Source organism: Pinus tabuliformis, chromosome Q (assembly GCF_031772625.1).
Source record: "Pinus tabuliformis cultivar Carrire ecotype Pingquan chromosome Q, CPIR1, whole genome shotgun sequence".
Lineage (NCBI taxonomy): Eukaryota > Viridiplantae > Streptophyta > Pinopsida > Pinales > Pinaceae > Pinus > Pinus tabuliformis.
Window position 1 is genome coordinate 186,277,710 of NC_142296.1, and position 288,358 is coordinate 186,566,067.

The following is a 288,358-nucleotide window of genomic DNA, read 5'->3' on the forward strand; positions in this document are numbered from 1 at the left end:
GCTCCTATTAAATAACTTCTCCTCATTTCTTTTTCAAAATTTAGCAACTAGCAAAAAATGGTTAAAAAAAATTGAAAAAAAAAAACTTATAAGATTAAGAAATGAACCTAATTTAAAACATTTAAAAAAGACAAAAAAAAAAAAAAAAAAAAAATTAAATAAAAAATAATACTACTAAGAAATGGAAATTAAAAAGTCCCTTAACTAAAAAGAGAGAATCAGAAGGAGTTAAGCTAATTATTATATCACTACAGAAGTATGAACTACAATATCCAAATGAAAATGGAAATGGAAAAGATTTCCTTATTTAAGATTGCAAAATCTACATGTTTTTGGTATGTATGATACTTTGTTTAGGATTCTATTGCAAAATCTAGATGTTCTTGGTAGGTTTAATTTTAGTGTATATATAAATTTATATTAAATATATATGTGAGTGTAATATCAAGTTTATATATTTAACTGTGCTAAATTTAGATGGTAGGTTTAATTTTAGTGATATTTATAAATCTATAGTAAATGTGTATGTGATTGTAATAGCGAACTTAGATATAGATTTGTTAAATTTACCTTAATGGCACGAAAAACTATTCTCAGCTATAAGCCTATAGGTTTCTTCGTTATAAATATTCAGTGAACAAATAAAAAAAATGTAAAACTGTAGACCATGAGTTGATTGTTTTCCTATTAGATAGAAGATCCACGATTACTGTCAACCATCTTGGAAAATCTTTTCTTTTTAACCAATGGGAATCGCAATAGCTTAGACCGACCCCACGGGAGCTAAACTTTCTTCCCTCTATTTGATTCGAAATAATTCCGTCTACGTAAAATATCATTCAATCTATCGCTTATTTTTTAAACATCACGTTCTTAGTTCTCTCCCGACAAAATTATGAAATATGTAATCAACTTCAATACATAGATCTTATGACTCTTAGTTGAATACATTGTTACCTTTTTCATCTAAGGTCGATATGGTTCAGCCATTGTATATTTGAAAGGCTATCCCTGAACGGGGAGCTTAAGCCTGCACTCCAGAATTCGTGGGTTATTTGGATTACGAGGGTTCAATGATTCCTTGAAAATATAAATATAAATATAAATTTAAATATAAATGTAAATTTAAATTTTTAAAATATGCTATATCCACAATTTAAATTAAAAATTTTAAAATATGTGATATCTGCAAGAGATGATTAGTTGGACCAAATTTATATGTGTATTTTCTCTTCCTCTCTTGTTGTTTAATACGTTGCTGTGCTTTGTGCTTAGTCTTGTTTTGTTTTGAGTTGTGTTCAATGTGTTATGTGTTATGATCTCGTTTGCATGAGTCCTTATATGTCTCCCATGTGTGCGTATGTGTTATATTTTTTCTTGATATAATTTAGGAGGAAAATACAATTACAGCGATGACTATCATAGATCTATTTTAAATACAAATTTAAGATGAGGTGAGAGGGATCCAATTCTTTCACATGATTTTTTTTTATAAGCGCACATTCTTTAAAAGTTTTGTATAGTTATTTAATTTTTTTAATATTTAGATTTTTAAATTTTTTTATTTGGGCCAACATGAGAAAAAATTCAACTTTGATGATGGACAAAGATAGTTAGAAATCGTACTAGGTTATAGAATGAGCTTCTCGGCTCAATTAGTTAGAGAATATTTGGAGGCAAAGGCATGTCATTAGAAATCATGTGTTTGGGAATTTTGTGATCAAAAGTTAGGGGAAAAAAATACAATTAAGCACACAAAAATAAACTTGTATTGATAAATATTTGTCACATTACATCTACTGAGTTGCAACTCTTCTCTCTTCTTGCCTATTGGACTTCACACACACTACAATGTCCCAACCATTGGTATATAAACCCCACACTTACTAAATATGGTATCATGCAACCTCTAACTAGGCTTGATTTCTCTTCGACTAATTGCTTCATGAAAACCCACACTTTACTTCTAATATTAGACTTAACTTAACTCAACTCATCTCTTCATGCATTGCATGCATATGGGACTAATTATTATTTCCAACACTCCCCCTTAAGGACAACCATATGAATCATCATAATTCAAACATGAGTCAACTTTGTCGACTAGCCCTACAATAAAAATTGACTTAATCATAACTTGAACATGCATGTTGGTCTAAGTCTTAGGTAAGACATATAATGAGTCAAAAGAGTTTTACAATGCTAGATTCTCTTTTTTGTTTCTTCCGAATTCTATACCTTAAAAACCTCTTAATTTTTGGTTGTGCTTTCTTGATGTAAGATCCATATTTCTTCATTTGCTACTATTGCAATTTTTTTTTTAATTATCTTGTATTTGTTCTAAGCCAGTCTTCTACAACCTCCTCTTCAATAATTCATTCATTCATGGACTTATGCCACAAATCTTCTTCTTCAAACTGTAAACTTCGCTCTTCACTTGCAATTCATATTCATGATTTTCCTTTTGTAACATTTCTTGATAGCATAATTTAATCTCTCCCTGACTCCATTGTTGAAAGGTTGTTTCAACACTTTATTCTTCTTCAAAAAAAATTGCACATCCTTTGCTAGATGCTTTTTCTTCATCTTCTCTTTTAGCTATCACTCTAATGGGTATGTTATTCTCTTTACTTGAACACTAAAAAAAATGTTAAAAAAATATTCATTATACTCTAGAGTAAGAGTTTCCACGACTTCCTCTTCCTTATCAACCTTCTTTGCCTTCTCTTCCATCTATTTACCAACATTTTCTATTGGAAATAGGTTGTCTTCCAATTGGCTTCCAAAAACAAGAAAACTTTTCTCACAAAGTAGCACAATATCAATGTGTTCTTTTGGTTGCATAATGTGCAACCACTCATCGTTAGTTAATTATTATTCATTATATCGAGCATCAAATATTTCCTTTGTTTGGTCCAACAAACCACTTGCCAAACACAACTACTGCTAGTTCACACACTGCTTCATGAGCAGTTCCATCTTTCACTTCATAACTTGCTGCTACAGTGGCGGCTTCAACACTCAATTCTTCATAAAAAATGGCACTTTGCATGTTGCCACGATTTGTCCCTACTTCCAAAAATAGACCACAAATTTTACCAACATAATTTTATAGAATTGGCCCTGTTTCCAAAAATTGTCCCTGTTAAGAGTTTCTGACGAGAACCACCTTAATGAAGAAAAAACCCATCTTCTGAATGTGTTAAGAAATAATGGATATATTTGGCACCATTATCTTAATGATTTCGTTAAAGTTGGTAAAGGTCTGAATGTTAAAATAAGCCTAAGTATCAGAACACATGCGTGCATCTTCCATTCATCCAAGGGACCACCAATAATATCATAAACATTCTAAGGAAGCACAAGGTCCCCTTGACCTTTAGGCCCCTAAGAACCAATCATATCTATTTAAGGTTAGTAAAATACCCAGTGGAACCTAAGAGCATGAAAGTTGTTTATGTTATTCGTTCTGCATGTTGGACTCCCTACATTGGTGAGACCGACTGCTCAATAAATCAAAGGATTCAAGAGCATGCAATTGACATAAACCATGGGATGACCTGCTCCTTAGCACTAGAAGAACATGCTGAGAACACAAAACACCACATATGCATTGAGGAGGCCTAAGTTATTGCAAGGGTTGATCACTTCCATCACCAGAAGTTTAGGGAAGTGTTAGAGATCGAAACAAGTCTAGTAATATGAATAGAGATTATGGGTGGAGGAGTAACAATTGTTGGATCCCTGCCATCTCTTCTTAGGTTCTATTTTAGGGTTTTTCCTTTTTCATGTTTTTCCTCCCTTCTTGGTTCTTATCATTTTTTCTTTTTTTTCCAGCTTTTGTTCCTTTTTCTTTATTCGAATTCTTCATATAATCCTTCAATTTATTTTTATTTCTTCATCCCCAATTTCTTTCCCTCTATATCAATTATTGAATCAATCTTTTAATTTTCGATTCTCATTTCAACTTCTTGCTTCCCATATTTTATTACTTTGTCTTTAATAATTATAGTATCTAGAATAATTAGGATTTATAAATTGACTAATTATTTAGTCAATCTAATATAATTAATTATAACTTTTAATTTTGACCCTAATATTGATTTAGTTATCATTTAATTAGGGCTTCCATCCCCTATTCCTTTGGTTGAAGTAGACCCTTCCGATATTTTACTATTTTAAAAATATTTGTATCAAGATAGGAAATTTAATATAACTCTTAGAATTGAATTTCTCTTCTTGACACCCTCTAATTATTATATTTTTTGAATTTTTAATTGAATTATTCTCCTATTTTTAATATTATTTTATTTGAGTCAAACTAGCTGTTTGAATATAACCGTTAGAATTGACTTTCTCTATCGATGCCTTTTGTATTTAATATGGTGCCTAGATCTAATTCTTCATCTTGTCCAAATGATGAACTACACTAGATGGTTTGAAACATGTCAACAAAATTTTTGCAATGTGATTTTTACCTAAAGATGGCTCAAAATCATAAATTTAAATGTTTGTTTTCCTTCCTAATGATCTTTAATTATGTTATAGTTTTTTTTAGCTTTCCCCTTTTAATCTATTTTTTAATATATACAAATAAAATTCTTAGATGTTATTATGTTTCCCAATAATCTTAATAGATTTTTTCAAAAAAAATCAACTATAATTACAATTTTCACAAAGTATTCACACTTCAAGGGACCACTCTTTGCTTAAGATGGTAATACCAACCTTTTTACAGACATTCTTATAGTGAAGCGGTTAACCTAATGGTGTATGCATTGTAGTTAAAATGAGCGAAGGTTTCCAATCAAAGAAATTGGCCAATGATAAAGAAGCTAAAATTGTTAAAAATCTTAATAAAACATGACACACTAAATATGGTTATGAAATGGAAAATCTTAAAAGATTGTAAAGATCTGAGATAAAATAAATTGACCTATCAGCTACCTTAATCAAAATATTGAACCCATCTAACCGAAATAAAATACATTGAACATCAAACACATGTCCCTCCAAAAAGTATGGTACAAAATATTATTGTCTCCTTGTCTTGCAAAGTCATATTGATTTCTTCATGATTGTTGATATTTCACGCATGAAATATTTGGAACAACCTAAACATCCAACAAACCAAATTAGATAACTATTGATTATGGGGAAGAAATATAAGCACTCACCATCACCTATCTAGCAGGGTCAAGGGTTAGGAGTTATGTCAAGCCTCATCCATTTGTCTTTACTCATCGCAGATATTGTATAAATGACTATAATTGTGCTTGTCTCTCTCTCAGATATAACAGGTAACTATAAAAGAAAACAAAAGAAACAGAGAGAAATGGAAGATGCAATTTCGGCACACTCACAAATAGACATAAAACATAGCATTTACAATAAAAATCCCTTCATCTAAACTGAGCCTTAAGGATATTCAATGGGAAATACAGGCAGTATAGGTGTAGAAGTACCATCAAAATCTTCGCCTTGGCTGCATGGAAAAAAAACTACAAATTCTGCAACAAAATGAAATGTCATGGTCGAGTGCAATGAACCCAGCCCCAATAGAATCGTCTGATGATTGACTATGGAGAAGTCATGAGATTTATGAAAGTTTCTGATAATTTTTGTTGTCTTTATGATCTGGTTGGGAGAATTTAGATTGTCAATAATACACATAGACGGGCGATGGACATGGCAGCCTATAAATCTTAGATAGACATTCTCAAACTGTTTATGTTTTGGACAACTTATGATGCTAATCGGTGGCCAACAAACCTAGTTTCCTTCAGGTAGGTGGAGGCCACCAGAACTTTTTTTGTAACCTGTCTTACATATGAATAGAAACAAAATGGTCTGATATATGTTGGATATATTAAACTCAACTACTACAGTTAATAAAATGACAGCAACCATACTTTCCCAGTTGATTTTTGCAAGTTGTAGATTTTGTTTGGAGGCTGAAGGACATATGTTCTAATTGGGAGTATGAGTGTGCATTCCGCAACACATCTTACCATTCTACAACAGACATCAAAAATTTAATAAGGAATATGTATTTATGAAAGTGTTGGGAAATATGTATGGTCAAACATTTACTGTGAAACTCTTACTTGTAGTCTGCAGCCTCTGCAAGTTTAGAAAATAACTTACCTTGTACAATCGACCATCCTGTGTCTTAATATTTTTCTTTGTCATTTATTAATGAGTCAAATATATATATTTTTATAAATATGTATGAAAAAGTCAGCAACGCGTAGAGCGTCATCGTGAGCGCGAAACAGGGATACTGAGGAACGCTCAGGTCACTCGAGATGGAGTGCAGCACAGGAGGGAGATCCACTCCCTCCTACGAGGAAGCAACTGTTGGTAGAGGCAAGGCTTCAGTGGGTAAAGTCATAGGCTCTGGAGAAGAAGGGGAAAAAAATAATAAGAAGGAGTCATATGGGGCTAGGTCTAAGGAAAATAGTAGCACAAAGGACTAAGAGGAAGAAGATAAAACCCAAGGAACAAGGGACAAAAACCAGAAGGGATAGTGCAGACCTAAAATGGATACTATTCCGAGGGTTGTGTTGAATGATCTTGCTTTGTAGGAGCACAGGGACCATATGGGGACATATGCTATAATCTGCAAATTCATGGGAATTTGGCCCTATGAAAAGGCCTTACATACATGGATCAAATACCACTAGAAACCCAAAGGTAGTATTAAACTCCATCTGCGGTCGAAGGGGTTTTTTACTGAGGTGTTTACTAACATTAAGGATAAAGATAGAATATTCGAAGGAGGACCCTACTTCTTTGCAACAACAGGCCTCTATATGAGGTCGTGGAAAACGAACTTTGTTCCAGAAAGGGAGACATTCACCTCAGTCCCTATATGGGTAAGGCTCTATTCCCTACCTCTCAATTATTGGCAACATGGGTCACTTGCTACCATTGGCAATACGCTAGGGTGCTTTTTGAAAGCTTTGGAAGCCACTAGAGGGGGAAAATATACTTCCTATGCTAGGATTTTTGTAGAAAGGGATCTATCATGGGCTCTCCGAGATGAATTAATCATGGAAGTTTTTGATGAGGAATGGGTCAAAATGGTGGATTATGAGCACATCACATTCAGATGTCGTAGATGCCACGAACATGGGCACCTGATTAGAGACTGCCCTCTTAGCAAAGAAGATAATAAAGGAGAACCTAGAACTGTGAAGGATACTGAAAGCTTTCAAAAAGTGGTTAATAAAGGAAAAAGGGGCAGAAAAGGATCAAGGCAACCGCGCATCGAAGGGTAGAAGAACAGCATGAACAAGTTTCAAATACTGGAAGAAAAGGAAGAAACAACAAGTGAAGACCAAGCAATGGAGGATGGAATGAAGGAAAAAGAGATGGAGGAAAACTACAATATAACACAAGGGACTAGTAATAGGAAAGAAACCATGAATAGTATGGCTGAAGTAGAAATGGATTTGGAAATGACCCAAAGTGAAATAATCTGGAAGAGCATGAATTACAAGAAATTATAAAAAAGGAACATTTAGATCTGGAAGGGTTCTTGATGCAGGGAACCATGGGATGGTTGGATTCACTACCCAAGAGGACTGCAATAGAATACAACAGTGGTTTTTATGGAAGACTCAAGAAGGAGAGTTAGAAATAGGAACAACCACTGAAAAACTAGAAAACAAAGGAGTGAAAACAATGAAACCATCCCTCGGAGTAGCTCCTAGAAATACGGGTAAGAAGAGAGGCCAGAAGAAGCAGAAGGAGCTGCTGATGGAATGCAGAAAGCTAATGATAGATTTGGTTAAGATGAAAGACCTAACCAGTTACTCCTTTACAAGTCTTTAATAATGAAATTTACATCTTGGAATATCAGAGGTCTAGGAAGTAGAAGAAAACAAAGAATGCTTAGTCATAGAATGAAACAAGAAATGCCAGACATGATTTTCATACAAGAAACAAAATGCTCCATTCAGAAAATAAGACTCATACACAGTAAATGGCTCATTAGATATGAGTTTCTAGAGGTGAAAGTGGAGAACACAGCGGGGGGTATTCTTACTCTTTGGAATCCCCAAAGGATTAGCATCATGGATGTAGAGGCATCAAGAAATTATCTATCAGTGGCCATTCAATCTATCGGGGTTTTGGAAACCTTTCTAGTAACAAATGTTTATGGTCCCAAAAAATTAGAGGATAAACTCAAATTATTAGAAGCCCTTAGTGATCTCAGGAGTAGAAAAAATGGTATGATGTGGATCTTGGGCGGAGATTTTAACATGATCAAATCTCTCTCTCAAAAAAAGGAGGTACTAGAGTGCTTAATAAATACTACTTAGTGTTTCAATCATTTTCAATCAATATGAATTTGGTTGAGTCAGATTCAAGAAAAGGCATTTTTACATGGAACAATAAAAGAGGGGGAGAGGCATTGGTAGCATCTAAGTTAGACAGGTTCATGATATCGGAGGATTTAATGTTTCTAAATAGTGAACTCACAACTAGAGTGCTTCTTTTTTGAGGTTCAGACCATTGGCCGGTTCAGTTGGAAATCAAGGGTATTGATGCTCCGAGGAACAGACCCTTCAGATTTGAAAACATCTGGTTATCCCACCCGGAATTCATCAACAACATTAAGAAATGGTGGGCAAAAGACTTGCAAATACAAGGATCTAGGATGTACATTCTTCATAAAATATTAAGGCACATTAAGTTTAGACTAAAGGAATGGAACCAGAAGGATTTTGGTAACATTTTTGAGGAAAAGCAATTGGTGGAAATTAAAATCCAAGAACTCAACAAGGCTCTGATTAACAATGGATTTGACAAAGCCAAAAGTGAGCAAGCTGATAAATACCATATAGTTTGGGAAAATTTATGCAAACAAGAGGAAATATTTTGGAGACAGAAATCCAGAATACAATGGCTCAAGGAAGGAGAACGCTTGACACCAGATTTTTTCACAGATCTAGTATGGCCAATAGAGCTCACAACAGAATATACACGATTAAAAATGAGAGAGGGGAAATTCAAACCACTCATAAAGATATTGAAGCCATGATGGTCCAACATTTCAGGAATATCACTAGGGAAAACACTCCCGATAGAGTTCAGCCCATAAGGGGAATCACTAGGCATATTCCCAAACTGGTGTCCAGAGAGGACAATTTTAACCTCAATAAACCAGTTGAGGAGGAGGAGATCAACAAGGTTCTCAAATAAATGCAGAATGGAAAAGCACTAGGTCCCGATGGTTTCAATGTTGATTTTTTTAAAGCATGTTGGCATATTGTTAAAGAGGACATTTTGGTTGTTGTTGAGGATTCTAGGAGAAGTAAGACTATCCTGAAAGCTCTCAACACCTCCTTTCTTTCCCTTATTCCCAAACAAGACAGAGCTCAAGCCGCAGATAAGTACAGGCCCATTGCTTTATGTAATGTGGTTTACAAGATAATATCCAAAGTAGTGGCTAATAGACTCAAACCTCTCCTACCCTCGCTAGTGTCTGAGGAACAGTCAGGTTATGTGGAGGGAAGATAGATTCTAGATAACATTATTCAAGCTCATGAGGTGGTGCACACGCTTACCAGCAAAAAACAGGCAGGGATGTTAATGCAACTGGACATTGCCAAGGCGTATGACAAGGTGAATTGGAATTATATCAAGAAGGTTCTCCACACCTTTGGTTTCAATGACAACTGGGTCAAATGGGTTATGGCGCAGGTGTACTCCTCCAGCTTTTCCATTCTGGTCAGTGGATCCCCCTCAGAAATCTTCAGTCCCTCTAGAGGCCTTAGGCAGGGAGACCCTCTTTCTCCCTTCCTCTTTATTCCTATGATGGAAGGGCTCAAGCGATCCATTAATCATGCCAAAGATATGGGTAAAATCACGGGTCTTCAAATTTTTGAGAACAGTTCTGTGCTAACTCATCAACAATTTTTGGATGATACCTTACTGCAAGGCATTCCAACAGTCAAAGAAGCTTTGGCCTACAAGAAAATTCTTAAAGGTTTTGCCCTAGCATCAGGTATGGAAGTCAACCTCTCTAAGCCAAAAATCTTCTTCTTTAGCACTAACATTGCTATCCAAAGAAATATCTCAAGAATTCTTGGATTCCAACATGATTCCCTCCCCTCTAAATATTTAGGAATTCCTCTTATTGCCAGACCCATGCATAAGAGTATTTGGGAACCGGTCCTTAATAAGATGCAGGATAAAGTAAAAAATTGGACCTCCGGGGCCTTGAACCTGGCTGGAAGGTTAGTTCTGACTAAGGCTGTTCTCCAATCCATCCCAATTTATATGTTATCATCTCTCCCAGCCCCAAAAGGTGTCTTAGAGCATATCATAGACATTCAGAGAGACTTCCTGTGGGGTAAGGAGGAAACTAGAAAGTAATGGGCCCTAGTTTCCCGGGATAAGGTATGCAAGCCAAAAAGTTAGGGGAGCCTTGGCCTCGATGATCAAGAGATTCTTAGCAAAGCTCTAGGAGACAAAATCTGGTGGAGATGGTTGCAGGAGCCAAAAGCATAGTGGGCCAGGATATGGAAAGAGAAATATGCCAACTTGTGGCACAATAATGACCTCATTAGAATGTCTAGAATTATAAAAGGTTCTTACATATGGAATAGAGGCTGGGAGAACAGAAGTCTTGTTCAAAATAATTGTTTCTTGGAAATTAGAGTAGGAGATCTTGCTCTTTTCTGGGAGGACAAATGGCAACAGAAACTAACATTGTTAACAGAGAATTTTGTATGCCTCAAGCAGGAAACAGATGCCCAAGGATTAATCAGGGTTAAGAATTTTTGGGATCTCACGCATACCTCTGAAAAATGGGGAAGCTGGAGAAACATTAATTGTGGAGAGGATAACCCCCTAAAAATAAAAGTTGCGGCTCTTGGGGACTTACTCAACCAAAGGATGATCTTAAAAACAGAAGGTCAGGATCAATTGAGATGGGGTAACAACAAGCGCGAAGCCTTTAATCTCAAGGAAGCTAAGGGTTATCTACTAGGGTTGGATTACAGTGTTCTAGACAAGGTTTGGAAGCATCTCTTGAAGAAGCAAGGATGGATGAAGATCAAGATTTTTATGTGGCTAGTTCATCACAAGAAAATATTGACTTGGGAAAATATTAGAAAAAAGGGAACTATGGGGCCCTCCAGATGTCAGCTCTGTGAGGAACAGGAGGAGACGATGGAACATATTCTCAACAACTACTCTTATACTTCTTGTCTTTAGGAGTTGTTCTCTTCAATTTTCCAGTAGTCTGATAGAGATAGAGGAAGTATCGCAAATACCCTAAATCATTGGAGAAAAAAATTCAAGGAAAACGAGGCCCTTAATTTGGCCTGGGCCTTCACTCCCGGCTTTATTATCTAGAACGTTTGGAAAGAAAGAAATAAATGAATTTTCAAGCATGGTAAGTCTTCAGCATAACACCTTCTTGACCTTATCTTGAAACAAATGAGAGAAACAGTCAAATATACTGTAAGAAATATTCCCTCGAACCCCTGCACAGATGAAGAGCAGAAAATTCGCAGGCAACTGAGAATGCCAGAGATAACTCCTCAAGGTAGAAACAAAAAGGATAAAACCATGGTTACGGAGAACGACTACTGGAAACCCCCTCCGAAAGGCTTTCTTAAATACAAGATTGATGGTGCCTCAAAAGGAAATCCAGCAAATGCGGGCTATGGAGGAGTTTTCAGGGATGATGAGGGCAATATTATATTTATCTTCCACTACCATTTAGGTAGAGCTACTAATAACATGGCGGAAGTGATGGCTCTGGAGCAGGGTCTAGAGTCTCTATCACAGAATCATCACCCAAATGTCATTGTGGAAGCAGACTCTAAGATCACCATCAACGCAGCAAAAAGAATCAGTGGTGGTTTGTTAGGCCCCTATACTACTAGTGTAACCCCTAATTGTTATTAGTATAACCCACTTATTATATTGATGTACCCATGTAGTGCCCATATTGTTACTATTATGCCACATAGAAGCCCACCATTGTTACTGTTGTGCCCTACAATATTATTGTTATGTAGGCTTTGATTGTATTGGGACCACTTAGAATCCTATATATAGAAAGGAGGTATTTTCATTTGTATCATCCAAGAATTATTCATTTATGTAATGTAAAGGAGGTTGCCCCCTCGAAGAGGCTGAATTCTAAGGCGTTGATCTATCTTTTCTATCTTTTCTTGAGCTGGTTTCATAACATACACTCCTAATACCTCTCATAGGGATTTGTGGAAAGAGGGAGGACATTGCCAAATGAGCAGTTCTGGAGTTGGTTGGCAAGTGGAATTCCAGGTGAAGCCTTTGTGCCCAATTTAAAAACCTAGGCTGAATCATATTAGGATCAAAGAAGTTATGGGTTGGACCCAATAAGGTCACTATTCTGAATTTTTTCTAGATGTGAAACTTGTTGGGGGAGTCCAAGTAGTGTTATTGGCTCTCACACGTTGGGTGGAGCATTCTTTCCCCTATGGTTCTCATAAATTAGGTGGAGCATTCTTTTCCGTATGATTTTGGGGCTCGCCGAGACATGCACAAAAGAGGAACAAATAAGTAGTATGAATTCTTTTTTCTTACAGATTATGTATTCTTTTAGAAATATAATAGCGCATCCATACTTTGTTAGGGTCCTCTAAATATAAAAATAACTAGTATAAAAAACAAGACATTATCATCAATAAGGAAATATGTACATTTGAATTTCACAGTTTATGAAGAATCATTCCACTTAGGAAATTTTTAGATCAAGTAAAAATAATTTCCAAACGAAAAAAATTTTAACACTAACATTTATGAAAAAAATATTATAACACTAATATTTACGACAAAAATAGTTTAAGACAAAAAAAAGTTTGAGACAAAAGCAGTTTGAGACAAAAATATTTTAAGACAAAACTTTATATTTACGACAAAACTAATTTAAGACAAAATATTTTGAGAGAAAACTCTATATTTAAGACAAAAGTAGTTTGAGACAAATATTTAAAGACAAAAATTTATATTTAAGACAAAAACAACTTAAGACAAAATTATTTTAAGACAAAAACAATTTAAGACAAAATTATTTTAAGAGAAAACTTTATATTTAAGACAAAAATAGTTTGAGACATAAATATTTTAAGACAAAAATTTATATTTAAGACAATGGCCACTTTAGATGAAACCTATTTAAGACAATTAAGCATTAAGACACAAAAATATATATTTAAGACAATATTATCTAACAACTGCAAAATTGACTCTGACAATGCACCCTAAGTCCATCAACTTGCAACAACTATTGTCTTGCGCCTATACTGAGGTTGTTATTTTACTTACCATTCACGTTATCTTATATAAAGACAACGATTTGTAGGGTTGTTTGTTTTGTGGGGGTAGTCAACTAAGAATAACACAACAACTTTTACTCACAATATTTACGGAACATCAATTCCTCTTTTGTCCCTTTCATATCTACTGATACAATTAGAGACAACTTGTCTATCATTGCATTTAGCACTACTACATGAAGGGGTATTTTAAGACAAATTTTTAAGAGAAGAGAAATATATTGTCTTCAAATTTTCAATACGAGGCACTAGTAAAAATAGGTAAAGGTAAAGGATTAGGAGTTCATCTTTACGTTGTTGATGGGTTCTTCATGAAGTGGATTGGTGGAGGTCGACAAAACTTAATGGGATTGAGGGTGATGGAGGTCGAAAATAGAGGAACTTTTGTTGAATGTGGATAAGCAGTGTCATAGATGGAGTACCTTTTAGGGTATCCATTAATTTTGTTTTAATATGTATTTTTGACTATTTCATTTATTTTGAATGTTACTTCTATCTTTTGGTTGCTATTATTAGAACATTATTGTGCTAGAAATCTTGACTGTCATTGACAACATGGATTAGATTCACCTAAAGGATTGTTGAAAAATGCAACAATAAATTCTTAATTTGATTTTTGCTTCACTAAATTGAGAAAAAATGAATTTTCACATCAGCATAAAGCTTGGATGCAATTAACTTGTATGACATGCCTTCTATCACATAGTTTACTGAGTAAATTCAAATTAGAGGAGTTAGAGTTTAGTTAAGCATTTGTGATTGCTAATTTGTATCAATCAAAGTTAGTTATCTCGAGTTGTATTCAAGTAAACTAGTTCTAATTATTGGAGGAACTCATGGAAGGTCAGTTGTGTAGTGGGACTTCATTCAAACTCAGTGAGCATCTAGTTAACTGATCAATCATCCCAAAATAACTAGTGCATGCAAAGAATTTGATTTCCCTAGTTGTGGTGCAGATTCCAAGAAAGTGTAACATTAATTGTAGACTAGCACTGTGTGTACAAGTGTTGCATGCAATCAGATGATCAACCTTGGGAATCATGTAATCCATTTCGGAAAATTTCCTAAATAATAGGGGAATAATTTCACGAGGAATTGCGTAAGGAAATAGGGGCTCAAGAAAATGCATAAATTGACTAAGTATGGGTTAGAGCTTCTCAATGAGTAGAGAGATAGGTTATTCAATTGCAGGTTGTGCTAGTTGAGCGAAGAAATTGTAATAAGTCCAATTTTTCATGTGAGTTTATTGCATAATCATCTTCCTTGTGAGACTTTGCAGCAGAAGATGATTATTAATCCATTTCAAGCACTTGACCTAGATTAGGGTATCTTCAACTACCACTCCCAAGTTTCTCCTCAACATTGAAATTTTCTTTGGAAGCAGGCATTCATTTTATCCATTATATCATTTTCCATTGCGACAGTCCAACAACACCCCTGTGAGCATATGGTTGACAATCCATGTCATATTTACTGCTACCTTATAAACACTCTTAAATCTTGTGCTTGAGCAATAAGGTCTATGTCTAGGTCAAGAGTAGAACTTCAAATATTTCTTGCAATAATCAACCTTGAGTGAATAGAATGTCGTATCAACATAGACCTTTGTGAGAGTACTCTATTCTAGGTGACGATAGAGTACATCATTTCCTTATTGGAAGTAATTAAACTTTTATCATGGTATAATTTAATTATAAGTATTTAAAATATTATATGCTTACAATCAATTTGATAAAGGGTTATGGGCTTCTTAATTTTTTTGTTGGAATTGTAAATATTTAGATACAAATTTGTATCTAGAATATAATGACCTCAATTCCTTCTGAATGCTATAAGTATCTACTATGTGTATTTTTTTCAAATCGAATAGAAATATGGTCAACTTTTTTTTTGCTAATGAAAATACACACAAACATATTATGTTATATAAGGTTTTTTGTTATTGTTAACAAAATTATTATCAACCATGGTTTATTTAGAAAATAACATATATTAAACTATATAATGAATTATTAATTTGATAACTATTTAATATGGGTTGAAGTTTAGTGATGTTTCTATGGATCATATTATGATGTTGTGGACTATTTAGAAGTCACATCACTAGAAAGTCAAGTTTTCATGTCTCCTTCTTATGTTTATACAAAATAAAATAGAAAATGGATGGGAATATTTAATTCATGGTACTAAAAACGGGGTCACAAATTATCTTAAGTTTACACACAATATATTGACAACATATCCATGTGAGAAGTACTAGAGTAGAGGGATTGGATCGAATAAGCCTTTTTAATATATGAAAATATTAGGCTTCAAGAGTTCATGTGTTGTAGTGATGGATGCATTAAAGAGGGACAATCAAATTAACTCAAACTACTAGAATGGGATATTGATGGGTGGAGGTTAAGTTGTACCTATTACGAGAGCCTCATCTTTAGTATCTCCTTATTTACTATCTCCTTCGTCTATATGCTCTCCTTAGGTGATGGGATTTTTTCACAAAACTATTTTGAGCATTAATATTTTTTGATTGTGTAGTCAACTTGTTTCATTAATAGTATTATATTTCTTGATAAAACAAGTAGAAAAAATCCTATTGTTGTGTTAGGATTCAAAGTAATTCTTTCCTTCCCCTAATATTATTTTTTCACTTAAGGAGGTCAAGCATTTTGAGGATGGCATATTATGTTCTGCTAAGCAATGTGAGTAGTCCTTTTACATAGATTTCCTAGGTAAAGAAGTTTTTTCATATACTGTTAAATATGATCCAAGAGGAAATTATAAATAGATGTGGTTGGATCAATATATTATTTTTCAGCCACATTTTAGGGCGTAATATTTGGAGGAATCAACTTTATGTGTCAATTTTACAACTTCTCCCACCTTGAAAATTTCTGGAGAAAAATCTTAAGGTCCATCTTAAGGCCTTAAATGACCACATTTTTTTTCTCAACCTTATTAAGGAAATAATTGTAGGGAATATGTCAATGAATATGAGATACAAGAGGAGAGAGGTGAATTAGGACCTGTTTCTTTGATACCATCTCAAGTGAGGTTTGTAACTCTCGATCAAATTGTGTTTAGCATTAAAAGATAATATGACTATATACAAGGAGAGGGAGACTATTGGGTTTCATCTCCCAATGCATATTTGTCTTCTATCTTAGTTTATTTTTTGCTATTTAGAATATTTGTATAAGTTTTCCTAATCCCAAAGATCGGGTGTCAACATTTCCAATATTTGTTCTCAATCCAAATTCCTCTTTGGCATGCCTATACTAAGGCTGCAAATGAACCTCATCACATAATTAATATGTGATCTATTCACCTATATGGTCCTCAAATAATTCTAACATCATATTGTCCATAATATTCATCTGGACTTACTATGAGAGTCATGTGCATCAGCTAGTACCTCCTTGGACATAATTGTTTCTCCAAGATATCCTCAATCTTATCAATACACCACTTTAATATTGCTAATGTCTCTCAATTTTTAGTGTTAGGTCATTCAACTACTTCTCACCTTGTCCATTTGTGTTTGAGGCCACTAGTTTCCTCTATTATTGAGTCACAAGGAAGACATTGGTGCACCTACCATCATCATCCTACTCACAATAGGCACCAAGTGTGGGGTTAGGCATGAAAGGATACCCAAATAGTCTAAGTGTTAAATGGTGACTACCTTCTTTAGGAAGAAGAGTTCAAAACTGTAGACAATGTGAGGTTGTGGTATCAATTCTCATTGAAACAATATCAAGATCACCATTATGGTGTGAAAAAGGGAATGGAGAGTATTTGCTTCTTACTTAAGCGGCGATGAAGATAATATATTTTTCGATGTCATTATGAAGTAGGTTCATGAGTCTAAGAACGACTTGGTGGATGGTGAGGAGTAACATACTTATTCTTTCAAGGTATTATGTAAAGCTAGTCCATTTGCAAATTGAAGGACATTTTTGCAAGAACATTTTCTTTTTTACTATAGGAAGCATTGAAATCCCTAGGGACAATATCTATGTCTGGATTTTGGAATCCCTAGGAGGGCTATGATCACTATCTTTCTAGAGGGAATTTCTCCAATTCCTCCAAGCTCATCTCAAAACTAAATGAATCTGGAGAATAATGTGAAACGATTTCTCTTTTCTGCAATCAGATTTTTCTAAGCTTGTCCCTCAATGCCAATCCTATTGGTGTGTTACGATTCAAAGTAACTTTTCCTTCCCCTTATTTAGAGAAGGAAATCTAGTTTAGAAATCTTGTTAAGAGAAAGAAATCTACTTTCGCTACGGAAAGTCGTCAAAGAAGAAGTTAATTTTTTTTACAAAGGAAGTCCAAATACATTATCACATTAGTTTATTGGTTGTCATTTATTAATATGAGAATGCAATTAGGAATGGAAATGGAATCCAAACGAGAGACCATGAAATTAACAAATATTGGACTTGGTGTGAGATCTTTGCCTTATACCCTCATTTTATTATGAGTTTCTCCTACGATATGCACATGCGAAGAGCCTTTTTTGTGATATATTACATGAACTATAGATGATGAAAATCAATGTCACTCATCACTTTATCTAGTTTTTCTTGTGCTAAAAATATCAACATACCATTCCATTTTCTATGCAAAATCATTAGAGAAGTGGGTGGACATGCAAAAGGGCTTTTTTGTGATATATTACATGAACTATAGATGAAGATATTATTAGGATCCCCTAGAGGAACCGTGAAGATGATCCCAAATAATAAGCACAAAACCCTTTGTCAATAGTATCTTCATCCAACATGATATATTTTAGAAAGAAATATAGTTTAGTGAAATAGATATACTTTCACTATGGAAAGGGGTCAAACAAGGAGTTAATTTTTTTTGCAAGAAAATTCTAAATACATTATCACATTAGTTTATTGGTTGTCATTTACTAATATGAGCACGAAATTGAGGAATGGAAATAGAATCCAAATGAGAGACCATGAAATTAACAAACCTTGGACTTGGTGTGAGATCTATGCCTTATACCCTCATTTTCTTAGCAGTTTCTCCTATGAGATGGTGAAAAATGTATCCCAAAATAGACTAAATTAAATTAACACCCAATTTTACACTATTTTAGATATTATATCTTGTACCAAATGGAAGTAGTCCATAGTTATGGCCATCCATATCCCCATTTTATAAAATAAATATCTTAGGTGTGAAGGTACCTCGACTCTTCCATATAGTTAGGTCTTTAAAAATGACCTACATATTTAAATTATTAGTCCTTTAGATATATTATGGCAACCAATCATCAATATTTTATGTTTTTCTATGCAAAATCATTAGAGAAGTGGGTGGACATGGAAAGGGCATTTTTGGTGATATATTACATGAACTATAGATCATGAAAATCGATGTCACTCATTGCTTTATCTAGTTTGTCTTCTGCTAAAAATATCACCATACCATTCCATAGGTGAATATATTATTAAGATCCCCTAGAGGAACCATTAATTAAGATGATCCAAATAATAAGCACAACACCCTTTGTCAAAAGTATCTTCATCCCAACATGATCTCTCACACTACTATGTCATATTGCATATATTTTCTTTACTGATTCTTATGGATCTTATGTTACCCCAAACTTAACACATCCTCCTAATAATATTTTCACTCCCTATATAGAAATATTAATAGTAAATATGCATTAACCTTCGCCATAATAGTAATGGATATAAAAAAATGCAAATGGAAAAAAATCTAATTCTTCTAAATGAGAACCAATTGTAACTCTAACGCCGTTTATATATTTTGCATGATCAATTTTTTTCTTTTGTTTCAAACTCTTTTTCAATTTATCTAAATGTATTTTCCTATATTTTTTCGATAATATTTGCGTATTATCTGAATATTAAATATCCATTAAACTTTTCCATAATAATAATGGATATAAAAAATGCAACCAGAAAAAATCTAATTCTTCTAAATGAAAACCAATTGTAACTCTAACACCCTTCTTATATTTTGCACAATCATAAGGTTTTTGGTTTCAAAGTGTTTTTCAATTCGTCTAAATGTATTTTCCTATCTAGTTGTTCAATAATTTGTGCGTATTATCTTTATATTAAATATCCATTACCCTTTTCTATAATAATAATGGATATAAAAAATGCAACTGGAAAAAATACAATTCTTCTAAATGAAAACTACTTGTAACTGTAACCCCCTTTATATATTTTGCATGACCAAAAATTGTTTTGTTTCAAACTATTTTCCAAATCGTCTAAATGTATTTTCCTATAGTTTTTCAATGATTTTTGTGCAATCTAATTATTCTAAATGAGAAGTAATTGTAACTCTAACACCTTTATATAAATAAATGAGAACCAATTGTAACTCTTACCCCTTTTATATATTTTACACAATAAAAAAATGGTTTTGTTTCAAACCCTTTTTCAAATTGTCTATATGTATTTTCCTATAGTAAAAGTACAATTTTTGCAAATACACACAAGTTTCCCATACCGATTTCGATTTCCTATTCTTTCTGCTCACGCAATTGATTTAGTATTTCCTATTCTTTCTTCTCATGCAATTAATTTAGTATTTCCTATTCTTTCTGCTCACACAATTGATTTAGTAGAGGGAAGCCCATAGCCAAAGGGTGGATTTCGTATTCTTGCTGCCTGCTCAGTTGATTCATCAGAGGGGAGCCCATAACCAAAGGGGAAAATGGAGAGTAATGTGGAGATTTCCAGAAGCCCCAGAAGCCATAGTAACTATTGTCCCTCCTCATCTTGACACCGCTAGTGAGACCACATAATTTTCTCTCAACATCCATGGTGTACACAGTTTGGAACGAAGTGCTCACACAAAAATACCAAAAGCTCAGGTCTCGTGCACTCCTGCTTTCTCCCATTTTTCCTCTTCAAACACGCAGTAAATAACTTAAATATTTCTAAATGTATGCATCAATTACAAGACCAAGATGCCTAGTTAGCCTCCAAATACCTTAAAAAACTAGTTAGGGAACCCTAGCCAACCATTGAAATGTGTTTCAAATCTAGGGTTTTTAGGGTTTGTGGATAAGTGTACTTTGTCGGAGGTTGTTGCCGCTTCCATACCCAATTTGCAGGATTTTTAGATATTAAATCCCTGGCGGTGTTGAAGTAAAAATAAGCGAATCAACTTGAGTAAGTGATCCAGGTGGATATTGGTGGCCACCCGCTAATTCCACTTGGATCCCCTCTAGTGCTTCCTACAGTTTTTTTTTTTCAGTTTCCTTAATTATAGCACAATTAACTATTTTTAGTAGTTTTTCGGGTCCTAAACTTCCGGAGCCGTTTTGAGGCCCTAAACGACGTTTTTTGGGAAATCCACCGCCAACGATTTTTCTAATAAAAATCGTCTTTTCCGTCATATACCTTGGAGAGATCTTTCCAACGGGCTATCATGCACATCAAACGGAGATAGTACGACCAATTCGCGACCCCAGGAAGTGTATGTACCAACTTACCCAAAAACGGGGCCCACAATTTGGCGTTTTATCTTCTAGGGTTAGGTTTCGGAATGTGAAGGGTTTTCCATTGTTTCTCAACAATAAATAAGCCTTCGAGCCTCATTGTAAGACAGTTCAGAGGCATGTAGCCATCACATCTCTTCTCAGAGATAAGCTACCATCGCCCTAGTTGGTTTCTTTCCATTTCTGTTTGTAAGCATATTTCAGTATTTTATAGTAATGAATTGAGGTATTATTTCCGCTGCATATCTGTCTTTATGGTTATCTCTGTATTTTATTGCGTTCTTGTTTAAATCCGGATCAGTGGTATTAGAGCGGTCTGCTTTTCTTCTCTGTTTTTCTTTGCATGTCCGCAACGAGGTCGGGATATAAGGAGTTAGGGCTTGAACTAGTTGAACCTTTGCAAAACCAACCTCGCAAATCCCGACGGCCTCCCAGGGTGGATGAAAAGAAAGACGAGGGGGCAGGAGATCCTATCAAAATCTTTCTCGAAGAAGCCCTTGAGTGACAAAGGAACGCGATGATGGACAACTTTTCCCAAATCCTTCAGCGGTTACCCAGGGGCGACGCATCGGCTTCCAACAGCAACTCTGGAAATGCCACACCATTTAAGGTACAAGTTAATTTTGAAATCCCCATATTCGAGGTTCAGATAAACGCAGATGCCATCGATAAATGGTTAAATGTGCTAGAGGGTTATTTTTCTGTTCACAATTTTTCCAGACGGGAAAAGATTATTTTCGCTCTTCTCAAAGCAGCCCCCCACGTCAAGGATTGGTGGGAAACCTACTGCGAACAGAAAGATGAAAGTACAAGCTCACTATTTTCAGTCGCACCGACTTGGAATTCATTCCGAGATGCCATCAAGGAGCAGTACTACCCTGTCGGAAGCTATGAGGATCAATACATAAAGTGGACCACGCTACGGTAGGGAAGGGACCAAGACGTACCAGAGTTTACCAATATTTTCCATACCCTTCACACAAAGTTGGGTATCAAGGATACAGAGCAGCATTTGGTACTAAAATACCGTGACTGCCTGCACAAGTACATCCAAGAAGAAGTATAATTTCTCAACATCTCCTCGCTCAGCATGGCATATCGATATGCCGTCAAGGTCGAGCAAAAGTTTAAACAGAAGAAGCGAGAATTTGGGTCTACGAATCCGAAACAAGGGAAAGGTGCCCCCAAACCGCAAAACAAAGGACAAAGCCAAGGCAGAGCGGCCCAAGACAACCCACCAAAGCTGCAAGCAAAGAATAGCGTCGCGAAGCCGAAAAAGGACACCGGAAAGTGGTGTGAGTTCCATAAGAGCTCCACTCACAGCACAAGTGAGTGTCGGGCCAAGCAGTCACTGGTGGCCGAGCTAAAGGTTTCAGAATCAGATGCATGCTCTGACTCTGAGTTAGAACTCAATAATGGGAATGACAAAGGGAAGCAGATTATTGATGCGGAGCCCAACGCCACTGTTTCCACCACGAAGATCCAGAAGGAGGAACTTGAAGATCCAGAGGAGGAGGAGCATCTCTTCCACTCCCAGATGTGGGTAAAGGGCTCCCCGCTACAGTTCATTGTCGACAACGGGAGCCAAAAGAACCTCATTTCAGCAGAGGTCGTGAAACGGCTAGGCTTACCGACCACAGCGCATCCACAACCATACACCATTGGGTGGCTGCACCAAGGACGGGATCTTCGTGTGAGCCAACGGTGTCGCCTTCCGTACAACATCAAGCCCTTCACGGATGATGTATTGTGTGACATTGCACCCCTTGAAGTTTATGATGTGTTATTAGGACAACCATACTTGTGGAAGCGACATGCTGTGTATGAGTCAAGGCCCCGTGCTGTTATTATTACTTTGGGAAATAAGTTGTACAGGATACCAGAGGTAGCACCGCCTACCGCCATCTCTTCGGTTACTGCAAAACAATGCAGTAAGCTCATTTCCAAAACCAGGAAGTTTGTTTTCCTGATGATACGCCCTCAAGAAAAGAAGAAGACGGTGGCCACGACCTCGAGATAGGGCCCCTCCGCACGACAACTACAGATGGACAAGGTCGTGGAGGAGTATGAGGACATCTTCACCTCCCCTGCAGGGGTTCCTCTGCACTGTCAGGTCAAGCACTCCATTGATCTAACCCCAGGTTCGCCGCTGCCCAATGGACCAATCTATCGGCACTCTGTTATGGAGAACGATGAAATCAAGAGGCAGATTCAGGAGCTGATGCAAAAAGGTGACATATGTCCGAGTTCATCGCCCTGTGGGAGCCCGATCGTGCTGGTACAAAAGAAGGATGGGACTTGGAGACTCTGTATTGACTATCGGGTGCTGAACAAGATCACTATCCATAATAGGTACCCAATGCCACAGATTGATGACCTCCTGGACCAACTAAAGGGGGAAAAATATTTCAGCAAGATCGATTTGAAGTCAGGTTATCACCAGGAACCAATCGAACCCTCTGATGTGTGGAAGACTGCCTTCAAAGCCAAGGAGGGCCTTTTCGAATGGTTGGTTATGCCTTTCGGATTGAAGAATGCTCCTGTAACCTTCATGAGGCTAATGGATGACATATTGTGGCCATTCACCAACTCATGTGTAGTGGTATACTTGGATGACATCTTGATCTTTAGCAAGACTTGGGAAGAGCACCTCCACCACATCCGACAGGTTCTCCAAACACTGCGACAACACAAGTTATGTGCCAATTTGGAGAAATGCACTTTTGGCATGACCCAGGTTCAATATCTGGGATACATTATTGATGAACAGGGAGTGCATGTGGATCTAGCCAAGATCCAAGTCATTGAGAATTGACCATCTACAACAACTCTGATAGAGCTTCGCAACTTTCTAGGCCTTTCCAACTTCTACCGCAGGTTCGTGTTGGGATTTTCTCATATCACTTGGCCCTTGAGTCAGGTCACTAAGGGAGGAGCGAAAGCAAAAAAAAATTGGTATGAATCTCAACAAAAGGCATTCACAGAGTTGAAAGATCAACTCTGCACAACACCAGTTCTTGCATTACTAGACTTGCAACAACCATTCGAGGTCGAGACAGATGCCTCTGAATATGCTATTGGGGCAGTCCTTACTCAACACGGGCATCCAGTGGCATATCACAGTGAGACACTTTCAGACACAGTTCTCAAGTATCCCACTTATGACAAAGAGATGTATTCCATTGTGCAGGCCTGTCGACAATGGAAGCATTACATTTTGGGGAAGGAAACGATCATCCACACAGACCACCGACCCCTGCAGTTCATACAGACCCAAGGGAAATCGCAAAATGATCACCATCAGAAGTGGTCCACATACCTGCAACAGTTCCATTTGAATATCAAGTATAAGAAGGGCAGCACCAATAATGTCGCAGATTGCCTCAGTTGACCACTGATCATGGCATTAACCACCGTGCTCAACTCTTGTGTGCATGAGACTTCTGATTGGCCACTGCTCTACAAAAGCGACCCGGAATTGGGCCACACATACCAGACACTCTTGGAGGGTCAACATGTTCCAGATTTTCACCTCCAGGACGACCTTTTATGCCACCTGGGTCACCTTTGTGTTCCTTCAAGCGTGCGTGCCAAGATGATCTGGGAAGCACACTATAGTCGGGCCGTTGGGCATTTTGGGGTTGAAAAAACAGTGGCTGTACTGCAGAAATATTTCTATTGGCCGAATCTTCGACAGGATGTCAGGAAGTACATCAGATCATGCATTGCTTGTGCCATTGCCAAACTGACCATCAAGAAGCAAGGCCTCTATACCCTGCTTCCTACCCCTAGTCGACCTTGGGAATCCATCTCCATGGATTACATGTCAGGTCTCCCTTCCACTAGGCATGGAAATGACTGTGTTTTTGTGGTCTTCGACAGGTTCTCGAAGATGGCCATTATGGTGGCCTGCAAGAAGAATATCACAGCAGAAGCCACTGCTAAACTCTTCTTTGAACGAGTATGGGTACACTTTGGGATCCCACAGCCTATCATTTCAGATCGGGACAGCAGGTTCCTCAGTACATTTTTGTCTAGCCTCTGGTCGATGCTGGACACCAAACTCACTAGGTCCACAACCTTCCATCCTCAAACTGATGGCCAGACTGAGGTCGTCAACAGGATGATCGTACACATTCTACGCATGTACAACTCAAAGCATCCACGCACATGGGACGAGAGCCTCCCCTATGTTCAGCACAGCTACAACCGAGCTCTCCACAGCTCGACTGGCCACAACCCTTTTCAGGTGGGATTGGGATTCCAACCACTATGTCCCATCGATGTGGCCATGCCATTTGCAGCTACTCACGCAGATTCTACTCATGTCCAGTCTGAAACAGATAAGGCAAACAGCTTCACTGAGCACATCCAACATATTCGCCAGCAGGTCCATGACATTCTGGAGAAATCAAATGCCAAGTACAAGCAGCGACATGATCAACATCGGGTGCTACACAAGTTTCGAGTGGGCAACAAAGTCTGGTTGCATTTGCAAAAGGAACGCCTTACCGGAGCCTATCGAAAACTTAGACCACTCCGATATGGCCCTTACACCATTACCAAGGCTGTGGGAGACAATGCATTTGAGCTCAGCATTCCCCCATTCTTTGGCCTGCACCCGGTGTTCAATGTCGACGGCCTTCGGCCATACTTTCCACCATTACTAGACACGTCCGACATTGCAGAACAACTCACACCCATAGAATTAAATCCAGCTTGCATGGAACAAGCTGCAACTGATCGGATCATGGACACACAGATCAAGCACACTTGCTAGCAGAATATCCAACTGTATCGAGTTGTCAAAGCAGGACAACTCCTTCACCAGGGCAAGTGGTTCGCCAAGGACCAAGTGCAACAAAAGTTCCCTCATCTCATGGAGGAACTCAACGCAATGGGGACCATTGCTTCCTAAGGGGGGAGGAATGATCCAGGTGGATATTGGTGGCCACCCGCTAATTCCACTTGGATCCCCTCTAGTGCTTCCTACAGTTTTTTTTTTTTCAGTTTCCTTAATTATAGCACAATTTACTATTTTTAGTAGTTTTTCGGGCCCTAAACTTCCAGAGCTGTTTTGAGGCCCTAAACGACATTTTTTGGGAAATCCACCGCAGCGATTTTTTTGATAAAAGACATATTTTTCATCATAGTCCTCGGAGAGATCTTTCCAACGGGCTATCATGCACGTCAGACGGAGATAGTACGACCAATTCGCGACCCCGGGAAGTTGATGTACCAACTTACCCAAAAACGGGGCCCACAATTTCGCATTTCATCTTCTAGGGTTAGGTTTTGGAATGTGAAGGGTTTTCCATTGTTTCTCAACAATAAATAGGCCTTCGAGCCTCATTGTAAGACAGTTCGGAGGCATGTAGCCATCACATATCTTCTCAGAGATAAGCTACCATTGCCCTAGCTGGTTTATTTCCATTTCTATTTGGAAGCATATTTCAGTATTTTACAGTAATGAATTGAGGTATTATTTCCCCTGCATATCTGTCTTCATGGTTATCTCTATATTTTATTTCATTTCTGTTTAAATCCGGATCAATAAGGCCCCTGCATAGGCGGCTAACTGGCATTATATATGATATTATACAAGCCGAGCAACAAAAATCATACCAAAACCATGGTTTCTAGCTGCTAGGTAAGAATATTCCCAACCAAGATCGAATTCTTCCCTATAATTATTGTGAATTCTATTCTCTAGTTTAATCCTTGTGTTTCCTCTCTTTGCCATGGCAAAAATGGCCCCTCCTCACCGTCTCTGCCTGGTGTTGTTGCTAGTCTCTAAGAATTTGGAAATCACTTGTATAGTTCCAATTGATTATTCAGTATACATAGAGCATTTTCTGCAACTAGGATGAAAATCAAATTATGCTTTGTGTACATAGATAGAAATTTTGACTGTAAATAAAGGTTATATCATGATCATGTGAATATGTCTGTAATTTTCCTCCTCCCTCTTTTCTTCAGTAATTTTAGTTCTAGCACATCTCATGCATCCCATGGCAAACAATTCTTATTTGGGTAGACCAATTATTTCTTGTAAGTAGCAGCCAACAGTGGGATGATTCACTGAAGATTGACCTCTACCATTGTTGAGGGTGCATGACAAATTTGCAACCTTGGATTAAATCAAGGGCTTAGGAAAAGAATGGATTGAGAAAAAACCTCTCGTCTCATTCTTCCTTGTTTTTCACCCCTCTCAGTTCTTCCTAGTTTCTCTTCGACTATATATACAGAGCAAGTGTTGCAAAGCCTCCATTACCAAAAAGTCAAAGTCTCTATTTTATGCAATGTCCCTGAAGCCCTTATGTAGCAACACTTTTCTATTTTAAATAATAACAACTCTGAATGCTTTCTTTCAAATCTACAATCTATCTATTGATTAGCTTGCCTTGCAATTTCTTTGTTGTCTGAGATATGCTATAGATCTTTACCATAAGAATTTTCAAAGTACTAGTGTTTTGAGAAGCTAATGCCCAAAGGTTTTGTTAATTTGGTTCCAATGTATTGACATTGCACCTTTTTGTTTTGGGTGTTCAATTTTAATTGATACATTTCGCATGCTATTCATAAGTTATGTGATGTTATTAATTTGTTGATTAATTATATCTAGAGCTCAAGAAACTAAATAGGGAAAATCTTGCTTCAGTTTTACATTGCAGACATCATTGTTCATTTCAGTGAAGGATTTCATTAGAGATAAGACTCTCACAAGTTGAGGGGAGATTTTAGGTATACTAGCCTATCCAATGGAATGACAACGGTCAACCTCTTTATGTTATTAAGGTGGTCAATAGTTTGATAGAAGATCACTTGAATGAAAGAGGAAACCATCTATATTAGGTGGCGATTCTTGATGGTGGACCACGAATGGTAGCATAGGCCCATTTTAAGGCAGTGTATTTGGTACTAGTAAGACATTTAAAATTTCTACATTAATTGATTTTCAACTCGCAACAATCTTCAACTAAAAAAATATGTAAGGGAGTGGAAACTTTCTTTGTAACTATATCTGAAGCCCTTCAATGACACATAATAATAAAATATCTTTTTGAATGCTTTGAAATTTGAGATTTCCTATTTGTTTTGATATAGCATTTCTTGAATTTACCTGATTATTTACTCACCTGATTTTGTACAAGGGCATTGTTTAGTTTCCTTCATATTAGCTTTTACTCCTATGCATTTTTTACTTGCGACATTGTTCTAGTCTTTGACATGATGGTTATTTGTTAATTAGTTGTTTTGTCTCCCTTTGAATGGTTGTCTTTTACTTCTTGTGTGTTGCATGGATCAAGGGAGCCCTCTGTACAATGTTTCATCAATCGAGATAGGGCTACATCTACCTGTCAATTGTTTCTCAATCTAAATACAAGTAAGTTCGGAACTTTCATATTTTTTCCATGATCATAGCCTATAACTATTTTTTTCTCTATGTATGACATAAGGATCCATCAGAAGTTTGCATTCGTCTAGAATGACTATTCTGAATTTTTGATGTTGATGGTAATCTGTATAAGGCCATAAAGTCTCCATGATCGGGAAAATGTGTACTTGAATACTTGAATATTGTCTCTTCTTCTAGGAAAGACTCGATAATAAGAAGGTGAGACTCTTTTCCTGATTTGTGATTAGTTATATGAATTTTTCTTTACACATTATAAAATTTTAATAAGAAGAATATATATAAGGCTTTAATACAAAAAGGGAGGACTGCAAGTGCAGACTCCGCAAGCAAGTCCATAAGTAAAAAAGTGGGTTGCCCTTGACCAAACCACTCTTAAAGAGTCTACATTACTCTCCATTGAAATAACATAAAAAGAGACAAAGAACAACTTTCTGCCTAATGTTTAAACTTGGAGATGAACATCGTTTTAATGTGCCATCCTAGTTTTCTTATCCCTAAAAATCTAGGTTACGCCATTAAAATATGTACTTCTTACCAAATCATGTACCAATAAATGTTTTGTAAGCAAGTAGTCCTTGTAAATGTCCCATATTTTTGTTAGAAAAAGGAAAACATTTTAATGGATGCTTTTGCAAAATTATTTTCTTCCACTTTCAATATTGCCTTATTTCAGCCATCTTGGTAGGGAATGTTGAAAATGTAGCAAGTAAGGTCTTTTGGCTTGTGCCTTAGAAAATGCAGACCTCAAATTGTCTTCTTGAGTTAGACTTCAGTTAAGATGAGTTATTCCAATTTACTGGAATCATCTTCAGGTTTCCATGTGTAGAGTTGGAGTTTCAATTAATTGGAGTCTCCGTCAGTGTGATTACAAAATGGGGTGGTAGTTAGCAGTTAAGTTAGAACAAGTTGGTGTTTAGTATTGATTGAAGGAAGAGCAAGTTAGATCTGTAGCATTGATTGGAGACAGTACAAGTTAACAACTCTAGTGATGATTGGAAGGAGAGAAAGTAACACTCTTAGCTAACTCCCAATTACAACTTGAGTTCTACATTTGGAACTTGGCCTCCTTGCATGTTCGAACTGGGCCTATGAAGGAAGGATGAATGCATAGGGATTAATAGATTATGAATTGGTGAATTACGTTCAACTAGTAGTGGTGATCTGGTGGCGGGTTTGTTACTGAACTGACCGAGCCGATCACTAACTCAGTGAGTTTGGTAATAAACCAGCTGGCTCAATCGAGTCTAAGTTAAACCAACCACACCGACCAATGGTACCTTATAAGTTTTAGTTACTTTACTAAGACTGATATTTTTGCTACGGCTAACTGATATAAATGTGTGGTGGTTTGATCTAGCATAACAATGGTATATTGCATTGTTCTTGAGCACTAGCCTTGGACATTAGGCATTGATACCTTTATTTTGAATCTCAGGTAACTAATCTCATAAGCTCCTTTGCAATTATGAATTGATATATGCATAAGAATAAGCTAGACCAATTCACAAATTTGTTGGCAGTGGCATTTTCATAGTATGGTGACTAGTGATGTTTTATAGTTTACTTTTGTTGTAGAGGACATTTGGAACCTCCTTGGTTATGTGTTTTTTTTTTTATCTCTATATCATGTATGTAATAAATTATAATTAGTAATAACTATGTATTGGATAGCGCACTCGGTGCCATTTTGATATAATGGATATATTCATGAGCCTACTTTGATCATATGTTGTCTTCTCTCTATATTAGTATATTCTAATGCTTTGAGTTTGGAAACATGAATTTTATTCAGGACTTCATTGGTCATGTTGCCTCATTTCCTCAAAAGTGACCCCATGAAGAATAAAATATAATGTGAATGCATTACAAGCAACAACAAAAAAACATCATTTTATTTAAGAAACATGACATGTTCCCCAACACCTACGTGTCTTTACGCCACATGTTGGACAAGTACGCTAACATTTCATAGGGGAGATGGAAGCATTTAGAATGACATATCAAGACAAGGAATCCCTTGATGGGGTGGAGGAGGGCTCAAATATTTATCCATTACCACTAGTAGATTCATAGGTTTGATGTTCTTAGAGATAGGGGGATTAAAAATCCCTATGATCAATGGGGAACTCTAAATTTAGTGTGTGTTAGTCTATAGTAGTTAACTATGAGGCTCTCCTCTCATGTTAATTTATCCTCTTATTGTAAGACGAATTGGAGAACATACATGAATTTTCACATTTTGAATAACAACAGACCTCAAAAATCCATGGCGAAAACAATGTTATGAGTTCATGCCAATCACTTCCTTTGTATTTAGAAAATACAAAGGTGCAAGATGCATTTTCTAATGATATGTGTTTGGAAAACAAGACTGAGTTAGTATTGGCCATCTTGGATCTTAAAGATCCAATGGTAAAGCTGATTGCTTTTGAGGATGATGATGATCCTCTTTAGATGTCATCCTCCACAACAACAAATGTAGACTTTGGATTGGATATCTAGAGGAGGAAGAGGATGGGGAGAGTGCAGTGGAGGTGGTGGTGATCTTGATTATTCTAACATGAACGATGACCATTTGCGAGCTATCAAATTCTTCCATTTATTCTTCTAGAATCCACCCTATTTTGTATTTTCCATTTGTTTCCCATTTACAATATCAGTGCTTATGTAATACATTTTGATTTTGATCACATAAAATGAGATGAGAAAATTATAATTAATGTTCCTTACTACTGACCTCTATTTTTTGATTGAATATTCTAACTTGATGTGCACATCATATAGTAACTAGTTGTAACAATACCTTGTAAATGTCTTTAAAAACTTCGATCTTAATGTCTATATTTAATTTTTGTATTTGTAATTAATTGTGTGTGTATAGAGAGAGAGTGAGAGAGGCCCCCACTTAGGCATTGACAATCTCACTCTTGTCATGAGATTGAATCACATGGTCAAAAGGAGCTGAAGGAAAAAGAAGATTTTGGAGAACACTGAGACAAATAATTTATATGACTTGTCCAAAGATTCTCATTTCAAACTAATCCCACAAAGGTTTCTTCCAAATTTGTTGAGCTTCTGAAAAAGTTAAGTGAACTTCCGATACCAAGGTTAGCCTAGAAACTGCAACCAATTGATTGGGTACTCTAGAATGGGTAAAGGTTCTCATATGGTTGACAAGTACAAAAAAGCATATGAAAAAGTAAAAATCCCAAAATTCATGGAGAAATTCACTCCTAAATAGAAGCCAAGGTTTGATGCCCTAAATGATATCTTGCACCTAGAGGGTTCTGAGAGTATGAAGATGATGGAAACTGATGCACAAGATCTAGGGCAGACAAATATTGATGATTTCAGGGAGATTGGTCTCTATGGCATGATTTTCAACCTATGCTCAAGGTTTCTCTCTTTTAAGCACCTAATCGCTTAGGTAGGCTTTCCTAACAACTCCATGGTGGCAAAGCCTATACAAGAAGTATTCAAATAAAAAATGGCTTCCCACAAAATGTTTGAAAAAATTCCTATGCACAACCATATCAAGCCATTGTGTATATTTGATGTTATATGCCAAGTGTCTGATGGTTTGAGTGCAGGCCATGTATTTGAAGAAATTTTAGACCATCAACCATGGTTTCAAACTATGTTGCATAGGGATGTGGCCCCCCAAGGCAGTGCAACATAGGTTTAGAAACATGACTAAATCACTCTCAAGTAAAACTTTGATGATGTGGATGCATTCTAGAGATTCTATGGTTGATATAAACCTAAAGTTAAATCATATGAAACAGACTCTGGTAGAACAAAAACAACTTCTGTTTGAAGAATTGAGGATCAAGCACTATTATCACTATAGGATATACAAGGATTCAACTCTCTAGTTTTCCCCATGCATGGAAGGGCGGTGGGCAACAATGCGTCTTCATCCTCCATTTTCTTTTTAAATATGTGGTCCAAAATAATCCACCCACTCCATATGCATCAATATCTCCCATGCCTAGTGCATATACTATGGAGAAGTCAGAAGAGGTGGAGTGCCACTGGTGGAGGTCTCAACATCAAAGGTCACCAAACTCCACTCAATATTTACAACAACAGCCAACAAAATAAGATTTAATGGTCTTAGCCCCCTTCATCAGAGCTAATGAGTATTGGCCTCTTCATCAGATTGTGAATGTGTTGAGTCAACACATATAAATATTAATATATTAATGTCATGTAATGTATTAAAAATTGTCGTGTAAATCTACATGGATGCAATGTATTCAATGTTCATAAGTCAACAAAGGAAATATGTATTAAACATAACAATTTACCAAAAGAAATATGTATCAAACATGACAGTTTAAGGTTAAAATATTACAGCACATGTCCTCTAGAGATTGGTGGGACCACACTATCATGAAGGACCCCTATCATCTGATCATAACCTTCTACTGTTCCTGGTGTTTTTCTGTCCAATTGGGTGGCAAAAAAAAAGGGGTCACTCCCTATGCCAATTCATTCCTCCCATGAAGTGAAAGAAAAGAAAAGTAGGGCTGATTCACTGTGCCAATTCATTCCACTCGTGAAGTGAATATAAATACGATCCTTTGCATCAATCTTCTAGCATTTACAGGAATATTTTAGTTTTATGACAAAGGCACCCCACACTATTTTTCGAAAAATCTCAAATTATAAACCAAAGTGTAACTACTAATTGCATACATTGTTTGAGAAAAAATAAAAAAAATTAACCCAAAAAACCCAAAACGTGACAATTTTTTGTTGAAATGGCCACAAAATGTTGTCGACCATAACATATGGCTTTTCGGAATAATGAAATGGTATACCATATGGCCATCAACATTTCAGGGCCATTTCAACTATGTTTAGTCATTTCTAATACCAATATGTCCCCAGCTAGGCAGTTTTTGCAACATAGTCTAAACCTCTAATTTATGTGCACTATTTTTGAATACTCTAATTTCTTGTGTGTTTGATATAGTAACCAGTTGTATCGGTACTCTGTAAATATTCTAAAAAGTTTGGATATTTATGTTTACATTTTATTTTCGATATATATATATACCCCCCATGTTTTGTTTAAAAGACCAACAAGTCCTATATCGAACACTTGTATCTGTGTGTCCTCTGTCCCTCTGTGATACAACTTAGCATTTGACCAATATGTAACCATCAAAGGTAACGTTAGTGCTAGGTGGTTAAACCAACGATTACATTAGGAAGTCTATGGCACTATTTGAAGTGTATGAGATGTATTTGGGTGTAGTACATAAGCATGTATATCACAAGCCTACCTCAGGATGGCCTTATATTGTGCATTCACTATAGTAGTAATTTAATGTTGTCTGGTATTTTCTCTCCACTCTCTCATTTTTACTGTAAACATGCTTGTACTCTTCAAAATTTGGAAATTTAATGTTGATATCCATATTATTTAGAAAATTTTACAAGTTGTGGTAAGAATATTTATCAAAGAATACATGATGCATTTGTGCACCTTTTGACTTATTCTTGCTTATATAACTTCACACAATCACTAAATAGTAAAAATATAGAATTTAATTCAAATTATGTCGCATATTTTATAGCGGTAAGATTCCAACTTAAATATTGCATATGATGTGGGTTATTAAACAAATTAAATAATAATCCTAGAGATATTGCAATAAGAACCTTCATATATTGTCAAAACAATCCAAGTAGATAATATTATGCTCTTCGCACCTAAAATAAAACCACAAGAAAGAATATTCAACAAATAGAATTTATACTCACCAGGGCATCTCTTCTGTGCGTTGGTTTGGTAGCTCCAAGAATATAACCATTAAAATTTTAGTAGTTGTCATAAAGTAAGAAAAATGATATATCAAATGAGCACACTTGTCTAAATCTTTAAACATGTCAACTAAGGGTACAACTTCAATGAGCCTAAGGGTTATGAACATGTGTTTCCTCCTACTAGGTTACAGGTCTAAATCCATAGTGATGCAAAGTTTGTACACCTCCATCGATTTTAGCAGTCAAATCACTACAAAGAAGAGGATCCCTCGTCCCAAAAACAAAGGGGTCTCATATACCAATTTTTTGTCTATCTTAGTTTTGACGTTCAAATTAAACTATTATCATCATTGTCATTATTATTATGCCTACAATTAAAACTTAGATATAGGTCCTCATCACTCCTCTATTCTCCTTCAAATGGGGAAACTTGATGGAAGCCCTGATAGTCCTTTCAAACTCAATCAAAAATGGTTCTATGAAGATGATTTTCAGGAATTAATCAACAGAGAGTGGATGGGGTATGATAGGATTGCTAGATAAAATGTTGATGTTAGCTTTCAATTTGCAACTTCACTGAAGAAGCTAAAAGATGTTGTAGCTTCCTTAGCCTTTATCCAAAAAGAAAGAATGGATAAGGAGCTGAAGCGTGTGACAAAGAAACTATAGAGATCTCTGAGAAGAATAAGGAAGGCATCCTCAGGGAGAAGAAGAATCCAAGATAATAGAGTTGGAGAGAAAGAAGAACGAGATGTTAGAATGGAGAGAGGCTGAATGGAGAATGAAAAGAAAAGTTGTGTGGCTTGAAAAGGATAATAAAAATACAATACTCTTTCATAACTTTACTAATCATATAAAGTTAGTAAATATTATTTGGGAAATGCAGAATTAAGAGGGTATCATAGTCAAAAAGCTCCCTGATAACGCATACTTTAGATTCAAGGCCATTCAGCCAGTTTAGGAGCTAAAGAGGGTAAATCTAGAGGAATCATGTTGTTATCTACATATTTCAATAGATATGTGATAGATGAGGATAATTCAGTATCAACAGAGGAAGTTTCAAAAAGGGAATTCAAAGGCATTTTGGTATCTTTCAAGAAAGATAAAATCTGGGGTTGAGATGGTTGACCTATGGAGATAGATTAAGAAAGATTGGAGAATTACCTTGAACTAGTATTGGTCTCCTACCTCAAATATTGTTCTCTTTGCAGGAGGAAGAAACATCATTTGATATCCCAACAAAGTATTGAACTTTTGCATGCCTTGAGGAATCTAGCCAAATCCCTCAGGTAAACTTTGTTACCACAAAATTCCATCTTCACCATCATTGATCTCATTATTGGGCTTTTACATGCATCTAACTTTATGAAATTCCTCACCAATCACCTAATCTATGCTCCCCTTGATTCATTTGATGTGATTTTTCCACCTCCTTAGAAATCCTAGAAAATTTTTGTTAAACTATAGGTGAATAAGGCAAGATATATTGAAGGCTTAAAATTTGAGTGTTTGACTCATGGCATGAAACCTCTTTCCTCAATCATAGCTAAGCTATTTCCCTTTTCTTAACCGTCTTGGAGCAATGATATTATTCATCCCATCTATAAGTTCAATGATGCATTAAACATAAGTACCTCACATTGCAGAACCATTATAATAGGACATATATTAGGCGAGCTTCACTCCACTCTCTTAAAAGCTCATATATCAACATATGCATATATAGATAAGTTTTAGGGAATTATTATTGAATTTTTGTTGAGATTATCAAATCCTTGATTACATTCTCACCTTGAGGAGTGTTATTTAGGGGATGGAGCATTACCACACAAAAGTGTGTTGTGTTTTTTGTGGGTTTTAGGAATATTTTGATATTCCTTAACATTTGTTGATAGAGTGGCTTTAATAGTTGGGTTTTTCTAGAGATGTTCTTCGCGTAGTTATGGCCTATATTCCCAGCACTTTGTGTTCTACATTGACGAACTATTTAATTTGTAACATTGTGTTATAGCCTAAATCTACCTCAGGCCAAAGGAGGTAGGTCTAGGGTAACATCAAACCATGCTTAACCTGGTAGCTAGCCCTACCAGGTCGGGAGAGGGATCTCTCCTTATCAATCTCAAAGAAAATATGGCAAGTAATGCTAGAGATGACTTCTCTGAATACTAATTTTAGGTTAGGTATATGCTCAAAGGAATTTGATTGATTTTAATGGTTTTTTACTGGATCAGATGAAGAATGCAGCTTAGGGTCTGGGAAATCAACTTAGATTTGCAGAGGTTTCTGTGGGGCAAGGTAGGAAAGTGTTTTAGCACTTTGAAATGAATGTGATGGTGTGTCTAAATACTGGTGAGGATTTGGAGAGGGAATGCAAGTTTCATGAGTCCTATTCAAACAACAGAAAAGTTTAAAAACTAATTGTATCCTCTAGGCAGAGCACTGAATATCAATGGATTCTACCTAATTCTCTTGATTCATTTAGTTATGAAGAAGGAAATAGATGCTAAAACGCATACACATAAGAGAAACTAAATTACAGAAGAGAAAACAATGCCAAGACACACTACCACAGGAATCCCACAAAATGTTGCAAAAACCTGTTCCATTTCCTTGCCAAAATGCATAAGTGATTTACAATAGTGCTCAATGCATCCACAAGAGTCTAACCTTTACAAATGACAAAGAAAGTACAAGATATAGGCATCAGACCACCTATGCTAGCCATCAGGGGTCGAATCCATGAGTCAAGGAGCTGTTTCAACAAGATCTAAACTAGGAACTGAAAAATAGGCAGTGGAACAACTTGCCTCTTAAACTATGGAAACCGACTCATTCATCCTCAAACCAACTCAAACTGATGTATCTACCTCCTTAAGTCATTTTTCATCATATTTTCATCATGGTACATCAAGTTACATAAAATTACATCATTAATTAACTAAGAGAGAAGAAAAAATCAAACTGACAACAAATTAGGCAAAATTATTAACAAACAGGCAAAACTAGCAAATTTTTCTCCTATGTGGAGCGCCAATGATCCTATGCATAACGCATTTTCTAGGCCAGTGTTGGAAGGCTTCCCGAAGTCCAAATCAAGTGAAGAATAGCTCATGTGAAAGCTTGGTGAGTCTACCTTCTAGGAAAACTTGAATGTTTTGATTTGGAGTCCATTTACCCCTCCCAAAATGAAATCTCCCAAGATCTCTTCCTTTGTGGCAAAAAAGTGGCAGAGAGGGTACCTTTTGGGTATTTTTGACCCTTTTGGAGGTCCAGAACTTGTCAAAATTTCTCAGCCATTTCTGAGCATACACAAATTTTCATGCTGATTCCAAAAATGTAAACTTTTTTACAATTTGATGCCCCCATCAAAAGCATAGCGCCGGTGGCGCTACGCACCTGCTGAAAAAACCTATTTTTTGCCTCAAAAATTTCAAAAATGACAAAAACTTTACCAAATTTCTTGAAATTTTTCATGACTGATCCTTTTTATGTGCTTTTCTAGGCTACTGATGCTTTGGCCAAGATCTTGAGCTTATCGTGCTCCTTTTTTCTTCTCAAAACTCTTTTTAGCTTAGCATTTAACCTCTTCATCCTTGTTTTGCAAATTTTATTCTGGGTTAAGTAGTGATACGCCATATGGCACAACATTTTCTTTTCCTTGTTGGATTTCTCAAGAAATTTCTCCAGATGAACATTTTTCCTCTCTAACAATGATTCCCAGTTAGCCTCAATTTCTTGCTCAAGGGGTGTCATTTTGGTTTTCTTCTTTTTGCCACTTTCCTGTTTTCTCGAATTGTTTGCAGCTCCATAATAGTTTTTTTGTCCTCCAATTGTTTGTTCTCCCACTCAAGAAAGTTAATAATCCATTTAGCCCTCTCAAAGTCAAGTGATAAGGCCTGAATTTCAGACTCCTTCTATTTGATGATCATATCCTTGACTCTTGATCTTTGAGGGCCCAAATCAGTATCATCCTCCTCAACCAAGACAAAATCTCTATCTTGTCCTTCAGTAGGGCCTTCATCATGCACCTTTTGCTTTCCTTTGTCTTTAACTTGTACCTATTCAACTGAAGATGAATGCAAAGCCCCTTTCACCGCTAGCGAAGATAGCATTTGCCTACGATCCTGTGAAGAAAACGAGACCCCTTCCACCCTTGGTGAAGGTAGTACTCATTTGGTAGAAGAAAGAAGCCTCCTGGTGCCCTTTTCATAAGTGAAAAAAACTAGCACTGTTGTAGTTTCAGTTTCATGAACATCTGCCTGTCTTGAAGGCCCTCCTTCCTCTTGAAGCATCGATGGAATCACCTAAGGGCCTTTTAAAATCGCATGTGCAATGAACGTATCCCATGGTATGTTCAACAAGCTTAGCTGATGCAAAACAACAATTTTGATCAATGAGAAGTGGTAAATGCTATTGAATTGCTGAGGAAAAGGTTTCTTTTGCACATATACCGCCATCTTCTCAATATTCCTGCGATAAAGTATAGGATATTCATCATCCTCACTCTTGTGAAATGCATCAACAATCTGAAATGGTAGATATACAAATGAGAAAACTCCCTTCACAGGTGAAATACTTGATGATGAGTTTCATGAGAGGAGCATAAGTGTCCTACATGTATTTGAAAGGAAAAAACCTGCTGATTTGCCTTTGATAACCAGCCTTAATGTAAGGCTCATAATGATCTCTACCCACATGTTGCCCCTTATTCCACTATTCCCTACATTAGGGATGCCTGTTACTGCTGCAATCGTTTTAGGTGTCCAGGTGAAAGAGACACCAACTAGGTTCACCTAGTCATTCTGAAGATGAAGAACAAACAACCTAGCCAGCTCATGATGGTACTTCATGCTTTCTACCATTTCACAAAAATGATAACAAGATTTATGTTTAAAATAGGCTACAACAGGAGGACAAGCAAGTAATTCTGTGAGAGTGGTAGGATCCTCCCAGATATGTTTTCCTCCTTTATTTGATTCTCTTGGCACATGGGCTTCTTGGGAAGAATCACTAACAGTTTCATCATCTCTATCATATGCTCAGCCTGTCTCCATGCTTGTGAATTTGGAGTGAAAATTGATGAGTATGAAGAGATTTAAAAGTATGAGGGTAATACTGCTATAGGAAATGACTGTTATTTTTCTTTTGGGAAATGAGGGAATGACTGATATTATGAATATAAATGAAAGATTTGATGATGGAATGGATGTAATGAGGGAATAGGAAATGAGAATTAGAGTTTTGGGAAAGTATGGGATAAAGGTTTGGTAATAGGGAGTGGGATTTGGGAGGTGAGTGCTAATGATATTGAGAAAGGAAAAGGGAAAAGTGGTTTAGGGAAATTAGTTTAAGGGAAAAGGGTGTAGTGAAATAACTCAACGGTGTTGGGCTGTGTTATATTCTTTCCATGACTAACCGACGTAGTGAACCGGGGGTTAAGGGGGGGGCAGAGCCCCCCCTTCGTTGCGCCCATTGCGCAGCGGGGGGGTCACAGGGGGGGCGGCAGCCCCCCCTATTCGTGGGGTTTGAGGGGGGCGGGTAGCCCCCCTCTATCGGGTCCGAGCAGCGCCCTGGGAATTTTTTTTTTGGACCCTATATTAGGATGAGCGAACCTACCTGTGGTTTTCGATCCATGGTTTTGGATGCGATAGTTTTTGGTCCATGGTATTGGATGCTTCGGCATGTATAAATATGTATTGTAACATTGAAAGGAATATAATCAAAAATCAAGCTAGTAGTCCCGATTTTGGGATCTAGGGAAAAATCTCTGTGTATATGTGTTTTATGTGTCATGCTTTCGCATTGTTTATTTTTCAGTGATTTAGAATTCTTATGCAGGTAATTTCTGTACGGGATTAAAACCCACATTTGGTATCAGAGCTATTTTGGCTTCAAGGGGACACCTTTGTTGCTTAGGGGTTTCGCTCGGGCCTGTGGTAGACCCTGTTCCGTGGGAGATCTGTGAGATCGATTCTGGTGGTGAAAGAAGATGGCAAGCAGTGGAAAGATAGAGATCGAGAAGTTCAATGGTCAGAGTTTTGAGTTGTGGAAACTCAAGATGGAGGATTTGTTGGTGGATAAAGATCAGTGGATCGTGGTAGATCCAGGTATTAAACCAACGGTAGTGACTGATGAAGAATGGAAGAAGTTGGATCGAAAGGCAAAGAGCACAATATGATTGTGTGTCTCAGATTCAGTATTGTTGAATGTATCAGGGGAAGCTACGGCGAAGGCTTTGTGGGACAAGTTAGGGACTTTGTACCAATCTAAGTCTCTGGTGAATATACTGTGATTGTGGAAAAAGCGGTATAACCTGAGGATGAAAGATGGAGACTCGATGATAGAGCATATGAATGCATTTAATAATGTGGTAAGTCAATTAGCTTTTGTTGATATTTCAAATGAAGATAAGTGCATTAGTTTGTTGTGTTCTCTACCAGATTCGCGGGATAGTTTGGTTATCGCAATAGGTAGCAATGCAACTGCTTTGCAGTTGTATGAAATAGTCTCAGCCTTGCTGACGGAGGAGATGAGACGAAAAAATATGGAGAGCCAGAATGATGATGCCTTTTCTGTACGAGGACGGTCCCAGAATAGAATAAAAAATAAGTCATTGAGTGGGAGATCTAAATATAGAGGGAGATCCAAATCTCCAAGAAAACCTGTAAAGGTGGTGTGCTAGAAATGCGGAAAGGAAGGGCACTTCAAAAGGGACTATAAATATAAAGCTCCTAATAAAGGAAAGGGATGTGATGATGCTCCTTCTGCAGAGGCAAAAACCACCTCAGATGAAGGTGGGGATGTGTACTTGGCTTCTTCAAGTACACATGTAGATCATGAGGCATGGTTGATTGACTCAGGTGCATCCTTTCACTTCACACACCATAGAGAGTGGTTCTACGAGTATGAGAAATACGATGGTAGTAATGTCTTCTTAGGAGATGATAGGAAGGCTAGAATCATTGGCTGTGAAAATTAAAGTTGAAGTTACAAGGTGGAAGGGTTAGAACACTTCCGGGTGTTTTGCATATTCCTGCATTGGCCAGAAATCTAATTTTTGCAAGCAAGTTGGATGATGCAGGTGTAAAAACAGTGTTCGAGAAGGATACCTACAAGATGGTTTGGGGAACACTGCTATTGATGCAGGGAGTTTGGACTGGAACTCTGTACAAGCTGCAAGGTAGCACTGTTGTTGATGGGTGCAACAATTTTGTGGTTCCTGAAAGTGGAGCTGAAAATCTAGTGGTCTCTGGAGAGAAGACCATGCTGTGGCATCAAAGGCTTGGACATATTGGAGAGAAGGGCCTTCGAATACTTCATGGTAAAGGCGTGGTAGAAGGTATGAGTAATAGCTCTCTGGATTTTGATTTTTGCAAAAATTGTGTATATGGGAAGCAGAATCGGGTGAGTTTCCCCTCTGGTGCTAAAAGGGAAAAATAGATATTAGAGCTTGTGCACAGTGATGTGTTTGGACCTCTGAAAGTTCCATCACTGGGTAAGTCTGTGTACTATGTATCATTTATAGATGACTTCTCAAGGAATACATGGATATATTTCCTTAAGAAGGAATATGAGGTCTTTGACAAGTTTAAATAATTTAAGGCTCTAGTGGAACATCAGGCAGAGAAGAAGATAAAGGTACTGAGGACAGATAATGGTGGAGAGTTTTGCAGCAAGGAATTTGAAGAATTCTGTAAGAAGTGTGGTATAGCACAGCAGAAGATGACTCCATATACACCTCATCAAAATGGAGTCGCAGAAAGAATGAAAAAGACGTTGATGGAAAGGGCAAGAAGCATGCTCAGTGGTGTCGGGTTAGGACAGGAATTCTGGGTAGAGGCGGTGGATACTGCATGTTACTTGGTCAACAGGTCACCTTCATCAACGTTGGAGGATAAGACTCCACAAGAAGTATGGACTGGTAAGAAACCCTCTCTTTCACATCTGAGGGTATTTGGATGTGATGCATATGTACATGTTCCAAGGGAGAAACGAACCAAGTTGGATAGTAAATCTGAAAAGTGCATCTTTATTGGGTATAAGGATTGTTTAAAGGGTTATAAGCTTCGGAACCTAGTAACAAGGAAGGTTGTGTACAACCGAGATGTGGTGTTCAGAGAGATGAAAGATGTTATTAAACATGAAGTCCAACCAAAGGAACTTGAGAAGATAGAGTTTGAACTAAAGGAGGAAGAATCAAACTCTACAACAGAGGAGGAATCAGAAGATGAAGAGCCACAAACTCTGGATCTGAGAAGATCAATTCGAGAAAGAAGGCAGCTAGAAAGGTATAGTCCATCTGCTTTCTATTCAAATTTTGCTTTGTCTATTACTGATGATGATCCTAGAACTGTGAAGGAAGCAATGGATTTAGAGGATGGAAAACTCTGGAAAGAGGCCATGGTTGATGAAATGACATCTTTGCACAAAAATGAGGCTTGGGATCTGGTGTAGTTGTCGGTTGGAAGGAAACCCATTGGCAGCAAATGGATGTTCAAAAAGAAGACAAATGCAGAAGGGAAGGTGGAGAAATACAAAGCTCGGTTGGTAGCAAAAGGTTATTCCCAGGTGTCGGGAATTGATTTTGGTGATATTTTTTCCCTTGTTGCGAAGGTAACTTCTATTAGGTTACTTTTATCTGTTGCTGCTGCTTTTGATTTTGAGGTAGAATAGATGGATGTGAAGATATCATTTCTTCATGGGGATTTGGAAGAGGAAATCTACATGAAGCAACCTGAAGGCTTTGCAGTGAAGGGTAAGAAAGAACTGGTATGCAAGTTAAAGAAGTCTATGTATGGGTTAAAACAGTCACCAAGGATGTGGTATCAGAAATTTGATACAATTATACAGGGACTTGGCTTCACTAGAAGCAAAGCAGATCATTGTGTGTATTTTAAATTAATTGGTGACCGTGTTATTTATTTGGTCTTGTATGTGGATGATATGTTTCTTGTTGGAAATGACAAAGAAATTATCCAGGATTTAAAGACCCAATTGTCCTCCAAATTCGACATGAAAGATCTTGGTGCTGCAAACTATATTTTGGGCATGGAAATTAAAAGAGATCGGGCAAAGAGGAAGCTTTGGTTAAACCAGAGGAAGTATGTCGAGACAATACTGCAGAGGTTTAATATGCAGGATAGTAAACCGGTGAAAGTTCCTATTCCTGTAGGTGTCAGGTTATCTGCTGAACAGTGTCCCAAGACACAAGAAGAGGAAGAGGACATGTCCCGTGTTCCATATGCAAGTGCAGTCATTAGACTGATGTATGCAATGGTCTGTACTAGACCGACATTACAAATGCAGTGGGAGTATTGAGCGGGTTTATGTCAAAACCAGGGAAGGAGCACTGGACAATAGTGAAGTAGGTTTTCAGGTATTTGCATGGCACTAGTGATTATGGTTTGTGCTACCAAGTAAGACGAGGATTGGACAGAGTGTTGGATATTCATGGCATGTTGATGCAGACGGGGCTGGAGATTGAGATCAGAGAAGATCTACATGTGGATATGTGTTTAACCTATTTGGAGGTGCAGTCAGTTGAATGAGTAAGAAACAATCTATAGTGTCACTATCAAGTACAGAGGCAGAATACATGGCAGCCACTCATGCAAGCAAAGAAGCAATTTGGTTGTAGAGATTGTGTTCAAGTATGGGGTTAGTACAGGGAGCTATAAGAATAGACTGTGACAACCAAAGTGCAATTTTCTTGGCAAAGAACCCTGCTTATCATTCAAAGACAAAGCACATTGATGTTTAGTATCACTTTGTGAGGGATATGATAGAATACAAAAAGATGTTGCTGGCAAAGGTGGACACTTTGAAGAATACTATAGATGCATTGACAAAATCTGTGAGCTCTGAGAAGTTCTCTTGGTGTAGAGAAACAATGGGCATTTCAGGGCTGGAAAAATGACTAAGCTCTCATGTGGCCCCCTGTGGAAAGAAAACAACAAGTGGGAGATTGTTGGGTTGTGTTATATTCTTTCCATGACTAACTGATGTAGTGAGCTGGGGGGTTAGAGGGGCGGCAGTAGCCCCCCCTATTCGGGGGGTCTGAGGGGGGCGGGTAGCCCCGCTCTACGGGGTTCGGGGTAGCGCCTCGGGAAATTTTTTTTTGGACCCTATATTAGGTTGAGCGAACCTACCTATGGTTTTTGGTCCATGGTTTTGGATGCGATGGTTTTTGATCCATGGTATTGCATGCTTCGGCGTGTATAAATATGTATTGTAGCATTGAAAGGAAAATAATTAAAAATCAAGCTAGTAGTCCTCGTTTTGGGATCCATGGGAAAATCTCTGTGTATATGTGTTTTATGTGTTATGCTCTCGCATTGTTTATTTTTATGTGATTTAGAATTCGTATGCAGGTAATTTCTGTACGGGGTTAAAACCTACAAATGGAATAGAAACAATAGAACATAATACCCTTTGCAAATTTTAGAAGGAAATTTAGAGACAGCTAGGATTTAATGTTTTTGACATACAAATCACCACCACTGATGAAAAATTCGTTGCTAGAGAGGATGAGAAGCTTCACTTACTTGTTGAGAGGCCAATTGTGAAATATGAGGCAGAGGAAGGTGATAAAATTTGTTTTTAAGCTCAACAAATAGGTGCGTAGTGTTGCCTCCCAGGTGTGCAGTGCACTTTATATGTGTAGTGCCCGGACAAAACTCTGTGCATAACCTGCGCCACGTGCGTGCACCTGGTAGGTTCGTATCGCCAAAGCCCAGGTGCATAGCACTGGTGAAATTTCGGGCTCTTACTATGTTTTTTGCCTCTTTCCTCCAAAATCCTGATTTTTTCATCTAAACTCATTCACTCACAACAAATGAAGATTTCAAACAATAGATGAGCTTTTATATCTCCTTGCTTTAATTTTTCTTTTACCAAACCCAATTTTCTAATGTCCTTGTCACTTTTCTTTAAAAACACTATTTTTTCATTTGTAGTTTGACTCTTCTTGATCACTTGATGAACTAATGCATTGATGTTTTAATTTCTTGCAGTGGATGGAGTTGGCAAGGTCACCAAGAGCAGCAGTTGGAACTTATTACATATAGAAAACACTTTAAATTACATAATTTTTTTACATAGAAATAAAGATCTCTATTTTCACCTCAAAATATGATCTGGATTTTAGCAGGAACGCAATAGATTACAGACATAACCGTAAATACAGAGATGCGATAACCATAAAAACAGAGATGCAGCGGAAATAATACTTCATTTCATTAATGGAGAATACTGAAATATGCTTATAAATATAAATAACCCAGTTAGGGCGATGGTAGCTTATCTCTGAGAAGAGATGTGTCGGCTACATGCCTCTGAACTGTTCCGAACTGTCTTTACAATGAGGCTCCAAGGCCTATTTATTATTAAGAAACAATGGAAAACCCTTCGCATTCCAAAACCTAACCCTAGAAGATGAAACGCCAAATTGTGGGCCCCGTTTTGGGGTGAGTTGGACAGCCAACTTCCCGGGGTCGCGAATTGGTCATATTATCTCCGTTTGACGCGCGTGATAGCCTGTTGGAAAGATCTCTCCGAGGAATACGACGAGAAATACGAGTTTTATCAGAAAAATTGCTGGCGGTGGATTTCCCAAAAAACGTCGTTTAGGGCCTCAAAATGGCTCCGGAAGTTTAGGACCCGAAAAACCGCTAAAAATAGTAAACTGCGCTATAATTAAGGAAACTGAAAAAATGAAAGAGACAGTTGTGGGAGTCCAAATGGGATAGGTGGGTGGCCACCAACATCCACCTAGATCATTCCTCCCCCCTTAGGAAGCAATGGTCCCCATTGCGTTGAGTTCCTCCTTGAGATGAGGAAGCTTCTGTTGAGATGGGTCTCTGGTGAGCTGTTCTGCAATCTCTGATGTGTCCAGAAATGGTGGGAAGCATGGTCGGCAATGGTCCACATTGAACAAGCGGTGCAAGCAAAGGAATGGAGGAATGTTGTGCTTCAAAGCATTGTTTCCCGCAGCCTTGTTACTGGTGTAAGGACCATGTCGAAGTGGTCTGAGTTTCTGATGGGTTCTGGTAAGGCGTTCTGTCTGCAGATGTAACCAAACTTTGTCGCCCACCTGAAACTTGTGTGGTACCCCTCTGACTAAGGAGAAGTTGTTCCTGTGTCCTGTCATGACTGTATCCCTATGTTGCTGCTGCTGCGTGGAGGAACCCTTTGCGGGGGTCATGGATGTAGCAACGATCTTCCCCTTACTTTGGGAGTGAACTAGACAGAAAATATATTTCCTAGTCTATGAGATGAGCTTGCTACCTTTCTTAGCAGTGATCAAAGAGGTGGCGGTAGGTGGAGCTACCTCTCGTATCCTGTATAATGAATTATCCAAAGAAATAATGACAGTGCGAGGCCTTGACTCATACACAACATGTCGCCTCCACAAGTATGGTTGTCCTAATAGTACATCACAAACATCCAGAGGTGTAACATCACACAATACCTCATCTGTGAAGGGCTTGATGTTGTAGGGAAGGTGGCACTGCTGGCGAACTTTGAGATCTCGTCCTTCGTGAAGCCACCCGATACTGTACGGTTGTGGGTGTGGCATAGTAGGTAGGCCCAACCGCTTCACGACCTCTCCTAAAACGAGGTTCTTTTGGCTGCCACTGTCGACAATGAATTGCAGCGGCGAACCCTTCACCCACATCTGTGAGTGGAAAAGACGTTCCCCCTCCTCTGGCTCTTCGGGCTCATTCTTCTGGATCTTGGTAGTGGAAATAGTGGCACTAGGATCCGCATCAATGATTTGCTTCCCTTTGCCATCCCCCTTGTCAGGTTCTGGCTCAGAGTCAGAACATGCATCTGATTTGGAAGCCTTCAACTCGGCCACCAGCGACTGCTTGGTCCGACACTCACTTGTGTTATGAGTGCGACTCTTGTGGAACTCACACCACTTTCCTGTGTCCTTCTTCGGCTTCATGGTGTTGTTCTTTTCTTGCAGCTTCGAAGGGTTGTCTTCGGTCACCCCGCCTTGGCTTTGTCCTTTTGGCTTCGGATTTGCAGATCCAAAGTCTCGCTTCTTCTGTTTGAACTTTTGCTCAATTTTGACACCGTATCGGTATGCTGTGCCGAGTGAGGAGACGTTCAAGAACTCCATCTCTTCCTAGATGTATCTGTGTAGGCACCCGCGGTATTTGAGTACCAGATGCAGCTCAGAATCTTTGATACCCAACTGTGTGCGAAGGGTATGAAAATATTTGTGAACTCTGGCACATCTTGGTCTCGTCCCTGCCTCAATGTGGTCCATTTGATGTATTTGTGCTCATAGCTTTTGACAGGGTAGTACTGCTCCTTGATGGCATCCCGGAAGTCATTCCAAGTGGGGGCGGCTGAAAACAGCGAGCTTGTACTTTCATCCTTCTACTCGCAGTATGTTTCCCACCAGTCCTTGACGTGGGGGGTTGCTTTGAGAAGAGCGAAAACAATCTTTTCCCGACTTGAAAATTCATGAACAGAAAAATACCCATCTAGTAGATTTAACCATTTATCTACGACATCTGCGTCTATTTGACCCTCGAAGATGGGGATTTCAAAATTAACTTGTACCTTAAATGGTGTGGCATTTCTAGAGTAGCCGTTGGAAGCCTATGCGTCGCCTCTAGGTAGCCGCTGAAGGATCTGGGCAAAGTTGTCCATCATCGCGTTCCTTTGTCGCTCGAGGGCTTCTTCGAGCAAGATTTTGATAGGATCTCCTGCCCCCTCGTCTTTCTTCTCATCCACCATGGGAGGTCGTCGAGATTTGCGAGGCTGATCTTGCAAAGGTTCGACCAATTCAAGCCCTAAATCCTTATATCCCGACCTCGTTGGGGACATGCAAAGAAAAACAGAGAAAGAGTAGACCGCTTTGATACCAGTGATCTGGATATAAGCAGGAACGCAATATATTACAGACATAACCATAAATACAGAGATGCGATAACCATAAAAACAGAGATGTAGCGGAAATAATACTTCGTTTCATTAATGGAGAATACCGAAATATGCTTACAAATATAAATAACCTAGCTAGGGCGATGGTAGCTTATCTCTGAGAAGAGATGTGTCGGCTACATGCCTCTGAACTGTTCCGAATTGTCTTTACAATGAGGCTCGAAGACCTATTTATTATTGAGAAACAATGGAAAACCCTTCGCATTCCAAAACCTAACCCTAGAAGATGAAACGCCAAATTGTGGGCCCCGTTTTGGGGTGAGTTGGACAGCCAACTTCCCGGGGTCGCGAATTGGTCATATTATCTCCGTTTGATGTGCGTGATAGCCTGTTGGAAAGATCTCTCTGAGGAATACGACGGAAAATATGACTTTTATTAGAAAAATTGCTGGCGGTGGATTTCCCAAAAAACGTCGTTTAGGGCCTCAAAATGGCTCCGGAAGTTTAGGACCCGAAAAATTGCTAAAAATAGTAAACTGTGCTATAATTAAGGAAACTGAAAAACTGAAAGAGACAGTTGTGGGGTTCCAAATGGGATAGGTGGGTGGCCACCAACATCCACCTGGATCAAAATAGAGTTTTGAGGTAAAAATGATTTATTGAGCATATGATCAGTAAATTTATGATCTTATGAACTTATAAAAGCTCCTCATGTGCCTGCTGACCTTTTATTGACTTTTGGATGACCATGGTGGCAAACCCTAGACCTAGTGAGACCTAAAACCATAAAACTGGCTTTTGCAAATGAAATGATACAAAATGACAATAAATGACCTAAACATGTGAAGACAGGTCAGCAGGTAAATGCCACGAAGGAAATTAACAATTAACCACCACCATTAGTTGATCCATGACCTAATGGAATGTAGCTAATCGGATGGGACACCTAATATGCATGAAAAAAGAGAAATTTGAGCACTGATGGAGGGATGAAGATACCGACACTAACACATTGAGACAAAGGATGGATGTTTTTTATTTGTAGTCTTAATGCTTATACTTGTAAATATACAACTAATGTAGAGAATATTGATTTTTGTTGGAAAATGAATTCAATGGTATTATTAAGAATGGTATGAAAAATAATGTGCATAGTACATATAAATATGCACTATATACAATAGGTAAACCATTGATTTCATTTCCTAAGTTTAAATGATAAATAACTATCCACAAGAACCCTAATTGAATAAGGGTTAACAAATTTACCCCAATATACTTCATTCACTTTTTCATTGTTCGTAATTTTCTCGTCCCTTCGTGTTTTTATCGCAGTGCTAGGAAATGCATTTGCTCTTAACATGTTGTTCATATACCTACATGGGTTGGTGTTCTTCTAACTGGATTCAACAAACTCACTCTCATTGGAGTGGAGAGATTCAGGGTGCTCCATCCGATCCTTTTGACTATACTCTATGCATCAATTTCAGGACAAAATGGCAATTCATTTTCCTTATGTAGCCTAGTTACCTCAAACTCTTGGTTTGCTCTATGTTGCAGAGACGTTGTACTGAGCAACGAGATTGAATTTATTTTAAATTCTATGGTGTTGTCTCTATCAATTTGTAGTGATTTTTTATAGCTTCAGCCTCAAAGATGAAGGTCAGCTCGATGTTCAATGTTTTATTTTGCAGTTAGAAAGCTTCAAGAGCAAGTTGGTCAGTGAAAAATCATCTTTGTTAAAGTAGTTCCAATATTTTCTAGACTATTTCAATTAAGGAGAGGGATATAATCAGAGTTTTTTTTTGTTTTTCCTCCTATAAAAGGAACTTTTGTAATTAGAAATGTTTGTGATTTCTAATCAAACCATAAGAGAAAAATAGTTTGCTGGAATTATGTTTTTTCAATTCACTAAGGCTTTGGATAATTTATACTCTACGGTGGGTAAAATGTGCCGAAAACAGTCACTGCCAATGTTGACTTGTGTGTTCTTGGGGACAATTTCCTTTTATAGACTTGTGAACCTTTACATTTATTATTAGTTCAAAGTCACTAGAAAGGAAATTTTTTAGGCACGATATGATCACGTTCTTGTCATGAAATCGGGACATGAGTTTGCTACTTTTGCACGTTAATTGGTAATCAGCTAGCTATTGATTCTCTATTCAATTTAGAGTTCTTTCGTTACAATGCATCCTTTTGTTTCCCGACAATAAAACTTTATGCGCACATGGATTTCTATATCATGGAAATTGAATACTTTTGTAGTGGGAGCAGGAAATGTACAAAGTTGGCTATATGGAATTAGTATGAAGAATATAGACAAACACCTACAAGGTAGCATCAACATCAAGAATTTGTAGATGCATAGAGAAATAACATAAGGAACAATAACATGGCCATAACCCAATATTGTGGAATATAGAAAATTCTGATTCTAAAGTTGCAGAAGATGGGAGAACTACAAAACATGCCCATAACCCAATATTGTGGAATTTAGAAATTTTGCATTGTAGAGTCGCAGGAGATGGGAGAACTACTAAACCTATCTTTTTGAAAGAAGCCTATAACCTAGCATTGTGAAATTCAAATGCTCACAAGCACAACACCCTGAATTGCAAATATAGTGACCTACGTTAGGGAGTTGCATAACCTAAATCCACAGACAAGAATCACAGAACGAAACATTCTAAATTGTAGCAACCTTCAATAGGGATCTACATTTCTAGTTAGCGATGGCCTTGAGAAGCTTGCAAATGAGCTTAACCAAGTCATTCACTATAGAAGGAAAATTGAAATTCCTTGTAGATGTGATGTTGTCACCAATGTATATACTCATCCAATAAGTGATTAATTTTGGGTAGTCACTCAAAACTTGAATTGTATTTAGAATATTGTGTGCATTATGCCTTGTAAAAACATTTTAATCTAAAGAAGGATGATAGTATAACTGCTATATTTTTGTCTAACGACTCTTAAAAATGTTTCTGTAGATTTCTACCTGCATTTATGAAATAGCACAATAGGTACACTAGTGTCAAATGTTTATTATGAATTAGTAAAATATGGAATTGAAAAATAGAGGAAACACATATATTGGGCATCGAGCAATGAATATGACAAGAAAATACCTGCAAGGTAGCATCCACAACAAGAGATCATAAGGAAATGAACATCCCTATAACAAGATATTGTAGTATCTAGAAGATTTGCTTTCTTAAGTTGCAGAATCCAAGAAAACTTCTACCTACATTTCTAGAACCAGTAACCCTATAATCTAATGTTGTGCAATTCAAATGCTTACAAACAAAGATTGTTGAGATGAAAAGGCCACAGAGGCATTGCAGAATATAACAACTTGAATTGTAGAACACAATACTCTATAATAGCAAGTGGTATTACAAATAAATGACGACCTTGAGAATCTTACAAAGAAGCTTAACCAATTTATTTGTTATGGATGGTTAGTTGATATTTTTTGCAGTAGTAACAGACATATCTTGTAATTGATGCACATGAATATTTCTCTGTTGCACCAATTTTCCAGGATGGGGAGGTGTGGAAGTGGGGGCATTAAAAGGGAGATATGTGGGAGCATCCATAGATTTTGAAGATATTCAAGGAGGATAGGGGGACGTTAGGGTCCCTAGCATTGGGGTCCTCATATCCAGAATTAAAAAAATAATAATAATGATAAAATCTCAACAATAACAATTCATTCCATGCAAATTCGTCATTGTGCAATCCAATGGAAACACTATAATGTTGCCAATCCTGAAATCTATTAAGTCTGCTTAATTCTGAATGGGATATAAAATTCTACATTCTCCATATGATGTTTGATGAGGTTGGGATCACCTTCAAACATCTTGAAACAATTTAAAGTAGATTGTGAGATAAAGGAGTGCCATTTGAAAAATTTCACCTTACTACAAGAATGTAATATTACTATTAATTACTAGAGTCACAAAGTCCTCAAAGCTCAATTTCCTATTTTTTTCATATCTTCATATTATTGAACAAAAACTTTATGCGAGGAGGTCTAGGCATTCTTGTTTTGGGGGAGGACCAGCCAAATATCCCTTTTTGGTAAAATTCTTCTCTCACACCAGGGAAATGTTGCCCTGAGTTTACCCAAAAGGGGGATGTGGCGAATGTTTCTCTAGAAACCCCGATCTCTAGATTGTGTGATAAATGTGGGGGTTCTTCTCTCCAATCTGGGGGATGCATCCCCATGTGACACTGTACCAATAATTAGCGGGCTTAATTTGGTTAATGACCGGAACGTAAATTGTATTTAGGGTATTGAATGCATTGTGCCTTGACATTCAGTATAATCTAAAAAAGTATGATATTGTTATTACTGCTATATGTTTGTCGAATGACTTTCTGAAATTTTTCATGTGGATTTCTACCTATGTTTGTAAGCCTAGCAAAATAAATGTGATAGTGTTAAAAGTGTTAGTATGCAAATTTCAAAGCCTTTTATCCTATGTTATATATTGGGACATTATAGATGAGAAATTTGGAGGCGATCATTGCTTTTCTTGTACTTACAATGTTTGGCTGTTTAGTTGGAGAGCTGGCATATGAAAAGCCTAAAGCCAATGAGGTGTTAAAAAGAATTTTCATTCCTACTTTAAGAGGAAGTGGAGCAACTGGTATTGCCATATCTCTTATTGAAGCTTTGCTTACATCGTAAGCCCCTATCACATGTTCGTTTCATCAATTCAATTCAATGAATATGTTTCGTCAGCGCAATGTAGTAATGATGAGAAAATCTAGCAAAACATTTTACCCTATGATGTAGATGAGGTGTTGGACATTTAGTTGCACAATAATAAATGGAGTAGTTTTAAGTGCGATTTTTTTGGAGTTTCTTGCAATTTTTGGGTCAAAATTTTGTGGAAACATCTGTGGCAAAATTTTGATTTGCGTTTTTTAAACTCGTTTGTTTTACTACATATATGGATTCAACACCCTCGAGAACCTTTGGATTACTTCTATTGTGAAGATTTCACCTATCAAACTTGTGTTTTCATTGAATTTCAGCGAGAACAAACTAGATAGAAAAATAAACTAGAAAACTTTCCAAAAAATCGCATTGGAAAACTACTAGGTCATAAATCGCTCAAATGATGTGTATCTTATCATGTACAAAATTTAGTACTATGGTATTGAGTGTTTATTGATTAATTTCATAAAATGTAACTGATCCTATCATCCACCATATCCAGATACAATTTATTTCTTTACTCTGCCTGGGTTCTCTCTTATAAATTACCAACCACTATTTTTGGGGTTAATGTAAGTACTCTTCCATAATTTAGAGAATTCTTAAAATAATTGGAATAGATTATTCGTGTACTTTTCTCTCTGCATTATTTACAAATTAGACCGATTACCAATGGGTTGTTGAAATTACAAGTTTTCATTACGGAATTTATGAAATGTAATTATTCCACACAAAATAAGGTCTAATAGTCCCATCCACAAGAACAAAATTTGTAAAAGTACATTGGAAAACATGATTCTTCAACCCAAATTGTCATAGTAATTGTAATATTGGATTCTTCTTTATTGGCCTATACTTAATTCGATATCATCAAGTATGTGAAGCACCTACAGGATAGGAGCAAGACACTCAAGGAGCGGGGTCCCAAATAAAACTGTGTGGTAAATTATGTATGTGAAGAACATGGAGCTTTGCACTGATGATTAGGATGCAATCATACTTTCTCCTTCTTCCATTAACTCTTCCTCTCAAATCAACAATTATTCCTCACACAGATTCTTTGTGTATTACAGAAAGAGATTTTGTGTATTAGAGTTATAGTTTATTAGAGTTACAATTTAAAATGTAATCACAAATTCAAAGGACAATGAATTATAATGGTTCCAACTAATACTCAGCTGAGCTTATCCTATTTCTATCTTCCAATGACATTGGAAAGGAGCACATCCCCCCCCAATAATTTAGTATTAACATTACTTTCTATTTCCTATATATATTTCCACCTCATTGAACTTTCTTTAGTGATTGGATTGAATACTTCGAAGAGTATAGAACCTGATCTAACAACATTGATTGGGTCTTCCTTTGATAGCCATAAATATCTAACCTTCTCTGTCTGCTTGTAGGTCTGCAAATGCAATGAAAAAAACATCCCTGCAATTGTCCTATGTGCACCAACGTGTTGGATGTGACTCGTTCCATTCACAGCCTCTAGCATGAACTGTCAATAAGGTATGCTTAACTTTCCATTTTAAAATATAGTGGTAACTCTTCAATTTTTTTAGGCACAAAATAAAATGCATAGAAGCTTCAGATCTTCAAATTTTATTAGAAGCCTGTTTTAGCAATGTACACCAAAGTAATGAAATCATTTAAAAAAAAAAATTGTTGTAAAATATATGCAAGTTTAGTCTTTCCTCAAATTTAGTTGATATTTGCAACCCATGACCTTGGTATGCTCAAGAATAGTAATGTACGATATGCACCTAGTTCTGGCCCAATTGTTCCTCAAGAATGTAGTGATTGTGGCAAGAAATTTAATATGGTTGGGTCCATATAGTCTGCTCCAATTCAAGGTCCTAAGTGGGTTTCATCCATATTATCAAATGTTGCTGCCGTCAAATCTCGTTGTCCAGCATATAACAAAATATATGGTATCTTGAACTCGATTTCTAAGGTAACAGTCTTTTCAACCAGCAATGAAGCATAACATGTAAAGTTAATATTGATTTTCCATTGTACACAATGGTATAATGCATACAACTTACAATGATGTGATAAATGTTGGCAATTAATTTTGAGTAGCAACATTTCATGAAAATAGCAAGATAGCATTCCCTTTGTTTGCATTTTACTTGGAAGGTTCATTTCTTAAGTACATGTGATCATATCACAGAGTATTTATCCTATTGTACCTAGATGGCATTTGGCTCTTTCTATTTGTCATTTCTTTTTTATACATTATATTAAGTATTAGCTAGATAGACAAATTATTGCTAGGGACCTTTATTGAGAGTGGATAGTACGAGCACTCAAACAGATAAAGATATTATCTACCTCAATCAATCTGTAAGCATGGGTTTACCTTGCACAAGAGATTCTCTTGAAGGATGACCTACTATGATGGACATTGTGGGCACACTCCAATCAATTAGAGACACTTTTCAAGGCATTGTTGGCATTCCAAAACTGCAATAAAATTTCACATGTTTGTTGGGTGATGCAAGTACAACTCACAACAACAATGCTAGTGGAGGCCAAAGGTCTTCTACATTCTAGAGTGTCGTAAGAGAGAAATGACTGTGCGACTAGACTATATAATATTTTGTGTCCATTGCCATTATCTGCATGTAGTGTGAGTTTTATTTTCCTATTTGTTGTTGCAAAACTAGTCTTATTCCCATATCCTTTTCTATGGATGTCTCTTGTTGAGCATGTGGGTCTAAATATAAAGTTACATTATCCATCACTTGTTGACTTCTCTCAACTTGCATTTTACTGCCCCATGAAATATTGGGAATTAAGATCTTGTATTCATCATTGGATGAGCTATGAATGTCTTGGAATCTAATCACCAATATTCTTCTTTTCGACAAGTAGACATTATAATTTTGTAACTTTATCTGCAAAACCTGTTCACAGTCAAAGCATATCATTTATTTTTTTCAACTAGAACATCCCTCTAATTTAAGTTTGTATATACATCAAATACACCAATGGTAGTAAACTAGATCAATATATATTCTTCATTATTGGTTTTACATTGTAGAAAACTAATAGGTTTGTTGTCCTTATATTTATTTCCTTTTACTAAAGAATTCAACTCTCTATTTTTTTGGCAATGGCATGGGCACAGAGATATTTTTGGAAGGAAAACATGCACCACACCTAAGATGTCGATTCTTTCCCATGAAACCTTCTAATGTATAACCATACAAACTATCACTTCAAACAGCAACATCAAACTCCCCAGAATAACAAATGAATCAAACCTGAATTAGAATGAAGTGCATGCTTGTTGGGTGATGATATTCAACTCCTATCCATCCAAGCTCATTTATCCTTCATGAAAACAAAATCCGATTTAGATACTTTATTCATCCTTTATTTCATCGCATGAGTTGAGAGTGTTTTCATTGAATTTAGACTTCTATTTTCCTTTACGGTCTCTTTTTATGGGCCAATTCAATTATGTGCGGATGCATTATGTGATTTAGTAAGAAATAGAAATGAGATTTTTTATAGTGGAAGTTTTGACATAGTTCTATTTTAAGATGTTTTTTTATGTAAACATTTGAAGATCTATTTTTAATTAACTTTGTATCACACTATTGATAAATTTGAAAGTCGTACTTTCTTTAATCAAGCTTGTCACTTTAAGATAATACTTATAAATTTATTATGCAATTTGCACTTTAGAAAATTGTTGAAATTTGGTACCGGAGGACAGATGGTTCCCTTAGGCTTTGATCTTTGGCCTAGGGAAAAGTGTCCAAAAAGAATTTAATTTTTCTCCTAAAGTAACTTTATAATTTTTATAAAGTTAAATATAATTTAAAAGTGACTTTAAGTGATAAAGATACTAAGTCTAATTTTAAAGTGACTTTTATAAAGTCAATGAAAAATTAGAAAGGAAAAGTGACTTTGGAAATAAATGACTAAGTGGGTCTTTATTAAAGTGGGGTGAATTAAAAAATAGAAGGTGAGATTTAAATGAGCATTTAATCTCAGTCATTGATCTAAATCTATTTCAGCCATTGGATTTAGGGATCACCCAAAAGTCACTTAAGGTTGGGTTAAGGGAGGAAAATGAGGAAAAGATCATTCATTCTTTCATGAGTAGATTGAGAGAAGGAGAGCAAGAGAGCAAGGGAGATTTCTGGACAGCTGAGAGTGGAGTAATAAAAAAGTTGAAAGTGGTGTAACAGCAAAGCTGAATGCGGAGTAACAGCAAAGCTAAAAGCAGTGTAACAGCAAAGCTGAACGCGGAGTAACAGCAAAGCTGAAAGCGGTGTAACAGCAAAGCTGAAAGCGGAGTAACAGCAACAACCGCGGTGTAACAGCAACAGTCGCGGTGTAACAACAACAACAGTGGTATAACAGCAACAGCAGTGGTGTAACAGCAACAGCTGCGGAGTATTAGCAGCGGTGTTTCAGCAAGGCTGAGATAAGTTGTAAAAGTCTGTTTGTTGATTTTTGCTGAACATTTTCTCTCACTGTAAAAAGGCATTTTCCAGAAATAAATAAGAGCTCTCAAACTGGTTTTCCCCAAGAGTTGTAGGGGGTTTTTCCAGGGTCACATTGACCAAAAATATCAGTGTTCAAATGTGCTTTAATGGCTGTTTATTACTGCTGATTTTTATTTCTGCAATTTCCAGCATTCTGTAAAATTTCCAGAATTTGTGTTTTCAGCAATATTTATTTTTTCCACCTTGTTGAATGTATGGTTATGGGAAAGGGCATTTAACTATATGGGAGAAATAAGGAGAAACTGAAAACCGGGGTGGGAAATGAGAAATTTTTACATGGTATCAGAGCTTGAGTGCTGAAGGGCAGTTTGGGACAGCAAAAGGAAAAATTACAGTTGTTGATTTTTCACTCAGAAAATTCCAGCAAGCTAATTTTTCATAAACAACAGTTTTATCTTTACCACAGCAGTGCTATTTTTCAGTTTTAGGACATCAGGATGTCATTAGGATTGAGGGTGGAGGATAGGTTGGATGGGAATACAAATTACAGTGCTTGGAAGGAGAGAATGCAAAGTATCTTTGAGGAGGCAGAAGTCTGGGATATCATGGTGCATACCGCACAGAACCCTGTTGTTGTGCCCACTGATGTTACTCAGTTGGCTGAGTATAAAAAGAAGAACAATAAGGGTAAGAGGCTGATTCTAGACGAAATCAAAGACCATTGCATTCCTCATGTGAGAGGAAAGAGCAATGCCCATGAGATGTGGACAGCATTGTCCAATCTCTACCAGAGTACCAATGAGAACAGAAAAATGGTCCTGAAGGAGAAGCTGAAGAACATTAAGATGGGTAATGATAGTGCAGCTGGATATCTCACAAAGATTACTAATGTGAGAGATGAGTTGGCAGCGATTGGAGAGGCCATTGCACCCACTGCGTTGGTGCGGATTGCAGTGAATGGCCTCCCCCGTTCATGGTTGAACTTTGCTGATGGGGTTTGTGCACGTGAGACCCTTCCCAAATGGGAGAGGTTTTGGGATGATTGCATTCAGACAGAGATCAGGAAAGGACAACTTGGGGCAGCCAAGCCAGTTGAGCAGGATGAGGACGTAGCACTGGTGGCAGGAGGCAAGAAAGGCAAAGGGAAGAAGCAGGCTTCCACAAGCGGTGGTGGGGGCAAAGGCAAAGGTAAAGGTAAACAGGGGAACACACAGAAGGACTATTCCAAGGTGAAATGTTGGAATTGTCAGAAGATGGGGCACTATGCAGTTGTGTGTCCAGAGAAGAAGAAGAAGAAGGGGAAGAACCAGGACGTGGCAGCTTCAGCAGAGATTGAGGACTTTGCAGGTCGTTTTGACCGGGAGTTTGCGTTCACTACATGTGAGTCCTCTAGTGTAGGATCACCTGCCACACAGGTTCATAGGGAGCATGCTTTTCCCTCGATTAGCAGAGCATCTACAGGTATCTGGTATGTGGACAGTGGGGCTTCACGTCATATGACAGGAGTCCGTGAGTACTTCTCAGAGCTTTCAGAGAGTGGCACTGATATCGAGGTAGTACTCGGTGATGACAGAGTTGTTAGAGGAGTCGGGGTGGGGACAATGACATTTCAGAGGGAGTCCAAACCTCCCTTGAAGGTGTCAGAGGTTCCTTATGTGTCAGGGATGAGGAAGAACCTCATATCCGTCTCAGCTTTGGAGGACAGAGGATATGAGGTACTGTTCAGGGGAGGACAGGTGTTGATGTATCCCAGGGGAACTCCAGCTGATTCAGCTAGAGTGATAGGTGTACGCCATGCAAAGGTGTACAAGTTTGCATTCCAACCCCTTTTGGCATTGAGCAGTAGTACCGACAGCAGAGCTAGCAGTTCTGAGCTGTGTGAGATTTGGCACCGCAGGATGGGACACATGTATCATGGAGCCTTGAGGACATTGCGGGAGATCACCACAGGTTTGCAAGATTTCAGTACTGATCACTTTGATACTTGCAGAGGTTGTGCGATGGGCAAGTTTGCCAAATCCCCTTTTCCCAGCAGTGACAGCCGAGCGACTGGGATACTTGATTTGATTCATTCAGATGTGAGCGGTCGGATGTCTCATGTTTACTTGAGTGGATATGAGTACTATGTTTTATTCATTGATGATCACTCCAGGAGGACCTGGATTTATTTCTTGAAGACCAAGAGTGAGGTCTTCAAGCGGTTTCAAGAGTTTAGAGCTCTTGTGGAGACACAGACAGGTCGGAAGATCAAGTCCCTGAGGTCGGACAATGGAAGAGAATACACCCTTGGAGAGTTTGTTGACTATTGTGCGGAGGCAGGCATTAGCAGGGATTTCATTGTTCCTTACAACCCCCAGCAGAACGGGGTTGCGGAGAGGAAGAACAGATCCATCATAGGTGCTGCCAAAGCCATGTTACATGATCAGGGGTTGCCATTGTTCTTGTGGGTAGAGGCCTGCAACACAACTGTTTACTTGGAGAACAGGAGTCCGCATCGTGCCTTGGGGCACATGACTCCGGAGGAGGCTTTATCTGGGAAGAAGCCTGATCTTGGTCATCTTCATATCTTTGGATGCATTACATTCTCCTATATACCCAAGGAGAAGAGGACCAAACTAGAGCCCACCGCAGAGAAGGGTATCTTTGTGGGCTACAGTGAGACCTCAAAGGCCTTTCGGATTTACATTCCTGCACAGAGGAGAGTTGTTGTCAGACGGGATGTAAAGTTCGAGGAGGACAGGACCTTTTGGAGGTCACGGGAGTTAGAGTATCTGGATCAGCCAAACCGTCAACAGCAGTTGAGTGAGTCACAGGGATCCAGTGGGCAGGGATCAGGAGGATCCGGAGGTACATCCATGAGGATGTCAGGTCCATCAGTGAGCAGTGGCTCGTCGAGCCAGAGGGGTGGTGCTCCAGGTAGCATGCAGAGCAGTTCACTAGGGAGTCCACTGATGGACAGTTCACACGGTACCTCAGCTTCTACAGGTTCAGGTGCAGGCAGGAGGACATCAGACAGACAGTCAGGAGTTCAGGCTACTGATGATGATGAGGAGGAGTTTCATTCTCCGGTGGGAGAAGCATGCTCAGGGAAGAGGAAGCCCAAGTGGCTTCAGGACACCTTGAGAGATGCCACATCTGTTGCTGAGCCGAAAAGGCCGGTCAGAGAGAGTAGACCACCTGAGAGGTTTTGTAGTTATATGGCGATGGTTACCAGCATCCTTGACTCTGAGCCTTCTAGCTATGAGGAGGCAGCTAGCCAGCAGGTCTGGAGAGAGGCCATGCAGGAGGAGTATTCTTCTATCATGAAGAATGATGTTTGGGAGGTGGTGCTGAGGCCTGGGGGAAAATCCGTGGTTACTTCCAGATGGCTTTACAAGGTAAAGCATGCTGCAGATGGCATCATTGAGAAATTCAAAGCAAGGTTTGTGGCTAGAGGGTTCTACCAGGTAGAGGGATTTGATTATGAGGAGACCTTCGCTCCCGTGGCTCGATATACTTCGATCTGCTCCATTATATCGATAGCAGCAGAGATGGGTTGGAAGATCCACCAAATGGATGTGAAGACCGCATTTCTCAATGGCTTCATACAGGAGGAGGTGTACATTGAGCAGCCATAGGGCTTTGAGGTGCATGGGAAGGAGTCCCATGTGTGCAGATTGAAGAAGGCCCTTTATGGCCTGAAGCAAGCTCCCAGAGCTTGGTACTTCAGGATAGATGCATACTTGCAGGGGATGGGTTTCACAAAGAGTGAGGCAGATCCGAACCTTTACTTTATTGTGATCGGTGAGGAGCCTCTCATTCTGGTGTTGTATGTGGATGACTTGATCATTACAGGTGCAGAGAGACTCATAGAGAACTGCAAGAGAGATCTTGCGGCGAAGTTTGAGATGAAGGACATCGGCTTGATGTATTACTTTTTGGGTTTGCAAGTGTGGCAGGAGGAGGGGCATTTCTTCCTGGGGCAGGGGAAGTATATTGTGGACATCCTTAGCAGATTCCACATGGAGGATTGTAGACCCATGTCGACACCGATGATCACCAACTGGAAGAAGCTTCATGCTTCGGATTCCGAGTTGGTGGATCCCACATTGTACAGGTAGCTAATTGGTTCCTTGATGTATTTGGTCAACACTAGACTAGATATCTGTTTTGCAGTCAACACGATGAGTCAGTTTATGTGTGAGCCTAGGAAGGTTCACTGGGTGGCTGCAAAACACATTTTGCGGTACTTGCAGGGGACAGTGGATTATGATCTGGACTACAGGTAGGGAGATGGAGTGAGATTGGCAGGGTACACTGATTCTGATTGGGTAGGTTGTGCTTCTGATAAGAAGAGCACTTCAGGATGTTGTTTTGGGTTGGGTTCAGCAGTAGTGTCATGGTTCAGCCGGAAGCAGCAGTCAGTAGCACTGAGTTCAGCGGAAGCAGAGTATATGGCAGCCAGTCTAGCGAGTTGTGAGGCCATCTGGCTTCGCAAGATGTTTTTTGGCTTATTTGGTCAGCCGTTGAGACCTTCAGTGATTTACTGTGATAATCAGAGTTGCATTAAACTCACGGAGAATCCAGTATTTCATGACAGGTCAAAGCATATCGGGATCAGATATCATTTCATCAGAGACTATGTTCAGAAGGGAGCTGTGAAGCTTGAGCATATTTCCACTGATGAACAGGTTGCAGATATTCTTACCAAAGCCTTACCACGGGGCAAGCATGTCTATTTCAGAAATAAGATGGGTGTGGTGAGGAACACCTTCCTCGGTAAGAGGGAGTGTTGAAATTTGGTACCGGAGGACAGGTGGTTCCCTTAGGCTTTGATCTTTGGGCTAGGGAAAAGTGTCCAAAAAGAATTTATTTTTTCTCCTAAAGTAACTTTATAATTTTTATAAAGTTAAATCTAATTTAAAAGTGACTTTAAGTGATAAAGTTACTAAGTCTAATTTTAAAGTGACTTTTATAAAGTCAATGAAAAATTAGGAAGGAAAAGTGACTTTGGAAATAAATGACTAAGTGGTTTTTTATTAAAGTGGGGTGAATTAAAAAATAGAAGGTGAGATTTAAATTAGCATTTAATCTCAATCATTGATCTAAATCTATTTCAGCCATTGGATTTAGGGATCACCCAAAAGTCACTTAGGGTTGGGTTAAGGGAGGAAAATGAGGAAAAGATCATTCATTCTTTCATGAGCAGATTGAGAGAAGGAGAGCAAGAGAGCAAGGGAGATTTTTGGACAGCTGAGAGTGGAGTAACAGCAAAGCTGAAAGTGGTGTAACAGCAAAGCTGAACACGGAGTAACAGCAAAGCTGAAAGCGGTGTAACAGCAAAGCTGAACGCGGAGTAACAACAAAGCTGAAAGCGGTGTAACAGAAAAGCTGAAAGCGGAGTAACAACAACAGCCGCAGTGTAACAACAACAGCCGCGGTGTAACATCAACAACAACGGTGTAACAACAACAACAACGGTGTAACAGAAACAGCTGCGGAGTATCAGCAGCGGTGTTTCAGCAAGGCTGAGATAAGTTGTAAAAGTCTGTTTGTTGATTTTTGCTGAACATTTTCTCTCACTGTAAAAAGGCATTTTCCAGAAATAAAGAAGAGCTCTCAAACTGGTTTTCCCCAAGAGTTGTAGGGGGTTTTTCCAGGGTCACATTGACCAAAAATATCAGTGTTCAAATGTGTTTTAATGGCTGTTTATTACTGCTGATTTTTATTTCTGCAATTTCCAGCATTCTGTAAAATTTCCAGAATTTGTGTTTTCAGCAATATTTATTTTTTCCAGCTTGTTGAATGTATGGTTATGGGAAAGGGCATTTAACTATATGGGAGAAATAAGGAGAAACTGAAAACCGGTGTGGGAAATGAGAAATTTTTACAAAAATATGTAAGCTTTATTTTTTTATCTATGATTTTTGTTTATTCTTGTAGTGTGTTCTGGTTCCTTTTCTTCTTGCATTATCAAATCCAATGTCTCTCTTGCACATTCTAAAAGATGTAAGCTTTACATTTTTCTCTATGTTTTTTGCTTCTTTTTGTAGTGTGATTTAGTTTCTTTTCCTATTGCATTATCAAGTCCAATATCAATCTACTGTGTTTTGGTTTCTTTTCCTATTGCATTATCAATTCCAATATCTCTCTAATAGTGAAACCCCTTTACAGTTAATATCTCTCTAGATTTTCTACTTCTCCAATGCTTAATGCATGATAACTTTGGCATAATTGCATATGAAAATTACATCTTTCCACTTAAGTTTTCAACAAATTCCTTTGGTGTGAAGAAAATTCCCAACTAATGTCACTCATCTTAAAAAATTCAAAGTAATTTATAAATCCTTCATAATCCAATGCGATAACTCAAAATAATATAAATTTTGTCTACATTAGATTTTCTTTTCTTGGGATAGAGTTTTTAATTTTGTCTTATGTAGATCCTCCCCTCTTTTGGCACTACCAACCTACCTCTTGTTGTGGCCTAAACCTTTAACGATGGATTCTTCATAGAGTCTATCTTTATAGATGCCTATATGCATGAACAGTTAACTATATACTAATATAAGATTTTGAAACTTTTTGCTAGAGATATAATCCACCTCTGCACGTTTTGGGACAATTGCTAGTTTTAGTAAGCTAAGAATATGGTCTCCATGATTATAGTTTTTATCAAGATTATAGATCATGTGTTAGCTTTTTATTTTTATTTATTTTTAGTTTCTTTTTTCTTTAATTTTTCTTTCTTGGTTATTACTTAAATGAATGGCTATAAATTTATTTTTCAGGATAGCCATAACTCTTCACGTAATTCTTTAAAGTGTACTAGCTCAATTACAAGTAGGATGCTGGTGGTTTGATTCCACTGTGCACTAACATGAATAAATCAACTATTTTGTACTTTATTTTTAATTAAATATTTCTTATATTGATTTATTTCAATGGTGAGACATTTTTGGATTCATTGTTTTATATTGTCTCTAGAGAAACAAAAGTGATCTTTAAATAAAAAATTTACTGTCTCTAGAGAGACAATAGGTAGTATTAAAGACATATTGTGTCTAATTCGAGTGTTGTCTCTAGAGAGACAAACATGAAATTGTCTCCTAAGGGACAATAATGCTTGTGTTATATATTGTCTTTATAGAGACAATATATTTTAAAAAAGGCATTATAATCTTAATTAATCATGAAATAAGATTCACTAGAGAAGGAAAGAACTCATAAGAAGCAATAAATACAATCTGTTGATAATATATACAAAGGAAACAACATAAACCATGTGAACTCTCGAAGAAGAAGCACATATGGGAGGTCGTAACCATGGCTATGTAAACCAATCATATCCACTACCCGCTAAATAGAGGAATCATAGTAGGAAAATAATAGAGAGATAGAACTTTTGAAGCAAACCCTTGCCCTATGCAGGAAAACTATACAAAACTTTTGTAATGAAATTGCCTAAAAAACTTATGTCACTCTATGTCAGATGAACCAATTACAGGAATTGGTATTGATAGAGGCTACAAGGGTAGTGGTGGAGCTAGTGTCGGTGAGATGTGAAAGTGAAAATGAGTGGGGCATGGCACTAGGGAGAGAAAGTGGTTACTCTCTAAGCTCCTTCCCCATCCTACCATTGATACAAAACCTAAAGGTTTTGCATCATCGATCAAAATTATAAATTGCACCTCGAGGTGATAAAATGTCTAGGAGGTGTACAACTGGAAGTATGGCAAGAGTTAAAAAGAGCCTAAAGGAAAATGAATTGTACATACTCCCTTGGGGTAAGGCAAAGCAACATGCAACTGTATAAAAATCGAAGTTTAATACTTACCCAAGGTTATACATAAATTTATTGGATGCCAACATAATCATGGCTCATTACAAAGAACACATAAAAAGGTAATAATATTACTTAAATATTGGAGGGTTATACAATTCCAAGGTTGATAGAAATGAAGTTCATAAAGCCTTTTCCATGTATACAATATGTTACTACATTAAAATAATAAGGGGGAGTTATCAGAAGAGAAATTATAACATAGTAATTTACAAATGATAAGAAAGATAATAAAATTAAAATAAAGTTGTTGAGGTATATTACAATGAATTTTTACGGTAACTTTGACATGAGGAAAACTTATGGCAATGCCTAAACTGTCTTGATAAAAAATCAACCCTGTCTAGGGAGGCTTCAAAATATCGCGCACTGGGAGAGAATAAATAGTAAACTCTTATTCACATATGCCAAGGTAATCTAAGTAGTTTTGGCACATTTTAGAAGATGGAAGATGTTTGACTAAAGAATATTGAGAACAATAGTCCATGAAAAAATCATGATAATGTTGTGAGCCAAATTACATAATTGTGGGAGTGAAAGAAAAAAGAAGAAATACATATCATTACCATATATATATATATATACACTTATCATTGCTTATATGAGGGAACAATGCCCAATGAAATGATGCTTAATGCCATGCCTCTCGCTTCTAATATTCTCTAGTCAATCGTGACTGTAATTGTGCCTTCTTTCCTCTCGGTCATATTAACACAATACAACACAAAGGGGGGTTTTAACACAATATTTAAGACACTTTTTGGGCAAATTATCTTAACTTGAGACAAAAGGAAACTTGGTAATTATCTTAAATGTTGTCTTTAAGCACGTGTCTCAAATTAAATTGTCTTAAAATATTTTCTCTATAAAGGCAATATATAACACAAGAATTTTTGTCTCTCTAGAGACAATAGTTGGATTAAAGACATATTGTCTTTAAAGAGACATTTTCTTTGATCCTAACTATTGTCTCTGTAGAGACAATAGTTGTGATTAAACACATATTGTCTTTAAAGAGACAAGGTCTTTGAACCTAACTACTGTCTCTCTAGAGACAATAAAAATTTACATTCAAGGATAATACAACATCACTTTTGTCTCTTTAGAGACAATATAAAATAATGAACCTAGAAAAATATCTCACCATTGAAATAAACCAATATTTAAAGTATTTAATTAAAAATAAACTACAATATCATTAATTAATTTATATTAGGGCACAATGGAATCAAACCACTGACCTCCAGCTTATAACACAAGTGCTCTTCCATTGAGCTAACACCCTTTAAACAATTAGGTGAGAGTTATGGTAGTCCTTGAAATTACATATATAGGCATTGATTTGAAAAAAATTCTCAACACATAATCGCGTAATCTGTGTAAACTATAAATTCATGCAACCCCTATTTTTAACTTGATAAAAATAACTCAATGGAGTTACCTCAAAGTCACACCCATGTAATATGACTCACATAACAAGCTACTAATATAAATAATTTACAAACTATTTAACCTAGTCATACAAAAAAAGTAACTAGAATTATCACAAGCTTTCAATATCATGCCAAAAATATTGAATACTTTATGTTTAACATCTTTCCATTCTTCACATATTCTGGAAATATGAATTTTTTCAAGGAATATTTCACATCAACTAAAGATAAAGTACAAATAAATTGACATATTCATCTTCCTATCTATCCCTACCTACCTTTCCCTAACTTTTTGCAGCAAGTTAGATAATCCAACACAGTTATCGTTGCCTATTAGTAACGATAAAAAATGAGAGTCAACCATATCCTGATATTTAGTTCAAATCCTAGAAGAGAAGGTTAGTGCACAGCCATCGTCTTCTTGGCCATTCAATGTAACCAAAGCTAACAGCCTGTTATGAAATTACACTTCCAAAGAAGTCATGCGTAGATTTGAATGCTCAATTTAATCCTACATCATGGAAGTAAAAAGAGTATCGTATATTCTTTTTTACCACAGATCCAAATTACACCCTGAAACCACAAAAGTTAAAGTCCTAATTAAAAAGAAAAGTAATCAAACTGCCTTCAATTCATCTTCATGGGTTGCAGTAGGGTCTAGCTCACAAAAATTTTGGGGTAAATTTGGGGATTCTTCTCCCAAAAGTCTCTTTGCTAGAACTTGATGAGAAAATCTAATAAGCTCCTTCCAGGGAACCAAGTTAACTACCTACTTCCTCTGGTACATAGACTTGAAACCATCAATCATAATAAGAGGAACCACACTCACTCCAACCTCTTCCATAAGTCATTTTCAATTTCTACCATTTCATACTTACATTTAACTTCTGGAGGAGTGTCTTCATTGCAAGCATAATTCCACTCTCTGTACATGGCCCAAACATCACCCTTTTGGGGAAATATCCTAACAGCTCCTTTAGGACTTTTCTTACATGCAACGATATGAGAAACAATATTTAGAACATTGTTGTTGTTGTTGTCAAATTTTCCATGCTTAAAATGCCCACAACCCTGGTAAAATCCATCATCTAGCTAGTTAGGGACATTCATACCTTCAATGAAGTTAAGATCCATTTTACAAGAATTACAATCTAGGAAGACTAGCTGAAAATTGCAAATTTTAACAAAAATTCTAAGTGCAAAGGGAAAAGTAGTTAGATCAGTAGCACATATATAGAAAAATCAATCCTAAATACCACATACAAAACTTTTGATGAACAACCAAAGAAATAAATAATAATATAAATACTCTGCCAAATCAGAAGGCATTGCAGACGAAACAGAGAATCAACAAGGTGCACATGGGAGAAATTTATCAAGAGGTTCCTTACAAAGAACTTCAATGGAAGCACACTCACCTGAACTATTCCCTACATTAATCTCAATGGCTAGACCATCATTGCTAGAATCCCACAACCTTGGTAAAATCCATCATCCAGCCTGTTAGTGACAGTCATACGTTCAATGAAATTAAGATCCATTTTACAAAAATTGCAATCTAGGAAGACTAGTTGAAAATTGCAAATTTTTAACCAAAATTCTATACACAAACAGAAAAGTAGTTAGATTAGCAATCACATATACAAAAAAGCCAATCATAGTTACTACATACAAAACTTTTGGCAAATAACCAAAAAAACAAATAATAATAGAAATACTCTGCCAAATCAGAAGGCATTGCTCACAGAACAGAGAAACAACAAGGTGGACATGGAAGCAATTTATCAAGAGGTTCCTTACAGAGGACTTCAATGGAAAAATACTCACTTGAAATATTCCCTAAATTAATCTCAATGGATGGACCATCATTCCTAAAATTTTGAAAAACATCCTCTCATCTACCCCAATCACTGTAGATCCAAACAGTATTATGGTTTTGTTGGAAATCTCTTTGATATTACTAGATTTAACTAAGTCTAGTGTTGATTCATCTGATGGTTGATATATATCCTCTGAAGATACAAAACCATGATCTAAATCATCCTTTTTATCTTTAGTCATTTCAAAATCACTTCTAGTTCCTTAATTTTCATGTCCTTCTTCAAGAAAACTTTCCTCTGGAAATAACAAAGAAGCATTTGCAGGTAGAGAATTTCCGAGTGAAATTTGAGCCTCATTTCCAAAATCCATACTCCCTTTGATGTTATGTCGAACCATAGGTTGAAAATCATTGTAATTTGTAGTTTCTCCTTTATGCATTGTTCCACTGTAGTTCCTCATAATAATTTTTCACATACGAAGAGGTTTTTCCATAAAATACAACTTCTAGTATACCTATTTAAATGTTGTACACATTCAATTAAAAATTATACATATGTTTGAAATGGGCAACGTGTGAAACATTTTACAGGCTAACTCAATACTTATTTAAATAAAGGTCATATAAAGTCCTTGAATTATTATTATCTAGTTTCAAAGACATGGAAAAATAAAATAAAATGATTCAAAACTAACTCAATACGGATGGCTGAGTTGGCATCCTAGTGGCCCAAAGAGAGTTTCATGATCTATCAAGTAGTAGACAAGTCTACGCCATGCACATTCTCCCACTTTTTCCTAAAATACATCAACAACAACAACTAATGCATGCCTCTCAATATTCATATAATAATAAGAGATAAGAAATCGAAATTATAAATTATAACTCAGAATATACTAGAAAACCTTATATCTCAGTCATACTAAAATATATAGAACTCTGCTTACCTCATGTTTCTTTCTTTATCTACCATCATAGCCAGTGGTTACATATATTTAAACAGAATCATAGAAAAAATATTTTGTGTAGCCATAGAAGGATAAGATAATTCAAAGCATTCTAAACACGCAGTTCCCATTGCCTCAAAATTATTCCATCTCTTCACTCTTTCTCAATCACCAAGACTCCTCCTCTGTGCTGATGTTTCCATCGCAATAGTACTTAGACCCCTGCCAGAACCAATTTTGGCACTCCACTCAAGATCTTGTGTAGCTGGTAAAGCTGCTGCCTTTGTAGTTTCCTTGTCCTTTGGTATAGGCTGAGGACTTCCTTATAAAGAAGGTGCCTTTTGAAATCTTGTAAAGCTATGTAGCCTTCATGCTCTTCTTTCTAGAACTGACATCTCATGTCTCAAGGATGTATTTTTGGAAGATGCAACATCACCACCACCTGCCCCAGCAGCTGCCATTGCTAATGTCATTGTAGCTGGAGAAGAAAATGCAGAAGCCCAACCTAGAGATATCACTGCAAGGGAAGCCTACAAAGGACATACATTTTCATCACTACCATGAAATGAAGGAAAAGGTAGAGAGTGAACATAAAATAATTTTTTGAAGCAGCTGGGAAGACAACGCCTCGTAATGTTCAATTCTAGGGAATGTAAGTCAGACATAAAATATGATATCGTTAGACATTGTAGAGTTGTTCCCATATCCTGGTACTATATAATTAACCATATTATATGAGAAAGATATATATTAAAAAAATTACATATTTAAGCATAGTAGTTGGCTATAGAAATAAATCTATTTATTGAATTTACACATATTTCTACAGTGAAAAGTAATCATGCATCAGAATCACATAAAAGCAGTTAACAAGCGAATTTCTCCACTTAAAACCAGTATTACAAAAAAGTTCCAATACCTTGGCCCAAAAAGGGAGTGGTAGTCATAGATATCACTCTCCTCCATTGCCCCTTCATGTTCTAGGAAATGAACTAACAACTAACCTTGATGATTAAAGGAAATGATCAATTAAGAATCGTGATTACCTTGTGGGATTGGTTGCTTGAACCCTCAGTAACAATGGAAAACCCCTCTGGCACTCTCCAAGACCTCAAGGGAAATGAGGTACAATGCACAATTTATTGGCTTGGAATTATTTATACCTAGACCTCATTACAATGGCCAATAGAGTCTCAGAGCAACTTTAGACACGTCACCCACTATCACCTTAGTGATCATGTCTGCTTTAGGCTAGTGATTTTCCACCATCAAATAGTGGCTTTAAGAACTACTTCTCACCTGGAATTCATTCTTAAAAGGACAAAATTAAATCCAGAAATAAAAAATACTCAAAGAAGGATCATATGCACTATGTTACTAGTTTAGAATTTTTTTCTTCCAAACCAAACTAGAATGACGAATGGAGACATGGTGCAACTTTAGACACAATGCCCAATATCACCATAGCATTGATGTATCTTGATTCAGGCTAGTGATTTTCCAACCTCAAGGGGGGGCCCTAAGCCTTGCTTCCAATCTGCAAATAAAGCTCAAAACAAGTAAATTAGATCAAGAAACAAAGAAAATCCAACGAAACATATATCAATGAGGGAAGGATGAATCCAAGAAGATGAATCCCTACTCCCTAGGAACTTAAGTCAAAAGAAGAATAGATGTCAGTGAGGAAAGCCAATATAGCATCTATTTCAAATGAATCCCATTGGATCAATACCAAACAACCTCCTTATCACGAATGGCCAAGTGCGATCCATAGGGGAAAGAACGATGCATGAAATTATATCTTGGCCACTTCATGATTGAGTCAAGCATAGTGAAAAAATAAGTACTAAAGTCAAAGATACAAGTAGAAAATTCTGATTAACATAATAATTTAACCTTACACTAACACTATTACATCTAGGGATTTCATCACGACATTAATAAAAAATGCTCATACAATTAAGGAAAGAACGAATCCATATAGCATACAAAAAAGAGAAACTTAATCAAATAGGAAAATCATTCCAGCAACATGATAAATCAACATGTCAAGAGAAACAAAAAATAGGGGTAAACTACTCATTTTATTGACATCAAAGCCCAAGAACAAATTACAAAACATGGGGGAGTGAAGCCCCATGATTACACCACTTTATCCTTCTCTAAAAACTAAATAAATAGATAGTTATTATTCTAAGTGGTTGTGACTTCATAATTCAAGAACAGTCATGCATGTGATCTCTAACTAAATATTGAGTTGAATTGGATCCACAATTGAATAGATAAGGTTGAGTTTCACATAAAGTGTGTGTAGCCACCTCAAGTAGTGCACCCTCCTTGTGGAAAAAGGTTTATTTATTTGATATAAATAATGTTCACTTACACCACCCCTTGCATGGATAAGATGGAAAATTTTCCAAAAACATCCAGGGCGAGAGATAATATTAAATTATTAATTATTTCCATATTTACCCATAGCAAGGCACAGGTCAATATCCTCATACTCATCAAATTATAGTTATGGAATGATGTTTTATGCACTATTCAACACATGGCACCATCCTTTAACCCATAATATCCATGTAAACACCATGTCATTACCTAAAAATAGGGGTATTGCAAATAGTAGTCACCCCTTCTAAAAATACAGAGCCTCAAAAAGTTCAGTTGAGCGTCCTAAAATATAGGAACCTGAAAATGCCAAAATATATCCCATGGAAATACTTACTATAAAATAAATTTCTAAAAGTAAATGTTGCTAAAATATCACCACCTCGCATTTCACGCATCATCAAACTCTCTACCTCCAAGGAACCTCAATAAGTGCTCTACTTTGCCATGCAAGCTCTCTCGAGTCTCCAACTTTTCCATACAAGCAAGTCTCCAACTACAAAAGATTTCAGTATTGCAAAACACCTCACCTGTCAAGCATTCTTCTTTCGGGACTATCATGTCTTTGTCATAAGTTGTTGGTTGGAATTATATCATATGGATGTAAATAAAGTATTCCTCAATGGAGTGAGAAGTATACATTAATCAACTGGGAGGATTTGTGATTTCTATTAGAAGATTGACGAGTACATGTTACATTTGGGCTTAAAAGCTTCTTTATATCCCATTCTTTATTATTTAATTCATAGATCTAATCTGCTTGTTTTGGTCCCAAAAGCTCATAGTAGGATGCAACGAAAAGTTGGGAAAGCCCAAGTAAGTGTGTAGTTGAGATTCTAAGGAGGTTTCAGATGATGCAATATAAACCATTAGCTACTCCTATGTACCTAATATGATGTTAAATCCTAATTTGGATTCAGATTTGGTAAATTCTTCAATGCATAAAAAATGGACTGGACCTTTGATGTATATGGTTAATGCAAGAGCTAATATATGTTTTTAAGTAAGCACTTTGAGCCAATATATGGTTAAGTCATGGCATAGTCACTAGGAAGTCACAAAACATGTGCTATGCTACTTAAATGGCACAGTACATTATGGTATGTTGGCACCATATGGGGTTGTTGATTCCAAATGGGAAATGGATTCTAGTGACATGAAAAGTTATTCAAGTTGTTGCTTTAGTTTGGATTCATGAGTGATATGACTTGGTTTAGATTCTAGAAAGAAGCAAGCATTAGTCACATCAAGTTCATCTAAGGTAGAGTCCATGGCAACAAATAGTTCTACTTATGAAGAAAAATGGCTTCACAAGTTGACAATATAGTTGGCGGATGAGATCTTGAAGCCCACTATGGTCTATGAGACAATTAATGTTGTATCATACTCTTAAAATCCATCATTCCATGAATACTGCAAGGCTATTGATATTAAATACCATTTTCTTCACAACATAGTTGAAAAGAGAGTAGTGGCTCTAGAGTATTATCAAACAAGTTCGTTGGTTGTAGACATCCTGACTAAGCCCCTCACAAAGGGGAAGTTCAACATCTTCAAAAAGATACAAGGTTTGGTGGAGAAAACTTTCCACATTGATGACAATGCTAGATTTATTTACCATGTTTAGCTCTAATAGTTTTCTCCACATTACGAACACACACTTAGTAAGCAGGTACAACACTAGATTCATACAAAAAAAATAAGCGTACACCTATTGCATATCCATATAACAACAATATGTTATGGTACCCCACCCATAGTAGAGTGTGAGGAATCATGATCCTGTGGTGTAGGTAAATTCTCGATGTAGACAAAGACAATTCCTCTTGTCGGAGAGAGTGGATCTAGCCACAAAAAACAATCTAGTGAAAACTTCCTTAAGATAGAATCAAATAAGAGGGCCTACCTCTTAGAATGCTATTTTTCTTGGTGACGATCCTACATCCTTATTCTAACTACCTTTGGTTTTCTTCCTTCGAATACCTGAAACAAGCAAACAAACAACAAAAACAAACATGATAGAATACAAATTTCATTCAACCTACTTAAAAGGTCAAGGAAATCTTAAGCCATAAAAAGTAAGATAACACTTCATGTAGGAAATCAATCAATAGTTGTATTCATATAAGTTCAGAAAGAGATTACAACCAATGCATTGATGTTGAAGGTCTCCTCCGACGTGTCCAGGTTCCCACACCTCTGTTGGCATCTCATGGATAGCCCCAACAATGGAAGTTTTAGGGATTCTTCCCTTTAGTCTCAAACCAAAACAGACACACTATTCTCCCTTCACAAACATAAACTAGAAGGGTACAAGCTATGATATCTTGTTGGTTATTCAAGCTCCAGAAATACTAAGACTGAAATTAGTTTAGCTTCGAAAAGGAAGGGTTTACATAGCTTGGATGGAGGGGAGATGCTTCTTCTTATGATGGGACAAGGAATTATCTCTTAGGTTTGTTCCATCCTGATAGGGGAAAGGAGCCCAAACTGACTTCCTTGGCTCCATCCAGCTCAACCATTTACCAAACTTACGTTACAAAGCTTCTAGACCTAGAAGCTTTGACTCCTCATTTAAAAAGCTTGCCAAAGATGATGGTCGTGACTATGAAAAGGCTGAGTTGTGTCATACAGTGCTATTCCTATTTTCAATCTCTGCAAATTGGTGCAAGGACGGAATAGGTCATTAGTGTCAGTCTTGTAGACTAGGGTAAAAGGAAGATTCTTGAGAAATGATGTAAAATAGAATTACTATACTCATGAAGAAGGACAGAATGGGAGTTTCTTCATGATGGGAAAGCATGTAGGGTTCACTGTAGAGGTGCTACAGGATCATGGAATAGAGAGTACAGGGACAGTGAAAAATGCTTTGTAACAGATGAACCTAAAGCATGAAGGCCGAACTAGAGTAAAGGTAGAAATGCTTTATAAGTAGATGCAGAGAACCAGAGTCCATCATTGAAAAACCTGCAATCAAGCACATATACATATACATTATTGAAAACTCTAAAAAATGATACATGAATCTTGGTATGGATGCAATCATCCAAAGAAAGATCATGTAAATGGATCCAAGGCATGGTCGCAACCATATAATAAAGAGGATCATATCAAAACCAAGGTATGGTTGCAACCATCCAATAATGAGAAGGATCACATATAACAACTCATGGCATGGTCACAACCATCCATATGAAAGAGAGATGTATATCAACATGACCATGTCACATCGCCATGTAACCTGGACTTTTGTAATATGATCCCAAGGTATTTCACTCCAACACGACTCGATCAAACTACAAAATCCAATATGTGAATAGATGTGTCGAAGTCAAACATGCTAGAAATTTTCTTGATTACTAGTCAATGATGTGAACAGTTAACAAATGCGAGAGAAACCACCAATAATGACAATTAATCTCAAGGTACCAGTAACACAATCCATGGAATGTCAATAAAGGAACTGAGCTCAAACACCCATGAAATCACTCAAACGAAAGCCAATGATGTCAACTTATCATCGAGTGCGAAGAAGTTGTCATTAGGTCATGCAAGCTCTAAGGTACTGGAAAGGAATCCGTTGGCCAACTTCTTGGATAATGAGCTGAAGTCAACAAGAAGTGACCATGTCGAAGGAGGGCCATGATGTTTCCCACATAATTGACATGAGACAAAGGGATGCAATGATTTTTGATGATACAGAGAATCAGTAATGAGTGTAACTACAAAAGGATAAGTCTTGAATATATCAGCGAAACAGGTCCAGATTTTGGCAGCTTTTGACATCATAGGATTAGAGGTCATGGTGATGTGGCAGAGATAATATGAGAGGTTTAAAATGTACAACCCAAAACCTAAGGAGGCACGTGACAGAGTGAGGATGTCCAAAAACCCGACAAGGACAACAAATGAGTGCTAATGTGCAAGAGGGACACGCAACCTCAAGTAAAGAGTACAACTGATGAAATACTCCAAATTTTGCCCCACCATTTCTAGCGAGTACCCCATTTATTTTTACATAAATTTTACGAGGATGGCATATGCTTGAAATATAAGTCCATCCTTTGCATGGATCCATCCTAGTATGTTGTACGAGCCCTAGGAAGGAGTAGCTCGGTCTCATCAAAATGAGAAGTCCTATGTCATTTAATCTTTTAATTAGTCAGAAAAAGCTGAAACTAGGGATCTTTTTCATGTTTAGAGAGTTTGAAAAAGACATGGAAAAGAAAACTCCAAATGGTTCATTTTCGTAAATTTGTCTCTCTCAAGCCTGAAAGTGTAGAAAACAATACTTGAGAGAACCACTTGGCCATGTTAGTCAAGTATTACCATTTTCTTAAATAGTTTCTCCCAGCCTAAAAAAGGGGTAAACGTATATTGGCTAAACAATGTTTCGCAGCCTTTACCGAGTTCAAATGATAAGACCTGGGCAACATTTTCATATTTTGAGAGTCGGAAAAGAGCTTAAAGATGAATACCTATTTTTATTTACTTTAACGAGTATAAAAGGGAAAAATACCTGGGAATCTTTTCATTTCTTACGAGTCTTAAAAGAGCTTAAAGGTGACTCGTCCTATAGAAATGAGTGGTATAAAGGGTAGCAACTGGTTTTGGTTATGGTTGAACTAATCAAAAACTAAGACGTGAAGAGGTTGGCTAGTAAAACCACTCATCGTTGGGGTTCCTCAAGAAAGGATAAAACAACCAAGTGAAAGCAAATGATCGGCCAAAGAGATGGTAGCAATGGAATGGAGAAAAGGCCAAGGCTTATCTGATGGGAGAGGCTGATAAAAATGGCAATCGCAAGGGTTAAAATGGACATGGGTTCATTTTTATACAAGCTTGAACCATGGGGAACTCTTCTTGAATTCAGTTTCATATTTACACAAGCTTGAAACAAAAAATTATGCTTGTGTTAAGTTTGCATGCCCCTAGCATAATGACTCAATTCAAGGTACATGCCCCCCAAGCTTCATTTCATTCGCCTAAGTTCATGGAATGAAGATATACTTATGAGATCCAAGGAATACTCTTATGGGATTTTATGAGATCTTAATCAAAGACTCGATTTGGAAAAGGGAGTTTTTTCATTTCTCGAGGATGACACAGTAAAAGAACTATCCTTGGACATCTCTTTCATTTTCTAATGAGGTAAATAAAGGAAGAAACTATCCTTTGACTCCTTGATTCATTTTTTAACGAGTTTGACACAAGACAAGGATCTATGCTCACATCCATTGTTTAATTTTTTAACGATCTTGACACAGCAAAAGAACTACGCTATGTATCATGTTCATAGGAAATATAGGAACATGGCTCCTAAGAGGTCCTTACTAAATGGAAAAACCACGCTCTAGGAGGAATACATGTCAACCAATGATAGATCGGGTTCCAATGCCCCAAATACATAATTCACTATACCATCTATGTGAGCATTGGCACATGTGAATATGGAACAGGTAGCGACATAATTGACCTATGGTGGGGAGGGTAATTCTTGCAAACAAGAACCAGTAGGGGATGATGGTTGCATAGGATGCACCTCGTGACTAATGAACGACAATTGATCAATGGTCACTATTCTCCCAAGAGCTCCCATGACATAAACATAGTCACGTCCAAGGAGAATATTGAAATATAAGGGACCTGGGACTAGCATCACTTATATATAGACGGTATTTCCTCCCAAAGTAATAGGGAACCTTAGAAGGATCCCTAATGGCTGACTGGTTCCTTTGTTGAAAGGCAAAAAATTCTAACTGACAAGCACAAGTTGTGGGGAACCCAAAGCTTTCCAAGTAGTAGAAGACATGATGCTAAGAGACATGCCTTCATCTAATATAGTGCCATATACTACCATATTATAGGCTTGTATTGTGATCTAGAAAGGCACAAAAGATGGAAGGTGGAAAGTAGTCAATGGAATCCAATCAAAAGAAACGACATAAATCCTTCGTGGGGGTATCATATGATTCCCCCCATGCTCTGCAGGAATAAGAGAAGGACTCCCTTGAATAACCAGGATGGGAGGTTCAATTTTAGATTCATGAGAATCTGAGGAGATGAGAAGAACATGAGCAGTATGATAACCACTCTCTTTAGGAACAGAGTGGAAAACTGAAGGCGGAGCCAAGTCGACACTCTTCTCGACCAATGGTTGGTCCAAAACATACACAAGAGAGTCATGCTCAGGAAGAGCAGGAAGGGAAAGAGATGAATCTGAGTGAACCCCTTTACTAGCTAAGAGAGGGCTAGAAGAAAGCCATTGATAACCAACAGGGAGTTAGGTTTGAGGAGCTATAAGGTTTTCCCAAATTTTCAAAGCTTTATCCATAAGAGGACAAAGGTGAAGAATATTGTTTCCTTCACATAAATTATAGGGGAATCTAATCTTTCCTTTATTCTTACCATCTTTAGTTGAAGGCGTAGCATAACGTCATCTCCAAAGGTTGACAGGGCTAGTCGATTCAGGTCTTGAGACCACACCATTAATACTTCAGTAATACCAAGACATTCTTGAACGAGATGGTCACCCTTACATACCCTACAAGGTAATTTTACCTTTTTCTAAGGATTGGAAGGTTTTTCGATGGGAAGTGAATTTGGAGCAATAGCTGCATGGTTGGCCCCTCACTTATCTGACTTCTTCTTCTTCATCATCATCTTCTTCTTCTTAGCATCTTAGTTACGAGATTTCAAACTTTCACTAGGAAAAGTAGAAGAGGAAGGTGAAGAAATAGGGGAAGAAGGTGAGATGTCAAGCTTAGAATCAACGTGATGTGGTTCAAATGAAGGAGATGGATGGGCATGCGTTGGGACACTCAGGACCACCAAGGTTGAAAATAACAAGATAGGTAAACTAATGGTTAACCCATGGAGGGACAACATTGCCATATCAAGAGCACCGACATTTCCAAAAGAAGGAAAATGACTAGGATACCCATTCGAGTAGAATACTTGACTGGTAGACTTTGGAAATGATGCCCTTGGAATCGACCCTAATGAATCACTAAGGAAGATAACTTTAACCAATAATATTTTATGGGAAGTTTTTTTTAAGACACTGAAACAATACTTTGCCTTTTAACATTTTAAGAGTCGAGAAAAAAGCGAAAGGTGACTTTAGTCGCTTTCAAATTTAAAAATATCAAAAGGACAAGATGTTGATGATATTTTCAAATTTAAAGAGTAAAAAAAGATCCAAATGACTACTCAGGATAATCTAGGAAAATGGATTACCAAGTAACTGCGAACTGCAGAATACCTCCCTACTAATGGAAAAGTATGAGTAGGCAATCTTCCTTAATGTTGTGTTTTCTGTATCATGTTTACAAGGCAAAAAACGTGGCTTCCTATGGATAAAGGATGTCAAACCTAGTGGGGTCTCCCTTTATATACATGATTGTATAGGGAGCACAACTTCATACTAGCATTGTCTAATGCTGAAGTGAATGATAGCTACTAGGTTTAAAGACGTGAAACATGTCTCTAGCCTAGACCATTAAATGTGAGCATTAATTTTCAATACTTCCTTAGGTTAATTCAAAAAAATTTAACGGTTGATCTTGAATTATGTTTCAATTCCAATGCCCTACCGTTGTCATCTAAAAACTCCTATGTGCAACTATATGAGAAAAAAATTCTTTCTTCGATGAAATTTAACACTAATTGACGAATAGAGAGCACAGAATCAATGCAACAATCAAAGAATGAAATCTTTTGCTAATACATGTCCTAAATGCACTTAATCTTCCGTTAACAACAAAATAAGTTTCATTTCATTTCCAGTGCTTATGATGATGCAATTTTAGCTTCTCAATAATGCTACTGATGCAACGTTTCTACTTAAGTAAACTAGAATGATGTTCTTCTTTCCATAAAATGAAAAATGAATCTTTCATGTAGAGCATTTTAATGAAAATTTCACAATTACAAACAAACCAAGCATCGGTAAAATCCAAAGCATGATAAATGAAACTAAAAGAAACTTCTGCCCTGAATCGAAAAAACCAAACACATAAATGCTTCAATCAACAAACAAAGCAATGTAATCTATGCTCAGAACAATGAAAGAGACACTCAAAATAAGAGAACAAACAAGACTCTTTCACTCATTCAATTGAAAATGAAGTAATGAAGATGTTGCGACTGAAGGATGGATTCGATGAAGTAGCAAATTAGAAACTTGACATAATGAGTAAAAAAACAAATGAATGGTAATTAATGTAAATGCCCTCGGGTTATAGAAGCCATTAGAAAAACTCAAAAAATCAAGCAATGAAACTTCAATCCAATCAATCAATCAAAACCAACAAACAAAGCATCGTAGTCACTTCTGGGCGGAAGAAGAGAGTCTCAGGGTCAAGACACACTCACATTGGAATGGGAGAAATTCTTATTTTTCTTGACTCAAAGACTGGCACTACCGGCCTATTATAGACATTTTTGGGCCCTACAACCCCAAGCATGAAATGTCCATAAAACAAGGGCTCCTAAGTCCCTAAAAGTGTTGTTATAACCCCTAAAGGAACAAGGTCAACAGATTACAGCTTCTCCCAGAAGTTCTCCATGAGAAACTGCTCAGAATTGGTCAAAACAGGATCATTGCAGCTGCTCCACTCGCTAAGTGCGTTGCATCTCACCCAAATACACTGTGAGGGTGCGTTGAATTTCAAAAGTCCCTTCTGTGGGGTGCGATGGGCAAGAAATGACAAATGACAGTGTCATTCCGCGAGGTGGAGAGGCAATGGAAGCTTCCAGAATCTTCTCCTGTCACACATGCCTCACTGAATTCGACCAAGGATGAGTAAGAGGCCATCAATCTCCAAGTGGAAGCAAGAACTATCATAGAGAAGACACTAATCAAATCACAAGCTGACTCATCCCCCTTACAGATATTTATATACGGATCCCTCATCCCAGAGATCCAGAGGCTGGAATTTTGCACATTGTAAGGAATCGTTGTTGGTTTCTTAAGACAAACATCAGATTGTTGGGTGATCTAAGCTTTGTTTGAGGTGAAGAGGGGCTTCTTTGCTGGGAGGTTGATGCTGGGCCTGAACAACCGGTTGTAACTCCTCCTGGCTCTTTTCTTGTTTATCAATAAAAACTATTTGAGTTTTCCTCCATGATTTTGTGTCATTGATGCTTGTTACATTTGTATGGTCAATTTACATCTGATCCTAGATTGTTTATGATTATAGATCCATGTCTTCGTATAGTGCTATGCTTCTGTGATCTTACAGGTACTTTGTGAAGCTGGGCGTGCAAGGGAGCAGGTAGCTGAGGACTATCAAAGAAGACAAGGATAAAATCAGGAGATTGGCGCAAGATAGAGGTTGGTCTTTCTGTTCCTCTCTATCTATAATTCATAAAGGAAAAACAAAACTAGCTTTTCTCTGTATTTTTCTAAGGCAGATGTCACACCTTAGTGGGATAGAGAAGTTCTAAATAGACACTTTTCCCTCTAACAAAATGGCGAATCCACTGGGGAGCTAATTAGTTTTTTTTTTATCATTCTTTGTCGTCTATTTCATAAACTTACAAGTAGTATTCGAACTGCATTTGCCATAACAAACGAAAAGTAGACAACTGCTACTTCAATGCATCTACTGGATCTATTTATGATTTAAACAACTAATTCACAAACTATCTTATTGCCCTTTTGATAGCTCTTAGATCCTCCTTAGATCTACCCCTGATTGTTGCATTATTGATTGCTTTTTGCTAGGCCAAAACCCAAGAACTGAACTGCAAACTGTGAACCCGAATCCGAACAGAGTCTCCTTTCTAGCCCAGCGTATGTACTGTTCAGAGATTCTGAATTTCAGCGCACTTCCCGAGTGGACAACCTGCGCTGTATTTCAGATTCTCTGTGTTACAGGTGCGCTGATCAGACTAGCTCTGTGCAGTTGTGGCTTCTGTGATTCATTTTTTCTAGTTCTATTCTTGAATTTTGCTGCCTGTGATCAGTACATGTCTGTTTGAAACCCCTTTTCCTTACTGTTATTTTGCCTCCTTTGTACAAAAGAACTGTAGATGTTTTTGTGTGTTTGTTCAGTCATTTACAGTTCTCCTTTGCAAGAGTAGCGTAATCGTATTGTCGCCCTTTAATTTGAAACTGTCGGAAGTGTCAATTTCAATCGTAGGAAAAAGTTTAGTTGCTGTTGATGGTCGATTATCCTGTTACTATTGCTTTTGGTCTGAATTTGTAATTTTCTAGTGTCGAGAACAAGTATTCATTTCAAAATCGTAAGGTGTTGTAATCGTCTCCATTTTTTTGATTTCGAAAAGAAACTTGTTGATATTTTCCGCTTGAAAAGAAATTCAGATTTGTGCATCAACTTTCTTTTTAGCATTCATACACTAAGAAAGTCGAAAACAAATACATGCATTTGCATTTGCATATAGATAGCCTGATTGGCTTGATTTAGGAAAGTGCATTTAGAGTGTGCTCTTTTCTCTTTGTGAAATATTTTGTCTTTCTTTTCCCTAGTAGCTAGGATTTTCATTGCATAAAGGAGATAAAAAGTTTGCTTATCATCTTAGATTGCATTTTAGGAACTACATCTACATCTCGTGGTGAACCCGAAAGGAAAACTTCATAAACAAGATCAACTTAAAATAAATTCAATGAATCTAACAACGCTTTGGAACTTAACGCACAACATTTAGAAGTCTAGGCTGGAGACGTATTCCGACATCGCAAAGCCTGATAACTGTTGTTCTCACTAATGGTTGGGTGATTCCTCCACTTTGAGACGATAAGTGCCAGTACGGACTTGTGTTCCCACATACCGTCGAGTATATTTTGGGAGACCCCAATAGGCTTAATACTTTATCCATAGGAAGCCATGTCTGCCGCCCTATCGATCGCAATGCACTGAACACCGCATTCGGGAAGATTGACTTCCGTACTGTAAAAGGTATTCTGTAGTTTTGCGATTGGTTTGGTAATCCCTCTACCTAGATTTCCAGAGCAGTCCCTTTCGTTCCTTTTCAGACTCCTTAACAGAAAAGGTCCATATGAGCACCTGTCACTTCAGGCTCATTAAAAATCGAAGGAGACTAGAGTCATCTTTTGTTTTTTCTCGACTCTTAAAAACTGAAAAAACAAGTTGTGTCAAAGCGTCTAAAATTTATTTTAAGTGAAATATTCATTACCCTTTCCTGCGTTGATCTTGGGTTGAGAAAATGGAGTCCACCAACGAAGGAATTCCCCTTGGAGGAAATTCTAGTCGCTTCTCCTCTTGGGGAGATGTTGGTGCACACCATATGGCCACATTGTCGCTTCCAGGACTGAAAATTGGTTTGCCTGTATGGCTCTTCCCAACCTGTGTCGTCCAGAACACAACAATTCCTGAACAATCGAATCAGCAATTAGACGAGTCCAGAGTTACCCACCAACCTTGTACTTCCTCTAATTCTTCCTCTTCTTCTTCATCTTCGCTTGATGGGGCTGGTAAAGCCAAAAGTCAAGTACCTAAGGAGAAGAAGGAAAAGAAGAAAAAAGAGAAGAAGAAGGAGCCAAAAGCGAATGGGGGCAAACGAGTGTCATCTAGCGAAAACCCACACACTGCAATGACCAGGCCTCAATCGCCATATGTCATTTGCAAAGGAGACCACTATCATAGAGATTGTCCTTGCATCCCTCGGATCTTAAGGGACTGCTCTCCTCGTTTGCACAACCCGGTGTCGTCAACCTTTGATGATCATATTGAAAACACGCCATCAACTAGTGAAAGTGAAGCCCCAGGACAAAAAGGAAAATATAGATTTCCTTGTAAACTGTGCGAAGGTGATCATGCCATCCTCTGTTGTCCCTTATTAGACGAAGCTAAAAGAGTTTTGGATAATCGTCCGGTTTCACCGTTACGACTTCCTCCTGGATATAAAAAACTCTTGCCGAGTCCGTCACTAGTTGAAAATCTGGCTGGCCCACTCAGATGGTCGGCCGAAGCATCTATCATTGAAGATAAACCATCTAAATCCATACCAGACGAAAGTCAAAAGGTCGAGGTGGCAGTTGACCCGGTCTTGCCTTCAGAGGTTCCATCTTCAGATGAGATAGTCACTGAAGAGAACAAGGATGACACCGTCTAAATTATTTTCATAAGCGCAGACTCCAACAAACGTGGGGGCAATTTACCCGTTCCTTTACCGCAGGAAGGAAGTTCATCAGAGTCATACCCGGCCGTCTATTTGGTCCCACCTCCAAGCAACCTAGTTGTCTCCTTCGATTGGAATCAACTAGGCAGACCCCATTTACAAGCTAGTATACCATTCCGAATCATTGTTCAAATATATAGAATGGTTATGGCTGGTACCATCATAGATGAACAGGCTTCTGTGAGTATCCTTTCCTCAACTGCTTGGAAAGCGCTTGGTTTGCCATCGCTTTTGCCTGAGATGAGAAATCTAACAAGCTTTGATAAAGGAACTAGTCGACTGTTAGGGATCCTTCTCGATGTGCCCATAACATTGAGAGGGAAAACCGTTCACATGAATGTAAGGGTAGTCCAAGGACCCCTGGATTACAATCTACTCCTTGGACGAGACTATATTTATTACATGGGAGCAATTGTCTCCTCACTCTTTAGAGTAATGTGTTTTCCGCATGAAGGAAGAGTGGTCAAGCTCGTAGACCAGCTTTCATTTCCCATATCATACAGAGCAAATAGTCATATACCATCCTTGAATAGTATTTTCACGCAAGAAATTTCTCAATCTCCAATCCGTCCTCCCGATGAGCACGAGTGGTTCGGGGGAGAGATGACTGAAACCCAGGGGGCATGCACCCTGGTCTGCTTCGGCAGGAAAACTTCGGGTATAGGGTAGGTTTCCACGAGAGAATATGACTAGTCTGTACCACCGTCTGTGATTGGAAGAGGGGGTTATTCTAGAACAAGATTCTCTTGTCAAAGTTATGTGAGTGGAGTAGCCTCCTTCACTCACCTTTGTCTATTTCAGTAGACATCGCCGAAGAAGTGTTTTTTTTGCACTATAAATGGAACAATCTTTGGTAACCTGTAAGAGGTAGGCCTCTCTCGGTAAAACAAATGTTTTAACGGACTAAAGAAGGGGTAACCTTGAAACTCTGTTTTATACCTCGGGGTATGCAAGCCTTTTGGCGTGCAAGCGAAGAGTGACTATTTATTTTTCAAATTTGTAGGACCTCTAACCCTTTAAACTCGTAGGATTGGTCGTCTCCTAACTTGCATAAAGAAAGGATGTGGGGAAAAGCTCTAAAAGTTGTCGTTTTATATGAGACATTCTTATCACACGACTGGATTAATCGAGCAGTTTTATCACATAGTTCAAACTCGTTAAAAAATAAACATAAGACATGAGCAAATGTTTCCCCCCATGTTTAAGCTCGTTAAAAAATGAACTATTCCCCGCAAATAACCATCGTGAATGTAGTACTTCAGCCGTTAAAGCCTTGGTTGTGTTTGCACCGTCACCTCCACTTTTTTATTGGCCGATCATTACCTCCATTTGATTGTTTACACATTTTGAGGAACAATTGTGAAGAGTGATTTCACTAGCCATCCTTGTGACACTGTCGTGATTGGAAAATTCCAACCCTTACCTGGAATCAGCTGCTACCCATTTTATCACTCGTTCCTCAAAAGACGAGTCTCCTTTAAGCTCTTTTCAACTGACTCGTAAAATATGAAAATATTGTCGAGCCATTGGCCTCTCTAGCTCGTTAAAGGGACAGGAAGTGCCATCCCTCCTCTAGATTTTAATCTTTTTGGACCTGAGGGATTATTACACAAAACGATCAAGTGCTTGTTTTGTTCGGCTCGTTAAAAGTATCGAAAATCCATCCCTTCTGTATTGTTTTATACTTTTTCATACTTAAGGGATTAGATGACGAAAAAGGAATTTTGGAGTTACCTTTACGTTCCTTTTCAGACTCTCTAAAAATGAAAAGGACCAAGATATCTTTGTCATTAAACTCGTTAAAAGTATTAATAATGACAAACTTGTCTATAGACGAGAACGAGTTTCACTATCAGTAGGCTCGTTAAAACATAGCGATGGGTTTGCACGAAGGGCAAACTATAGAACAAGCATATGTTATCCTCCTCAAGCTCGACAAAAATAAAGAGGTACTGGTTAGTAATGACTGTGGAAAATTGGGAAGAAAACTTGAAGAAACTTTGTTGGTAGCAAGTCGCTCTTGAACATGACACTTCCACTCCGTGTCCGAGTCGGGTTGGGTTGTTTCATTCACCGGTCACATCACCATGGTCACGCCATACCATCCACATTTGGAGTTAATGCTACCAATCCATCACATCAGTGTCGCCGATATGTTCAAGAGAATCCATTCAGAGAATTCACCTGTGTCTCACCCACTACCATACATTATACTCCATTCTTTCATGACCGCCACCCTGAACCTTATATCACCAGATCGTTTTCACCTCCATTAAAATCATTTGCTCCGTTCTGTGTCATTGATGTGGGATTCATTAAGGCCCTCCTGTGACAGATCACTTCTTGTCGACATCAGCTCATTATCCAAGAAGTTGATCTAGGAACACCCCATTCAGTACTTTGAAGATTGTGTTCAAGTATGGGGTTAGTACAGGGAGCTATAAGAATAGACTGTGACAACCAAAGTGCAATTTTCTTGGCAAAGAACCCTGCTTATCATTCAAAGACAAAGCACATTGATGTTTAGTATCACTTTGTGAGGGATATGATAGAATACAAAAAGATGTTGCTGGCAAAGGTGGACACTTTGAAGAATACTACAGATGCATTGACAAAATCTGTGAGCTCTGAGAAGTTCTCTTGGTGTAGAGAAACAATGGGCATTTTAGGGCTGGAAAAATGACTAAGCTCTCATGTGGCCCCCTGTGGAAAGAAAACAACAAGTGGGAGATTGTTGGGTTGTGTTATATTCTTTCCATGACTAACTGATGTAGTGAGCTGGGGGGTTAGAGGGGCGGCAGTAGCCCCCCCTATTCGGGGGGTCTGAGGGGGGCGGGTAGCCCCGCTCTACGGGGTTCGGGGTAGCGCCTCGGGAAAATTTTTTTTGGACCCTATATTAGGTTGAGCGAACCTACCTATGGTTTTTGGTCCATGGTTTTGGATGCGATGGTTTTTGATCCATGGTATTGCATGCTTCGGCGTGTATAAATATGTATTGTAGCATTGAAAGGAAAATAATTAAAAATCAAGCTAGTAGTCCTCGTTTTGGGATCCATGGGAAAATCTCTGTGTATATGTGTTTTATGTGTTATGCTCTCGCATTGTTTATTTTTATGTGATTTAGAATTCGTATGTAGGTAATTTCTGTACAGGGTTAAAACCTACAAATGGAATAGAAACAATAGAACATAATACCCTTTGCAAATTTTAGAAGGAAATTTAGAGACAGCTAGGATTTAATGTTTTTGACATACAAATCACCACCACTGATGAAAAATTCGTTGCTAGAGAGGATGAGAAGCTTCACTTACTTGTTGAGAGGCCAATTGTGAAATATGAGGCAGAGGAAGGTGATAAAATTTGTTTTTAAGCTCAACAAATAGGTGCGTAGTGTTGCCTCCCAGGTGTGCAGTGCACTTTATATGTGTAGTGCCCGGACAAAACTCTGTGCATAACCTGCGCCACGTGCGTGCACCTGGTAGGTTCGTATCGCCAAAGCCCAGGTGCATAGCACTGGTGAAATTTCGGGCTCTTACTATGTTTTTTTGCCTCTTTCCTCCAAAATCCTGATTTTTTCATCTAAACTCATTCACTCACAACAAATGAAGATTTCAAACAATAAATGAGCTTTTATATCTCCTTGCTTTAATTTTTCTTTTACCAAACCCAATTTTCTAATGTCCTTGTCACTTTTCTTTAAAAACACTATTTTTTCATTTGTAGTTTGACTCTTCTTGATCACTTGATGAACTAATGCATTGATGTTTTAATTTCTTGCAGTGGATGGAGTTGGCAAGGTCACCAAGAGCAGCAGTTGGAACTTATTACATATAGAAAACACTTTAAATTACATAATTTTTTTACATAGAAATAAAGATCTCTATTTTCACCTCAAAATATGATCTGGATTTTAGCAGGAACGCAATAGATTACAGACATAACCGTAAATACAGAGATGCGATAACCATAAAAACAGAGATGCAGTGGAAATAATACTTCATTTCATTAATGGAGAATACTGAAATATGCTTATAAATATAAATAACCCAGTTAGGGCGATGGTAGCTTATCTCTGAGAAGAGATGTGTCGGCTACATGCCTCTGAACTGTTCCGAACTGTCTTTACAATGAGGCTCCAAGGCCTATTTATATTAAGAAACAATGGAAAACCCTTCGCATTCCAAAACCTAACCCTAGAAGATGAAACGCCAAATTGTGGGCCCCGTTTTGGGGTGAGTTGGACAGCCAACTTCCCGGGTCGCGAATTGGTCATATTATCTCCGTTTGACGCGCGTGATATCCCGTTGGAAATATCTCTCCGAGGACTACGACGAGAAATACGAGTTTTATCAGAAAAATTGCTGGCGGTGGATTTCCCAAAAAACGTCGTTTAGGGCCTCAAAATGGCTCCGGAAGTTTAGGACCCGAAAAACCGCTAAAAATAGTAAACTCCGCTATAATTAAGGAAACTGAAAAAATGAAAGAGACAGTTGTGGGAGTCCAAATGGGATAGGTGGGTGGCCACCAACATCCACCTAGATCATTCCTCCCCCCTTAGGAAGCAATGGTCCCCATTGCGTTGAGTTCCTCCTTGAGATGAGGAAGCTTCTGTTGAGATGGGTCTCTGGTGAGCTGTTCTGCAATCTCTGATGTGTCCAGAAATGGTGGGAAGCATGGTCGGCAATGGTCCACATTGAACAAGCGGTGCAAGCAAAGGAATGGAGGAATGTTGTGCTTCAAAGCATTGTTTCCCGCAGCCTTGTTACTGGTGTAAGGACCATGTCGAAGTGGTCTGAGTTTCTGATGGGTTCTGGTAAGGCGTTCTGTCTGCAGATGTAACCAAACTTTGTCGCCCACCTGAAACTTGTGTGGTACCCCTCTGACTAAGGAGAAGTTGTTCCTGTGTTCTGTCATGACTGTATCCCTATGTTGCTGCTGCTGCGTGGAGGAACCCTTTGCGGGGTCATGGATGTAGCAACGATCTTCCCCTTACTTTGGGAGTGAACTAGACAGAAAATAAATTTCCTAGTCTATGAGATGAGCTTGCTGCCTTTCTTAGCAGTGATCAAAGAGGTGGCGGTAGGTGGAGCTACCTCTGGTATCCTGTATAATGAATTATCCAAAGAAATAATGACAGTGCGAGGCCTTGACTCATACACAACATGTCGCCTCCACAAGTATGGTTGTCCTAATAGTACATCACAAACATCCAGACGTGTAACATCACACAATACCTCATCTGTGAAGGGCTTGATGTTGTAGGGAAGGTGGCACTGCTGGCGAACTTTGAGATCTCGTCCTTCGTGAAGCCACCCGATACTGTACGGTTTGTGTGTGGCATAGTAGGTAGGCCCAACCGCTTCACGACCTCTCCTAAAACAAGGTTCTTTTGGCTGCCACTGTCGACAATGAATTGCAGCGGCGAACCCTTCACCCACATCTGTGAGTGGAAAAGACGTTCCCCCCACCTCTGGCTCTTCGGGCTCATTCTTCTGGATCTTGGTAGTGGAAATAGTGGCACTAGGATCCACATCAATGATTTGCTTCCCTTTGCCATCCCCCTTGTTAGGTTCTGGCTCAGAGTCAGAACATGCATCTGATTTGGAAGCCTTCAACTCGGCCACCAGCGACTGCTTGGTCCGACACTCACTTGTGTTATGAGTGCGACTCTTGTGGAACTCACACCACTTTCCTGTGTCCTTCTTCGGCTTCATGGTGTTGTTCTTTTCTTGCAGCTTCGAAGGGTTGTCTTCGGTCTCCCCGCCTTGGCTTTGTCCTTTTGGCTTCGGATTTGCAGATCCAAAGTCTCGCTTCTTCTGTTTGAACTTTTGCTCAATTTTGACACCGTATCGGTATGCTGTGCCGAGTGAGGAGACGTTCAAGAACTCCATCTCTTCCTAGATGTATCTGTGTAGGCACCCGCGGTATTTGAGTACCAGATGCAGCTCAGAATCTTTGATACCCAACTGTGTGCGAAGGGTATGAAAATATTTGTGAACTCTGGCACATCTTGGTCTCGTCCCTGCCTCAATGTGGTCCATTTGATGTATTTGTGCTCATAGCTTTTGACAGGGTAGTACTGCTCTTGATGGCATCCCGGAAGTCATTCCAAGTGGGGGCGGCTGAAAACAGCGAGCTTGTACTTTCATCCTTCTACTCGCAGTATGTTTCCCACCAGTCCTTGACGTGGGGGGTTGCTTTGAGAAGAGCGAAAACAATCTTTTCCCGACTTGAAAATTCATGAACAGAAAAATACCCATCTAGTAGATTTAACCATTTATCTACGACATCTGCGTCTATTTGACCCTCGAAGATGGGGATTTCAAAATTAACTTGTACCTTAAATGGTGTGGCATTTCTAGAGTAGCTGTTGGAAGCCGATGCGTCGCCTCTAGGTAGCCGCTGAAGGATCTGGGCAAAGTTGTCCATCATCGCGTTCCTTTGTCGCTCGAGGGCTTCTTCGAGCAAGATTTTGATAGGATCTCCTGCCCCCTCGTCTTTCTTCTCATCTGCCATGGGAGGTCGTCGAGATTTGCGAGGCTGATCTTGCAAAGGTTCGACCAATTCAAGCCCTAAATCCTTATATCCCGACCTCGTTGGGGACATGCAAAGAAAAACAGAGAAAGAGTAGACCGCTTTGATACCAGTGATCCGGATATAAGCAGGAACGCAATATATTACAGACATAACCATAAATACATAGATGCGATAACCATAAAAACAGAGATGTAGCGGAAATAATACTTCGTTTCATTAATGGAGAATACCGAAATATGCTTACAAATATAAATAACCTAGCTAGGGCGATGGTAGCTTATCTCTGAGAAGAGATGTGTCGGCTACATGCCTCTGAACTGTTCCAAATTGTCTTTACAATGAGGCTCAAAGACCTATTTATTATTGAGAAACAATGGAAAACCCTTCGCATTCCAAAACCTAACCCTAGAAGATGAAACACCAAATTGTGGGCCCCGTTTTGGGGTGAGTTGGACAGCCAACTTCCCGGGGTCGCGAATTGGTCATATTATCTCCGTTTGATGTGTGTGATAGCCTGTTGGAAAGATCTCTCTGAGGAATACGACGGAAAATATGACTTTTATTAGAAAAATTGCTGGCGGTGGATTTCCCAAAAAACGTCGGTTAGGGCCTCAAAATGGCTCCGGAAGTTTAGGACCCGAAAAATTGCTAAAAATAGTAAACTGTGCTATAATTAAGGAAACTGAAAAACTGAAAGAGACAGTTGTGGGGTTCCAATGGGATAGGTGGGTGGCCACCAACATCCACCTGGATCAAAATAGAGTTTTGAGGTAAAAATGATTTATTGAGCATATGATCAGTAAATTTATGATCTTATGAACTTATAAAAGCTCCTCATGTGCCTGCTGACCTTTTATTGACTTTTGGATGACCATGGTGGCAAACCCTAGACCTAGTGAGACCTAAAACCATAAAACTGGCTTTTGCAAATGAAATGATACAAAATGACAATAAATGACCTAAACATGTGAAGACAGGTCAACAGGTAAATGCCACGAAGGAAATTAACAATTAACCACCACCATTAGTTGATCCATGACCTAATGGAATGTAGCTAATCGGATGGGACACCTAATATGCATGAAAAAAGAGAAATTTGAGCACTGATGGAGGGATGAAGATACCGACACTAACACATTGAGACAAAGGATGGATGTTTTTTATTTGTAGTCTTAATGCTTATACTTGTAAATATACAACTAATGTAGAGAATATTGATTTTTGTTGGAAAATGAATTCAATGGTATTATTAAGAATGGTATGAAAAATAATGTGCATAGTACATATAAATATGCACTATATACAATAGGTAAACCATTGATTTCATTTCCTAAGTTTAAATGATAAATAACTATCCACAAGAACCCTAATTGAATAAGGGTAAAGATGGGAGAACTAAATTTAGTAAAATATGGAATTGAAAAATAGAGGAAACACATATATTGGGCATCGAGCAATGAATATGACAAGAAAATACCTGCAAGGTAGCATCCACAACAAGAGATCATAAGGAAATGAACATCCCTATAACAAGATATTGTAGTATCTAGAAGATTTGCTTTCTTAAGTTGCAGAATCCAAGAAAACTTCTACCTACATTTCTAGAACCAGTAACCCTATAATCTAATGTTGTGCAATTCAAATGCTTACAAACAAAGATTGTTGAGATGAAAAGGCCACAGAGGCATTGCAGAATATAACAACTTGAATTGTAGAACACAATACTCTATAATAGCAAGTGGTATTACAAATAAATGACGACCTTGAGAATCTTACAAAGAAGCTTAACCAATTTATTTGTTATGGATGGTTAGTTGATATTTTTTGCAGTAGTAACAGACATATCTTGTAATTGATGCACATGAATATTTCTCTGTTGCACCAATTTTCCAGGATGGGGAGGTGTGGAAGTGGGGGCATTAAAAGGGAGATATGTGGGAGCATCCATAGATTTTGAAGATATTCAAGGAGGATAGGGGGACGTTAGGGTCCCTAGCATTGGGGTCCTCATATCCAGAATTAAAAAAATAATAATAATGATAAAATCTCAACAATAACAATTCATTCCATGCAAATTCGTCATTGTGCAATCCAATGGAAACACTATAATGTTGCCAATCCTGAAATCTATTAAGTCTGCTTAATTCTGAATGGGATATAAAATTCTACATTCTCCATATGATGTTTGATGAGGTTGGGATCACCTTCAAACATCTTGAAACAATTTAAAGTAGATTGTGAGATAAAGGAGTGCCATTTGAAAAATTTCACCTTACTACAAGAATGTAATATTACTATTAATTACTAGAGTCACAAAGTCCTCAAAGCTCAATTTCCTATTTTTTTCATATCTTCATATTATTGAACAAAAACTTTATGCGAGGAGGTCTAGGCATTCTTGTTTTGGGGGAGGACCAGCCAAATATCCCTTTTTGGTAAAATTCTTCTCTCACACCAGGGAAATGTTGCCCTGAGTTTACCCAAAAGGGGGATGTGGCGAATGTTTCTCTAGAAACCCCGATCTCTAGATTGTGTGATAAATGTGGGGGTTCTTCTCTCCAATCTGGGCGATGCATCCCCATGTGACACTGTACCAATAATTAGCGGGCTTAATTTGGTTAATGACCGGAACGTAAATTGTATTTAGGGTATTGAATGCATTGTGCCTTGACATTCAGTATAATCTAAAGAAGTATGATATTGTTATTACTGCTATATGTTTGTCGAATGACTTTCTGAAATTTTTCATGTGGATTTCTACCTATGTTTGTAAGCCTAGCAAAATAAATGTGATAGTGTTAAAAGTGTTAGTATGCAAATTTCAAAGCCTTTTATCCTATGTTATATATTGGGACATTATAGATGAGAAATTTGGAGGCGATCATTGCTTTTCTTGTACTTACAATGTTTGGCTGTTTAGTTGGAGAGCTGGCATATGAAAAGCCTAAAGCCAATGAGGTGTTAAAAAGAATTTTCATTCCTACTTTAAGAGGAAGTGGAGCAACTGGTATTGCCATATCTCTTATTGAAGCTTTGCTTACATCGTAAGCCCCTATCACATGTTCGTTTCATCAATTCAATTCAATGAATATGTTTCGTCAGCGCAATGTAGTAATGATGAGAAAATCTAGCAAAACATTTTACCCTATGATGTAGATGAGGTGTTGGACATTTAGTTGCACAATAATAAATGGAGTAGTTTTAAGTGCGATTTTTTTGGAGTTTCTTGCAATTTTTGGGTCAAAATTTTGTGGAAACATCTGTGGCAAAATTTTGATTTGCGTTTTTTAAACTCGTTTGTTTTACTACATATATGGATTCAACACCCTCGAGAACCTTTGGATTACTTCTATTGTGAAGATTTCACCTATCAAACTTGTGTTTTCATTGAATTTCAGCGAGAACAAACTAGATAGAAAAATAAACTAGAAAACTTTCCAAAAAATCGCATTGGAAAACTACTAGGTCATAAATCGCTCAAATGATGTGTATCTTATCATGTACAAAATTTAGTACTATGGTATTGAGTGTTTATTGATTAATTTCATAAAATGTAACTGATCCTATCATCCACCATATCCAGATACAATTTATTTCTTTACTCTGCCTGGGTTCTCTCTTATAAATTACCAACCACTATTTTTGGGGTTAATGTAAGTACTCTTCCATAATTTAGAGAATTCTTAAAATAATTGGAATAGATTATTCGTGTACTTTTCTCTCTGCATTATTTACAAATTAGACCGATTACCAATGGGTTGTTGAAATTACAAGTTTTCATTACGGAATTTATGAAATGTAATTATTCCACACAAAATAAGGTCTAATAGTCCCATCCACAAGAACAAAATTTGTAAAAGTACATTGGAAAACATGATTCTTCAACCCAAATTGTCATAGTAATTGTAATATTGGATTCTTCTTTATTGGCCTATACTTAATTCGATATCATCAAGTATGTGAAGCACCTACAGGATAGGAGCAAGACACTCAAGGAGCGGGGTCCCAAATAAAACTGTGTGGTAAATTATGTATGTGAAGAACATGGAGCTTTGCACTGATGATTAGGATGCAATCATACTTTCTCCTTCTTCCATTAACTCTTCCTCTCAAATCAACAATTATTCCTCACACAGATTCTTTGTGTATTACAGAAAGAGATTTTGTGTATTAGAGTTATAGTTTATTAGAGTTACAATTTAAAATGTAATCACAAATTCAAAGGACAATGAATTATAATGGTTCCAACTAATACTCAGCTGAGCTTATCCTATTTCTATCTTCCAATGACATTGGAAAGGAGCACATCCCCCCCCAATAATTTAGTATTAACATTACTTTCTATTTCCTATATATATTTCCACCTCATTGAACTTTCTTTAGTGATTGGATTGAATACTTCGAAGAGTATAGAACCTGATCTAACAACATTGATTGGGTCTTCCTTTGATAGCCATAAATATCTAACCTTCTCTGTCTGCTTGTAGGTCTGCAAATGCAATGAAAAAAACATCCCTGCAATTGTCCTATGTGCACCAACGTGTTGGATGTGACTCGTTCCATTCACAGCCTCTAGCATGAACTGTCAATAAGGTATGCTTAACTTTCCATTTTAAAATATAGTGGTAACTCTTCAATTTTTTTAGGCACAAAATAAAATGCATAGAAGCTTCAGATCTTCAAATTTTATTAGAAGCCTGTTTTAGCAATGTACACCAAAGTAATGAAATCATTTAAAAAAAAAATTTGTTGTAAAATATATGCAAGTTTAGTCTTTCCTCAAATTTAGTTGATATTTGCAACCCATGACCTTGGTATGCTCAAGAATAGTAATGTACGATATGCACCTAGTTCTGGCCCAATTGTTCCTCAAGAATGTAGTGATTGTGGCAAGAAATTTAATATGGTTGGGTCCATATAGTCTGCTCCAATTCAAGGTCCTAAGTGGGTTTCATCCATATTATCAAATGTTGCTGCCGTCAAATCTCGTTGTCCAGCATATAACAAAATATATGGTATCTTGAACTCGATTTCTAAGGTAACAGTCTTTTCAACCAGCAATGAAGCATAACATGTAAAGTTAATATTGATTTTCCATTGTACACAATGGTATAATGCATACAACTTACAATGATGTGATAAATGTTGGCAATTAATTTTGAGTAGCAACATTTCATGAAAATAGCAAGATAGCATTCCCTTTGTTTGCATTTTACTTGGAAGGTTCATTTCTTAAGTACATGTGATCATATCACAGAGTATTTATCCTATTGTACCTAGATGGCATTTGGCTCTTTCTATTTGTCATTTCTTTTTTATACATTATATTAAGTATTAGCTAGATAGACAAATTATTGCTAGGGACCTTTATTGAGAGTGGATAGTACGAGCACTCAAACAGATAAAGATATTATCTACCTCAATCAATCTGTAAGCATGGGTTTACCTTGCACAAGAGATTCTCTTGAAGGATGACCTACTATGATGGACATTGTGGGCACACTCCAATCAATTAGAGACACTTTTCAAGGCATTGTTGGCATTCCAAAACTGCAATAAAATTTCACATGTTTGTTGGGTGATGCAAGTACAACTCACAACAACAATGCTAGTGGAGGCCAAAGGTCTTCTACATTCTAGAGTGTCGTAAGAGAGAAATGACTGTGCGACTAGACTATATAATATTTTGTGTCCATTGCCATTAGTTGCATGTAGTGTGAGTTTTATTTTCCTATTTGTTGTTGCAAAACTAGTCTTATTCCCATATCCTTTTCTATGGATGTCTCTTGTTGAGCATGTGGGTCTAAATATAAAGTTACATTATCCATCACTTGTTGACTTCTCTCAACTTGCATTTTACTGCCCCATGAAATATTGGGAATTAAGATCTTGTATTCATCATTGGATGAGCTATGAATGTCTTGGAATCTAATCACCAATATTCTTCTTTTCGACAAGTAGACATTATAATTTTGTAACTTTATTTGCAAAACCTGTTCACAGTCAAAGCATATCATTTATTTTTTTCAACTAGAACATCCCTCTAATTTAAGTTTGTATATACATCAAATACACCAATGGTAGTAAACTAGATCAATATATATTCTTCATTATTGGTTTTACATTGTAGAAAACTAATAGGTTTGTTGTCCTTATATTTATTTCCTTTTACTAAAGAATTCAACTCTCTATTTTTTTGGCAATGGCATGGGCACAGAGATATTTTTGGAAGGAAAACATGCACCACACCTAAGATGTCGATTCTTTCCCATGAAACCTTCTAATGTATAACCATACAAACTATCACTTCAAACAGCAACATCAAACTCCCCAGAATAACAAATGAATCAAACCTGAATTAGAATGAAGTGCATGCTTGTTGGGTGATGATATTCAACTCCTATCCATCCAAGCTCATTTATCCTTCATGAAAACAAAATCCGATTTAGATACTTTATTCATCCTTTATTTCATCGCATGAGTTGAGAGTGTTTTCATTGAATTTAGACTTCTATTTTCCTTTACGGTCTCTTTTTATGGGCCAATTCAATTATGTGCGGATGCATTATGTGATTTAGTAAGAAATAGAAATGAGATTTTTTATAGTGGAAGTTTTGACATAGTTCTATTTTAAGATGTTTTTTTATGTAAACATTTGAAGATCTATTTTTAATTAACTTTGTATCACACTATTGATAAATTTGAAAGTCGTACTTTCTTTAATCAAGCTTGTCACTTTAAGATAATACTTATAAATTTATTATGCAATTTGCACTTTAGAAAATTGTTGAAATTTGGTACCGGAGGACAGATGGTTCCCTTAGGCTTTGATCTTTGGCCTAGGGAAAAGTGTCCAAAAAGAATTTAATTTTTCTCCTAAAGTAACTTTATAATTTTTATAAAGTTAAATATAATTTAAAAGTGACTTTAAGTGATAAAGATACTAAGTCTAATTTTAAAGTGACTTTTATAAAGTCAATGAAAAATTAGAAAGGAAAAGTGACTTTGGAAATAAATGACTAAGTGGGTCTTTATTAAAGTGGGGTGAATTAAAAAATAGAAGGTGAGATTTAAATGAGCATTTAATCTCAGTCATTGATCTAAATCTATTTCAGCCATTGGATTTAGGGATCACCCAAAAGTCACTTAAGGTTGGGTTAAGGGAGGAAAATGAGGAAAAGATCATTCATTCTTTCATGAGTAGATTGAGAGAAGGAGAGCAAGAGAGCAAGGGAGATTTCTGGACAGCTGAGAGTGGAGTAATAAAAAAGTTGAAAGTGGTGTAACAGCAAAGCTGAATGCGGAGTAACAGCAAAGCTAAAAGCAGTGTAACAGCAAAGCTGAACGCGGAGTAACAGCAAAGCTGAAAGCGGTGTAACAGCAAAGCTGAAAGCGGAGTAACAGCAACAACCGCGGTGTAACAGCAACAGTCGCGGTGTAACAACAACAACAGTGGTATAACAGCAACAACAGTGGTGTAACAGCAACAGCTGCGGAGTATTAGCAGCGGTGTTTCAGCAAGGCTGAGATAAGTTGTAAAAGTCTGTTTGTTGATTTTTGCTGAACATTTTCTCTCACTGTAAAAAGGCATTTTCCAGAAATAAATAAGAGCTCTCAAACTGGTTTTCCCCAAGAGTTGTAGGGGGTTTTTCCAGGGTCACATTGACCAAAAATATCAGTGTTCAAATGTGCTTTAATGGCTGTTTATTACTGCTGATTTTTATTTCTGCAATTTCCAGCATTCTGTAAAATTTCCAGAATTTGTGTTTTCAGCAATATTTATTTTTTCCACCTTGTTGAATGTATGGTTATGGGAAAGGGCATTTAACTATATGGGAGAAATAAGGAGAAACTGAAAACCGGGGTGGGAAATGAGAAATTTTTACATGGTATCAGAGCTTGAGTGCTGAAGGGCAGTTTGGGACAGCAAAAGGAAAAATTACAGTTGTTGATTTTTCACTCAGAAAATTCCAGCAAGCTAATTTTTCATAAACAACAGTTTTATCTTTACCACAGCAGTGCTATTTTTCAGTTTTAGGACATCAGGATGTCATTAGGATTGAGGGTGGAGGATAGGTTGGATGGGAATACAAATTACAGTGCTTGGAAGGAGAGAATGCAAAGTATCTTTGAGGAGGCAGAAGTCTGGGATATCATGGTGCATACCGCACAGAACCCTGTTGTTGTGCCCACTGATGTTACTCAGTTGGCTGAGTATAAAAAGAAGAACAATAAGGGTAAGAGGCTGATTCTAGACGAAATCAAAGACCATTGCATTCCTCATGTGAGAGGAAAGAGCAATGCCCATGAGATGTGGACAGCATTGTCCAATCTCTACCAGAGTACCAATGAGAACAGAAAAATGGTCCTGAAGGAGAAGCTGAAGAACATTAAGATGGGTAATGATAGTGCAGCTGGATATCTCACAAAGATTACTAATGTGAGAGATGAGTTGGCAGCGATTGGAGAGGCCATTGCACCCACTGCGTTGGTGCGGATTGCAGTGAATGGCCTCCCCCGTTCATGGTTGAACTTTGCTGATGGGGTTTGTGCACGTGAGACCCTTCCCAAATGGGAGAGGTTTTGGGATGATTGCATTCAGACAGAGATCAGGAAAGGACAACTTGGGGCAGCCAAGCCAGTTGAGCAGGATGAGGACGTAGCACTGGTGGCAGGAGGCAAGAAAGGCAAAGGGAAGAAGCAGGCTTCCACAAGCGGTGGTGGGGGCAAAGGCAAAGGTAAAGGTAAACAGGGGAACACACAGAAGGACTATTCCAAGGTGAAATGTTGGAATTGTCAGAAGATGGGGCACTATGCAGTTGTGTGTCCAGAGAAGAAGAAGAAGAAGGGGAAGAACCAGGACGTGGCAGCTTCAGCAGAGATTGAGGACTTTGCAGGTCGTTTTGACCGGGAGTTTGCGTTCACTACATGTGAGTCCTCTAGTGTAGGATCACCTGCCACACAGGTTCATAGGGAGCATGCTTTTCCCTCGATTAGCAGAGCATCTACAGGTATCTGGTATGTGGACAGTGGGGCTTCACGTCATATGACAGGAGTCCGTGAGTACTTCTCAGAGCTTTCAGAGAGTGGCACTGATATCGAGGTAGTACTCGGTGATGACAGAGTTGTTAGAGGAGTCGGGGTGGGGACAATGACATTTCAGAGGGAGTCCAAACCTCCCTTGAAGGTGTCAGAGGTTCCTTATGTGTCAGGGATGAGGAAGAACCTCATATCCGTCTCAGCTTTGGAGGACAGAGGATATGAGGTACTGTTCAGGGGAGGACAGGTGTTGATGTATCCCAGGGGAACTCCAGCTGATTCAGCTAGAGTGATAGGTGTACGCCATGCAAAGGTGTACAAGTTTGCATTCCAACCCCTTTTGGCATTGAGCAGTAGTACCGACAGCAGAGCTAGCAGTTCTGAGCTGTGTGAGATTTGGCACCGCAGGATGGGACACATGTATCATGGAGCCTTGAGGACATTGCGGGAGATCACCACAGGTTTGCAAGATTTCAGTACTGATCACTTTGATACTTGCAGAGGTTGTGCGATGGGCAAGTTTGCCAAATCCCCTTTTCCCAGCAGTGACAGCCGAGCGACTGGGATACTTGATTTGATTCATTCAGATGTGAGCGGTCGGATGTCTCATGTTTACTTGAGTGGATATGATTACTATGTTTTATTCATTGATGATCACTCCAGGAGGACCTGGATTTATTTCTTGAAGACCAAGAGTGAGGTCTTCAAGCGGTTTCAAGAGTTTAGAGCTCTTGTGGAGACACAGACAGGTCGGAAGATCAAGTCCCTGAGGTCGGACAATGGAAGAGAATACACCCTTGGAGAGTTTGTTGACTATTGTGCGGAGGCAGGCATTAGCAGGGATTTCATTGTTCCTTACAACCCCCAGCAGAACGGGGTTGCGGAGAGGAAGAACAGATCCATCATAGGTGCTGCCAAAGCCATGTTACATGATCAGGGGTTGCCATTGTTCTTGTGGGTAGAGGCCTGCAACACAACTGTTTACTTGGAGAACAGGAGTCCGCATCGTGCCTTGGGGCACATGACTCCGGAGGAGGCTTTATCTGGGAAGAAGCCTGATCTTGGTCATCTTCATATCTTTGGATGCATTACATTCTCCTATATACCCAAGGAGAAGAGGACCAAACTAGAGCCCACCGCAGAGAAGGGTATCTTTGTGGGCTACAGTGAGACCTCAAAGGCCTTTCGGATTTACATTCCTGCACAGAGGAGAGTTGTTGTCAGACGGGATGTAAAGTTCGAGGAGGACAGGACCTTTTGGAGGTCACGGGAGTTAGAGTATCTGGATCAGCCAAACCGTCAACAGCAGTTGAGTGAGTCACAGGGATCCAGTGGGCAGGGATCAGGAGGATCCGGAGGTACATCCATGAGGATGTCAGGTCCATCAGTGAGCAGTGGCTCGTCGAGCCAGAGGGGTGGTGCTCCAGGTAGCATGCAGAGCAGTTCACTAGGGAGTCCACTGATGGACAGTTCACACGGTACCTCAGCTTCTACAGGTTCAGGTGCAGGCAGGAGGACATCAGACAGACAGTCAGGAGTTCAGGCTACTGATGATGATGAGGAGGAGTTTCATTCTCCGGTGGGAGAAGCATGCTCAGGGAAGAGGAAGCCCAAGTGGCTTCAGGACACCTTGAGAGATGCCACATCTGTTGCTGAGCCGAAAAGGCCGGTCAGAGAGAGTAGACCACCTGAGAGGTTTTGTAGTTATATGGCGATGGTTACCAGCATCCTTGACTCTGAGCCTTCTAGCTATGAGGAGGCAGCTAGCCAGCAGGTCTGGAGAGAGGCCATGCAGGAGGAGTATTCTTCTATCATGAAGAATGATGTTTGGGAGGTGGTGCTGAGGCCTGGGGGAAAATCCGTGGTTACTTCCAGATGGCTTTACAAGGTAAAGCATGCTGCAGATGGCATCATTGAGAAATTCAAAGCAAGGTTTGTGGCTAGAGGGTTCTACCAGGTAGAGGGATTTGATTATGAGGAGACCTTCGCTCCCGTGGCTCGATATACTTCGATCTGCTCCATTATATCGATAGCAGCAGAGATGGGTTGGAAGATCCACCAAATGGATGTGAAGACCGCATTTCTCAATGGCTTCATACAGGAGGAGGTGTACATTGAGCAGCCATAGGGCTTTGAGGTGCATGGGAAGGAGTCCCATGTGTGCAGATTGAAGAAGGCCCTTTATGGCCTGAAGCAAGCTCCCAGAGCTTGGTACTTCAGGATAGATGCATACTTGCAGGGGATGGGTTTCACAAAGAGTGAGGCAGATCCGAACCTTTACTTTATTGTGATCGGTGAGGAGCCTCTCATTCTGGTGTTGTATGTGGATGACTTGATCATTACAGGTGCAGAGAGACTCATAGAGAACTGCAAGAGAGATCTTGCGGCGAAGTTTGAGATGAAGGACATCGGCTTGATGTATTACTTTTTGGGTTTGCAAGTGTGGCAGGAGGAGGGGCATTTCTTCCTGGGGCAGGGGAAGTATATTGTGGACATCCTTAGCAGATTCCACATGGAGGATTGTAGACCCATGTCGACACCGATGATCACCAACTGGAAGAAGCTTCATGCTTCGGATTCCGAGTTGGTGGATCCCACATTGTACAGGTAGCTAATTGGTTCCTTGATGTATTTGGTCAACACTAGACTAGATATCTGTTTTGCAGTCAACACGATGAGTCAGTTTATGTGTGAGCCTAGGAAGGTTCACTGGGTGGCTGCAAAACACATTTTGCGGTACTTGCAGGGGACAGTGGATTATGATCTGGACTACAGGTAGGGAGATGGAGTGAGATTGGCAGGGTACACTGATTCTGATTGGGTAGGTTGTGCTTCTGATAAGAAGAGCACTTCAGGATGTTGTTTTGGGTTGGGTTCAGCAGTAGTGTCATGGTTCAGCCGGAAGCAGCAGTCAGTAGCACTGAGTTCAGCGGAAGCAGAGTATATGGCAGCCAGTCTAGCGAGTTGTGAGGCCATCTGGCTTCGCAAGATGTTTTTTGGCTTATTTGGTCAGCCGTTGAGACCTTCAGTGATTTACTGTGATAATCAGAGTTGCATTAAACTCACGGAGAATCCAGTATTTCATGACAGGTCAAAGCATATCGGGATCAGATATCATTTCATCAGAGACTATGTTCAGAAGGGAGCTGTGAAGCTTGAGCATATTTCCACTGATGAACAGGTTGCAGATATTCTTACCAAAGCCTTACCACGGGGCAAGCATGTCTATTTCAGAAATAAGATGGGTGTGGTGAGGAACACCTTCCTCGGTAAGAGGGAGTGTTGAAATTTGGTACCGGAGGACAGGTGGTTCCCTTAGGCTTTGATCTTTGGGCTAGGGAAAAGTGTCCAAAAAGAATTTATTTTTTCTCCTAAAGTAACTTTATAATTTTTATAAAGTTAAATCTAATTTAAAAGTGACTTTAAGTGATAAAGTTACTAAGTCTAATTTTAAAGTGACTTTTATAAAGTCAATGAAAAATTAGGAAGGAAAAGTGACTTTGGAAATAAATGACTAAGTGGTTTTTTATTAAAGTGGGGTGAATTAAAAAATAGAAGGTGAGATTTAAATTAGCATTTAATCTCAATCATTGATCTAAATCTATTTCAGCCATTGGATTTAGGGATCACCCAAAAGTCACTTAGGGTTGGGTTAAGGGAGGAAAATGAGGAAAAGATCATTCATTCTTTCATGAGCAGATTGAGAGAAGGAGAGCAAGAGAGCAAGGGAGATTTTTGGACAGCTGAGAGTGGAGTAACAGCAAAGCTGAAAGTGGTGTAACAGCAAAGCTGAACACGGAGTAACAGCAAAGCTGAAAGCGGTGTAACAGCAAAGCTGAACGCGGAGTAACAACAAAGCTGAAAGCGGTGTAACAGAAAAGCTGAAAGCGGAGTAACAACAACAGCCGCAGTGTAACAACAACAGCCGCGGTGTAACATCAACAACAACGGTGTAACAACAACAACAACGGTGTAACAGAAACAGCTGCGGAGTATCAGCAGCGGTGTTTCAGCAAGGCTGAGATAAGTTGTAAAAGTCTGTTTGTTGATTTTTGCTGAACATTTTCTCTCACTGTAAAAAGGCATTTTCCAGAAATAAAGAAGAGCTCTCAAACTGGTTTTCCCCAAGAGTTGTAGGGGGTTTTTCCAGGGTCACATTGACCAAAAATATCAGTGTTCAAATGTGTTTTAATGGCTGTTTATTACTGCTGATTTTTATTTCTGCAATTTCCAGCATTCTGTAAAATTTCCAGAATTTGTGTTTTCAGCAATATTTATTTTTTCCAGCTTGTTGAATGTATGGTTATGGGAAAGGGCATTTAACTATATGGGAGAAATAAGGAGAAACTGAAAACCGGTGTGGGAAATGAGAAATTTTTACAAAAATATGTAAGCTTTATTTTTTTATCTATGATTTTTGTTTATTCTTGTAGTGTGTTCTGGTTCCTTTTCTTCTTGCATTATCAAATCCAATGTCTCTCTTGCACATTCTAAAAGATGTAAGCTTTACATTTTTCTCTATGTTTTTTGCTTCTTTTTGTAGTGTGATTTAGTTTCTTTTCCTATTGCATTATCAAGTCCAATATCAATCTACTGTGTTTTGGTTTCTTTTCCTATTGCATTATCAATTCCAATATCTCTCTAATAGTGAAACCCCTTTACAGTTAATATCTCTCTAGATTTTCTACTTCTCCAATGCTTAATGCATGATAACTTTGGCATAATTGCATATGAAAATTACATCTTTCCACTTAAGTTTTCAACAAATTCCTTTGGTGTGAAGAAAATTCCCAACTAATGTCACTCATCTTAAAAAATTCAAAGTAATTTATAAATCCTTCATAATCCAATGCGATAACTCAAAATAATATAAATTTTGTCTACATTAGATTTTCTTTTCTTGGGATAGAGTTTTTAATTTTGTCTTATGTAGATCCTCCCCTCTTTTGGCACTACCAACCTACCTCTTGTTGTGGCCTAAACCTTTAACGATGGATTCTTCATAGAGTCTATCTTTATAGATGCCTATATGCATGAACAGTTAACTATATACTAATATAAGATTTTGAAACTTTTTGCTAGAGATATAATCCACCTCTGCACGTTTTGGGACAATTGCTAGTTTTAGTAAGCTAAGAATATGGTCTCCATGATTATAGTTTTTATCAAGATTATAGATCATGTGTTAGCTTTTTATTTTTATTTATTTTTAGTTTCTTTTTTCTTTAATTTTTCTTTCTTGGTTATTACTTAAATGAATGGCTATAAATTTATTTTTCAGGATAGCCATAACTCTTCACGTAATTCTTTAAAGTGTACTAGCTCAATTACAAGTAGGATGCTGGTGGTTTGATTCCACTGTGCACTAACATGAATAAATCAACTATTTTGTACTTTATTTTTAATTAAATATTTCTTATATTGATTTATTTCAATGGTGAGACATTTTTGGATTCATTGTTTTATATTGTCTCTAGAGAAACAAAAGTGATCTTTAAATAAAAAATTTACTGTCTCTAGAGAGACAATAGGTAGTATTAAAGACATATTGTGTCTAATTCGAGTGTTGTCTCTAGAGAGACAAACATGAAATTGTCTCCTAAGGGACAATAATGCTTGTGTTATATATTGTCTTTATAGAGACAATATATTTTAAAAAAGGCATTATAATCTTAATTAATCATGAAATAAGATTCACTAGAGAAGGAAAGAACTCATAAGAAGCAATAAATACAATCTGTTGATAATATATACAAAGGAAACAACATAAACCATGTGAACTCTCGAAGAAGAAGCACATATGGGAGGTCGTAACCATGGCTATGTAAACCAATCATATCCACTACCCGCTAAATAGAGGAATCATAGTAGGAAAATAATAGAGAGATAGAACTTTTGAAGCAAACCCTTGCCCTATGCAGGAAAACTATACAAAACTTTTGTAATGAAATTGCCTAAAAAACTTATGTCACTCTATGTCAGATGAACCAATTACAGGAATTGGTATTGATAGAGGCTACAAGGGTAGTGGTGGAGCTAGTGTCGGTGAGATGTGAAAGTGAAAATGAGTGGGGCATGGCACTAGGGAGAGAAAGTGGTTACTCTCTAAGCTCCTTCCCCATCCTACCATTGATACAAAACCTAAAGGTTTTGCATCATCGATCAAAATTATAAATTGCACCTCGAGGTGATAAAATGTCTAGGAGGTGTACAACTGGAAGTATGGCAAGAGTTAAAAAGAGCCTAAAGGAAAATGAATTGTACATACTCCCTTGGGGTAAGGCAAAGCAACATGCAACTGTATAAAAATCGAAGTTTAATACTTACCCAAGGTTATACATAAATTTATTGGATGCCAACATAATCATGGCTCATTACAAAGAACACATAAAAAGGTAATAATATTACTTAAATATTGGAGGGTTATACAATTCCAAGGTTGATAGAAATGAAGTTCATAAAGCCTTTTCCATGTATACAATATGTTACTACATTAAAATAATAAGGGGGAGTTATCAGAAGAGAAATTATAACGTAGTAATTTTACAAATGATAAGAAAGATAATAAAATTAAAATAAAGTTGTTGAGGTATATTACAATGAATTTTTACGGTAACTTTGACATGAGGAAAACTTATGGCAATGCCTAAACTGTCTTGATAAAAAATCAACCCTGTCTAGGGAGGCTTCAAAATATCGCACACTGGGAGAGAATAAATAGTAAACTCTTATTCACATATGCCAAGGTAATCTAAGTAGTTTTGGCACATTTTAGAAGATGGAAGATGTTTGACTAAAGAATATTGAGAACAATAGTCCATGAAAAAATCATGATAATGTTGTGAGCCAAATTACATAATTGTGGGAGTGAAAGAAAAAAGAAGAAATACATATCATTACCATATATATATATATACACTTATCATTGCTTATATGAGGGAACAATGCCCAATGAAATGATGCTTAATGCCATGCCTCTCGCTTCTAATATTCTCTAGTCAATCGTGACTGTAATTGTGCCTTCTTTCCTCTCGGTCATATTAACACAATACAACACAAAGGGGGGTTTTAACACAATATTTAAGACACTTTTTGGGCAAATTATCTTAACTTGAGACAAAAGGAAACTTGGTAATTATCTTAAATGTTGTCTTTAAGCACGTGTCTCAAATTAAATTGTCTTAAAATATTTTCTCTATAAAGGCAATATATAACACAAGAATTTTTGTCTCTCTAGAGACAATAGTTGGATTAAAGACATATTGTCTTTAAAGAGACATTTTCTTTGATCCTAACTATTGTCTCTGTAGAGACAATAGTTGTGATTAAACACATATTGTCTTTAAAGAGACAAGGTCTTTGAACCTAACTACTGTCTCTCTAGAGACAATAAAAATTTACATTCAAGGATAATACAACATCACTTTTGTCTCTTTAGAGACAATATAAAATAATGAACCTAGAAAAATATCTCACCATTGAAATAAACCAATATTTAAAGTATTTAATTAAAAATAAACTACAATATCATTAATTAATTTATATTAGGGCACAATGGAATCAAACCACTGACCTCCAGCTTATAACACAAGTGCTCTTCCATTGAGCTAACACCCTTTAAACAATTAGGTGAGAGTTATGGTAGTCCTTGAAATTACATATATAGGCATTGATTTGAAAAAAATTCTCAACACATAATCGCGTAATCTGTGTAAACTATAAATTCATGCAACCCCTATTTTTAACTTGATAAAAATAACTCAATGGAGTTACCTCAAAGTCACACCCATGTAATATGACTCACATAACAAGCTACTAATATAAATAATTTACAAACTATTTAACCTAGTCATACAAAAAAAGTAACTAGAATTATCACAAGCTTTCAATATCATGCCAAAAATATTGAATACTTTATGTTTAACATCTTTCCATTCTTCACATATTCTGGAAATATGAATTTTTTCAAGGAATATTTCACATCAACTAAAGATAAAGTACAAATAAATTGACATATTCATCTTCCTATCTATCCCTACCTACCTTTCCCTAACTTTTTGCAGCAAGTTAGATAATCCAACACAGTTATCGTTGCCTATTAGTAACGATAAAAAATGAGAGTCAACCATATCCTGATATTTAGTTCAAATCCTAGAAGAGAAGGTTAGTGCACAGCCATCGTCTTCTTGGCCATTCAATGTAACCAAAGCTAACAACCTGTTCTGTAATTACACTTCCAAAGAAATCATGTGTAGATTAGAAAGCTCAATTTAGTCCTACTACATGGAAGTCAAAAGAGTATGGTATTCTTTTTTACCACATATCCAAATTACACCCCGAAACCACAAAAGTTGAAGTCCTAATTAAAAAGAAAAGTGATCAAATTGCCTTGAATTCATCTTCAAGAGTTGCAGTAGGGTCTAGCTCACAACAATTTTGGGGTAAATTTGGGGATTCTTCGCCCAAAAGTCTCTTTGCTAGAACTTGATGAGAAAATCTAAGAAGCTCCTTCCTGGGAACCAAGTTAACTACCTACTTCCTCTGATACATAGACTTGAAACCATCAATCCTAACAAGAGGAACCACACTCACTCCAACCTCTTCCATAAGTCATTTTCAATTTCTACCATTTCATACTTACATTTAACTTCTGGAGGAGTGTCTTCATTCCAAGCATAATTCCACTCTCTGTACAGGGCCCAAACATCACCCTTTTGGGGAAATATCCTAATAGTTCCTTTAGGACTTTTCTCCCATGCAACAATATGAGAAACAATATTTAGAACATTGTTGTTGTTGTTGTCATGTTTTCCATACTTAAAACGCTCACAACCCTAGTAAAATCCATCATCTAGCTAGTTAGTGATAGTCATATCTTCAATGAAGTTAAGATCCATTTTACAAGAATTACAATCTAGGAAGACTAGCTGAAAATTGCAAATTTTAACAAAAATTCTAAGTGCAAAGGGAAAAGTAGTTAGATCAGTAGCACATATATAGAAAAATCAATCCTAAATACCACATACAAAACTTTTGATGAACAACCAAAGAAATAAATAATAATATAAATACTCTGCCAAATCAGAAGGCATTGCAGACGAAACAGAGAATCAACAAGGTGCACATGGGAGAAATTTATCAAGAGGTTCCTTACAAAGAACTTCAATGGAAGCACACTCACCTGAACTATTCCCTACATTAATCTCAATGGCTAGACCATCATTGCTAGAATCCCACAACCTTGGTAAAATCCATCATCCAGCCTGTTAGTGACAGTCATACGTTCAATGAAATTAAGATCCATTTTACAAAAATTGCAATCTAGGAAGACTAGTTGAAAATTGCAAATTTTTAACCAAAATTCTATACACAAACAGAAAAGTAGTTAGATTAGCAATCACATATACAAAAAAGCCAATCATAGTTACTACATACAAAACTTTTGGCAAATAACCAAAAAAACAAATAATAATAGAAATACTCTGCCAAATCAGAAGGCATTGCTCACAGAACAGAGAAACAACAAGGTGGACATGGAAGCAATTTATCAAGAGGTTCCTTACAGAGGACTTCAATGGAAAAATACTCACTTGAAATATTCCCTAAATTAATCTCAATGGATGGACCATCATTCCTAAAATTTTGAAAAACATCCTCTCATCTACCCCAATCACTGTAGATCCAAACAGTATTATGGTTTTGTTGGAAATCTCTTTGATATTACTAGATTTAACTAAGTCTAGTGTTGATTCATCTGATGGTTGATATATATCCTCTGAAGATACAAAACCATGATCTAAATCATCCTTTTTATCTTTAGTCATTTCAAAATCACTTCTAGTTCCTTAATTTTCCTGTCCTTCTTCAAGAAAACTTTCCTCTGGAAATAACAAAGAAGCATTTGCAGGTAGAGAATTTCCGAGTGAAATTTGAGCCTCATTTCCAAAATCCATACTCCCTTTGATGTTATGTCGAACCATAGGTTGAAAATCATTGTAATTTGTAGTTTCTCCTTTATGCATTGTTCCACTGTAGTTCCTCATAATAATTTTTCACATACGAAGAGGTTTTTCCATAAAATACAACTTCTAGTATACCTATTTAAATGTTGTACACATTCAATTAAAAATTATACATATGTTTGAAATGGGCAACGTGTGAAACATTTTACAGGCTAACTCAATACTTATTTAAATAAAGGTCATATAAAGTCCTTGAATTATTATTATCTAGTTTCAAAGACATGGAAAAATAAAATAAAATGATTCAAAACTAACTCAATACGGATGGCTGAGTTGGCATCCTAGTGGCCCAAAGAGAGTTTCATGATCTATCAAGTAGTAGACAAGTCTACGCCATGCACATTCTCCCACTTTTTCCTAAAATACATCAACAACAACAACTAATGCATGCCTCTCAATATTCATATAATAATAAGAGATAAGAAATCGAAATTATAAATTATAACTCAGAATATACTAGAAAACCTTATATCTCAGTCATACTAAAATATATAGAACTCTGCTTACCTCATGTTTCTTTCTTTATCTACCATCATAGCCAGTGGTTACATATATTTAAACAGAATCATAGAAAAAATATTTTGTGTAGCCATAGAAGGATAAGATAATTCAAAGCATTCTAAACACGCAGTTCCCATTGCCTCAAAATTATTCCATCTCTTCACTCTTTCTCAATCACCCAAAATCCTCCTCTGTGCTGATGTTTCCATAGCAAAATTACTTAGACCCCTGTCAGAACCAATTTTGGCACTCCACTCAAGATCTTGTGTCGCTAGTAAAGCTGCCACCTTTGTAGTTTCCTTGTCCTTTGGTATAGGCTAAGGACTTCCTAATAAAGAAGGTGCATTTTGAAATCTTGTAAATATATCTAGACTTCATGCTCTTCTTTCTATAATTGACATCTCATGTCTGAAGGATGTATTTTTGGAAGATACAACATCACTACCACCTGCCCCAGCAGCTGCCATTGCTAAAGTCATTGTAGCTGGAGAATAAAATGCAGAAGCCCAATCTACAAATATCACTGCAAGGGTAGCCTATAAAGGACATACATTTTCATCACTACCATGAAATGAAGGATAAGGTAGAGAGTGAACATAAAATAATTTTTTGAAGCAGCTGGGAAGAAATGCCTCGTAATGTTCAATTCTAGGGAATGTAAGCTAGACATAAAATATGATATCGTTAGACATTGTAGAGTTTTTCCCATATCCTGGTACTATATAATTAACCATATTTTATGAGAAAGATATATATTAAAAAAATTACATGTTTAAGCATAGTAGTTGGCTATAGAAATAAATCTATTAATTGAATTTCCACAAATTTCTACAGTGAAATGTAATCATGAGTCAGAATCCTATAAAAGCAGTTAACAAGCGAATTTCTCCACTTAAAACCAGTATTACAAAAATGTTCCAATATCTTGGCCCATTAAGGGAGTGGTCATCATAGATATCACTCTCCTCATTTGCCCCTTCATGTTCTCGGAAATGAACTAGAAACTAACCTTGATGATTAAAGGAAATGATCAATCAAGAATCGTGATTACCTTGTGGGATTGGTTGCTTGAACCCTCAGTAACAATGGAAAACCCCTCTGGCACTCTCCAAGACCTCAAGGGAAATGAGGTACAATGCACAATTTATTGGCTTGGAATTATTTATACCTAGACCTCATTACAATGGCCAATAGAGTCTCAGAGCAACTTTAGACACGTCACCCACTATCACCTTAGTGATCATGTCTGCTTTAGGCTAGTGATTTTCCACCATCAAATAGTGGCTTTAAGAACTACTTCTCACCTGGAATTCATTCTTAAAAGGACAAAATTAAATCCAGAAATAAAAAATACTCAAAGAAGGATCATATGCACTATGTTACTAGTTTAGAATTTTTTTCTTCCAAACCAAACTAGAATGACGAATGGAGACATGGTGCAACTTTAGACACAATGCCCAATATCACCATAGCATTGATGTATCTTGATTCAGGCTAGTGATTTTCCAACCTCAAGGGGGGGCCCTAAGCCTTGCTTCCAATCTGCAAATAAAGCTCAAAACAAGTAAATTAGATCAAGAAACAAAGAAAATCCAACGAAACATATATCAATGAGGGAAGGATGAATCCAAGAAGATGAATCCCTACTCCCTAGGAACTTAAGTCAAAAGAAGAATAGATGTCAGTGAGGAAAGCCAATATAGCATCTATTTCAAATGAATCCCATTGGATCAATACCAAACAACCTCCTTATCACGAATGGCCAAGTGCGATCCATAGGGGAAAGAACGATGCATGAAATTATATCTTGGCCACTTCATGATTGAGTCAAGCATAGTGAAAAAATAAGTACTAAAGTCAAAGATACAAGTAGAAAATTCTGATTAACATAATAATTTAACCTTACACTAACACTATTACATCTAGGGATTTCATCACGACATTAATAAAAAATGCTCATACAATTAAGGAAAGAACGAATCCATATAGCATACAAAAAAGAGAAACTTAATCAAATAGGAAAATCATTCCAGCAACATGATAAATCAACATGTCAAGAGAAACAAAAAATAGGGGTAAACTACTCATTTTATTGACATCAAAGCCCAAGAACAAATTACAAAACATGGGGGAGTGAAGCCCCATGATTACACCACTTTATCCTTCTCTAAAAACTAAATAAATAGATAGTTATTATTCTAAGTGGTTGTGACTTCATAATTCAAGAACAGTCATGCATGTGATCTCTAACTAAATATTGAGTTGAATTGGATCCACAATTGAATAGATAAGGTTGAGTTTCACATAAAGTGTGTGTAGCCACCTCAAGTAGTGCACCCTCCTTGTGGAAAAAGGTTTATTTATTTGATATAAATAATGTTCACTTACACCACCCCTTGCATGGATAAGATGGAAAATTTTCCAAAAACATCCAGGGCGAGAGATAATATTAAATTATTAATTATTTCCATATTTACCCATAGCAAGGCACAGGTCAATATCCTCATACTCATCAAATTATAGTTATGGAATGATGTTTTATGCACTATTCAACACATGGCACCATCCTTTAACCCATAATATCCATGTAAACACCATGTCATTACCTAAAAATAGGGGTATTGCAAATAGTAGTCACCCCTTCTAAAAATACAGAGCCTCAAAAAGTTCAGTTGAGCGTCCTAAAATATAGGAACCTGAAAATGCCAAAATATATCCCATGGAAATACTTACTATAAAATAAATTTCTAAAAGTAAATGTTGCTAAAATATCACCACCTCGCATTTCACGCATCATCAAACTCTCTACCTCCAAGGAACCTCAATAAGTGCTCTACTTTGCCATGCAAGCTCTCTCGAGTCTCCAACTTTTCCATACAAGCAAGTCTCCAACTACAAAAGATTTCAGTATTGCAAAACACCTCACCTGTCAAGCATTCTTCTTTCGGGACTATCATGTCTTTGTCATAAGTTGTTGGTTGGAATTATATCATATGGATGTAAATAAAGTATTCCTCAATGGAGTGAGAAGTATACATTAATCAACTGGGAGGATTTGTGATTTCTATTAGAAGATTGACGAGTACATGTTACATTTGGGCTTAAAAGCTTCTTTATATCCCATTCTTTATTATTTAATTCATAGATCTAATCTGCTTGTTTTGGTCCCAAAAGCTCATAGTAGGATGCAACGAAAAGTTGGGAAAGCCCAAGTAAGTGTGTAGTTGAGATTCTAAGGAGGTTTCAGATGATGCAATATAAACCATTAGCTACTCCTATGTACCTAATATGATGTTAAATCCTAATTTGGATTCAGATTTGGTAAATTCTTCAATGCATAAAAAATGGACTGGACCTTTGATGTATATGGTTAATGCAAGAGCTAATATATGTTTTTAAGTAAGCACTTTGAGCCAATATATGGTTAAGTCATGGCATAGTCACTAGGAAGTCACAAAACATGTGCTATGCTACTTAAATGGCACAGTACATTATGGTATGTTGGCACCATATGGGGTTGTTGATTCCAAATGGGAAATGGATTCTAGTGACATGAAAAGTTATTCAAGTTGTTGCTTTAGTTTGGATTCATGAGTGATATGACTTGGTTTAGATTCTAGAAAGAAGCAAGCATTAGTCACATCAAGTTCATCTAAGGTAGAGTCCATGGCAACAAATAGTTCTACTTATGAAGAAAAATGGCTTCACAAGTTGACAATATAGTTGGCGGATGAGATCTTGAAGCCCACTATGGTCTATGAGACAATTAATGTTGTATCATACTCTTAAAATCCATCATTCCATGAATACTGCAAGGCTATTGATATTAAATACCATTTTCTTCACAACATAGTTGAAAAGAGAGTAGTGGCTCTAGAGTATTATCAAACAAGTTCGTTGGTTGTAGACATCCTGACTAAGCCCCTCACAAAGGGGAAGTTCAACATCTTCAAAAAGATACAAGGTTTGGTGGAGAAAACTTTCCACATTGATGACAATGCTAGATTTATTTACCATGTTTAGCTCTAATAGTTTTCTCCACATTACGAACACACACTTAGTAAGCAGGTACAACACTAGATTCATACAAAAAAAATAAGCGTACACCTATTGCATATCCATATAACAACAATATGTTATGGTACCCCACCCATAGTAGAGTGTGAGGAATCATGATCCTGTGGTGTAGGTAAATTCTCGATGTAGACAAAGACAATTCCTCTTGTCGGAGAGAGTGGATCTAGCCACAAAAAACAATCTAGTGAAAACTTCCTTAAGATAGAATCAAATAAGAGGGCCTACCTCTTAGAATGCTATTTTTCTTGGTGACGATCCTACATCCTTATTCTAACTACCTTTGGTTTTCTTCCTTCGAATACCTGAAACAAGCAAACAAACAACAAAAACAAACATGATAGAATACAAATTTCATTCAACCTACTTAAAAGGTCAAGGAAATCTTAAGCCATAAAAAGTAAGATAACACTTCATGTAGGAAATCAATCAATAGTTGTATTCATATAAGTTCAGAAGAGATTACAACCAATGCATTGATGTTGAAGGTCTCCTCCGACGTGTCCAGGTTCCCACACCTCTGTTGGCATCTCATGGATAGCCCCAACAATGGAAGTTTTAGGGATTCTTCCCTTTAGTCTCAAACCAAAACAGACACACTATTCTCCCTTCACAAACATAAACTAGAAGGGTACAAGCTATGATATCTTGTTGGTTATTCAAGCTCCAGAAATACTAAGACTGAAATTAGTTTAGCTTCGAAAAGGAAGGGTTTACATAGCTTGGATGGAGGGGAGATGCTTCTTCTTATGATGGGACAAGGAATTATCTCTTAGGTTTGTTCCATCCTGATAGGGGAAAGGAGCCCAAACTGACTTCCTTGGCTCCATCCAGCTCAACCATTTACCAAACTTACGTTACAAAGCTTCTAGACCTAGAAGCTTTGACTCCTCATTTAAAAAGCTTGCCAAAGATGATGGTCGTGACTATGAAAAGGCTGAGTTGTGTCATACAGTGCTATTCCTATTTTCAATCTCTGCAAATTGGTGCAAGGACGGAATAGGTCATTAGTGTCAGTCTTGTAGACTAGGGTAAAAGGAAGATTCTTGAGAAATGATGTAAAATAGAATTACTATACTCATGAAGAAGGACAGAATGGGAGTTTCTTCATGATGGGAAAGCATGTAGGGTTCACTGTAGAGGTGCTACAGGATCATGGAATAGAGAGTACAGGGACAGTGAAAAATGCTTTGTAACAGATGAACCTAAAGCATGAAGGCCGAACTAGAGTAAAGGTAGAAATGCTTTATAAGTAGATGCAGAGAACCAGAGTCCATCATTGAAAAACCTGCAATCAAGCACATATACATATACATTATTGAAAACTCTAAAAAATGATACATGAATCTTGGTATGGATGCAATCATCCAAAGAAAGATCATGTAAATGGATCCAAGGCATGGTCGCAACCATATAATAAAGAGGATCATATCAAAACCAAGGTATGGTTGCAACCATCCAATAATGAGAAGGATCACATATAACAACTCATGGCATGGTCACAACCATCCATATGAAAGAGAGATGTATATCAACATGACCATGTCACATCGCCATGTAACCTGGACTTTTGTAATATGATCCCAAGGTATTTCACCCAACACGACTCGATCAAACTACAAAATCCAATATGTGAATAGATGTGTCGAAGTCAAACATGCTAGAAATTTTCTTGATTACTAGTCAATGATGTGAACAGTTAACAAATGCGAGAGAAACCACCAATAATGACAATTAATCTCAAGGTACCAGTAACACAATCCATGGAATGTCAATAAAGGAACTGAGCTCAAACACCCATGAAATCACTCAAACGAAAGCCAATGATGTCAACTTATCATCGAGTGCGAAGAAGTTGTCATTAGGTCATGCAAGCTCTAAGGTACTGGAAAGGAATCCGTTGGCCAACTTCTTGGATAATGAGCTGAAGTCAACAAGAAGTGACCATGTCGAAGGAGGGCCATGATGTTTCCCACATAATTGACATGAGACAAAGGGATGCAATGATTTTTGATGATACAAAGAATCAGTAATGAGTGTAACTACAAAAGGATAAGTCTTGAATATATCAGCGAAACAGGTCCAGATTTTGGCAGCTTTTGACATCATAGGATTAGAGGTCATGGTGATGTGGCAGAGATAATATGAGAGGTTTAAAATGTACAACCCAAAACCTAAGGAGGCACGTGACAGAGTGAGGATGTCCAAAAACCCGACAAGGACAACAAATGAGTGCTAATGTGCAAGAGGGACACGCAACCTCAAGTAAAGAGTACAACTGATGAAATACTCCAAATTTTCCCCCACCATTTCTAGCGAGTACCCCATTTATTTTTACATAAATTTTACGAGGATGGCATATGCTTGAAATATAAGTCCATCCTTTGCATGGATCCATCCTAGTATGTTGTACGAGCCCTAGGAAGGAGTAGCTCGGTCTCATCAAAATGAGAAGTCCTATGTCATTTAATCTTTTAATTAGTCCGAAAAAGCTGAAACTAGGGATCTTTTTCATGTTTAGAGAGTTTGAAAAAGACATGGAAAAGAAAACTCCAAATGGTTCATTTTCGTAAATTTGTCTCTCTCAAGCCTGAAAGTGTAGAAAACAATACTTGAGAGAACCACTTGGCCATGTTAGTCAAGTATTACCATTTTCTTAAATAGTTTCTCCTAGCCTAAAAAAGGGGTAAACGTATATTGGCTAAACAATGTTTCGCAGCCTTTACCGAGTTCAAATGATAAGACCTGGGCAACATTTTCATATTTTGAGAGTCGGAAAAGAGCTTAAAGATGAATACCTATTTTTATTTACTTTAACGAGTATAAAAGGGAAAAATACCTGGGAATCTTTTCATTTCTTACGAGTCTTAAAAGAGCTTAAAGGTGACTCGTCCTATAGAAATGAGTGGTATAAAGGGTAGCAACTGGTTTTGGTTATGGTTGAACTAATCAAAAACTAAGACGTGAAGAGGTTGGCTAGTAAAACCACTCATCGTTGGGGTTCCTCAAGAAAGGATAAAACAACCAAGTGAAAGCAAATGATCGGCCAAAGAGATGGTAGCAATGGAATGGAGAAAAGGCCAAGGCTTATCTGATGGGAGAGGCTGATAAAAATGGCAATCGCAAGGGTTAAAATGGACATGGGTTCATTTTTATACAAGCTTGAACCATGGGGAACTCTTCTTGAATTCAGTTTCATATTTACACAAGCTTGAAACAAAAAATTATGCTTGTGTTAAGTTTGCATGCCCCTAGCATAATGACTCAATTCAAGGTACATGCCCCCCAAGCTTCATTTCATTCGCCTAAGTTCATGGAATGAAGATATACTTATGAGATCCAAGGAATACTCTTATGGGATTTTATGAGATCTTAATCAAAGACTCGATTTGGAAAAGGGAGTTTTTTCATTTCTCGAGGATGACACAGTAAAAGAACTATCCTTGGACATCTCTTTCATTTTCTAATGAGGTAAATAAAGGAAGAAACTATCCTTTGACTCCTTGATTCATTTTTTAACGAGTTTGACACAAGACAAGGATCTAAGCTCACATCCATTGTTTAATTTTTTAACGATCTTGACACAGCAAAAGAACTACGCTATGTATCATGTTCATAGGAAATATAGGAACATGGCTCCTAAGAGGTCCTTACTAAATGGAAAAACCACGCTCTAGGAGGAATACATGTCAACCAATGATAGATCGGGTTCCAATGCCCCAAATACATAATTTACTATACCATCTATGTGAGCATTGGCACATGTGAATATGGAACAGGTAGCAACATAATTGACCTATGGTGGGGAGGGTAATTCTTGCAAACAAGAACCAGTAGGGGATGATGGTTGCATAGGATGCACCTCGTGACTAATGAACGACAATTGATCAATGGTCACTATTCTCCCAAGAGCTCCCATGACATAAACATAGTCACGTCCAAGGAGAATATTGAAATATAAGGGACCTGGGACTAGCATCACTTATATATAGACGGTATTTCCTCCCAAAGTAATAGGGAACCTTAGAAGGATCCCTAATGGCTGACTGGTTCCTTTGTTGAAAGGCAAAAAATTCTAACTGACAAGCACAAGTTGTGGGGAACCCAAAGCTTTCCAAGTAGTAGAAGACATGATGCTAAGAGACATGCCTTCATCTAATATAGTGCCATATACTACCATATTATAGGCTTGTATTGTGATCTAGAAAGGCACAAAAGATGGAAGGTGGAAAGTAGTCAATGGAATCCAATCAAAAGAAACGACATAAATACTTCGTGGGGGTATCATATGATTCCCCCCATGCTATGCAGGAATAAGAGAAGGACTCCCTTGAATAACCAGGATGGGAGGTTCAATTTTAGATTCATGAGAATCTGAGGAGATGAGAAGAACATGAGCAGTATGATAACCACTCTCTTTAGGAACAGAGTGGAAAACTGAAGGCGGAGCCAAGTCGACACTCTTCTCGACCAATGGTTGGTCCAAAACATACACAAGAGAGTCATGCTGAGGAAGAGCAGGAAGGGAAAGAGATGAATCTGAGTGAACCCCTTTACTAGCTAAGAGAGGGCTAGAAGAAAGCCATTGATAACCAACAGGGAGTTAGGTTTGAGGAGCTATAAGGTTTTCCCAAATTTTCAAAGCTTTATCCATAAGAGGACAAAGGTGAAGAATATTGTTTCCTTCACATAAATTATAGGGGAATCTAATCTTTCCTTTATTCTTACCATCTTTAGTTGAAGGCGTAGCATAACGTCATCTCCAAAGGTTGACAGGGCTAGTCGATTCAGGTCTTGAGACCACACCATTAATACTTCAGTAATACCAAGACAGTCTTGAACGAGATGGTCACCCTTACATACCCTACAAGGTAATTTTACCTTTTTCTAAGGATTGGAAGGTTTTTCGACGGGAAGTGAATTTGGAGCAATAGCTGCATGGTTGGCCCCTCACTTATCTGACTTCTTCTTCTTCATCATCATCTTCTTCTTCTTAGCATCTTAGTTACGAGATTTCAAACTTTCACTAGGAAAAGTAGAAGAGGAAGGTGAAGAAATAGGGGAAGAAGGTGAGATGTCAAGCTTAGAATCAACGTGATGTGGTTCAAATGAAGGAGATGGATGGGCATGCGTTGGGACACTCAGGACCACCAAGGTTGAAAATAACAAGATAGGTAAACTAATGGTTAACCCATGGAGGGACAACATTGCCATATCAAGAGCACCGACATTTCCAAAAGAAGGAAAATGACTAGGATACCCATTCGAGTAGAATACTTGACTGGTAGACTTTGGAAATGATGCCCTTGGAATCGACCCTAATGAATCACTAAGGAAGATAACTTTAACCAATAATATTTTATGGGAAGTTTTTTTTAAGACACTGAAACAATACTTTGCCTTTTAACATTTTAAGAGTCGAGAAAAAAGCGAAAGGTGACTTTAGTCGCTTTCAAATTTAAAAATATCAAAAGGACAAGATGTTGATGATATTTTCAAATTTAAAGAGTAAAAAAAGATCCAAATGACTACTCAGGATAATCTAGGAAAATGGATTACCAAGTAACTGCGAACTGCAGAATACCTCCCTACTAATGGAAAAGTATGAGTAGGCAATCTTCCTTAATGTTGTGTTTTCTGTATCATGTTTACAAGGCAAAAAACGTGGCTTCCTATGGATAAAGGATGTCAAACCTAGTGGGGTCTCCCTTTATATACATGATTGTATAGGGAGCACAACTTCATACTAGCATTGTCTAATGCTGAAGTGAATGATAGCTACTAGGTTTAAAGACGTGAAACATGTCTCTAGCCTAGACCATTAAATGTGAGCATTAATTTTCAATACTTCCTTAGGTTAATTCAAAAAAATTTAACGGTTGATCTTGAATTATGTTTCAATTCCAATGCCCTACCGTTGTCATCTAAAAACTCCTATGTGCAACTATATGAGAAAAAAATTCTTTCTTCGATGAAATTTAACACTAATTGACGAATAGAGAGCACAGAATCAATGCAACAATCAAAGAATGAAATCTTTTGCTAATACATGTCCTAAATGCACTTAATCTTCCGTTAACAACAAAATAAGTTTCATTTCATTTCCAGTGCTTATGATGATGCAATTTTAGCTTCTCAATAATGCTACTGATGCAACGTTTCTACTTAAGTAAACTAGAATGATGTTCTTCTTTCCATAAAATGAAAAATGAATCTTTCATGTAGAGCATTTTAATGAAAATTTCACAATTACAAACAAACCAAGCATCGGTAAAATCCAAAGCATGATAAATGAAACTAAAAGAAACTTCTGCCCTGAATCGAAAAAACCAAACACATAAATGCTTCAATCAACAAACAAAGCAATGTAATCTATGCTCAGAACAATGAAAGAGACACTCAAAATAAGAGAACAAACAAGACTCTTTCACTCATTCAATTGAAAATGAAGTAATGAAGATGTTGCGACTGAAGGATGGATTCGATGAAGTAGCAAATTAGAAACTTGACATAATGAGTAAAAAAACAAATGAATGGTAATTAATGTAAATGCCCTCGGGTTATAGAAGCCATTAGAAAAACTCAAAAAATCAAGCAATGAAACTTCAATCCAATCAATCAATCAAAACCAACAAACAAAGCATCGTAGTCACTTCCGGGCGGAAGAAGAGAGTCTCAGGGTCAAGACACACTCACATTGGAATGGGAGAAATTCTTATTTTTCTTGACTCAAAGACTGGCACTACCGGCCTATTATAGACATTTTTGGGCCCTACAACCCCAAGCATGAAATGTCCATAAAACAAGGGCTCCTAAGTCCCTAAAAGTTTTGTTATAACCCCTAAAGGAACAAGGTCAACAGATTACAGCTTCTCCCAGAAGTTCTCCATGAGAAACTGCTCAGAATTGGTCAAAACAGGATCATTGCAGCTGCTCCACTCGCTAAGTGCGTTGCATCTCACCCAAATACACTGTGAGGGTGCGTTGAATTTCAAAAGTCCCTTCTGTGGGGTGCGATGGGAAAGAAATGACAAATGACAGTGTCATTCCGCGAGGTGGAGAGGCAATGGAAGCTTCCAGAATCTTCTCCTGTCACACATGCCTCACTGAATTCGACCAAGGATGAGTAAGAGGCCATCAATCTCCAAGTGGAAGCAAGAACTATCATAGAGAAGACACTAATCAAATCACAAGCTGACTCATCCCCCTTACAGATATTTATATACGGATCCCTCATCCCAGAGATCCAGAGGCTGGAATTTTGCACATTGTAAGGAATCGTTGTTGGTTTCTTAAGACAAACATCAGATTGTTGGGTGATCTAAGCTTTGTTTGAGGTGAAGAGGGGCTTCTTTGCTGGGAGGTTGATGCTGGGCCTGAACAACCGGTTGTAACTCCTCCTGGCTCTTTTCTTGTTTATCAATAAAAACTATTTGAGTTTTCCTCCATGCTTTTGTGTCATTGATGCTTGTTACATTTGTATGGTCAATTTACATCTGATCCTAGATTGTTTATGATTATAGATCCATGTCTTCGTATAGTGCTATGCTTCTGTGATCTTACAGGTACTTTGTGAAGCTAGGCGTGCAAGGGAGCAGGTAGCTGAGGACTATCAAAGAAGACAAGGATAAAATCAGGAGATTGGCGCAAGATAGAGGTTGGTCTTTCTGTTCCTCTCTATCTATAATTCATAAAGGAAAAACAAAACTAGCTTTTCTCTGTATTTTTCTAAGGCAGATGTCACACCTTAGTGGGATAGAGAAGTTCTAAATAGACACTTTTCCCTCTAACAAAATGGCGAATCCACTGGGGAGCTAATTAGTTGTTTTTTTATCATTCTTTGTCGTCTATTTCATAAACTTACAAGTAGTATTCGAACTGCATTTGCCATAACAAACGAAAAGTAGACAACTGCTACTTCAATGCATCTACTGGATCTGTTTATGATTTAAACAACTGATTCACAAACTATCTTATTGCCCTTTTGATAGCTCTTAGATCCTCCTTAGATCTACCCCTGATTGTTGCATTATTGATTGCTTTTTGCTAGGCCAAAACCCAAGAACTGAACTGCAAACTGTGAACCGGAATCCGAACAGAGTCTCCTTTCTAGCCCAGCGTATGTACTGTTCAGAGATTCTGAATTTCAGCGCACTTCCCGAGTGGACAACCTGCGCTGTATTTCAGATTCTCTGTGTTACAGGTGCGCTGATCAGACTAGCTCTGTGCAGTTGTGGCTTCTGTGATTCATTTTTTCTAGTTCTATTCTTGAATTTTGCTGCCTGTGATCAGTACATGTCTGTTTGAAACCCCTTTTCCTTACTGTTATTTTGCCTCCTTTGTACAAAAGAACTGTAGATGTTTTTGTGTGTTTGTTCAGTCATTTACAGTTCTCCTTTGCAAGAGTAGCGTAATCGTATTGTCGCCCTTTAATTTGAAATTGTCGGAAGTGTCAATTTCAATCGTAGGAAAAAGTTTAGTTGCTGTTGATGGTCGATTATCCTGTTACTATTGCTTTTGGTCTGAATTTGTAATTTTCTAGTGTCGAGAACAAGTATTCATTTCAAAATCGTAAGGTGTTGTAATCGTCTCCATTTTTTTGATTTCGAAAAGAAACTTGTTGATATTTTCCGCTTGAAAAGAAATTCAGATTTGTGCATCAACTTTCTTTTTAGCATTCATACACTAAGAAAGTCGAAAACAAATACATGCATTTGCATTTGCATATAGATAGCCTGATTGGCTTGATTTAGGAAAGTGCATTTAGAGTGTGCTCTTTTCTCTTTGTGAAATATTTTGTCTTTCTTTTCCCTAGTAGCTAGGATTTTCATTGCATAAAGGAGATAAAAAGTTTGCTTATCATCTTAGATTGCATTTTAGGAACTACATCTACATCTCGTGGTGAACCCGAAAGGAAAACTTCATAAACAAGATCAACTTAAAATAAATTCAATGAATCTAACAACGCTTTGGAACTTAACGCACAACATTTAGAAGTCTAGGCTGGAGACGTATTCCGACATCGCAAAGCCTGATAACTGTTGTTCTCACTAATGGTTGGGTGATTCCTCCACTTTGAGACGATAAGTGCCAGTACGGACTTGTGTTCCCACATACCATCGAGTATATTTTGGGACACCCCAATAGGCTTAATACTTTATCCATAGGAAGCCATGTCTGCCGCCCTATCGATCGCAATGCACTGAACACTGCATTCGGGAAGATTGACTTCCGTACTGTAAAAGGTATTCTGTAGTTTTGCGATTGGTTTGGTAATCCCTCTACCTAGATTTTTAGAGTAGTCCCTTTCATTCCTTTTCAGACTCCTTAACAGAAAAGGTCCATATGAGCACCTGTCACTTCAGGCTCATTAAAAATCGAAGGAGACTAGAGTCATCTTTTGTTTTTTCTCGACTCTTAAAAACTGAAAAAACAAGTTGTGTCAAAGCGTCTAAAATTTATTTTAAGTGAAATATTCATTACCCTTTCCTGCGTTGATCTTTGGTTGAGAAAATGGAGTCCACCAACGAAGGAATTCCCCTTGGAGGAAATTCTAGTCGCTTCTCCTCTTGGGGAGATGTTGGTGCACACCATATGGCCACATTGTCGCTTCCAGGACTGAAAATTGGTTTGCCTGTATGGCTCTTCCCAACCTGTGTCGTCCAGAACACCACAATTCCTGAACAATCGAATAAGCAATTAGACGAGTCCAGAGTTACCCACCAACCTTGTACTTCCTCTAATTCTTCCTCTTCTTCTTCATCTTCGCTTGATGGGGCTGGTAAAGCCAAAAGTCAAGTACCTAAGGAGAAGAAGGAAAAGAAGAAAAAAGAGAAGAAGAAGGAGCCAAAAGCGAATGGGGGCAAACGAGTGTCATCTAGCGAAAACCCACACACTGCAATGACCAAGCCTCAATCGCCATGTGTCATTTGCAAAGGAGACCACTATCATAGAGATTGTCCTTGCATCCCTCGGATCTTAAGGGACTGCTCTCCTCGTTTGCACAACCCGGTGTCGTCAACCTTTGATGATCATATTGAAAACACGCCATCAACTAGTGAAAGTGAAGCCCCAGGACAAAAAGGAAAATATAGATTTCCTTGTAAACTGTGCGAAGGTGATCATGCCATCCTCTGTTGTCCCTTATTAGACGAAGCTAAAAGAGTTTTGGATAATCGTCCGGTTTCACCGTTACGACTTCCTCCTGGATATAAAAAACTCTTGCCGAGTCCGTCACTAGTTGAAAATCCGGCTGGCCCACTCAGATGGTCGGCCGAAGCATCTATCATTGAAGATAAACCATCTAAATCCATACCAGACGAAAGTCAAAAGGTCGAGGTGGCAGTTGACCCGGTCTTGCCTTCAGAGGTTCCATCTTCAGATGAGATAGTCACTGAAGAGAACAAGGATGACACCGTCTAAATTATTTTCATAAGCGCAGACTCCAACAAACGTGGGGGCAATTTACCCGTTCCTTTACCGCAGGAAGGAAGTTCATCAGAGTCATACCCGGCCGTCTATTTGGTCCCACCTCCAAGCAACCTAGTTGTCTCCTTCGATTGGAATCAACTAGGCAGACCCCATTTACCAGCTAGTATACCATTCCGAATCATTGTTCAAATATATAGAATGGTTATGGCTGGTACCATCATAGATGAACAGGCTTCTGTGAGTATCCTTTCCTCAACTGCTTGGAAAGCGCTTGGTTTGCCATCGCTTTTGCCTGAGATGAGAAATCTAACAAGCTTTGATAAAGGAACTAGTCGACTGTTAGGGATCCTTCTCGATGTGCCCATAACATTGAGAGGGAAAACCGTTCACATGAATGTAAGGGTAGTCCAAGGACCCCTGGATTACAATCTACTCCTTGGACGAGACTATATTTATTACATGGGAGCAATTGTCTCCTCACTCTTTAGAGTAATGTGTTTTCCGCATGAAGGAAGAGTGGTCAAGCTCGTAGACCAGCTTTCATTTCCCATATCATACAGAGCAAATAGTCATATACCATCCTTGAATAGTATTTTCACGCAAGAAATTTCTCAATCTCCAATCCGTCCTCCCAATGAGCACGAGTGGTTCGGGGGGAGATGACTGAAACCCAGGGGGCATGCACCCTGGTCTGCTTCGGCAGGAAAACTTCGGGTATAGGGTAGGTTTCCACGAGAGAATATGACTAGTCTGTACCACCGTCTGTGATTGGAAGAGGGGGTTATTCTAGAACAAGATTCTCTTGTCAAAGTTATGTGAGTGGAGTAGCCTCCTTCACTCACCTTTGTCTATTTCGGTAGACATCGCCGAAGAAGTGTTTTTTTTGCACTATAAATGGAACAATCTTTGGTAACCTGTAAGAGGTAGGCCTCTCTCGGTAAAACAAATGTTTTAACGGACTAAAGAAGGGGTAACCTTGAAACTCTGTTTTATACCTCGGGGTATGCAAGCCTTTTGGCGTGCAAGCGAAGAGTGACTATTTATTTCTCAAATTTGTAGGACCTCTAACCCTTTAAACTCGTAGGATTGGTCGTCTCCTAACTTGCATAAAGAAAGGATGTGGGGAAAAGCTCTAAAAGTTGTCGTTTTATATGAGACATTCTTATCACACGACTGGATTAATCGAGCAGTTTTATCACATAGTTCAAACTCGTTAAAAAATAAACATAAGACATGAGCAAATGTTTCCCCCCATGTTTAAGCTCGTTAAAAAATGAACTATTCCCCGGCAAATAACCATCGTGAATGTAGTACTTCAGCCGTTAAAGCCTTGGTTGTGTTTGCACCGTCACCTCCACTTTTTTATTGGCCGATCATTCACCTCCATTTGATTGTTTACACATTTTGAGGAACAATTGTGAAGAGTGATTTCACTAGCCATCCTTGTGACACTGTCGTGATTGGAAAATTCCAACCCTTACCTGGAATCAGCTGCTACCCATTTTATCACTCGTTCCTCAAAAGACGAGTCTCCTTTAAGCTCTTTTCAACTGACTCGTAAAATATGAAAATATTGTCGAGCCATTGGCCTCTCTAGCTCGTTAAAGGGACAGGAAGTGCCATCCCTCCTCTAGATTTTAATCTTTTTGGACCTGGGGGATTATTACACAAAACGATCAAGTGCTTGTTTTGTTCGGCTCGTTAAAAGTATCGAAAATCCATCCCTTCTGTATTGTTTTATACTTTTTCATACTTAAGGGATTAGATGACGAAAAAGGAATTTTGGAGTTACCTTTACGTTCCTTTTCAGACTCTCTAAAAATGAAAAGGACCAAGATATCTTTGTCATTAAACTCGTTAAAAGTATTAATAATGACAAACTTGTCTATAGACGAGAACGAGTTTCACTATCAGTAGGCTCGTTAAAACATAGCGATGGGTTTGCACGAAGGGCAAACTATAGAACAAGCATATGTTATCCTCCTCAAGCTCGACAAAAATAAAGAGGTACTGGTTAGTAATGACTGTGGAAAATTGGGAAGAAAACTTGAAGAAACTTTGTTGGTAGCAAGTCGCTCTTGAACATGACACTTCCACTCCGTGTCCGAGTCAGGTTGGGTTGTTTCATTCACCGGTCACATCACCATGGTCACGCCATACCATCCACATTTGGAGTTAATGCTACCAATCCATCACATCAGTGTCGCCGATATGTTCAAGAGAATCCATTCAGAGAATTCACCTGTGTCTCACCCACTACCATACATTATACTCCATTCTTTCATGACCGCCACCCTGAACCTTATATCACCAGATCGTTTTCACCTCCATTAAAATCATTTGCTCCGTTCTGTGTCATTGATGTGGGATTCATTAAGGCCCTCCTGTGACGAATCACTTCTTGTCGACATCAGCTCATTATCCAAGAAGTTGATCTAGGAACACCCCATTCAGTACTTTGAAGCTTGCATGCCTCGATGGCGAGTTTCTCACTTCCGGCAACAGGTTTACATCAACGGCCTTTGACCGGAAGATTTTTCATGGTGTTCGACGCCAAGTCCTTTATTCACACCACGTGAATTGTACTACAATACCTTGAGGGTCATTATCATTATCAGTGATTCCTCTCGCGCTTGTTAACAGTTTACATCATTGAATGATAATCAAGTGACGTCTTTCCATGTTCGACTTCAGAACATTTCTCACATGGATCGATTTGTACTTCGAGTGAAGAGCGGATGAGATTGAAGACCCTGGATCTAGTTTCATCCATCCGGGCTGCGATATATATTTAGGGAAATAAAGACATTAAATGTACATCATTGCTACACAGATAATCATCCACTCAAAAGGATGATGGCTCTATCAGAATCATCAGCCTACACTTAGACGATTGTCTGTCCTATGTACATGAAAATGAATTTATAAAGCTGAGCATGGGAATGCCTGCCTCAGCTAGATCATGAAAATAGTATGAAGATAATGTATTGTATTGTATCTTATTACAGGTCTCCTCCCAGCATTGAAAGAACTTCAGATCCTCATAATAAAGCATTTCACCTGACACCAAAAGATTAACGACCTCATACTTTAGGGGCAACTGTTATAGACATTTTTGGACCCTACAACCCCAGGCATGAAATGTCCATAAACGAATGGCTCCTAAGTCCCTAAAAGTTTTGTTATAACCCCTAAAGGAACAAGGTCAACAGATTACAGCTTCTCCCAGAAGTTCTCCATGAGAAACTGCTCAAAATTGGTCAAAACAGGATCATTGCAGCTGCTCCACTGGCTAAGTGCGTTGCATCTCACCCAAATACACTGAGGGTGCGTTGCATTTCAAAAGTCCCTTATGTGGGCTGTGATGGGAGAGAAATGACAAATGGCAGTGTCATTCCGTGAGGTGGAGAGGCAATGGAAGCTTCCAGAATCTTCTCTTGTGACACTTGCCTCACTGAGTTCGACCAAGGATGAGTAAGAGGCCATCAATCTCCAAGTGGAAGCAAGAACTATCAAAGAGAAGACACTAATCAAATCACAAGCTGACTCATCCCCCTTACAGATATCTATATATGGATCCCTCATCCCAGAGATCCAGAGGCTGGAATTTTGCATATTGTAAGGAATTGTTGTTGTTTTCTTAAGGCAAACATCAGATTGTTGGGTGATCTAAGATTTGTTTAAGGTGAAGAGGGGCTTCTTTGCTGGGAGGTTGATGCTGGGTCAGAACAACTGGTTGTAACTCCTCCTGGCTATTTTCTTGTTTATCAATAAAAGTTATTTGAGTTTTCCTCCATGCTTTTGTGTCATTGATGCTTGTTACATTTGTATGGTCAATTTACATCTGATCCTAGATTGTTTATGATTATAGATCCATGTCCTTGTATAGTGCTATGCTATTGTGATCTTATAGGTACTTTGTGAACCTGGGCGTGCAAGGGAGCAGGTAGCTGAGGACTATCAAAGAAGAGAGGGATCAAATCAAGAGATTGGCGGAAGACAGAGGTTGGTATTTCTGTTCCTCTCTATCTATAATTCATAAAGGAAAAACTAAATTAGCTTTTCTCTGTTTGTTTCTAAGGCAGCTGTCACACGTTAGTGGGATAGCGTAGTTATAAATAGACACTTTTCCCTGTAACATGGCCAGACTACAACTAGTGCTAATCGGCACGACTGACACGACTGGCCTGACTACAACTACCATTGATAGGCCTGATTAGTGCGACTCTCCATGCTACAACTAGCATTGGTAGAGGGATTCAAAGTAAAAATAAAAATAACTTCACACAGGGCTAGACTTAATGCATCAGAGGGTGGGCTAGTGTTTGTATGCCTTCAAACAAGCTAAGAGGCAGAAATTATGAGGGCAAGACACATTGGTTATGGTTTAGGAGAAACCATGATCTTCGCCTATAAGAAACGGGACGATTGCCTAACTAACAACAAGCACCACAAGGGTGTACAATGCGACTGTTTTGGAGAAAATCATGCTATTCAGCGTGACTGTCAGAAAATTAAACACACTAAATAAGGATTTCAAGAAATAAATAAAGCATTTCACAAGCCAAAACCAAACCTACCACTGTAAATTTCAGACTTAGAGCAGTGAACTAGGCAAAGAAGAGAAAACCAAAGGGAAAAGGTGATACTACAAAAGTTCACACAAACCACTAAATGAAAAATCAATCAAATGAGAGGATTGGATCCCCAGGGGAGTCATCAATTTGTGATGAAGGTCAATTCTCAAGGTGGACAAAGGAAATTCCTCCAGCCCGAGAGAGTGGGTATTTTCACAAAGAAAAAACCTAGTGAAAACTTCCTTATGCTAGAATCAAATAAGAGGGCCTACCTCTTAGAACGTCATTCTTCTTAGTGATGATCCTGATTCCTTACTCTAGCTACCTTTCATTTTGTTCCTTCGAATACCTAAAACAAGCAAACAAATAACAACAACAACATGACAACATATAAATTGCATTTAGCCTACTTAAAAGGTCAAGAAATCTTAAGCCATAAAATGTAAGATAACACTTCATGTAGGAAATCAATCAATAGTTGTATTCATATAAGTTCAGAAAGAGATTACAACCAATGCCTTGATATTGTATGTCTCCTTCGATGTATCTGGGTTCCCATACCTTTGCTAGCATCTCATGGATAGCCCCAACAATGGATGTTTTAAGGCTTTTTCACTTTAGTCTCAAACCAAATCATACACGCTATTCTCCCTTCACAAACATAAACTAGAAGGCTACAATCTATAATATCTTGCTGGTTATTCAAGCTCCAAAAAGCGTAAGACTAAAACTAGTTTAGTTAGGAAAAGGAGGGGTTTATATAGTTTGGATGGAGGGGAGATGTTTCCTCTTATCATGGGAGAAGACCTTATCTCCTAGGTTTGTTCCATTCTAATATGGGAAAGGAGCCCGAACTGACTTCCTCGGCTACATCCATCCCAACCATTTACCAGACTTCTGTTACGAAGCTTCTAGACTAGGAAGCTTCAACTCTAAATTTAAAAAACATGCCAAAAGAGGATTGGCATGACTATGAAAAGGCTCAGTTGCACTGTATGGTGCTAGTCCTAGTTTTAATCTCTCCAAATCGGCATGAGGAGGGAATGGGTCATTAGCGCGGTCATGTAAACTGGGGTAAAAGGAAGATTCTTGGGAAATGATGTAAAGGGAAATGTTTTTCTCATGAAGAGGGACATAATGGGAGTTTCTTCATGATGGGAAAGCATGTAGGGTTCACTATAGAGGTGCTCCAGGATCATGGAACGTGAAGTATAGAGACAGTGACAAATTACACCTTCAACAAATTATAGTTTTCACATTGCTTCAGAATTAGCCATTCCAATTTTTCTTTAGTTCAATTTCCAAATTAGATTCAGTTCAGTTGAGTTGAGTGAAAGTAGATCCCTAGTTAACTAAGGGGCTTGTGCTTAATAAAATTCAAGCTTAGGTAGAGGGCGCATGTCTTAGGGAATGGGATGCATTCCTACATGCCCTAATTCATCTTCCAATCTAGATTCACTTACCTGACACACTTTATTCGTGCAGTTGGAGTACACTTAGTGATTAGACTGGGTTAGGCATTCAGTTAAGATTATAAAGTCTTTTGTTTTGCGTTATTTCCATGTAGTTTCATGTTTCTATATTTAGTAGAAGATATATGTGATTCAAATATCATATCTATGCACTTGCTATTACTGTTTTTTTGAAGTATGTGTCTACAGATTTTTTAGATTCTAGCATTTGAAGACTATTCTTTTGATAGTTTTCAAGATTTAAATTTACCTAGGATTTAGGGTCAACCATTGAGTGCAGAATATACTTATGATGGTCAGAAAAATAATGATCTTGGAAGCAAACATAATCATAATGTGGCAACATAATGATTTTTCAATGTATGGTAGTATATTTCAACAAATTAAAAGAAGGACAACACGGCTTAAAATGTAGTTTGCTACGTAGTCTTAGATCTGGTTTTTCCTTGCCCTTAATCCTTTCATGTTTTCTTGATGGTGTAAAAAAGAACATCTTGTTCTCATAGTTATCTTAGAGCTACCATAGATAGGCTTATTACTTGATGATGTGCAAGAGAAGTTTTATTGAAACAAATAAGAAGCATTGGAGGATGTAAACTAGCCCCTAGATGATATTTGTTGTGGTATTTGCAAGATCTAGAAATAGCCAGTTGTTTTCTCTTTGAGTGTCTAATTTATCTTTGGACTATGTCCAAAAATGGATGGACTATGTTTACAGGGGCACAAATAAATAATGGAAAGATGTTGAAACTTCATTCTATGATAAGAGGTTAACCTTATTTTTGTTAATATTTATCCTATGTGTAGCTATGATTATGTTCCAATAATGGCACCTTTCTCTTCTAACAGTAGTAGCAGAAAACCCTCCTTCAACAAATTTTTACAGAGATAAATGAGAGTGGAGGGTCATTTATGGAGGAGAGAGAGAGGGTGCTACATGGCAAGAGCATACATGCATCATCCTCACCTCATTACTAATTTATATGTTGTTCCATATTTAGAAATTCAATGTTATTTATCAGTTTTCATTAGTTACTTGTTTCCATGCAGAGTTAGTTAGAAGGTACCATTGCCTAGATAGACTGGTTGCTAATGCATGTGGATTATTAGTGTTAGTTAGGGAACAAGTCCTCCTTTAAGAATCAAGGAGTGGAAATCTTTCCTTCAAGAACTAAGGAGTGAGAATCTCTCTTTTTTTTGGTGTGAATAATGCTTTCCATTTGTTCTATGAATAAGTTAATAGCTCTGACTGGAGTTGGAGTGTGCTCCAATTTTTCCCAAAATATTCCCTATGTTGAGACCTAAAAGGTAGACTAACTCCAAGTTCCAAGATCATGAGAAATTTCTCTGTAAGGATCATTTAGCAATCTAGGAAGTATAAAGAAGCAAAGAAACTACAAGGGATAACAACCATTCTCCATTTAGTCAAATCAAGCATTCATAAGGCAGATAAAAGGTCTCTCTCTACTTTGACATTGACAAACACCTAGTGGCATCCAATAGGTTCACGACTCATTCATATAGAAACAACAAGTTATTATGTAATACATCTGATTATTTAAGAGTGTCATTTCTACTGGCTATCAAAAATTGAATTTCACAGGATTTCATAAATCCTCCTTATTACTATCTAATGGCTATAAATGTTGTCTCCTAATGCATGGTGTTTTGACATTGATAATTTAGAGAATTTTACAATTATCTTGATGGAATAACAGTCGTTATTCTAAACTTTCACCTTTGTCACAAGACTAGACCTATGATAAGAACTCATCATACAAATTCAATAAAAAATACTCTACCTCAGCAAATCCCACTAGATGACTAAAAACACACATGTCTTTTTGAGGTAGTTATCCAAGTCTACTGATTGGATTCTTTTCAACAAATTATCACCTGTAATTTTGGAAATACTATTTGATGCATTTAAATTATTCCCGCGAGAAAATATGTTTTAAACATTATATTATTTCAAGGTCTTCTACTTAAGCAATTAGGTAGTTGAGGCAGGCATCACATCAATCTTCCACATAATTCAACCAACTCAAGTGATTACAAAGGATAATAAAATGTTATTTTTAATACAATATCTCACCAAATGAAACCAAAAATTGCTACATATTGTAAAAAAGATAAAAAAAACATAAGTGCAATTTAAGTATGGCTTACTCTCAGCCAAAAAGGTATATTTCCAAAATGAACCTATTATAGGAAATAACCAATCATTATAGGAAGCCATGTTCTTGATTATGTATAATATGTCTCTAATATAAAACCATAAAACTCTCTTTCTTTAATTCCATCTTCATTATTTTTCAATAATGTTCCACCAAGTTTCTGTGACAGTAGTATGTAGGAATGGGGAAAATGTCTAGGGGATGTGTAAAGACAAGACCAAAATTTTAGGAAAATCAGGGGTAACATCGTTGGGATTCGAGACATAGGGGACCCTATAAAAAATGCTAATAAAAAAATCTAATTATTTGAGAAACAATGTTGAGTCAAAAAAATGAATAATAAAAGTATGAAATAGAATTTTACATTTGTTATACCCTACCTTAGCAAAATCATCTTCAAATTGAGTGAACTTTCTTATAGTCTATGATAATTGACAATGATATTGATAGGGATTCTAATCCAAGATGATAGAATTAGAAGACCAATCTATAACAAAAACTAAACATGATTATTATGTATTTTTATGGATACTTGGGTTATTGATGCTTTATTGGACAGAGTCCAAAATGTATGTCCCACCCCATTTAATTTTCACTTATTTTCAAAATTATGATAGCACATTATGTGTAGGCAAGTATCATGGTGACATAACCAGTGTATTAACCTTTTATTGGCCACAGTGAGTTAGTAGTATAGATGTGAACTCTTCTAGTCCCAATGGGTCCGATTAATTAGCTATGATAGACAGAACTCCAATACATGTATTATCTTGACATGTTAAGGATATTTTCCCACCAAGGTTAATGTATTATTGGAAAAGCTTTCTGAATCAGTGTAAGCACTATTAGGTATTGTCTATCTTATTCATAGGGTCTCATTATTAGGAACAATTATCAACGTGACTAGATTTGGTCTTTACGAGAGTATAAGGTCTTTATAAGAAACTTTGTAGTGAATGTAATGGTTAATTGATTTCAAAATCATGCCGTGAATGTGTCATAAATCCAATAGGTCTTTCTTGGACTCATCATTTGAATTAATTGTTGCAATAGTTCAACCAAGAGTCACCCCCCATATGGGAAAAGTTTCATCATCTATAAAATAGGTATAACCTATGCCCAAGGAGGCTAAATTAACGAAGGCAATGGCCTCCACCATGTATAAATTTATCAAGCAAATTTACGCATGTTGGAATTCCTATGACAGTAAGGATAGTATAGCCCTCCCATACAACTATAAGATGTTTACCCCACATACTATACACTTCAAATTTCACCCCCAATGTGACATTATAGACAAGAACATAAGGAATTCTCCTAAGCTCTGTCACTGTATAAGGAAAAACTTAGGCAAATTGCATAACCAACCATGGTGATGTATTACGCAACTACTACAAGAATTGAATGCAACCCTTACTAGAAATTCTAGATACAACTTAGGAGAAACATTTGTTCATTAGCCACTTTCATAGCAGTAGGTACTATATGTACTTATGTAGAGACTATGGATACAAGTTATGTAGTAGCATCTCATCTAAAATTATTATTACAACATTTATTCTTCACATATTATATTTATATATTTCTTTGAGACTGTGCATCATAGGTGGTCAGCTTCAAAAATTTCCAGACGAGAAGATTCACTTGCTATCTCACTATCTCTATGCAAGGAAATTCAAATTGTAAGCATATAATTCCATTCATGTTATAGATATTTTTTGGCTCTGCAACCCCAATCATGCATGTCCATAAACCAAGTGCTCCTAAGTCCCTAAAAGTGTTGTTTCATACCCTAAAGGAACAAGGTTAGCTGATTACATCATCTCCCAGAAGTTCTCCACAGGAAACTACTCAGAACTGGTCAAAATTGGACCATACAGGTTGCTCAATGCTAAGGGTGTGATGCATCCCACCTGCCCAGTGAAAAGGGCGCGATGCACACTGAAAAGCCCTTCTGTAGGGTGCGATGGGTGAGAGTGGAAAAATGGCAGAGACACTTTGAGAGGTGGATGATAATGGAATCTTCCATAAACTTCTCCTGTGACACTTGCCTCTCTGAATTCACCCAGGAATGAGTAAGAGATCATCAATATCCAAGTGGAATCAAGGAATATCAAAGAGAGGACACTAATCAAAATCTCATAAGTTGACTCACCCCCTGCAATCATCTATATATGGATCCCTCATTTCAGAGATCCATAGGCTGGAATTTTGTATCTTGTAAGGAAGTTCTCTTGGTTTCTTGGTGGAATATCATAGTGTTGGGTGATTCAAGATTTTCATGAGGTGAAAGAAGGGATTTCATGCTAGAGGATGACACTGGGTCAGAGCAATTGGTTGTAATCCTCTTTCATATTCTTGATATTAATAAAGCTACTCAAGTTTTCCTCCACATTCTTGTATGTCTTGATGATATATGCATTTGTGTGGTCAATATATATATGGTCCTATATTGTTTATGATTGTAGATCTCTGTTCTTCGATAGTATTATGCTGCTTTGATTCCACATGTGCTCTTTGAAGCTTGGTAGATGAAGGATAAGTGGTGAGGATCTGTCAGAAGGGAGAGGAATTGAGCAAGGAACCAAGCGCAAGACTGAGGTTGGTGTCCTTCATTCCCCTCTTATCTACTTCTCATAAAGGAAAATGAAAGTGGTTTTAGTTTATTTGTTTCTAAGATAGCTACCAGTCTTAGTGGGACTAGAAGCTCTGAGTGGACACTAGATTTCCCGATAACAAAGTGGTGACTCCACTAGGGAACAGATAGATTGTTTTTTTGTTTATATTTGTTTGTTTATATTTGTTTGTTTTAGCCTTCAAACTGCATTTTCTATGCAAGTGCAAAGTAGATCAATGATGCTTTCGTCTATCTCTGCGTTTTGTTTATAAACTGAGCAATCGATTTACAAACCTTCTAATTTCCCTAGTGGTGTCTCTAGTAACATCATTAGATCAGCCCCTCTAATTTATATTTACTGTACATCACTTGCTCGGCCTAGATCCCTGAACTGAGATGTAAACTGTGACCCGGAACCCAGTTGAAGTATCCTCCCTGGACCATCACACCTTCTACTCTTGGGAATCTAGATGCATCGCACCTCCTGTGTTCAATAGGTGCGATGAATCGCACTTTCCCTGTGTTGCAGGTGCACTAATCAGAAAAGACCCCTTTTGGTCTCAGTTTTTGGTTTCTGTGTTCACTCTTTTCAGCTCTATTTAGGAGTTTTGCTGTCTGTGATCAGTATACCACTATGGAAACCCTCTTCCTTTCCATCATTCCACCTCCATTGTGCAAAGAACTGTGAATGTTTTTATGTATTGTGCACTATTTTCAGTTCTCTTTTACAAAGAAGTAGCATAATCGAACTGTTGTTTTTTGATTTGAAAGTGTCACAAGTGTTGTTTTCAGTCAAAGAAAATAATTCTATTGCTCTTGATGGTTGATTATATAGTTAATCTTGTATTTTATTTGAATTAGTAGTTTTTCAAGTGTTGAAAGTAGTTTTCAATTCAAAATAGCAAAGTGTCATCATTATCTTCATTTCGTTTTTGAAGAGAAATTTGTTAGTACTGTCACTTTGAAAAGATGATTTGGATTTGTACTTAGCATTCTTCTTGTCATTCACACATTACGAAAGCTGAAAACAAATACATGCATGAGCATTTGCATTTAGACCACTTGATGGTTGGATTTAGGATAGTGCATCTAGTGTGTGCTTTCTGCTCTATGTTGAAAGAATATCATCTCTCTTTCTTTAGTAGCTAGGATTTTCATTGCAAAAAGAAGATTAAACGATCGTTTAGCATCTTAGGTTGCATTTTAGGAATTATATCTACATCACGTGTTGAACCTGAAAGGGAAATTCCTTAAGAAAGATCAACTGTAAAATAAGCTCAATGAACATAAAAACGCTTTGGAACCTAACACACAACATCTAGAAGTCTAGGCTAGAGATGTATTATGGCGTCGTAAAGCCTGGTAACTGTCGCTTTCACTGTTGGTTGGGTGATTCCTCCTCTTTGAGACGACAAGTGCCAGTATGGAATTGTGCTCCCACGTACCATTGAGTATATATTGGGAGACCACAATAGGCTATATCCTTTATCCATAGGAAGCCGTGTCTGCCACCCAATTGATCGCACTGCACTGAACACAACATTCGGGAAGATTGACTACCATACCCTAAAAAGTGTTCTGTAGTTTTTCGATTGGTTTGGTAATCTTTCTGTCTAGATTTCTAGAGTAGTCTCCTTCGTTCCTTTTTAGAGTCCTTAAAGGAAACGGTCCATGTGAGCACTTGTCACTTCAGGCTCATTAAAAATCGAAGGCGACTACAATCACCTTTTGTTTTTTATCAACTATTAAAAATTGAAAAAAACAAGTTGTGTCAAAGTATCTAAAATTTAGTTTAATCGGAATAATATCACCATTCCTGCATTGGTCATAGGTTGAGAAAGATGGAGTCCACCAACCAAGGATTTCCCCTTAGGGAAAATCCTAGTCCTTTCTCTTTTTTTGGAGATGTTGATGCACCTCACATGGCCACATTGTCACTTCCAGGATTGACAATTGGCTTGCTAATATAGCTCTTCTCGACCTCCGTCGTTCAGAACACTGTGATTCCTGAGCAATCAAGTCATCAACTGGATGATACTGAAGTTACCCCCCAACCCTCTACTTCATTCGATTCTCCCTCTCCTCATTCCTCTTCGCTTGATAAAGATGGTAAGGCCAAAAATCAAGTAACTAGGAAGGAGAAGAAGGGGAAGGAGAAGAAAGAGAAGAAGAAGAAGGAGACAAAGGAAAAAAGGAATGATTGGGCATCATCTAGTGAAAATCCACACGCTGCACCATCCAAGCCTAAATCTCCATGTGTCATTTGCAAAGGAGACCATTATCATTGAGATTGTCCTTGCATCCCTCGAATCTTAAGGGACTGTTCTCCTCGTTTGCACAATCCGGTGTCATCAACCTCTGAAGGTCATGTTGAAAGTACACCATAAACTAGTGACAGTGAAGAATTTGGACAGAAAAGGAAATGTAAATTTCCTTGTGAACTGTGTGAAGGCGATCACGCGATCCACCATTGTCCCTTCCTAGACAAAGCTAAAAGAGTCTTGGATGACTGTCCTGCTTCACTGCTACGACTTCCTCTTGGATACAAGAAACTCTTACGGATTCCATCACTAGTTGAAAATCCGATCGACACACCATTTTGGTTGGTCGAAGCATCTGTCATTTAAGATAAACCCAATGAATCCATACCAGACGAATGTCAAAAGGTTGAGGCTGCAGTCGACCTGGTGTTGTCTTCGAAAGGTCCATCTTCAGATGACACAATCACCGAAGAGAATGGGAACGACATCATTCAAATTCCTTTCGTAAACACAGACTCCGATGAACATGGGGGCAGCCTACCCATTCCTTTACCACAGGAAGGAAGTTTGTCAGAGTCATATTTGGCCCTCTATTTGGTCCCCTCTCCAAGCAACCTAGCAATTTCCTTCAATTGGAATCTACTAGGAAGACCCTGTGTACTGGCTAATGTACCATTCCGAACCAATGTACAAGCTTACAAAATGATCATGGTCGATACCATCATAGATGAAGGGGCTTCTATGAGTATCCTTTCCTCAACTGCTTGGGAAGCGGTTGGTTCACCATCGCTTCTACCTGAGATGATAAATCTAACAGGCTTCGACAAAGGAACCAGTCAACTGTTAGGGATGCTTCCCAATATGCCCATAACATTGAGGAGGAAAACTGTTTACATGAACGTAATGGTAGTTCGAGGACCTCTAGATTATAATCTACTCCTTAGATGCTACTATATTTATAGCATGGGAGCCATTGTCTCCTCACTCTTTACAGTAATGTGTTTTCTGCATGAACGCCAAGTGGTCAAGCTCGTAGACCAGCTTTCGCTCCCCAGCTCACACATACCTAATATTAAAGTTCCATCCCTAAATGGTCTTTTCACGTAAGGAATGTCTCATCAATCTCCAGTCCGTCCACCTGAGGAGCGCGAGTGATTTGGGAGGACATGACTGAAACCCAGGGGGGCATGCACCCTGGTCTGTTTCGACAGGAAAACCTTGGGTATAGGTTAGGTTTCTGTGTAGGATATATGACTAGTCTAACACACCCGTCCATTTAGGAAAATGGGATTAGACTCGAATAAGATTCCCTCATCAAAGTTATGTGAGTGGAGGCGACCACGCCACTCGCCTTTGTCTATTACGGTAGAAATTGCCAAGGAAGCATTTTGTATGCAACGCGGATGGAGAGCTTTCATATGGTAACCTGGAAACTTTTCGCTATACTTGGGGGCATGCAAACCTTTTTTCATGCAAGCGAAGAGTTACCATTCATTTTCTTAGTTTGTATTTTCTCAACCCTTTAAACTCGTAGGATTGATCATTCCTAGCTTTCATAATGAAAGGATACAGAGAAAAGTTTTGAATGGTGCAAGCTCCCTAAAAATTGAACCTATCGACGAGACATCCTTATTATATGATTGGGACGAGCAATTTTTATGTGGAGTTCAAGCTTGTTAAAAATTAAACATAAGCAATGAGAAAACGTTCCCCCAGAGTTTAAGCTCATTAACAAATGAGCCATTTTCCGGTAAATAACCATTGTGAATGCATTATCATCAGTTTTTGAGCCCTAGTCGTGTTCTCATCATCACCTCCACTCTGTTTCAGCCAACCATTCACTTCCATTTGATTGTTTACCCATTTTTAGGAACAGTTGCGAAGAGTGATCCTGTTAGCCATCCTTATGACACTGCCATGATTGGAAAATTCCAAACCTTACCTGGAATCAACTGCTACTCGAAATTATCACTTTTTCCTCAAAAAAAGAGTCTCCTCTAAGCTCTTTTCACCTCACTCGTAAAATATGAAAAGATTGTTGAGCGATTGGCCTCTCCAGCTCGTTAAAATGACCGGAAGTACTATCCCTCCTCTAGATTTTAATCTCTTTGGACTTGAGGGATTATTACACAAAAATATCGAGTGCTTGTTTTGTTTGGCTCATTCAAATTACTGAAAATTCATCCCTTTCCTATTATTTTATACTTTTTCGGACTTAAGGGATTATATGACGAAAAAGGATTATTGGAGTTTCCTTTACGTCGATTTCAAATTCTCTAAAATTGAAAAGGACCAAGTTATCTTTGTTGTTAAACTCGTTAACACCGAATAGTGAAAAACTTGTCCAGACAGACAAGAATGAGTTTCACTGTCACTAGGCTCGTTAAAACATAGCGACGGGTTTTCCCAAAGGGAAAATTATAGAACAAGCATATGTTATCCTCCTCAAGCTTGACAAAAATAAAGAGGTACTGGTCAACAATGACTCAGGAAAAATTGGAAAGAAAACTTGAAGAAACTTTTTTGGTAGCAAGTCGCTCTTGAACATGACACTTTCACTCCGCATCCAAGTCGGGTTGGGTTGTTCCATTCACTAGTCATATCACCATTGGTCCACCACACCATCCATATTTGGGGTTAATGTTACCAATCCATGTTATTGTTGCCGGTATTTTCAAGAGAAGTCGCTCAGAGAATTCACCTGTGTCTCATCCGCTGCAATACATTCACGCTCCATTCTTTCATGACTACCACCTTGAACCCTGTATCATCAGATCGTTTTCACCTCCAAAATCATTTACTCTATTCTATGTCATAGATGTTGGATTCATTAAGTCCCTCCTACTACGGGTCGCTTCTTGTCGACATCAGCTCATTATCTAAGAAGTCGACTTAGAAACAACCATTTCAGTACTTTGAAGCTTGCATGCCTCAATGGCAAGTTTCTCACTTTCGGCGATAGGTTTACATCAATGGCCTTCGACCAAAAGATTTTGCGTGGTGTTCGACACCAAGTCCCTTATTCACACCATGCGAATTGTACTATAGTACCTTGAGGGTCATCATCATTATCGATGATTCCTCTCGTGCCTATTAATAGCTTACATCATTGGCTGGTAATCAGGTGATGTCTTTCCATGTTCGACTCGAGAACATCTTTCACATGGATCGACTTGTACTCTGAGTGAATATTGAATGAGTTTGAAGACCTCGGATCTAGTTTCATCCATCCGGGCTACAATATATTCAGGAAAATAAAGACATCAATTGTACATTATTTCTGCACATATGATCATCTGAGTCAAAGGATGATGACTCTATTAGAATCATCAATCTCCCGCACAGACGATTGTCTGTCTTATGTACATGAAAATGAATTTATAAAGCTGAGCATGGGAATGCCCACCTCAGCTAGTTCATGAAAAATATTATGAAGATAATGTATTGTATTGTATCTTATTACAGTTCACCTCCCAGCTCGAAAAAACTTCGGATCCTCATGATAAAGCATTTCACCCGACATCAAAAGATTAACAACCTCATGCTTTAAGGGGCAAATGTTATAGACATTTTTGGGCTCTGCAACCCCAATCATACATGTACATAAACCAAGGGCTCCTAAGTCCCTAAAAGTGTTGTTTCATACCCTAAAGGAATAAGGTCAGCTAATTACATCATCTTCGAGAATTTCTCCACATGAAACTGCTTAGAACTGGTAAAAACTAGACCATACAGGTTGCTCAGTGCTAAGGGTGCAATGCATCCCACCTACCCAGTAAAAAGGGTGCGATGCATACTGAAAATCCCTTTTGTAGGGTGAGATGGGCGAGAGTGGACAAATGGCAGAGATAGTTTGAGAGGTGGATGATCAAGGAATCTTCCAGAAGCTTCTCCTGTGACACTTGCCTCTCTGAATTCGCCCAGGGATGAGTAAGATATCATCAATCTCTAAGTGGAATCAAGGACTATCAGGGAGAGGACACTAATCAAAATCCAAGAAGCTGACTCACCCCCTTGCAATCATCTATATATGGATCCCTCATCCCAGAGATCCAGAGGCTAGAATTTTGTATCTTGTAAGGAAGTGTTGTTGGTTTCTTGGTGGAATATCATAGTGTTGGGTGATCTAAGCTTTTCATGTGGTGAAAGAAGGGCTTTCATGCTGGAGGATGATGCTGGGTCAGAATAATTGGTTCTAATCCTCTTTTCGATTCTTGATATTAATAAAGCTACTCAAGTTTTCCTCCACATCCTTGTATGTCTTGATGATATATGCATTTTTGTGGTAAATATATATCTGGTCCTATATTGTTTATGATTGTAGTTCTCTGTTGTTTGATAGTATTATTGTACTTTGATTCCACAAGTGCTCTTTGAAGTTGGGTAGATGAAGGAGAAGTGGTGAGGATCTGTTAGAAGGGAGAGGAACCGAGCAAGGAACCAAGCGCAAGACTAAGGTTGGTGTCCTTCATTCCCCTCTTATCTACTTCTCATAACGGAAAACAAAAGTGGTTTTAGTTTGTTTGTTTCTAAGATAGCTACCAGTCTTCGTGGGACTAGTAGCTCCGAGTGGACACTAGATTTCCCGATAACAATTCACTCTACTATTCGTTTCATATCTTCCATCTAAGGCAACCATTATTGTGAAATGTCTAGTGTTGAATCTTCTCTATGCTTATTCAGCAATTGAACATATTCAATGCCCCTTTTCTGAACCTGTTAGGGCATGCTTGCTCACTAGATACCCTAGCTAGTGAGAATGAGCTCAAAAGCCTACATAAACTTTTCCTTAGCAGTGAAAATTTCAAAATTCAGTTCTGAAAATGAGATCAAAATTATGTGCCCTAGCTGGTGAAAATCAGGTTTAAATATAGTGAAAACACATGCCCTAAATCCTCTGAAATATATTCAGAAATAAGCACCAAATTTGTAACATATAATGGTAAACAAATGGAGAAGATGTTCTATTTCCACACTTTAGCTCTCTATCTAACATGGTCGCATTGTGGATAAGAATCACTAGGAAAATTGCTCCATGTTGCTCTAGAAATCTGCTGCAAAATAGGTTTGTTTATGGATTTTATGGACAAAGGGTATAAGTTGACTCAGTCAGACCCAACTGAATCTGACAAGACTTGCTGGGTCTGACTGAGTCTTGTGAGGACCAACTCTGACCTAACTTGGTTTAGAGTCTAGACAATTTATATCTAGTTGAAGTTGGTTTTGTTCCGACTCAATTGGTTTTGGAGCCGGGTTGGGTCTAATTTTGGTTATGGTTTAGACTATTGATGGATTCTTTGTTCTATGCAGTTTCAGCAGATAAGAGGAAATCAGTTAAGCCACAACTCACAATTTATATTGAAATTGTAACAACCCACCCAACGATATGTGCTAGATCGCCATTACCCATGTCTTGCTCATAAATCTGAGTCTATATGTGTGATTAATAACTCAACAATATAAACATGCATGTAACTAATCTATTATTTTCCTTTCCAAGCAAGCCAATATGCCAATTCAATTCAAATCACATCAATGAACAATATTCATTGGTCAAAAACAATAACCTGATGCCTTTCACTTTTTGTAACCCACACCAATAAACTCTCCACAACAATTTACTCCTCAGGAATAAAAGGAGGCTAGGCATGCACCTCCCCACCAAACACACAACTTAGAAAGGCCAAATTTCACATTCCAGTCAAGATAGACCAAGTTTTACAAAGCAAATCAAGGTTTCTGTTCTCCAGGGCAATCTGAGAGGGAAGGCTCCCCATTCTTTTGAAAATATGTCCAATAGTTCTCATGCATACTCATGGAGGGACCTGTGTCCTTTCCTCATATATCTCATTTACCAATTTTTCATGTTAATTAATTCTTACATGCCCTTATCCCATAGTTTTTAGTTCCTGAGCCAACATTGACTTAGCTTAAGGGGGAGAATGCCACCTAGGCCACAATCTATGTCCAATTTAACACACACATGAGTGGGGTATTTAGAAAGGCATTTCAAAATTCATATATACCCACCCAAGACACTCCCTTCCTCATGGTTGATAATCTTGACCATCATTTATTCAATCAAGGTGTTATTGGCTATTGGATTATATCACGACAATAGTGTGGGACCTCATAATCCCTACCCATAACAAATTTACAAAATCTTACAAACATCAATTATGTGAGGGAATGGAAAATAATTGTTATTATATCCAAATTCCATCCACCAGTGCATTAGAAAATGTCTAATCAATCAAAATCTAGGGTCAATGTTCTTATTGAACCATACAAGCTAGACAACCATACACCACTGTGCCACACATACCAATACATGTTATTGTGCGACACAGGAAGCCAGCTGTGCATGTACCATTACACCACAAACACTGACATAATGCACTTTTGTGCACATATGCAACCAAATAACCATGTGCCACTGCACCGCATAAACTAACTTTTCCGTGCTGCACTTACATTCTTCCTCAGCTAATTGTGCATCATCGTGGTCCTTTTTGTAAATGGGACACATCCTTTTTGTTGATAGATTTTCATATAAATGGATAGGAATCCAAATCTTACAAACATCAATTATGTCAGGGAATGGAAAATAATTGTTATTATAATCAAAGTCCATCCACCAGTGCACTAGAAAATGTCTAATCAATCATAATCTAGGGTTAGTGTTCTTATTGTACCATACCAGCTAGACAACCATACACCACTGTGCCACACATACCGATACATGTTATTGTGCCACATGGGCAGCCAGATGTGCATGTTACACCACAAAGACTAACATAATGCACTTTTGTGCACATATGGAACCAAATAACCATGTGCCAGTGCACCACATAAACTAACTTTGCCTTGCTGCACTTACATTCTTCCTCAACTAATTGTGCATCATCGTGGTCCTTTTGTAAATGGGACACATCCTTTTTGTCGATAGATTTTCATATAAATGGACAGGAATCTAAAGCTAATTGGCTTTAACCATTGTATATGACCTTGTAAAAATTTTCAAAAATGACCAAGGAATCATTTTTTTTACGTACATTAATATATTTGGATTGTTTTCCAATAATGCAACATAATGTTACACTCTTAGTCAAGCACTTGCCTTTGGTAGGAAGAAACACTTTTTTAAGCTCTTGTTTGAAAGGGATTCACAATTTGTAATTTCTTCTTTGTAAAAATTCATTATGAATCAGCTCTAAAAAAAATATCATGTAGTTGGATGGTATCAATCCTTTTGGAGATCTTAGAACAATAGATTCTATTTTGCCAATGTTATTATAAACAAAATTATTCCCCCTTGGATGGCAATGAAAAAGGAACATGCAATCTTAAATCTTGCCATACCAGGTACTATAATATATGAATGCAATGCTCTCTTCAATATTATATAAAAATATTTCAATTCAGTTAATCCTAATAAAAAACTCTTTGTTTACTTAGGGAAATAGCAGACAAAGGATATGGATGTATAAATGGATCCGCTCATTGATGAGCTTTGTGAATTATGGGATGGTGTAAATATGTATGATGTATCAATACCAAAACTTCGTCTTTCATGTGATTCTTATCTAGACAATTCATGATGCCCCAGGGCTCTCTATTTGTGTGGTAATATAATGTAAATTACAATTACAATTATTGTGTTCATTTTACCATTTACTAAATATGGTTTCCAATCTTATTTTAGGACTAGAAATAAAGGGGAAATGTGGTTTTCCATCATGTGGCCAAAAGGAAGTCAAGGGATCTCAATAAAATTGTCTATGATTAGTATAGACAATTCTTACAACAAAATAATCGCTATCAAGTTTGTGATAAACATAATTTCAATGGAAAGGAAGTGTTAATGAGGAAATCAATAAAGGTGAACCCTGCTAGGTGGAAAGCAATAGATGAATTCCTTATTTATATACAATGATGTATCATTATACCATTCTAGTAGTTTGAGTTAATTTGATTATCCCTCTTTAATGCATCCATCATTACAAAAAATGAACTCTTGAATTCTATTATTTTCATATATTGAAAAGGCTTGCTTGATCTAATCCCTCTACTCTAGTACTTCTCACCTGGAAACATTGTCAACATATTGTGTGTAAACTTAAGATAATTTCTGATCCCATCTTTAGTACCATGAATTAAACATTCCCATCCATTCTCTACTTTATTTTGTATAAACATGAGAATGAGAGACAAATACTTGACTTGCTAGTGACGTGTCTTCTAAATAGTCCACAACATCATAAGATGATCCATAGGGTCCAATAGTTTGTCTCTTAATTAATGGAAAAAATAAAATAAAATTTTAGACCATTGTAGGGTTTGAAAGAATGATTCAATTATTAAAGCCCATTAAGCATAGAAACAACTAGGGAAAGGTGTACTTCAAAAAACACATCAATGTGAGCACGCTATAGTAGAGATATTGCTAGGTATAAAGCAATACATCTATAGAATAGTTTGTAACCTTACAATGATGTACATTTAATAGAGTAGTGTATGGTCCTACAATGCCATGCATTTTATAGAACACGGTGTGATCCAATATCGATGCAATAAGTGTGAATAGTAAACTTTAGATGTCATTGGTTAGTAAGTTAAGAATTCTAGACTAGACTATTGTTTCCATGATTGACCATCATACGTTGATCCCAAAAAATTCATGTTCAATAAGCACAAAATTGATACAATAATGTTTTACATAAAAGGTCATTGTCATTGAAGATATGGGTAAGTTCAAATAAAAAAACTTAAGCCTGATCACTAAACTTCTTATGTATCTACCTTATAGCATGGTTTGCGAAACAAAATATTCAATCAAATCCCCATTCTCAATTCCGATGCTCAAGAAAATGGCATGCTTCTTCGTCAATACAACATATCCATCAAAATGTGGCAAATCTATCATTAGTTCATTAATGAGGTTGATGCCTTGTTAAGTTGTACACTATGGACTTAGTGTCATTATGACATATCCCACCCAATGAGCATGATCTCTTGGGGAATCAGGCCTAAACCAAGTCACAGGAAATGTTGGTGAAATAGCTCACCATCAAACCTAGCATCTCAGCTAAAGGAATTTTTTATTATATATTTATGTGACAATTAAACAATCCTTGAACAATTGAATGCCCCGTATTTTTAGCACGAGAAATAGAAAATTTCACTTATTAAAAACCAAAACCAAGGATAGGACATGTTGTAGATTCTCCTCTAAAATTTAAAAAAGTTACTATCCCCCTTTCTATACTTATTGTAAACCTTAACAATTATCGTCAATCCCAAATGGTAAATTAATGATAGAAGGCACCCAATCTAAAATAATCAAGTCAAACTGAAACAATAAAAATGGTATAGGGAATAGGGTTTTTGATGAATCCTCCATTTGCCAATGAAATAAATCAATGATAGAAAGAATAAGATGTATTTGACTGTGAATTTAAGGAATTATGCCAAGTGGCAAGTTTAAGGAATTGTTATAGTCTAACAAAACTGACTAACGAGCCTACCAAAACTTTGGAAGAAAGGTTTTAGTGTTTTACATGGTTTGATTTTTGAACAGTTGTTCACCCAATCAGCTGTTCAACATCTTCAGTCCTACCCATTGTGGAGGAAAAGACATCGCCCATCCCATTGTATTGCATATGCCTCCTAATTTTGAGGATTACTTCTGATCATGAATAGCTCATTCTAAGGGAATTACTTTCATTAGTTTGTTGTATTCCTATTTCCATTTGTACATTTCTTGTTATGTCTTGAATATAAGTTACTAGGAATTAAATTTCATTTCATTGATTCATTGATGTGAGAACCACCTCTACTGACATTATTAACAATTGAAAGTATTATTATCCAGGATAAGCGATGAAGTGAGGAAACTTGTTTCTGCATAGTTTTCTCTATGCAATGAAGCTTTTAGGGAATATTTCTTAAATAACTTTGAGAGTGAATTGTTGAGGAAAAAACCAGTAGGAGTAGATCATACCCTGTACTACCACTCTATCCAGTTGTTGATTACCAAAGCCTAAAAATTGCCAATGTCTATTAGGGATACATTTCTATGCTCATTAGATGAAAGAAAACCTAAGAAAATATGCTCAGTTTCAATGGAAACCTCATTTATTCCCAAAATTCTAATGAAAACTTTGCTAAATCGTGAGCTCCTCTGGCTTGAATTCTCACTATGGTGTGCCCAATGAGAATGACATTTCAAAAAAAAATAGGCCTCTTTGATTTCACACAAATATAACACAACATAATTCTAAGAGCAAGCATGCAACCTGAGGTCTCTAATTGTGACTCTACCGATGACATGAAAAACATAGGTAAATATTCAGAGAAAATACACAACTATATTAGCTCTATATCATTCTAATTTGTATAAAATGTATGTTAATCATGATATAAAAAAGCCAATTAGGACGTCCTGAAAACAAAACAAAACTAGAGAGGTGGGTGCTCACAAAAGGAATTTTTTGTTAATGTCATCTCCGAGGGTTTTAGCAAAGAAAAACAAATCAATAATATTAGAGCAAGAAGTATGTTATGAAACCAACTCACAAAAAGATAGAAAAGAGAGATCAACGCCTTAGAATTCAGCCTCTTCGAGGGGGCAACCTCGTTTACATTACACAAATGAACAATTCTTGGATGATTCAAATGACAAAACCTCCTTTCTATATATAGGAGTCTAACGAGTCACAATATAACCCCGCCGACCTAACAATAATAATATAAAGCCACAAAAATAACAATAGAGGGATTCTATGGGGCACACTAATAACATTATGTGGACAATAGGGGCACAACTATATTAATAAGGGATACAACTACAATAGTAATGGGGTAATAACTAGTATTATAGGGACCCAACATGCCCCTCTCCTTCAAAAAAGTGTTGTCCTCAATGCTTGAGTAGTTCTGGATGCTTTTGTATAAAATTCTCATCCTCTCATGTGGAATCTTCAACGGGTAAGTTTTTCCACTTGATAAGATACTCCAAAACTGATCGATTTCATAACTATCGAGTTCTCGTTTCTGTGACTGCTTCTGGTTCCAATATAATTTTTCCTTCCTCGTCAAGATCTGGAAATATTGTTTGAACTGGGAGCTTGTCACCTATAACCTTCTTTAAAAATGAAACATGGAAAACTAGGTGCAATCGAGAAGCTACAGAAAGCTCCAATTTGTATGCCATAGTACCAATCTTTTGCAACAGCTTGTACGGACCATAATACTTTGGTGATAATTTATTATCCTTCTTAGCTTGCTTGAGGGAAATTTGCTTATATGGTTGTAGCTCTAGGAATACCAAATCACCTACACCAAATCTTCTTTTGTTGTTATGTTGATTTGCCTGTTGTTTCATTCTATTATGTGCCAACACGAGGTTATCCTTTAAGAGTTGGAGGACTTGTTGTTGATGTTTGACTTCTTGAACCTTAAAATTTTCTCTTAAATATGATGTGACGGATGGTGGCTGATATCCATAAAGTGCCGTAAATGGGGTCATTTTTGTTGTTGTATGGAAGGAATTGTTATACCACCATTCAGCCAAACACAACTATTTGACCCATTATGTCTATTTATCAGATACAAAGCAACGAAGATATCCTTGCAAACATTTGTTTACTATCTCAGTTTTCCCATCATATTGAGGATGATAAGATGAGCTATGAGCTAACTGAGTACCAAGACAAGAAAATAATTCTGTCCAAAAATTTCCAGTGAAAATGGGATCTCTGTCACTTACAATAATCTTTGGGTTTCCATGTATCTTTTGAATTGTTTCCACAAATGCAGTAGAAACTGTACTGGCTTTAAATGGATGTGATAATGCAAAAAGTGTGCATACTTGGAAAGTCTGTCAACTACAACCATGATGGCACTCTTTCCCTCAGACTTGGGTAGAGCTGTGATAAAATCCATTGAAACCTCCTCCCAACACTGGCTTGGAATGGATAAAGGTTGTAATAGACCTGATGTCTTAATTTTTTCAACTTTATTTTGTTGGAAAACTAAACATTCCACCACAAAATTTTGAATATATGATTTAAGGCCCTCTAAAAAAAAATATTTCTTAACCCTGTGGTAAGTTTTTAAAAATCCTGAGTGCCCTCCTAAGGGAGAAGTGTGCAATTCCATAAGAATCTTTTGTTTTAGCTAGGAATTATTACAGAGGTATAAGTGATCTTTGTACCATAACAAATCATTTTCGAGCTAAATGTATCAGACGTATTGGAGTGTTTTTGTAACTTTCGAATAAGTGCCCACACTTCTTCATCATTCTTCCATTCCTCCCTTGCTTCGTTTATCCAATTTGGTTGGATAATAGAAATGGTGCACAACAATGCTTCCAGATCCTCATCCTTTCTTGAGAGTGCATCTGCCACCACATTTTGTTTCCCTTTTTTGTAGATGATTTCAAAGTCATAACCAAACATCTTTGTGACCCACTTTTGTTGCTTTTTAGAGAATAATATTTGTTCAAAAAAGTATTTAAGGCTATCATGATCTGTTTTTACCTTGAAGTGTCTTCCCATTATGTAGGGTCGCCATTTCTTAAGTGTATGGACTATTGCCAACATTTCCTTCTCATGAATAGCTTTGTGTAAAAACTTTCCCTGATTGGATGAATTTTGAAAGAAATGGATCTTTCATCTTGCATTAAAATAACCCCAATTCTATTTCCTGAAGCATCATATTCCATAGTAAAGGCTTTTGTGAAGTCTGGTGTAGCTAAGACCGGTGCTTGGCACAGTGCCTCTTTAAGATGCTCGAAGGCCTCTGTTGCTTCTGGAGTCCATGAAAATGCATCTTTCTTCAATAATGTTGTTAGAGGTGTTGCTATTCTTCCATAATTCTTAACAAACTTGCGATAATACCCTGTCAACCTGAGAAATCCTCGCAGATGCTTTATGGATGTGGGGATTTTCCATTCCTTAATGGCTTTAATTTTTCTAGGGTCTACCTTAACTCCTTCTTGAGATACAATATGACCTAGATATTCCACCTCTTGTACTCCAAAGAAACATTTGGATCTTTTTGCATATAATTGTTTCTCCTCCAATAGTTGTAGCACCTTATCAACATGTTCATCATGATCCTTCCAAGACTTGCTGTAGATTAGTATATCATCAAAAAATAGTAACACAAATTTTCTAAGGAATGGTTTGAAAATGGAATTCATTAAACCTTGAAATGTTGAAGGTGCATTGGTAAGGCCAAAAGGCATGACCAAAAATTCATAATGATCCTCATGAGTTCTAAATGATGTTTTCAAAATGTCTTCAGTCTTCTTTCTGATTTAATGATATCTTGAAATAAGATCCAACTTGGTGAAGTAAATTGATCCATGTAATTGATCTAGTAATTCATCAATGACAGGAATGGGAAAATTATATTTAATAGTGAGCTTGTTGAGCTCACTATAATTTGGAGACATGCGCCATGATCCATCCTTCTTGTGCACCAATATTACTGGAGTAGAGAAAGAACTTTGACTCGGTTGAATTATACCAGCCTCTAGCGTTTCTGCAACCATATGTTCAATTTCACTCTTTTGGGCATAGGGATATCTGAACGGCTTGATGTTCGGAGGAACACTTCTTGGAATCAGATGAATAGCATGATCATGATCAAGAATAGGTGGGAGACCTTTCGGATTCTCAAATACCTTGGAATTATTGTCCAACACTTTTTGGAGGTCTCGATAAATAGATGATTCCAACGTGGAAACATCTAGCGAACATAATTTTGATATTTTTCACTTCTTTGTTCCTTTTTTAGAAGATTTTTCATACCGTTAGAGCTCAGGATTATCTTTCTCGGTTTCCCTGCAATACCCCTTAATTTAACCTCCTTTCCTTCCACAGAAAATTTCATGAAAATTTCTTCAAAATTAAAAGCTATTGTACCCAAGGATTGTAGCCATTGTACTCCTAGTACAACATCAACACCTCCCATTGGAATGGAAAGCATTGGGCTAGTCAATACATATTTTCCCATGGATAGCTTGATATTATGGCACTTTCCAGAGAAATTTATTCTTCCTCCATTTGCAACCATCACTTGACACTCTGGTGCTCAATATATGAAGCAATTCAATTTGTTTTCTATCGTAAAATGAATAAAATTGTGGGTACTTCCTAAATCAATCAACACTATTACCTTTTTCTTCTTGATTTGTCCTTCTATCTTGATGGTTTGAGGAGTGGTAATTCCCACCAATGCATTACAAGATATGGTTGGATTCATTTCTTCTTTATCTAGGCTTTGTTCCTGGAGTATATACTCTTCCTTTGACCTTTCTTGCTCCTTTTCTTCTTCCTCTTCACAATCTATGTACAATAATTTCTTCTCAGCACACTTATGACCTTTAGTGTATTTGCTATCACAACTGTAACAAAGCCCTTTTGCTCTTTTTTCTTCCAATTGTTGTGGTGTCAACCTTATAGGTTATGGAATACTAGGGGCAACAACACTTCCATCTTTATAGTTGTGAGTGGTATGCTTCCTGGTTGCCATAATTTTGCTTTCTATTTTTCTTGCTAACCTGAATGCCTTCTCTAACAAATCAGGTTCCCAAAGGAAAACATCATGTTGGATATTATCCTTCAAAGTCCCTATGAAAACATCAACCCTATGCTCCTTTGGAATATTTTTTACCCTTATGTTCAATTTTTGGAACTCCTCAATATGCTCCATTATTGAAAGCTTTTGTTTGAGACTTATCAATTGGCTAAAAAAAAGTGTTTCTTTCTGTATCCTCATAATGTGCTATCAATTCTTCCGTAAAAATAGCCCAAGCGATAATTTGTTTATGAGAATAAAGCCATTGATACCATACAAACTGATTTGGTTCCAAATATAAAGTTGCAATACGTACCTTTTGTGTGTTTCGCACATTATTGGGATCGAAAAATTGCTCCATCTGTAATATCCATGTTGCGAAATCCTTGCCATAAAACTTCCTCATATTGATTTTTGGAATATGCTGGGTCATCGATCCAACATTAGAGTCTATGGAATCATGATTAACATTTCTTTTGTTCTCATCATGAGTTTCCTTTACCTGCCTTTCACCATTAGTGACCATTTCTTGTAGCAACTTATTCATATTTATCTTCAATTCTTCCACCTTATCATCCATGCCATCAATTTTAGCGTCCATGCCATTCATCTTAGCTTCCATGCCATCCATCTTAGCTTCTACACCTTTCTTTAAAAAAAACCATCGTAGCTTCTACACCTTTCTTTAAACCATCCATCTTAGCTTCTACATCTTTCCTTAAACCATCCATCTTATATTCTGTTGCTTTTTGTGCAAGTGAAACTTGTTGCGCTTGGTCTCATAATTTTGATACATCATGTTGCATTTATTCCTCTTCTTCATGAGTCATTCTAGAGCTTTTAGGTTGCTTACTACATGTTTGCATTTTCTTTCCTTGGGGCATCAATTACCGATTCAACCTAATTTTTCAAACCAAGCTTGTGCAAAAATTTAAAGAAAAAACTACACACCTTTTTTCATGTTGTAGAATCTTGATATTGAATCTGATGTATCTCCACGATTTTAGATCATCCAGTTTTGAAATTGCGATCAGGAGTAGCCCTCTACGTCCTCTTTCCAATGCCACCAGTTTGATCCAAATTTGATTCTCCAAGGAAGAGTTATGCACAATCTCCCAAGATGACCTGATTATAGAGTAGCTCAGTAGAGCGACTTTGTATGATGTGCCACGAGTCACTGTTTCCACCTTTGGCTTTCAAAAATATGTACAATAAACTATAGTCTATCCTCTTTCTATAACTTCTGACAAAATTTCAATTCGATGCTCAGAGAGAAAGTGATGATGATTTTCCCCAGGTCACCTGTTTGGAATGTAATTCAGGAGTCTGCAAAAAGACCAAATTCCCCATATCATATATCTTCAAATATAGGGCACAAAGCTCTAAAATTTGGACCTGATATTTAGTGCAATTTCTTCTCAAATGGTTTTTTTTTAGCTTCTGAAACATCACAGAAAAACGTTATGGCGAAAATGCCAAGATGACATGTTTGGAGTAGCGAAACCCTAGAACCCAAAGTTCTGATACCAAATGTTATGAAACCACCTCACAAAAAGATAGAAAAGAGAGATCAATGCCTTAGAATTTAGCCTCTTTGAGGGGGCATCCTCCTTTACATTACACAAATTAACAATTCTTGGATGATTCAAATGAAAAAACCTCCTTTCTATATATAGGAGTCTAAGGAGTCACAATATAACCCAGCCAACCTAACAATAATAATATAAAGCCACGAAAATAACAATAGAGGGATTCTATGGGGCACAGTAATAATAATATGAGGATAATAGGGGGAAAACAATATTAATAAGGGATACAACTATAATAGTAATGAGGTAACCACTAGTATAGGGACCCAACAAAGCATAATTAAGACATAAAACCATAATTTTAGTCCAGGTTCCATACCTCAACATGCAACAAGTAGTCATCATTATAGTTCCCGCAATATTATGCAAATATTAACCGTTTTCGTGGTTGTTTAAAATCATGGAGACGTTTGATGGAGAAAGGGCCACAGAAACCCTACATTTTGTAGTGAATGGCATGATAGTTACAATGTGAGACTGAGAGAGTGGAATGACTAACAAAGAATGGTTACCAAGCCTCTCAATGGTAGTAATAAATGCATGAAAACCAAACTGTCCATATTTGTTAGCCTTCATAGATAGATAAAGTTGGTGATACAGTGTAGTCTTGGGTAAAGAAATCCCCATTTTCTTAGTGCCCTACAATGCCATAACCATATCATTAAGCATATAATATGAAGAAAACCCAGGCAAAAAATATTGTCTTAGATGTTCCATCACCTTCAACCCTACTGCTCCATTTGAAAGAGACAAGTACTTAGACTCATCTAGCCCAACTTTGTCAGTAAATACAAGGCCCTCACTAAGACCTCCCATGTTTGTTGCAACCATAATTTAATTCGCTATCTTGCAGCTCTGGCATGAGCCTAGACACACCAGATAAGTGACTAATCCCATATGCCTAAAGAAGGACTCCAACTTCGCCACAATCTTGGCATGACTCCCCACCAAGACAACCAATGTCATCCTTAGCCCCTTTGTCCTCACTCAACACAGACGCATCCACATATTTGAACCCTGTAACTGGGTCATCCCATACCCTGAAACATGGATTCCAGATTTAGTAGTCTTGGTACAACCCTCCACCAAGATAGCTAGAGTATTTTCCTTATCCCCTCTTTCGCTGCCCGTCATTGGCATGTCGATGGAATCAGAGATCCCATAACCCTAAATAGGGAGTATAGGCCTCCACAGTATCGACATTCCCCTCCAAGTGTATTAGAAATTTCCTTCATAAAAAAAAATAATTTCTTTCTTGCCCCTTTTCTGGTTTCTTTCTCTAAGCTACCTCAACTTAACCAAAAAATAAATGTATAATTTCATTAAAAATATGATGATAACCCACCTTAATAAATGTTAGTGCTTGGTATGTTTCTCAAGAATGGAACCTATTGGACTAAATGGAAAAACAAAATGTAATGACTATCAAACAATTTCCATCCACACTATAGAGCTAAGATATTTCAATAATATTTGTCTTCATGTGATTGATAAAATTTTCCCTTGTTAACTAATTGATATTTTGATTGTTAAATTATTTGATAAATTCGAATATATCAAGCACTAATAATACATGTTTTTTATTTCAATGTTTTTAATACTAAAGTGTTAAAGGTTTAGTTAAGAGCTAGTAGCAATAAAGATTAGTTCAATTGACAAATTTAGTTCATAGAGCTTTGGATACAAAATCTTATGAATTACCTTAGGGTTACTAGTTGGTATTTTAGTTTCAAGTTACTATTTTGCTCCATTTGAAGACCAAGAAAGGGGGTAAATCTATGGGGATTGAAAATGTACCATAAACCTCCCTTAGCACTTTCAATACGTTTCTGAGGGAGGAAAATTGAAAAATGAAATGAACAATAGTTCATTTACTAAGTAACAACCAAATATTAATAATATATAAGATATATATGATAAAATATAATGGAGCCATTTGTAACACTCAATCCCCAACTATTTTATGTTATGAGTAGTTATTATCCTACCCACTAAAAGATTGATTGCTTGGTAATTTCTTGTTGGTGTTATTAGTATATATACAAGGTATGTGTATGCTATCTACATACCGATAACTCACATGGATATGCTAGTATTCTATCATCTATTATGTTAAATTATTGATTGATGATTAAGCTTATGATTATAATTAAGATTGATTAGTGTGATTATTATTTTAAGAATAACCTTATCAATAATATAATATTAAATTAATTTTAGTCCTCTCATGACTCTTTGAATATGATTAAATAATAATTTTTTTTTATTATTATTTATCATGTATTAATTCTTATTATTTGGTGGGGGGGAATGTCAATTATGAGACTTAAAGAATGGGAAGGTAAACCATTAATGGGAAATAAATATTTTTTGGAATGAGAGGGAATAAGTCTTGGAAGGAGAGGATGGTGATAAGAAGCTCTGGTGATTTTGTCATATTTGGATTTGTTGATGTTTTCGGGAGAAAGGAGAGGAACAAAGTTGAAAGAGTTTCGATACTGAAGGTTCTCTAAGGAGGCTAAGAGAGGTGATAAAAACTTGATGATTTGATCACACGATAACTAGGGTAGTCTAAGAGTGTACAGAGAATCCCATTCTGGATTTTAGCCTCAACAGAGGGATCAAGAGAAACCCAAAACTTAAGGAATTCTCCCTTCCTGGTAGCTTCTTTGGAATCCAAAGAATTTTCAAAAAAAGGCTAGTTAACCTTGACTCTCTGGTGGTTTATCATTGTTTTGCAAGTTCCACAAACAATGACAGGGGATAATACTAGTTTAGTTTTCTTCCTGAAACTACCTAGATTTTCTTTGGAAATTTTAAAAACATTCCCATCTGGTGAATGGGTGTTCAGAAGAATATACTTCTTCTGTGTTAATTCAATAAGCATATCACCCGAGTAATACTAAATTCACAGAAAAATCAATCAAGTCCAAAATCAATAACAAACCCCAAATAGAAAATCAATCAAACCCCGAATGAGAGTCAATCAATCTGACCATTCGAACCCTAAATTACAAAAACAATATACCCTCTTGGTGGTGTAAATCTAACGATGAAAATTCCCATTAAGATTGCCAATAAAATTGATATTACAAAGTCTAGGCAATTGCATAAATAAATCTTGTAACAAACATCGAAATTATTTCAGGTATAAGGACATACTTGAATCATTCCTTTGCACCTCTTGGAGCCATGAAACTGCCATCCGTATATCTATCTTCGCAGCATAAAGCTCCTTAATCAAACCTAGGTGAGACTAAATGGGCATGAAGGGTTCGATCTTTTCCAATATTCAATTTTCTTATTTTTATCGCTAGTATAGTGGAAAACATAGGTGGAGAGATATATGTAGAACCTATCACACCTACCCAAAGTAGAAAAACTCTTAGGTGGGGAAATGAGAGGTGAAATTTTAGAAATTTTGCGACCTTTAAACTAGAATATCATGGAGGGACTCATAACCTCAATTGGTTGGGCTCCTAGAAATCGCCCTTCCTGAAGTTTGTCTATTCACAGGAGCATGATAACATGATAATGGACCCTGTATTTTTCACAACGTTGCTAAGCCCGACAATTCCATGGATGCACCCCATCCTAGATGTTGTCAAGAAGACTCCAGGCTTACCTATTAGATATGGTAGTCACTCATGGCGTACACCATAGATTGTTCATTTGGAAAGTATGTCACTTAAATTATGCCCTCTCATTTGAATATATGATAGATGCTTACATTCACCTTGATGGAAAAGTGTTTATTTGGCCAATGTAGTCACGCTATGCAGCGGTGTCAATTTTTCATGTAGACATTGTTTACATGAGTTAGACTCGATGTCCCATGGAAGATATATTTTTTTAGATAGAATTATGTTTTGCATTAAATTTTTCACTGTGTTGTTTTTTGGTTTTTTTAGATTAGGTTTTTCTTAATTAAATTTAAAATAATAAATTTTAACTTAAAATAATTGAAATATAAAATAGGTTTTTAATACAAAACAATTTTTTTTGTTTTAAAAAAATGTTTCAAAAGTCTCTTTCTTGTAGTGATGTCAAAATAAGTTTTTAATACCAAATATTTCTTTTTTTTTTTAAATCTCTTCCATGTAGTAATGATGTCAGTCACACACAATAATATCACAATCAAGAAAACTGAAAAGGTTTCCAAGGTTCCAACCATTCGTACAAAGGAAAATAAGCTTTTAATAGTGACAGGAGTCATGCATGATACGATGACAATGAAGAAAACTGAAAGGGTTTCCAAGGTTTTAACCATTCCTACAAAGGAAAAAGTCATTCTGGAAAAAAATCCCAACGGATTGGATAGTTTTCCCTAACGTGTTTAATAGTGCTAGCATATAAATGGATCCAAGCAAGCAGGTAAATGAGGCAAGAAGGTCAACCTCATATAGCTTCTTTTTTATATCAAGTATAAAAACCTTGAGTTAGTAGCTATAATTTCCAACATAGATTCACCGATAGAGATGGAAATAAATATTTACCCTAACTCTATAATGTTGGGTAATGACAATATATAAACAAAGTATACCCTTAAATGGTATAAAACGTTACTATGAACATGTATGCATAACAATGAAGGATGTTTGCACTACACAAAAAAAATTACTTTACGAGTGGTTATACCCGATTCTTTTTTATATCCTGTTTAAAAATCATAACCCATTAGGTATAAATTCAAGCATAAAGTCATGAGTATACATGAAAGAAAAAGAAATCATTACTCTACCCTTTGCGATATTGGATACATGATAATATGAAAGTATATTATACCCTTAAACTTTAACACCAATTTCTTCCATGTTATAAATGGAAGCTATTAACTGACATAGGAATAGGAAGACAAGGCATACCTGAAACATGTAGATAAACATGAAATGATAGGTAGATATTAAAAATTAAATGTAATTACAATAGTAATTTAGGAAAGTATAAAGTGCACTTAGTAGCCAAAAGCTATGCGTAGAAGGAAAGAATAAGTCATCAATACTTTTTTTTTTTACCTATAGTATTAGTATGATGGAACTATTCCTGGACTAAACATTCCTCATGCAAGTAGTTTGTTTTCTCTACTAATTGTTCCATAGGTTAGTACTAAGGAAAATTAATATAGGACACTGCAATGAGTGTAATAGTGACTAAATTCATTGTTTTCCTTAAATATTTCATAAATAGGAAATGAATGGTGTTGCTAACAATCAACAGTTTAAAATCAATGGAGCCTTGGTTTATGGGAAAAATATACCTAAGGGTTCATAGCACCCTTACATCTTACCATGATTTCCAACAAGTAGGGGACATCAATTCCATCTCTTAAGGTAGTTCGTTGTTACTATTGCTGCCAGTATTTTTATTGTAGTTGTGCCATACCCAACTCCACTAGTAGTCATTTGTGGTGTTTGACTCAAGTTTGATGTAATTAAGATTATACTCAAGTCTTCAAAAAATTTGGTATAATAGATAATTGAAAATAGAAGAAAGATATTAATATGCAATGGGGATACATTATGATGATTTAGTTTTGCAGGTGAATCTCACATATAAGGACCCTTAAAATCCCATGGATGGTGATTGATTAGGACTCAACCTATCATCGTGGATAGAGACTGACCTAGGCTCAAAATTTTGTTTTCCCTATCACAATTATCTTGTAACATATCCACACATATCTCTTCTTCTCTCCTTGCCTCTTTTCTTGAGTTTTTTTTTTTTTAAATTGGCAACTAGGGCCAAACTCCATGTGGGCCATATTATTCATGGCAGCTGAAATTTTTATTAAATCGCTTTCATCGAGAGGTGTAGGATTGATGTAAATATCATCCGATTCTGATAAGTATTTATGAAGTTATGAACTTATTTATGTTATAAAACAAATTGTCAAGTCGGCCAGCATCTTGAGTAGGCTCAGAAGCCCAATAGACATGTATATTCATCATCTACATTTTAGTATAAATAGGAGAGGACATGAAGTCATTTGGACACACACATCCTCTTCTTGTGATCTCCTCCTCTCCATGTCTTTGGGTTTTCGGTGAAGGAGAGAAACAAAAGAGCATACGTTGGTCTAGCATGAAGCCCTAACCTGAGATGATGTCCTCGCTAATCAAACGTAGTTCTTGAAGAACCTTATATGCTGTACATGGATTACACGTAGTTCATGAAGACATAATGTGATGTCCTAATCTGCTACGGTCATAACCGCAGTCCAACATGGAAGAGGAGTCGCAGTAAGCCCCATTCAATGGAGGAAGGTGACTCACAATAGCCGTAGTCAAGTATGGTAGCCACAGTGAAAGCATAAGGTATTCATGTATGAAGTGAACTGAACTCAGGTACAGGCACCCGCACTCAAGGGTGATAGATCTCACATTATTGACATTGAATTAAGGTGGTATCCTTGTCAAAAGACTACACCTCAAATGGCTATAAGGTGTAGTCATACTATATCACAGATTGGTGGAATAACTAGAAGGTTGGACCTAGCCACTGCAAAGTAGTTACACTACAACATGAAGGATCCATGTTTATGGCACAAAGTTGTAGGTCACAACATGGTAAATCCAAGGATGTCTATGGAAAGAAGCAGTCTTGACATCAGATCTCAGTGGTTCTTCTATAGCTGCTTAAGCATATTGGACAATATAATACAATAGTGATCTGAAGATGAAAATCTTGGATGAAGGGACTATGTTCAACACAACAATCCTAAGATATTGATCTCGGTGCCTTATGGCAGTACAAATGGCAGTGACATGGAGTATTAAATAATATTCCAATATGTTGTAACAAAAGAAACAGTGATCACCTCAGCAAAGAGTCTCAGTCTCACCAAAGAGACTAGGATCATAATCATACACAAGGTACAATTATGATAATTATAGTTTTGGCATAACATTAATAACAAAATAGGTTTCGTTGATGAACAAAATATCCTTGAAAGGACGCAATATCAACATAATAAGAATGATAAGGATAAATAGTCTCAGATCATTATGATGAAAGACTTAGCATCATGGGCATGTCGGTAAGGGGCAACATGATGATAGGAGCAGATGGGAGCAGCTCAGTGACTAGGTGCAGCACAACAACATGAGTACAAGTTGCAACACTAAGTTAGGTGAAGTCGTCACCTTGGAGAGTCAGTTGAAGCAGAATGTCTTCAACTGATCTCATGTATCATTGTTATAGGACATGATCTATGCTCATATCTACATAATTCAAAGTGTTGACTTCTGTTTTAAATGTACTATCTCTCTTTGCAGAACTTTTAAAAACATAAAAGAAGAATTGATCAATGGTTTCCCCACATTGGGGTTTCTCCCTAGCTGGTGCCACATATTGTGTCCTCTTGTCTTGGTTTGTCTTCTGCGATTTATATTTACATTCTATCTGTAGTTTACCTTAATTCTGATGTGATTTCTAACTGTGAAAATTTGAATAAATTGCTCTAGCATAGAACATACCTAAACTTAACAATTTTGGATAAGCATGTTAATGAAATCAATGAGAGAAACATCTAAGGTCATGGAAAAATGGGGGAGATAATTGGATCATGTCTCTTTGAGGAGAACGTTTAATAGAATTCAAATCTTAGGTTACTACTTTAAATTGATAAGGCTACTCTACCTAATCTTGTAGGTAATTTGAGTTACAAAATGGTATGTAGATAGTTTTCAGAATAATATGACCCTAGAGTTTGTCATCGTTGGACTATAAATCAACACTATGGTTAATGAGAGTGTTGTAACCACAATTTTGCTAGAAAAACTGAGTGAGTTCCTCCTGTGAGCAAGCTTAGCTTGGGAATATATGTGACACAGTGACGGTGAATACAGAAAAGTAAGTCTATGTTAACAATGCATATACTTCCATGCTGAAGGGTTCTAGTGTTTATTGAAAATATGAGTCTACTTTTGGTGTCATATCTTCAAGCATGAGCTACTTTGTATTCCCATATTGTCTCAACACATTTCTACTCATTTATTCCAATCACCTACTTTATGGTTAGCAATTAGACCTAAATAATATCATGTTATCAACACACATCAAACCTATTGAATTTGGAGTGTGTACTATATGACAACACATCCCCGGTGAAAAATTATCTAAACCATCGAAAGCATATTCTACACTATAAAATAATCACTACATGAATCTAGAAAACCTAAACTAAACAACTTCCCAAAACAACTATCCCTAATGAATTTATAAAGACATACTGTAGAAAACAAATAATATAACTGAACAAATTCTTATCAAAACCTATCACTGATGGTCATTAATTCAGCACATGAAAATATGCCATAGAAAAACCACTCAATTGTTGAACGTCAAATGCCTACTATTGATCCATACCCTAACATTTTTTTACAGAAATGAAAAGAGAAGACTAGCATCTACAAAATTAGATCTAAATCACAGATATATGGATATGCAAGAGGATGATGAGGCCCACTCCAAGCCAATAGTCCAGATTACCTTGTGATTTGCACCATAACTAAAGGTCAAACTCTAAGACATAAATGTTTCTAAAAATAAATGTGTACTATCCCAAGCATGATATCTAGTTTCACTAGAGATTAAGGATATGGATAACCTTATCCTATCCTTACCCTGCCTTAAACTAGTGAACGTTACACATGCACACTAACTAATAGAAGGAAAATTTAGGATCACCTCATCTAGTCATTTAATCAAGGTTGCCATCATATACTGATTATATTTGTTGATGATGTAACAAAGAGCACCTAATCTGTTGTACGCGCTCCAACACATTAAATATTATCATATGCATGCACTCTAACATGTTGTATAACATGTAATTTTAGGTAGGTGTTGTTATAAGATATGATTCCCTAATAGAAATTATAAATATTAAGCCTTGTGGTAACATGCATACTTGCATGTATATTTTAACCACTAGAAGGATCCCATAACAGGATGCTAAAAACATATTTCACGTGGTTACGAAGATAGACACCTATAGCTGATATTACGACCCATGGCTCCAAAATGGCATGATATTGAGCAAAAATTTAAAAGACCTCCTTCAAGTGAAAAAGAGGCCATGAAGAGTTTCATGAAAGCAATGAAGAATATTTATGGTTTAGATTAATAGAAGCACCCATTATCTAAACTCAATTTTCCCTTCTTTTCCTTTCACATGGATAATGTGAATTTGGCACAATTGTGGCTTTGTGTGATGGTTATTGTGGCAAAGATCCAATAAGTTGTTGGAAAATTCATGGTGTACATACCCAGGTGCTGTAAGGATTTTCTTTACAATTTCTCACACAATTAGCCAATTCCCATCCCTTCAGAAATGAATTATAGTGGTTATCATTCAGTGAAGTGTAACAATTTGGATATACATAAAACCATATTTATATCCATAGTATCTATCATCCTCTTGCTTAGGAAGACACTAGGAACAAGAAAGCTAATTCTAAAAAATAGGACGAGTAGTATTTCCACACATAATACTGCAATATTACAATCATGAGTAGATAGGTATATTATGATAAATATAGGCATAGTTTGGGCATCATAGTTAGTAAGGCACTAAGAGCTATGTAAGTCAGAGATGTGTATTCGGACAATATCAACAATTCTCCTCCCAACCATTGACATGTTTCCAACACTATAGTTGTCACCCCCTAGCTTGTGTAATTGGTTCCATTTCCCAGACCTCCAGGGATTCCAGAGGTCTAATATAACCTCCACTCTATTGGCATAAGGTACCTAGTTATAGGTTAGTATAGGGGTTCCATAGGCAAGCTTCCTCCACCCTGGAATCCATCTGGAATTCTAGAGATATGTATCTGCACCCAATAGTTAGTAAGGGATTCTAGTGAGAAATGTCTCAACCCTTTGATTAAAATGGGACTCCATAGACTGACATCACCACCCTTTTGACAATAGGAATTCCATAGGTGTTGTCTCCACCCTAGGTATGCTCAAGCTTTCTAGAGGCCCAACCCCATTGTATGTAACAACTTGGAATGATATGGGATTAGAAACCTCTTATAAAAAATATCTATCCTTTAATGTGACCAATACAAATAATTTCTGCCATAGAACCTATAGGGTTTATTCGGGAAGGTTTCCAAAGGACGACACTTCCCATTCCCTAAATATGGTCACAAGGTTGGTGCCCAAAACAATGTTCAACTAGCACAAACTCAAAGAGTAGATCAAATATAATTATTTAAAATGAATATGAAAATGAAAGGTCTCACTTATTAAGCTAATTAACTAAGAGAAACTTCTCTTCAACACAGATTTTCCACAAAATCATTACACACAAAAATGCCAATTCAAAATCCTAAACATTGAGCTAATGTATCCGCTTTATTTTGTGGCTCTTGCTAAACTAAAATTATATGTTATTGTATAAAAATAACATACATCCACCTCTTTCCCTCAGCATGTAAATCAAGAAATAGAAGTTAGGGTTCATGTTCATGAAACATGGATATATTTTTTCTAGTGATATTCATAAGAGCTTGCCATGGGGATATATATTTTCGCTATCCATGGGTGTTGTCGGCATTCATTTTTCTAAACTAAATCCAAATGTGAAGATGTTGTTGTAACCAAAGCATATCTCAGAACATAAGATAACTACCTAAGATGGCAAACTTAACACGTGTCTCATTGCTTGGGGACCTTTCTAAACTTTGTAAGAGTGACGATCAAAGGGAAAATGTGCTTTAGGAATATGAGTATTGTTATTCATATGCAAGCCAATTCTTTTAGAGAATTTGTTGAATAGTTTTCATTCAACACTCAAAAACATAAGGGTTATGAACATCGGGTCATAATCTGGAGGGATTGTGCTTTACAGACACAGAAGACCCTAAAGAGTGAGTTATAACTACTGAGCTAATGATAAATGAACACAACGTTCAATCATAAAACTTGATAGACCACAATAAACATATTTCCAATGTCTTTGCAAAGAAAACAATAACAAGTGTATAATACCATAAATGTTCCTAAGGCTTTTGATACTAACATGTCCGACTGCAGGCTCCCTTTTTCGCTATCTTAGGAAGGCTATGTTGTGAGAATCTACTACCTTTTATTTAGTCTTATACATCAACATAGCCTTCTAAGACTAAAAAATTTGGAACAATATACTACTAATAAAGGTTATTTCAGTGAATAATATAACACCAATACCAACAACATTCACAACTCACTTATAAATCACCATCCACATGTGTCTCATCATAGTGGGATTCACCATCATCTTCACTATCCATGTTGTAGTTGCGTTCTCGAGCATCTATACATTGTTTCTCTACTTCACATGTAGAGGCTTCAACTTCACACTTTGCAATATTTTCTATTTCTTCTTCATCCATATGCATGATGAGTTTCACTTTTATAGTCTTTATGACCATCATCCATATATGAGTTGGATTCTCCAAGCTTTGTTTTCCTCCTAGAGTCTTGCTCATTTACTCTCAGAGTTGTATTTGATTATCTATTTATTCGTCGACAGACTATAACATAATTTGCTACTTTATGTCACTTTCCTTTATACCAAATTCTACTTGCAGGGTCTTGAATGTTTCATAGGAAGTTGTAGCATTTTCTACCTCACACAAGGACTTCTCATCTAATTCATGTTTTATAAGGTCCAATACTAAGGAATAATATACTTCACCATATGGGTTAACAGGCCAATACTCAATCAACTCTTTACATCTAAGAAAAGTTTTCATTTTGACAGTTCCCAAAAATTAGACTAGTAATGTTTGGAAGTTTTACGAGATTTATCCTGATCCATTCATCCTCAATTTTTTCTACTTGATCTACTTGTCTTTTATATGCCCCGACTGTGGCAAGAACCTCTTTGCGCTCTTCAAAATACTTTGGCTCTTCCTTTCGATTTATTTTCTCCATTTTCTTTAGTCTTTCTTTGCGACCCATGAGTGTCATATTTATTGTATTTTCTCTTCTTTCCTTATTGTCAAGGAAAAGTTTAAGGATGGAAAATTTTCTTGAAGTTTAAAAACATTGGCGAATCTCACTAATCCCTAATATGCAAACTATAAAATATTTATTGATATATTTGTAAAATTATTCAAATTTATAATGATTTTATATATAGTCTCTACATAATGTTGGATATGTTTAAGGTAAAATAAATTTATATTCTAAAATTTAGGTGAATAATCTATAATGAAAATTGGAAATTGGTGAATCGTTTTTGTGGAAAAATCATGTAAAATGATCCCACTGGGTGTACATTAGCCCCTAAAATTTTCCATGCTTATTTTGTCGGCCTTATAGAAATGAACATCGCATTGGCATTATTATATTTAAAACTAAATATTTTAACCTTCACTTTAACGTTGAATCCCAATAACTACTAATAAATTTAATAAGCTCTTCTACATAGATTCTTATGGAGTCTCATGGCCACATATTATGGTGGAGACCCCTTCTTTGGTCAATGGTAGTGGCTCTTTCCCCTTGCTATGATGGTGGTTCTATAGAATACCCACCCTAATATTTTAGTAGTTGGGTTTACAAACTCTCAATGAGCTCTAGTTTCTACTTATGGACCAACGGATGTAAACATCAATTTGTGCGCTACTCACAATATCCAAGGCCCTTAGTGGAAGTAGCTCGCGGCCTTCATAACTCATTTCGTTCTTTGAAACCTTACTAAACCTTGCTTTGATACCACTTGTTGTTCAGAGGCAGAGAAAAATATGCAACCACAAGACAAATAAGTACCCAAGCTTCTGCTTGAATAAAGAAGTTTTATTCATTAATTATTCTCTCATATACATCCACCAAGTTGTTGTTATTCTCTCTTATTACTTCACATTACAATGACCCAACCATGAATATATAAGAACTAAACTTTCTAAATATGGAATCATGAAAACTCTAACTTTCTTTTCCTCATTCAAACTATGACTTGATGCTTTAACTAAATTTTTTTAACTTCACTTTAACATAAATTGACATTTTTTTCCTTAACTTAAATTTTGTTGACAAGGCATTATCTTGCTAACCTTGACTCACTTGACTTCTAATATTAGACTTCAATTTCCTTCCTTCACTTAACTTAAATCTTCATACATTGTATCCATATGACACTAATTACTATTTCTATCAAGTGAAACTTTTTTTTTCTTTATCTATGACAAATTTGTGATCGATGGTAGTAAATCAAACACGGAATTTCAGGGATAGGCTTGTATGAGTTGTGTGCTCTTATAATTTTTAAATTTTTATATGAGACTAGAGTTCACTTGGTTGTAACACATTTGAATATTTGACAATTGTTATGCCACTTGGGTTGTTGATTCCATAATATTACTTTCATTCATATCATTTTCATATTGGCTATGTTAAGGCATAATTGTATGGAATGATTATCTACATACTTCAATAAGTATTAAACTTATGAATTTTAATAATTGTGAAAAATAAAAAGTGAGGTGTAGCATGGAATCACATAGTTTTGGTTTGATAAAATCTATGAGATGAAATGAGTCATGATGCACCACAAAACTACAATGATGGGTCATCTGGGTGTGCTAATTCAACCTTCGATGTGGGTGACTATAGGGGCATGCCAATGGTTTTTTAGTTTAAACTAAAGTTTATGCTAGAGGTACTCTTTCAACCTCCATAATTTATTTATATATATATCTCTATTAAGTGAGGAAGACAAATCACATAAATGATATCAATGAAAAATATTATTTGGTTTCTTCACAATTCATTTATGGTTTTCTAATTACTAGATGAAAATATTTACCAAAATCGTAATAACTAACAATAAATTAATATCAAAATTTTAGTTGAAGTAATTTAAAAATTTTCACATATTTAAAAGAAAATAGCTCATGGAATGTATCTCAATTGAAAATAATCTTGCTATGAAATATTGTGTAAAATCATGTAATTCAAAGTTCAAATTCCCATGTGTTAGGCCAAAAAAATAAATAATTTTTTTTTATTTGTTATATTTTTATAATATAGTATGTATATTGTAATTGTTTGAAAATCAAATTATCTTTAATTTATTACTTATAATTTTTAATATAATTTTCAAATAAATATACATTTAATTGAATACTTAAAAATATTCTAACTTTTCAAAATGCTATATTTTAATTTTATAATTAATTAAAAAATCAATATATTTAGCATAGTGTAATTTTATATTTAATTAAAAATAATTAATGAAAAAAGAAAAATATGATATGAAAGAAAGAAATTTATATAATTAAATTTCATGTGGTTTGAGCAACTATTCAAAATTTTAAAATATAATTATCGCCTACCCACTCATGGAATCTCTGTGAAAACTTCCCGAATGAAATGACATACAAGTTGCCTCTAATGGTATCAACATAGATCGAAGGGAGAGGAGAGGAATTGATGTCTGGGAAATCTTGTTGGGAAAACTTGTTGTGTTTTTCAGAGTGAGCTACACCCACAAAACTAAGAGCACAACAAATTGTTTCCTTTATATAAGATAACATGAATGGTAAGTGAAATAGCAACTTCAGTATAGGTTGAAGACAATAGTAGCTTGCAAGGTAGTAGACTTAACGCGCACTGTTAGAGTCAATTTTGCAGGTGTTAATAATATTTTCTTAAACTGATATGGTTTTATATTAATCGCTAACTATCTTAAATGGGTTTGTTATTAACTTTCATCGTCTTAAATGACCATTGCCTTAAATATAAAGTTTTGTCTTAAAATTATTTTGACTCAAACTATTTTTGTGTTAAATAAAATGTTTTGTCTTAAAATATTTTTCTCTCAAACTGTTTTTTGTCTTAAATATAAAATTTTGTCTTAAAATATTTTTTCTTCAAATTGTTTTTGTCTTAAATATAAAGTTTTGACTTAAAATATTTTTGTCTCAAAGTGTTTTTCTCTTAAATAAAAAGTTGTCTTAAATATTTTTGTCTCAAAGTGTTTTTGTCATAAAATTTATATTTAAGACAAGTCAATTGATATTAAATTTTAATGTAAAATAACTAAATTAAAAAGTGAATTCTTAAGAGAAAAGATTTATTGTGTCTTAAAAAACTCCCTTAAAAGCACCCTTTCTATAGTAGTGGCACAAAGTATAACACATATGCATAAAAAATAAAATAGAAATATAAACTATGGTCCAAGCGCAGATAAGCACAAAACACGACACACATAAACAAGGAGCCATAGAAACCAAATCACACCACACCGAACATAGCATGGAAGAAGACTAAGTAGAGAGCTTGATCAACATTATCTAAAATTTTGCTAAAATTGATTAAAATTAAAAATTTAAATTTTTACAACCTTTTGATCTAAATAACACATCAATTTTAGACTCCTTGTTTAACCTCCTCGTAGAAGGATAGCCTTTGAAATTTATAATGGCTTAATCATATTGACCTTCGATGAAAATGTAATAATGTCTTCGATGAAAATTAATAACATCTTTGTCTTGGATTTCATAACATATTTCAAAATTTAACCAAGAAATCACTGTGCATGTGAAGAAAATGATTCCTGTGAAAGCATTTTCTACAAAATGTTTAAAAGAATAAGTGATACATTTTTGTTGATGTATCTAGGGAACGTTATCGTATGAGTATACATGATCTTATTGAATTAAAGATGTAGTTATGGATCTAATTGATAAGAAGTATATTCACCTAAGTGTATCACCATGGGTAACCCTTGTACTCTTTGTAAAGAAGAAATATGGAGCATTGCAACTTTGCATTAATTAATGACATCTAAATAAGTGAACTATTAAAAACAAGTACTCGTTACACAGGATGGATGATTTATTCGATCAGGTTAAGGGTGCTACTATGCTTTCCAAGAAATATTTGTGCTTTGGGTAGCACCTAATATGGATAAACAAAGAGGATATTTGTAAAACAACATTTAACACTCGTTATCAGCATTACAAGTTTGTAATCCTACAATTTGGGCTTATCAAATTCCCACCGACATTTATGTGTCTCCTGAGTAACATATTCCATCAATATCTTGAGAATTTCATGCTAATCTCTATTGATGATATCCTAAATTATTTGAGGAATATTGAAGAGAATAAGGAACATTTACAAATAGTGTTGCTGACCTTATGGGAACACCAAATATATACTTAGTATAGAAACTACAAAATTTTATATAGATGAAATCGAATATTGGGACATGTTATGAGTCGAGGGAATAATTGTATATCCTGAAAAGATTAATACTATTATGAAATTGTTTATTACTAAAAATATGGCTGACATTAGCTATTTCATGTATTTAGTCGATTAGTGCCACTGATTTTTAGAAGGATTTTTAGGAGTAACCTACCCCATTACTTATTTATAGAAGAAGCAGAAAACCTTTAATTAGACAATTGAGTGCATAAATAGGTTTGATCTACTAAAAACGCTATTGGTTATAGGCCCAATTTTGATGGTTGCAGGTCCAGAAAAGGGGTTTTTTTTTGTACCAATGCTTGTAAGGAAGGAGTAGGAGGTGTGTGGATGCAAGAAGGTAAGCTGGTGGTTTATGAATCTCAAAAATTGAAAGAACATGAAAAAAGGTATCCAGCCTATGATGTAGAATTGACAATAGTATTCCATGCCTTAAGAGTATGGTGGCATTACCTGCTAGGAAATAAATTGATATTTATGATCGGTAACATCAATTTGACTACTTTCTTTAAACAACCCACTCTCAACACCCAACATGAATTATAGACTACATTTCCAAGTGAATTTGATTTCGATATAAAACATTTGGATGGAAAGGAAAAGCAAGTGGAAGATACCTTAAGTAGGAGACTGAACTACATTTATGAACTTTCATTTAGTCAATCAAGATTGATTTTATGAGTTAGGTTAAAGATGTATCCTAGAGAGACCGAGAGTATTAGTTTGTATGGCAAAAAGCACAAAAAAAAGTAAACTGTGAGAAAACAATAGGGTATGACGTTAATGAAGATAATATGTTGATATATAGGAAAATAATCTATGTTCCTAACGTACATGGTATTAAGAATATGATTTTAGATGAATACCACAAAAGTCTCTATGCTGCCCACCTTTGTTAGATAAATTAATTATTGTTTTAAGGAAATATTACTTTTGGAATGGTAGGAAGACAAAAGTGGCAGAATATATATCCTAGTGTCTAGATTGTCAACAGGTAAAGTTTGAACACCAACATATAGTAGGTTTACTTCTCCAATTACCCATTCCTAAATGGGAATGAGAGACTATTGTGTTAGATTTTATTAATGGGTTACCTAAGCTTAAGAGAAAAAATTATTCAATAATGGAGGTAGTGGAAAAAATAATTAAATCAACACATTTTATTCCTCTATAACCAACCTATAAATATGTTTAGATTGCTGATATATTTATGCAAGAAGATTTTCAATTACATGGTATGCCTAAAGTGGAAATCTCCAACAAATATGTAAAGCTTACTCATGCCTTTTGGAAGGTTTTTTTTACAATATTAGGCACTCAAATATAATCCAACACTACTTATCATCTACAAACAGATGGATAAACTAAATGTGTAAATGAGGGACTAGATATTATGTTAATGATATACATCATGCAACAACCAACTAAATGGGAAGAATACCTTCACCTAGTAGAATTTGCTTACGAAAACAATTATCACATCCCCTTAAGAATTAGCCAATTCAAGGTATTTTATGTATGAAGGTGGACGACACATAATAAATGGTGTAATTCTGAAGGTAAAGTAATGATAGTACAAAACTTGATAAAAGAAATGGAACATACCATGAAAAAGGTTTGAATGAACTTGAAAGTTGCTTAGGATTAACATAAAACTTATGGAGATGAAATATGAAGTTACATGAAATTTCAAGTGGGAGGCCATGTGTATGTGAGGGTTAAACTAAGAAAGATAACCCTAAGGTCGGAAGGTTGTGCAAAACTGGCTCCTCGATTTTGGAGTCGTTTTGAATTCTTGCTCAAACTATGTAGATGTCCTATCAGTTGGACTTACCAAATCACATACGTTTAGATAAAATATATGTATTCCATGTATCTTAGTTGAAGATGTATATTTATCATTCGATACATATTATTAATTGGCAGGATGTGCAGGTAAACAATCAATAAATTAACTTTATTTGTATATTTCTTGATTGTTGCTTAATGGAAAACCAATTACGAACTTTATGATTGTGGATGTAGGTAAAACTAGATGGAGAATTCTTGGTTGAGCCTTTATTTATTCTCTATTGGAGAGAAATAATTATACATAAGTGAGCTATCACCTAGGTTAAGGTGAAGTGGAAGCACTTTAGCCCTGAAGCGACTATGTGAGATCATGAAAATTTTATGCTAGAGGCATATCCTAGCTTGTTCCAAGGGCTATGAAAACACAAGGGATGGTGTTTCGCTCAAGGGGGAAAGATGTAATACCCCTAGTAAATATGTAATTATTTAGTTACTGGGGCAAAAGTTACTTGATATTATGGGCTAGGGAGATGCCCGAATGACTCATGAATATAAAACTTTTATTTAAATTTCATTAATATATGTTTTATCCAGTCAACCATGGAAATAATGGAGGAAAGTAATGCTAAAAGTAAGTTTCACATTCCAGAGAGTTGAAAGATAATTACAAGAAAGGTGATTGCCTACCCAAACTCCTTCCCCTTGTAGATAAACTATCTCATTTATGGAAAAGGGAGCCAAGAGAGAAAAGGAAGGAATGTGAGGCAACCTTGAAGGAGAGACAAATTTCAACCATAATACCTCTTACATGAATTTGTGGAGGGAAGAAGGGTGTTTCCGAATGAGGAGTTCTTGAGTTGGTTGGCCAGTGGGATTCTAAGTGAATATTGTGTTCTCAGTTTAAAACCATAGAATGAATTTGGTTGGGATTAGAGAAGCTCTAGGATGGACCTAATAACGTCGCTATTAAAAAAAAATAGATGTGAAGCTCGCGAAGGGGGAGTCATGGTATTTTAAATAGTTTGGACACAGGTGGGGTGGAGTAATCTTTCCCCTCTCATTTTAGGGATGGATTGGACAAGCAGAAAAGAGGAAAAGATAAGCACTATGAATTGTGTTTTTTGTTGGATAATGCATTCTTTCATAAATAGAGTTGTTCATCCATACTATGTTAGGGTTCTATAACTATGAAAAATAGTGATATCAGAAATAAGACCTATTTTTAAATCATTATGAAACTCAAGTTAGTTTCTAGGAGAAGCTAAGACTATCACCAACCTAGAGATAATCCTGAATTCACAAATATAAATTTGAAAGGAATAGGTTATGAAGAGTAGTTCTACTCAGAAAATTTCTAGATCATGTAGAATGAATTTCGGAAGGAAAATAATTTTAGCAATAATAATAACGTTTCTGTGTGTGTTGTGTGTGTGTGTGTGTGTGTGTGTGTGTGTGTGATATTAACAATAAATTTGTAAATATTGAAGATAGGTGCAATTAGAATGTCTTGTGCATACACTGAAAAACCCATACAGGCAATTAAATCATTCAGCTAAACAACAATAACATTTGTTTGTTAAACCACAATAAATTATAAACGATCGATAGCATAAAGTGAATGCATGCTTGAAGAAATAACTTTGTTAGGCCTAGTGAGGCTAGCAATTCTTCAACATACAACATTAAGACAAAAAAAAATGAAGGTCTTGGTATAAGACTAAACCATGAGAATAATGTGAACACTATAATAATAATAGCTATCACTAGACTTTGTTATATTACGAAGGTCAAATATAGCAATACACTAAGGAAGCATGGAACCCTCACAAGAAGCAACTTCAATTATACATGTACATGGCATTACAAGAGAATATTATTACATCTTAATGTGAAAATGAAAATGAAGGATGTTTTTAACAAAGGACAAATTTATTCATAGAGGATTAACGGAAAGAGTATTGTCCTTACATTACAATAGAAAAACCTAGAAAAGAATAATACTTTACTTGCATAAAATGTCAATAAATGTATTTCATTTGCAAAAATGGTTGTAGGAGAATTAATTTAAAACTAGTATGCAGGAAATACAAGGAAGACCCAATCCTTCAAAAATTAAAGAGGGAAAATATTATGTGACCAAAAAATACAAAATAAAAGAACCATAGTTCATAACTAGCCTCTATGGCAACCCAAAGATAAAAATATTGGCATTCCTTAATAGAATAACTTTTAAGAAAGAAAGAACTAATAAGGCCGGCCAAGATCCATCTTAACCCCAGATCTATCAAGCATGGAGAGGGATGAAATTTATCGAGGTGAAAACCTCTTTTTTGAGTGCAAAACTTGAGGAAATATTTACACCTTGAGATATTTGATCCCTCTCGGCACTTGATAGATATGAGGTTAAGATCGATCTAGGCTACTTATATAATATTATATAATATCTAGATTTGTATCTATGTGTGTCTTTCTTATTCCCTCTCTCTATCTCACCATCCAAACATACACACTCTCTCTCCATATCTATCTATCTCACTCTCCCTCCCTCTTCCTCTCACTCTCTCTCTCTCTCTTCCCCTTCTCTCTCCCTATCTCTCTATCCCTCTCTCTCTCTTTCCTCCCACTCTCCTTTCTCCCTCATGCTCTCTCCATCTCTCCCTTGTCACTCCCTCTCTCTCGACAATTCTTCCTCTATGTCTTTGTTCTTCCCTCCCTCTCACTCCCCCTCCAACTCCACGTCTCTCTCCTTCTCTCTCTTGGTTCCTCTCTCTCTTCCTTCTTGTATCTCCCTTTCTCTCCCACCTCCCTATGTCTCTCCCCCCATCACTCATTCTCTCTCTCTCTTACCTCCAAATATGTCATTATCTCTCTCCTTATCTCCTCTCTGTCCCCTCCATCTTTGTGTCTCCCTATCTCTCTTCCCCGTCTCTCCCTATCTCTCTCCATATCTCCTTTGTCACTCCCTCTCTATTTCTCTCCACCTCTATCTATCTTAGTTCTTTAATCCCTTTCTCTCCCTCACTGACTTCATATCTCTCTCTCTCCCCCCCATCTCTCTCTCTCTCTTCGCCATCTGAATTGGTCACTATCTTTCTCCCTCACATTCTTAAATTTGACCCCATTGTATAATATGTGTTTAAGAAAGTATCTAAATTAAAAAAATCCAATTGGTTGTAAAATATTAAACCTATATTCTCGATCAATCGCGTCAAAGAAAACACAATAATGAGAAACTTTAAAATCATGCACTATGTTTCCTCTATTATTGTTAGTTACTTTGCTATGTCTCATCCCTTGGATCCTTAGTCAAGATAGATATATGGCAGTTCTTAATTAAATACTATAGAATTTTCACATCTATATCTATATATAAGTATTCTAATTTTTTATTTTATTAAAACCTTGATCTAATTTGTATGGGAATAATTTTAGCGTTTGTGAGGTTAGAGGATTTAGATATATCTCAAAATTAATTATAACCTTTTCCACTTTATATTCAATCAAAAGATTATTAGAAAATTAAATTAAAATAAAATATTTTGTAAAATATATTTTATTGTGAAATAAGTTATGGTTTTTGGGCATGTCATATTGATAAGTCATCACAATTGCCCACAGTATTGTAGAAAAACCTATTTACAAGTTAATAATATCCATGGTAAGGTGGGGGAGAATATCAATTGTTAAGAATCTTGTCATATTATTATAAAGTACTTTGATTGTGAAATAAGTTATGATTTGGGGCTTTTGGTATTCATAAGCCATGATATTGTAACAAAGCCTATTAACAAGTTCATAATATCAATGGGAAAGTGGGAGTGAATATCCATGATTATGAATCTTGTTATACTATTATAAAATATTTTAATTGTGAAATAAATTATGTTTTTTGGGGATGTGGTATTTATAAGCATGGTATTCGCACATGGTATTGTAACAAAACATATTTAAAAGTTAATAATATAAATGGTAAAGAGTTAGTGGATATAATATCCATGGTAAAGTGGGAGTGAATATCAGTGGTTAAGAATCTTGTCATATTGTTATAAAATATTTTGATTGTGAAATAAGTTAGGATTTTTGGGCAAGTGATATTAAGAAGCCATGGTATTTGCCCATGGTATTGTAACAAATCCTATTCACAAGTTCATAATATCAATGACAAAGTGGGGGCGAATATCATGGTTAAGAATCTTGTTATATTGTTATAAAATATGTTGCTTGTGAAATAATTATGTCTTTTGGTCATGTTGTATTAATAAGCAAGGATATTTGAACATGGTATTGTAATAAACCATATTTACAAGTCAACAATATCCATCTTAAAGTGCAAGTGAATATCCATGGTTAAGAATATTGTCATGTTGTTATAAAATATATTGATTATGAAATAAGTTATGTTTTTTGGGCATGTGGTATTCATAAGCCATGGTATTGCAACGAAGCCTATTTACACCTTAATAATATCTATGGTAAAGTGGGGGGTGAATATCCATGGTTAATAATCTTGTTATATTGTTATAAAGTATTTTGGTTGTCAAATAAGTTATGGTTTTTGGGCACGTGGTATTGATAATGTTTGTCAAATAGGTTATGGTTTTTGGGCATGTAGTATTGACAAGCCATGGCATTGGCCCATGGTATTGTAACAAAGCCTATTCATAAGTTAATAACAAAATCAAAATATAACAAATTGAATTTTATTACTTTAATATTTTATTATTAATTGAGCCAACATTTAAATGTTTACACTCATCTTATTTATATTATTTAACCATTATCTCCAAAAATAAAAAAAACTTAAGCCTAGAATGAGGGCACAATTCCTATAACACCTAAAGGAAAGAAAAATAAGGGTTTATTAAAACCTCGAATATGAAAAATGTAAGTAGAATTTGCTTCCATGACCCGTAGACAAAAGAAAGAGAAACTGAAGCCATGAAGAAAACCTCATAACGATTAATTAAAAGAAATTATATGCGTGCATGGAGGTAGGGAGTAGGGTTTCATTTGAATCCTTGCTGAATCACTAGAGTTGTTTCCAATACTTTCCTATGCAACCATACAATTATAATTTCCACTGAAATCATAGTATATATACTAAAGAAATAACATTAAATGGAGAAGGAAACAACTCACACCCAGCAACAAAGAAAATCTTCTGCTAATCTAAATAATGGGGACAACTTGAACCACATGAACCCTCGAAGGAGAAGGGCATATAGGAGGTTATAGCCATGACTGCGTAAACCAACCATATCGATTACGTGTTGAACTAAGGAACTATATAAGAACACAAACAGAGAGTTAGAGGATTTGAAGCAAACACTCACCCTACGCTAGAAAACTCTATAAAAATTGGTTAATGAAATTACCTGAAAAACGGATATCACTATGCGGGATGAAGCAATTCTACGCATTGGTATCGATATATACTAAGGTTAGCTACAGAGCTAGTTTCTGTGAGAGGTAGAGAGTGAAAACGAGCGGGGCATAGTTCCACAGAAAGCAAGTAGTTACTCTTTAACCACTTCTTCCCCATCCTACCATTGATACAAACCCTACAAACCTAAAGTTCTTGCATTGTCGATTAAAACCACAACTCACATCCCAAGGCAATCAAATCGTTGTGGGGTACAACTGGCAGTATCGCGAGAGTTCGAAATACCCTAAGGGAAAATGAAATGTACAGTCCATTGGGGTAAAGGAAAGAAGCAGACCATATGAACATCAGAGTTGATTAGTTTCCCAACGTTATATATAACTTTATTTTATGCCAACGCAATCATGTGTTGAAATTATAATTTCAACTGCAGTGAACCGAACAGCCGCAGCTACTTTATTCATTCGTCATGATCCGGCGCCCCACATTTTTTCCCGATCTTTTAAGTCACCGCCATTACCATCTTTTCACTCTTTAATTATTTTTGAGTTCCCGAAGGATGAAGATCAGATACATCACTACATCATTTACTTCTCAACAAATATATTAATGAGCAGAACGGCTGAAAGAGAAAAGAACCAACCTCGAGCCGACGTAGCATTTATCAGTCATAGATTTCATCACCACCGACTCAAGAAATACAGCAAAATATCAAATCTGTTAATCATGAGCAGCAGAAACTTTATCAGCAAGTTAAAGCGGTGATGACCCTTTTCCGCACTATAAATAGAAATAGAAACAGAAGTAGAAATATAGAGAGAAAATAGATTGAAAGTCCTTTTGTAACTCACAACAGTGTAGAACAAGAGAGTTTTTTTTTGTATTGCACAGCAGTGCTGAAGTTTTTTGAAATAGTTGTTTTGTGGAACTGAAGCGTTCCTGTTGTAATCCCTCTGTCAAGAGGAAGACTCTCTTTAGCATAATATTATGTGAAGATCCCTCTATGTGAGGAAGACTTAGTTTTATCTGTTGGTTTATTTTCATAAATAGAAGTTTCTTTCTGTGCGTTGCTGTTACACCAAAAGTTATTTTGTCAAAAATTTCCTGTTGCTGTTACACCGTAAGTCGAAAAATACTTGACGTCAAAAATCACGTTGCTGCAACATCGAAAAATTTACGTTGCTGCAACACAAGGTACAACAACTGAAAAAAAACTGTGTTGCTGCAACACTGTTTCCAGAGAACGAGTTTTTCTGTTTTTCTGAATTAAAAACAGAGTATTTTTCTGCGTCAAAGACAAAGTATTATTTTGATCAGTTTTTGATCCTGAGGCAAAGTAGAGTATTATTTTATGCTATGTTCTTGTGTTTTTGAATTATCAGAAGACAGAGTATTACTCTCTGTTCATATTTTTGTTGTTTCAGAATTTATCAGAAAATTCTCAATAGTGGAAACAGAGGATTTTTACACTGTATTTTGTTTGGAATAACCAGAAATTCCTGACATGGTATCAGAGCTTGTCCAGGCTCTTTGAAGACATCAAAGAATTTGAAAGAAGATTTGTTGCTGCAGCAAATTATCCAGCAGAGCGAAAACACTGTCAAGGTATTTTTCAGATTAGTTTTTTGTGTAGCTGCTGAAGACAATTAAGTGATTTTTTTTTACAGTCAAGTATTGCAAGAATGGCCAGCACCAGCGTGGGTATGTTTAATACCTAGCTCCCACAGTTCAATGGGAAAAATTATGACTACTGGGCAATAACCATGAAAGTCGTGTTTGCCTCACATGATTTATGGGAACTTGTTGAATATGGATTTGAAGAGCCAGCAAATGAAGAAGAGTTTATTGGATTAACTCAGGTAGAGAAAGAGCTGTTGAAGAGCAATAAGAAGAAGGACTCAAAAGCCCTTGTATTCTTATATCAAGCAGTGCATGAGAGTGTGTTTCCGAGGATAGCAGCAGCCAATACATCCAGAGAAGCATGGCAAACTCTCAAGACAACCTATCAAGGCATGGAGAAAGTGAAGACAACAAAACTACAGTTGCTGAGGAAAGATTTTGAGAACCGGCGTATGAAGGAGTCAGACAATATTGACTCATTCTTCACACAAGCAATTGGTTTGGTCACACAGATAAGGTCTCATGGAGAAACTCTTGAAGAAAGGAGGATCGTGGAGAAACTATTGAGGTGCCTACCCTCAAAGTTTGATGTGATTGTCACCACCATAGAAGAGACAAAGGATCTCTTAAATTTTTCAGTTGATGAACTTCATGCATCACTGATAACTCATGAGCAGAGGTTGAGTAGAAATGAAAACTCATCTCTAGAGAAAGCCTTCAAGACCCAAATGTCATTTGGAAGAGGAAGAGGTCAAGGCAGAGGAAACAAGAGAGGAAGAGGCAGAAGCCAATACAGAGGCAGAAGAAATAGTCCAACAAATGTTCAAGGAAGAGGCAGCAATCCAAATCAGAACCAAGGCCATGGTAGCAGTCAGCAAAGTGGACAACATCATGCTCAAGGACAAAGGTATGAAAAATCCAATGTCCAATGTTATTATTGTAAAAGATATGGGCACTATGCAAATGAATGTAGGAAGAAGCAGCATGATATGAGTAATAGATCTAGTGAAAATATCACTAGAGAAAATATCAGTCAAGATAATGTGTTATTAGTTTGTAATATGGCTGAAACAAACAATGAAGATATATGGTTTCTAGATTCTGGTTGCAGCAACCATATGACAGGAAACATAGCCCTGTTTTCTGCTTTAGATGAGAGTGTGCAGTCACAAGTCACACTTGGGACTGATAGTAAAATTTCTGTTATGGGAAAAGGAGAAGTTAAAATATTTACAAAGAAAGGTGAAAAGAAAACCATAGCAGATGTCTATTATGTTCCTGGAATGAAGTGTAATCTCTTGAGTATTGGACAGCTTGTTCAGAAGGGTTACAATGTTCTCTTTGAGAATGATGTATGCACCGTCATGGATAGATTACCCAGCAAACGTTGTATTGCTGAAGTGAAGATGACAAGGAACATGATGTTCCCTCTCAGAATAAGGGCAGATCTGAAAAATAAAGAAGTAATTGCAGCAGTGACACAAGAGGCCCTCCAAAGTGTACCAAAGGATGAAAATTGGTTGTGGCATTTGAGATTTGGACATCTCAACTTTGGAGGTCTTAATTTGTTGAGTAGAAAAGGAATGGTAAGAGGATTACCATTGATAGAAAAGCCAGACAGCCTTTGTGAAGGTTGTATATTGGGGAAACAACACAGAGAAAGTTTTCCAACTGGGAAAAGCATAAGGGCATAAGCACCCTTAGAAATTGTCCACTCAGATTTATGTGGAGCGATGCAAGCTCCATCACTTGCAGGCAACCAATATTTACTAACATTTATTGATGACTTTACCAGAAAGACTTGGGTTTATTTTCTGAAGAATAAGAGTGAAGTGTTTGAAAAATTCCAAAATTTCAAAGCACTTGTAGAAAATCAAAGTGGGCTGCGTATCAAGGTTTTGAGAACTGACAGAGGAGGTGAGTATATCTCGAAAGAATTTTTACGTTTTTGCAGAGAAAATGGAATTCATAAGCAATTTATAGCAGGGTACACCCCGCAACAAAATGGAGTTGCTGAAAGGAAAAACAGAACAATCATGGATATGGCAAGGAGCATGTTGAGGGCAAAGCATTTGCCAAATGATTATTGGGCTGAAGCTGTACACTGTGCAGTATATATTTTGAATAGATGTCCTACAAAAGCAGTGATGAACAAAGTGCCAGAAGAAGCATGGAGTAGGAGAAAGCAAGGAGTTACCCACATGAAAGTTTTTGGTTGTGTGGCTTATGCACACATTCCAGATCAACTAAGGAAGAAATTGGACAGTAAAGGGGAGAAATGTATTTTCATTGGATACAGTGAAGAATACAAAGCTTACAGGTTATATATCCCATCCACCAAGAAGTTTTTTGTGAGCAGAGATGTTCAATTTATTGAAGAAGAAGCTTGGGATGGAAGCATAGAGAAAACAATTAATGTTAAAAACTGTTTGTCTCATGATGATGATGATGAGGAGTTGGCTGAAACACATCCCCAAATAGCAGCGCCAACAACAGAACAGCAAAAGACACCCTTGAGGAGAAATGAGAGTGCTTCTCCAAGCACACCACAAGGAGGAAATTCAAGTGCATCTACAAGCACTTGCACACCGAATGAAAGAGGTAAGAAATTTAGAAATTTAAGTGATATTTATGATGAAGGAATGAATTCTTTGTTTGCCTTGTATTGTCAAGTTGATGACCCTGTTCATTTCGAAGATGAAATTAAAGATAAGAAATGGATAGAAGCTATGGATGATGAGATGAATGCCATAGAAAGAAATAAGACATGGGATTTAGTTGATCTACCAAAAGGTAAAGAAGTCATTGGAGTTAAATGGGTCTACAAGACCAAGAGTAATGCTGAAGGCAAGATAGAAAGGCATAAGGCAAGACTTGTTGTCAAGGGATGCAAGGAGCAATATGGGAGAGATTATGAGGAGACTTTCGCATGAGTTGCAAGAATGGAAATAGTAAGAGCAGTGTTGTCCATAGCAGCACAGAAAAAATGGAAAGTTTACCAAATGGACGTGAAGTCAGCATTCTTGAATGGAGTATTAATGGAAGAGGTTTACATTGAGCAACCTCTAGGCTATGGAAAGAAAAGCCAAGAGCACAAGGTTTGCAGATTGAAGAAAGCTCTTTATGGGCTGAAGCAAGCACCAAGAGCGTGGTACAGTAGGATAGATTCCTATCTACTGGAGAACGGATTTGAGAAGTGTGAGGGAGAACCCACTGTTTACATCAAAGAAAAAGACTGTAAAATTTTAATTGTTGTGTTATATGTTGATGATGTGATTTTTACAGGTAATGATGACTACCTCATTGAAAATTTCAAATCAGTCATGAAAGAAGAATTTGAGATGACTGACATGGGTTTGCTGAGATACTTCTTAGGAATAGAAGTAGATCAAAATAAAAATGGAATTTTTATTTCATAGGAAAAATATGTAAATGAAGTGTTGAGCAGATTTAACATACAGGACAGCAAGGCAGCAATCACTCCCACAGTGATGGGATTAAAACTCAGCAAAGAGGACAACAGCAAATATTTTGACCCTAGTGTGTACAAGTGCATAGTTGGCAGCCTCATGTATTTGACTGCAACTAGGCCAGACATAATGTATGCTGTTAGTTTAATTTCCAGATTCATGGAGAAGCCAAAAGAAACACATTGGCAGGCAGCAAAGAGAATTCTGAGGTATGTTAAAGGTACAAAAAGGTATGGCATATTTTATACTATTTCAGAATGTTCAGATTTAGTTGGATACACAGATAGTGATTGGGCTGGAAGTGTAGATGACAGGAAAAGCACATCTGGTTACATTTTTCACATAGGTTCAGGAGCCATTTCATGGGCTTCCAAGAAACAGCCAATTGTGGCATTGTCTACAGTAGAAGCAGAGTATGTGGCAGCTACAGCAGCAGCATGTCAAGCGGTTTGGATGAGGAGAAAGTTGAGAAGTCTATGCCAGGAGCAGGCAACAACAACAGTTATTTTTTGTGACAATAGCTCAACTATTGCATTATCCAAGAACTCTGTATTCCACAAGAGAACAAAACACATAGACACAAAGTTTCACTACATCAGAGAATTGGTGAACAATGGAGAAATCATTTTACAACATTGCAGGACTCAGGAACAGGTTGCAGATATTCTGACAAAGCCATTGGATCATAAAAGTTTTGAGTTTTTAAGGAAACTTCTGGGTATGACTGATAACCCAGCAGTTGAAATTAAAGGGGAGTGTTGAAATTATAATTTCAACTGCAGTGAACCGAACAGCAGCAGCTACTTTATTCATTTGTCGTGATCCGGCGCCCCACATTTTTTCCCGATCTTTTAAGTCACCGCCATTACCATCTTTTCACTCTTTAATTATTTTTCAGTTCCCGAAGGATGAAGATCAGATACATCACTACATCATTTACTTCTCAACAACTATATTAATGAGCAGAACGACTGAAGGAGAAAAGAACCAGCCTCGAGCCGACGTAGCATTTATCAGTCATAGATTTCATCACCACCGACTCAAGAAATACAGCAAAATATCAAATCTGTTAATCATGAGCAGAAGAAACTTTATCAGCAAGTTAAAGTGGTGATGACCCTTTTCCGCACTATAAATAGAAATAGAAACAGAAGTAGAAATATAGAGAGAAAATAGATTGAAAGTCCTTTTGTAACTCACAGCAGTGTAGAACAAGAGAGTTTTTTTTTGTATTGCACAGCAGTGCTGAAGTTTTTTGAAATAGTTGTTTTGTGGAACTGAAGCGTTCCTGTTGTAATCCCTCTGTCAAGAGGAAGATGCTCTTTAGCATAATATTATGTGAAGATCCCTCTATGTGAGGAAGACTTAGTTTTATCTGTTGGTTTATTTTCATAAATAGAAGTTTCTTTCTGTGCGTTGCTGTTACACCAAAAGTTATTTTGTCAAAAATTTCTTGTTGCTGTTACACCGTAAGTCGAAAAATACTTGACGTCAAAAGTCACGTTGCTGCAACACCGAAAAATTTACGTTGCTGCAACACCACGAACAGCGTTGCTGCAACACAAGGTACAACAACTGGAAAAAAACTGTGTTGCTGCAACACCGTTTCCAGAGAACGAATTTTTCTGTTTTTCTGAGTTAAAAATAGAGTATTTTTCTGCGTCAAAGACAAAGTATTATTTTGATCAGTTTTTGATCCTGAGGCAAAGTAGAGTATTATTTTATGCTCTGTTCTTGTGTTTTTGAATTATCAGAAGACAAAGTATTACTCTCTGTTCATATTTTTGTTGTTTCAGAATTTATTAGAAAATTCTCAACAGTGGAAACAGAGGATTTTTCCACTGTATTTTGTCTGGAATAACCAGAAATTCCCGACATCATGGCGCATTACAAAAAATACATAATCAAGTAATACTATGACGTAGATATGGAAAGGTTATAGAATGTCGAGGTTGATAGAAATGAAGTTCATAAAAAACTTGACATATGTACAACGCATAACCATATGAAAACAATAAAAAGGGAGAGTCATAATAAGTAAAATTATAACATATTAATTTACAAATGATAAGAAGAGGTAATTAAATAAAAAGATTGACGTATATTACAAGACTCGATGAACTTTTAAGGTTACTCTAATGTCAAGAAAAGTCGTGGCCCGTGGGAAAGCCTAAACTCCATCGATCAGATAACGACCCTCTTTAGGGAGGCTTCCAAATATCACGCAGCTAGGAGACATCAAATCTTAAACTCTACTTCATACATGCAAACGTAGTTTAGGTAGTTTTGGGACATTTCGATAGAGGGAAGATGTTTAGTTGAAGATATGTTGAGAATAATAGTCCATACATGAAAGATTTGTAATAATCCTGCCAGCCAAATTACATAGCTGTAGGAGATAGAGGAAAAAAAAAACAAATATCCCCGCGATAAATATACACTCACCATTACTTATATGAGTATAATGCCGAATGACATGACTTTTAATGTCATGCCTCTGCCTTCCGACATTCTCTATCCAATTGTAACGGTAATTGTGCTTTCCACCCTCGGAGTCATATCAACACAAATTATAACACATGGGCACAAAAAAGAGAATAGAAATAGAAACTATGGTGCAAGCAGAGCTAAGGGAAACACACGACACACATAAACAAGGAGACACATAAACCAGATCACACAACACTGAACACAGTTCACAAGCAGAGTAAGTAAAGAGCCCAATCAACTTTATCCAACATTCCCTTAAAATTTATTAAAAATATAAAACTAAATTATTGAACCCTTTAGATCCAAATAACCCATGAATTTTAGTCTCCAGATTTAACCTCCCTATAGAAGGGTAGCCTTTGAAATTTATAATGGCTTAACCATATCGACCTTCAATGAAAAGCAAACAATGTCTTCAACGAAAAGTAATAGCATCTCTGTCTTGGAGTCGATAACCAATTTCAAAATTTAATCGAGAAAGCACTGTACACGTAAAGAGAGTCGATAACCAATTTCAAAATTTAATCGAGAAAGCATTGTACACGTAAAGAGAGCACTTCCCCGGAAAGAACCCTCTTCACAATGTTTAAAAGAATAAGCGATAGATTTAATAATGAATGGTAGTTTATGTAGACAGAAATGTTTTAGAGTCAAATAGGATAGCATGTTAACCTCACTTGGGCTAGTTCTAACCTATTGCTCTTAACCTGGGATAAAGTAAAAATGAGATCTGGAATGTAAATTTTCCATGGTGCTTAACAATAATTGTGGATATTTTATCTTATAAGAAAAGAACAATGAATTATCTAGAGCTATAAAGGTTTTTTATTTATCAAATGTTTTTATAGTTTTTTATATGGTTAGAGTTTTGTGGAATAGAAATGTGTAATGGTTTTTTATTCATCTAACATTTCAGATGGTTACTCTCTTTATCATTAGGGACAATTATTTTTTTGAAAATAAACAAGTTTTGAAGTGGGTGTTTTTTTATGGGTTAAGGCAAATATGATCTATCTTGCTAGAAAGGAGATGGAAATAAATTAAATCTATTCTTTTTTCCATGATAGGAAAGTGCTATATTGCTCTTGCAAGAAGGAAATCGCAGTTTTCTTAAAGCAAATTGCATAAAAGTAATATAGACTAATTGCAAAAATAAACATTCAAGAAGCAATAAGTGTAAGATATAAATGACAACCTAACCAAACTTCATCTCAACCAAAGTATCCTCATTGCATGCATAGGCTATAAATATACTTATACCTTGAGTTTGGATTGAACACGAGCTAAAAAACAAATTTCTACAAGATTGCTAGCTAGTTTGTCCTTTGAGTTATCTCATCGAATGACCAAGAAAATCAAATGAAAATGGGATGGTGTGATTTTTTTATTAACTATGGTATCCTAGGAATTCAATACAAGTGGAATAATTCAAAAATACAAATTTTAACATGTGCTAAAAATTAGCATAAAATTATTGCTCTAAAAACCAAATATTTGAAAACAATGAGCTAGTATGTTGATATAACTACCCAAATTCCTAAGCTAATCAAGTGAAAAGGATATGGTGGTAATTTTTTTTATTGATTTGGATATTTGTGTTGGGTGAAAATGTTACCGTTTAATTCTGTTGTAGTACTTGCCCAGCTATTTAATTTATCAATCCGAGGTTCGTAGACTTACGAGACACATGCACTATATATGCAGGACTGAAGTGGAACTAATCTAATCTAATCTAAATTAATGAAATCAAATTAATCTAGAAGAGAATTGAAACACTAACTAGGAAAGCATGAAATTGGAAAAGCAATACAACATGTGAAGATTGAATGACAAACAACATATGTGAGCTCACAACAATAAAACTATCTCAAATTATATTACAAGAATTAAATTACAAATCATGAAAGCATAATAAAAGATTAAAAACTAAGAATTCCTTTCCATTATTCATTATTATTAAAATGAAGAGAGAGCACTCTCTTATATACATGAGGAAGATAACCATCTCATAATTACATATCCAATATTCTCTCAAGCACTCTCAACTAATTTCCCATTGTTACAAGATATGATCCCTTTGGATCCTCCACAAATCTCTCAAGCATTTTCAACTACTTTCCCATTATTACAAAATATGATCCGTTTGAATCCTCCACAAATCTCTCACATATCTTGGATAAGGTATGCTATCCCAATCCTCCATGATTTTCTCATTAGGAATAGGCTTGCATAATTATCTCCTTAATATGGTGGAGGAGATATTAATTCTTCACATATTTCCTACACATCACAAAACTCACATATTCTTGAGATATATATAAAAATATGTATATTTTCTAATAATTAATCATAAATTTACTTGTAATACAAAAATGAATAAAATGGAAAATAAGAAGGTGAAACACAAATGTATTTATGAAAATGATATGATAAAAGGTTAATGAGATGATGAAATGTAAGGAATAGTGAAGAGAAAGGTGGATGAAAATATGACATTTCTTAGTCCCGACAATTTGTATGCTATAATAAAAGTGGAATAATCTTGAAGTAATGATCATTAACATGTGCTAAAATTCAGTAGAAAAATATTATTATTTTACTCAAGGATACTTCCAGAAATTCCAAAATTGTGAACTGGTAAACCAATCTAAGAAGCCTAATGATAGATATGACTTTAAAAATATTTCCTAATGGTGTGTCCTACTTTTAGTTGTATAAATGACCTACAAAGCAACTTATTTACATCGTTTAACCAATCTAACCTATGAAAAAATAAGCATGAATATTAAGTGTAGAAATAGGAGATGTAAGAATAGGAAATGCAAGTGAAAAAAAGATTAAAATAAGATAAATAAATTTTACAATAGATCCTAGACATTCCTATGATGGCCAAGTCCAAGAATATTCAGATCCTTGTGAAGGAAACCAAGCCTTGGAAGCTGAAAATGACACCAAAATTCATTATTAGAGTCAATCCAAGTACATCCCTACTAGAAATGAAAGTATAGTTGTTGAATAACAAGTTTTCTCCAGAAGAAGACTAACAAATACATGCCAGTAGACACTAATTCAAATTGGTAACTATACAAACAAATGAGGAAGTATCATCATTAAAAGGAGGTCATTTTCCCCTCTGAAACCCCTCAAGAAATGGATCTTCTTCCCACCAATAAGAATCTTCATTAAATACTAAGTTTTGGATTCTCGTGTAGTAGGGAACAAATCCCTATATTTTCTCAATCAGTGGAGCTCCAAAATATGTCAGTGATTTTATGATAATTTATTCATTTATTGGTCCATCGTTGGTAGGCAGCAAGTTCTTATTTTATCTCATCTTCCAAATCTTTACAATCAACCTAGCAACCTAGTATTCTCACAATATTCTACCAAAATAAATAATATTAGGAACACAATATATAATTATATTTAAACCTTTGTAATGAACACATTATAAATCAAAAGAATGTAATCAAATGTAAAAACAAAGGTTAAATGTGTTGTAGGATGGTCATATGGGCCTTAAATTGCATCTATTTGGGAGGCCTATCAAAATGGAACGAAAGGGTGAGAAGGAGGAGGACGGGAATCAATGGAAGGGAGGGTGGATGATGGGCTTCGAGGATTGAGTGAGACTATATCTTTCCTCTCTATTAAAATTAATATTGTTATTCTTGATTTCAAGGGCTTTTCGAATAATTCAAGAGTTATTAAATGGAATAGACGCTAGGATTTTTTATTGATCAAAACAAATAAAATGTTTAGACTTAAATGAGTGCTCAAAGATGGAAGATTTTGATAGACAGTTATGGTTGGTATCAACTATGTTTTGTTTCAAGCGGGCTTTGAAAGGACGACCAATTTCACAAATATCATATTTTACACATGAACGAGGAATGTGATATACCCCCATCCTTGCATGGGATCATATTTTTCATTGGACGATCATAATAATTGCTTGAGGGTTTTATGGGGCTAGACTTTAGCACATTTACTCACAAAAAAATTTCATCCCTAATGATGGATGAAGTAACCATGTAAAATGATGGACAAATAAAAATAGATTACATAGTTTTTTATTTTTTCGCTCAAAATTAATCTTGAAGCAATCCATAAGAATATTGTTGAGAATGGTTTCTTGTATCGTGAAATGAAAATAATGTAAATTAAATATAATAGTATAGTTGATAATGTTTTCTCGTACCGTTAAAATAAATTTAACCATTAGAATATAGTTGAGAATTGTTTCTTGTACCCTTAACCTAAATTAATGTTAATGTAAATTAAATGTAAGAATATAGTTGAAAATGGTTTCTCATACCATTAGAGTAAATTTAACCACACTATATATAATTCTGTTATTACACTCACATATAAATTTAGTATAGATTTATAAATAAAACTATAATCAAACATACCAAGAAGATGTAGGTTTTGCAGTAGAATCCCAAACAATGAAATCATTTGAATTTTAATTTAGACAATATATTGTTATAATATAGTTCATGATTTTGAAGTGATATAAAAATTCACATAGCTCCTTCTCATTCGTATTCCCTCTTCTTATCTAAACTACCTCTTAAAAAAGGGAAAAGAGAAACGAGATAGAAATAGGAAGAGATGGGATAATGGGAATGCATATAGATTTGTCCTTTAATTTTACTATTCCTAAGCCTCTTCTCTCCTACTTTCTTTATCTTGTTTTTTTTAATCCCATGTATTTTTACATTTCCGTTCATTATTTACTAGATTATATTTGTATGTATTGATACTTACAAACATTACTTTGAAATATTTTAAGAAACTAAATTGTATTAATGTTTCTAACTAACGTTCCATCTAGTAAGTTTTTCTATCTATTTGAGCTATGGATCTAAGTTTATTCCTAGGCTCACATTCTCGCATAATATATGAGTGTACCCTCTAACTCTCAAATTTAAGCAATCTCTAATCAATGCCAAGCAAACTTTTGGTACTTGGTGGTTAAGTTAGATCCTGGAAACTATGTCATCATGTAACAATTCCATAATAGGAAATTTTGACCTCCCACTTTCGTTAGGCTAAATTTCTTCCTTAAATGAAAATATTTCTCTAAGTAAGAAACTAAAATATTTATATTTTATATATTTCCATTAAAAAATCCTCCATTCCCCTTTCAGATAGGAGACATGCATATCTATGTTAAGGAACTATGTTGGCTCTTTACCATTTCACTTTACATCACCATGAGAAACATACTAAATGCATTAAATGAAATTTTACATACCCCTAAAGGAAAATCATAGCATATTCTTAACATTGGTAAAAACAATCCCCCCATGGTATCTCACTCCTAAACCAAATTGCAATGCAAGTATTGTCTACCCATTATTTAAGTCCTTTATTTTTGTCTACTTCCTCCACCAAAAATCTTATTGCTAAATTGGTGACACTTACTACTTGTGTTGCTAAATATGCTTAGTTAACCTCTATTAGGTGGGTTGGAGATGTGAGTAATGCTTAATTCTATTTAATATTTTCCCTTGAGACTTTGAAGTTGGCTCTTATGTTTTGGGTTGACTCAAATATCTTGATGATAACACGAGCACTTGCGTCATCCTTATTGCTCATCTTATAGTGCTAGAAAGATTTGTTTGGCACTATTATATAGACTCATTCATATCCTTCCATTATCTAAGTGGCACTAAGCTTTTCATTAGTTTGGGGGAGCCTTCTTGCCATTCTTCCTTTGAAAAAAATATAACTGGGTAAATTTGGCTTGCTTCTTCTAACAATGTTCTTCCAAAAGAAATTTCTTCTATAATAATAAACATTCTTTTGAGTACCCATATTTGGAAGCTCCATGACCTTTCCTCTTGCAATAATGATTAAAAAATAGGTTATCTTACTTCTTCCAAAGATCTCTTTATTCTTCATGTTCTAGGTGATATTCATATGACCTTTTCTAGGTGCAAGTGGAAGTTGACTATTTTACTTTCCTCATGTCACTTTCACACTCTTACTGGCACAACTTTTACATGGTGTTTTCCTTCACAAAAGTGGTATTTATCAAAATCAAGGCCTTCTTGTCTGGTCATGGACATGGGTACGACGACATATAAAATACCTCGTTTTATCTTACCCAAGCCCTTGTGACTCGTAGCCCTTGTAATTCATATCTTATGATTTTTAAGTTAACCAAAATTCCTTTAATATGTTCCTAAGAAAGGTGATATTACCCGATATTTCTTTATCATGGTGTTATTTTTTATAATGGAAAAGAAAGTTTGCTTTTCTTTCTTGGCATGTTGCATAGTTACTTGTATATTTTCTAATGCTTCTTCCTTATTTTCTAACTATAACAATAACTAAATCGTCATCTCATTCAACCTATGATACAACCATTTATCGATCTAGACAAGTCCATTTTGTCTCTTCAAATTCTTCTAGAAGTTCTTACAATCTTCTTCAAGTTACATATTGATGCCTGGTAGGTATTCCAACCCTCTCTTTTGACTTTAACGTGCCATATCTAAATTATCCTCAATGTTTTGGAAAGTGTGTATGAAATTGTGTATCATGGTAAATGGTTAAAATGATTGTATACCATTATGATATATAAATAAAGTGTTTGTAAAGCACTCACTTCATAAATATGTGACCTTTATGAGAGATTATTTGTTCACTACAATCGAAAATTAAAATTTCTTACAAAGATGGGTCTGTCCGTTTGATTGTATTTGTAAAAGGCAAGTGTTTTCCCAATCATTCTCTACATCTAGTCTGTATCGGTGATTCCAATTAATAAAAAAATTGTATTACATGAACCTAACCTATTCTTAATTGGAATGCCAACAATATTTCTCTTCGATGTTTCGTGAATAGAAATGTTTTGTAGTCAAATACAAATGTTGCTCAATTAATTACAAATTGACTCTTTTAGATTGTAATCATTGCATATGGGAAGTACTCTATTTTGTTAACACTTTACAACACTCTACTTCCCATTAATAAAAAAAAAAAGTACATGTCATTGTTTTACAGTTTACAGTTGAGATAAAATGAATATAATGTGCATTTTCATCCACAATATTAAATTCATCATTCATTTATCGTTTATGATATGGAAACAAGGACATACAAGAGTTTCGAACTAACAACTAGAGAGGCACTCTAACATATAATATGTCAAACCAATAGTAAACACAAATAATTTCTTTAACAATGAGGAAGACCACGCTTCCACTCAAAATTTTAAATAAGGGAATGTAACTCATGCATTTACACAAAAAAATAGAAACAAACACACCAATACATATATATTAGAATGCCACTGTAACAACCCATCTCAATCACGATCAACATAGCAATATTAGCATGCATGTGAGGCATACATATGATAGCTACATATGCATGCATCATATACATTGCACTAATATATATATATATATATATATATATATATATATATATATATATATATATATATATATATATATATATATATATATATCGACTATATATCGACTATTCATGGAGAATGTCTAAATATAAGATAAATGAATTAATTATCAAAGGTGTTAATTAAATACCTAATTCTCGTAAATAGAAGAAATATACACTCAGTAAGAAATATAGTTGAGTTTATTCATATGTTTACATATAACCCAAAATGTATACTAATAAAACTAAACCCATAAACCTTATGATTAAACTTGATATTTTATAAAACATAAAATAATATGTAATATTTAAAATCATCATGGTCTTATACTATTTAATAAATTAAAGTACCAACTGTCATAATTAAAGTGACACCATTCGATGTTGTGAGGATCTGATTCAATTAAAGGCAAAAATCATGACAAAGCATCCACCGCCTAACAAAAATAATATCTTTTCATAAAGGCGGTGAACGGATACGTAGAGGTGAAGGGACCTCTACTATTTAAAGGGAGGAGATATACAGGGAAAAGGGAGGAAAGAAAATTAGTCTGTTTGAGGGATGAGCCGAGGGCTCGATTTTGGAACTATAAATTGGGAAATTCTGAGCCGTTCTTGGAGTTTTTGGCACGGGGGCCAGAGGACTTCGAAATGGAAGTCCTCTGGGTCTAGGAACCGTAGAGGTCGATCCCAGATTGGTAGGGAGGAACAAGTTGGTTTGGTAATGGTGGCAGAAGACTCGAGGCAACGTGATCAACACCAGACGGGAGAACCAGGTGGGAGAACCAAGTATGCAGAGATTCAGGTACACATATGCAGAATCAGGTACACAGATGCATTTAATTTGATAGAATTTTGAAAAAGGAAATCTGTCAATCTGATTAAAATATAAAACTTAATATCAGTCTTTACATTTGATTGAAATGGAATATCAGTCTTTACAGTCTTTACAGTTTTTACATTTCAGTCTTTACAGTCTTTACATTTCAGTCTTTACAGTTTTTACATGTGATAGAAATGGAATATCAGTCTTTGCAGTCTTTACATATGGTATCAGAGCATAGTTTAAACACTTGGGACCTTAGTGGTTACCATCATATAGCTAGAATTATAATTAATACTAAGAGAGTTCTCCTAGTTAACACTAAGTGTTAAAAATTACAAATTCAAAACTTTTGGCACAAGGGCAGTTAGAAGGTCATAACTGTACAAAGAAGCTGACATTCTGAGTAAACTACATGATTAGGCCGCAGCCTGAACATTCAGTGAACAAGACAGTTGAAAGATCAACTTGAAGCTGCAGTCATGAAAGACCAAAACTGAACTGTGGAAGGTCTGTTACAGCCACAGTGGATTAGTCCTTAAAACAAGATGTGTGAAATTGACACAGAAAATAATTTGTGTGCTTGCTGATGTCAATGCTGTCTATTTAAATTTTAAACTAGGAAACTTTTATCAGCATCATCGAATATGTAAGGCCCAAAGAGCAAATAGTTATAATTAGGAACTGCCAATCGTCAAACATGAAAAATTTTTTGGGGAAATCATTTGCTAGTTAAGTAGTGAAATATTCTGGGAGACTCGGATGAAAGTGAGAAGTCATAGGCTCTAGCAGAAAATTGAAATTAATCCAAAAGTAATTTGCAACAAAGTATAAATCAAATGATCATGAAAGTAGCTTTTATTATGTCATTTTCAGTCTGCATGATTACAGGTAGGTATTGGTATCAACTAGGTTGGAAACAATGTGCATCCCCTTTCAGGTATACTCCAGAAGATATCATAATTAAACAGAATAAATTGTATGTCATTCTCACAGTTGTCTTCAAATTAGAACCATAGTTCTCACTCTGAGGCAAAATAAAGCATAATATAATTGAAACAAAATACTGGAAAAGTCAGACAGTGGAAACGCCAATATCAATCAGTAAATCATCAACTCTTTAATAAGAGTAGAGAAGCTCAACCAAATCATCGATATATCAAACCAGAGCATGTCCTCAGGTAAAGCTTAAGTTAAAGGCATGCATACTTTACCGACCCTTTTCATAGATGACTAAAAACTTCTGAACATTTAAATTTCATAACATAGTCAGCAGTGTTAGTGAAGAAATGCCTGTGGTATTTTCACATTCCAAAATCATCACTTAATTCAAGAGTATATATAAGAAGGTATTAGAATATTATTCAATATTGCAACAACGATCTCTTAAATACAAATGTACAGGTTGTAAGTAGTAACGAGTGGAAAAAACAACATCATGATTCTATCATCCACAAATTCATGCGTCTATTTGCCGACATGTTACGAAGTTTCTGGACCGTCACATAAACTGAGAAGTTCTCAGGTTTCTGGATGGTAATATAGTCACATCAAGCTAAATTGCTGTGAAGGTTTAGCAATGTTACAGAACAAGTAAATAACCATAATTGAACACTGAATTGACATTTTATGACAAGAAACATAGGAGGGTGTAATTCCCCAGACGAGGTACACTTACATAAGAAAGAACAACTTTATCAAGAACTATAAGATACAAAAAAAGAAAAAAGAAAAAAAGAAAACAAGCCCATTTGGAGACATCACAGAAGAAGGTAAGACCACACCACAGCACTGATCAGGCTTGTTATCTCCAACATCTACACAAAAGACAAGTCCAATCTGCTAGGCACAAATCCTAGGGCCACTCTTTGGAAGTCCTACTGACTGTCACATCAGTAGAACCTCCCTGCACTTTAGGCCAGTTATCCTGCGGCATAATGGGAGATTCCCTAAAGATCAAATTAGTCATCTGTCTATTAACACAGATATGAAAATCACATCAGTGATTTGTGTGTTAATGATCTTTTGTAATTAAAGGGTGAGAAGACAAGTAAGAATGAGTGCCATGTCCTTTGCACAAATGGAATCAAAGCACTACTTGATGAAGAAGTTGGTAATATGAAGCATAAATCAGCAAGTTAGGTTATACACGAACATCACCACTCAAATCAATAACATTGATGCAGAAGACTATAAGATAATCTCATTAATATGCTTTATCATTTATCAGTTTAAAACCAACCAGCATATGATGCAATGAATAAAGCAAATAGATCAGCAACAACCATCAAATAAAAGTAAACGCAGCCTTAATCTCCGTTGACAACCATTGATTACATCAAGGTGCAAGGAGGGCATGGGTACCATTTTGAACAACAATAGGAAAGCAAAAACTCCGGCTTGAGCCCAAAAAGGCCTTCTTCGTTTCTACCCTTGTACAGCAAAGAGGAATCCTTCGTTTCCACAAGAAACGAAGAATTCCTAAGTTACCACAAAGAAACTCGTATTGATAATAGATGATAACTTCAGAAAATTTAGCTAGAAACAAATTATTTTGAAGCAATCGAGAACCCCTGTAACGACAGATTAAAACCTAAGGTACCCGAAGTTATCTGAGGCAGGAAATCCGAATCCTCTAAGGACAGTTTTACGCAAAGCAACCCAAGGATTCTGGAGCAGAGCGGAGGTTCCTGAAGAAGTCGGACCCTGCAGAAAGTTTCGTTTTAGGGGCTAGACTAGAGACTGTAGCAGATTTACATTAAGGATAATCCGTTAAGCCTTCTGATAAACTTCGCAAAAGGAACACCGCTGTGCACTATCTGCAAATTTGTACAGGCAATTCTAATGATTGATAGTGGGCGTATAATTGTTCAAAAACTATACTCTGCGGGACTTGGATTCACGGAGGATTATTTGAAGTTTAATACGATATGGCTACCAAAGATATTAACCCGACCACAATGCGCTGCAGTAAATATTGTATGGATGATTAATATACAACTATACCTCACTAACGATATGCGCTTAGAAATTCGCTAACACCTGTAACGACCCTGCATGCATAAAACACACGGTGCTCACTCATCGATTTAAAACACCTGACGCGTTGAAATTTATTCTTAGATGGCGATTAGTGTTAAACGATGAAATTAAGGATCTGAATCTTTGACGTGTGCCAACTACCGTAAGATAAAGGAACATGCGGTATGACGGTGGGAGCGTCCATCAAGAGACAGGTGTCAGTGGAATTGGTGTCGCTCAGGTCTCGCTTGAGGGATTTGAAAGTATCAAGAAGCATTACAGTGTTTTAAAGTGACTATGTTGTAACCCATTTTATGGACGTCGTCGTCCCAGGTTACAACACGGTGCAAAATTGTTGTGTGTGAGAGATTTGCTTATGTTGGGAAGAGCTACAATTGAAGAAACCCGTACTCTTTTATACTGGCTAGGAACTGAGGCTGGATTTAGCAAGACAGGTGTATGTGGCTTGAGCATGGGTGGAGTGCATGCTGCGATGGTTGGCTCACTGCATCCAACTCCAGTGGCTACCTTGCCTTCTTAGCTCCACACTCTGCGGCAGTTGCTTTTTGTGAAGGCATTTTGAGGCACGGTACTGCATGGGATGCATTGAGACGTGATTTACAGAGTGTCGGAATGACCATTGAGGAAGTGAGGGAACGCATGCGCTCGGTGCTATCATTAACTGATGTTACACAATTTTTCCCATTCCGAAAATCCCATCAGCAGTGATTTTTTTGCAGCCACTAATGATGGTTACATTCCCAGGCACTCTATTTTAGAACTTCAACGAGCTTGGCCAGGGTCAGAAGTGAGATGGGTCACTGGGGGCCACGTGTCGTCATTTATACTTCACAATGATGCATTCCGAAAAGCAATTAGGGATTCATTTGACCGCTTTGACCGCTTGCCTTAAAATCCTGATGAAATATGTTGTTGCATCCAATATTCATTCATTCTTCAAGTAGAATGGTATTCGATTCCTGAGGTTTCTGGGCAACACACAGATATTGTAGTGCGAGGACGAGTGCAAAGATGAGGAGGAGAAGCGAGTGGAGTTCAATATCGAATTGTTTGGGTAAAAATATGATAAATGACATAGTGAAGAGACATCCGGCTAAATCCGTGGCCTATGTGGCGTGCGTCTACCGCAGCTAGCGTAACCATGCCGCCAACATCCTCTCTACTCGGAAATTAACGTCGGCGCTCTCTCAGAATCTACAATTGAAGACTGCCATGGATGAGATCGGACATGGCCTCCTTGTGGTAGTTATTCTTCTTGTCAACGAATTTAGGTCTGTGGCAGTTATTGTTAGAGTTTAGGTCTAATCTTTGGTTGAGTCAGTCAGATATTTGTTGATGTGGAGGGTAGTTGTCTTTATTGATTCTTCTATGTTCAAATTTTGTCTGTTTTAGTGATAATTTAGGATGTCGAGGCATTTTTTTATATATTGTGAAGACTCTACTATTTAAAATGATTTTTATAAACTTATTACTTGTTTAAAATTATAATTGCTTACCATATAAAATAGATATATCAGACAGATCTGATAGAATTTTAGTGCCCCGATATTTTGAAAAAGTCAAATGATAAGAAACAAAACATACCAGCATGATTTCTTTTGAGGCATTGTTTCTGGTCCCAAAGTGATGTTTTCCACCCACAATATAAGTAGAAAAGTGTGTGCTTCCAAAAGAGCGTTGTGATTTCGCAGAAATAATCATTTCTTCAAAACTTTGAACTGAATTGCCTTGTAAGTAATTGAGCTTGCGTATCATTGTGAATATTCCAAAAAGGTAAGGGAAATACTGATGCAGAACTCGGCAAATTTTTTTTCTGAGTTCCTTATGCTTATGTTATACTGTCTATTATAAATTTGGAGGTGATTAACAGAGTCACCTACATCATACTATTATAGTGTTTGCTTTTGTTATTTCTTCCTTTATTCCGACCCACATCTGAAGATATTCTTTGAATTTATCCATAAATGTGTGTAACGCAAATAACAAATGTGTGGACTAGTGAATATAGGAGGGCATTGTTAAACATGTTTTGCGTGTAAAACCTCGTGTTAACCTCAGATCAAATATTGAGTTTCTGAGCTGTAAAAGAAACATTATATTATTCAGTTTTACAGTTTTTCCCTTGTAATGTCATTTGCTTGTCAACGAGAGTTGTATGAGCTCATCTTGGACACTGCTAATGAGTGTTTGAAGCTGTGTAAACCACGAGTGAGTCTGCGCCAAAGACATTCGTATTCTGTTCGACTATTATCCAAAGGTCTGACCGAACTTCGAATTCTGAAGAATTCTCCAAAGCACGCTCCAATCTTATTGGAAGTTGAATCCAACATCAATAGGTTTACCTCAAGTTTCTGTTTCCCATGGCTGTCTTTTATGAGCGTACTTCTAAATCGGGAAAAATTAAAATAACGTATCAGATTATCAGAATTAAAGTATTCAGAACCAATATCGAGTCCAAAAAAAAACAGTTAGAAAGTTGCAATGAAGAATGATTGTTTGTGTTGGGGTTGTATTGAACAAGATGTATAATCAGTCCCAGAAATTATTGTTCAGTTAAATATTAAGGTCTACAAGTGACTGAAGACAGCCAGTGTGACTGTTTAGATACAAGATAAACTGAACATTGGAATGCTTCCATCTTGCTTCGGTAACCAGACGTTCTCGGTATCGATTCCCGCTCCACTCACTCCATTCAAAATTCGTTTTCTTCCCTGTTTTGTGCGTGAACTTGAAGATAGTGGGCGGCCATACCTTAAATCAGGGCTGGACTTGCAATTGCCTTTGCAGGCCAAAAGTTCAGCTTGTCAAGGATCTCTATTCTTCTGAAAAGGAATTTAGGTTCAAAAATCCCTACTATTGCATGTTACGCTCCAGGTATAATTGGTCTAGATGCAATCACCATGGTAGTTTAGTTATGTTAATTGTTTGTTAATTAGTAAATCACCCTAATTATGAAACAAAACAGATCACACATGCCAATGTTATTTTCTCTTTACAACTGTTAATTTGTATCTGTTCTGTGTTTCACATTCTGGCTATGGCTTATGCTTATGGTTGAGAGGGTTCAGTATTATTATTACACCGGATGTTTATTACCCTACACTCCACCCAGTTGCCGCATAAGGAATCTTTAGGGCCTCAGGGTTCTGAGCACAAAACACATGCAAAAGGCATGCACAATGAATCTTTGTGCCTCTACTCATTCACTCACGGGTCTGAGAATTATAAAAAGGAGTGTCTTATTTAGTCCTTGTTCCCAGAAATTTAGATGGTCATCATGCATTATTTTGTTCGTTTTGACAATTAGGTCCTGTTATGGTCTTGTTATGATTTAATCTATGAGGCAAAGCGGTTTCGTTTTCCTTGCCTCTTTCATACATTTTGTGTAAATACCCCTCGTGCTTGAGAGGGCGGTTTGAAAGTATAGATGTCCAGGGAACAGGCCAAATCAATGCTTTCGATCTGAAGAAAACTCTAGTTGCTGGCAATCTCCACTTCTCAGATTCAATTGACCAACAGATGATAAGACAGAAATGGAATCATGAGCTTTGCAGAATTTGTGGTTCTTAGCAAGTTTCTCTCAAATATATGTATCATTTTCAGCTTTCGTTGCCTTTAAAAACTTCATCAGTAAATGTTAAACCACTTGCAGGTTTTTGAAAATAAAATTTGCTGCAAAGGAAATGTATCATTTATGCCAGTTCTGTTTCAAAGGATATTATTTCCAGTTTTTCTATTATTTATCACTCCAGATATGCAAAAACGATCAGAAAAGCTGAGAAGAAGAGTATTCAGATGATAGCCTAGTTCTTTCTTATGTAAACAATGACTTAACCCAGGATAACGATTATGATATAAAATTTTACTCTTGAAAGGAAGCAAAAGAAAATTATAAATTGTCGATTGATGTCCTACTACTGTTGCCTCCTTGATGTCCTTTCCAAGGTTTTCAATGATGAAGTTTCCTTCACATTGTGTACTCAGAGTCATTTCAATGTTATTATTGTTCACTACATCAACATTATTGGACTTTCACAACTAACAGCTATGTTTAGCGTTAAACATATAGAAAAGAAAGCCATAAATTTCATGCACGATCAATACACGAAAGAATGATTTCCAATTATTATGCTTAACGTTGCTGGTGCATGGATACTTATATAAATTATGACTTATGTTAGGGATGGATATTTATAATTTTAATTTTATTTTTATTGTACACATCAACATGAATGATGAAATGGAAATAAAAGAATGAGTACACTTTACTACAAGATGTGAAAATGAACTTACAAATATATTGGCTAGATATAGCAAAGTATGTTATATGAACTCAAAGATCAATATCATAGATGAGAGTTTATTAAAATGCATAGAAAATCGTTATCTGAATACAATTGATTTTGAATATGCCAATGCATATGTTATAATTGTGGGCAAGTGTTTACATTGCAGATAGTATCATTACCAAACCGACTACGTGATGACAAAACTCCAAGAACAATTGAAGCTTAATGAGATTCCATGATAGGGTGTTAACCCTAATTCTGCTAGGAGGGGTGGAGGTGTTGCCCACCGTTTATCCTCTAAAACCTGGGGTCATGGGAGGATTGTGCGAGTCACGCTCCCCTAGACGTGTGATGATGACTGCCGGATGCCTACTGGGAAATCAGGTTGATATAGTCGACGCTGCCATCCTTAGAGGTTATGCATGGTTAGGTCAGTATAGCTGACACCATGGCGTACTCCAGTAGAGGGCGGATAGGATGGGAGCGGAAGAGATTAGGAAGGACAGGATGATTTTAGAATAGTTTGGGAACCTGGTTTGGGCAAGGCATGACCATTAAAATTAGAAATCTATCAGCGTTCAAAATCAAATTTTAAAGTGTCCTCACGATTATAAATGGAAATTCAATCACATAACACAATCCTTACATACCCTAAAGGAATTATCAATATACTTTATAAACCCTTAACTTCGGGACGAAGTTCTTTTGAAGGAGGGGTGTATGTAACAACCCATCTCAATCCCGATCAACATAGCAATATTAGCATGCATGTGAGGCATACATATGATAGCTACATATGCATGCATCATATACATTGCACTACTATATATATATTTATATATATATATATATATATATATATATATATATATATATATATCGACTATATATCAACTATTCATGGAGAATGTCTAAATATAAGATAAATGAATTAATTATCATAGATGTTAATTAAATACCTAATTCTCGTAAATAGAAGAAATATACACTCAGTAAGAAATATAGTTGAGTTTATTCATATATTTACATATAACCCAAAATGTATACTAATAAAACTAAGCCCATAAACCTTATGATTAAACTTGATATTTTATAAAACATAAAATAATATGTAATATTTAAAATCATCATGGTCTTATACTATTTAATAAATTAAAGTACCAACTGTCATAATTAAAGTGACACCATTCGATGTTGTGAGGATCTGATTCAATTAAAGGCAAAAAGCATGACAAAGCATCCACCGCCTAACAAAAATAATATCTTTTCATAAAGGCGGTGAACGGATACGTAGAGGTGAAGGGGCCTCTACTGTTTAAAGGGAGGAGATATACAGGGAAAAGGGAGGAAAGAAAATCAGCCTGTTTGAGGGATGAGCCGAGGGCTCGATTTTGGAACTATAAATTGGGAAATTCTGAGCCGTTCTTGGAGTTTTGGGCACGGGGGCCAGAGGACTTCGAAATGGAAGTCCTTTGGGTCTGGGAACCGCAGAGGTCGATCCCAGATTGGCAGGGAGGAACAAGTTGGTTTGGTAATGGTGGGAGAAGACTCGGGGCAACGTGATCAACACGAGACGGGAGAACCAGGTGGGAGAACCAGGTATGTAGAGATTCAGGTACACAGATGCAGAATCAGGTACACAGATGCATTTAATTTGATAGAAGTTTGAAAAAGGAAATTTGTCAATCTAATTAAAATATAAAACTTAATATTAGTCTTTACATTTGACTGAAATGGAATATCAGTCTTTGCAGTCTTTAAAGCCACGACTGGATTTTTCATAAATAAATTCAATGTCCTACCTATTCATAACCGATAGTATGTATATATAATGTTGTTTAGTTGATCCATAATGGCTTACGTGAATTGTGCTCTTTACAATGTTAACTATAACTACTTTGAGAATGCATGTTATGACTTTAAAAGAATTATATAGATGAAACAAATACTTAGTTTACAACATTTTTCATAAAGTAAAAATTTAATGTTTGTATGGTCTCATGAAATTTTGAATAAAATAAATTCCACCACTCCGGACATATGTCGATGCGTCATTAATCATATTCGCCATATAATACGAAACTCATATAACCTCTACATATCCTCCAATTGGTATATATGGCCATGAAGATTAAGAATATTCTAGGTTTTGAAAAATAAAAATATGCTAGGTTTTCCTTTTAATAGTATCATGACTAAACATTCCCTAGCAAATCTTGATATTAATTCATAGAGCAAAGAGAACAATGTTAATACAGGGAAAAAAAAGCATTTTTTTTAGAATAAAAATTGATAATAGTTATTAATCTTCATCCTAAAAGAAAAGTAAATAGTAGGTGATATATAATCTGTGTTCTAAATTTCTTGAATTTTGACGTAATGTACGAGAATACACTTGAGATATCATTAAAATAAATTCAAAAAATAATTTTAATATAAAGTAAATATACACATAAGTGAAATGAAAGAGATTAGGGATATGGAGATTTCACTGGATAAATATAGAGAAGAGAAGCATTTTTTAATGGTTTCCAAATTTATAGATAGTCGCTGTAATAGGAAAGACAATACAGAATTTTCAATCTCCACCGATTTTTTTATTTCCTAATTTTATTTTCTATTTGAATTAACTTCTAGTTTTTCCTTGTTTTCACATTTAATTTTACAACTTTCTTGTTTTTATAGTATATCTAAGTTTTATTAATTACGAGATCATATTAATTTCTTATTTTTAGTGTTTGTTTTCTTATTTTCAACTTTGATTTAAATTTTATTTTTTCCTTCTTCTATATCTTTCAATCATTTTATATTTTTCTTCTTTCCCATACTTAATCATTTCCATTAACTAAAAAAAATTAAGAATAATGCAGCTAACATCAATGCCTTACTTCGTTGATATCCAAAGTAATTGGTAACAACTAGAACCTCTACTAGTTAGCACATATTCAAAATCTTAAGCCATCATCAAATTTATTCATTTATATATTCTAATCATTAAAATATCTTTACTCACCAAAACTTATTAACCAACTAAACTTCTTTTCAATTATTAATCATAGACAAAGTATTAAAACAAATAATTTAATTTAATTTAATATAATCGAATTAAGTTTTTAATATAATTGATACATAGGTACGTTAGATATATAATGTATTAAGTATATTGGATTAATTATCTCTCCAATTTATTTTTCAAATTAAATATAAATTTTCTTTGTGACACTTACATTAAGACTAATAAAATAAATTTTGTATTATTATATGTTATTTAAAAAAAATATTTGGAACGCTTTTAACATAATTTTAATATAGATATAAATACTTGATATTATATATAATTTTTATTAATAATAATGATATGATTAAGTTTAAGGTCCATGATTAAGAGATATAGATTATTGGACCTTAAGAAGGTAACATATTATCAATGATTTTTGAACATTTTATTTTTATGGTTGAAATGGGTTGAAATAATGATTCATTTGTAAATATGTTATTTTGCATAATAGATGTCCTCAGAGATTTTTGGATTGATTAATGAGTGATTTGTGGAGTGTTTTATTGAGAGATGTGTGGAAATGATTAACAAGTGGTTTGTGGATTGATTGATTGAGAGATTTGTATAGATGGCATATTCCCAAATATCTCTCTTCATGTATCAATATATGAGTTTGATACTAAAATTAATTAAGAGTTTGGTGTGCATTGTTGTTGAATGCTTTCTGTGGTATTATTATGCTGGTATGATTCTTGATTTGGTAGATTCAGATTTGTGCATTCGTATTTGTGTTGTCCAATGGAGACTATGTCCTTTAGAGAGGTACACTATTTTCTCACTTTCATTAGTTATTATTCTAAGAAGATATGGGTGTATTTTTGGCATAAGAAGTTTGAAGTGTTTTATCATTTTCTTGAGTATAAGGCTTTAGTTTAAAATAAAATTGGTTTGAAAATTCTCACATTAAGAACACATAATGGGTGGGAATACAAGTCAAATGAATTTTTGAATTATTGCAGGAGGAATGGAATAAACCAAGAATCTGCCGTTTCATACACTCCTCAACAAAATGGGTTTGCAAAGAGTAAAAACAAGACCATAGTTGGAATGGCTAAGAGCATGTTAAAAACTAATCCTCTTCAAAATGAGTCTTGGACCAAATAAGTACAAACAATAGTATATACTTTTAACCAATTTCCTACAAAGGTAGTGTTGAATTTGAATCTAAAAGAAGCATGGTTAGGATACAAATTGGGGTTTGCACATACGAATGTTTTTGGTTGTACTCCATATGCACATGTTTCTAAGAAAAATGGAAATAAATTGGATGATAGGAATGTGAAGTGTATCTCTATTGGATACAATACTCAAACAAGAAGTTACAGGTTGTTTGATCCTCAAGGAAAGAAGGTGATAATAAGCAGAGATGTTTTGTTTAATGAGCAAGAAACCTATGAGTCAGAAAAATTATAATTTGAATAGAGGAAAGATGTAATGAACAATAATGATGAATCAAATTCCAAGTTAGGAAAGATAGATGAAGTTAAGAAAAATCATAAATGGCTTGAAAAGGGTTATTCAGAGAGAAGTATGTTGGATAGAAATTTGAAATGAGGGTTACTAAATCTCAAAGTTCTCTAGTAAATTATGCACTTACAGGACATGTAAGGAAAAAGGATGAACCATAGAAATATGTAGAAGCATAAAGGAATAAATAATGGAATTAATATATGGAATCATAATTCAATTCCTTGGTGAAAAATGAGACATGGGACTTGGTCAAATTGTCAAATGAAAAGGTGGTAATTGTCACCAAATGGGTTTATAAAAGTAAGTATAAATAAGATGGCACAATTGACAAGTGAAATGCTTTTTTAGTTGCAAAAGAATATGCGCAAAAAGAAGACATTCATTACACTGAGACATTTTCCCGAGTGGCAAAGTTGGATACAATATGGATGGTTCTTGCATTAGTTTCACAATAAAAATGGCCAATTTTTAACATGGATGTTAAATAAAAAATTTTGAATGGTTATGTGGATAAAGGAATTTATGTGGAGTAGCCTTAGGGTTTTGAAATTTCGGGAATAGAAGATGATGTTTATAACTTGTAGAAGGCCTTGTATGGTCTTAAGAAGCTGCCAAGGGCGTGGTATTTAAGGATTGATAAGTATTTCAAGGATCATGGCTTAGTTAAAAGTCTATCTTAGACCAACCTCGATATATTTTAGTCAGGAAAAGACATTCTCATAGTTTTCTTATATGTTAACGATTTGATCTACATAGGGAAGAATGATAGACTATTTCATAGATTTAAGTCACATATGATTGTTGAATTTGAGACAAAAAATCTTGGTGAGTTGCATTATTTCTTGGGTATGGATGTTTAGTAGAAGGATGATGGAATTTTCATGTGACAAGTCAAGTATGCATGGGACATTTTGAAGAAGTTTAGAATGTTGAGTTGCAAGCCAATGACAAATCATTTGGAAGTTGGGTTGAAGATATACTTACATGATGACTCAAATTCAGTTGATGTTACTTTCTAACATTAATTAATTGGAAGGTTTATCTAGTTCACTATAACTCAACTAGATATTTATTTTGCAAAGAGTATGGTATCAAGATTTATGGAAGAATGTAAGGAATTGCATTGGAGAGAAGGAAGGAAAGAGGATTTTAGATATCTGCATATAATAGTTGTTTATGGTTTGGCATACAGGTCTATAGAAGGTTTCAGATTGATAGGCTTAATAGACTTAGATTGGGTTGGATTCATATATGGTATGAAATTAACTTCTAGTTATTCATTTAATACAGGTTCAACAATAGTTGCTTGAGGTGCTAACAAGGAACCTATAGTTTCTCTCTCCATAGCAGAAACATGGTATAGAGCAGTAGTGACATAAACATGTGAACAAATTTGGTTAAGAATATTTCTAGAGGATCTACATGAGTAACAAGAGAAACCCACTCAATTGATATGTGATAATCAAATTCCTATTCAAATAACCAAGAATATAGTTTTTCCTAAGAATATTAATAATATTGATATTCAATATCATTTTATTCAAGATTGGGTTGAGTAAGGAGTGATTAAGATCAAGTATTGTACAACAAATGAACAAGTAGTTGATATATTCTCCAAAGAACTATCTAAGGAAAAATTTTGAAGATTTAGAGATGATATTGGAATATTTCTAAATAACCATTATGGGGGGGGAATTGTGGCACTAATGAACCATCTGTAAATATTATTTTATTTTGAGTAATAGATGATCTGAACTTAAATAGGAATGCTAGAACTTACCAATATAATCATAAAAGTGGATATGTGGTAGAAAAACACTTCATTTCATTAATAGAAAAATATTGAACCATGCTTACACACAGAGTCGAAATATGATAGCTTGGGCGATGGTAGATTATATCCAAGAAGAGATGTGGTGGCTATATGCCTTTGAACTAAGTTACAAGGAGGCTTAAGGGCCTTTTTATTATTTAGCAATAAGATAAAACCCTAGACAACCAAAACCCTAACACAAGGAGATGTAACAGCAAAAGGTTATGGGCCCCATTGGGGTTAGGTAGCCAACTTCCTGGGGTTGTAACTTGGTCATATTATCTATGTTTGACATGTATGATACCTTATTGGAAAGATATCTTAGAGTAATACAACTACCAATGTCATTTCCATAACAACCACTAAAGGAATTTTTCTAAAAAAACGTTGTTTAGGGCCTCAAAACAACTCAAGAAGTTCACGACCCGAAAAACTGCCAAAAATAGGAATATATGCTACAATTAAGGAAACTGAAAAACTCAAAGAAATAATGGTGAGGGTCCAAGTGGAATAGGCAGGTGGCCACCAATATATACCTGGATCAGTCCCCTCCCCCTTAGGAAGCAATTATCCCCATTGCGTTGAGTTCCTCCATGAGATGAAGAAACTTCTACTGAACTTGGTCTCTAGTAGTCATTTGCCTTAGTGAAGGAGTTGGCCTACTTTGAAAACTCAATATGGCTATATCTTGTGTTTCTGAGTGTTCTTGATCTGTGTGTCCATGATCCGATCATTTGTGGCATTGTTGGGCATGAAATCCCCCCACGACATGTTTTGGGGCTCAAAGCCCAAGTTTTGACCTAATCTTGTTGTAAATACTCCGCAAATTGTGGGTGTGGAGCACGAAATGTATGATAGAGTCACACAGTTGTCTGCCCTAGTTTTGGAATGAAATATCGGCATACCCATGGTCCACAGACCATGGGATTGTATAAATAGCGTGAGGATCTAAGTGTAAAACATGATGAATTAGGAAGGAAGCAAGAAGATAGAGTCTAAGTGGCTAAGTTTGTCTAAGGTTGTAGAGTAGGAGAAGGATCTGTGGTTGAGTGTGCAGAGGCCTAGCAGTCCACAGCTGAGTGCATGGACCCCTACGGCTGAGTACGCAGGGCGGAGTCGAGTCTGTAACCGAGGAAGTAAGTAATAAAGATAAGTTTTATCATAATTTTGTACATCTGTTCTTGGATTAATCCATGCTTGTTATAAATTGTAAATACACTATTTATTTACTATGCACAACTGTGTGAATGACTTATATTGCTAAGTATAATTTAACACATAAAAATAGGCTAAGATAATCAACTAACAGTGGAATACTAGTAATGAATTGGGTAATCATAGTGTTTGGGCCCCAAGTAGGGATGCGCGAAGGCAACATCATAGGCAACGAGGTAAGGGGAAGCGCGCATAGCGACATGCGCCCATGGTCAAACCGTGGACCTCTTGAACTCATCAGACATATGCAGGCTATGAAAACTTGGTTCTATCACCGTCTGATACTACTTCAGGTGAGACCTCAGTCCTCACTCCATGGTCTATTGCAGAGAGGGCCAGTAGTACTGGAATTTGTTTGTCTAACTTAACTCTAAACCTGCATTAGTCCCCAATAAGCCAACAGGCATGTTCCATGTAGTTCGGGTTGAGCTCTGCTGGTGTGAGTTATTATGTAATGTCAGATCTGTCCAGTAATGATGGAAATTATGGTCAAAGGTGATCTACATTGAACACTAGGTGCAAATCAAGGAACAGTGGGATGCTAAGCTAGAAGGAATTGTCACTGGTGACTTTGTTGATGGTGTGTGGCCCATACTGGAGTGAGAGAAGCTTGTGGTGGGGTCTAGAAAGGTACTCCTTCTACAAATGTACCCAAACTTTGTTGCCTACTTGGAACTTAGGCAACACTTGATGCTGATCATGGTGTTGCTTGTACTTAGCATTAGCTTTGTCCAATATCTGATGGACCTATTGGAAAATGTGTTGAATGTGCTCAATGAAGTTGTTAGCCCTTTTATATTTGTGCTGCATGTGAACAAAATCTATGTGTGTGGTTGCAAATGGTATGGCCACATAAATGGCATGAAATGGATTAAATCCCATCCCTACCTGAAATTCGATATGACCTGTTGAGGTGTGCACAACTCTGTTGTAGCTGTGTTGGACATAGGTGAGGCTTTCATCCAAGCTGCATGGATGCTTTGAGTTGTACATGCACATAATGTGTACAATCATACTGTTGACAACCTCTATTTGACTATCAGTTTGGGGATGGAAATCCATGGACATAGCATGTTTTATATCTAGCATTGACCAAAGACTTTACCAAAATTCACTCAGGAATTTGTTGTCTCGATCCGAGATAATGGACTTTGGGATCCAAAAGTATACCCATACTCGTACAAAGAAGAGCTTAGCAGTGGCCTCTATTGTGATACTCTTCTTGCAATCCCCCATGATGGCAATCTTAGAGAATTTGTCGATCACCAAGAAAACACAATCGTTGTTGTGCTTAGTAGAAGGAAGACATGACATATAATTCATGGAGACAAATTCCCAAGGCCGACTAGGAGTAGGTAGAGGAATATACAGGCCTTGCTTATTGATGGTTGGTTTCACAATGGCACATGTGGTGCAGGATGTAATGTACTTCCCAACATCCTAATGAAGTTTCAGCCAATAAAAATACTTATGCAATAATGCCATTGTTTTCTGTAATCAGAAATGTTGACCGACCCGATTGTAGTGCGCCTGCCAAATCATCTTAGCACGCTCGCTTAAAGGAACACATATGTGTCCCAACTGCAATAATAGTGCATTCTCAAGGTGAAAATTTGGAAATTTCTTCCCTTTGAGGAGTGTCTGGTATACGCTATCAAATTCTGTATTGTTCATGTAAACATGTGACCACCCCAATATCTCATTTGCACAGAAGTCGATCACAGTGATTAGCGCCATGACCGGTGGTCGGCTAGGGCAATCCATAACATTATTGGTGCTTCCCTTCTTATACTTAATATTCAAATGTAGTTGTTGCAGATAAGTGGGGGATTTCTGATGGTAATCATTTTGCAACTTCCCCTGTGTATGTTTGAACTATAGAAGTGGTGGTCTATGTGGATGATCATTTCCTTCCCTAGAATGTAATGATTTCATTGACAGTAGGCCTGCACAATGTGTTGGGTGTAGAGCCTAATTATCTTCATTATTCAGACGTATCACTGTATTAGACCCCAGTTCGTAATGGGGTGGCAACACCGCCTATAATATTTGCACTACAGGGGTGTCCCGGGGGGTGTGGTTGCGACCTTTGGGAGCCCGCCCCCCCCCTTGACAAGGGATTCGAGGAAGCACTCCTGAGGCTAAAAAATAGATGTAAAATTGTCTTGTATAATGTTGTAATTTCATAGTCAATCTGGGTCGTTCATTAGGCATGGATCTAATGGTAGCAGTTACGTTTAATTTAGGGTTTTTTCCCTAGAAGCAACCCCTCACTATATATGAGGGAATTTGGTTTAGCAAAAAAAATGGTTTAATAAAACCCACAACAGATCTTTAAACTCACAATTTCCCCTCTCTCTATCGGAACCCAAATCCTTTTAAAACAATGGCTTTCCCCTTTTCGGGACTAAAAACCCTTTGGAAAAGGGTTAATAGCACTTTGCCACAATTATAAACAATTTATATGATTGTTCACTACAAATCTACATTTGGTGATCCAACGACTCAGATCGAATCGCAAAATTAGTGATCAACAGGCAGAAGCTCCCAACTATCGCTGCTAACCTTTATCCCGATGCGATATCGCTGATCATTATCAGTGATTACAATAGTTTCTTTATTATATATACCCTGTTCCAATATGTCGTTGCAATACAAATCAGTGATCACAAGTCACAAGGGTTGGCGTTGCTCCACTTAAGCAAGGCGATAACACTACCAAACCCAACAACGCTCAACACTCCCTTTCATAAGCTTTCAAATCCACCCTTTTGAATCTGCTAAGTGTTTTAGTGTGATTTCCTTTTGTAATGGCTTTCAGCGATGCGACGAGGACATATACATAGGGCTGATGCGATTGGGTTCGACGGACTGGATGGCAATAAAACTCCGCTCTATAATCGCTTGAAGTCTGGATTCTCCATCTAACTATGTTTGAACCTGATACTTAGTGTATTTTGGGCTTTTCTACCCGCGGAACCAAAATGAGGCAATGCACCCACCAATTGATCCTTTAATGCAACAATCTCATTAACAAACATAAAATACACAGGCCAACATTGATATTGTATGGATTTAAAAGAAAAATGAAGCACTCAAGGTCTCCACGGGCCAATTAAGGAATGTTGCATAGAATATTGGTTTTATTCACAATAATAACACAGGGTCTCGGCCTTGGCTAGATTACATAGGAAAGGACCTCTGCTTACTACAAAATACAATCAACACACTCTCTAGTCACTCGCTCCACTCTAAGCCTCTCTAATCCTTCGCTCATTACATTTTCTCCCTTTTATAACTGAAATATTTCTCTAACAATATCTAAAAGCAATCTTCTATTATTAATAGATCTAACAGCAAATCCTCTATTTCTTAGCTTTCCCTCATACCTATGCAAACAACTCTATCTATGAATCTAAATTAAGACAGTCTCCAACTTATTAGAATAATTAATTATAACATTTTGTTTGAGAGATACAACCCTCTCAGTAAAACTGGTTTTGACCCCTTAGTTAATGAATTTCAAATTGTTTAGCCACAACATGTGAACAAGCTTTCACATTGTTGGCTAAGTCCTGATGCTCCTGCATCAAAATTGTATTATTTCTATGTAGATTTGTATTCTAAGTGAGAAGAGAGAGGAGATTGAGTGAGAGAGAAGAGGGATTTACAAAGTATCTGTTTAGGTTGTATCTCTTCAGTTTGCTGGATAATATAAAAGGAAGGACTAGTTGTTTCTCCCCGAACGTAGCCCAAATTTGGTGAACCACGTATATCTGTGTCTCTCTTGTTTTATGTGTTTTATGTGTTTGTATTTCTATAATATATTTTATGTGTTCCATTGCTCTGCAATATATATAATTCTCTAACACAATGGAATACATTTCTTTGTCGTAAGTGGGGTACTTTCAGACTATGTCTGAGAGTGTCTCCCTATGGTAAGCTGATGGATTCCCATGCTATGTAAGAACCATGCCAATAACATAATCGGAGGCATCTATCTCAATCTCAAATGATCGATGTAGGTCTAGTAATGTGAGAAATGGTGTAGAATAGAGGAGATTCTCCAACTTGGAGAACACACAATGTTGGGTTTCCAACCAAAACAACTTTGCTTCTGCTCCACCTTTGGTGACTTGAATTAAAGGCCATGTGATATGAAAGAACCCCAACATGGAACTACAGTGGAAATTAGCAAGACCCAAAAAGTTGCGGAGCTCTTTTAGATTGGTTGGGGCTAGCCAACCCCGAATGAATTGTATCTTGGATGGGTCCACATGTACGCCATGCTCATCAATGATGTAGCCCAGATATTGAGCCTAGGTTAGGCCAAAGGTGCATTTATCCATGTTAGCACACAACTTGTTTCATCAAAGGGTTTGAAGGACCTATCAAATATGGTGGAGGTGCTCTTCCCAACTCTGGCTAAAGATCAAGATGTCAACTAAATACACCACCATGAATTCATTGGGGAAGGGCCGCAATATTCTTCCATCAATCTCATGAAGGTTGCAGGGGCATTTGTCAATCCAAACATAATGACCAACCATTTGAGAATGCCCTCCTTAGATTAGGATGCAATCTTCCACATATCAAAGGGTTCGATAGGCACCTGGTGATCACATGACTTCAAGTCAATCTTATTGAAATATTTTCCCCCACTGAGCTGGTCCAGAAGATCATCGATTTACGAGATGGACTATCTATTCTGGACAGTGATCTTGTTCAACACACGATAGTCAATATAGAGCCTCCAAGTCTAATCCTTCTTATATACCAATAAAATCAATCTCCCATAGGGTGATGAGATTGGCATGATGTGCCCTTTCGACAGTAGTTCATGAATCTGCCTCTTGATGTCATCATTCTCCAAAAGAGAGCATTGGTAGATCGATCCCTTGGGAAGTAGTGCACCCGGGCTCATATTGATGGATTTCTTGACCTGATAGTGTAGAGGTACCCCTATGGGTGACAAAGAAATAACCTTGTACTCCTCCATGAGCTTATCCATCTATTGTTTCTTGTTGATGCGCCCTGTCAGGAAGTCGTGGCAATCTTGTTATTCCTCCAGTGGGGATAACAATCTTGTTATTCCTAGTTTGGTTTGTTCAATGTCAATCAGGGCTTAGTTCTTGGTTTGCTTGTTTTGATAGTATTGTTTGGTCGAGTAGAATCTTAAACCTTAAGTTTGATCTTTTTGATCTCTCCTCATTTTTTTTTATTTTTCCTTTCAAAACTTTGTATATGCACTTTTGTTTGTTTACAATAGTGTACACACGCTTGTTTCAGTGAAGTGAACCCACGTACACGCAAGTTTCCTTTGTCAGAAGCACGTGTCCATGCCTTTGTGCTTGAACACAATTGCGTATACCATATTTTGCATGCTTTTTTCAAATATTTCTACCCAGAAAGATTTTTTTCTTGGTCTGTTTGGTTTCTGAGTGGTCAGTTCCTATCTTTAGAATTTAATTATTCAGTGAGCTTACTATTTTGAATTTTGTTCTTCTTTGAAAATATTTTGGCCTAGGTTCGCTTTGAAGTGAGTTTTATGATTTGTGTTTGAGCACACAAGACTTCTCATAGTGGTTTTTCATTGTTCCTGTCCTTTGGAACAACAGATTGTTTTCAATCTTTGTGTCAATCTTGATTATTGGTCCACTTGCTTTTCTTTCCGTCATTTTGTGGCCTTACACCTTTTCTTGCTTTTTGAAAGTGTTTCTTTCCTGACTTCTTGGTCAGTTTCTCAAAGCTCTTTGCTACTGTTTGTGTTGATTAGTACAAGTCGAAGCCTTTTTTGTTCAAGTTTTCATTGTCAAATTAGTAACTTGCAAAGTTTCCTTGAGCTCTTCTTTTGGTCTTTGAGTCTTTGGTGGCAGATAGAGTTCTTTCAAAAGGTTGTTTTCATTACTTCTTGAAAAAGAAAAGTCCTTAAAAAATATTGTTTTTGTCTTCTTTTTCCAAGTTTGATTTTGGATTCCTTTTATCTTTTGAAGTGAATTGTGATATATTTGATTAGTCCTTCTTGTTGGAGAATATTTTGTATTCGAAATTTGTATTCTTTCCAAACACTTAAGTTGTCTTATTAATAAGTTAGAAACAATTTCTTTCATTCTTTTTAGAGTAGTCTAGGATCTTGCATTATCATGTACACCTTGCATTAGGGTAGTTTTGCATTATTAAAGCATCAATACTCTTTTTAGTTTTTGCGAGTGTGAAGTGTGCTATATGAAAAGAAAAGGAAAAAAGTTTTTTCTTTATAAAAGTTTCGTAGAACCCAAGTAGAAATTTCTTTTCATCGAAGAACAAACAATTGCATTTCATATAAGTTAGTTTTTCATTAATTTCTTTTGCGACATAAAAACACCATTGATTTCATTTCCATATTGTCCCTTTGACTTAGAAGAACAACCACTTAAAATCAAGCACTTAATAAAATAAACTAGAACTTTTTGTATTGTCATCACAATACACCAACAAGTTTTAGGTTTTTTGAGGGCCTTGGATTAGGCGAGAGGAGAGTAAACTCTACAAGGCCACTCTAAATTTAAAACATAGAAGTCTGATTAAAGAGTGAAATCCAATAGCATTAAGAAGATCGAGAAAGCTCCGTAGCTGGGAGTTAATGATGAGGGTTTGTGAAGATAAGGACTAGAGATACCCCCTCTCTTACTTGTCAGATCTTACATCATGACTATTCTGCCTGGCTTCTAATAAGAGTTGTTGTCTTTAGTAGCCTATCCTAGGGATCCACACAGGTGGCTGTGGAGGGGAATCCCATGACACCTGAGGTTGACGTTGCATCATGTTCAGCAGTACTTTTGGAGTGCACCCTTGTGAGGCTTAGGGTCTTGCACCACAAAGGCTGTTGTCTGGCGGTCAGCGTAACTACCTTTGGTACCTTCGCTAGTAGGCTTGGGGTTTAATTAACCCAGTCTATGTTCAGAAGGCCCTTATTATTAACTTTCTTATATTTTGGTGTCCGGTCCTAATCACCTAGAGCAAAAATACTTGGAATTTGTTTGATTGATGATCTCTTTAAGCACATTTTTAGTGTGTGTTCAGTGCTCCTAGTCGGCCTAGATTTTAATTTTCTTGAGTCTTTAAGTATATCTTATAAAAATAATTCAAATTGGGTGATTGACCATCTTGACAGTCCCAAAGACTTTGTGGGCTTTCACCTATGAGTCTAGAGCCTTCTCCTAGAAGGCATAGGAGCAATTTTGCTAGTGGTTTTCAACAAGTGGTAGCAGGCACATTAGAGATTGATCCTCTGCTTAGGGGCATTAGTTCACAAGATAGACCTGGTACTACCATAGAGTTAGAGGGGAATCCCATGACACCTGAGGTTGACGTTGCATCATCTTCAGCAGTACTTTTGGAGGGCACACTTGCGAGGCTTAGGGTCTTGCACCACAAAGGCTGTTGTCTGTCGGTCAGCGTAACTACCTTTGGTACCTTCGCTAGTAGGCTTGGGGTTTAATTAACCTAGTCTATGTTTAGAAGGCCCTTATTATTAACTTTCTTATATTTTGGTGTCCGGTCCTAATCACCTAGAGCAAAAATACTTGGAAGTTGTTTGATTGATGATCTCTTTAAGCACATTTTTAGTGTGTGTTCAGTGCTCCTAGTCGGCCTAGATTTTAATTTTCTTGAGTCTTTAAGTATATCTTATAAAAATAATTCAAATTGGGTGATTGACCATCTCGACAGTCCCAAAGACTTTGTGGGCTTTCACCTATGAGTCTAGAGCCTTCTCCTAGAAGGCATAGGAGCAATTTTGCTAGTGGTTTTCAACAAGTGGTAGCAGGCGCATTAGAGATTGATCCTATGCTTGGGGGCATTAGTTCACAAGATAGACCTGGTACTACCATAGAGTTAGAGAGGAACACACCAGTTCTTTCTCGAGTACTCTTCCAGTCAAAAGATAGTATTTAAGTGGAAGAGCTTTTAGAGTTGGTAGCGGCTCGGAATTCTCCTCTCCCTCCTAATCATCCAGACGTATTGTTATACATTGGAACTCTGACTCATAGGCTTTTGAGCCCAGGTCTAAGAAAAAAGTTAAATTTCCTTGCAAGTTATGAAATGGAGATCATTTGACTCACCTCTGCCCCAAGATTTAGGACGCTTAGTGCTTGTTAGTGCAGCAAGGGTCCTCTAGCTCCCAAGTTGTCCTAACTAATCCTTCTCCCCAAGGGAAACAATTACTTGCTCGCATTAACTCAAACGATGGTACCTTCGCAGGGGGCAGCCAAGAAGGGGAAAATTGCTAAAATCTGTATATGATGAACTCGCATGTCGATGTTGCCACACATGCACATAATTATGGTGAAATGGAAACATGTAAGGAAAAATCTGCTCCTGAAACCTCAGATCCACTTCATATTGACCAACCATCTGTTGAGTCTATACCTAGGATACCGAAAGGTTCCACTAAGCACTCAAAGATTAACCCTAATGCTAGGGTAGCCCAGAACTACTCGATTGTAGAAGATATAGCTCAAAGTCCATGTGTTATGTCTACATTGGAGGTACTCCAATCATGTCCGGATCAAAGAAGTTCTTTTATTTCGGAAATCGAGGCAGTTAGATCTAAAAAATTCTTTAGTGCTCACTTTTGATATGCTGAATGTCAGAAAGAGACTTCCTCATCATACGACTTTCCAGATAAAGTCTACTCACCGGAAAACCATTTTTTTTAGATAGTTATAGATGAGGGAGCTTCCACATGCGTAATGTCTATGTCGTGTTGGAAGACCATTGGATAACCTTTAGTGGTTTCTTCACCGACTCTCTTAACAGCATTTGATGGTCATTCTCATAGGCCACACAAAATTATCCCAACTTTTCCTATAAGTGTTGGAGGAAAGGTCATTAATATTGAGATAGAAATAATTGATGCCAACTTAGATTACAACCTCCTATTGGGAAGAAATTGGATTTATGATATGGATGCCATAGTTTCATCTCTGTTTCGCATCCTTTGTTTTCCTCACGAGGGAAGAATTGTTAAAATTGATCAACTAGATTATTCTCTGGGTGATTCTCATGAAACTTCAGATTCTATCGTTCCATTGGTGGATAATCCTCGACAACCTATAGAGAATTTAGGAGTAGGGATGTACTCTTCCTTAATGGGTATATTTGATCTTCCCCCTCCTACAACTAGAATCAATGCAATTTCATCCTCCAAGGGGCCTTCACAGAAAGAGTTCTTTTGAACTCATTATTTTTTGGACACTTGGACCTTACCTTCATCTACGACCACATTAGATGGAGCCCAGGTTGGTGGAACGGAATTCTCCATTTCTGAGCAGAGCTTAGTGAACAATCTATCAGTAAATCTGTAGACAACCATCCCACTCCTTTTTCAGAACAGGAGTTAGACAGTGATGTGACTCCAACTTGGACCCTTGACATTACATTTTCTCTGGATTTCTTAGATACATTTTTACCGTCTGACAAAGTAATTTTAGAAGTGATGACAGGTATAGATCAACCTTGGGAAGATTTACATCACCGATCATATTTTCTTTCATGATTGTAGGAATTTGAATCCAAGTTCTCCAATCTTCTTACTAGTGATGTTTGTATAGTGTCAAACCCTTTGGCTCCAACACATTTATTTGTCGAAGGTAATATGTCCATTATCTCAAAATATGTACCTATAAACGTCTCTAGGAATCCTGACATTATAGAAAATGTCTTCATCAGAGCGGATTGTTCCCTTGAAGAGATTCAAATTTACACTGACCTCCTTAAAGAGTTTAGAGATGTGTTTGCTTGGTTTTATGAGGAAATGCTTGGTATTGATCCATCTATAGTCCAGCATGAGATCAAGATGTATAAGAACGCCAAGCCAATTCATCAGAAGCTTCAGCCAGTCAATCCTAGGAAAGTAGCAACTATTAAAGCCGAAGTAGAAAAGCTGCTAAAGGGGGGTTTCAAATACCCCATTCCTCTAATGGAGTGGGTTTCTAATCCAATCTCCGTAGAAAAAAAAAAAGGAACTATCTGAGTCTGCATCAAATTTAGGGATTTAAACAAGGCTTGTCTGAAAGACAATTACACCATACCATTTATTGATCAGATAGTTGATGAATGTGTGGGTAATGAAATTTTCTCATTCATGGATGGATTCTCTGGTTATAATCAAATATCTATCCGTCCAGAAGGCCAACATAAGACAACTTTTATTTGTCCCTGGGGTACCATTCAATAGAAAAAAGATCCATTTTGGTCTTAAAAATGCTGGCGCTACATTTCAACAGGCCATGTCCTATGCTTTCCATGACATCAAGCATGTCATAGACGCATACTTGGATAATTTAGCTGATCGTTCTCAAAAGAGAATCGATCATCCCAGTCACCTTCGGTTAGTTTTTTAGAGATGTCGATTTTAGAAAATTTGGTTGAATCCAAATGAGTGCGTTTTCACGGTCACATCTCGTTTGTTGTTAGGATTCATCATATCAACTGAATGGATTTGAGTTGATCCCTTCAAGGTTAAGGCAATAATTCAATTTCCTCCCCTGTCTTCCATCCGACAAATTCAAAGTCTCGAAGGAAAGATTAATTTCTTGAGACGATTTATAGCAAACTACACTGAGATAACTAAAGGATTTATGCATTTGCTGAAGAAAGGAGTTCTGTTTATATGGAATGAATTTCTGCAACAATATTTTGATGCCTCGAAGTAGGCATTAATCTCTACCACATTGTTGAGTCCACCAGATTATGGAAGAGATTTCCTTTTGTATCTTGCAATGGCAGAACCAACCATAGGTATGGTTCTAGTTCAGAAAGATGATGCTCTCGTGGAGCATGTGATTTACTACTTGATACGAGGCTTGGTAGGTCCTGTGTTATGAAACTAGCTCACAAAAAGATAGAAATGATAGATCAATGCCTTAGAATTCAACCTCTTCGAGGGGGAAACCTCCTTTACATTACACAAATGAATGACTATTTGATGATTCAAATGAAAAAACCTCCTTTCAACATATAGGAGTCTAAGGAGTCACAATATAACCCAGCCAACCTAACAATAATAATATAAAGGCACAAAAAAAACAATAGATGGATTGTATGGGGCACAATAATAACAATATGGGGACAATAAGGGCACAACAATATTAATAAGGGATATAACTACAATAGTAATGGGGTAATCACTAGTATTATAGGGACCTAACATGCCCCTCTCCTTAAAAAAAGTGTTTTCCTCAATGCTTGAGTAGTTTTGGATGCTTCTATATAAAATTCTCATCCTCCCATGTGGAATCTTCAGCAGATAAGTTCTTCCACTTGATGAGATACTCTGAAATTAATCAATTTCGTAGCTATTGAGTTCTTGTTTCTGTGACTGCTTCTGGTTCCAATATAATTTTTCCTTCCTCATCAAGTTCTAGCAATATTGTTTGAACTGGGAGGTTTTCACTTAAAACCTTCTTTAAACATGAAACATGGAAAATTAGGTGCACTCAAGAAGCTACAGGAAGCTCTAGTTTGTATGCCATAGTACCAATCTTTTGCAACACCTTGTACGGGCCGTAATACTTTGGTGATAATTTATTATCCTTCTTAGCTTGCTTGAGGGACATTTGTTTATATGGTTGTAGCCATAGGAATACCCAATCACCTACATCAAAACTTCTTTCACTGCGATGTTGATATGCCTGTTGTCTCATTCTATTCTACGCCAACATGAGGTTATCCTTTAAGAGTTGGAGGACTTGTTGTTGATGCTCGATGTGATGTTTCACTGCTTGAACATTAGAATTTTCTCTTAAATATGACGTGATGGATGGTGGCTGATATCCATAATGTGCCATAAATGGGGTCATTTTTGTTTCTATATGGAAGGAAGTGTTATACCACCACTCAGCCAGAGGCAACCATTTGACCCATTGTGTCTGTTTATCAGATAGAAAGTAACAAAGTTATCCTTCCAAACATTTGTTTACTATCTCAGTTTTCCCATCAGATTGAGGATGATAAGATGAGCTATGAGCTAACTGAGTACCGAGACAAGAAAATAATTTTGTCCAAAAATTTCAAGTGAAAATGGGATTTGTGTCACTTACAATAATCTTTGGATTTCCATGTAGCTTTTGAATTGTTTCCATAAATGCAGTAGAAACTGTACTGGCTTTAAATGGATGTGATAATGCACAAAAGTCTGCATACTTGGTAAGTCTGTCAACTACCACCATGATGACACTCTTTCCCTCAGACTTGGGTGAATCTGTGATAAAATTCATTGAAACCTCCTCCCAACATTGGCTTGGAATGGATAAAGGTTGTAATAGACCCTGGGTCTTAATTGTTTCAACTTTATTTTGTTGGAAAACCAAAAATTCTGCCACAAAATTTTGAATATCTAATTTAAGGCCATCCCAAAAAAATTCCTTCTTAACCCTGTGATAAGTTTTTAAAAATCCTGAGTGCCGTCCTAAGGGAGAATTGTGCAATTCCATAAGAATATTTTGTTTGAGATGGGAATTCTTATAGAGGTATAAGTGATCTTTGTACCATAACAAATCATTTTGCCAGCTAAATGTATCAGATGTACTGGAATCTTGTTGTAACTTTTGAATAAGTGCCCACACTTCTTTATCATTCTTCCATTCCTCACTTGCTTCATTTATCCAATCTGGTTGGATAATAGAAATGGCGCACAACAATGCTTCCACATCTTCATCCTTTCTTGAGAGTGCATCTGCGACCACATTTTGCTTCCCTTTTTTGTAGATGATTTCAAAGTCATAACCCAACATCTTTGTGACCTAGTTTTGTTTCTATTTAGAGGATAATCTTTGTTCTAAAAATTATTTAAGCCTATCATGATCCGTTTTACCTTGAAGTGTCTTCCCATTAGGTAGGGTCGCCATTTCTTAAGTGCATGTAGTATTGCCAACATTTCCTTCTCATAAATGGCTTTGTGTAAAAAAATTCCCTTGATTGGACGACTTTCAAAATCAATGGGTCTTTCATCTTGCATTAAAACAACACCAATTCCATTTCCTGAAGCATCAAATCCACAATAAATGTTTTTGTGAAATCCGGTGTAGCTAAAACTGGTGCTTGGCACATTGGCGCTTTAAGATGTTCGAAGGCCTTTGCTACTTTTGGAGTTCATGAAAATGCGTCTTTCTTCAATAATGTTGTTATAGGTGCTACTATTCTCCCATATTTGTTAACAAACTTGCGATAATACCTTGTCAACCCAAGAAATCCTTGTAGATGCTTTATGAACGTGAGGATTTTCCATTCCTTAATGGCTTTAATTTTGCTAAGGTATACCTTAACTCCTTCATGAGATACAATATGACCCAGATATTCCACCTCTTGTACTCCAAAGAAACATTTGGACCTTTTTGCATATAATTGTTTCTCCTCAAATAGTTGTAGCATCCTATCAACATGTTCAACATGATCCTTCCAAGATTTGTTGTAGATTAGTATATCATCAAAAAATACTAACATAAATTTTCTAAGGGAGGGTTTGAAAATGGAATTCATCAAACCTTGAAATGTAGAAGGTGCATTGGTAAGGCCAAAAGGCATGACCAAAAATTCACAATGACCCTCATAAGTTATAAATGTTGTTTTCAGAATGTCTTTAGTCTTCATTATGATTTGATGATATCTTGAATGAAGATCCAAGTTGGTGAAGTAAATTGATCCATGCAATTCATCCAGTAATTCATTAATGATAGGAATGGGAAACCTATCTTTAATAGTAAGCTTGTTGAGCTCCCTATAATCTGGACACATGTGCCATGATCCATCCATCTTGTGCACCAATACTACTAGAGCATAGAAAGAACTTTGACTAGGTTGAATTATACCAACGTCTAGCATTTCTACAACCATACAATCAATTTCACTCTTTTGGGCATAGGGATATCTATACGACCTGATGTTTGGAGGAACACTTCCTGGAATCAGATGAATAGCATGAGCATGATCACGAATAGGTGAGAGACCTTTGGGATTCTCAAATACTTTGGAATGATTGTCTAAGACTTTTTGGAGATCTGGAGAAATAGAATATTTCAATGTGGAAACATCTAGCGAACATAATTGTTAAATTACACATCTTTGTTCCTTTTTTAGAAGATTTGTCATACCGTTAGAGCTTATTATCTTTCTCGATTTCCCTGCAATACCCCTTAATTCAACTTCCTTTCCTTTTGTAGAAAATTTCATGAAAAGTTCATGAAAATTAAAACCTATTGTACCCAAGGATTGTAGCCATTGGACTCCTAGTACAACATCAACACCTCCCATTGGAATGGAAAGCATTGGGCTAGTCAATACATATTCTCCCATGGATAGCTTGATATTATGGCACTTTCCAGAGCAATTTATTGTTCCTCCATTTGCAACCATCACTTGACACTCTAGTGCTGGATATAGGAAGAAATTCAATTCTTTTGCTACCTTACAATGAATAAAATTGTGGGTACTTCCTAAATCAATCAACACTATTACCTTTTTCTTCTTGATTTGTCCTTCTATCTTTATGGTTTGAGGAGTGGTAGTTCCTACCAATGCATTACAAGATATGGTCGGATTCATTTCTTCTTTATCTAGGCTTTGTTCCTGGAGTATTTCCTCTTCTTTTGACATTTCTTGCCCCTTTTGTTCTTCCTCTTCACAATCTATGTAGAATAATTTCTTCTCAGCACACTTATGAACTTTAGTGTATTTGCTATCACAACTGCAACAAAGCTCTTTTTCTCTTTCTTCTTCCAATTGTTGTGGTGTCAAAATTATAGGTTGTGGAAGACTAGGGGCAACAACACGTCCATCTTTATAGTTGTGAGCGGTATGCTTCCTGGTTGCCATAATTTTTCTTTCCATTTTTCTTGCTAACCTGAATGCCTTCTCTAATGAATTAGGTTCGAAAAGGCGAACATCATGTTGGATATTATCCTTTAAAATCCCTATGAACACATCAATCCTATGCTCCTCTGGAATATTTTTCACCCTTATGTTGAATTTTTGGAACTCTTCAATGTGCTCCATTATTGAACCCTTTTGTTTGAGACTTATCAATTGGATAAAAAGGTTGTTGCTTTTTTTATCCTCATAATGTGCAGTCAATTCTTCTGTAAAAAATTCCTAAATGACAATTTATTTACGAGGGCAAAGCCATTGATACCATACAAACTAATTTGGTTCTAAATATAAAGTTGCAATATGTACCTTTTGTGTGTTTTGCACATTATTGAGATCGAAAAATTGCTCCATCTGTAATATCCATGTTGTGGGACCCTTGCCATCAAAGTCTATGAAATCATGATTAACATTTCTTTTTTTCGCATCATGAGTTTCCTTTACTACCATTTCACCACTTGTAAGTATTTCTTGTAGAAAATTTGTCAAATTTGTCTTCAAATCTACCATGTCTCTCTTTAAATCTATCTTCAAGTCATCCATCTTAGCTTCCATGTCATTCATCTTAGCTTCCATGCCCTTTATCTTAGGTTCCACGCCATTTATCTTAGCTTCTCTTAGCTTTTGTGAGAGTGAGAATTGTTGCACTTGGTCTTGTAATTTTGATATATCATGTAGCATGTCTTCCTCTTGTTCATGAGTCATGCTAGAGCTTTCAGGTTGCTTACTAGGTGTTTTCATTTTCTTTCCTCAGGGCATCAGTTACTAATAAAAATGCTCTACTATGCCCTTTGAATTCCTTCAAAATAATTTTTCAAACCAAGCTCAAGCAAAAAAAAAAAAAAAACTACACACCTTTTCTCACTTTGTAAGAGCTTGATATTTCCTCTAATGTATCTTTGTAATTTCGAATCATCCAATTTTAAAATTGCATCCTGCAATAGCCCTCTATGTCCTTTTTCCAGTGGCACCAGTCTGACCCAAATTGGATTCTGCAAGGAAGAGTTATGCCAAATCTCCTACAGTGACCTGATTATAGACTAGTTCACTATAGCAAACTTGCCCAATGTGCCATGTGTCCCTGTTTCAACCTTTGGCTTTGAAAACTATATACAAGAAACTAAAGTTTGTCCTCTTTCTATAACTTCTGATGAAACTTCAATCTGATGCTCAGAGAGAAAGTTATGACAATTTTCCCCAGGTCACCTATTTGGAATGTAATTCAGAAGTCTGCGAAAAGACAAACTTCCTTAGATCATATCTCGGTAAATATAGCGCGAAACTCTTTGAAATTCGGACCCAAGATTCAATATGATTTCCTCTAAAATGGGTTTTTGTTTCTGCATCTAAAACATCGTAGGAAAAAGGTTATATCAAAAATACCATGGTGATCTATTTGGAGCAATGAAACCCTAGAATCCAAAGCTCTGATACCAAATGTTATGAAACCAGTTCACAAAAAGATAGAAAAGATAGATCAACGCCTTAGAATCCAGCCTATTTGAGGGGAAAACCTCCTTTACATTACACAAATAAATGATTCTTTGATGATTTAAATGACAAAACCTCCTTTCAATATAAAGGAGCCTAAGGAGTCACAATATAACCCAGCTGACCTAACAATAATAATATAAAGGCACAAAAATAACAATAGAGGGATTCTATGGGGCACAATAATAACAATATGGGGAAAATAAGGGCACAACAATATTAATAAGGGATATAAATACAATAGTAATGGGGTAATCACAAGTATTATAGGGACCTAACATCCTGAACATTGCTATTCTCATGTTGAGAAATTGGCTTTGGCAGCTATCCATGTTGTCCAGCGGCTTTGTCATTATATTCTGAAATGTAAAACGTTTGTCTTACTGGTTGTCAATCCTTTCCATTTTGTCCTCACTGGGTGAGTGACTGGGGAAAAACACAATCGATGTATTGTTATTTTACAAGAATTCGATCTCGAGTTCTTGTCAGCCAAGTGTAAGAAGTCTTTGGTTTTTGCAGAATTGATTTCCAAGCTGCCTTGTGAAGAAGACATTGTCTATGAGGAATGTTTCCCAGATGAAAATATATTAGTCATCTCTTCACAGGATCCCTAGTATGGATATATTAGCATATATCTCTAGACTTCGAAGTTCACGTCGACTTCCTCCAATGATGAACGTCGAGAATTACGTCACCTTGCTAAGAACTATGTTATCATTGGTGATACATTATATCACCGAGGGGTTGATCCAATCCTTAGGTGTTGTTTAAATTTGGAGGAAGAAAAATTTGTACTCAATGATTGGCACAGTGGAGCTTGTGGTGGTCATCTATCAGGGCTTGCAATAGCCCAAAAAATCTTGCATGTCGACTACTTTTGGCCTTCAATTTTCAAAGATTGTATTGAAGCAATCAAACATTGCCACCCTTCTCAAGTCTATACTCAGAAGATACACGTGCATCTAGCTCCTCTTTTCCATGTTGTCACTGTCAATCCTTTTACGAAGTGGGGTATTGACATTACCACTTGTAATCTGCCTTCAGTGATGAATCACAAGTATATTATAGTGGCCGCGGACTACCTTAAAATGTGGGCTAAGGCCATGCCTACTTATAAAAACGATAGTGAAACAACAACACTATTCCTCTTCAATCAAATTATTTCATGTTTTGGTATCTCAAGAGAGATTTTCACTGACCATGGCAGTCATTTCTAGAACCAACTGATCACTAAATTGGCTCTTAAGTTGGGCTTCTGGGAGGAGCATTCATCTCCATATTATCCTCAGGCCAATGTGCAAGTTGAACCCATGAATAAGTCCCTCAAGATGATCCTACAAAGGACGATTGACAAAAATCACTCCAATTGGCACATCATGTTGTACCCGGCTCTCTGGTCATACCGAATCTCGGTAAAGACAGCCACCGGTTTTACACCTTTTCAGTTAGTTTACAGGCTGCAATCTATTTTTCCTATCGAATGTGAAATTCCATCCCTTAAGTTAGCTAATGAGCTTCTTCCAAAGACCTCTAGTCTCTAAGAGCACCTCGTTCATTTGGAACATCTCAATGAGCAGCGTCGAGATGTCGCCATAATAAACAAGGCCCATAAGAAAAGGGTTAAAACTCGGTATGATAAAGTTGTCCGTCCTTGGGTCTTTTTTGAAGGTGACCTTGTCTCGGTCTATGACAAAGATAAAGATGCCTTGGAGGCAGGCAAATTCAAGTCCACGTGGTATGATCACTTTATAGTAAAACACGTTTTAGGAAAAGGGGCTGACGAATTAGTCAATTTTGAAGGGAACAAGTTGGCAGAGCCCCGAAATGGGCTCTACCTCAAAGTTATTTTTCTTAGGTTATGGTCGAGCAATGGCTTATTTGTATATTTTTTATTTTTTGTACATATTTTGTCGTCCATTTTTGTGATATCAACACTTTTTGATCTACTTTGGCAGGTATTGATGGATGACTTCGTCTATATCGGATTCACTGATGGTGCTAGTCGGCACACTCGGAATCTCACTTCCACAGCTTGGGTGATTTATTATCCATCTGTTCATTTGATGGTGTCAAGGGGAGTATGTATTCGTCCTGCTTAAAATAACATTTATGAATATACTGTCATAATTAATTTACTATCTGCAACTATTTCTTATGGAATTGATTCGTTGGTAATATATCTTGACTCACAGCTGGTAATGTCACAATGTACTTGTGTACACAGTAATGATACTTGAGCACCAAATTCCTCCTCGTATCTGTGATACCCTGCTTCATGTGAAGGGTATCAACTCTAGAACATCTTGGTCCCTTCCCTGTTGTAGTGTGGTCCACTTTATGTATTTATCTTCATAGCTCCCGATAGGGTAATACTATTCCTTGTTGGCATCTCAAAAGGAATTCCAAGTATTTGTGGCCAAAAACAACGAGGGTTCACTCCCATCCTTTTGTTCACAATAGGTTTCCCACCAGTCCTTGACATGTGGGGCGACTTTGAAAAGTGGGAAAGTAATATTTTCTTGACTGGGAAAGTCATGAACTGAAAAATATCCTTCCAACATATTTAACTATTTATCTACAAGGGTTGCATCTATCAGGCCTTAAAATATGTGAATATCAAAGTTAACTTGTACCTTAAAAGGGTTTGCACCTCCAAAGTGGCTGCTAGATGAAGATGCATCGCTTGTGGGTAGTCGTCGAAGGATCTGGGCAAACTTATCCATCATCGCATCCCTCTGTCACTCAAGGGCCTCCTCAAGCAACATTTTGAAATAATATCCTACCCCCTCATCTTTCTTCTCTTCCGCCATAGGAGGTCATTGGGTTTTGTGAGTCTCATCCTACAATGGTTCAACTATATTGAGCCCTACCTACTTATACCTTTACCTTGTTAGGTACATGTAAAGAAAAATAGAGAAAGAGCACACCGCTCTAATACCATTGATATGAACATAAATAGGAACACAACAACTTAAAGATATAATCATAAACATAAAGATGCCACAGAAAAAACTTCATTTCATTAATAGAAAATTGAACTATGCTTACACACAGAATTTAAATCAAATAGCTCAGACGATGGTAGCTTATCTCTGAGAAGAGATGTGGTGGATACATGCCTTTGAACCAAGTTATAGTGAGGCTCAAGGAATTTTTTATTATTCAATAATAAGAGAAAACCCTAAACAATCAAAACCCTAACTCGAGGAGATGTAAGACCAAGATTTTATGGGACCCGTTGGGGTTAGTTGGGCTTTGAACATCCCAAAGTCGTAACTTCTTCATATTATCTCCATTTGATGTGTATGATACCTTGTTTGAAAGATCTATTTGAGTACTATAGCTGCCAATACAATTTCCTTAGTAATTGATGGAGGAATTTTCCCAAACAAAGATTGTTTAGGGCCTCAAAACGACTCTAGAAGTTCAAGACCCGAAAAATTGCCAAAAATAGTAAACTATGCTACAATTAAGGAAACTGAAAAATTGAAAGAAACAATGGTGACGGTCCAAGTGGAATAGGTGGGTGGCCACCAATATCACCATAGATCAATAGATGTCTTGAGATATTTGTGGAGTGATTGATTAAGAGATTTGTGGAGATGAGTGATTACCGAAGACCTCTCTTCATATATAAATATATGAGTTCCATAATGAAATTGGTTGAGGGTTTGGTGTGTGTATTGTTTTTGAATTTTCTTTTTCTCTAATATTAGGTTGGTGTGATTCTTCAAACTGAGTTAAGAGAAGAATACATTAGCTTTTCTCACTTCAAATGTCAAGAAATTTAGACATAATGTGACCAATATGAGTAATAGATGACATAGTCAAGAGAATTTTATTCTCTTATTCAACCCTCTTAGTGCCACTAAGGTGAAAAACACTTTCATTAAATGGTGTTTTGGTCAATGAGAATTATGCAGTGCCCTATTTCACCATGATTCTCATTAAAATGTGTTCTTATTTTAGAAATCTTTATTTTATTCTTGGATTTTTATAAAGATTTTATTTTTATTTTTTAAATTGGGGTTCACATCTACTAACAATATCTTAGTTTTCTTTTTTCCCTCTAAATATTTATCACTCCAGAATTTATCCACAAAATTGATATAATTTTTTATATTATCCTTATCATTTTATTTTTCATTTTAGAATAATATAATGTTAATATTATTATAATAATAAAATATTTGAGGATTTTGAATCTATGATTTTTTAAAATTAATTATAATCTATACTTTTTATAAAATAGTTTTACAATTATATTTTATTTGAAAAACTTATTGTTTTTTAATCAAAAATTACTTATCATCATTTCCTAAACTTTATTTTTTCCCTCATTATACTAGAAATTTACTCTCACTCAATTTTTATATCTACCTTACTCCCTTTCTCTTTAAAGTTTGATGTAAATTTGAAGGACTGCACATCAATGCATACTTTTATGAGATTATCTCTCTCTCTCTCTCTCTCTCTCTCTCTCTCTCTCTCTCTCTCTCTCTCTCTCTCTCAACCCCACTCTCTCTCTATAACTTATTTTCTTTATCCATCCCTCCCGCACTCCCTTAATCCCTTCTTCACGAAAACCAATTTGAATTATGTACTCACTCACTCTTTTATTTTTTCATTACCTCTTCACTACACCATACCACTACCATGGATGGTCCTCAAAATGTAGATGATCTTATACCTGGGATTGTTCATACAATATAATTCCCTTTACTAAAACTAGAATAAATGGAGCAAGAAATGATATATTTCTAAATCTTCAAACTATACCTTATTTAGAAATAATTCTTCGTTGATTTTATCTCATAATTCTTGTTAGAGAATTGCCTTTTTAAGATTCTTCGTTAGTGTCTTTTACAATTTTTAATTCTCTAATAGACGTTCTTTCTAACCTCTCTTTGATACTTTGTATCACTCCCATTATTTCTTGAAATAACCCAAACAGTCCTAGACTTGAAATAATTAAGCTAACACACAATAATGTGGTTGTCCATGAACAATTTTTACTAAAAACATGCCACCAAATAATTTGGCTTCCATCAAGAAATTTTAGGCCATAAAAACCAATGAAGACATTTCAAAAAAACATACGGTGAAATTTAAATAATCCTTACACCACATGCCTGTTGTGGGGAAAAGTATCCGACGCGGATGACCCTATCCCTACTCTAAAGGTGACAGTCTTTAGCAACAACTGAAAGTAAAGCTTTGATATTTTCCTTTATGAAAGTACAGAGAGAAGGAAGAAGAGATTAACCAACCTGGTGTCTTTCGCTTAGTCGATCCTTATCCTCTCTCTTTGTCTCTTGTTCCCAGCTCCTTGCTCTCTTGGCCGGTCCAGCTATACACAGATCCTGCACAAAACAAGAGAGGAAACTACAAGATACATGTACTCGTAACTGATGCATGGATTAGAGTGAATCAAATATACAAGTAAATACAATACATCAATGCAATACAAGTATATAGGAGAACATGCAAAACTTTATTGATAGAAGTAACAGGGTTCTGAGAAGGTTACAACCATTGATGGCTCCAATCTAGCAGCACCTCCCCAGCAGCAAGAACTCTCCTCTTCACCTCTAGTAAAACAATCACCCAATAGCTCTAACTGTAAACCAACAGCACCTCCTTGCTTTACACAAAATTCCAGCCCCCTTAGACCTCATAGAAGAGTTCTATATATAGGATAGAAGAAAAGAGGATGAGTCAGCTTGAGACTGACATAAAGCTGCCTTGTGTCCTCTCCCTCTTCAGTTAATCTTCAGTTCTTGAGTCCACTTGGAGATCCTTGCTTACACATGGAGATCAAGTACCTCTTACTCATCACAGGGCGAATCTCTTGAACCAAGTGTCAGTTTGGAAGCTTCCTGGGAAATTGACACCTTGCAGAATGACTGTGCCACTTGGCCAATCTCGCCCAGCGCAGGTACAAGGAGGAGCAGTTGCATTACAGCGCAGATGCTCAGTGGAGCAGCTGACATGATCCAAAAATAGCCTGTTTCTGAGTGTTTTCAGGTGGAGAACTGATGGGAAGTGCTGTGGTTTGCTGACCTTGTTCTTCTAGGGGTAAGAACAACATGTTTAGGGACTGAGGATCCCTGTAATTATCGACATTTCATGCTCCATGCTGCGAGGCACAAAAATGTCTATAACAGTTGCCCCCTAAAGTATGAGGCCGTTTATCGGGTGAAATGCTTTATCTAGAGGGTCCGAAGTTCATTCCAGTGCTGAGGAGGCGCCCTGTAATACAATACAATACAATACATTATTTTTCATTTTGTTTTCATGATCTAGCTGAGGCGGGCATTCCCATGCTCAGCTTTATAAATACATTTTGGTACATATAACAGACGATCGTCTGATGGTAGACTGATAATTTTCCGCTGAAATTATCATCCTTTGAATAGGATGATCATCTGCTGCAATGATGTACATAACAAATGCTTTTATATTTCCTGAATATATATCGCAGCCCGGATGGATGAAACTAGATCCGGGGTCTTCAAACTCGTTCGATCTTCACTCTAAGTACAAGTCGATCCATGTGAGAATTGCGCTGAAGTCGAACATGGAAAGACATCGCTTGATTACCGGACAATGATGAAAACCGTTAACAAGCGCGAGAGGAATCACCGATAATGATAATGACCCTCAAGGTACTGCAGTACAATTCACGTGGCGTGAATAAAGGACTTGGCGTCGAATGCCACGCAAAATCTTCTGGTCAAAGGTCATTGATGTATAGCTGTCGCCGGAAGTGAGAAACTTGCCATTGAGGCATGCAAGCTTCAAAGTACTGATGGGGGTTGTTCCTAGATCAACTTCTTGGATAATGAGCTGAAGTCGACAAGAAGAGATCCGTCAAAGGAGGGCCTTAATGAATCCCACATCAATGACACGGAACGGAGCTAATGATTTTAGTGGAAGTGAAAACAAACTGTGACATATGATTCAAGGTGGCGATCATGAATGGATGAAGGATAATGTATGGCAGTGGATGGGACACAGTTGACACTTTCAGAATGACCCCTCTTGAACATATAACGACACTGATGCGACGGATCGGTAGCATTACCCCAAATGTGGATGGTTTGGCGAGGACCATGGTGATGAGACCGGTGAATGAAACAACCCAACCCGATGTGGTACGGAGGAAAAGTGTCATGTTCAAGAGTGACTTGCTACCATTAAACTTTGATGTTCTCCCAATTTTTCCCCAGTCATTTCTGACCAGTACCTCTTTATTTTTGTCAAGCTTGAGGAGGATAACATATGCTTGTTCTATAACCTGCCCTTCGGGCAAGCCCATCGCTATGTTTTAACGAGCTTAGCGATAGGGAAACTCGTTCTCGTCGAAAGACAAGTTTGTCGCTATTTAATCATTTTAACGAGTCTAAGGACAAAGAAAACTCGGTCCTTTTCATTTTTAGAGAGTCTGAAAAGGTACAGAAAGTTAACTCCATAATTCCTTTTTCGTCATCTAATCCCTTAAGTCCGAAAAAGTATAAAACAATACAGAAGGGATGAGTTTTCGATTGCTTTAACGAGCCGAACAAAACAAGCGCTCGATCTTTTTGTGCAATAATCCCTCAGGTCCAAAAAGATTAAAATCTAGAGGAGGGATAGCGTTCCGGTCGTTTAACGAGCTGGAAGGCCAAAACTCGGCAAACTTTTCATATTTTACGAGTCAGAAAAGAGCTCAAAGAGGACTCATCTTTTGAGGAACGAGTGATAAACAGGGATAGCAGCAGATTCGAGGTACATGTTGGAATTTTCCAATCACGGCAGTGTCACAAGGATGGCTAGGTGAAATCACTCTTCGCAGCTGTTTCTAAAAAGAGGTAAACACACAAATGGAGGTGAATGATCGGCCAAATGAAAAGTGGAGGTGACGGTGCACAAACACGACCAAGGCTTTTATGGCTGATGAATTTACGATCTCAAAAGGTTATTTACCGGTTCATTTTTTTTGAATGAGCTTGAACTCTAGGGGAAGATTGCTCACAACTTATGTTTATTTTTTAACGAGCATGAACTATGCGCTAAAACTGCTCGGATCTTGCGTTTATTTTTTAACGAGCATGAACTATGTGCTAAAACTGCTCGATGATAAGTTTGCATGCCCCCAGCATAATAATGCAAATCGAGGTGCATGCCCCCCAAGCTTCATTGCATCCAACTCGGTGGTTGGAATGAAGGTTTACCTTTGAGAAAGGGGAATTGTTTCATTTTTTTAATGAGGTTGACACAAGATAAGAACCGTCCTCGGAGCCCACTCTATTTACAGTATTTCCATTAGGGCGATGATCCATGCTGACAAAATGTTCAGGAATCTTCCGAATCCATTAGATATAGAAGATTTCATATTGTAGGTTTCCACTGTGGCCACTTCCGCCAGATTTCTTGCAGGCGGTAGGGCAAAAGTACCCATTAAGGCAGGGTCTTTTAGGAGACCTACTCCAATATTTTGAAGCGAATGATCGCTTCCATGGATCATTGGAATGCTTCCCGTAACTTGTGAACTTTCGGGGAGGAAAGTTTGTTGGTCGACGACTGTAATCCCTCCTTGAAAGGGAAATGCAATCTTCCTGAAGTAGGTCGACACGACTGCGGCCATGGCATATATCCAGGGCCTTCCTAGTAGGATGTTGTAATCGAGGTTTCCATCAATTACTTCAACATCGACTTCTACTGTTTTTCCCCCCAGTTCAACTTGCAAGTTACTTATAATCCCGTAGGGAGTGTATGATCGTCCATCAAATGCTTTTAAGGTCGTTGACGATTTCGACAAGGGTGGTGAGCCTAAATTTTTCCAGCAACTCATCGACATAAGACATGTAGATGCCCCCTCATCAATAATTGTTCGATGAACAGTTTTGTTGAGGGCTTTCGCTTGAATAAGGAAAGCTAGTTGAGCTGGTAACTTAGGGTCATATCCTTTATGATCAAAGGCCACAAGATTGGAATCCATTGGGCCAATCCCACCTATTGCTGATAATAAAGTTTGCTCTTGGGAGGGGCAATTTTGCGGTACCTTAAGTGTCGACATAGCGGACGGCGATTGGGCCAGGTCCTCTATTATATTATAATTCTGTGCTATTTTGGCATGAGGATTAAATGTCGATTTGTGTACTACTCCCTTTGGCAACTTTATCATTGGTTCAGGAATGATGGGTGGCACAACTTTGGTCAAAGCTGTCGTCGAACTACTAGGTTGTTCATTAGCCTTGTTATTCGACAGCCATGGATTCCCGTAATCTATATTCCTTGTCAAAGCATTATTCTGCTGCTTTGAGGTAGACAACATAAGTACTTGGGATCGGGAAGCATTTTGATTAGCAACCAAATTTTGACCAGGATTAGGAAACGGATCAGTCAACACAGCTGAGGTTTTCGGACTCTTAAAGAATCTTTTAAGCTCAGCTTTGCATGGACAATCTGCTGTCCAATGATCCTCATCGCATATATGACACCCCGAAGGGGGTTTCCCTTTTCTCCCTTTCTTTTTCTTCTTGTCTCCTGGTTGCTTCAGTTGTTTTCCCTTGTCGTCCGACACGGCACTCACTTCCGAGGCAGGAAGTTCTTCATTTGCATTTTGATTCGAAGTCTTACGGGTTTTCTTAGACGAATCCCGTGTTGACTTTGCGTTTGCAGTGCCAATCACACCATCGCCGGCATGATAGTCACTATTTGATCCAGGAGGGGGAGGAATTGAAAATTCCGGTCTAGGGGCGTCAGGTATCTTGTCATAGAGCGTGCCAGACTGAGTATATACTAAGTCTAAATACTGGGCACGAGCAATAACTTGCTCCTCTGTTACGACGCCTCCCTTGGCCACATCTTCTGTTATAGCAGGAAGAAGCGACTTTATAAACCACTCAGCTAATAGTTGATCTGGAACATAGGTCTTCACCATTCTGCGACGACGACGCCACTCATGTATATGATCAGATATATGTGTGGCCGTTGTCTGTTTGAAATTGGTTAAGATCTCTGTTCTAGTTTCGTACCTTATAGGTAACTGAAAGTGGGTTAAGAAAGTCATGGCTAGGGAACTGAAATTGTCGAAAGAGGCTCTAGGTAATTCAATATACCATTTAGCCACCGGACCTGTCAATGTCCTCTGAAAAAGGCGAAGCCTTATCGAATCATCATTCAAGGTGTTCGACGAACACCACAGATGGAAAGTCATCACATGATTCGACGGGTCTTCGCCAGGATTTCCATTGAATTTAGGAATGTCCGAAGGAAGTTTGTGAGGAATCGCTGGCCACCAATGGGCATAGGCGATTGGATCATTCGTCAATCGATGTAAATCTGGTAATTCTAGAGTCGCCACGAATGGCAACTGCTGATTCAGGTTTGGTGAGGCGTACCCAGGATACGATGGAATCGCCTGAGTAGTAGGCCTTTGCATACCAGCATAATGCAACTGATGTTGATAGGACTGATATGGCTGGTGGGCTTGGCCACTGTAAAGTGGTTGATTTAACTCGTTCTGAATGTAGGGTTTCCCACTATTTGCAAAGATCTGTTGCTCAGATCCCTGGTACACCTGTTGAAACTGAGGTTGTTGGTATTGCACCATCCATGGCTGCGAAGCCATGTTTTGTTGTGCGATACTAACCGACGGACCAAGATGCGGGATTATGGTTCCCGTTTGTATCTGTGTCGTCCCGGCAGTTGGCGATTGTGGTTGTGTTGCCGGGTCAAGGGGCTGTTGCATTACAAATTGGGGTTGACATACAAAAGGCATCGATTGAACTTGCGACACGGTTACAATTGTTGGCGTCGTCGGGATGCTAGACATAGGTACACATTGTTGCATGGAATATACAACTCTCGGTTGTTGGGGCAACATAGGCACCCAACCACTCGTCGTAACTTCAGTCAAACCTGAATGCGGTTGAAAACTGCCGTATGGGTATCCTCCCGGAGGGGGAAGTGAAAGGGCATATTGCCCCCCATACGGTAACAATCCGGAGCTCAAGGGTATAGAGTGCCTTTGAGGACTGGATGGTCCAAACTGATTTCCAAAGGGATCAATTTTTCTAGTTTCAACATAAGAATTACCGGGTATTATACCGGAAGAACAAACTAGAACAGACCAAGTTGTCATAATAGTCCCTGGGTGGACTCCTTCTAGCTGTTGAGAGCTAGTCGGGACAGCTGGTATGCCGACAAACATCGTCGGAGTGACAGCAGGAGTTTCTGTTGTCGCTGTGTCATTTGGCACAGTCCTAGATGTCGACGGTTGCTCAGACATTTTAAGTCTATCCAATAAACTGCTTAACGATTCTACAGGAACTTCCACTAGCGATGGTCAAACTTCTGATGCAGAAGGAAAAAGAGTGATGCCTACTCCAAAATGAGTTGGAGTATTTGCTTGCTGGTCCTCTACGATTTCCTCTATTGCAATCAGACCAGGAGGAAGAGGAAGACCGTCAGGTCCGTAAAAGATTTCTGGTGCCGAAGAAGGGGTTGCTTCGACAGCGACAGTTGTTTGAGCAACAAGACTCTGTGGACCGGTTTCAGATGGAACTGGTTCAGTTATGCAAGTACTTGTTCTCAGAGTAGGATCAGTACAACTGTCCCTCTGTCGCTATTGAACTTCTTCAATAGAGGCAGGGATTCCAGAAATATTAGGAGTGTCCAGAATCTCAGATGTAGTTGGAACTGTTGTTCTAACTTTAATGGGAGATTTTGACCCGGTCAACCGAGTTTGCTTCGTCCGTACTACTCTCGATTCCAGAGACAAAGACGGTTGACTCGCGAGTCTCCTCGAACGACGGAGTTCTAATTGACTTTCCTCCACGGCTGCGGATTACTCGATCAACTAAAATACAAAAAGGGGAATTAGGTTTCCGTATTGAATGAATTTTATTAGACGCTTTTAGACACAACTTGCTTTTTCATGTTTTAAGAGTCGAGAAAAAGCTAAAGATGACTCTAGTCACCTTCGATGTATTAACGAGCCTGAAGTGACAAATGCTCTGTTGGACTTTTTCAGTTATAGAGTTTGAAAAAGGCCAAAAGAAACTGCTCTGGAGATCTAGGCAGAGGGTGTGCCAAACCTTTCGCGAAACCACAGAATACGTTTTACGGTACGGGTGGTCGATCTTCGTGAATGCTGTGTTCACTGCATCGCGATCAGTAGGGCGGCTGACACGGCTTCCTAAGGATAAAGGATAAATGCCTATAGGGGTCTCCCAATATACGCGACGGTACGCGGGAGCACAAGTCCGTATTAGTGCTATCGTCCCTCAGGAGGAATCACCCACCTTCGTAGAGATCGACAGTCACTACATTTAACGACGCCGGAACACGTCTCTACCTAGACCTCTACTGTGAGCGTTATGTTACAAAGCGTTTTTAGATTCATTCAATATATTTTAAGTTGATCTTGTTTAGCAGTTTGTCTTTCAGGATCACCACGAGATGTATTGGTACAAATTCCTAAATGCAGCTAAAATGATAAGCAAGCTTTACAATCTTTTTAGCTTTGAAAATCCTAACTACTGAGGGGAGAGAAAAACATAATCTTTCCACACAGAGCACAAAGCACAAACTAATGCACTTTCTCCTAGATCAATCACGCAAACTTATCAAAAAATGCAAATGCAAGATGCATGTATTTCTTTTCTTTTCCCTTATTGTTGATGTAAGACAAAAGGAAACTGTCGTATAATTTTCGAATTCAATTTGAAGCGTAAACAAACAAGTTTTGTCTAAAATCAAAAGACGCCTTACAGGTACTTGTTTCGACACTAAAAATGTATGAATTCAAACCATAAAATGAAAAACAAACAAACTCAAACAGCCATGAACAGTAATAAAACTAGCTCTTAAGATCACGACGACACTTTTACAGTTCAAGATCTAAGAGGCCACAGCTATACTGGTTTGCTTTTCACAATGGGAAACTGTAACTGAAACAAGAAATACTGAAAGAACAATCACAGTTTCATCACACAACTGAGGCGGAATAATGTCAATGAAGGTTGGTTTACAGCAAGTACAAATGACAAGCAATCAGCAGCAAAATAACAATGAAAACAGGGCCAAGACTCAGTGGGAAACCTCATGAAGACATAGCCTAACTAGTTCAGCGCAGGCTCTGGTCTGTCAAACTGACTTTCAGCGCAGTTCCCGAAGGGAGTACCTGCGCTGAAATGCAGACTGCCTTTGGGCAGCCTGCACTGAGACACGAGAGTTGCGTTTACAAGGAATTCTGGGTCATAAAAAGCTCAAAAATGGACTGTTTTTGCTGAAATAAAAAGCTATAGGTCAAGTACAGGCTAAGGGATGATCAAGAGGATGAAAAGCTATCACAAAGAGTAAAGAGTCTTTTGTAGATAAGCTCTTCAAATCATGAATCTGCTCAATAAATGAGCAAGAGTAGCAGGCCCTCTACTTCGCTTTTGATATAGTCAAAAGCTTTTCGATTCGGTACTCTTTGGTTCAAGAAATGAATAGCAAAGATACTACAAACACCAACAAGATACTAGGCTCCCCAGCGGAGTCACCAGTTTGTTGTGGGGAAAAGTATCCGACGCGGATGACCCTATCCCTACTCTAAAGGTGACAGTCTTTAGCAACAACTGAAAGTAAAGCTTTGATATTTTCCTTTATGAAAGTACAGAGAGAAGGAAGAAGAGATTAACCAACCTGGTGTCTTTCGCTTAGTCAATCCTTATCCTCTCTCTTTGTCTCTTGTTCCCAGCTCCTTGCTCTCGTGGCCGGTCCAGCTATACACAGATCCTGCACAAAACAAGAGAGGAAACTACAAGATACATGTACTCATAACTGATGCATGGATTAGAGTGAATCAAATATACAAGTAAATACAATACATCAATGCAATACAAGTATATAGGAGAACATGCAAAACTTTATTGATAGAAGTAACAGGGTTCTGAGAAGGTTACAACCATTGATGGCTCCAATCCAGCAGCACCTCCCCAGCAGCAAGAACTCTCCTCTTCACCTCTAGTAAAACAATCACCCAATAGCTCTAACTGTAAACCAACAGCACCTCCTTGCTTTACACAAAATTCCAACCCCCTTAGACCTCATAGAAGAGTTCTATATATAGGATAGAAGAAGAGAGGATGAGTCAGCTTGAGACTGACATAAAGCTGCCTTGTGTCCTCTCCCTCTTCAATTAATCTTCAGTTCTTGAGTCCACTTGGAGATCCTTGCTTACACATGGAGATCAAGTACCTCTTACTCATCACAGGGCGAATCTCTTGAACCAAGTGTCAGTTTGGAAGCTTCCTGGGCAATTGACACCTTGCAGAATGACTGTGCCACTTGGCCAATCTCGCCCAGCGCAGGTAGCCTTCATTAGATTTGACTTCCAGCGCAGGTACAAGGAGGAGCAGTTGCATTACAGCGCAGATGCTCAATGGAGCAGCTGACATGATCCAAAAATAGCCTGTTTCTGAGTGTTTTCAGGTGGAGAACTGATGGGAAGTGCTGTGGTTTGCTGACCTTGTTCTTCTAGGGGTAAGAACAACATGTTTAGGGACTGAGGATCCCTGTAATTATCGACATTTCATGCTCCATGCTGCGAGGCACAAAAATGTCTATAACAATGCCTCTCGAGGACAAGTGTTTGAATCAAATTTGCAATTGTGGTTCTATAGAGAATCACATAAAAGGTATTATTAAATATCACACTTTAATGTGTACAAAGATTTTCTTGAGATTAACATCGATCTAACTTCCTCCAATAGTTGGTCACATCTGATGGACCTTAGAGAAGCATTGTGGTTGGCACCAATTTACCTAGAATAGTTTCTCCATTAAATGTGTTATATTTTACTTGAATACCACATGAAAAAACAATGGGTTGTCATAAACTTGTATCTTGAAAATAGCTTTGAGATTGACCAAGTCAAGTTAACTTGAACCACCATAATAACAACCCCTCCCCCTTAAACTTGACTCAGGATTATTAACTTTGTCTTAATCATTTGTCAACCATCACACCTGAAATCGCACATTTCTCCCCTCACTCTAGCATACAAGTAGACCTGCCACCCTAGTACCTATCAAGGTAGCCCTTCCCATAACTTCATGACCACATGCACCACTGCACTACATTTATATGTTATAAAAGTCTTAAGGACTCAGAATAATTTGTTCTCTTGAATAACATGTATCCTTGAACAAAACGTCTTACAACGTTTTGGGGAAATAAGCCTACCTTCGACTAAAAACCATAGGGTGTTCTCGCACCTCTATTGTTATCACGTCACTACCGATCTCATCACATATTAGATCATTCACTAACATTTAATCAATTGAATCCATCTCCATTTTCGCATCCATACTAGCACTCTCTCACTACATTTGTTGTCTTATTTTATCCATATCTTGACTTGATCTTTCTCGCTACTTGACCTATAAATCCTTATATCTATAACCCATGTTATTGGCTTGCATTCTCATTATCATTGGCTTGGATTTTCTTCATACTTTGAAAACTAGTGCATAATTACCTCCCTAATTTCTAGCTACACATGTCCAACCATGATTCATTCATCCAGAAATAACACACGTCAATCTAGTGTTGCATAGGATATTCACTCTAGTTTGCATTCAAACTCTTTCCTTCACATGGCTGTTATAGGAACTTGGGATATTCTTTATTTATTTTAAACCCACTGAAAAAAAATCTATTGTGATCTCCTCATCTTGCTCTTATACTAGTTGTTAGGATCAACAATCTAAGAGAAGTGGTGGTGTCTAAAGACACCATGGTTAGGATCCCAATGGTCACAAGGACAAATTTACCTACAGTGTTTTCACCTTTAAATAGGATATATTCCACATGAATACCATGGGAAAAACAATGGTTTCTCATAAACTTGAAGCTAAAAAAAAACTTGTAAATGCACAAAGTAAATTTTAGTCGAACTACCATAAGAAAAGAAGAGTAAGCATGCCTTAGTGTAATTGTCAATTTCTATTTAGGAATCTTAAATTTCTGTTACCAAACATATGATTTTGTCTATGATTCTTTTGTACATATATGGATGGAGTCTTTGGATGTTTATGTTGTATTTCCTATTCATCCCCTTCTTGTGCATTCCATTCCTCCACTTCATCTTCTTCTTCCTTTGCTTCATCTCTATTGAGTGCCTCTTATGGAACACCATTTTCTCATGGATTTTCCTTTCGAGGTAGAACTACATCAAATTTTGCATTAATTCTATCTACTGCTATTTGCAGTCATTTTTACCTCGAGTGTTTTTTCCTTTAAATAGTCTATATTCCACATGAATTCCTAGGGAAAACTTCACGGGTTCTCATAAACCTATATCTCAAAAATAGTTAGTAACTTGAGGAAGGAAAGTTTATTGAAACCACAATATTAAAAAAAGGTTGGCATGCCTTAATGTACTTGTCAATTTCCTTTTAGTCAAGAATTCTAAACTTTTGTTACCAAAAATATGATTTTGTATATGATTATTTTTCACATATACAGATGGAGTCTTTGGATGTTTATGTTCTATTTCCTACTCCTCTTCTTATTTTTCCTTCTATTCTTCCACTTCTTCTTCTTCCTTTTATTGATCTTTGTCGAGTCTGTCTTCTGGAACAATATTTTCTCATGCATTTTATTTTTAAGGTAGTACTTTATGCAAATTTTCATTAATTCTTTGCATCACTATTTGCAATCATTTCATTTTTAAAACATGTATATGCTACTTCCATATTCATACCAAAGGAATATTCCTTCATATTTTCTAGAATCGGAATTTCCTAAATTCTCTTTATTTATATTTATGTAGAACTTGCTTCTAGATGCTTTGAAATACTTGAAAGTAGTAGATATTCCATTCCATAATTCATACGGGAAATTATTATTTTTCAGTGTCATTTGGGCTCTACTTAAAATATGTATTATTGTTTTACCTACTTGTCCAGAAAATATTTTTGGTGGATTTTCCTCATTGAGTATTGTTCCTACAATTTTCAAAATTTTCCTTTTCTTCATTTTTAGAACTAAATTGTTTTGTGGAGTCCTATCCACTAAGAAATCTCTCTTATGATTTTCCCAAAATCTATTAAATTCGTTGGAACTAAACTCCCCTCGTTTGTATAATCTTAAGAACTTTCCTTTTAGATAAATATCACTTTCAACTAGAAATTTAAAAACTTTAAAATTATCAAATGATTTAGTTCTTTCTTTAATAAAAGTGACCCATGTCATTGTTTTGAAATCATCAATAAGAATCATAAAGTATCTCTTCCCATTTAATGGTGGTGTTCTTTCTAGTTCAAAAAGATATATATGAAAAATTCTAATGGCCTCGATCATGAGTACACTTTTGTCTTGAAGTCGAAATAGGTCTACTTCCCATGTTTGCGTGGATTGAAAATGGTCTCATTTTGTTTTGATATCTTTTTCATGTCTCTCGCTATTTCTGTTTTATCGAATTTCACTATATTCTTAAACCTAATACACCACATCCTTCTATTGCATAACCAGATCCATTTAGTTGTCCGATACAACATTTTTCTCGTTTAACTCCATATAGGACATATACATTGCTTGAGGTTCTATTTGAATTTTCCACTAATCTTCTAAAGCTTACCTTCCTTATCCAACATCATTTAGAGTGAAATTTGAGATCATATCCTTGACCACACATTTGACTTACACTTGAATATTATGATTTAAACTTTCAACTCATAGGACATTTTCAGTTGTATTTCCTCCATTACTAGCAATGACTATTGACTTTCTAGATATGCTTTTTGATGCATTATATCCAAAAGTAAAATTGTCTACTTTTTCTTATTTTAGAAGAAATTTACTATCATATCTTATCATTTGTTTTTTGCGTCCACTATTAATATCATTTTCTTACTTTGTTTTGAGCATATAGAGCAAGCCCACACTTTTCCTATTTTTCTTAATTCCTTTTTCATACCGTTATGAATTCTTCTCTTTGTGTGGAAATAACTTCATCCTTGGTTTTCTTAGGAAACCTTAGTATGCTACTTATACCATTAGATTATTTGTATCCATAATTATTACACATAAAAAATTTAATTTGATATAATAATTGAGATTATGAGTTGTATCTTCTAACATCACCTTTATTAATACTTCTAGCTTTGATTCTCAGAAAACCATTCTTTGGTGTCTCATAAGATCCTCTCTTTGTATTTATAACATAGTCTTGTCTCACATAAGCTCTAAAATTTATTTATTCATGACCAAACATATTACAAGAAAATAAATAACTAAAGAAGATATTTTGAAATCCAAATGTGAAGCTCCCTTTTGGTGGATAAACTCTTTTGAGTTCATCCTTGTTGAGATTGTCAGAAACATTATGTATCATATGGTATCATGTTATGTAACGACATCACAAAAGAGATAGATCAACGAAATCAGAATTAGCCTCGTGGGAACCCTCCTTTACATCACATAAATGAGAAATTATTGAATGGTACAGATGATAAGACCTCTTTGGTATATATAGGTGTCTGAGGGGTCACAATATAGTAGTATCCTACATAAAAATAATATTGTAAGGGAACAAAAATAACAATACTGAGCTTTTATGGTGAACAACAACAACATGGGGGATACATGGGCACAACAATAACAATAGGGGCCACACTGTCAACAAAAATAAGGGGAATACATTGGTATTATAAGGACCTACCATGACCCTCTCCTTCAAAAAAGTGTTTTCCTCAACGCTTGAGTAGTTCTAGATACCTCTATATAAAATTATCATCCTCCCATGTGGAGTCTTAAACCGGTAAGTTCTTCCACTTAATATGTACTCTCAAATTAATATTTTCTGTAATTTTCGAGTTCTTATTTCCACAATTGCTTCAAGCTTGATTAAGATTTTTCATTCCTCGTCAAGTGAATTTGGAAACACTATTTGAACTGGGAGCTTGTCACAAATAACCTTCTTTAAGCATGAAACATGGAAAACTAGGTGTACTTGGGAAGATGTTGTAAGCTCCAATTTTTATGCCATAGTACCAAGGTTTTGCAACACCTTGTAAGGACCATAGTACTTGGGTGATCATTTATTATCATTCTTAGATTGCTTAAGGGACATTTATTTGTATGGTTGTAGCCATAAAAATACCCAGTCACCTACATTGAAACTTCTTTCTCTGGGATGTTGATTCTCTTGTTGCTTCATTTGATTTTGTGCCAAAGTGACGTTATCACTTAAGTGTTGGAGAACTTGTTGATGCTCAATGTGATCTTCCACTACATGAACCTTAGAATTTTCTCTTAAACGTGATGTGATGGATGGTTGATGTTATCCATAAATGTGGTAATTTTTTATGTGTTATGGAAGGAAGTGTTATACAACCATTCAACTAGAGGTAACCATTTGACCCACTGTGTTTGTTTATTAGATACAAAGCAACGAAGATATCCTTCCAAGCCATTTTTCACTATCTGTGTGTTCCTGTTAAATTGATGATGATAAGATGATCTATGAGCTAATTGAGTACGAAGACAAGAAAACAATTCTCTCAAAAAATTTCTATTGAAAATGTGCTCTTTGTCACTTACAATAATATTTGGGTTTCCAATTAGCTTTCGAATTGTTGCCATAAATGCACTAAAAAATGTATTGTATTTAAAAGGATGAGATAATGCAAAAAAAGTATGCATACTTGGTAATTTTATCAACTACCACCATGATGAAACTTTTTCCTTTAGACCTGTGTAAACCTATGATAAAAACCATTCAGACCTCCTTCCAATCCTAATCTGGAATGGCTAAAGGTTGTAATATACTCAGGGTCTTAATTGTCTCAACTTCATTTCTTTCTCAAACCAAACAATCTACCACAATCTTTGAAATATTAGATTTACAGTCATCCTAAAAGGATTCCTTCTTGACCCTATGGTAAGTTTTTAAAAATATTGAGTTCCCTCCTAAGGGGGAGGTGTGAAATTCCAAAAGAATATTTTTCGTGAGTTTGGAATTCTTACAAAGATATAAGCAATATTTGTACCATAATGAATCATTATCCTACTAAATGTATCAGATGTACTTGAATCTTGCTATAAGTTTTGAATGGGTGTCCACATCTCTTCGTCATTCTTCTATTCTTCGACATTCTTCCATTGCTTCGCCATGTTTCTACATACTCATCCTTTCTTTAGGTTGCATCTGCAACAACATTTTTCTTCCCTTTTTTTATATGATTTCAGGGTCATAACCCAGCATGTTTGTGACCCATTTTTGTTTCCCTTTTTGAATATAATCTTTGTTCCAAAAGGTATTGAATACTATCATGATATGTTTTTACCTTGAAGTGTCTTCCCATTAGGAAAGCTCTATATTTATTTACTCCATATAGTATTGCCAACATTTCCTTCTCATAAATATGTTTGTGTAAATACTTTCCTTTGATTGGATGACTTTCAAAATCAATGGTTCTTTCTTGTTGCATTAAAATAACACCAATTCCATTTCATGAGGCATCACATTCTGTAATAAGGTTTTTTCTGAAGTCAGGCATAGCTAAGACTGGTGCTTGGCACATTGCATCTTTAAGATGTTCAATGGCCTTATTTTATTCTGGATTCCAATAAAATTCATCTTTCTTCAGAAATGTTGTTAGAGTCACTTCTATTCTCCCACAATTTTTAACGAACTTGCGATAATACCTCGTTAACCTGAGAAATCATTGAAGAAGCTTTATTTTTGTGGGGATATTCCATTCCTTAATGGATTTAATTTTTTTAGGGATTACCTTAACACCCTCATGAGATACAATATGACCCAAATATTCCACCTCCTATACTCCATAGGATCATTTGGAGGTTTTTTCATATAATTGTTTCTCGTCCAATAGTTTGAGCACTATATCAACATGTTGGACATGATATTTCCAAGAGTTGTTTTAGATTAGTATATCATCAAAAAATATTGACACAAATTTTCTAAGGGTGGGTTTGAAAATGGAAGTCATTAAACCTTGAAATTTAAAAGGTGCATTACTAAGGCCAAAAGCCATGAGAAAACATTCATAATGACCATCATCAACTTTGAATTTTTTTCGGACTATCTTCACCCTTCATTCTAATTTTATGATATCTTGAATGAAGATCGAACTTGGTGAAGTAAATTGCTCCATGTAATTCATCCAACAATTCATCAATGAAATGAATGGGAAATTTATCTTTACTAGTGAGGTTGTTGACATCCCTATAATCCAGAAACATACACCATGATGCATCCTTCTTGTGCACTAATACTACTGGAGCAGAGAAAGAACTCTTCTAGGTTGAATTTTTCTATCCTCTAGCATTTCTACAACCATACATTTAATTTCACTATTTTCGGAAAAGGGATATATGTAAGGTCTGATGTTTGGAGGAACACTTCCTAGAATAAAATGGATAGCATGATCATGATCATGAATAGGTGGGAGGCTTTTGGGAGTCTAAAGTATATTGGAATGATTGTCTAATACTTTTTGGAGATATGGAGAAATATAATATTTTGATGTTTAAACCTATAGTGAACATAATTGTGCAATTAGACCTCATTGCTATTTCTTCATAAGTTTTGTAATTCCATTAGAGTTGATTATATTCCCTAGTTTCCTGGTGACAACCCTTAATTTAGCTTCCTTTTGTTCCCAAAAAAAATTCCAGAAAATTTCTTCAAAATCTAAAGTTATCGTCCAGAAAGATTGTAACCATTGGAATCCTAGTACAACATGAAGACCACCCAATGCAATGGAAAGAATTGTATTATTTAGTGCATACCATGGAAAATTCTAGCAGCTAATATTTGTAGGTGGGCTAATTTTCCATGATGTTTCCAAAAAAACAATACGCCAATTTCCATTTTTATATAAATGATTCACCAAAATTTTACAATATAAAATTATTTTACCTTAAAAATTTCCAACATTATATAGACAGTATATATAAAATCATTATATATTTCAATAATTTTACAAATAAATCAATAAACATTTTATAGTTTGCATATTAAGGACTAGTGATATTTGCTAATGTTTTTAAATTTTACGATAATTTTCCATCCTTAAAATTTTCCCTAATACATACTCCACCATGGCTAGCTTAATATTGTGGAACTTTCTAGATCAATTTATAGTTCCTCCATTTGCAACCATCACTTGACACTCCAGTTCTCGATTTAGGAAGTAATTAAATTCTTTGGCTATCTTAAAGTCAATAAAATTATGAGTACTACCTGAATCAATCAACATTATTAGCTTTTTCTTCTTGATATATCCTTCTATCTTGAGCATTTAAGGAGTGGTAATTCCCACCAACGCATTGCAAGATATGGTTGGATTAATTTATTCTTTCTCAAGAGTTGGTTCCTAGTGTATATCCTCTTATTTTGATGTTTCTTGTTCCATTTCTTCCACCTCTTCAAAATTTATGTAGAATAATTTCTTCTCAACACAGTTATGACCTTTAGCATATTTCCTATCACAACTATAAAAAAAAATATATATCATTTTCTCTTTCTTCATCCAATTCTTGTGGTGCAAACCTTGTAGGTTGTGTAAGGCTAGGAGAATTAGCACTTCCATATTTATAGTTGTGAGTGGTAGAATTCCATTTTTCCATATTTTACATTCAAATTTTCTTGCCACCCTGAATGCCTTCTCCAAAGAATCAGGTTCCCAAAGGTGAACCTCATCTTGGATTTTATCCTTCAAAGTCCCTATGAAGACATCAATCCTATGGTCCTCTAGAATATTAGTTACCCTAATATTCAATTTTTTGAAGTCATCATTGCGCTCTACCATTGAAGCCTTTTGTTTGAGATTTATCAAATGGCTAAAGAATGTGTTACTCTCTATATCCTCGTAATGTGCTATCATTTTGTCCATAAAGTTTGACCAAGTGACAAGTGGTTTATGATAAAAAAGCCATCGATAACATACAAACTAACTATGTTCTAAATATAATGTTGAAATGTGTACCTTTTGTATGTGTTGCACATCATGGATAGCAAAATATGGCTTCATCTGTTGTATCCGTGTTACCAGATCCTTGCCATAAAACTTCCTCATATTTATATTTGGAATGTGGTGGTTCCTAAACACAACATTGGAGTCTCTAAGATAATAATTCATATTCCTTTTGTCCTCATCATGATTTTCATGGATTACCTGGTCACCCTCGGGAATTCTTTCTTCTATCAGCATTGCCAAAGCTTCCTTCAACCCATTCATCTTGAAATTCATCATTTCTTCCATGACTAATTTTAAACCATCATTCAAAATCCCATGTACCCTTGTATACCATCAATCTTAAAATTCACCATGGATTCCAATTCATGCTTTGTTACATTTTGTGAGAGAGAAATTTTTTGCACTTGGTTTCATAAGTTTGATATATCATGTTGCTTTTATTCATTTTCTTCATGCGTCATAGAAGAACTTTATTGTTTCTTACTAGGTGTGTCAATTTTTTTATTTTAAGGAATTTTGAAATCAAACAATGACATCTATGCTTCACTATTCCCCTTTAATCACTTCAAATTTATTTTTAAACAAAATCTATGCAAATTTGAAAAATATACACAACTTTTTTTGCTTGGTTTTTGGAGCCACATATTTGAGCTATTATATCTCTATAATTTTGGCTCTCCAAGATCTGAAATTTGATCATGTGGTAATGCTCGGAGGTTCCTTTCCTATGTCATAATTCAGACTAAATTTGGATTCTTCTAGATAAATTAATGCCAAATCTCCCACGATGACCTGATTACGGACTAGTTCAATAGACTGACCTTGCACGGAGTTCCATGTGTCACTATTTCAACCTTCCTACTTGAAAATGTTATATGGAAGAAAAAAATTCCATTTGATTTTAGTTAGTTTTTACCAAATTCAAATCTAATGCTCATAGAGGAAGTTATGAAAACTTTCCCAAGGTCACCTATTTGAGATTGAATTATGGAGCATGCAAAAACCCTAAAATCTTCGGACCATGACTCTAAAACTATAGTGAACCAAGATATCTAATTTTTACGGGAACTTCATCTAGACTTTGGCTCTACGTGATCACAATTTCCACTTCTGAGCCTGCTCTAAAAAAAAATATAGAAAAAATTCCAAGATGATCTTTTTTCAACGACAAAACCCTAGAGTCAAAATCTCTAAAACCAAATGTTATGTAACCAAATCGAAAAAGAGATAAATCAACAACATAAAAATTATCCTTTTCAAGGGGGAACCTCATTTACATCACATAAATGAACAATTATTTAATGATACAAATGATAAGACATCCTTGGTATATATAGGAGTCTAAGGGGTCACAATATAATCATAACCTACATAAAAATAATAATGTAAGGGCACAACAATAACAACATTGGGATTCTATGGGGAATAACAACAACAACATGCGGTGTTCATGGGCAAAACAACAAAAATAGGGGATACACTATCAATAAAATTAAGGGGAACACACTAATATTATAGGGACCTAGCATGTTCATCTCTTTTCCTAACACTACAACAAAACCAGCGATCAGCGTCCCTTTTTACTTCTTTTTTTGCATCTAGAGCCCATTTTTGGTGCTATTTGCATCCATTTATCAAATATGGTGCAAAACTTGACACAAAATTTGCATCAAGTTTTGCACCAAATCTTACACCAAGTTTAGCACCAGGTATTGCAATAGGTTTTGCACCACGTTTTGCACCAAATTTTATGCCAAGTTTTGTGTCATCCTTTACACCAGGTTTTGTTCCAGGTTTTGCATCAAGTTTGGCACCTAATTTTGTTTGACATACTTTTGCATCCTCATTTGCATCCACTTTTTGCACCTACATTTGCATCAACTTTTGCATCGAATTTTTCATACTTTTTTGCATCCTTTTTTAAATCATTTTTTGCATCCATTTTTTCATCCATTTGTGCATCCCTTTTGTGCCAAGTTTTACATTGAGTTTTGTGTCTAGTTTTGCATAAAATGTTTCATCTACTTTTGTTGCATCCACTTTTCCCTATTGTTCGGCATCCATATTTACATCCTCTTTTGCATCTATTATTGTACCCACTATTGCATCTAATATTTTTGTGCCAAAATTAGCGTCTAGTTTGGCACCTCCTTTTGCACCCACTTTTGATTATAATTTTGCATCCTCATTTTCGTCTAGGTTTTCATCAACTACTACATCTATTTTTGCATCCATTTTTGTATCCAATTTTGGACCGGGATTTGCATCGGGTTTTGTGTCTTGTTTTGCATCTACTTTTGCATCGAATTCTATTGCATCCACTTTTGCACACAATTTTGCATCCACTGTTGCACCCATTTTAAATTTCAATTTTTGCATCCCTTTTTACATCTTCATTTGCATCATACTTTGATTCTTTTTTTGCATCGATCATTACATCCACTTTTGTTATGCCACAATTTGCACCATGTTTTGCACTCACTATTGTATCCACGTTTGCTTCCAATTTTGCATCCATGTTCACATCCTCTTTTGCATCAAATATTGCATCTATTTTTGCATCCACTTTTATGTCAGGTTTATGCATTGGGTTTTGCATCTCGTTTTGTATCTACTTTTGCATCTACTTACATTATATCCATGTTTTGCATCAAATTTTGTTTTGCCTGTTGCATCAATGTTTGCTTCCACTTTTACATCCATTTTTGCATCTTATTTTGCATATTTTTTGTCTATTGTTACATCCACTTTTGTTGCACCATATCTTGCGCCTACCATTGCAACCACATTTGCTTCCACGTTTGCATCCCCTATTGCATCCACTTTTGTTTCATCCAATTTTGCATATACTTTTGTTTCCGTTGTTGCATCCACATTTGTTTCACCACAATTTGTGCCAAGTTTTACACCTACCATTGGACCCATGTTTGCTTCCACTTTTGCCTTCATGTTTGCATCCAAGTTTGCATTGACAATTGCATCTACTTTTTCATCCACCTTTGTGTCAGGTTTTTCATGTTGTTTTGCATCTACTTATGTTGTATCCACTTTTCATCCAATTTTACTTCTATTGTTGCCACAATTTCTATGTTCGCTTTTGCATCCCTTTTCCAACACTCATCATATTTTCTGCATTGATGATATTCCTTATGGCATTGACAATTATGAACAATTGATGACAATGTCAATAATATTGACAATGATGAAAATGAAGATGATGGCGATGACATGAATTGTGATTATGATGATAAAGACTATAGTGGTTACAATGACAATGATGATGATGGCAATGACTATGATGATGACGATGCTAATGACGTTGGCGAATCTTCCCAATTTTAGATGTTGTCATTGTCATAATCATAAGCATTATCTTTGGTGTCATGATCATTATTTTCATCTAGGTCATCATCAAAAACAATAATGGCATGAATGATGATGATGCATGATTACAACAATGTCGATAGAAATTACATTAATGATGATGATGGGGATGATAAAAATGACAATGACGATGATAATGGTGGTGATGATGATCATCATCGATCATCTGTCAAAAATAGAGTTGTTATTTCTCTTACGTATATCAATGTGTCCTAAACAACCCTTTTCTAGCACTGATCACATTTTTTGGGTTGATGATATTTCTTACAACATCTACAATTACGAACAATTGCAAACAATGTCCATAATGATGATGATGATGGCATGAATGGTGATTATGATGATAATGTAATGATGGAAATAACAATGAAAAGGATGATGGTGATGATGATGACAATGATTATGATAATGAGAATGACCTTACAATCTTATGGATTCGTGGACAATTACTAGTTTCAATACCATCTTCTGGATACGTATTACTATCATACTTTTTAAAATTTTTGTCTCTCTTGAGGTATCTTACTATAATGGTGTTGTCAACACTAGAAAGATATCTTGTTGTAATGGTGGTTCTAATGTTAGCACTAGCAAAGTTTTTGTTAAATTTTGGTTAAAAAAAACCGATTTATGCAATTATTTTGACAATCTATGTAAAAAAGTAAATAACATCCAATTATTTTGACTGTAGTCCCATTGATTATCATGAATTCACCAGTCTGAAGACCATATTCTACATACATATTATTATTAAACTGTTTGCATTATATCCCTCTTATATCTTGTGGTAATGGCAATATTAGCACTAGGAAAATATCTTGTTGTAATGGTGATGTCAGTATTAGCACTAAAAAAATCACTAAATTTTGGTAAAAAAAGTTTATCATTTATTTATTTTTAATTTGAGAAATTTTTGTTTTTATATGTTTTGTTTTTAATTCTATTTTTATGAAGTAATATTTTTTTTGGTTGAATTTTGGTAGTAACTAGTTTTTGGTCTAATCATATGTATTAACCATGTTCTTTATGCTACAAGTATAATTGTTGGGACAAAATTTCTCTTTCAAATAAGTTGCAAAAAGCATATAAATGGAAGAATAGCGATGACAACTATTTTCATTGTCCAACTGTTCAGTATATCATGTATGAAAATATTCAACATTTTTATAAACAATGGATTAGAGGTGAGTCTGTAATTGTACATCATGTTTGGATGATACATAAAAACAAAGTTTGTTTCATTAATGTGGTTAGGATCTACTTTGGATACGAAACCGTAGGTTTGGAAGTATGCAAATAATGAATTTGGTTTACCTTTGATAACAAATGAAATTTTATTTCTTTTTCCTCGTAAAACCAAGGAAGATATGGCAATAATTCTCGTTAGAAAACTACTTCTTGTTGAAGGTTTATAATTCGTTGCAAAAGTTCAACAACTGGGTATAGAAGTTTTTAGTTGCTATTAAGGAAACAATGTGATTATAGGTTTTAGCAGACATAAATCATTCTTGGTATTTGATTCACTTTGACGATGGCCTCTTCTCACTAATATATGAGATTGTGAATTTGTTGATATTTTTTAGATTACCAAGTAGATATAGTTGTTTATAGGAATTTTGTAAAACCTGAAGTATTGACAAATGGTTTTTCACTGTTAAGCAAATTTAAGTCAAATTGGGTTGCAAAACTTAAGGAGAAAGCAAAAACAATTGTTAGTAGTTGTGAATTGATATAGTCATTAAATAATTCCCAACCATTTTCTTTGTGCTACAAGTCTAATTTTCAAGACAAAGTTAATAATTTTGTTCAGTTACAAAGAGCATGTAAGTAGAATAATATCAACCGTACTGGAAACTATTTGTAGTGTCCATTAACTATTCAGTATATCATGCGTGAAAATATTTAACATTTTAAAAACAATGAAAATGACAAGTGAACTTGTAAATATACCGAATGCTTGGATGATACATCCAAGACAAAGTTGCATTCATCAATGTGTTCAAGATCTACCTTGGAATAGAAACCATATGTTTTGGAAGTGTGCAAAAAAATAATTTGATCTACCTTTAAAGATAGTCTAGTATGGTAACCTTTTATGACCAATGATTTTTTTTTCTCATCATCATCATATACATATATATATATTAGAAACTAAGGAAGATATGATGATAATCATCATCAAAAATGACCTATGATAGTGGTGGCGATGGTGAATATGATGACGATGACAATGGCAATGAGGATGATGATTAAATGATGATAACGATGACAACAATACAATGATAGGGACCCTATGCCATTAGGGATTCCCTATATGGGGAAAATATTACCTGCGTGTGGGAAAGTTATTATTGATCACAAAAATGAATAAACTCGGTATAAAATTTGAATCACCTTCATTACCCATCCAAATATCCTTAATAATTCGAATTTTTATTGTAGTGTAGTTTAATATATTTGTGTTAATTAATTCCATAAATTCAACTTAACAAGTTATATTTATGTGTTAAGCTATATTTGTCTATATTCACAATATAATATGAAGAAAAAATGGGTACCTACTTCATATGGATTAAAAAATGCTTCTACTACTTAATGTGAATTACAAGTGTAATCTTAGTTGGATCTCCAATATATCTTAAGCCATATTTTCATTTTATTTTTAGTACTATTAAATGTTATTATGTCCTACCTCATTTTATTGTTAGCATTGTAATAAAAATATGCATTGTGCTATAGAATTAGTACTAACATCTAATAATGTTTTTTTCTAGAACGATATAGGTAATGACCACGAAGATGATGATATAGACTATGTTTAGGTTACATCATATATTAGAGATCATGATGATGAGGATGGTGATGACATTGATGATGATTATGTGGCTGACATTATCAAGATGGTCAGGATGATGATCATGGAAATGATCATGAGGATGAGTTTGGCTATGATTTTCGTGGTGCTAGCTAGCCATGCGTTATTTTTTATATTTAGTTGGATGTCTTAATATGGTAATCGTACATTTGAATTTTAGTTTATTTGAATAATGATGATGATACTATCTTGTTACCTTGTGAATATGTCGAAATTTGTTTACAATTTTTTTATGAAGAATTATTGTGTATGATGAGATTCCTATTTTTTTATGGATGTTGTGAATTTATCTTATCATAATGATATCTATGAAAAATTTCTATTTGGTAATCTTACATTGACTTTTAGTTGATTGATTAAATATGATGATGATATTATCATTTTTCTCTTGTCCTTTTATGTATATATTGAAAATTATCAACATTATTTTGATGAAGAATTATTATGTATGATGATATTACTATCTTTTGATAGATGTTGTAAATTTACCTTAGAATAATGGTGTTCATGAAATATTTTGATATGATAATCACAAATTTGAATCTTAGTTGATTTGATTAAGGATGATGAGGATAGTATTAGTATTATCTTGTTACTTTATATATGTGTTGAAACCTATCAATTTTTTTTTATGGAGAATGATTATGTATGATGACATCACTATTTTTGGATGTAATGTTGTGAATTTACCTTGGAATAATGATATCTGCAATAGATGTTGATTTAGTAATAATATATGTATATTGAAAATTGTCAATGATTTTTTCATGGAGAATTGTTATATATGAGGATACTGATATATTTTTTATGAATGTTGTCAATTACCCTTAAATTTGTTTACAAATACTAAATTATGAATTTGAATTGTGATATATTCTTAAATGTGTTATACATAAAAATACCTCCTCATTATTTTGGAGGAGAATACTATGTTGTTAGTTGAAATACCCCTTTCTCCTAAACTATATAAGCCTACAAGTTACATACCATGAGGACCACGGAATCCTAGTCTATAACAAGTTGTCCCCTTCATCTAACTTTTGTTACCAAAATAATAACCACCTAAGAAAAAATTAAGAAACTAATAAAATTATGCCATGTAGACAATTTTTTAATATATCATTTTATATTCTTTTACCAAAACTACCCAAAAGATTGTCACATTTATCAAAATAACTGTATATGTATTTTATATTTAAATTAATATATTAGCACAAGAATTAATAAAATATAAATTAAAAAAGCAAATTTAAAAGTTAAAGGAAATTTAAATTTAAATTTAATTTACCAAAATAAACGTCACTTTTATAAAAAATAACCATCTACATGTATTTTATATTGAAATTAATTTAGTAACACAAGATTTAAGAAAATTTAAATTTAAAAGGAAAATTTAAAATATAAATTTAAGTTACTCAAATAAATGCACTTTTATCAAAAGAACCATATATTTATAATTTATATTTAAATTAATTTATCAATACATAAGATTTAAATTAAGAAAGTAAATTTAAAATTTAAATTAAATTTAGGATTTAGGATTTTATATTTAAATTTATTTATTTAACATGCCATGATTTACCCTTCATTAAAAATATTCTAGATATTCTAACTTTTATAGATTAAGATATTAAATTTATTTTTAATATTTAATATAGTTTTGGGTCACTTGGGCAGCATTCATAGTTAAATTAGGTAAGTTATATTATTAAAAAAATCCACTGCCTAGTCACAACTATATGTCTTTTAAATTTTAAAGGATTTTGATTGGCTTACACATTATGACATGGAAATTCAATGTTAACATTTTAAAATGAAAATTCCTCTAATGTGATGAAAAAAGCTTGAGTTAACTACACTCTCTTGTTCACTTGCGGAAACTCATATGGTGGAATGTGATCTCTTTATCCTCATATTTAGATTTTTCCTAAAAAATAAAAGCATACAAAAGTGGGAAAGAGCCATAAAGCATGGGGAAGCTTTTTCCTAAGCACAAAAGCATCTAAAAAGTGGAAAATGCCATTTTTATATGAGGAAACATTATTCACCCAAAAGCTTTTGCCAAGATTGAACTAATGAGGAATTTGGGAAAGCTTCATAGCCTTCACATTCCTATATATTGGAGGCTTGGCCATTGAGGAAATAATGGGAATTCATGTATTGTCATGCTGCTGAGATCTATCTTGAGATGGAGAGTTTTGGAGCTAGGAGTTGGGGGAAGGTGTTGTTGCAACTGTATCTGATGGTTGTAACTTTCCTCCAACTCCTTTATTAATATATATTAGTCGTTCTTCCTTCCATATGCTACTATTCATTCTGTATTTATCCTATTTAACTAATGAATGTATGGCATTTTGGTTTATATTTCTTTATTCAGTAATATTTATATGTTTACGATAGTTTCAATTATCAAGATATTATGTTGTGAAGTTTTCTTTGTTCTCTCTCTTATGTGTAGGACCATGATTTGGAGCTATCCAGGAGCGCTTCCCAGCAACACTAAAAACTCCAATAAGACCTGCATGCGAGGACTGACATGAATTCATTCTTCTTTTCTTAATCTATACTCTACACCTTGATCTACTAAGAATCTTGAGCCCTAGAACAACCTTTCCCTTAATCAGTCTATATTAGGTTTCTGTGATAAACTGAGAGGGTTTTATGTTCATCTAACTGTGCATTAAATCCTATAGCAAAATGATATTTAGAAACTGTAATATATTTCACTATGTAATAAAATTAGTAAAATGGAAGTAAAAGTAAAACTCTAAACAAGAAGCCAAAAGTGGATGTAACCATCGATGCAAATTTGAGAGTAGAATTGGATGTTAAACTAGCCGTCAAAGAAAGATGCAAACAATGAGACAAAAAGGGTTTTAAAGTATAATTAAAAAAGGGTGTAAAACTAGACACAAAGAAGGGAACAAAATAGGGCATACAGAAAGATACCAAATTGGGTGCAAACAAGGATGTAAAAATGGACACTAAAATGAGGATCAAATAATGGTGTAAAATTAGGATGAAAATTTGGGTGAAAAAAGGATGTAAGAAAAGACACAAAACAAGAAGCAAAATGGGACTAAAAAAGGGTGGAACTAAGGATGCCCAAAATGATGCATAACTAGATGAAAATTTAGACCAACATCTAGGTGCAAAATAAGATGCAAACGTGGACGCAAAATGTGGCAGAAAAAAGGATGCAAATTTGGATGCCAAAAAGGATGCAAAATTAGATACCAAAAAGGATGGAAAATTGGACATAAAAAATGGTGAAAATTGGACATAAAAGTAGAAAAAATGGTGCGAAAATGGGCATAAAATGGCTCAAATTCGGATGCAACATTGGATGAAAAATGAGGTGCAACAAATGATTCAAAATTTGGTGCAAAAACAAATGCAAACGTAGACGAAAAAAATAGCTCAAAATTGAACGTAACATTAGGCACAAAATGGGATTGAAAGGTGGATGCAACACATGGTCTAACATAGGGTGAAAATTTAGATGATCAAAAGGATGCAAAATTGGATGTAAGAAATGTTGTTAAAAATGATGTTAAATTGGATGCAATGAATGATGCAACATCAGGTGCAAAATAGGATGCAGAAAAGGGAGACAAACAAAATGAAATTGCATATGGAAAAAATGGTCCAAAAATAGATGAAAAAATTGGCACTAAATCAGATCCAACATATGGTGCAAAATTAGATGCAAAAAATGGTGTAAAAAAAGGCAGAAAAATTGATACAAAAACAGATGTGAAAATAAGTACAAAATTAGAAGCAAAAAATGGCATAAGAGTAGAGGCAAAAACTGGCACAAAAACGATGCAAAAAAGGGCACTAAATCAGATGCAAAAGATGGTGTAAAACTCGATGCAAATTAAGACACAAAAATAGAAGTAAAGAATGGCACAAAACAGGAAGCAAAAAATGATGCAAAAATAGATGCAGAAAATGGCACAAAACTAGAAGCGAAACCTGTTGTAAAACCAAATGCAAATCTTGGTGCAAAATATGATGCAAAATTTGGCGTAAAAAAAGATGCAAAATTTGGTGCAAAAAAGGACGCTTTAAAAATTGTACAATAGAGCCAGATTTAGCGCCAGGTTGATCATCCCAATGGAGAGAAAAATACACTAAAATATGGTGCTAAATCTGGCGCAAATTGCTTGTTTTGTTGTAGTGTAATGTTTCTTTCAATGTTAAAGGATCTCTTGAGAAAATAACATATATTTTTGGATTTTTTGCATTCCTTTTTTTATTTCTTTTTACTTGATTCTCCCTTAGAAGTTTTCTTATTTTCATTGTAGATAAGAACTAGCTTGATTAAACATGACCTATGACATCTAACAATATCATCTGATATTTTGGTACTATTTCCCAACTTCAAGCTTCAATTTAATTATGTATTTTTTTCTCTAGTTCATTTCTCTAGGAGATAACTTCCTCTTGTGGCTTTTAATAATATTCTTCCTTTTATTTCAACCATATTCTCACTACTTATTTTATCCTCCTTTCCTATTCTACTCATGTCTTCAATATGTAAATGATTATTTCATCATCATCATGATCCTTCTTATTTTAATATTTCTGCAATAGTTCCTTCTTCCTTTTAGCTTGTCCCTAAGTCTATACATTTATTCTAGGGCTCTAACAAGTTTCCCTTCAAGGTTTTACTTACCCATCACAGTCATCATCCTTTTTCCAAGGAAAAAAATGGTAACCTTTTATTAACGAATTAATGAAAAGTTACACTAGCAGATGCATTAAAGCATTCCGTAAGCTGCCACATGGGCTCGAGTGCTTTCGCACCCCACGCAACGTTAGGAGACTAACGTGCACAAAGAATAAGAAGAGAGAAGAGAGGAGAGAGAAAGAAAAAGGCAAAAAGAACTGAATTCCGGCTGTGAGTAAAACTCACGCTTCAAGTTTTTCTCCCCTTTTTCTTTTCGACCTTGCGCCACTCTCCTTGAGTGGGCTCGATCAAAGCAATGACTAGCTGTGTTTCTGCATTCTGTGTGCCTGTTTCTTTGTCCGAGTCTGAGGTATCTGAGAGGTGATGCCGTTTGATGCCTCCCATACTTTGATCCGCTCTTGTCATCTCTGCCTGATTCTTCTCTGCCTGATTTGAGTGAAACTGTGAGTCCTTTGTGACTGATGTGGTACCCTTCTGGGTCTCCTTTTCTTGGGAAAACTCTGCATTCTCTGCGGGAGGCTCTTCCTCCTCTGCTTCTGATTCTTCGTCTTCTGAGTCTGGGGTGGAGAATTGCCATCCTTTCCTCTGCTTCCCTTTCTGCTTCTTTTTACTGTTTGTTTTCTTGGCTTCTGGACATGTGCTTTGCAAGTGTCATGTCTGCCTACAGAGCCTACATCTGAAAGCGGTGTTTTCATAGTCTAGTACTTGCAACCAATTTTGTTGTTTGTAGATCAGCCTACTGTTTTCCGGCAGCCCTTTTCTTAGATCTACTTCCACACAAATGCCTGCGAAAGTGTAGATCCTTTCATCAATCCTTTCTAGATCTGCTTTGATGTATTTCTGTATGTTGTTCCTAATACCTTCCAATACTTGTTCACTCCAGAAGTGGAGGGGAAGGTTGTGTAGGCGAACCCAAACCGGCATTGTGGTTACAGTCATTTTGATTGGATCAAATTCTGGAAACCATGGGGTCATAAACAGCCCTGTTGTTCCCCAAAACCATGGCCCAGCGCTGATCGCTGTATCTCTGGCTTCCTTGGCTGTAAATCTTACAATAAAAAACGCCTTGGAACATAGATGTATATCACATTCCATGGTCCAATTGGTGAAGATCTAGTGGAATAGATCCAATGGCTTAGGCCAAAAACTGTTAGAACACATATAAGGGCCTACGTTTCATTGGACTTTACGAAATCATCAAGTCCTGTAGAATCAAGATTCAGTGTTGGGGGTTGCCCCAGTTGATCTACTATGTATGGCCTGGGCTTATATCCGTCGTTGTCTGGCGAGGGCCCTGAGTTTCTGTTGCCTTGTAAAATGTTTTTGTAGGATGTGCCTCCCTTGGGTTGATGTTGGGGTGCTATCCCTTTCCCCTTGTCTCCCCTTGAGGAGCTTGATTGTCCCTGAGGCTGAGCCCCTCCTCTCATCCTGAGGTTTAAAACAATGTTTGTTCCTGGGCTGATCTCATAGTTTTTCATTGTTCTAGAGTCCTGGAGGGACCACCTACCCCTGACCAAATGTTGGATCTGGACTGGGTATCCCATCTCTGTCCATATCTGCTGTTTTAGCTGCAAGATGGTGTCTCCTGCATGAACCCACACTAATCGGGTTTTCCCCGCAGGGGGTTTAATAAAAATCTGAAAACGATTTGTTCTTACCTGCCCTGGCTGTGAACAAACTTCCAGATCTGGCCTCGTTTTGGGTCGTCTTTCTTTGTGCATGTCTGGATCTACGAGCCCTCTGCTCGATCTATGCTTGGTGCCACCGATCTGCTGCCTGGGATCTCGACTGTTGGCTGGATCAGGTAGATCTAGGCCGGATCTGCAAAGTTCTGGCCAATGCTTTGAAAGAGGGCGCAGATCTGCAGCATGCAGACCCCCCCTGCCATTGCTCCGCGCGATCTGTGACTGGCGCGTCCTGGCGTCTAAGTGCCGTTTGTCATGATGGCAGAACGCATGTTTCCTTGAGGCAGAAAACCCCATAGATTCGTTGCCGTGGTAATCTCGAAGGGTTTGGGCTGTTTGTCTACACCATTTCACGGAGGAGGCCCTTTCAGCATCGTAGTGGGCGATGCTCACCGTAACCCCGCGCTCTGGATCGCCGTTCGCCCCTGCAACAGTCTTTGGATCGGCTGCGGCCGCGAAACAATCTTTGCAAAACCTAACTCTCCCCATCCTCCGACAATGGTTTAATTCAATTTCCCTCTCCAACCCAGTCATCACAGTCATCATCCTATAGATATTTTTTCTCTTATTTATTGTCTTCATCTTATTTCTCAATAGTATTTTGCATCAATGACTATGAAAATAAGATGTTCTTTTCCATTATTAGATGGATATCCATAGCTCCCTTATGTGGAGTTGTTATATTCTATAGAATAAAAAACCTTATTCTTGGAATACTTTCCTCTTTTATGTATGTAATACTTGCTTCTATTTTCATTGTTTTCACCGGCATCATTGTCATCACATTTTTCATATGGAAATTTAACAAAACATTTCCCTAACCTATGAAAATTGAAACATTTAAATCATAGATTTCTCAATTTTTTCTTTTGAATCTAATTCATTGTTGGAACAATTCTTTCTTTTTTGAAATAGTGAAATATGCTTCCTTCAAACACAACTTTATATAATGATTGGACATGATCCCTTTCAGATCTTGGACTGCCTTTGAAGGAACTTGCTCTAATTCCAATTGTTGAATTCACACTTTTACTAAAAGGGTGGTGCAGGGGGTGTGAATCAGTATAAGGATATTTATTACTTATTTCAACATTCATGAATTATAATGGAACAAGATCACATATGTAACCCAATATATAAATGAAAAGTTTCTTATAATATATTTTTGTAGGCACCAAACTACTGATACAAATTTTGTAAGAAACAACCTCCTATTACAAAATTTTCGGGCACCATCCTATACAAGACACTAATGTGACTTATTGTGATATTTATATTTCACCAAATTACAAGAGATACCAATCCCTTCAACTATAATATTTGTAGGAGCCAACCTAAAGGTGAAACTAAACCACTCTGCTGCAACATTTATAGGGATCAACCTACAAGTGACATGAATATATGCTATTGCAATACTTGTAGGCAATAACCAATAGGAGAAGCCAATCCCCACTTCTAAAAATATTCATTATAACGACTTCCACCTTCACTATGTCAATTTTATGCTTCTTCCTTCATTAGGCATGCTCGTGATCCAGGTGGATATTGGTGGCCACCCGCCAATTCCACTTGGACCCCCATAATTTCTTCTTTCAATTTTCCAGTTTCCTTAATTGTAGCACAATTTACTATTTTTAGCAGTTTTCCGGGTCGTAAAATTCCGGAGCCGTTTTGAGGCCCTAAACGACATTTTTTTGGAAATCATCTTTCCATCGTATTCCTGAAAGAGATCTTTCCAACTGGTTATCATTTGCGTCAAACGAAGATAATATGACCAAGTCACGACCCGGGGAAGTTGGCTGCAGAACCCACCCCAACGGGGCCCATAAACTCTTTGTGTTACATCTCCTCGGGTTAGTCTTTTGGTTGTTTAGGGTTTTCTCTTATTGTTCAATATAAAATTCCATTGACCCTCATTGTAAGGAAGTTCAGAGGCATGTAGCCTTCACATTTCTTCTCCGAGATAAGCTATCATCACCCTAGCTAGTTTATTTCCATTTATGTTTGTAAGTATATTTCAGTATTTTACATTAATTAGGTGAAGTATTATTTCCACTGCATCTTTGTGTTTATGGTTATATCTGTGATTTGTTGTGTTCTTGTTTAAATCCATATTAGTGGTATAAGAGAGGTCTGCTTTTTTTTCTCTGTTTTTCTTTGCATGTCCCCAGCGAGGTCGGGATATAAGGAGTTAGGGCTTGAATTGGTTGAACCTTTGAAAAACCAACATAGAAAATCTCAAAGGCATCCCATGGTGGATGAAAAGTAAGACGAGGGGGTAGGAGATCCTATCAAAATCTTGCTCGAGCAAGCCCTCGTGCAACAAAGGAACACGATGATGGAAAACTTTTCCTAGATCCTTCAACAGTTGCCCAGGGGTGACGCATCAGCTTCCAACAACTACTCTGGAAATGCCACACCATTTAAGGTGCAAGTTAATTTTGAAATTCCCATATTCCAAGGTCAGATACATGTAGATGTTGTCGATAAATGGTTAAATCTACTACAGGGTTAATTTTCTGTTCATGATTTTTCCAGTTAGGAAAATATTATTTTCACTCTTCTTAAAGCAACCCCCCATGTCAAGGACTAGTAGGAAACCTACTACAAGTAGAAGGATGAAAGTACAGGCTCACTATTTTCAGTCGCAACAACTTGGAATTCATTCTGGGATGCCATCAAGGAACAGTACTACCCTGTCGAAATCTATGAGAATCAATACATAATGTGGAGCATGCTACGACATGGAAGGGACCAAGACATGCGAGAGTTTACCAATATTTTTCATACCCTTCGCACAAAGTTGGGTATTAAGGTTTTGGAGGAGAATTTGATACTCAAATACCGTAGCTGCTTGCACAAGTACATCCAGGAAGAAATAGAATTCCTAAACATCTCCTCGCTTGGCACAGCATACCGATATTCCATTAAGGTTGAGAAAAAGTTTAAACAGAAGAAGCGGGACTTTGGATCTATGAACCCGAAGCAAGGGAAAGGTGCCCCCAAATGTAGAACAAAGGACAGAGCCAAGGTAGGGCGGCCCAAGACAACCTGCCAAAGTTGTAAGCGAAGAAAAACGCTGTGAAGCCGAACAGGGACATGGGAAAGTGGTGTGAGTTTCTTAAGAGCTCCATGCACAACACAAGTGAATGTCCAGCCAAGCAGTCACCGGTGGCCAAGCTAAAGGTTCAGAATCAGATGCATGTTCAAACTCTGAGTCGGAACCTGACAAGGGGAATGACAAAGGGATGTAGACTATCGATGCAAAGCCCAACGTCACCGTTGCCGCCATGAAGATCCAGAAGGAGGAACCTGAAGATTCAGAGGATGAGGAGCATCTCTTCCACTCCCAGATGTGGGTAAAGATATCCCCGTTATAGTTCATTGTTAATAGCGGAAGCCAAAAGAACCTCATTTCAGTAGAGGTTGTGAAGTAGCTAGGCTTACCGACCACAGCACATCCACAACCATACACCATCCGGTGGCTTCACCAAGGACGGGATCTTCGTGTGAGCCAACAATGTCACCTTTAATACAAAATCAAGTCGTTCACAAATGAGGTATTGTGTGACATTGCTCCCCTTGAAGTTTCTGATGTATTATTAGGACAACCATACTTATGGAAACAACATGCTATGTATGAATCAAGGCCCCATGCTATTATGGTTACTTTGGGAAATACGTTGTATAGGATACCGGAAGTAGCACTGCCTACTACCATCTCTTTGGTTATTGTAAAACAATGCAGTAAGCTCATTTCCAAAACCAGGAAATTTGTTTTCTTGATGATTCGCCATCAAGGAAAGAAGAAGACATTGTCCATCACCTCCAAACAAGGACCCTCCGCACGACAACTACAGATGGACAAGGTCATGGAGGAGTACGAGGACATCTTCACGTAAACTGCATGAGTTCCTTTGCAATGTTAGGTCAATCACTATATCGATTTGACCCTAGGTGTGCCGCTACCCAATGGACCAATCTATCTCCACTCTGTTCTAGAGAACGATGAAATCAAGAGGCAGATTCAAGAGCTGCTACAGAAAGGTCACATTCGTCAGAGTTCATCACCTTGTTAGAGCCCGATCATGTTGGTATAGAAGAAGGAAGGGACTTGGACACTCTGTATTGACTATCGGGTGTTGAACAAGAGCATTGTTTGTAATAGGTACCCGATCCCATAGATTGATGACCTCTTGGACCAACTGAAGGGGAAAAAATATTTCAGCAACATCGATTTGAAGTTAGGATATCACCAGGTACCAATCGAGCCCTCCGAAGTGTAGAAGACTTCCTTCAAAGCCAAGGAGGGCCTTTTTGAATGGTTGGTTATGCCTTTTGGATTGACGAATGCTCCTGCAACCTCAATGATGCTAATGGATGACTTCTTGCAACCATTAAATAACTCATTTGTAGTGGTATACTTGGATGACATCCTAACATTCAGCCATATTTGGGAAGAGAACCTCCACCACATCCGACAGGTTCTTCGAACACTGTGGAAACAGAAGTTATGTGCCAATTTGGAGAAATGTACTTTTTGCATAACCTAGGTTCAGTATCTGGGATACATTATTGATGAACAAGGGGTGCATGTGGATCCAGCCAAGATCCAAGTAATTCAGGATTGGCCATATCCAACCACTTTGACAGAGCTTTGTAGTTTCTAGGTCTTGCAAACTTATACCACATGTTCATGTTGGGATTTTCTCATATCACTTGGCCCTCGAGTCGTGTCACCAAGGGAGGAGCGAAGGAAAAATTATTTTGGTTTGAATCTCAATAGAAGGCATTCAAAGAGTTGAAAGATCGCCTTTGCTCAGCACCAATGCTGACATTACCAGACTTGTAGCAACCATTAGAGGTCGAGATAGATGCCTCTGACTATGCTATTGTGGCAGTCCTTACTCAACATGGGCATCCAGTGGCATATCACAGTGAGACACTTTTAGACACACTCTGAAAGTATCCCACTTATGACAAAGAGATGTATTCCATTGTGCAGGCCTGCTGACAATGGAAGCATTATATTTTTGGGAAGGAAACGGTCATCCATATAGATGATCAGCCCCTGCAGTTCATACAGACCCAAGGGAAATTGTAGAATGATCGCCATCAGAAGTGGTCGACATACGTACAACAGTTCCATTTTAATATCAAGTATAAAAAGGGTGGCACCAATAAAGTTGCAGGTTGCCTCGGTCGACCACCAATCATTGCATTAACCACCGTGCTCAAATCTTGTTAGCGCGAAACTTTTGATTGGCCACTTCTCTACAAAATCGACCCAGAATTTGGCCACACATACCAGACACTCTTAGAGGGTCAACATGTTCCAGATTTTCACCTCTAGGATGTCCTGTTATTCTACGTGTGTCACCTTTGTGTTCCTTCAAGTGAGCATTCCAAGATGATTTGGGAAGAACACTACAATCAAGTTGTTGGGCATTTCGAGGTCAAGAAAATGGTGGCAGCACTAGAGAAGTATTTTTATTGGACGATTCTTTGACAGGATGTCGGGAAGTAGATTAGATCATGCACTACCTGTACCATTTCCAAACCAACCATCTAGAAGCAAGGCCTCTATACCCCACTGCCTACCCCTAGTTGACCTTGGGAATCCATCCCCATGCATTACATGTCAGGCCTTCCTTCCACTAAGCATGGAAATGACTGTGTTATTGTTGTCGTCGATAGCTTCTCGAAGATGGCCATTATGGCAGCCTGCAAGAAGAATATCACAACAGAAGCCATTGCTAAACTCTTCTTTGAATGATTGTGGGTACACTTTGGGATCCCACAATTTATCACCTTAGATCAAGACATCAGATTCCTCAGTACATTTAGGTCTAGACTCTGGTTGATGCTGGACACCAAACTCACTAAGTCCACAACCTTCCATCCTCAAACTGATGGCCAGACAAAGGTTGTCAACATGAGGATTGTACACAATCTATGCATATACAACTGAAAGCATCCATGCACATGGGACGAGAGCCTCCCCTTATGTTCAGCACAAGAACAACCGGGCTCTCCACAACTCGACTAGCCACAACCTTTTTCAAGTTTGCTTGGGATTCCCGCACTATGTCCCACTGATGTGGCCATGCCATTTGTAGCTACTCACATAGATTCGGCTTATGTCCAGTCTGAAACAGATAAGGCAAACAACTTCATTGAGCACATCCAACATATTTGCCAGGAGGTCCATGACATTCTAGAGAAATCAAATTCCAAATACAAGTAGCGACATGATCAACATCAGGTGCCACACGAGTTTCAGGTGGGCAACAAAATATGGTTGCATTACAAAAGGAACACCTTACCATAGCCTATCAGAAACTCAGACCTCTCCGATATGGTCCTTACACCATTACCAAGGTTGTGGGAGACAATACATTTGAGCTCAACATTCCCCCATTCCTTGGCCTGCACATAGTGTTCAATGTGGACCACCGTCAGCCATACTTTCCACCACTACTAGATACATCGACATTGCAGAACAGCTCACACCCATAGAGTTGAATCCAGATTTCCTGGAATAAGCTGCAACTGATCAAATCATGGACACACAGATCAAGCACACTCATCAATAGAATATCCAACTGTATCGTGTTGTCAAAGCATGCCAACTCCTTCACCAGGGCAAGTGGCTCACCAAGGACCAAATTCAGTAGAAGTTTCCTCATCTCATGGAGGAACTCAACGCAATGGGGACCATTGCTTCCTAACAGGGGAGGAATTATCCAGGCGGATATTGGTGGCCACTTGCCAATCCCACTTGGACCCCCACAATTGGTTCTTTTAGTTTTTTAGTTTCCTTAATTGTAGCACAATTTACTTTTTTTAGCATTTTTTTGGGTCCTAAACTTCAGAGCTGTTTTGAGGCCCTAAACGATGTTTTTTTTGGAAATTTATTGCGAGCAATTTTTTGTCTAAAATCATCTTTTCCATCGTAGTCCTCTAAGAGATCTTTCCAATGGGTTATCATTCATGTCAAATGGAGATCATATGACCAATTCATGACCTCGGGAACTTGGCTATCCAACTCATCCCAACAGGGCCCATAAACTCTTTGTGTTACATCTCCTTGGGTTAGGATTTTCTCTTATTGTTCAATAACAAAAAGGCCCATCAGCCTCATTATAAGGTAGTTCAGAGGCATGTCACTGCCACATCTCTTCTCAGAGATAACCTATCATCACTCTAACTGTTTATTTCCATTTCCGTTTGTAAGAATATTTCAGTATTTTACATTAACGAAGTGAAGTATTATTTCCACTGCATCTCTATGTTTATGGTTATATATGTGATTTGTTGCATTCCTATTTAAATTCGGATCAAATCGCTACTTTCTCCATCACTAGGTCATTGTACTTCTACTTCCTTCACCAAGTCTACTTCCCTCATAACTTGTTGTTTTTCACCTTCCCTTTAACAAACTTATACAATATGCCACATATCCAATTCTAAGAAAATAATGATGAAATATTTACCTAAGGAAATTATGTACGTCTCCTTAGATCTCTAAAATATTCACAATCTAAAAATTTCCAGAGTATAAGTTATAGAAAAAAATTCAAACTAACTTGTTTGAAGTTGATTATTATTTAATAACTCTAACTTCCATAAGGAGTATATAAAAAATTATACGGAAACATAGTTTGAAATTTCTAGCATAGGTACTGAGAGATCTCTCCCCTAACTCATCCATATTTCATAGTATGAAGAATCATAAAAATAATGTCATATAGCTAAAATTCCATTCTAAAATATTCATAACATATTTCATGAAAATTTAAGAAGATTGAATTCCTCACAACATATATTGAAAATTATAGTGAGCAAAGGCTCGATATTTCTATGACATGTAACTAGGAACATATTCTCTATCTCCTAAATATTTCATAGTATGAAACATCAAAAATCTAAAGATGACCTATTTGAAGCAGAGTTCAAGAGTGTTAAACATCACTAATTACTTTCTAAAAACATATCTTTAAAATTATATATAAATAAATTCAAAATTTTCAATCACAGGTAAATTGGAATATATCCTCTATATCTTCCAATTTTCACAGTATCAAACATATTGAAGAAAATTTGTATAAAAACATCCAACAGGACCTTGAAACATATTTAATGAGGATTCATATCACTCTAAACTAAATTTATCTACTAACTTTGAATCAACTTCCTCTAAAGAAGTTACTTCTGATGATGTATAAAAGAAATACATATAAATGGAGTATGATTCCCTCACAAAGAACAAAACGTGGAAATTAATGGACCCTTCATTCAGAAACAAATCAATTGGATGTGAGTGGCCTTACAAAAACAAGTAAAAATCATATGGTTCACTTGAAAATCACAATTTAAGGCTTGTGGTTAAAGGGTTTTCATAGAAGGAGGTGTTTCTTATTAAATAGTTATTCTTCCACAACAAAATTGGCCACCATTTTAGTTCTCTTTTCCTTGGTAGCTCAAAATAGATGGAAAGTTCAACAAGTGGATGTGAAGACTTCTTTCATGAATGGAAACTTACAAGAAAATTCCTTCATGGTTCAACCAACAGATTTTGTGGTTAAGGGAAAAGAATAGAAAGTATGTAAACCATTAAAAGCCTTATATTGCATAAACCAAGCATTGTAATCTTGATGTGAAAATATAAGTAAGCATTCTCTAAAATTGACTTTCAAACACTTTTTAAGCTTGATGATGTAGCTTTGTTTTTTAAGAAATTTGGAAAAAATGTTGTATATCTTATAGTTTATATATATGATCCATTAGTAAGAAGGAAAAATGAATACTATATTCCATCCATAAATAAATAATTGAATAAGGGCTTTGAGATGATATATTTGGCACACAGTCAGTACTACTTGGTCTTTGAAGTGATACAAAATGTAATGCATATATTTCTCTCTAAAAATAAGTACATTGGATAATATTTTTAGTAGGTTTGGCATCACTGAATGCAATCATTTATGTAATGTAATCAAACAAAATATGAAGCTCACATCAAAGGAAGGGAATGAATTTGAGAATGTAACTAAATACACAAAACCTATGGGATGTCTTACCTACTACACTACTAGCCTTAGATATTTCATTGTAATTAGAATTCATTCTAGATTTACATAAAATATTATGAAGTACATGGTTCTATTTCAAATATATTTATGAAGTATTTAAAAGAAAGTAAATACTTTGGACTGAAATATTCATATAGGATGGTTCCATCTTAATTATTCATTTTGGTGCATAGATTGATGAAGACAATGAAAATGGAGTATCTAGATTAGGATATCTTATTCCTATTATATCATTATTTATATTTAAGAGGTCATGCAAATAGATAGCTCCACTAAATTCCATGATAGAGGAAAACTATATGGTAGGTGTAGCAGAAACAAATGAGATTACATGGCATAGGAAAAAGTTTGAAGAATTATAGGAGAAACAAGTGAATTTCACTGTTCTAATTGAAAATATTTCTTTAATCAAATTTGAAAAGAATCCCATATTCCATGATTGAAGAAAACACATCAAAACAAAGTATCATTTGATTCAATGTAATGTAAAGTCTAGGACTATTCATCTAAGAAATTGTTTCACAAATTAGCAAATTTCAGACAATTTCTCTAAAGCACATGGACGAGAAAAGTTTCAAAATTTTAGAATGGTGCTTGGGATCACTAATACACCTTCATATTGAATTGGGGAATGTTATGCACCTAAATATTAGGGATCTGGTGATTTGTGAATATTTTGTAAATTTGTAAATATGGAAAATATGAAACATTAGAATACAAAGAGCCTTTTGACCATGGAAGTTGAAGCACGCCATATGATATCATTGTACATACTCGTTCTCTTGATTAATATAAAATAACTAAAGTTCTTGGAGTTACCTCAGCTCACGTGACAAAAACATGGATCTTTTATGGAAATTTATTTGGTCACTATAATCCAAAATCAAAATTGCTTTCAAAGGTTGTTCTTGCTTATTGGTTGTGATTGTAAATGGGAATTCTTTTACCAATCCTTCTTCAAGAATGATGGCTACATGTAGGATGTATTGGTGATGTCAATGAAAACAACTTTGTATTGCATCAAATTCACCTAGCATTAATTAGAATATTGTCAATAATTGTCTTTAATGGTCTCTTGACTAAAAGACAACATAACGGGGATTTGATAAACACCTTGTTATAAATCATAGTAGAAAACTACCAATGATATCCAATTAAAATTTAATTGGTTACAAATTTAGTCTTTTAAATGGTCTGTATTTTCTTGACACTCTACTAAAATTCTACTACTCACTTCTCATTAAAAACAAGGAATAAAACATATAAGGAACAATCTCATCCACAAAATTAAATTCATCATCTCTTTATGGTTTAAGCTATAGCAACAACGAGATACAAAGCTCTAAAATTAACTAGATATAAGTGCTTTAACAAACGCCCTGTCAAGATGATACCAAACACAATGCATTTCTTTAAAAATGATAATGAAATAGACCATGCTCCCACTCAACCTAATGGCAAGACACATGATACATGTATGAACACACAGGATTAAAGAGATATACACCAATATGCATACATACATTGTTGTTGAATAATGAAGTACCCAAAGATTTCATAAGTAAATATGACGTCCTCAAATTCCAAGTGTATAAACTTACACGTAAATATAACCACAATAAATAAATAAATAAATAAATATATATATATATATATATATATATATATATATATATATATATATATATAATATAATATAATATGTTTACTTTGCTTGCAATCTCTGCAATGCTTTTCTTTACATTACACGAAATATCATATGACCACAATGTGAACATTACACGAAGGACGAGAGAGTTATCCTTCTTGATTCACATATGGATTATAGTACATGCATATGGATTCTATATATCCTCAATTTTCTATGTAGGACATATTGGAGATCACGTTCACCTTTCCAACTCCCCATCGATTAGAGTCTACGAGAATGATACTTCAGCCTATGCTATCTTTTATAGAGTGTTTGACCATGGTAATTAAGAATATGCTATGTTTTTCTCCAACAATATCAACAACAAATTTTTGTTGCCCTCTTTCACGATTGAAAAACATAGCTATTAAGTTGCAATAGTCATTCAACAATAAACTTTTGTTATCCTACTCTTTAACAATTTGAAACCATAGCTATTAAGTTGCAATAGGCATTCCCCTACTAACACTAGATCTTTATTCCGAGAGTAAGAATATTAAGTTGCTAATATTCGCACTAGAGAAAAGAAAAATAAGTTTATAGCATAAAGTTTCCATAAATATTTTAACTTCAGAATCATATAGAGTTCTATGTGTTAATATTTTTTTCATAATGACTGAAAGTATGAAGTTATATACACAACTATGGTTGAGAATGCTTTCTCGTACTCTTCAATAAACTCGAGAAACAATTTAAATATAAGGTAGAAATATAGCAACATAAATCCAAATCGAAGTGGGAAAACTAATTTTGAACGGTTGCTCGATTTTGAAAATGATTGTTTCACATTTAATTTCCTTATGTGTTTTTTGGGTTCTTTCTACTTTTTATTTCAACTGATTTTTGTTTTCATTTATTTTTGTTTATTTATTTTAACATTTCTCTTTTTAAATAATTATTAACCAATCACATTTATTTGCTAATTTTCTTTGTTATCATTTCTTATTTGTCTTTGCCTGGACAAAACTCTAGCCATTAATATTTTTGATTATTTATTAAATGAGCTTTTACCAAACTATATATATATAAATATTATTAAAAAAATAATTTATAATACTTTTTTGGTTTATATTTTGAAAATTTTATTTTTACTTTCCCAACATTTACAATAGAGGATAATGAAATAATAATTTTTTTCCTGAATTTTATGTCACCGCTGCAATTTGTGCAACTGTATTTTCCCTTTCATTAATATAATTATTTTTCAATTATTTTTGTGTAAGTGAGGAACGAATCACAAAACAATACTACTTGCTCTAGGTTAATTGATTATCCTAAAGCCTCGAGTTTTAGATTGAGATTAAAATATTTGAAACATAAAAGAAGTGAGGAATGCAAAATCCACATCATGAGTTTTACAGAAAAGAAAAGCCATCTCATTTTTTTCACATCCATTGTCCTTGCCTTCCTCTCTGGAAAAATATATGGTCATGCGATAGACTACGTTAACTTCCAATTCTACACCTACTCTGCTAGAACCATGATTTTGCAATTCGTGAAATGCTATAATACATAGGCGCCTCTATTAGTGGAGAAAAAAAGTATTGGTTAGTTTACTCCAGCGAGGGGAAGTGGAGGTCTTTCACCTGATAATGCCTTCCTTAAAACGACTTGGATGCTGAAGTAGAGTGGGAAATTGGAGGAAATATTCCTGTGGTGTGTAGACTAGTTGAAGGTTAATAATAGTTTCAAATATGAAACTCATTGTAAAGCTCTCCTGGCATCCTGATTATGGATCCTCATGATGCTTAGTAAAAAAATTCAAAATACAGGAATAAATACTTTTCCTATATGGCCTTGCAATCACATTTGTAAAATGAATTGCTCTAATGTGCTAGATTAAGGTTCCCCCCAAGGCCTGGGTTCAATGTACGCCATTAACAGTTCAATTTATACATTATACAGGGTCTTTCCGAAACGTAAAGAAATTTTGTTTTTTCTATGGAGTAAAATTAGTATATTCTTAGCACCCAAATCTTTTAATTTAAAAAAAATATATAATAACGAAGTAAATCTAAAACTTTTCTTTTAAATCCAAAAACGTAAATAAAAATGATATTTATAATATTCTCTATATATACATCTTTATCACCTCGACCTGTGAACTGCAAATGAATTTTAGAATTACGAAATTCCCCTTGGATTTTTATTTGTTGTAGGATGATATATCGACTGATAATATCCTTTTAAATAGTCTGGGTTATACAAACATATAAAAAAAATATGCAGAACCCCCTCTTCCCTAAGTGTGTCAAACATATATTAACAAATAGACCCATCTTCCTCATTCTGCAGCGTACCAACCACTCCCCTCAGCCAAGTGTGCCAAGCAAACATCAATAGACATGATGTCGTTACCATTAAGCTTGTGTTTTTCATTTGATGTCTTTGTTTTAGTTAAAGATTTTAGGGATATTTTAAATTGTAATGAATATTGTATATCAAATTTTAAAATATTTTCAAATTTACAAGAGAAATAATTTTCCAATATTAATTTTAAAATAATCACAACAAATACAAATTTGGCATTTTTTCCCTTTCTCTGGCATAATTAAGTCGGAGAGGCCAGACTGCTTCACCTCTTTCCTCGTACCATCATTCCAAGATATTTTGGAAATCTATCGCACTTTCCCTAGGACGACTGCAAGCAGCCACAATCAGGTTTTTTCTTAATGATAGCTCTGTTATCGGTTCAGCCTTGGTTCAAGAAAATAATCTCGAACCGCCAGAAAATTTGATCATTGTTACCAGCTCTAATGGAAGAATGAATAGTGTACCAAATGTTCGTGTTCGTGTGAATATGTAGAGTGGTTTCAACCTATTTTTTATAGGAATAATGACTTGGAAGGAATTGCATCTTCTCTCGTCTTTTTTTTTCCAGTTAACTGAAATCTATTCTCAGAATACTTTTTGGTGGGATATATATATATATATGTATATGTATATGTATATGTATATGTATATGTATGAGAAGAAGGCTAAATTTTTTTAGTTCATGCAATCCCAATGCCTTATTGTTTTTCTTTGATCTTCTCTATGTTTATGAAAATTTTCAATATTATCGTCCAAACATACCTTACCTAGGGATTTTATGTGGTTATGCTGCACTTATTTTTGGAGCTACCAAAATGTTGAAGGGACTTGTACTTAAAGTTAAACATCCAAGGTTTGAGTTTGAACTTTTAGATTCGTGTTGTGCTGATGGTGTTGGATACCTCGAGCATGCAGGGATTAGACCTTACATTGTTTGGTGTAGGAGTCCTATCACGCAAGCTATATGCCTAACCATCATTGCAAAGGTTTTAGAGGTACAGCTTCTTTGCAATATATAGACAAGATATCGCAAATACCTCTTTAGGGAAACAAGTAGGTAAGCTTTTTATGACACCAAATGTAAGATGTACATGGAACTTTTTCAACTCGTAAAGCAAAACAAACGTCTTGTTAAGGAAGTAATAGTACTATCCTAAGGGAGAACCGGGAGTGGGAGAGAGAGGCTTGTTGATTACCTGCAAATTAGTTGACATGACATACAACAACCATGAAAGCATAGCAACACCCATTCAACAATATACACATACAAGCAACAAAATAGTTCATTAAACTTTGTATGTAATCAAACAAACATATACCACAAACATAACGAGAATACTCCCACTATAGCTACGATACCACGGAAAATTTTAAGGATGGAAATTTATTTTAAACTTAGGAAACCTTGGTGAATATCACTAGTACATAATATGCAATTTGTAAACTGTTTGGAAATGTTTTTGTAAAAGTATTCAAATTTATAATAAGTTTGTGTAGTCTTTATATAAATTTGTGGCAATTTTTAGGTAAAACAATTTTATACCATAAAATTTAGGCGATTTTTTTTTAGAAAAAATGGGAATTAACATTTTTTTTTTGGAAAATGCATGGAAAATTAGCCCACTTGCGAATATTAGCCCCTAAAATTTTCCATGCACGATACATGCATGAAAAAGTGTTGGATCATACAACTTCAAATTATAAATGAAACATTCTAAGTACACTATTACATAGGTGAAATGCTAGATCCATGAGTGGAACATGAAGCCACCACTTGCTTCTCCAAACAATGATTTATCTCCTATGGCCTAAAATAGAAGCCAAGGCCAAACTCTAAGAATCCAAGTTATTTAATTATGTTCGGAGGAACTATTTATAACAAATGACAATGACTTTAGAGTTTCCTAATCACTGTTCAACTAATATGACCTATGGGCTTTCTCACAACCTTTTATACTCTATACATATTTTTTTATATTCCACATGTGACTTTTCACATTCCACACGTGTCTCCTAGAATTCATTACATACAACTTATTAAAAATAAAAAAATACATAAAAGACAGTAGCTATATAGGACAAAATTGTTAAAAGGACTAAATGTCATCAAATTAATAAGCCATTTGCTTCCACATGAAGCTCATTGGTAAGATATTTATGCCATTCTCCAAACTCTATGGAGATGGGTTTTACCCGAACCGGAAATTCTGATGCAAACCACATCTTCACCTCTAGTGCTTCTATTAATATGGTCTTGGAGCTTGATTGTACACTATTCCATATCCATTACAACTTCATGTGACATTTGGCTAGTGTGATGGAATATTGTATATAATGTCCTTAGTGAACTCCAAGCCTTTGTTGGATAGTTGGCATTGTCTTGATGGCTAGTGGCCTAGTGAAGGCATCTAGAAGTGTGTTGGCATTGATTTCAATAGTCATGCTGGGGAGATGTGTTGGGCAGTTGGCATTACCTAACTGTTAGCAAGAGAATTTCCTAATTGTTGGCACGAGTGTTGGCATTGATGTCAATGAGACTAGCTTGGATGCTTTTCACAGCAGATGTTAGAAGTGATGGCCCAAGATGAATCTCATGATAGATGCAGGTTTCATGTAGAAAATCATCACAGTAGCAGGCTTATTGGAGAAACCATAAAATGATGATTACAATGATCGACTAGATTGAAGTCCATGATAGTTGCAGGCATCATGAATAGGATCATCATGGTGGTTGTGAATTCCTTTGTCCAAAGAATGAAGGAGAAAAATAATGGCAGAGAGTTTGGGGCCATCATAGAGGTAGAATATGGGCTCAAATCCTACGTCAGACCCTCTCCATTAAAAATTTCTCTAAAATTGTTTTGCAACGATATTCCAGAAGTCCAAAAATTAACTCCTAGATCAAAATTTATGGCTTGTCAATGATTAGGGACTTGAAGTTCTAAAGAAGACTCGAATATTAGAGGCTTGGGATATCGACGATCGATACATCGATGTATCAGTATATCATCGATCACATATCAGAGGTCCAAATATATCGGTGATCAAAACATCATAACATCATCCAAATTGGCAATCTCAACATTAGAGCATTATCCATGTCGGTGATTGCATATTGAAGGTAAGGAATAATAGAGCATCTCAAGATCAAAGCATCAAGCGTATTGGCACATCACATATTATAGTTCCATAGACATTGGAAATCATCAATCAGAGAATCAGAACTCCTAAACATGAGAACCTTTTAAAATTTTTGACATGGGTCAACATGACATGGCAGTACAATAGGACACGTGGCATGAAGTTTTGGCATTTTGAGGCGGCCTTAAGGGGAAAAAGTGGGTGACACATGTCACCACTCATGAGGTGCCACATGGAGAAATGAAATCATATCGGATATTGCATATCAAAGGTTAAGGATGTCAGCACTTTGTACCACTTGATATTTGGAAAAGTTTTGAAAAGGGGACTCTGATATTGGGCTGGCACCATGGTCACAAGGACTCAAAGAACCAAACGTGCAGAGCTACGGCTGAGCATTGAGAGGTATGGGCTGTATCGAAAGTGGGAATATCCCAACTCGAAAGTTAAATCCCCAACTCAAAACTTTCTATTAGAGGGGCATTGATATTTGGCTAGTGCATGGTAAAAAATAACTTAATGAACCAAGGGCATTAAGTATGTAACAAAGGAAAAATATCCCCTAGTAGGATAAAAAAATGCTCTAGCACCTCTAGGCTAAGTCATAGGTCATGACCCTAGGTCCTATGGTTAGAAATGTTGGAAGGGATAAGAGGAAGGAGCTCATCATATCATAGGTCAGCAATCAGAAGATTATAATACTCTACCATTGTGAAGATTGTGATATGGGATCACTCTGATAAGGAAGTACAATGCTTTAAAGAGAGTATGGGTCAACAGCTATGAAGTTGAATGTGGGAACATAGGTGTTGATCTTAGGAGTAATGGAAATTGTCAGATATCCTTGGGTCAAGGCAGTAAGAGCCATGATCTTTGGGAAGGAGTTTTGGGTTTCTCTTGAGGTCATGTGAGAGTTAATTTCTTAGCATGGAGTTCCATGGATTTAGGTGATCAAGGACTACAAGGTCGATTAGTTTTTTTGCACGGTGACAAGAAACAAATAGGAGACACAACGGTGACAAGGAAGGCTATGCCTGAGTACAAATGAGAAGTCAGGCAAAAGGAGAGCGAAGCCATTTGAAACCATGAATAAGCATGGAGAGCCTCAGTGATAAGAGTTTTGTTCGCGGAGAGGACAATGCCTAGTTGGTGTGTGTAGGTGGACTTAGTATTAATTTTGAGTATGGAAAAAACAGTAAAGTTGTCATTCTCTTGTTTAATGCAGTGTAAGATACCTAATCAAACAAAACAATAGAATGGAGAATCCATGTTGAAGTACACCTAGGCAACGTGAATGTAGAACAAGAGTGGCATCATCGATTAATGGGCAACAGAGGAACCAAACCTAAAAGCTCTGATGAGAAAAGTTTGGGGAAGAAGCATAGTTTCCAGTGAGCTAAGACACAAATCTCTAAGTGTTTGCAATGTTGTGTAAGTTTGAGTGAGAGCTTGTTCTGCATTCTCTCGTTTAATGCAGTGGAAGAGACCTAGTCAAATGCAACAAAAGAATGGAGAATCCATGTTGAAGTACACTCAATCAATGTGAATATAGAACAAGAGTGGCGGCATCGATTAACGAGAAACAGAGGAACAAAACCCAGAAGCTCAGATGAGAAAAGTGGGGGGAAGAAGCATAGTTTCTAGTGAGCTAAGACATAAAGCTCTGAGTGTTTGCAATGTTGTGTAAGGTTGAGTGGGAGCTTGTTCTGCAAAGAGAGGCCAAGAATGCCAATGATAATCAGAGACCCTGAGGGATATGTTTTTGTATGAAAGGAAGGATTTTCATGTGCATTGCGTGTTAGGCAGAAGTTCCCTCTGCGCTATGTGAGCAAGGGAAATGTTTCATGTGCACTGTGTGAGCAAGGCCAATTTTTCATGTGTTCATTGACCGAGGGTGTAGTTTCTTATGTTGTATGAGATAGGATGAAGGTGCTTGTGGAGTGAAAGAAGGTTGAGAGTTCTGTGTGTGTTGTGGAGAGAAAAAGGCCGAGAGCTGAGTGGCTGTTGATGAAAAGAAAAGAACAGAGTTGCATGGATTGTGATGAGTGATTATTGTTCAGCATGTTAGTGTGTTGTTGCAGAGTGAATAGAGTGAGAAGAGAACAAAGTTAAGATCAGGTAGAGTGGCCCCCAAATACAGAGAACAATCAGTTCCTATTTGAGTGTGTGTTGGTGCCTGCATCTAGGAAGTTTGTGCTTCTCTCTCTAGTGGGTGCTTGAGAAGGCTTAGGGGTTGGTCCCTCTTGCAAGTTTTCTTGAAAAAATCCAAGGAACTGAAAGCTGGTGCTTGCAAAATGTCTGTGAGTTCGATACCTCACATGGTGCTTCTTGTAAGCTGGATAGGTGTCTACAAAAAGAGGGAGTTGGTGATTCCTTCTAGTCAGTGGTAGCAAAACATTAAAGGGAGGTGGTTCTTCCTGTGAGTGGATTCTCACAAAGTAGATTACTGTAATAGAGTAGGTTCTCTTATTTACATCAATAACGAAAACAAGCTTTGCTGGTTTTTTCTCGAAAGGGTTTCCACGTAAAACCTTATGTCTCATGTGTATGATGCTCATGGTGGATATGATTATATGTTGATTTCGTACTTCTTCTCATTATATGGATGGTTGGAAAGTTTGAATGAGAAGAGTAAATTGGCATAAAAAGCTAAAATTAGCCATTCACCCCCCCTCTGAGTATCATTGTTTCAAACAATTGGTATCAGAGCCAAGTTCCTTCAGGAATAGTTAATCGCTAGAAGGTAGATTAAAGGGAAACAATGCCTAATCGAGCTTGGTTAGCAACAGAAGGAGTTCCATTTTTAAATGGATCAAACTATGAGGTCTAGGATGTTGGAATGGTGGCCTATGTAATAGCCTTGGATGTCGATATTTGTCACTCTGTATTGAATCTAGAAAAGAGTGAGAGGAATGAAAAAGCCAAGGAGGTCATCATGAAGGCATTGTCTAAGTCAAATGTCGATAAAGTAAGGAATTGTGATACAACAAGGGAAATGTTGGACAAACTACAATGTATGTAGGGTGGAGATCTCCATGTGGATCAGGAAGAGGCTAAGGAGCCCTATTTCTCTAGCAATGAACCAAAACATGGAGAAGTTGTTGCTCATCACACTCTTGTTGATTATGAAGAAGCCTCAAAAGAGACACCATGTTTCTCAGAAGATATTCTTTTGCTAGATGTTCATGTCAATAACTTGAAGAGAGTGAGAGCTATGCATCTAATACTTTTAATGAATATAGACCCATTTTAATAGCAATAGAAAATAAGGGATCCTCTAAACGAGAAGAGAGTACATCCCGTGGAGAGAATAGGGGTAGCACTGAAAGTGATAAAGAAGGTATAACCCTTAGACTTGTGGAAGACTCCATAGACACATATATGGGCTTAGATCTCTGTGATAACTCATCTTGCACCTTTTCTAGTGAAGAAAAGGATCCAAATGAAAGGATATTTTTTAGAAAGAAGTTGATCTCTACTCTAAAGGAGATCAAGGACCTATCAAGGGAAAATATCAAGCAAGAGGAGGCACTGAAAATTTATGAGTTTGATAATGCAAGGTTGAGCAAAAGATTAGTTGATCTAAATGCTCAACAAGAAGAGGCTAGAAGACTGAATGGGAGGTTAACCAATTGGCTAAGTGAGAAGGAAGCTTACTCTAGGAGACTACAAAATGAGGTAGTCTCATTAAAACATGACTTAGAAAAATCAAGAATAGAGTTGTCTCAATATCATAAGCTTGAAGGGAGCAAGAAAGTCTTAGATGAGATGCTTCGCAAGAAAAGATCCCATCTCATCAATACTAGTTTGGGTTTCAAGGAAAAATAAAGCTCCAAGATTGTGAATGTTTAAGTGTTGACTTTCCATGTATTGCGAGTTCAAGATTCCAACAACAGTAAAGAAAGAAAGGTTGTCGGACAATAGCAGCAACATGGCAAGCAGTAACAATGAGAGACGAAAAGGCAAAAGCAGCCGGTAGTGCCATTAAAGGCTAAGAAGTAGCAATGAGTAATGTAGAGAAAGAGGTTGAGGCAAGTGCAAGCAAAAGTGCATGATAGAAATGAAATTTTTCATAGAAGGCACATGAGGAAACAATAGAGGTCCTTTCCTACTCAAAGACAAAGCCTATAAAGAAAAGGTAACCTCTGTCATTAAAAGCCTTTTCATGGATATTGTTTTTCTTGCAATAAGTTTGGACATAAATCCATAGACTATATATGGCATGCAAGAAAACAAAATGTTTTGGTTAGAAGCAACCCAAGGATGAACAAAAAGGCTAGAAGAAGGCATGCTGACCACAATAGGATCATTGACAAAAACATTGTCAAAAAGTGTAAATACTCTGCCCCATTCTTAAGCCAAATAAAATGCTACAATTGTGGAAAATTTGGGCACAAGAGAGCTAGTTGCATAAATGAGATGAAAATTAATTCCTCTCACCATATGCATGTGAATGTAGCAACTTGGGATATGAAGAATGGATTTGAGAAATACATACTTGTCTTCAGTGCTCTATGTCAAAAGAGAAAGATGGAAATAGGATGAGGAAATAAGGATAATGATCCTCTTACCGTGTGATGGACCTCTTTGTAAGCTAGAAAGGCATGAAAAGGAATTGGATGAAGAAAGAGGAGGTAAAAGAGAAGGTTACTCTACCCATGTGCAACCGAGAAGAAGGCCAAACAAGGGCAAAGAAGAAGATGGAGAAAATGCTTCTCTAACGACTCAATCAATGAAGGTCTGGAGGAAGAAGGAGGATGATCTTCTCAGGGGGAGTAGATCATTATTTTCTCTTCAGTGAAGGAAGAGAAGGGTCTCAAGGGAGGCCAAATAAGTCAAATATAGGAAGCCAAGCATAATGAATAGAAAGGTGTGTTTCCTTGATGAAGGTATGGTTGTGTTTTCTTGGCGATTACTAGAATAAATTGCATTATTTTGAATGTATCAACATTGAAAAGGAGGAGTTCAACCAACGTGAGGAGTACAGAAAAATGTCTTATGTTGTGGGAATAATATGGGATGTAGTGGAAGTGTGGAATGATTGGAAGCTCACAATCAAGTCAGGTCCAAAGGATTAGTCTCCACGCAGAGGTGAGAAATTTATTGCAGGAGATCAAAGAGCATTGCCTTAGGGGGAGCTTCTTTGATAAGGAACAATATGAAACAATGGGCAGCCTCTGAGAGGGAGATTGTTGATCAAATGAAAGGTTTGCATCTTGGGTGAAATACCCTTATTTCATTTAAGTCGTGAGTTTGATTATGCATAACAGTCTTATGTTCATGAAACACAGTTGGGGAAGGATTTTCATGTCCCTTAACGCTCAATTGGTATCACTATGTCAATTGGTTGTGTTGGGCTCATGATCGCTGACCTTGTGTGAAAATGGATATTTCTTTTTAAAAAAAGAAATATTACAGTTTTCTTGGTATAATGCTCGATTTGTATCATTTTATTTGGTGCAATTAGTATAATTAATCCCTATTGTATGAGCATGATATCAAAGGGAGAAGTGGAGATGCTCAAATAATGTGAGCACAGTCTCGAAAAAAACAACAACAACAAAGAAGTGCAAGCCGAAATGCATCATCATTAATTGGTATTTGCAACAATAATAATATCATGAGTAGTTTAATGAGTATCAATAGTTTTTATACAAAATATGGTTTAGTGGAGAGAGTTCTCAGCTAGCAGCCATAAGGTGTCCAAAACTAGAGGCATTCAAACCATAGGCAGTATATGTTGAGGGGGATTATGCTAGATATGCCTAGATTTTGAGCAGTAGCAATGGCAGTCCTGGAAGAGATGTCCACGAAGAAGAATGTACATCTTATTAGATAGACTCTAATATTCACAACCAAGTGATTGCATGGTGAGAGCAAAGGCATATTGTAGCCCCTTTCCATTGATGTAAGAGGGGGAGACAATTTGTGGAGAAAAGAAGAAAACACGCCATTGTTGTCTCATGCAATGAGATGTGTGGAAACAACATGAGGTTTGGCCATCACATGAAGAGAAGGATGGAGTGTTTCCATCAATGCTAAAGGGGGAGATTGTTGGACAGTTGGCATTGTCTCGATGGAAAATGGACTAGTGAAAGATCTCCAAGTGTGTTGGCATTGATGTCAACAATCATTGTGGGAAGATGTGTTGGGTAGTCTTCATTGCCTAACTATTGGCAAGAGCGTTGGCATTGATGTCAACCATACTAGCTTGGATGCTTGTCACAATAGATGTTGGAAGCGATGACCCAGGAGGAATCTCATTCTAGCTCGAGGCTTCATGTAGAAAATCATCACAGTAGCAGGTTATTGGAGAAGTGATAAAATGATGATTACAGTGATGGATGAGATGGAAGTCCATGATAGTTCTAGGCTTCATGAAAAGGATTGTCATGGTGGTTATGAGTTCCTATGTCTAGAGATTCAAGGACAAAAATAACGTCAAAGATTTTTGGGCCTTATTAGAGGTAGCATATGGGCTAAAAGCCTACATTAGACCCTCTCCATTGGAAAATGCTATGGAAGATATTTCCAACGATATGCAGAAGCCCAAAAATAGACTCCTAGATCAAACATTACGGCCTTTCGATGATCGGTGACTTGAAGTCCTAAAGAGGACTGGAAGATCGAAGGTCCAAGATATCGAATATTAACACATTGGCGTATCACTATATCAACAATCGCATATCAGAGGTCTAGAGATATCAACGATTGCAACATCATATATCATCCATATCAATGATTGCAACATCAGAGCATTAGCCACATCAGTGTTTACATAATGAAGGCCGGGTATACTAGCACATCAAAACATCAGAGCATCAAGCATATAAGTGCATTGAATATTGGAGGTCCAAAGACATCATAGAATCAAAAATTTTGAACGCGAGAACCTTTTAAAAAATTTTACATGTGTAAAGCATCCATAGTGTTAGAAACCATTGGGAATGCTGATAAAGGATTAACAAAGGATTTCATTGCAAAATGAAAGGTGGGATAGCCCTTTTCTCTCTCCTCTAGGAGGAAACATGGTATGATATGATGGGCTCTGATAAGGACACATGGCAGCATCTGGTTGGCTCTGATAAGATGCAATTGCAGCTCATGTCAGTATGATGTGGTGGTACAGAAGGACACATAGTAGGCAATTTTAGCATTTTGAGGGGGCCTAATGGGACAAATCTGAGTGACACATGTCACCACTCATGAGGCTCCATGTGGAGTGATGATGTGATATTAGAGATTGCATATCATAGGTTGAGGATGTTGGCACTTTGTAACACTTGATACTCGAAAAAGTTCCGACAAGGCGGATTCGATATTGGGTTGGAACCACAGTCGCAAAGACTCAAATAACCAAATGTGTGGTGTTGGGGCCGAGCACCGAGAACTATGGGCTATATCAGATGTGGGAATATCACAAATGCAAAGTTGAATCCCTGACTTGAAAATTCTGATGAGAGGGGCTCTGATATTTAGCAGGAGATGGTCAAGAAGAACTTAACAAACCAAGGGAATTTGGCACTTAACAAAGGAAAAATAGCCCCCAGTAGGATCAAAAACATTCTAACACCTCAAGGCTAAGCGGTAGGTGACAACCCTCGGTCCTATGGTGAGAAATTCAGGAAGGGATAGGTGAAAGGAGCTCGTCATATTGGAGGTCGGAAATCCGAAGTTATAATATTGCACTACTATTAAGATTGTGATATCAGATCACTCTGGTAAGGAAGTATAGGGCTTTAAAGAGTGTGTGGATTGACAACTATGAAGTTGAATATAGGAACAAAGGTGTTGGTCTCAGAAGTAAAGGTGACTATTAGAGATCACTTGGTCAAGGAAGAAAGGAACGCGATATTCAGGAAGGAGTGTTGGTTCTGCCTTGAGGCCATATGAGATTGAACTTCTCATGATGGAGTTCCATGCAGTCAGGCGATGAAGGACGATTATTGTTTCTACACTATGACAAGAAAAAGACCAAAAACACAAAACGATAAGGAAGGCCATGCCTGAGTATGGTTGAGAAGCCTTGCCAAAGGATAGCCAAGACATGTGAAACCATGAATAAGCATGGAGAGCGTCAATGATAGAAGACTTGTTCACAAAGAGGACTTTGCCTGGCTGGAGTGTGCATGTGGACCAAGAATTAATTCTCAGTATGGAGAAAATAGTCAATTGACCATTCTCTTGTTTAATGCAGTGGCAAAGACCAAGTAAGATGCAATAATAGAATGGAGAAGCCATGCTAAAGTATAATTGGGCAGTGTCAATACAGGACAATATTGGCAACATCGATTAGTAGGCAATAGAGGAACAAAACCTAGAAGCTCAGATAAGCAATGTTGGGGAAGAAACATAGTTTTGAGTGAGCTAAGAGGAAAATATTTGACTACGTGCACTATTGTGTAAGGCTGAGTGAGAGCTTGTTTTGTAGAGAGTGGCAAAGAGTGGCTATGCAGAGGTAAGAGACCTAGAGAGTTTCTCTATTGTGTGGAAGGCGGAAGTTTCTTATGTGTTGTGTGTTAGGCGAAAATTTCCTGTGATGGTTGAGAAAGGTTGTAGTTGCCTGTGTTATTGGAGATAAGTTGAAGGTTCTTGTTCAGCGAAAGAAGGATGAGATATGTCTCTGTGTTGTGGAAAGAAAAAAGGCGAAAAGCAGAGTGACTGCTAATGAAGAGGAGAGAACAAAGTTTCATGGATTGTGATGAGTGAATGTTTTTGAGCGAGTTAGTGTGCTACTACAGAGTGAGCAAAGAACAAAGTTGAGATTAGGAAGAGTGGCTTCCAATTACAAAGAAAATTTAGTTCCTATTTGAGTGTGGGTTGGTGCTTCCATCTTAATTGGGTGCTTGAGAAGGCTTGGGGGTTGGTGCTTTCTGCAAGTTCACTTGCAAAAATCCAAGGAGATGCAAGTTGGTTCTTGCAAAAAATCTGTGAGGTCGACACTTCACATGGTGCTTCTGGTAAGTTGGACAAGTGTCTACAAAAAAAGGGATTTGGTGCTTCCTGCTAGTTGGTGCTAGAAAATAATCAAAGGGAGTTGGCACTTCTTGTGAGTGGGTGCTTAGAAAACATATTGATGTAATAGATTAGGTGCTCTTGTTTACATCAATAACAATAATAAGCTTCAGTGTTTTTTTCCCGAAAGGGTTTCCATGTAAAACCTTGTGTCTCCTATGTATGATTCTCATGGTATATATGCTTTTACGTCGACTTCATATTGCTTCTCATTATATGGATGGTTTCCAATTTTGAATCAGAAAATTAAATTGGCATAAAATGTAAAATTATCCTTAATACGGATTCACCCCCCCTCCTAGTATTATCATTATTTCCAGAACCTTCTTGTTTTGATTCTTACTTGATTTTCTCTATGTACTCCCTCACTTCTTGAAATATTATTTCTCTGCTTCTTATTTCTTTGAGTGACCTTATTGAAGGCATCCCATGATTTTGTGCTACAAACTAAAAACCATTATGTAGTAAACTATAAGAAATAATAGTTCTATCTGGCTATTCACCAATATGCATATAGATTTTATGGTGGACTATCAGCTAAACTATGCTCATCTCGATGAAAATATTGTCCTTTGTAACAAATTTTTGTGAAGCATTCAGATATTTGGCAAACCATTCCTAGAGTTTGTTATGAAACCAGCTCACAAAGAGATAGAAAAGATAGATCAACACCTTAGAATTCAGCCTCTTCGAGGGGCAACCTCCTTTACATTACATAAACGAACAATTCTTCGATGATACAAATGACAAGATCTCCTTTCTATATATAGGAGTCTAAGGAGTCATAATATAATCAGAGCCGACATAACAATAATAATGTAAGGGCACAATAATAACAATACTGGGCTTCTATGGGACACAATAGTAACAATATGGGGACTACATGGGTACAAAAATATAATAAGGGGGTTGTACTAATAACAATAAGGGGTTACACTAGTAGTATAGGGGCCTAACATGCCCCTCTCCTTCAAAAAGTGTTGTCCTCAACGCTTGAGTAGTTCTTGATGCTTCTGTAGAATATTCTTGTCCTCCCATGTGGAATCTTTAGCGGGTAAGTTCTTCCACTTGATGAGATACTCTGAAATTGATTGATTTCGTAGCTGTTGGGTTCTTTTTTCTGTGACTGCTCCAGGTTCCAATATGATTTTTCCTTCCTCTTCAAGTTCTGGCAATATTGTTTGAATTGGGATCTTCTGTAACTTTTGAATGAGTGGCCACACTTCTTCATCCTTCTTCCATTCATCCCTTTCTTCATTTATCCAATTTCGTTGGATAATAGAAATAGCACAAAACAATGCTTCCACATCCTCATCCTTTCTAGAGAGTGCATCTTCAACAAAAATTTTCTTCCCTTTTCTATAGATGATGTCAAACTCATAACCCAATATATTTGTGACCCATTTTTTCTATTCTTCTATAGATAATATTTGTTCTAAAAAGTATTTAAGACTATCATGATCCATTTTTACCTTGAAGTGTCTTCCCATTTGGTAAGGTCGCAATTTCTTAAGTGCATGTAGTATTTCCAACATTTCCTTCTCATACATAGCTTGCTTGAGATGTAGAAGTAGAAATAACGAATCACCTACATCAAATCATTTTTCACTACAATGTTGATCTACCTGTTGTTTCATTCGATTTTGAACCAGAGTGGTGTTATCCTTTAAAAGTTGGAGAACTTGTTGTTGATGCTCGATGTGATCTTTCACTACTTGAACCTTTTTCTTCTTGATATGTCCTTCTATCTTGAGAGTTTGAGGAGTGGTAATTTCTTCCAATGCTTTACAAGATATGGTCGGATTCATTTCTTGATGCTCGATTTGATCTTGCACTTCTTGAACATTTTTCTTCTTGATATGTCCTTCTATCTTGATAATTTGAGGAGTGGTAATTCCGGCCAATGAATTACAAGATATGGTTGGACCCATTTCTTCTTTCTCGATGTGATCTCTCACTTCTTGAACCTTTTTCTTCTTGATATGTCCTTCTATCTTGGGAGTTTGAGGAGTGGTAATTCTTGCCAATGCTTTACAAGATATGGTCGAATTCATTTATTCTTTCTCTGAGGTTGGTTTCTGGTGTATATACTCTTCTTTTTACAATTCTTGATCCTTTTCTTCCTCCTCTTCATAATCTATGTAAAATAATTTCTTTTCAACACACTTATGACCTTTAGTGCATTTGCTATCACAATTGTAACAAAGCCCGTTTTCTCTTTTCTCTTTTCTGTTTACGAGAGCAAAGCCCTTTATACCATAAAAATTGATCTGATTATAAATATGAAGATGAAATGCATACCTTTTGTAACAGTGGTACACCATGTAGATCAAAATATTGCTCCATCTAAAATATCCAATTTACCGGATCCTTGCCATCAAACTTCCTCATATCGCATTTTCTTGATTTTAGGAGCTGGATCTTGAAATGACTATAAATCTGTAATTTTAGTTCCTCCAGTTCTGAAATTATGACCTATAGTAGACCTATGCGTCCTTGCCAATGCCACTAGTCTAATCCAAATTGGATTCTCCAAGGAAGAGTTATGCCAAATCTCGCACGGTGACCTGATTATAGACTATTTCAGTAGAGAAAACTTGTATGACGTACAACGAGTCACTATTTCGACCTTTGGCTTTGAAAAATATATACAAGAAACTACAGTCGTCCTATTTCTATAACTTCTTATGAAATTTCAATCAGATGCTCAGAGAAAGTTATGACGATTTTCCCCAGGTTGCCTGTTTGGAATGTAATTCAGGAGTCTGCAAAAAAACCAACTTCCTTAGACGATATCTCCGCAAATATAGTGCGAAAAGCTCTGAAATTTGGACCCAAGGTTTAGTGCGATTTAGTATCAAATGGGTTTTTTATTTAGCTTCTGAAAAACCGCAAAAAAAAGAGTTATAGAGAAAATTCCACGATGACCTATTTGGAGCAGCGAAACCCTAGAATCCAAAGCTCTAATACCAAATGTTATGGAACCAGCTCACCAAAAGATAGAAAATATAGATCAACGCCTTAGAATTCAGTCTCTTTGAGGGGGAAACCTCCTTTACATTACATAAATGAACAATTCTTTGATGATACAAATGAAAATACCTCCTTTGTATATATAGGAGTCTAAGGAGTCATAATATAATCAGAGCCGACATAACAATAATAATGTAAGGGCACAATAATAACAATACTGGGCTTCTATGGGGCATAATAGTAACAATATGGGGACTACATGGGTACAACAATATAATAAGGGGGTTGTATTAATAACAATAAGGGGTTACACTAGTAGTATATGGGCCTAGCAGAGTTCATCGATGAGTTTGCTTGCTACTATTAGGAGTTTTATTACTTCTAGTGCTTTCTTC

The 288,358-nt window shown here is 36.5% G+C and overlaps 1 pseudogene; it reads left to right on the plus strand.

Annotated features, from left to right (window-relative positions):
• Window positions 1-11,457: 11,457 nt before the first annotated feature.
• On the plus strand, window positions 11,458-196,759 carry LOC149218841 (uncharacterized; annotated as a pseudogene).
• The last annotated feature ends 91,599 nt before the right edge of the window (window positions 196,760-288,358 follow it).